This window comes from Ranitomeya imitator, chromosome 7 (genome assembly GCF_032444005.1).
Source record: "Ranitomeya imitator isolate aRanImi1 chromosome 7, aRanImi1.pri, whole genome shotgun sequence".
Classification (NCBI taxonomy): domain Eukaryota; kingdom Metazoa; phylum Chordata; class Amphibia; order Anura; family Dendrobatidae; genus Ranitomeya; species Ranitomeya imitator.
Genome location: NC_091288.1, coordinates 90906355 through 91194712, shown reverse-complemented (window position 1 = coordinate 91194712; position 288358 = coordinate 90906355). Strand labels below are relative to the sequence as shown.

At 45.3% G+C, this 288358-nt stretch overlaps 2 protein-coding genes across 4 annotated transcripts; one reads left to right on the top strand and one right to left on the bottom strand.

Moving 5' to 3' along the window:
- Nucleotides 1-58713: 58713 nt before the first annotated feature.
- On the top strand, nucleotides 58714-250302 carry RAPH1 (Ras association (RalGDS/AF-6) and pleckstrin homology domains 1). 3 transcript variants are annotated; one of them, XM_069733661.1, is made up of 16 exons: nucleotides 59042-59169; nucleotides 162635-162754; nucleotides 164575-164680; nucleotides 164975-165483; nucleotides 197493-197567; nucleotides 217761-217838; nucleotides 219319-219478; nucleotides 221886-222007; nucleotides 232790-232855; nucleotides 235686-235829; nucleotides 237481-237591; nucleotides 239650-239748; nucleotides 240481-240601; nucleotides 242243-242385; nucleotides 242822-242891; nucleotides 248017-248151. In XM_069733661.1, the coding sequence occupies exons 2-15, from the start codon at nucleotides 162635-162637 to the stop codon at nucleotides 242888-242890; spliced, it is 1923 nt and encodes a 640-aa protein (XP_069589762.1). In that variant the 5' UTR covers nucleotides 59042-59169; the 3' UTR covers nucleotide 242891; nucleotides 248017-248151. The 3 variants fall into 3 exon arrangements, with proteins under 3 accessions (XP_069589760.1, XP_069589761.1, XP_069589762.1); XM_069733659.1 differs by lacking the exon at nucleotides 242822-242891 and having other exon boundaries at nucleotides 58714-59169; nucleotides 248017-250302; XM_069733660.1 differs by lacking the exons at nucleotides 197493-197567; nucleotides 242822-242891 and having other exon boundaries at nucleotides 58764-59169; nucleotides 248017-250302.
- LOC138646100 (sperm acrosomal protein FSA-ACR.1-like) lies at nucleotides 144318-145139 on the bottom strand. Its single transcript, XM_069735564.1, has one exon. The coding sequence runs from the start codon at nucleotides 145137-145139 to the stop codon at nucleotides 144318-144320; it is 822 nt and encodes a 273-aa protein (XP_069591665.1).
- Nucleotides 250303-288358: the final 38056 nt, after the last annotated feature.

The window sequence follows — 288358 nt, the reverse complement described above, 5'->3', positions numbered from 1 at the left end:
ATCAATCTGAATGGCTAGAGACATAGATTCGCTCAAACCAGTAGGCGTAGGGAAGCCCACCATAACATCTTTGAGGGCTTCAGAAAGACCTTTTCTGAAAATAGCAGCCAGAGCATCCTCATTCCATTTAGTGAGCACAGACCATTTCCTAAATTTCTGGCAGTACAATTCTGCCGCTTCCTGACCTTGACACAGGGCCAACAGGGTTTTTTCTGCATGATCCACAGAATTAGGTTCGTCATACAATAATCCGAGCGCTTGAAAAAATGCGTCTACATTCAGCAATGCCGGATCCCCTGATTCAAGGGAGAATGCCCAGTCCTGAGGATCACCACGCAGCAAGGATATGATGATTTTAACTTGCTGAATGGGATCCCCAGAAAAACGGGGTTTCAAAGCAAAAAACAATTTGCAGTTAATTTTAAAGTTCAAAAACTTGGATCTGTCCCCAAAAAACAAATCAGGAGTAGGAATTCTAGGCTCCAAAGCCGGAGTCTGGACAACATAATCTTGGATACTCTGTACTCTTGCAGCAAGTTGATCCACACGAGAAAACAAACCCTGAACATCCATGCCAGAGCATAAATCCTGAACCACCCAGAGATCAAGAGGAAAAAAAAGACAAAACAGAGCACAGAAAAAAAAATGGCTCAGAATTTTTTTTCCTTCTTTTGAGATGCATTTAATTCATTTTTGGCCACTTGTACTGTTATGAACTGGTGGTTTAGGAGCAACATGGGACGAGCTCTGAAGGAGGTGGTACCTGTACTGACCGCAGCCGTGGGATGCTCCTGACACTCCCTAGGCACCTCGTCACAGCCTGAGAACTAACTACCCCTAAAGATAGAAACAGGAAAACTATCTTGCCTCAGAGAAAATCCCCAAAGGATAGATAGCCCCCCACAAGTAATGACTGTGAGTGGAGAGGGAAAAGACATACACAGAATGAAACCAGGATGTAGCACAGGAGGCCAGTCTAGCTAGATAGATAGGACAGGATGAAATACTGTGCGGTCAGTATAAAACACTACAAAAAATCTACACAGAGTTTACAAAAATCTCCACACCTGACTAAAGGTGTGGAGGGTAAATCTGCTTCCCAGAGCTTCCAGCTTCACTGAATTAATTCATACTGACAAGCTGGACAAAACATAGAAAGCACAGAACGAATAAGTGTTGTGAATTCTGTTGTCGAACTCCCTCCTGTGGTCGTGAATGGTACTTCGGCGAGTTCTGTCCATGGACTCCCTCTGGTGGCTGTGAGTGGAGCTGCTGCTTCTGAGGTTCCTTCCACAGGTGACGTGATTTATCCTTTGGTTGGCTGTTCTATTTAACTCCACTCAGATTGTTACTCCATGCCAGCTGTCAATGTTCCTGCATTTGTTCAGTTCGCTCTTGGATCTTTCTGGTGACCTGTTTACTCCAGCAGAAGCTAAGTTCCTGCCAGTTATTATTTGTTCATTGTTGCCTTGTCCAGCTGGATATCATGATTTTGCCTTACTAGCTGGAAGCTCTGGGATGCAGAGTGGCATCTCCACACCGTTAGTCGGTGCGGAGGTCTTTTTGCACAATCTGCTTGGTCTTTTGTAGATTTTTGTGCTGACCGCAAAGATACCTTTCCTATCCTCTGTTTAGTACATCTGGCCTCCCTTTGCTGAAACCTGTTTCATTTCTGCGTTTGTGACTTTCATCTTTACTCACAGTCAATATATGTGGGGGGCTGCCTTTTCCTTTGGGGAATTTCTCTGAGGCAAGTTAGGCTTTATTTTCTATCTCTAGGGCTAGGTAGCTCTTAGGCTGTGAAGAGGCTTCTAGGGAGAGTCAGGAACGCTCCACGGCTATTTCTAGTTGTTGTGATAGGATTAGGGGTTGCGGTCAGCAGAGCTCCCACATACCAGAGCTTGTCCTGTGTCAGTTTAACTATCAGGTCGTGCCGGGTGCTCCTAACCACCAGGTCCATAACAGTACAGCTGGCCCAAAGTATTAATGCATCTCAATAGAGGGATAAGAGAAGTTCTGAGACCATTTTTTTTTCTTTGCACTGTGTTTTGTCTTTCTTTTCCCCTAAACCTTTGGGTGGTTCAGGACACAGGTGTAGATATGGACATTCAAGGTCTGTCCCCTTGTGTGGATCATCTCACTGCAAGGGTACAAAACATTCAAGATTTTGTGGTTCAGAATCCGATGTTAGAGCCTAGAATTCCTATTCCTGATTTATTTTCTGGGGATAGATCTAAGTTCTTGAATTTCAAAAATAATTGTAAACTGTTTCTAGCTTTGAAACCCCGCTCCTCTGGTGACCCCGTTCAACAAGTAAGAATCATTATTTCTTTGTTGCGTCGTGACCCTCAAGACTGGGCATTTTCCCTTGCGCCAGGAGATCCTGCATTGCATGATGTTGATGCGTTTTTTCTGGCGCTCGGATTACTTTATGATGAACCAAATTCAGTGGATCAGGCAGAGAAAATCTTGCTGGCTTTGTGTCAGGGTCAGGATGAAGCGGAGGTGTACTGTCAGAAGTTTAGAAAGTGGTCTGTGCTTACTCAGTGGAATGAGTGTGCCCTGGCAGCAATTTTCAGAAAGGGCCTTTCTGAAGCCCTTAAGGATGTCATGGTGGGATTTCCCACGCCTGCTGGTCTGAATGAGTCTATGTCCTTGGCCATTCAGATTGATCGGCGTTTCCGTGAGCGCAAAGCTGTGCACCATTTGGCGGTATTCTCTGAGCATAGGCCTGAGCCTATGCAGTGTGATAGGACTTTGACCAGAGCTGAACGGCAAGAACACAGACGTCGGAATGGGCTGTGTTTTTACTGTGGTGAATCCACTCATGCTATCTCCGATTGTCCTAAGCGCACTAAGCGGTTCGCTAGGTCTGTCACCATTGGTACGGTACAGTCTAAATTTCTTTTGTCCGTTACTCTGATTTGCTCTCTGTTGTCCTATTCTGTTATGGCATTTGTGGATTCAGGCGCTGCCCTGAATTTGATGGACTTGGAGTTTGCCAGGCGCTGTGGTTTTTTCTTGGAGCCCTTACAGTATCCTATTCCATTGAGAGGAATTGATGCTACGCCTTTGGCCAAGAATAAGCCTCAGCACTGGACTCAATTGACCATGTGCATGGCTCCTGCACATCAGGAGGATATTCGCTTTTTGGTGTTGCATAATCTGCATGATGTGGTCGTTTTGGGGTTGCCATGGCTACAGGTCCATAATCCAGTGTTGGATTGGAGATCTATGTCTGTGTCCGGCTGGGGTTGTCAGGGGGTACATGGTGATGTTCCATTGTTGTCAATTTCGCATTCCACTCCTTCTGAGGTCCCTGAGCTTTTATCAGATTACCGGGATGTATTTGAAGAGCCCAAATCCGGTGCCCTACCTCCTCATAGGGATTGCGATTGTGCTATTAATTTGATTCCTGGTAGTAAGTTTCCTAAGGGCCGACTGTTTAATTTATCTGTGCCAGAGCACGCCGCTATGCAGAGTTATATAAAGGAATCCTTGGAGAAGGGTCATATTCGCCCGTCGTCGTCACCATTGGGAGCAGGGTTCTTTTTTGTGGCCAAGAAGGATGGCTCTTTGAGACCTTGTATTGATTACCGCCTTCTCAATAAGATCACAGTCAAATTTCAGTATCCTTTGCCGCTGCTGTCTGATTTGTTTGCTCGGATTAAGGGGGCTAGTTGGTTCACCAAGATAGATCTTCGAGGGTCGTATAATCTTGTGCGAATTAAACAGGGCGATGAATGGAAAACAGCATTTAATACGCCGGAGGGCCATTTTGAGTACCTGGTTATGCCATTCAGGCTTTCTAATGCTCCATCTGTGTTTCAGTCCTTTATGCATGACATCTTCCGAGAGTACCTGGATAGATTCATGATTGTATATTTAGATGACATTTTGGTCTTTTCGGATGATTGGGAGTCTCATGTGAAGCAGGTCAGAATGGTGTTCCAGGTCCTTCGTGCAAATTCCTTGTTTGTGAAGGGGTCAAAGTGTCTCTTTGGAGTTCAGAAGGTTTCATTTTTGAGTTTCATTTTTTCCCCTTCTACTATCGAGATGGACCCTGTTAAAGTTCAGGCCATTTATGATTGGACTCGGCCGACATCTGTGAAGAGCCTGCAGAAGTTCCTGGGCTTTGCTAATTTTTACCGTCGCTTCATCGCTAATTTTTCTAGTATTGCTAAACCGTTGACTGATTTGACCAAAAAAGGTGCTGATGTGGTCAATTGGTCCTCTGCGGCTGTAGAGGCTTTTCAGGAGTTGAAGCGTCATTTTTCTTGTGCCCCTGTGTTGTGCCAGCCAGATGTTTCGCTCCCGTTTCAGGTCGAGGTTGATGCTTCTGAGATTGGAGCAGGGGCTGTTTTGTCGCAAAGAAGTTCTGATGGCTCGGTGATGAAACCATGTGCCTTCTTTTCTAGAAAATTCTCGCCTGCTGAGCGCAATTATGATGTTGGCAATCGAGAGTTGTTGGCCATGAAGTGGGCATTCGAGGAGTGGCGACATTGGCTTGAAGGAGCTAAACATCGCGTGGTGGTCTTGACGGATCACAAGAATTTGACTTATCTCGAGTCTGCCAAACGGTTGAATCCTAGACAGGCTCGATGGTCGCTCTTTTTCTCCCGTTTTGATTTTGTGGTTTCATACCTTCCGGGATCTAAGAATGTGAAGGCTGATGCCCTGTCAAGGAGTTTTGTGCCTGACTCTCCGGGTGTTCCGGAGCCGGCGGGTATTCTTAAAGAGGGTGTAATTTTGTCTGCCATCTCCCCTGATTTGCAGCGCGTGCTGCAGAAGTTTCAGGCTGATAGACCTGACCGTTGTCCAACGGAGAAACTGTTTGTCCCTGATAGATGGACTAGTAGAGTTATCTCTGAGGTTCATTGTTCGGTGTTGGCTGGTCATCCTGGAATCTTTGGTACCAGAGATTTGGTGGCTAGATCCTTTTGGTGGCCTTCTTTGTCACGGGATGTGCGTTCTTTTGTGCAGTCCTGTGGGACTTGTGCTCGGGCTAAGCCCTGCTGTTCTCGTGCCAGTGGGTTGCTTTTGCCCTTGCCGGTCCCGAAGAGGCCCTGGACGCATATTTCCATGGATTTTATTTCTGATCTCCCTGTTTCTCAAAGGATGTCGGTCATTTGGGTGGTTTGTGATCGCTTCTCTAAGATGGTCCATTTGGTACCCTTGTCTAAATTGCCTTCCTCCTCTGATTTGGTGCCATTGTTTTTCCAGCATGTGGTTCGTTTGCATGGCATTCCAGAGAACATCGTCTCGGACAGAGGTTCCCAGTTTGTTTCGAGGTTTTGGCGGTCCTTTTGTGCTAAGATGGGCATTGATTTGTCTTTTTCTTCGGCTTTCCATCCTCAGACTAATGGCCAAACTGAACGAACTAATCAGACTTTGGAAACATATCTGAGATGCTTTGTTTCTGCTGATCAGGATGATTGGGTGTCCTTCTTGCCTTTGGCTGAGTTCGCCCTTAATAATCGGGCCAGCTCGGCTACTTTGGTTTCTCCTTTTTTCTGTAATTCTGGTTTCCATTCTCGTTTCTCTTCAGGGCAGGTTGAGTCTTCGGACTGTCCTGGTGTGGATACTGTGGTGGACAGGTTGCAGCAGATTTGGACTCATGTGGTGGACAATTTGACATTGTCCCAGGAGAAGGCTCAGCGTTTCGCTAACTGCTGGCGCTGTGTTGGTCCCCGACTTCGTGTTGGGGATTTGGTTTGGTTGTCATCTCGTCATGTTCCTATGAAGGTTTCCTCTCCTAAGTTTAAGCCTTGTTTCATTGGGCCATATAAGATTTCTGAAGTTCTTAATCCTGTGTCATTTCGTTTGGACCTTCCAGCTTCTTTTGCCACCCATAATGTATTCCATAGGTCGTTGTTGCGGAGATACGTGGCGCCTATGGTTCCCTCCGTTGATCCTCCTGCCCCGGTGTTGGTTGAGGGGGAGTTGGAGTATGTGGTGGAGAAGATTTTGGATTCTCGTGTTTCGAGATGGAAACTCCAGTACCTGGTCAAGTGGAAGGGCTATGGTCAGGAAGATAATTCCTGGGTTTTTGCCTCTGATGTTCATGCTGCCAATCTAGTTCGTGTCTTTCATTTGGCTCATCCTGATCGGCCTGGGGGCTCTGGTGAGGGTTCGGTGACCCCTCCTCAAGGGGGGGGTACTGTTGTGAATTCTGTTGTCGATCTCCCTCCTGTGGTCCTGAATGGTACTTCGGCGAGTTCTGTCCATGGACTCCCTCTGGTGGCTGTGAGTGGAGCTGCTGCTTCTGAGGTTCCTTCCACAGGTGACGTGATTTATCCTTTGGTTGGCTGCTCTATTTAACTCCAATCAGATCGTTACTCCATGCCAGCTGTCAATGTTCCTGCATTTGTTCAGTTCGCTCTTGGATCTTTCTGGTGACCTGTTTACTCCAGCAGAAGCTAAGTTCCTGCCAGTTATTATTTGTTCATTGTTGCCTTGTCCAGCTGGATATCATGATTTTGCCTTACTAGCTGGAAGCTCTGGGATGCAGAGTGGCATATCCGCACCGTTAGTCGGTGTGGAGGTCTTTTTGCACACTCTGCGTGGTCTTTTGTGGTTTTTTGTGCTGACCGCAAATATACCTTTCCTATCCTCTGTCTGTTTAGTAAGTCTGGCCTCCCTTTGCTGAAACCTGTTTAATTTCTGCGTTTGTGACTTTCATCTTTACTCACAGTCAATATATGTAGGGGGCTGCCTTTTCCTTTGGGGAATTTCTCTGAGGCAAGGAAGGTTTTATTTTCTATCTCTAGGGCTAGCTAGCTCTTAGGCTGTGAAGAGGCGTCTAGGGAGAGTCAGGAACGCTCCACGGCTATTTCTAGTTGTTGTGATAGGTTTAGGGGTTGTGGTCAGCAGAGCTCCCACATCCCAGAGCTTGTCCTGTGTCAGTTTAACTATCAGGTCGTGCCGGGTGCTCCTAACCACCAGGTCCATAACAGATAAGTCCACAACCTGTGGACAGAAAAGAGGAAGCAAGGACTTAACTTTGCTGAACTGGTCAGGATAACAGTGAAATCCAAAGAGATGTGAATGCAACCAGGAACCATTGACAAGTGGCACTGGCTGAAGGGAAGAGCCAGGCAAAAATAGCCGAGCAGAAAGACAATCAGTGGAAGCAGCTGCAGACTGCTAAATCCAAGGAGCAGCCATACCACTTACAACCACCGGAGGGAGCCAAAGAGCAGAACTCACAAAAGTGCCACTTACAACCACCGGAGGGAGCCCAAGAGCGGAATTCACAACACTGTGGTTCCTGTATGGTCCTCAGTCTGATTATGACTGTTAATAACAATTCCCAGTATCTCCTTAATATTGTTATGGACATATCGGGGGTGTAGGTTCATGTAATACAATTGTTTATGGTGCTGACTTGACATTATAATTGATCGTTGTACTAAACTTGGTTCCTGTATTTAGGTGCCGTATATACTCGAGTATAAGCTGACCCAGGTATAAGCCGAGACCCCTAATTATGCCACAAAAAACTGGGAAAACTTAATGACTCGAGTATAAGCCTAGGGTGGAAAAGGCAGCAGGTACCGGTAAATTTCAAAAATAAAAATAGGTACCAATAAAAGTAAAAGTAATAGAGATATCAGTAGGTGTTTTTGACTATCCATATTGAATCAGGAGCCCTATATAATTATTATTATTATTTATTTATATAGCACCATTGATTCCATGGTGCTGTACATGAGAAGGGGTTACATACGAATTACAGATATCACATACAGTAAACAAACTAACAATGACGGACTGATACAGAGGGGTGAGGACCCTGCCCTTGCGGGCTTACATTCTACAGGATTATGGGGAAGGAGACAGTAGGTTGAAGGTTGCAGGAGCTCCGGTGTTGGTGAGGCGGTAGCTTCGATAGTGATGAGGCAGCAGCGGTGTCATTGCAGGCTGTAGGCTTTCCTGAAGAGATGAGTTTTCAGGTTCCGTCTGAAGGATCCGACTGTAGTTGATAGTCGGACGTGTTGGGGCAAAGAATTCCAGAGGATGGGGGATATTCGGGAGAAGTCTTGGAGGCGATTGGATGAGGAGTGAATAAGTGTGGAGGAGAGGAGGTCTTGGGAGGACCGGAGATCACGTGAGGGAAGATATAGGGAGATTAGTTCAGAGATATATGGAGGAGACAGGTTATGGATGGCTTTGTAGGTCAGTATTAGTAATTTGAACTGGATACGCTGAGGGGATGGGAGCCAGTGAAGAGATTTGCAGAGGGGGGAAGCGGAGGAGTAGAGAGGAGAGAGATGGATTAGTCGGGCAGCAGAGTTAAGGATGGACTGGAGAGGTGCAAGGGTGTTAGCAGGGAGGCCACAGAAAAGGATGTTGCAGTAGTCAAGGCGGGAGATGATGAGGGCGTGCACAAGCATTTTAGTAGATTGGGGGTTGAAAAAAGGACGGATTCTGGAGATATTTTTGAGCTGGAGGCGACAGGAGGTGGAAAGAGCTTGGATGTGCGGTTTGAAAGACAGGGCAGAGTCGAAGGTTACTGCGAGGCAGCGGACTTCGGGTATGGGGGAAAGCATGATGTCTGGGCCAGAGAGGTAGATCTGAGTGTCATCAGCACAGAGGTGGGACTGGAATCCATGGGACTTTATGAGTTGTCCCAAGCCAAGTGTATAGATTGAGAAGAGTAGGGTGTTATGACCTGGTGGTTTAGAGCACACGGAATGACCTGATAGTTACTGATAATATAGGACGAGCTCTCAGACGTGGGAACTCTGCTGACCGCAATCCCTAATCCTATCACACACACTAGAAATAGCCGTGGATTGCTCCTAACGCTCCCTATGCAACTTGACACAGCCTAAGGAACTAGCTAGCCCTAAAGATAGAAAAATAAAGCCTACCTTGCCTCAGAGAAATTCCCCAAAGGAAAAGGCAGCCCCCCACATATAATGACTGTGAGTAAAGATGAAAATTACAAACACAGAGATGAAATAGATTTAGCAAAGTGAGGCCCGACTTAATGAACAGACAGAGGATAGGAAAGGTAGCTTTGCGGTCAGCACAAAAAACTACAAAAAGACCACGCAAAGGGCACAAAAAGACCCTCCGCACCGACTCACGGTGCGGAGGCGCTCCCTCTGCGTCCCAGAGCTTCCAGCAAGCAAGACAACAATCAAAATAGCAAGCTGGACAGAAAAATAGCAAACCAGAGAAAAACAAGCAGGAACTTATCTTCTGCTGGGAAGACAGGTCACAAGAACGATCCAGGAGTGAACTAGACCAATACTGGAACATTGACAGGTGGCATGGAGCAATGATCTAGGTGGAGTTAAATAGAGCAGCCAGCTAACGAATTAACCTCGTCACCTGTGGAAGGAACCTCAGAAGCCGCAGCCCCACTCACAACCACCAGAGGAAGCCCATGGACAAAACCAGCCGAAGTACCATTCATGACCACAGGAGGGAGCTTGACAACAGAATTCACAACAGTAGGGGTCCTAGAACAGAGCCTTGGGGGACTCCAACAGAGAGAGGGTGGGATGAGGAGGTAGTATGGGAGTGGGAGACGCTGAATGTGCGGTTGGAAAGATACGAGGCGATCCAGGATAGGGCGAGGTCTTTGATGCCAAAGGAGGAGAGGATCTGTAGTAGGAGGCAGTGGTCAACTGTGTCGAAAGCAGAGGACAGGTCTAGAAGGAGGAGTACAGAGTATTGTCCAGTAGCTTTGGCGGTAAGTAGGTCGTTAGTGATTTTGGTCAGGGCAGTCTCAGTTGAGTGATGGGGGCGGAACCAGATTGTAGATTGTCGAACAACAAGTTAGATGAGAGGTGGGAGGAGAGTTCAGCATGGACGTGCTGCTCCAGGAGTTTGGAAGAGAACGGGAGCAGCGATATTGGGCGATAGCTGGACATGGCAGTTGGATCGAGGGTTGGCTTTTTAAGGATAGGCGTGATTGTGGCATGTTTGAACGCAGAGGGGAAGGTGCCAGAAGTTAGTGATAGGTTGAAGAGGTGGGTTAGGGATGGGATAAGTGTGGTGGTGAGGTTGGGGAGGAGGTGGGATGGGATGGGGTCGAGCGCACAGGTGGTGAGGTGCGATTTGGAGAGGAGACAATTAAGCCCCCCTTCAGTGATGTTGGATAGGGAGGTTATGGGGTTTGGGCATTGGTCTGGTATACAAAGGGGTTGTGGTGGTTGAACAATGAAGACTTGCCTTGTTTGGTCGATTTTAGTTTTAAAGTGTGTGGCAAAGTCCTCAGCAGAGATGAGGGAGGTTGGAGGGGGCAGTGGGGGGCGGAGGAGGGAGTTAAAGGTTTTGAATAACTGTTTGGGGTTGTAGGATAGGGAAGATACGAGGGTTGTGAAGTAGGCCTGTTTAGCAGAGGTGAGTGCAGATTTAAAAGCGAATGTTGCTTGTTTGAATACAGTGAAGTCATCTTGCGAGTGTGTTTTCTTCCAACGCCGCTCCGCAACCATGGACACTTGCCGGAGCTTTTTGGTGGTGTTATTGTGCCAAGGTTGTCTATTGATACGTCGTGCTCTGCCATGGACGAGAGGGGCAACCGTGTCAATAGCTGATGCGAGAGTGGCATTGTAGAAAGCAGTGGCAGTGTCTGTGTCGTGGAGTGAGGATATGGATGCTAGTGGTAGGATATAATGCTCCATACAGTTCATGATGAGTCCCATAAGATGCTCCATATTAAAATATGCCCCATATAATGCTGCACAAAGGTTAATAATGGCCCCATAAGATGCTCCATAGAGACATTTGCCCAATATAATGCTGCACAAATGTTGATTATGGCCCCATAAGATGCTCTATAAAGATATTTGCCCCATACAGTGCTGCACAAATGTTGATTAGGGCCGCATAAGATGCTCCATAGAGATATTTACCCCCATCAAATGCTGCACAAATGTTGATTATGGCCCCATAAGATGCTCCATAGAGATATTTGCCCCATATAGTACTGCACAAACGTTGATTATGACCCCATAAGATGCTCCATAGAGATATTTGCCCCATATAATGCTGCACAAATGTTGATTATGGCACCATAAGATGCTCCATAAAGACATTTGCCCCATATAGTGCTGCACAAACGTTGATTATGGCCCCATAAGATGCTCCACAGAGATATTTGCCCCATATAATGCTGCACAAACGTTGATTATGGCCCCATAAGATGCTCCATAGTGATATTTGCCCCATATAATGCTGCCCAAACAATGATTATGGCCCCATAAGATGCCCCATAAAGATATTTTCCCCATATAGTGCTGCACAAACGTTGATTATGGCCCCATAAGATGCTCCACAGAGATATTTGCCCCCATATAATGTTGCACAAATGTTGTTTATGGCCCCATAAGATGCTCCATAGAGATATTTGCCCCATATAATGCTGCTCAAACGTTGATTATGGCCCTATATGATGCTCCATAAAGACATTTGCCCCATATAGTGCTGCACAAACGTTGATTATGGCCCCATAAGATGCTCCATAGAGATATTTGCCCCATATAATGCTGCACAAATGTTGATTATGGCCCCATAAGATGCTCCATAGAGTTATTTGCCCCATATGCTGTTGCTGCAATTAAAAAAAAAATGACATACTCACCTCTTGTCGCTCAGACCCCCGCCACTTGCAATATTCACCTATCCTTGTTCCGGCTCCGCTGTGTCTTCCGCATCTCGGCTTCAGGAAAATGGCCACCGCGATCTCCATCTGCGCACGCGCGGCATCCCGCGGCCATTTTCCTGAAGCCCCGTGCAGCAGAGCACTCCATCTGCGCACGCGCGGCCTCAGGAAGATGGCCGCCCCCACCGATGCCAAGGGTAATAGCGCAGATCGCGCGCTTTTTCTTCACCTGCGCACAGTGGATTCGGGGACTTGGACATGCGCACACCACTACGCCACCAACGGAAAGCTGGGGAAGAAACAGCGATGTCACCACGCCCACCTGACCTGACCAGCCTGATTGACAGGCGAAAACGGCGACTTTGGTAATGTATTTCGCAGCATAGGTGGGGAATCAGGGTACACTACATACACTATTGTAACGCACAGCGCAGGCCCTATTTAACAGTATTTTTATCTCAATCTGAAAAAACGGGGTGACAGGTTCCCTTTAACGCAATATCGGTCCCACTATTGACCGAACACCACAGGTGGCATCACGACAGACTTATAAACATTTTTTTCTTTAAAGACCATTCCCCTTTTACAGTAAGTCCCAGGGCCATGGATCGGGTCGCAGCCTCCATGACATCCCCTTTAATAGCCAACCAGACCCAGCACCGAGTACCCTGCCCTGGTGGGCGACTCACAGTCATAACATTATCACTAGCCCACTTCATTTGTTGTGTGCCAAAAAGTCATCATGAACACCCTGACCACGCAATTGCGATCCTTCTCTTTGGAAGTGACAGACATCAAGCAGCAACAACAGCTTGCATTTTTCATCACTCCACTGGTTCTAGTCCACCCAAATCAGTCATTTGAGCCTAACGTAAAATTACCTGACTGTTTCAATGGGGACAGAAGTTAATTTACCATCTTTTTTGTATTATGTAAATTGTATTTTCGCCTCTGTCCTACCTCGTTAGGGGGAGAGAGTCAACACATGGGTATTGTTTTGTTGTTTCTTAGTGGAGGTCCTCAGGCTTGGGCATTTTCTTTGCCTGAGGATTCTCCAGTGTTTTCCTCTGTTGACGCTTTTTTCTCTGCTCATGGGCTCATTTATGATGACCCAGATAAAGTTGGGGTTGCTGAATAAATGATCCGTAGGTTGATTCGGGGAAATCGAAAATTGGAGGACTACTGCTCTCAGTTCAGATGCTGGGCAGTCAAGACCTCCTGGAATGACCCAGTTCTCCACAGTCAATTCTGCCAGGGTCTCTTGAGTCAAACACATAATATGAAGGTTTATAGTCCCTCTCCATTGTCCCTAAATGAGGCTATGTCTCTGGCTGTGTGCCTGGACCGACAACTTAGGGATAAGGACACATTTGACACTGTTTCTGTGTTTACTCCCTCTCATCCTATTGAGGCAGGTCCAACTTTGATATAAGTGATCGTGAACTCTTGGCGGTTAAGAGAGCTTTTGAGGAATGTAGACATGTCCAATTTTGATTCGAGTGTCGGATCAAACTCGACAATGAAAGTCTACAAGGTCAGGAAAAAACTGGACTGCACTCTGATGCCATCCATGAGCTGTCTACTTTTCACGGACTGTTTGATAGGAGAAGTTTTCATTAGACAAAAACTGATGAATCTGACCAAACTGATGGTAAAAACTGATACTGACCAAACTCTGATGACATTGAGCAAAAACAGGAATAAAATTCAGATCGATTTTGGTGCAAGAGAAAAATCACTGATGTCTGAATGAACCCTAAAAGTTGGTGTAAGTCAGAGAAAATACCTGACATCAAGAACGATGCGCTCAGTGAATCACACAGCATGAGCCACAATTCCTTGCACTAGGTTTATGCTGTTGTACTGTGTGAAAGGATTAGTAAAAGTGGGTCCCTGTGTGCAGTACATTTTATAGTTCAACATAAGTGGAAGTTTGTTATTTGATGTATTTTTAAGTCACTTTTACTAAAGTTAACTTTGCTGTCATTTGCAAGAAATTGCTCAAAATAATGCACAGGTGTTGAGAGCTCTTTAAATACGTTTAGCGATGTCTCTTACATGTTTACAATAAAAACCCACTGGTCATGCAAAGATTTTGCAACTTTTTTAAAAAGTCACATCCTTAAGGCTATGTGCACACATTGAGTGTTTGGTGAGTTTTTCTTACCTCAGTATTTGTAAACCAAAACCAGGAGTGAGTGAAAAATTCAGCCCTGGCATTTGAAGTTACACAGGCCCACTTGTCACAGGGTGACTTGAGGGCACGTGCCTAGGGCGGGGACGATGTGGGGGGCGGCACCTGAGCAAGGTTTTTTTTTTTAAAGTCCTGGGTCACCCCCCGACCGACCGCCTCACCCCCCCACCCCCGCCCACCTGCTTGCCTGCCCGCCTGCCTCCCACCCTCCCTCCTTGAAGACGATACCCTGCTCCAGCAATGCCTGGTCTCAGCGTCTGTAGCGTCCTGAGTGAGCGGTCATGTGGTACCGCTCATTAAGGTCATGGATATGCGCATATTCATGACCTTAATGAGTGGTACCACATGATCGCTCACTCAGGAAGAAGGTGATGCGCCGGGAGTTGGAACAGAGCCAGAGGGATGTTGGCGCGGTCGCGCGATGTGGGACTGACAGGTGAGTATGAGGGACGGGACAGGGGATGAAGGAGGACGGTAAGCCGAGCCATGCAAGATGGAAGCAGGAGCGGGAGGGTGGAGAAATTAGCCATGTATACGAGGGGGAATATGAACCATGCATACAAGAGGTGGGGGGAATTATGAGCCATGCATACAGGAGGAGGGGGAATATCAGCCATGCATACAGGGGGGAGTTATGAGCCATGAATACAGGAGGGGGTAGTGGTGGAATATGAGCCATGAATACGGGAGGGAATTATGAGCCATGAATACAGGAGGGGGTAGTGGTGGAATATGAGCCATGCATACAGTAGATGGGGGATTATGAGCCATGCATACAGAAGGGTGGGTGGAATATGAGCCATGCATACAGGAGGGGGTGGTGGTGGAATATGAGCCATGCATATAGGAGGGGGTGGTGGTGGATTATGAGCCATGCATACAGGAGGTGGGGGGATTATGAGCCATGCATACAGGAGGTGGGGGGGATTATGAGCCATGCATACAGGAGGGGGGTGGAATATGAGCCATGCATACAGGAGGTGGGGGGAATTATGAGCCATGCATATGGGGGGATTATGAGCCATGCATACAGAAGGGGGGATATGAGCCACCATGCAGGAGGGGGGGAATATGAGCCATGCATACAGGAGGGGGGGAATATGAGCCATGCATTCAAGAGGAGGGTGGGGGAATATGAGTCATGCATATGGGATGGGAGGGAGATGAGCCATGCATACAAGATGGGAGGGGGGCATTATTCAGTATTGAGCATCATGTGAGGTCATTATACAGTATAGAGCATCATCTGGGGCCATTATACAGTATTGAGCATCATGTGTGGCCATTATACAGTATAGAGCATCATGTGTGACTATTATACAGTATTGAGCATCATGTGTGGCCATTATACAGTATGGAGCATCATGTGTGGCCATTATACAGTATGGAGCATCATGTGTGGCCATTATACAGTATGGAGCATCATGTATGGCCATTATACAGTATGGAGCATCATGTGTGGCCATTATACAGTATGGAGCATCATGTGTGGCCATTATACAGTATTGAGCATCATGTGGGGTCATTATACAGTATGGAGCATCATGTGTGGCCATTATACAGTACGGAGAACTGTGTGGCCATATTTATTTTGGTTTATAATTATTGTATATGAAACAGTGTGATCAGCAGTGCTAAATGGGTGTGGTTGGGACGTGGATATGGGTGTGACTAGTTGTGAAATGGGTGTGGTCAGAGGTGTGGCCTAAAATTTGCCGCTTTATACCTCTTTCCCTTCTTCAAAAGTTGGGAAGTATTGTAGCACATTTGCCAGATCACGGCAAGTGCCACAAATCCCATGGGGAATGAATGAGGCTGAACGCAGTGTTGCCGTAAGTCATCCGTTACCCGGCAGATGCAGAAAAACTGCCCCGATCTGCTGAAAAAGGCTACTTTCACATCAGTGATTCTTGCCAAAAGTCTATGCCGATAGTGTCATACTCACCAATGGGGGAGGCAGCACTAAAAGTGCCTAGGGCAGCAGAAACCCTAAATACGGCCCTGGTGACTGTATAATATCTTTGTACACTTGTAGGTTACAAGAAGTGAGGGGAGTGTAAGACGACTATATAACAGATAATTAAAGCTGTATCCAGCATTAAAGCTCAGTCCTATTTATTTCTTTTAGTTGCAGTACCAAGAAAAGCCGCTACTTTACCTACATAACTGGATCTCGTAGATAATGAAGGGATGAGACGACCAAAGGCTATGGAACCTCATTCTGATGCTCCATAAACTTTGCCTACAGCCACTTTTGGTTCCGCTGCGCAGCACAAGACCCGGTGACTCTGAAAAGCGGTGACATCAGTAATGTCACCGCTCTTCAGATATTCCGGGTCTTGCGCTGAGCTTGGTGACTGTGAAGAGCGGTACTGTTACTACCGTCACCGCTCTTCACTGTCGCTGGGTATCGCCAGGTCTGGGCTAGTAGTGGGGGTGTCTGATAGACACCTCTCCATTACTTAAACCAGGGATTGATATCAGCTGACATTACGGAGCTGACATTACGCAGCTGACATCAACCCTAAAAATCATTACTCATACCAGAATTAAATGCTTTGGCGGCTGGGAAAAGCAGTAGAGTTAGCGCTATTCCCAGGCGTCAGGTGCTAACTATAACTGTCATCATCCTTGCCTCATCTCCCTGCAAAGCATTTCTGCTGTATTTACATGCACTGATCTCAGGCCGCTAAACAAGTGTGATCGACAATACGGAAGTCGTTCGCTTGTTACCCGACCTCTTTACACCAACTGAGAATGAATGATGGGGAAAGAACAAACACAATTAGATCAATCTGTCCCCATACAATACCATGTTATCAGCAGCACATCTACAGTTTACACCGGCGATGTGCTGCTGAGTACAATGATTTCTGTTCCCACATAAACAATCCAATCACTCGATGAATAGGCAGCATTTTGCTTGTTTAGTATAATACACCCCATAGTCCTCCATATATTATAATGTGCATCTCAGTCCTCCATATAGTATAATACACTCCTCCATATAGTATAATACACTCCTCAGTTCTCCATATAGTATAATACACTCCTCAGTTCTCCATATAGTATAATACACTCCTCAGTCCTCCACATAGTATAATACCCTCCTCAGTCATCCATATAGTATAATACACTCCTCAGTCATCCATATAGTATAATACACTCCTCAGTCCTCCATATAGCATAATACACTCCTCAGTCCTCCATATAGTATGTAGCTCCCTGAGTATAATGTAACCGCCCAGAGAATATAAGGCAGCCCCCTAATATAGTATAATGCAGCCCGTGCATATATATGGTAGCCCCCTCATAGAGCATAATGCAGCCCCCCATAGAATATAATGTAGCCCCTCCTTAGAATACAATGCAGCCCTCCTCATATAGTATAATGCAGCTCCCCATAGAATATAATGTAGCCCCCAGAGAATGTAATACAGCCCCCCATAGAATATAATACAGCACCCCATAGAATGTAATACATCCCACCTTCCCACAGAATATAATACAACCCCCCATGGAATGTAATACAGCCCCCCCCATAGAATGTAGTAAAGCCCCCCATAGAATGTAACACAGCACAGCCCCATAGAATGTAATGCAGCCAGCCCCCATAGAATGTAATGCAGCCAGTCTACATAGAATGTAATAAAGCCCCCCAATAGAATTTAATACAGCAATGTAATGCAGCCAGCCCCATAGAATGTAATGCAGCCAGCCCCATAGAATGTAATACAGCCAGCCCCATAGAATGTAATGCAGCCAGCCCCCATAGAATGTAATGCAGACAGCCCCCATAGAATGTAATGCAGCCAGCCCCCATAGAATGTAATGCAGCCAGCCCCCATAGAATGTAATAAAGCCCCCCAATATAATGTAATACAGCAATGAAATGCAGCAAGCCGCCATAGGGGGGTGAGTCAGCGCTGGGGGGTGAGTCAGCGCTGGCACCGCTGATAGCGGCAGCGGCCCACTCCTGCCACCGGAAAAATCCGCAGAGGACCAGAATACGTGTGCACATACCGAAACCCTAACCCTAACCCTAACCCTAGTTCTAACTCCAACCTTAGTGGAAAAAAAAAAAATTCTTTATTTTATTATTGTCCCTACCTATGGGGGTGACAAAGGGGGGGGTCATTTACTGTTTTTTTTTATTTTGATCACTGTGAGGTTTTATCATAGTGATCAAAATCCACATTGGAACGAATCTGCCGGCCAGCAGATTCGGCGGGCGCACTGCGCATGCGCCCGCCATTTTGGAAGATGGCGGCGCCCAGGACAGAAGACGGACGGACCCCGGGAGGCTCGGTAAGTATGATGGGGTAGGGGGGGAGCACGGGGGGGGGGGGTGTGGATCGGAGCATGGGGGGTGGATCGCAGTGCGGGGGGTGGATCGCAGTGCGGGGGGTGGATCGCAGTGCAAGGGGGTGGATCGCAGTGCAGGGGGGTGGATCGGATTGCAGGGGGTGGGATTGGAGCACGGGGGTGGGATTGGAGCACGGGGGGAGCGGACAGGAGGACGGGGGAGCGAAGCACAGGACGGAGGGGAGCGGACCACAGATCGGGGGGCTGGGGGGGCGATCGGTGGGGTGGGGGCACATCAGTGTTTCCAGCCATGGCCGATGATATTGCAGCATCGGCCATGGCTGGATTGTAATATTTCACCAGTTTTTTAGGTGAAATATTACAAATCGCTCTGATTGGCAGTTTCACTTTCAACAGCCAATCAGAGCAATCGTAGCCATGGGGGGGTGAAGCCACCCCCCCTGGGCTAAAGTACATCTCCTCCTGTCCCTGCAGGCCGGGTGAAATTACAGTTAACCCTTTCACCCGGCCTGCAGGAGCCCAATCCGGCCATGACGCATATGCTGCGTCACAGGTCGGAATGGCACAGGTTTTCATGACGCATACGGTGCGTCAAAGGTCGGGAAGGGGTTAAATGTAAATTGGGCACTTATTGTTATGGGGGACCTCAGGTTACTGTGGCTATCAAAGGGGCACACAGGGCAATATTACTTTCTAGGGGCAAAATGTTGGCGCTGTTTTCTAGGGCACTTGCACCCAGTATTACTATATTATAGAGGGGTGCTTTACAATTTAGAGGGCACAGAGAATCACACAGCAGGTGTAGTAATAGGGACACTGTTATGATCTGGTGGCCTAGGAGCAGCATGAGACGTACTCTGGAGAAGGTGGAACCTGTACTGACCGCAGACCCTGAACTTAGCACAGCAACTAGAAGTAGCCGTGGGATGTACCTAACACTCCCTAGACACCTCGACACAGCCTAAGGACTAACTTCCCCTAAAGATAGAAATGGGAAAACTATCTTGCCTCAGAGAAAATCCCCAAAGGATAGACAGCCCCCCACAAATATTGACTGTGAGAGGAGAGGGAAAAGACATACGCAGACTGAAATCAGGATTTAGCAAAGGAGGCCATTCTAGCTAAACAGAAAGAATAGGACAGAGTACTATGCGGTCAGTATTAAAATACTAGAAAATATCCACCACAGAAAATACAAAATCTCCACATCTGACTAAAGACATGGAGGGTATATCTGCATCTCCAGAGATACAGCTTGGCTGAAAAAATCCTTACACAGACCAAGCTGGACAAGACAAAACATGAAAAATGCACTGAACTATAAGGTCCACAGCATGTGGACAGCAAAAACAAGCAAGAACTTATCTTGTTGAAATTAACAGCAAAAACAGGAGAGACCAGGTAGGGGTGTGAATCCTCCAAAAAACAATGGACAACTGGCACTGACTAAAGAATCAAGCAAGACTAAATAGCCCAGTCCAAATTGCAACAAGTGGACACACCTGATAAATGCTGCGATCCAAAGACAGCAGCACTACCACTCATAACCACCGGAGGGAGCCCAAGAGCAGAATTCACAACAGTACCCCCCCTTGAGGAGGGGTCACCGAACACTCACCAGAACCCCCAGGTCGATCAGGACGAGCCAAATGAAAGGCACGAACCAAATCGTCAGCATGAACATCAGAGGCAACAACCCAAGAATTATCTTTCTGACCATAACCCTTCCATTTGACAAGATACTGAAGCTTCCGCCTCGAAAAACGAGAATCCAAAATCTTCTCAACCACATACTGCAACTCCCCATCAATCAACACCCGGGTCGGAGGATCAACAGAGGGAACAACGGGCACCACATATTTCCGCAACAAAGATCTATGGAAAACATTATGGATGGAAAAAGAGGCTGGAAGGGCCAAACGAAAAGACACAGGATTGATAATCTCAGAAATCCTATAAGGACCAATAAACCGAGGCTTGAATTTAGGGGAAGAAACCTTCATAGGAACATGACGGGAAGACAACCAGACCAAATCCCCAACCCGAAGCCGGGAACCAACACACCGACGACGGTTAGCAAAACGCTGAGCCTCCTCCTGAGACAACACAAATTTGTCCACCACATGAGCCCAAATTTGCTGCAACCTGTCAACGACAGAATCCACACCAGGACAATCAGAAGGCTCAACCTGCCCGGAAGAAAAATGAGGATGAAAACCAAAATTACAAAAAAAAGGCGAAACCAAGGTAGCAGAACTAGCCCGATTATTAAGGGCAAACTCGGCCAATGGCAAAAAAGCCACCCAATCATCCTGATCAGCAGAGACAAAGCATCTCAAATAAGTTTCCAAAGTCTGATTAGTTCGCTCGGTTTGGCCATTTGTCTGAGGATGAAATGCGGAGGAAAAAGACAAATCAATGCCCAGGCTAGCACAAAAGGCCCGCCAAAACCTAGAAACAAACTGGGAACCTCTATCGGACACAATATTCTCCGGAATGCCATGCAAACAAACCACATGCTGAAAAAACAACGGAACCAAATCAGAAGAGGAAGGCAATTTAGGCAAATGTACCAAATGAACCATCTTAGAAAACCGGTCACAAACCACCCAGATAACCGACATTCTCTGGGAAACCGGAAGATCTGAAATAAAATCCATAGAAATATGCATCCAAGGTCTCTCAGGGACCGGCAAAGGCAGAAGCAACCCACTTGCGCGGGAACAGCAAGGCTTGGCCCGCGCACAAGTCTCACAGGACTGCACAAAAGAACGCACATCACGCGACAAAGAAGGCCACCAAAAGGACCTACCAACCAAGTCTCTGGTACCAAAAATCCCAGGATGGCCTACCAACACAGAACAATGAACCTCAGAAATCACTTTACTAGTCCATCTATCAGGAACAAATAGTTTCCCCACTGGACAACGGTCAGGTTTATTAGCCTGAAATTCCTGAAGAACCCATCGTAAATCAGGGGAGATGGCAGAAAGAATCACCCCTTCCTTCAGAATACCAACCGGCTCAAGGACCCCAGGGGAATCAGGCAAAAAACTCCTAGAGAGGGCATCAGCCTTAACATTCTTAGAACCCGGAAGATACGAGACCGCAAAATCAAAATGGGAGAAAAACAGAGACCATCGAGCCTGTCTAGGATTCAGCCGTTTGGCAGAGTCGAGGTAAATCAGATTCTTATGATCGGTCAGGACCACAATACAGTGCTTGGCCCCCTCAAGCCAATGTCGCCACTCCTCAAATGCCCACTTCATAGCCAACAACTCCCGATTGCCGACATCATAATTGCATTCCGCAGGCGAAAACTTCCGAGAAAAGAAGGCACACGGTTTTATCAAGGAACCATCAGAATTCCTCTGAGAAAAACGGCCCCTGCCCCAATCTCAGACGTGTCAACCTCAACCTGAAATGGAAGAGAAATATCCGGCTGACGCAACACAGGGGCAGAAGTGTTATGGCTGGCAATCAGGCAACACAGCGTGCAGTAATCAGCGCACATACAGAGATCTGGCAAAAACCCAAAACAATAGGACGAGCTCTGAGACGTGGAATCTCTGTAGACTGCAGTACCTGAACTGTCCTCACACAACTGGAAGCAGCAGTGGATTGCGCCTATCAACTACCTATGCAACTCGGCACTGCCTGAGGAGCTGACTAGCCTGAAGATAGAAATACAAGCCTGACTTACCTCAGAGAAATACCCCAAAGGAATAGGCAGCCCCCACATATAATGACTGTTAGCAAGATGAAAAGACAAACGTAGGAATGAAATAGATTCAGCAAAGTGAGGCCCGATATTCTAGACAGAGCGAGGATAGCAAAGAGAACTATGCAGTCTACAAAAAACCCTAAAACGAAAACCACGCAAAGGGGCAAAAAAGACCCACCGTGCCGAACTAACAGCACGGCGGTGCACCCCTTTGCTTCTCAGAGCTTCCAGCAAAAGATAATAACAAGCTGGACAGAAAAAACAGAAAACAAACTAGAAGCACTTATCTAGCAGAGCAGCAGGCCCAAGGAAAGATGCAGTAGCTCAGATCCAACACTGGAACATTGACAAGGAGCAAGGAAGACAGACTCAGGTGGAGCTAAATAGCAAGGCAGCCAACGAGCTCACCAAAACACCTGAGGGAGGAAGCCCAGAGACTGCAATACCACTTGTGACCACAGAAGTGAACTCAGCCACAGAATTCACAACAGTACCCCCCCCTTGAGGAGGGGTCACCGAACCCTCACCAGAACCCCCAGGCCGACCAGGATGAGCCACATGAAAGGCACGAACAAGATCTGGGGCATGGACATCAGAGGCAAAAACCCAGGAATTATCTTCCTGAGCATAACCCTTCCATTTGACCAGATACTGGAGTTTCCGTCTAGAGACACGAGAATCCAAAATCTTCTCCACAATATACTCCAATTCCCCCTCCACCAAAACAGGGGCAGGAGGCTCCACAGATGGAACCATAGGTGCCACGTATCTCCTCAACAACGACCTATGGAATACATTATGTATGGAAAAGGAGTCTGGGAGGGTCAGACGAAAAGACACCGGATTGAGAATCTCAGGAATCCTATACGGACCAATAAAACGAGGTTTAAATTTAGGAGAGGAAACCTTCATAGGTATATGACGAGAAGATAACCAAACCAGATCCCCAACACGAAGTCGGGGTCCCACACGGCGTCTGCGATTAGCGAAAAGCTGAGCCTTCTCCTGGGACAAGGTCAAATTGTCCACTACCTGAGTCCAGATCTGCTGCAACCTGTCCACCACATAATCCACACCAGGACAGTCCGAAGACTTTTGTCCATTACCTTAATGTGCTCTTTGTCATCGTATTCTGTCATGGCGTTTGTGGATTCAGGCGCTGCCCTGAATCTGATGGATTTGGATTATGCTAAACGTTGTGGATTTTTCTTGGAGCCTTTGCGGTGTCCTATTCCGTTGAGAGGAATTGATGCTACACCTCTGGCCAAGAATAAGCCTCAGTACTGGGCCCAGCTGACCATGTGCATGGCTCCTTGTACTGTTATGGCTGGCAATCAGGCAACACAGCGTGCAGTAATCAGCGCACATACAGAGATCTGGCAAAAACCCAAAACAATAGGACGAGCTCTGAGACGTGGAATCTCTGTAGACTGCAGTACCTGAACTGTCCTCACACAACTGGAAGCAGCAGTGGATTGCGCCTATCAACTACCTATGCAACTCGGCACTGCCTGAGGAGCTGACTAGCCTGAAGATAGAAATACAAGCCTGACTTACCTCAGAGAAATACCCCAAAGGAATAGGCAGCCCCCACATATAATGACTGTTAGCAAGATGAAAAGACAAACGTAGGAATGAAATAGATTCAGCAAAGTGAGGCCCGATATTCTAGACAGAGCGAGGATAGCAAAGAGAACTATGCAGTCTACAAAAAACCCTAAAACGAAAACCACGCAAAGGGGCAAAAAAGACCCACCGTGCCGAACTAACAGCACGGCGGTGCACCCCTTTGCTTCTCAGAGCTTCCAGCAAAAGATAATAACAAGCTGGACAGAAAAAACAGAAAACAAACTAGAAGCACTTATCTAGCAGAGCAGCAGGCCCAAGGAAAGATGCAGTAGCTCAGATCCAACACTGGAACATTGACAAGGAGCAAGGAAGACAGACTCAGGTGGAGCTAAATAGCAAGGCAGCCAACGAGCTCACCAAAACACCTGAGGGAGGAAGCCCAGAGACTGCAATACCACTTGTGACCACAGAAGTGAACTCAGCCACAGAATTCACAACAGTGGTATTGCAGTCTCTGGGCTTCCTCCCTCAGGTGTTTTGGTGAGCTCGTTGGCTGCCTTGCTATTTAGCTCCACCTGAGTCTGTCTTCCTTGCTCCTTGTCAATGTTCCAGTGTTGGATCTGAGCTACTGCATCTTTCCTTGGGCCTGCTGCTCTGCTAGATAAGTGCTTCTAGTTTGTTTTCTGTTTTTTCTGTCCAGCTTGTTATTATCTTTTGCTGGAAGCTCTGAGAAGCAAAGGGGTGCACCGCCGTGCTGTTAGTTCGGCACGGTGGGTCTTTTTTGCCCCTTTGCGTGGTTTTCGTTTTAGGGTTTTTTGTAGACTGCATAGTTCTCTTTGCTATCCTCGCTCTGTCTAGAATATCGGGCCTCACTTTGCTGAATCTATTTCATTCCTACGTTTGTCTTTTCATCTTGCTAACAGTCATTATATGTGGGGGCTGCCTATTCCTTTGGGGTATTTCTCTGAGGTAAGTCAGGCTTGTATTTCTATCTTCAGGCTAGTCAGCTCCTCAGGCAGTGCCGAGTTGCATAGGTAGTTGATAGGCGCAATCCACTGCTGCTTCCAGTTGTGTGAGGACAGTTCAGGTACTGCAGTCTACAGAGATTCCACGTCTCAGAGCTCGTCCTATTGTTTTGGGTTTTTGCCAGATCTCTGTATGTGCGCTGATTACTGCACGCTGTGTTGCCTGATTGCCAGCCATAACAGTACAAGGAGCCCATTCCAATGATTTCCAATAGAGGGAAAAAAGAAATCCTGACATCATTTTTTTTTCTTAGCTCTGTCTTCAGTCTTTTTTTTCCCCTAGACATTAGAGTGCTTCAGGACACAGCTGTGGACATGGATATTCAGGCTCTGTGCTCCTCAATGGATAATCTCGTTGTAAATGTACAAAAGATTCAAGATACTATTGATCAGAAATCGATGCTAGAACCAAGAATTCCGATTCCTGATTTGTTTTTTGGTGACAGAACTAAGTTCCTGAGCTTCAGAAATAATTGTAAGCTATTTTTGGCCTTGAAACCTCATTCTTCTGGTAATCCTATTCAACAGGTTTTGATTATTATTTCTTTTTTGCGCGGCGACCCACAGGACTGGGCGTTTTCTCTTGCACCAGGAGATTCTGCATTGAGTAATGTTGATGCATTTTTCCAGGCGCTGGGATTGCTTTACGATGAGCCTAATTCAGTGGATCAAGCTGAGAAAAATCTGCTGGCTTTATGCCAGGGTCAGGATGATGTAGAAGTATATTGTCAGAAATTTAGAAAATGGTCAGTACTCACTCTGTGGAATGAATCTGCACTAGCGGCTTTGTTCAGAAAGGGTCTCTCTGAAGCTCTTAAGGATGTAATGGTGGGATTTCCTATGCCTGCTGGTTTGAATGAGTCTATGTCCTTGGCCATTCAGATCGGTCGTCGCTTGCGCGAGCGTAAATCTGTGCACCATCTGGCGGTATTGTCTGAGAGTAAGCCTGAGCCTATGCAGTGCAACAGGACTATGACTAAAGTAGAACGGCACGAACACAGACGTCTGAACAGACTGTGTTTCTATTGTGGTGATTCTACTCATGCTATTTCTAATTGTCCTAAACGCACTACGCGGTTCGATAGCTCTGCCGTTATTGGTACTGTACAGTCCAAATTCCTTTTGTCCATTACCTTAATGTGCTCTTTGTCATCGTATTCTGTCATGGCGTTTGTGGATTCAGGCGCTGCCCTGAATCTGATGGATTTGGATTATGCTAAACGTTGTGGATTTTTCTTGGAGCCTTTGCGGTGTCCTATTCCGTTGAGAGGAATTGATGCTACACCTCTGGCCAAGAATAAGCCTCAGTACTGGGCCCAGCTGACCATGTGCATGGCTCCTTGTACTGTTATGGCTGGCAATCAGGCAACACAGCGTGCAGTAATCAGCGCACATACAGAGATCTGGCAAAAACCCAAAACAATAGGACGAGCTCTGAGACGTGGAATCTCTGTAGACTGCAGTACCTGAACTGTCCTCACACAACTGGAAGCAGCAGTGGATTGCGCCTATCAACTACCTATGCAACTCGGCACTGCCTGAGGAGCTGACTAGCCTGAAGATAGAAATACAAGCCTGACTTACCTCAGAGAAATACCCCAAAGGAATAGGCAGCCCCCACATATAATGACTGTTAGCAAGATGAAAAGACAAACGTAGGAATGAAATAGATTCAGCAAAGTGAGGCCCGATATTCTAGACAGAGCGAGGATAGCAAAGAGAACTATGCAGTCTACAAAAAACCCTAAAACGAAAACCACGCAAAGGGGCAAAAAAGACCCACCGTGCCGAACTAACAGCACGGCGGTGCACCCCTTTGCTTCTCAGAGCTTCCAGCAAAAGATAATAACAAGCTGGACAGAAAAAACAGAAAACAAACTAGAAGCACTTATCTAGCAGAGCAGCAGGCCCAAGGAAAGATGCAGTAGCTCAGATCCAACACTGGAACATTGACAAGGAGCAAGGAAGACAGACTCAGGTGGAGCTAAATAGCAAGGCAGCCAACGAGCTCACCAAAACACCTGAGGGAGGAAGCCCAGAGACTGCAATACCACTTGTGACCACAGAAGTGAACTCAGCCACAGAATTCACAACACAGAAGTAAATTGGCGTTTAAGCTCCTGAAAGGCAGAAACAGCCGCGGAGGACCAATTCGTCACATCAGCGCCTTTCTTCGTCAAATCGGTCAGGGGTTTAACCACACTGGAGAAGTTGGCAATGAAACGGTGATAAAAATTAGCAAAGCCCAAAAATTTCTGAAGGATCTTCACAGATGTGGGCTGAATCCAATCATGAATGGCCTGAACCTTAACCGGATCCATTTCTATAGATGAGGGAGAAAAAATGAAGCCCAAAAAAGAAACCTTCTGCACTCCAAAGAGGCACTTAGACCCCTTCACAAATAAAGCATTATCACGAAGGATCTGAAATACCATCCTGACCTGTTTCACAATCATCGGAAAAAATCAAAATATCATCCAAATATACAATCATGAATTTATCAAGATAACTCCGAAAGATATCATGCATGAAGGACTGGAACACAGATGGAGCATTAGAGGGTCCGAACGGCATCACAAGGTATTCAAAATGGCCTTCTGGCGTATCAAATGCAGTTTTCCATTCGTCACCCTGCTTAATTCGAACAAGATTATATGCCCCTCGAAGGTCAATCTTAGTAAACCAACTAGTCCCCTTAATCCTAGCAAACAAATCAGAAAGCAAAGGTAAAGGGTATTGAAATTTGTCCGTGATCTTATTCAAGAGGCGATAATCAATACAGGGTCTCAAGGAGCCATCCTTCTTGGCAACAAAAAAAAAACCTGCTCCCAATGGTGAAGAAGATGGCCGAATATGCCCCTTCTCCAAAGACTCCTTAATATAGCTCCGCATGGCGGCATGTTCTGGCACAGACAGGTTGAAAAGTCGGCCCTTAGGGAACTTACAACCTGGAATCAAGTCAATAGCACAATCGCAGTCCCTGTGCGGTGGAAGGGAACTGGATTTGGGCTCATCGAATACATCCTGGAAATCTGACAAAAACTCAGGAATTTCAGAAGAGGGGGAAGAGGAAATTGACATCAAAGGAACGTGACCATGAACCCCCTGACAACCCCAACTAGTCACAGACATAGATTTCCAATCTAACACCTGATTATGTACCTGTAACCATGGAAAACCCAGCACAATATCATCATGCAAATTATGCAACACCAGAAAACGACAATCTTCCTGATGGGCTGGCGCCATGCACATGGTCAGCTGTGTCCAAAACTGAGGTTTATTTATAGCCAACGGTGTGGCATCAATGCCCCTTAAAGGAATAGGGTTCTGCAAAGGCTGCAAGGGAAATCCATAATGTCTGGCAAATTCCAAGTCCATTAAGTTCAGAGCGGCGCCTGAATCCACAAACGCCATGACAGAAAATGACGACAATGAGCAGATCAAGGTCACAGATAACAGAAATTTAGGTTGTACAGTACTGATGGTAGCAGAACTAGCAATTGTCTTTGTACGCTTAGGGCAATCAGAAATAACATGAGCTGAATCGCCGCAGTAAAAACACAACCTATTCTGACGCCTGAATCCTTGTTGTTCAGCTCTAGACAAAATCCTATCACACTGCATAGGCTCCGGACTCCGCTCGGAGGATAACGCCACAGTGTGCACAACTCTGCGCTCGCGCAAGCGCCGATCAATCTGAATGGCCAGAGACATAGAATCACTCAGACCAGCAGGCGTGGGGAACCCCACCATAACATCTTTAACGGATTCAGAAAGACCCTTTCTGAAAATTGCCGCCAAGGCATCCTCATTCCATTTAGTCAACACAGACCATTTTCTGAATTTCTGGCAATACGATTCTTCCGCTTCTTGACCCTGACACAGGGCCAACAAGGTCTTCTCTGCATGATCCACTGAATTAGGTTCATCATACAATAACCCTAGCGCCTGAAAAAAGGTATCTACATTAAGCAAAGCAGGATTCCCAGATTCCAGGGAAAATTCCCAATCCTGAGGATCACCACGCAGCAGGGAAATAACAATTTTAACCTGCTGAATGGAATCACCAGAAGAACGGGGTTTCAGAGCAAAAAACAGTTTACAGTTATTTTTAAAGCTCAAAAATTTGGACCTGTTCCCAAAAAACAAATCAGGAGTTGGAATTCTAGGCTCTAAAACCAGAGTCTGAACGATATAATCGGAAATACCCTGTACTCTAGCAGCAAGTTGGTCCACACAAGAAACCAATTCCTGAACCTCCATGCCAGCACCTAACTCCTGAGCCACCCAGAGGAAAAGAGGGAAGGAAAGACAAAACAGACTACAGAAAAAAAAATGGCTCAGCACTTTCCTTCCCTTCTTCTGAGATGCGTTTAACTCATTGTTGGCCAGTTGTACTGTTATGATCTGGTGGCCTAGGAGCAGCATTAGACGTACTCTGGAGAAGGTGGAACCTGTACTGACCGCAGACCCTGAACTTAGCACCGCGACTAGAAGTAGCCGTGGGATGTACCTAACACTCCCTAGACACCTCGACACAGCCTAAGGACTAACTTCCCCTAAAGATAGAAACGGGAAAACTATCTTGCCTCAGAGAAAATCCCCAAAGGATAGACAGCCTCCCACAAATATTGACTGTGAGAGGAGAGGGAAAAGACATACGCAGACTGAAATCAGGATTTAGCAAAGGAGGCCATTCTAGCTAAACAGAAAGAATAGGACAGAGTACTATGCGGTCAGTATTTAAATACTAGAAAATATCCACCACAGAAAATACAAAATCTCCACATCTGACTAAAGACATGGAGGGTATATCTGCATCTCCAGAGATATAGCTTGGCTGAAAAAATCCTTACACAGACCAAGCTGGACAAGACAAAACATGAATAATGCACTGAACTATAAGGTCCACAGCATGTGGACAGCAAAAACAAGCAAGAACTTATCTTGTTGAAATGAACAGCAAAAACAGGAGAGACCAGGTAGAGATGTGAATCCTCCAAAAAACAATGGACAACTGGCACTGACTAAACAATCAAGCAAGACTAAATAGCCCAGTCCAAATTGCAACAAGTGGACACACCTGATAAATGCTGCGATCCAAAGACAGCAGCACTACCACTCATAACCACCGGAGGGAGCCCAAGAGCAGAATTCACAACAGGACACATACGGCAGCAACGGCTCAGTATTGGGGTATCAGGTGCAGTAATAGGGATACATACGGCAACAGCAGTTCAGTATTGGTGTATCAGGGACAGTAATAGGGACACATACGGCAGGGCTCAGTATTGGGGTATCAGGGGCAGTAATAGGGACACATACGGCAGCAACGGCTCAGTATTGGGGTATCAGGGGCAGTAATAGGAACACATACGGCAGCAGCGGCTCAGTATTGGGGTATCAGGGGCAGTAATAGGGACACATACGGCAGCAGCGGCTCAGTATTGGGGTATCAGGGGCAGTAATAGGGACACATACGGCAGCAACGGCTCAGTATTGGGGTATCAGGGGCAGTAATAGGGACACATACGGCAGCAACGGCTCAGTATTGGGGTATCAGGTGCAGTAATAGGGACACATACGGCAGCAGCGGCTCAGTATTGGGGTATCAGGTGCAGTAATAGGGACACATACGGCAGCAGCGGCTCAGTATTGGGGTATCAGGTGTAGTAATAGGGACACATACGGCAGCAATGGCTTAGTATTGGGGTATCAGGTGCAGTAATAGGGACACATACCGCAGCAGCGGCTCAGTATTGGGGTATCAGGTGCAGTAATAGGGACACATACGGCAGCAGTGGCTCAGTATTGGGATATCAGGTACAGTAATAGGGACACATACGGCAGCAACGGCTCAGTATTGGGGTATCAGGTGCAGTAATAGGGACACATACGGCAGCAGCGGCTCAGTATTGGGGTATCAGGTGTAGTAATAGGGACACATACGGCAGCAATGGCTCAGTATTGGGGTATCAGGTGCAGTAATAGGGACACATACCGCAGCAGCGGCTCAGCATTGAGGTATTAGGGGCAGTAATAGGGTCACATACGGCAGCAGTGGCTCAGTATTGGGATATCAGGTGCAGTAATAGGGACACATACGGCAGCAGCGGCTCAGTATTGGGGTATCAGGTGCAGTAATAGGGACACATACGACAGCAGCGGCTCAGTATTGGGGTATCAGGTGCAGTAATAGGGACACATACGGCAGCAGCGGCTCAGTATTGGGGTATCAGGTGCAGTAATAGGGTCACATACGACAGCGGCTCAGTATTGGTATCAGGGGCAGTAATAGGGTCGCATACGACAGTGGCTCAGTATTGGGGTATCAGGGGCAGTAATAGGGACACATACGGCAGCAGTGGCCCAGTATTGGGATATCAGGTGCAGTAATAGGGACACATAAGGCAGCAGTGGCTCAGTATTGGGATATCAGGTGCAGTAATAGGGACACATACGGCAGCAGCGGCTCAGTATTGGGGTATCAGGTGCAGTAATAGGGACACATACGGCAGCAGCGGCTCAGAATTGGGGTATCAGGTGCAGTAATAGGGTCACATACGGCAGCAGCGGCTCAGTATTGAGGTATCAGGTGCAGTAATAGGGACACATACTGCAGCAGCGGCTCAGTATTGGGGTATCAGCAGGATGAGGAGTTTGTGCAGGTTGGGAATAGATGGTGATGGGGCTGGAATGTGAGAAGAGAAACGTGTCTTTATTGTATTCTCTGCAGCCGAGTCCTGGGTGGAAGAAGTTGTCATGTCGGTCTGGGCCAGATGGAAAAGACGGGAAAAATAAATGATTCCATCCAGGGCCGCCATCAGGGCATTACAGCCATGACTGGCGTATAGGGGCCGGAGGGCAGAGGGGGCCCGCATCGGCCCCGTCTCATCTGCTCACCGGGCCCCCCCTATAGGCGCTGCGGCACGCTATTGATGTGCGGGCCCGCGCCCACACGTCAATAGATAACAGCCGCCAGCCAGTCGGAGGCTGGCAGCTGACTTGAGCCGGACACCCCCCAGAAGAAGGCACCGCGCCGAAACGCGCGTTGGGGCTAGTGGCAGCGTGATTCCCCCAGGTAATATGACTAGTTAGCTTACATCTATTTATCCACTCACCAGTGTTCTCGGCTTTACTATGTATGTTTGGGTAACATATTACACTTATGCTTTTTTGATTATATATATCCCTTTGCATCAGAATGGGCCAATGTGATTGTAATACTATATTGCACAATGCACTTGCACTTTCTGTCGTGAATATGTGGTTATGATCTGGTATATACACTTGGAATATTTGCCTGTTGGTCTCTACGCTGCCTTTGTTTGGTGATCATTGTCATCGTTTACTATCCCTTCAATATATGCTTAATGTGTTTTTACTGGTTATCTAATAAAATTTTGATACTTTTACTTGGTTCTTAGTGCTATTTCTATAGGTTTTTCTTTTTATGTGTTAAATCATGTATGTTCTTTACAGGTACCTGACAGTGCAGAAGAGCAGGAGCAGTCTAGTGGAAATGATTCTTCCCAGGGTCGTCGGCCTCAAGTTGCTGAGGAGGAAAGATGGAGTGTAAGTAGCATTTATCATAGTTGTAATTAAATTCGTTTTCAGTTTTACTTACAAATTTTTTTGTATTTCATCTATAGGTTCCACAACGTGAGGAAGGACAATCGGATATCGATAATGACGTCCTTATTCATGCTGTGCAAGAGCAAGCAGCGTTGTGGGACCCCCGTAATCAGAATCATTTCGACTCAGCCTTGATCCGACGACTCTGGGAAAAAGTGGCCAGATCGCTGTTGGATGATTGGGACCATGCAAGGCCATAAGTCAGAAAGGATTTTCACAAGTATTGCAATTTGGTCTTTTACGCGTCGGTTTTGCTGTAAATTTTGGTGTCTTTTTACAATAATTTTTTTTCTTCCCCCTTCACAGTGAAGAGAGTAAAAGTTCTTTGGCGCTCTATGATGGATCGCTTCAATAAGGACATGAGAGAGGAGATTCGGGTTCGAAGTGGTGCTGGTCAAAAAGTCAGAAAATATAAGTACCATCAGCAGCTTTTTTTTTCTGAGGCCTGCGCTTGCTCAGCGAACGTGAGTATCTTTTGTGTTTTATTATTATTTAAACTTTACTTAATAATGTTTTTCATTTATTTTCCACACAGAACCTGGGGCAGCCCCAAAGAACCTGGATCGTCCTCTGTTGGAGCGGCCCCTCATTGACCAGCCAACGAACAGGCAAAATCCCAATCATTCACCAGCGATGAAGCAACCAGGTAGGCTTCACAGGCTGGGGAACAGGAAGCTGGTCCATCTGGATTTCCCCTCTCCCAGCCCTCTGCCACTACTTTACTTGGGTCTGCTCGCCAGCGGCAGAGGGCCTGGGAGAGGTCAGTCATGTCCGAGTTTATTCACTTAAGCTCGGTCTTCCAGGCTGGGATGAAGATGGTTGTAGAAAGACTAGATAGTGGGTTCACTCACGTGAACACACTATAACTGTCTCACTGTGTTTTCTTTAGCTCTTTATTTAAACATGTGTGTATTGCTGAGTGAAGTATTTATCTCTTTATTTAAACATTTGTATATTGTTGAGTGAAGTATTAACGCCTGTTACAGTTAAGGTGTTATTAAAGTTACATTCAAGGTGTCAATATTACAGTCAGAAAAATGCATAGGTACATAACATTTCAGATACATTTGACTAAACCATTTCATCTTGCCATGACACACGTCCAATATCAGAGACAAAGTTGGCAGCCAATTTATCCCTCATTTGGGCAACTGCCACTGTAGTCCTCAGAGGGTGAGCATGGTAATCCGGCAATACGATATTAACAGGTTCTTCAAGTTCAAAGTGGGGTTGCTCTTTTGCCAGGATATAATTATTCAGAACAACACACGCTTTAACAACCTCATGAATTATCTCTACTTTAAGATTGATTGGGGTTCCCAATATGCGCCATTCAGCTGCCAGCAAACCAAAGGCACACTCCACAGTTCTTCGTGCCCTTGTCAGTCTGTAGTTGAAAATCCTTTTGGTGTGATTCAAGTCCCGACTTGAGTATGGTTTTAAGAGGTTGGCACAAATTTGAAACACCTCATCCTCAACAACAACAAACGGCATTGGCGGTCCTTCAGTGTTTGGAAGAGGTTGTGGTGGTGGAAAATTAAAATTATTAGCATACAAATGTTGCCCCATGTCAGAGTTTTTGAAAGTCTGTGAGTCATTTCCTAGTCCAAATGAGCCAACGTCGACAAATCGACATTCAGCATCTGTAATTGCCATGAGAACAATAGAAAAGGTATTTTTATAATTGAAGTACTTGGATCCACTTCCAGCAGGTTTTAGAATCCGAACGTGTTTGCCATCCATAGACCCCACACAGTTTGGAAAATTACAAATTTCCTTGAATCTTTCAGCATTTTTAAGCCAGAGTTCAGTTGTGGGTTGGGGTAGGAATTCTGCACGCAGAACATCACACAGTGCATGGCAGGTGTCTCCAACAATCCCAGAAAGGGTGGACAATCTAATCCGAAATTGAAAATCTAAAGATATTAAGGTCTCTCAGGTAGCCAGGAATCTGTGGAAAAGAAAATGGGAAAAAAAATCAGTACATGGCTTTTATAACAAGAATATTAATGACAGGTGTTTCTTTTTCAAAATTACGTACCTTAGGGTCACCAACAGATGTTCCTCAGCAGGAATTGCTGTACGTAGATGTGTGTCCTGCCTGCTGATGGATCCTCGGACACGTAGCAGCAATTCTTCAAAGCTCTTTTGCGACATTCTCGTGTACTCTAAAAACTTTTGTGGGTTTTCACAAAGCTTGGTGTACAATGAGTGGTACGCTCCATGGCTCTCTCGGAGTTCAATAATGGAGTGTTGCCAATAGCGACGACGACGTCTTCTCTGTCTTTCTCTTCTCCTTTCTTCCTCGCAAACCACAGCAAAAGATCCATTTTTGGATTTGTGGCAGCTCAGGTTCCACACACATTAAAACTTTTTGCAGGCCATTGGGGGGTTAAATGCAGTTTTTCCCGGCAGGCAACCTGCTGTTACTGCAGTGTTGTTGGGTCAGCTGATGTTGCTGGTGACCACTGCCACATCCTTTAAAAGGTCACCTGGTGCATCAGCTGACTGTTGGTGATACAGGTCCTTTCTGGAGACCAACCTAGCAGGAGCAGTTCTCTGGTGTCAGCCAAGTCAGGTGTTTGGAGTCCTGTTGCTGTGGTATTTGTGGTGTGGAGTTTAGCTGCGGTGTGCACAAGCTAAGTGTTGAGTTTTTGTTACCTTTTTCCTTTGTTGTTTGTGCATTCCTCTTTTGGTAATGTGTTCCCCTCACTCTCAGATTGTGTTGTCCTGTTCATTTGCTTTTTGGTGCTGTTTACATTGTTCACCTCCTGGGTTGGGGGTTTAGCTCAGGGTTTAACAGGAGATAGGGGGCAGGGGACAGGTTGGTGACTTGGGCCTCCTTACCTTCAAGGGTATCCCCAAGATAAGGAAAGTCAGGGCTCCCCCTAGCCTTAGGGGCAGTTCAGGGGCCCAGATTCCTCATCTCCTGTTTTCACATTACTGCCCCGTGACAGTCTTTTTCTAATTGTACTGTCATTATCTTTGACATTTACTGTGCTGAGGCCTTTAGAGTCTGAGCTATAGCTTTTGGATAATTTGCAATGTATGGCACGGTCTGAACTTAGGATGAATTTGCTGGAATATTTACTACTGTTAGATTGTCAACTGTTTTGAAGGTTTTCCGCTTTGTGAATAATCTTCCTTCTGTAGAACGACGGACACCAAACTGTTTGGAAATGACCCTATAACACTTCCCAAATTGATGGGCAGAAAAAATTGCTTCTACAGTATTTAACTAATGCTTATAAGGCCAGCGTCACACTACCGTACAATACGGACGAGTGCTATGCAAGAAAACATCATATAGCACTCGGCCCAGTGTTAATCTATTGGGCAGCTCACATCACCGTATTTTTTCTCTGGCATATTCGACGTGCATGTAAGATCACAGCATGCCGGGATTGTATGTGAAAATCCTCTGAGTCTCGCCAATGCAAGCATATGGGTGCGAGAAAAACTCAGAATCCACACGGACCATCTGTCTAGCTTGTGACAAATACGCACACATTTTCCTCACTTCAGCCCATTTTGCAATTTAATTCAATGGGGAAAATCAGTGAGAAATGTAAAGCCATACAGATGTCATATGGATAAATGGGTGGGAGGAAATCGCATAATCGCATTGCAAAAACATTACACACGGATGACCGATTTTTCTTACGTTTAGTGTGACTCTAGCCTTATTGTATATATTGCAACAACTGCTATTTCCTACTGTTTAAAGGGACACTGTCACCTGAATTTGGAGGGAACAATCTTCAGCCATGGAGGCGGGGTTTTGGGGTTTTTGATTCACCCTTTCCTTACCCGCTGGCTGCATGCTGGCTGCAATATTGGATTGAAGTTCATTCTCTGTCCTCCGTAGTACATGCCTGCACAAGGCAAATTACAGGTACTGGGGTGAGGAGGCTAAATAGATAGGTAGTTGCCACCATCTGGTGTCCTTCACCCCTGGGGAGCGGACACACGGACACCATTCCTAGTGTAAGTTACCATCAGTTTGCCCACTTTTTTCGGCTGTTATGACTTTCCAGTGCTTTTTTGTTGGTATATATTGTCTGTGAGGAGTGGCGGAAGGGAGTATATACACCAGATGGTGGCAACTACCTATCTATTTAGCCTCCTCACCCCAGTACCTGTAATTTGCTGGATTTCCAATTGAAAACTGCCTCCTTTTGATAGCTCAATATGGATGTTTTCTAGATGCAGCTATGTAGGTGTGGATCATTTTGGGGTAATGATTGTATATCTAGGCTGATGTGATGTTATGTGTATTTATCCGCTCCATTACATCTGGAAGGTTTTTTCACTTTAGTATTGTATATCGAAGTTGATTATGTGAATTATTAATAAAAATTATCTATTTTATAAAAAATATAAAATTTTCTAGACATTGTGTTATTAGTCCTTTTTGCGCTGCTTGGCAATTTAGGACTTTAGGTATGGTATATTGTTGCTTTTTTATTTTGGATTCTTTTTTTCACAAAAGAATGAGAGCTTCGCTTGTATTGAGCGTGCCGTGTAATAAAGATGTTAAACCTGTGTGTTTCATTATTTCATTAAAAGACTTTATTCTTAATGTGTGTGTATTTTTAACCCTTTAATACTATTGGATTAATAATGGATATGTGTCTTATTGACACCTCCATTATTTACCAGGCTTAATGTCACCTTACAATAGCAAGGTGACATTAACCCCTTATTACCCCATATGCCACCGGCACAGGGCAATGGGAAGAGAGATAGGCGCATCTTACAGATGTGCCTTTTCTGAGGTGGCTGGGGGCAGATTTTTTAGGCAGGGGGGGGCAATAATCATGGTCCCTCTGTAGGCTATTAATATATGCCCTCAGTCACTGGCTTTTCCTCTCTGGTGGAGAAAATTGTGCGGGAGCCCACGCCAGTATTTTCCGTGAAGTAATCCTTTAACACCTACAGCTCCAAATGTTTACACACACACACACTACTAACATTATTAGTGAGGGACATATATAAATCTAACGGATATGCAATGATTTACTGTATGTAAACCATGTCTCATATCCTGTCAAGGTCTGTAATGATTTAGTAAAAGCCGACAAATAAATTACCGGTTACGGCTATTCTGCTATATATATATATATATATATATATATATATACTAGATGGCAGCCCGATTCTAAAGAATCGGGAGTCTAGAATCCATATATACTTTATTTATTCAAATGTAAGAATAATACAATTAATAAATAATAGTAAGGAAGAACAAAAATAATAGGCAGTATATGGAGAAAACACCAAACAAAAGTTCAAAATTGGTGTGAAAATGTCACTGAACCACTTCACAACTAAATATATATAGTTTTGGTAAATGGTATTATCATTTTTTTGACGAAATTCGGCAGGAGCTTGAAGAGCAACGTCACTGGGCCCGCCTCCACGCAGTAGAAACTTGCTGTGAGGTAAAAATTCAAAAATCACACCAAAATGGCGGGCGGAGTGTGTCACAGTACGGCACGTTTCTGATTGGTCGCTCGCAGCAGGCGGCAACCAATCAGACACTGGACACTGTTGACGTCACTTATCTCCGGACATTAGCTCCGGACATTAGCTCCGGACATTAGCTCCGGACATTAGCTCCGGACAAAGCCATGGAAGTTGGCACAAATTGCAGGAAGTAGTATTCTGGGCAATTATATATTATATATATATATATATATATATATATATATAGATAGATATTTATATTTAACTAGATGGCAGCCCGATTCTAAAGAATCGGGAGTATAGAATCCATATATACTTTATTTATTCAAATGTAAGAATAATACAATTAATAAATAACTAGATGGCAGCCCGATTCTAAAGAATCGGGAGTCTAGAATCCATATATACTTTATTTATTAAAATGTAAGAATAATACAATTAATAAATAATAGTAAGAAAGAACAAAAATAATAGGCAGTATATGGAGAAAACACCAAACAAAAGTTCAAAATTGGTGTGAAAATGTCACTGAACCACTTCACAACTAAATATATATAGTTTTGGTAAATGGTATTATCATTTTTTTGACGAAATTCGGCAGGAGCTTGAAGAGCAACGTCACTGGGCCCGCCTCCACGCAGTAGAAACTTGCTGTGAGGTAAAAATTCAAAAATCACACCAAAATGGCGGGCGGAGTGTGTCACAGTACGGCACGTTTCTGGACACTGTTTCTGGACACTGGACACTGGACACTGTTGACGTCACTTATCTCCGGACATTAGCTCCGGACATTAGCTCCGCACATTAGCTCCGGACAAAGCCACGGAAGTTGGCACAAATTGCAGGAAGTAGTATTCTAGGCAATTATATATTAGATATTCTAGGTTCTTCACAGTAGTCACCTTTTGCTTTGATGACTGCTTTGCACACTCTTGGTATTCTCTTGATGAGCTTCAAGAGGTAGTCACCGGAAATGGTTTTCACTTCACAGGTGTGCCCTGTCAGGTTTAATAAGTGGGATTTCTTGCCTTATAAATGGGGCTGAGACCATCAATTGTGTTGTGCAGTCTGGTGGATGCACAGCTGATAGTCTTACTGAATAGACTGTTAGAATTTGTATTATGTCAAGAAAAAAAGCAGAAAAGCAGCTAAGTAAAGAAAAACGAGTGGCCATCATTAGTTTAACAAATGAAGATCAGTCAGTCTGAAAAATTGGGAAAACTTTGAAAGTGCAATTGCAAAAACCATCAAGCGCTACAAAAGAAACTGGCTCACATGTGGACCGCCCCAGGAAAGGAAGACCAAGAGTCACCTCTGCTTCTGAGGATAACTTTATCCGAGTCACCAGCTTCAGAAATCGCAGGTTAACAGCAGCTCAGATTAGAGACCAGGTCAATGCCACACAGAGTTCTAGCAGCAGACACATCTCTACAACAACTGTTAAGAGGAGACTTTGTGCAGCAGGCCTTCATGTAAAATAGCTGCTAGGAAACCACTGCTAAAGATGGGCAACAAGCAGACTTGTTTGGGCTAAAGAACACAAGGAATGGACATTAGACCAGTGGAAATCTGTGCTTTGGTCTGATGACTGAAATTTGAGATCTTTGGTTCCAACCACCGTGTCTTTGTGCGATGCAGAAAAGGTGAACGGATGGACTCTACATGCCTGGTTCCCACCGTGAAGCATGGAGGAGGAGGTGTGATGGTGTGGGGGTGCTTTGCTTGTGACATTGTTGGTGATTTATTCAAAATTGAAGGCATACTGAACCAGCATGGCTACCACAGCATCTTGCAGTGGCATGCTATTCCATCCGATTTGCGCTTAGTTGGACCATCATTTATTTTTCAACAGGACAATGACCCCAAACACACCTCCAGGCTGTGTAAGGGCTATTTGACCAAGAAGGAGAGTGATGGGGTGCTATGCCAGATGACCTGGTCTCCAGTCACCAGACCTGAACTCAATCGAGATGGTTTGGGGTGAGCTGGACCGCAGAGTGAAGGCAAAAGGGCCAACAAGTGCTAAGCATCTCTGGGAACTCTTTCAAGATTGTTGGAAGACCATTACCACTACCTTTTGAAGCTCATCAAGAGAATGCCAAGAGTGTGCAAAGCAGTCATCAAAACAAAACAAAAGGTGGCTACTTTGAAGAACCTAGAATATAAGACATATTTTTAGGTGTTTCACACTTTTTTGTTAAAGGCAACCTGTCACCCCCGTTTTTTCAAGAAGAGCTAAAAATAGCGTTAAATAGGGGCAGAGCTGGGCTTTACATTAGTGTATTTTGGAGCCTTTAGTCCCCACCTATGCTGCCGAAATACCTTTGTAAAGTCGCCGTTTTGGGCTGTCACTCACGCTGGTCAGGTCATAAGGGCATGGTGACAGCGCTGTTTCTCCCCCAGATCTCTGTTGGTGGCGTAGTGGTGTGCGCATGTCCAAGTGGCGAATCCACTGCGCAGCTTCAAGGAAAATAGCGCGATCTGCGCTATTCAGCCGTTTATCGGTGGGCGCGGCCATCTTTGTGAGGCCGCGCGTGCGCAGATGGTTCTTCTCGGCTTCTCGGGGCTTCAGGAAAATGGCCACGGGATGCCGCGCGTGCGCAGATGGCGATCTCGACGTCCATTTTCCTGAAGCCGAGTTCGCATCTCGGCTGCAGGAAAATGGCCGCCGCGATCTCCATCTGCGCACGCGCGGCATTCCGCGGCCATTTTCCTGAAGCCCCGGGAAGCCGAGAAGAACCATCTGCGCACGCGCGGCCTCACAAAGATGGCCGCGCCCACCGATGAACGGCTGAATAGCGCAGATCGCGTTATTTTCCTTGAAGCTGCGCAGTGGATTCGCCACTTGGACATGCGCACACCACTACGCCACCAACAGAGATCTGGGGGAGAAACAGCGCTGTCACTATGCCCTTATGACCTGACCAGCGTGAGTGACAGCCCAAAACGGCGACTTTACAAAGGTATTTCGGCAGCATAGGTGGGGAATAAAGGCTCCAAAATACACTAATGTAAAACCCAGCTCTGCCCCTATTTAACGCTATTTTTAGCTCTTCTTGAAACAACGGGATGACAGGTTCCCTTTAAGCATATAATTCCACATGTGTCAATTCATAGTTTTGATGCCTTCAGTGTGTCCAAACTTTTGGTCTGTACTAATATATATATATATATATATATATATATATATATATATATATATATATATATATATATATATATATTTGAAAAAGCCACAGTGGCGAAATGTATGTTGGAGCTGGAGTCCCTGGGAGTCACAGATCACTTTGAGGATATGTGCACACTTTGCAGATTCCACTGCGGATTTTTCCACAGCGGAATTCCAAAATCCGCAGTGAAAACCCGTCGCGGTTTTTACTGCGGATTTATTGCGGTTTTTACTGCGGATTCTTATGCAGATTTTCATCTGCATTTTCCTATTGGAGCAGGTGAAAATCTGCAGAAAAGAAGTGACATGCTGAGGAATGTAATCCGCAGCATTTCCGCGCGGATTTTTCCGCAGCATGTGCACAGCGTTTTTTGTTTCCCATAGGTTTACATTGTACTGTAAACTCATGTGAAACGGCTGCAGATCCGCAGCGGTCAAATCCGCTGCGGATAAGCAGCAAAATCCGCAAAGTGTGAACATAGCCTTATACTGGTACTTATATCCTCTATATGCCACTTATGCACTTTACTCAGTCTTGATAGACTGCCTATAAGATTTGCACCATATGTGGATATTTTTTGGAGGTTATTCATTTAGCTAGTTATATTTGTATATACTATGGGATCTGTGCCCCTTATGATGTATTCACTTTTTGTACTATGTTTGCTGTCAGCCTCTCTTTGTTTTTAATAATTATATTTAACAAAATTATTTTAAAGTATCTGTTACTTGGATTCAATACATTCACTTTTGAGTAGGTTCTTAGATTTTTTTTTTATAGTGAAATTTATTTATTTAGGTGAGTTTCTCTCACTGAATGGTTTGTTTGATCAAGTTGTCTCTGCAAGAATGGCGTCACCTCCTCAAGGGAGCAGTCCATCAGGTTGTCATATTCACCGATCATAAAAACCTTGCCCATCTCCAGTCTGTACAGAGGTTGAATCCCCGTCAGGCCAGGTGGGCCTTGTTTTTTGCTCGATTTTAATTTTGTTCTTCATTTTCGCCCAGCTGACAAGAACGTCAAGGACGATGGACTCTCTAGAGCATTCCTGCCACCGCTTTAGAGGAAGAGCCTCAACATATCATCGAGCTGTCAAGTTTAGTGCCAGTAGCCTCCATCAATCTCTCTTGGCTTCCCCTGGGGAAAACTCTAGTACCCACTTTGGACAGGAATTGTGTCCTTGGGTGGGGTCACTCTTTCAATTTGGGTGCACATGCCAGACAGAAAAAGACTTTGCAACTTATCTCCCGTTATTACTGGTGGCCTACCATGGGTAAAGATATCTTGGAGAATGTCACAGCATGCCCTTCGTGTGACCGTAACAATATTGCAAAGCACCTTCCGACCAGGCGGTTCCAGCCACTTCCTGTTCCTTCCGCTCCTTGGCAGCACATCGTGATGGACTTTATTACGGATCTTCCCATCTCTTCCGGCTGCTCGCTGTCTGGGTTGTGGTGGATCGCTTTTCAAAGATGGCTCACTTTGTTCCTCTCTGGTCTTCCGTCTGCCCCTGAGCTTTCTGACTAGTTCATACTGCACATCTTCCGTCTCTATGGGTTTCCTCTCCACATTGTGTCCGACAGGGGTGTCCAGTTCACTTCGAAGTTTTGGAGAGCGGTTTGTAAACTAATGAAGGTGGAACTGGACTTTTCTTCTGCTTATCCTCAATCTAATGGGCAGGTTGAGGGGACCAATCAAATCTTGTCCAGTTTCCTATGTAATTTTGTCAGTGTGCATCATGATGATTGGGTCAAGTTATTGCCTTGGGCAGAGTTTTCTTACAATAATCAAGTGAGTGAATCCTCTGGAAGGTCTCCTTCCAGATTGTATTTGGACTTCAGCCCAGAATGCCTCTTCCTATTTCTGGGCATTCTGGCGTCCCTGTCGCAGACACCTTTGACGAAGAAATCAAAGTCCACCTTGAAAAAAGCTTCACAACATATGAATAGACATGCATACAAAAGACACCTGGATGCTCCAATCTTTCGGCCCGGAGATAAGGTGTGGTTCTCCTCCAAGTACATCCGTCTGAAGATGCCCTCCTACAAATTGGGTCCCTGCTTTATCGGTCCCTTCGAAGTCTTGAAACAAATTAACGCAGTCTAGTACAAATTCAAATTGTCAGCTTCTTTACGTGTGCCAAACTTTAATGTTTCCCTCCTCAAACCAGTATTTTTGAGCACCTTCTTTAAGGACCAGGGTACCACTCCTGAGGAGGCTTTGTCTTTGGTCCTTCACACCACCCCTCCTTGGCTGCTGTATGCAATATTTCTCGTAAATTTCGTAGTTCATATTTTGCACATGCACATTCTCAATGTTCTGCTCTGCTGCGCACCTTGCGGCTCTGCTCTGCTCGCTGTAACCTGTGGCTCTGCACCTTTCTACTCTGCTCGCCGCAAACCTGCAACTCTGCTCTGTTCTGCTGCGCACCTTGAAGCTCTGCTCGCTGCAACCTGTAGTTCTCTGCCTTTCTGCTCTTGGCTTCGCCTCCAGCGGTTCTGCTCTTGGCTCCGCCTCCAGCGGTTCTGCTCTTAGCTTCGCCTTCCACGTTTCAGCTCTTAGCTCTGCCTCTGGTTCTGCTTTGCATCCGCTCCTTGCAGTCCTGCTCTACTTCCGTTCTGCAACCTACGGGTCAGGTTCTTACCTGTTCCCATACACCCTCCTGTCTGAACAGGTCCCTACCTGTTTCTATATACCGACCTGTATGCCGGTTCCTACCTTGTCAGTACCTGTCCCACCAGAGTACCAGCCGTGTCCGTCTGTCCTGCCAGAGTTCCAGCCGTGCCCGCCTGTCAGTGTCTCAGCCGTACCCACCTGTCTGTGTCTCAGCTGTGCCTGCCCGCCAGTCAAGCCCGTTGCCTGCTTCTGTCCTAGCGTTCCATTCCCCGGTGGGATCAGCAACCACAGCCAGACACCACACTGGAGTGGTAACTGGCAGCTACTTGCCACACAAGTCTGACCTCACCATCAGAGGCTCCAGTGAACACCAAGGTAGCTGCTTAGTCATGCCCCTTCCAGGGTAGTCTGGTTTGTGGCACAGTGGGGCCACACTCCCGCATGTCCGCGCCAACCAGTCACGGTGCGAGCCTTACAATATAGCGTCATTACAAACAGAGTGATCTATTTCAAGTGTTTATTTCTGTTAATATTGATGATTATGGCTACAGGCAATGAAAACCCTAAAGTTATTATCTCAGTAAATTAGAATACTTTATAACACCAGCTTGAAAAATGATTTTAAAATCCGAAATGTTGGCCTACTGAAATGTATATTCAGTAAATGCACTCAACACTTGATCGGGGCTCTATTTGAATCAATTACTGCATCATGGAAGCGATCAGCCTGTGGCACATGCTGAGGTGTTATGGAAGCCCAGGTTGCTTTGATAGCAGCCTTCAGCTTGTCAGCATTGTTGGGTCTGGCATCTCTCATCTTCCTCTTGACAATACCCCATAGTTTCTCTATGGGGTTAAGGTAAGGCGAGTTTGCTGGCCAATCCAGCACAGTGATGCTGCTGTTTTTAAACCAGGTATTGGTACTTTTGCCAGTGTGGATGTAACGCCTCTGTCCCGTTATGCTCCTCGGTCCTCACCTGTGGCCTCTGGCTCGTCACTTCTGCGTGGTGCCAGGTGAGAACGCCGATCTCCTGGGGCTCCCATCCTATGTACCGTGCTGTCTGATTCTGCTACTGCTTCCTGGACTCTGCGCGCACTCCGCAGGTCTCCGGGCACATCTCTAAGGGCACGCGTGCACTCCCAATCTCTTAAAGAGACAGTGCGTCATTTTCAAAATAGCTTTCAGCCAATGGCTGAGTGTCTCGTATTATTTCAGGCACATCTGCCCTTAGCGAGGTGCCTGAGCAACAAGTGCTTCCTGTTGCTACTCCCAGGTTCCCCTGCTAATTCCGTTTGTCTCCTCAGAGTGCCAGCTGTGTCTCCCTATGTCTCCGGCACCAGTTCCTACCCGGTCCAGGCCACTACCTGACTCTTCTGTCTGCCGTCTGCCGAGCGCTTCGCTACCCACAATATCTGCCAGTCCACCTGCTCTGCTGGGTCAGCTTCCACGTGTCCAGGGTCTAACTGGAGGTAGCACCTGCATCCCTCGGACATTCCAATCCGACCCTGTTTGAGGGGTCGTACTACAGATGTGTGGGGCTCACATAGTCACGCACCTTAAGAGCCCCCCGGACAGCGGTCACGTGGTTCCACAAAATTGGAATAAAAGAGTGTACACTGCAACATCTGTGCCTCCGTTTCCATTTGTTACAGTGGACAGGTGCCAAGTCGTGATGGAGATGAAATTTCCATCTCCAAAAAGCTTGTCGGCATAGAGAAGTATGAAGAGCTCTATAATTTCCTGGTTCACGGCTGAACTGATTTTAATCTTGATAAAACACGGTGGACCTACACCAGCAGATGACATGGCTCCCCAAACCATCACTGATTGTGGAAACTTCACACTAGACCTCAAGCAGTTTCGATTGTGTACCTCTCCACTCTTCCTCCTGAACCTGGGACCTTGATTTCCAAATGAAATAAAAAATGAAATGCAAAATATACTGTCATCTGAAAACAACACCTTGGACCACTGAGCAACAGTCCAGTTTTTTTCTCTCCTTGGCCCAGGAAAGATGCTTCTTGAGTTGTCTATTGGTCATGAGTGGGTTGACAAAAGGAATGAGACACTTGTAGCCCATGTCCTAGATACCTCTTTGTGTGGTGGCTCTTGAAGCAATGACTCCAGCAGCAGTCTACTTCTTGTGAATCTCCCCCAAATTTTTGAATGGCCTTTTTTAACAATCCTTTCAAGGCTGCTGTTATCCTGGTTGCTTGTGCACCTTTTTCTACCACACTTTTTACTTCCACTCAACTTTCCACTTCCAAATTATGCTTGAATACAGCAGTCTGTGAACAGCCAGCTTCTTTAGCAATGACCTTTTGTGGCTTACCCTTCTTGTGGAGTGTGTCAATGACTGCCTTCTGTATATCTGTCAAGTCAGCAGTCTTCCCCATGATTGTGGAGCCTACTGAAACAGACTAATGGACCTTTTTAAACGCTTAGGAAACCTCTGCAGGTGTTTTAGTTCATTATTCTAATATACTGAGATAATGACTTTTGGGTTTTCATTGCTGTAAGCCATAATCATCAAGATTAACATAAACACTACAAATAGTTTGTAATGACTCTATATAAAATATGAGATTCACTTTTTGTATTGAAGAACTGAAATAAATTAACTTATTGATGATATTCTAATTTTGTGAGAAGTACTTGTATACCTTTATCGATAATTGGGTCTGATTGGTTTACATTAAGGTGTCCAGCATTTGTCAGTTACCCTAATGGAAACTAATCGTCCTCTATTCGTTAGGCTATATTGGTTTCCACGACTGTCCTTGAGTTTGAAATGTAAAATATAAGACGTTAGGGATGAATATCACTATTTGTCCCTCATATTGTGTTAATAGTTTGTATTCTAGTGGATGTGGTCGTTGGAGATTGTTACGTTACCCATGAGGCGGGGGGTGCATTAGGTGTTCTGCTACCTTAGTTTCTAACCCATTCCTTTGCTTGGGGGAGGGGGTGTCATTTGCATCATTTGCCTAGGGAACCAAAATACCTTGTCCCTGCCCTAAGCGTGGCTCACATATTCTCTCGGACTGCTCAACATTATTATCCTTAGAGCAACGACCATGATGTAACAACTGCTGGCATCACGGCATGGCCTCTCATCTCTCACACTATCTTACCCACTGCTCCATGTCATGATGCAGTTTCTATTTCTTGCCAGCTCCATATTCTGTGCCTCTGCCCTCTGCATGCTTCCTGGCTGTGTGTATAGGGGGGCGGCGCCTGGTTCTTAAAGGAATCAGGTGCACCTGTCTTATCTGTTCCTAACCAATTACAAAGAGGCCTCCAGTATTTAGTGCAGCTCCACCCAGTGGACTGGGCCTGAGCAATGTGTTAGCTCAGTTTGTGTTTAGCTTCTGAGTTTGCCAGGCCTTGCTCTGTGTTACTCCCTCTCTAGTGGTCTTTTGCTGTGTTCTTGCCTTGATCTTGTCCACCCTCCAGGAGGCAGAATATCCTGGTCCCTGTGTCTTTGTCCTTGTGTCTTGTTACATTGCCTTGTCTGTACTTTGTCCTACCTCTGTCTCCTTGTCTGTGGCTTCCTTCCCTGTTGTGTCTTTCCTTGTGTTATCAGTCTGCTTATCCTCCGCACTCTTGCGGCTCTGCCTGCTCTGTAACTTTGTAGCTTTGCCTCTGCTCCGCATTCCTTGCGGTTCTGCTCTGCTTCTGCAGTAATCTCTTGCTGCAGCGCCTCTCCACATTCCTTGTGGTTCCGCTCTGCTTTGCTGCAGCAGAAACCTCTTGTTGCAGCTCCTCCCCACATTCCTTGTAGCTCCGCTCTGCTTAGCTTCTGCTGCTGCAGTTATCCCTTGCTGCAGCTCCTCTCCACATTCCTTGTGGCTCCGCTGTTTAGCTTCTGCAGAAATCTCTTGCTGCAGCTCCTCTCCGCATTCCTTGCGGTTCTGCTCTGCTTAGCTTTTGTTGCTACACTATCTCTTGCTGCTCTTCCGCTCCTATCTGCAGCCTTGCACTTCTCTTCCTGTGTGAACAGGTCCCAACCTGTTCCTTCATACTTCATTCATTTCTGCTTGTTTTCTTATTTGCACCTCCAGTGTGAACAGGTCCCTACCTGTTTCTTCTTACTACATATCCATACCTGCACCTCCTGTGAACAGGTCCCTACCTGTTCCTTCATACACCACACCAACCAGTCCTATGTTCCTGCCAGTCCAGTCTTCTCTGCCGTGCCTGCCAGCTCTGTGTTCTCTGCCATGCCTGCCAGCCCTGTGTTCTCTGCCGTGCCTGCCAGCCCTGTGTTCTCTGCCATGCCCGCCGGCCCTGTGTTCTCTGCTGTGTCTCTGCCAGCCCTGTGTCTCAGCCGTGCCAGCCTACTTGTCTGAGTTTCAGCCGTGCTCTTCTGCCAGTCCTGCCTGATGCCTGCACCTGTCCTAGTGTTCCTGTCTCCCAAGTGGGATCAGCAGCCACAGCCAGACACCACCCTGGAGTAGCACCTGGCAGCTGCCTGCTGCACAAGCCTGACCTCACCATCAGAGGATCCAGTGAAAACCCAGGCAGCTGTCATAGTCACGCCCCTTCCAGGGTAGTCTTGTTTGTGGCACAGTGGGGCCACAAATCCCCCGAGCTCATGCCCAGTCTGGGGCGTGAGCGTGACACATGAAAGTTAGTACTAAATTAAAATAATAATCTTTATTTTCATGTAGCGCTAACATATTCCGCAGCGCTTTACAGCTTGCACACAATCATTGCTGTCCCCGATGCGGCTCACAATCTAAATTCCCTATCAGTATGTCTTTTGGAATGTGGGAGGAAATCGGAGAACCCGGAGGAAACCCACGGGAACACGGGGAGAACATAGAAACTCCTTGCAGATGTTGTCCTTGGTGGGATTTGAACCCAGGACTCCAGCGCTGCAAAGGCTGAAGTGCTAACCACATCTAATATATAAAGCTGAATGTGTGTATGTGTGTGTGTATGTATGTCCGGGATTGGCATCTGCACCGTCGCAGCTACAGCCACAAAATTTTGCACAGTCACACGTCTGGACCCCGAGAGTGTCATAGGCTATGTTGTGAAGCGAAATTTTAACCCCACGCGTTCCAATTCACCAAACTATTTTGCCCCTATCTAAATAATGGGGAAAAAAGTGAAAGGAAAAGTGTTGGAGGCGTCGCAGCTACAGCCACAAAATTTTGCACAGTCACACGTCTGGACCCTGAAAGCGTCATAGGCTATGTTGTGACGTGAAATTTTAACCCCGTGCTTTCCAATTCACCAAACAATTTTGCCCCTATCTACATAATGGGAAAAAATTAAAGGAAAAGTGTAGGAGGCAAATTGACAGCTGCCAGATGTGAACAAGGGGGACTTAAAGAATGAGAGCGGTGGCGCCAAAGAGTATATACCGTACAGTTGCTAAGGTGCGGCCCCGACATGGGATACTCACCACACACGGGGATATGAACACACACACAAAATGCGCCACACACTACCATGTGCTTGAACACATATTACCCTCAGCACACATTTCACCACAAATACACCAACCTGCCACATAAAAGTCGAAACACAAAAGTCGCCGCTCAAAACTCGCCACGCGCAGAACTCACCACATGCAAAAACTAGGCTCTTGCAAAACTCGCCACAAGTGCAAAACTCACCTCATGGAAAACTGGCAACACGCAAAACTTGCACACGCGGAAAAATTGCCACATGCACAAAAGTTGCAACACATGCAAAAGTTGCCTCACACAAAACTTGCACATACTCAAAAGGCACCACACATAAAACTCGCCACGCGCAAAACTCGCCATGCGCAAAACTTGCTGCACACAACTTGCTACACTAACCTGTCACATGCAACTCGACACACAAAAAGTTGCTACACGCATGTTGCCACACAAAACTCATCTCACAAAAGTCGCTACATGCATGTCGCCACACGCAACTCAACACACACAACTTGACAAACGAAACTCGCCCTAAAACACACACGAGTCTGATATTATCCTTAAAAAATAAAAATCTGATTAATAAGCAGACAAACTACAAGAGCAACAAATGTACCATATAGGAAATACGGCAGCTGTCAGTCACATGACCTGTCTATTATGTGTATGTGTGAGCTAATATATACTGCCAGGGGGAGGGCTTCCTGTTGGCTGGGGATTTATCAGGCTGCTAATTTAGCTTACAAATACTGAGGTAAAAATACTGAGCAAATAACGTGTGAACGAGGTCTAATACAGGAGGAGATGACACACAGGTATATACTATATACAGGGGAGATGACACAAGTATATACTATATAAAGGAGGAGATGACATACAGGTACATACTATATACAGGAGGAGATGACATACAGGTATATACTATATACAGGCGGAGATGACACACAGGTATATACTATATACAGGAGCAGATGACCTACAGGTATATACTATATACAGGAGGAGATGACATACAGGTATATGCTATATATAGAAGATGACATACAGGTATATACTATATACAGGAAGAGATTACACACAGATATATACTATATACAGGGGAGATGACACACAGGTACATACTATATACAGGAGGAGATGACATACAGGTATATACTATATACAGGAGGAGATGACATACAGGTATATACTATATATAGGAGATGACATACAGGTATATACTATATACAGGGGAGATGACACACAGCAGGTATATACTATATACAGGGGAGATTACATACAGATATATACTATATACAGTAGATGACATACAGGTGTATACTATATATAAGGGAGATGACAAACATGTATATACTGAGGTGAAAATGAGAGGTGTGAGGTGAAAATGAAAAGGTGTGAGTGCAAAATGAGAGGAGTGAGGGAAAATAGTGGAGTGATCGGAAAATGACAGATGTGAGGTCGAAATGACAAGTGTTAGGGGGGAATGAGAGGAGTGAGGGGGAAAATAAGAGGAGTGAGGGGGAAAATGAGAGATGTAAGGGAGAAAATGAGAGGTGTAAGGGCGAAAATGAGAGATGTGAGGGGGAAAATGAAAGATGTGAGATCGAAATGACAAGTGTTAGGGGGGAATGAGAGGAGTGAGGGAGAAAATGAGAGGTGTGAGGGAGAAAATGAGAGATGTGAGGAGGAAAATGAAAGATGTGATTGGGAAAATGAGAGGTGTGATGGGAAAATAAGAGAAGTGAGGTGCTATAACTAACCACAGATATTTACTATGCCCAGGCAACGCTGGGCTCTTCAGCTAGTAGAATATATCTATAGAACACTATGGTGGATTTAACAAAAACAAACAAAAGACAGAAAAAAATCAGTGGAGCAGTGGCAATAAAATAAGAGCTAGAGTAATTTTTGATGCGGTGATAGGTTCTATCCTCATTCAGACATCTGTGTAACATGGTCTGATATATTCCTATGAGGTCGTCAACTTCAGATCAAAATACTTGTGGCCAATCTGTGCATCACTTTGTCGGACTGTGTAACACGGACATCTGGAAGAGGCTTTAGGCAGTGTTCACATTATGGTAATGTCCTCAGCTTACTGTGTGTGATGGGAGAAGCTTCCATCTTACATGCTAAGCATGTTCATGGGATTTCATTAACCTGACAGAGGGCAAACAAGTGGTCTCATCAAATACCTGAATAAGTTCATAAAATATATCAGAGGAAAAGAGAAAGGGTAGACTAAAAATGGTATGCACAACCCCAAATATAAAGACAATCGGTAGCTACATAAAACAAAACACCTTTATTAAACACCTCAAAAAACATGTTAAAAAATTTAAAATCAAATATCCAAATCCCTATACCCACCATATCCCACAATAAATGACAGTCCCATAATACAATATGTTAACAGTAAACATATATCCTACCCTAGGTGCACCTAATCAAATGTGCTCTCCTGCAAAATGTGCCTTTCCCTGACGAAGCTGCTGCGGCAGCGATACGCGTGGGGTGCGTTCCCACCATATCCTCCTCCTACCTCAGGGCCATTTTGGGGCTCTTTTGTTCCCTGGCTCTATGTGGATTTAACCCCTGTGGTGCCCTGTGCCTTTTGACATCGCTGCATCTCCATATACCAGAATTTACGCAGGACAGGTTGTATCCACGGCTATTATATAGCATGCCACCACATTTTTATCCTAGGACCATGCATGGCATTGATGTTGCATTTTCTGGTTATTAGCAGTGGATACCGACATATTGTGGTCAAGTCCTTTGCGGCCTGTATAGGCACATTTTGCAGGAGAGCACATTTGATTAGGTGCACCTAGGGTAGGATATATGTTTACTGTTAACATATTGTATTATGGGACTGTCATTTATTGTGGGATATGGTGGGTATAGGGATTTGGATATTTGATTTTAAATGTTTTTAACATGTTTTTTGAGGTGTTTAATAAAGGTGTTTTGCTTTATGTAGCTACCGATTGTCTTTATATTTGGGGTTGTGCATACCATTTTTAGTCTACCCTTTCTCTTTTCCTTTGTCATGTTCTATATGTAGACTAAATATTGCACCCCTTGATGGTTATTGTGACATTATACATTGGTGCGCCCCTTTCTATCTTTACTCTCATAAAATATATCAGGACTTGTCGATAAACGATAGATGGGACGGCAGTGCAACAAAGCCGTGGAAAACAGGTCCACCACTGCTCGCCATTATTTCACCACAACTGTGTGTCCACAAGACTTGGGCAACAGGACAACTTGTGTGTTAAAGTGGTAAGCCCATCTTCTCAGTGCAAGTGCTCTGCATCCTCCAGACTTCCCAACCCTGCGGAGGCAGGTGCTTGCCCGAAATGTGTATTCTCAGTGTGGCTACATGAGGCAGCTTTGTCTCTGTAGCAATAGAAGAGTGCACAGGCATTGATGCTAGCAGGGGTCAGGCATTTGACAACAGGATTTCATTCCCCAAACTATATATACCATATATACTCGAGTATAAGCCGACCTGAGTATAAGCCGAGACCCCTAATTTTGCCACAAAAAAATGGGAAAACTTAATGACTCGAGTATAACCCTAGGGTTGAAAATGCAGCAGCTACCGGTAAATTTCAAAAATAAAAATAGATACCAATAAAAGTAAAATTAATTGAGACATCAATTGGTTACCGGTAAATGTTTTTGAATATCCATATTTAATCAGAGCCCCATATAATGCTCCATACAGTTTATGATGGCCCCATAAGATGTTCCATACAAAATGCGCCCCATATAATGCTCCATACAGTTTATGGTGGGCCCCATAAGATGCTCCATATTAAAATATGCCCCATATAATGCTCCACAAATGCTGATTGTGGCCCCATAAGATGCTCCATAGACACATTTGCCCCGTATAATGCTCCACAAATGGTGATTATGGCCCTATAAGATGCTCCATACAGATATTTGCCCCATATAATGCTGCACATGGCCCCATACAGATATTTGCCCCATATAATGCTGCACATGGCCCCATACAGATATTTGCCCCATATAATGCTGCACATGGCCCCATAAGATGCTCCATACAGATATTTGCCCCATATAATGCTGCACATGGCCCCATACAGATATTTGCCCCATATAATGCTGCACATGGCCCCATAAGATGCTCCATACAGATATTTGCCCCATATAATGCTGCACATGGCCCCATACAGATATTTGCCCCATATAATGCTGCACATGGCCCCATAAGATGCTCCATAGAGATATTGATAGAGATATTTGCCCCATATAATGCTGCCCATGGCCTCATACAGATATTTGCCCCATATAATGCTGCACAGGGCCCCATACAGATATTTGCCCCATATAATGCTGCACATGGCCCCATAAGATGCTCCATACAGACATTTGTCCCATCTGCTGTTGCTATTAAAAAAAAAAAAAATCACATACTCACCTCTCAGGCCTTGCTAATATTCACCTGCTCCGCATTCCACCGCTGAGCGCCGCTGTCTTCCGCGTCCCCTGCACTGACAGTTCAGGTAGAGGGCTGCGCGCACACTAATCGCGTCACCGCCCTCTGACCTGAGCATCAGTGCAGAGGACGGGGAAGACGCAGCGGCGCCAACGGTGGAACGTGGAGCAGGTGAATATCGCGCACTGTGTTATACTCACTTGCTCCTGGCGCGGTGTCCCTGGTTCTCCAGCACCGGCAGCTTCTTCCTGTATTGGGCGGTCACATGGTACCGCTCATTACAGTAATGAATATGCAGCTCCACCTTTATGGGAGTGGAATCGGGTATATATTCATTACTGTAATGAGCAGTACCATGTGACCGCTCACTACAGGAAGAAGCTGCCTGCGCCGGAGAACCAGGGACACCGCACCAGGAGCAGGTGAGTATTATTACACAGCTGCTGCTCCCCCTCCCCTGCTGACCCCTGGGTATAACTCGAGTATAAGCTGAGAGGGGCAATTTCAGCCTAAAAAAATGGGCTGAAATTCTCGGCTTATACTCGAGTAAATACGGTATGCGCATGTAGCTCTTTCAAAGAGAAGTCCAACAATAAATTTAAATGGCCAGTACATTCCTCTGTTACTGAGAAATCATCATTTGAACAGACATGCATGGCTGAAGTGCTATGGAAGATCTGAAGCCACTCCAGCTCTATTCCTCACCCAGCGCCACCTCTTTCTGCTTGAAAGATGGCTCCTTTGCCTGGAGTCACACAGCATAGCGCTTATTAGTCAAGCAGGAGGAGGCGGCACTGGGTGTGAATAGAGCTGGAGTGACAGAGGTTTTACATCTACCATAGCCCATCAGCCTAATTTGCATAATAATTCAAACACTGATTTCTCAGTAGCGGAGAAATGGACCGGCCATGTAAAGGTGTTGCTGGACTTGTCTTTGAAAGAGCTACATGTGCATATAGTTTGGGAGGTAAAATCCTTTAGACAAATCCCCTTTACCTGTGTGCGTCAGCGATCCCTGACAGCTTCAGTGCCTATAATCTCAATATAAAAGAGAATGTAAACACTGACAGTTCAGCCACTCACTGCCGAAAGACTGTGCAGCGATGGCCAAGGCAGTGAGCAGCAAACAAAAAACTTAAAAGGCAATTTCAGCAGTTTTAATAAATGGTATATTATAAAACTGCTTGCTTCTTTGCAAGCATTACCCAACACTGCCCATCATTGAAAATTGGAATAACCCTTTTTGAGAGGTTGTCCTACAGTAAAATATTTGTTCTTTTAGGAATTAATTGATTAAAAATGATAAATGGTGTTATACTCACCTTCCAGCACCCTGCGGCTAAGGAGTAGATTATAATTGGCTCTAGAAGTGATCTCTGCTCCATTTGGAAGTCACTGCACCCCTGAAACAGGTGATTGCCTGCAGCGGTCAGGTGACTAGAAAGATGAGTCGTCAAATGTGGTTAGCACTGCAGCCTTCCAGCGCTGGGGTCCTGGGTTCAAATTCCACCAAGGACAACATCTGCAAGGAGATTGTATGTTCTCCCCATGTATGCACGGGCTTTCTCCGGTGTCTTTCCCCACATCAGAGACATACAGGTATGCATTCTAGATTGTGAGCCCCAATGGGGACAGAGATGATAATGTATGATAGCGCTATATAAGCAAAGCATAATATAGTGTCTCTGATGATGTGCTCTTATAGTCACCTGACTGCTGCAGCGCTTAGTTCAGGAGCCATCAGAAACCTCTGGAGTAGCCTACACTGGATCCAGGGGGCGCCGGAAGGTTGGTATACTTCCTTTTTTTAACTGGCAATTAATCTATGCCTAAAAAAATATTTCACTATTGGTCAACCCCTTAAGCAAGAAAAAAAACCTTAAAATTGTCACGAATATCTACAATGCAGAAGAAGGAAAGATCCAGCTTCTGATCCAGGTATCTCTAAAGCCAATTCCTTTACTGTAGGGGGTCTCACTGCCAGATGCATTTTGAGGGCTACCTGCGCTCTTAGACTTGGATTGAAGGGTGAGCTGATCTTTTTCCCCTCTACAATGACCACAATTTATGCGCAGTTTGTACTCACATAATTACACTTTAACAAAAAAAATAAATAACTTTCCCATCTTGTGACCTGAAGGTGTACGATAGCCATATCCTGAGGCTACGTGGCGAGACGCAGTGCCCACAGTATGGCGACGTTACACTGCAGCACAATGCGGGCGACTGTGTTGTGACCCATGAATCGCTATACGACTGGCAGCGTCAAATTTGTTACATTTTGTGTGGCGCAGTTGTGGTAATTTACTGATCGCAACTTAACCACGTTCCCTTCCGGGACGTTGTGACACAGCCCCGTTTTTAGGGAACTTACGGAGGATGAGCCGGAGAATGATCAGAGGAGGACGAGCAGGAGAATGATCAGAGGAGGACGAGCAGGAGAATGATCACAGGAGTACGAGCAAGAGGAGGATGAGCAGAATGAATAGAGGAGTACGAGCAGGAGAATGATCAGAGGAGGACAAGCAGGAGAATGATCAGAGGAGGACGAGCAGGAGAATGATCAGAGGAGTACGAGCAGGAGAATGATCAGAGGAGGACGAGCAGGAGAATGATCAGAGGAGTACGAGAATGATCAGAGGAGTACGAGCAGGAGAATAAACACAGGAGGACGAACAGGAGAATGATCAGAGGAGTACGAGCAGGAGAATGATCAGAGGAGTACGATCAGAATGATCAGAGGAGTATGAGCAGGAGAATGAACAGAGGAGGACGAACAGGAGAATGAACAGAGGAGGACGAACAGGAGAATGATCAGAGGAGTACGAGCAGGAGAATGATCAGAGGAGGACGAACAGGAGAATGATCAGAGGAGGACGAACAGGAGAATGATCAGAGAAGTATGAGCAGGAGAATGATCAGAGGAGTACGAGCAGGAGAATGATCAGAGGAGGACGAACAAGAGAATGATCAGAGGAGGACCAGCAGGAGGATGAGCAGAGGAGGACAAGCAGGAGAATGAACAGAGGAGTACGAGCGGGAGAATGAACAGAGGATGACGAACGGGAGAATGAACAGAGTAGGAGTAGGAGAATGATCAGAGGAGGAAGAGCAGGAGGATGAGTAGAGGAGGACGAGCAGGAGAATGATCAGAGGAGTACGAGCAGGAGAATGATCAGAGGAGGACCAGCAGGAGGATGAGCAGAGGAGTACAAGCAGGAGAATGAACAGAGGAGGACAAACAGGAGAATGATCAGAGGAGTACGAGCAGGAGAATGATCAGAGGAGTACGAGCAGGAGAATGAACAGAGGAGGACGAACAGGAGAATGATCAGAGGAGTACGAGCAAGAGGAGGATGAGCAGAATGGATAGAGGAGTACGAGCAGGAGAATGATCAGAGGAGGACGAGCAGGAGAATGATCAGAGGAGGACGAGCAGGAGAATGATCAGAGGAGTACGAGGAGAATGATCAGAGGAGTACGAGCAGGAGAATAAACACAGGAGGACGAACAGGAGAATGATCAGAGGAGTACGAGCAGGAGAATGATCAGAGGAGTACGATCAGAATGATCAGAGGAGTATGAGCAGGAGAATGATCAGAGGAGTACGAGCAGGAGAATGATCAGAGGAGTACGATCAGAATGATCAGAGGAGTACGAGCAGGAGAATGAACACAGGAGGACGAACAGGAGAATGATCAGAGGAGTACGAGCAGGAGAATGATCAGAGGAGTACGATCAGAATGATCAGAGGAGTACGAGCAGGAGAATGAACAGAGGAGGACGAACAGGAGAATGAACAGAGGAGGACGAACAGGAGAATGATCAGAGGAGTACGAGCAGGAGAATGATCAGAGGAGTACGAGCAGGAGAATGATCAGAGGAGGACGAACAGGAGAATGATCAGAGAAGGACGAGCAGGAGAATGATCAGAGGAGTACGAGCATGAGAATGATCAGAGGAGTACGAGCAGGAGAATGAACAGAGGAGGACGAACAGGAGAATGATCAGAGGAGTACGATCAGGAGAATGAACAGAGGAGGACGAACAGGAGAATTATCAGAGGAGTATGAGCAGGAGAATGAACAGAGGAGGACGAACAGGAGAATGATCAGAGGAGTATGAGCAGGAGAATGATCAGAGGAGTACAAGCAGGAGAATGAACAGAGGAGGACAAACAGGAGAATGATCAGAGGAGTACGAGCAGGAGAATAATCAGAGGCGTACGAGCAGGAGAATGATCAGAGGAGTACGAGCAGGAGAATGATCAGAGGAGTACGAGCAGGAGAATGATCAGAGGAGTACGAGCAGGAGAATGATCAGAGGAGGACAAACAGGAGAATGATCAGAGGAGTACGAGCAGGAGAATGATCAGAGGAGTACGAGCAGGAGAATGAACAGAGGAGGACGAACAGGAGAATGATCAGAGGAGTACGAGCAGGAGAATGATCAGAGGAGTACGAGCAGGAGAATGAACAGAGGACAAACAGGAGAATGATCAGAGGAGTACGAGCAGGAGAATGATCAGAGGCGTACGAGCAGGAGAATAATCAGAGGCGTACGAGCAGGAGAATAATCAGAGGCGCACGAGCAAGAGAATAATCAGAGGAGTACGAGCAGGAGAATGATCAGAGGAGGACGAGTAGGAGAATGATCAGAGGAGGACGAGCGGGAGAATGATCAGAGGAGTACGAGCGGGAGAATGAACAGAGGAGTACGAGCGGGAGAATGAACAGAGGATGACGAACGGGAGAATGAACAGAGTAGGAGTAGGAGAATGTTCAGAGGAGTATGGGCAGGAGAATGAACAGAGGAGGATGGGCAGGAGAATGATCAGAGGAGTACGAGCGGGAGAATGAACAGAGGATGACGAACGGGAGAATGAACAGAGTAGGAGTAGGAGAATGATCAGAGGAGGACGAGCAGGAGAATGATCAGAGGAGTACAAGCAGGAGAATGATCAGAGGAGGACCAGCAGGAGAATGATCAGAGGAGGACAAGCAGGAGAATGAACAGAGGAGGATGAGCAGGAGGATCAGCAGAGGAGGACCGGCAGGAGAATGATCAGAGGAGGACCAGCAGGAGGATGAGCGGGAACATGACTAGAGGAGGACAAGCAGGAGAATGATCAGAGGAGGATGAGCAGGAGAATGACCAGAGGGAGGACGAGCAGGAGGATCAGCAGAGGAGGACGAGCAGGAGAATAATCAGAGGAGGACGAGCACGCAGGAGAATGATCAGAGGAGGACGAGCAGGATAATAATCAGAGGAGGACGAGCGGGAAGATGAGCAGAGGAGGACGAGCGGGAAGATGAGCAGAGGAGGACGAGCGGGAAGATGAGCAGAGGAGGACGAGCAGGAGGATCAGCAGAGGAGGACGAGCAGGAGAATAATCAGAGGAGGACGAGCACGCGGGAGAATGATCAGAGGAGGACGAGCAGGAGAATAATCAGAGGAGGACGAGCGGGAAGATGAGCAGAGGAGGACGAGCAGGAGGATCAGCAGAGGAGGACGAGCAGAGGAATGGGAGGAGATGGCACAGGAGGGAATGACTGGGAGAGCTGAGGCAGGAGAGGAATAATGGAGCCGGTCACACCCAGCCAGGGAGGGTCCCGGCAGGAAGGCAGGCACACGCCGGCAGCACTGCTCGCCATACACTGAGCACAGCGGAGCACACGGCCGCGGCAGGAGGCGCTGAGAGCACCGGGAGGCACACACCATTCCCGGCAGAGAAATCCTGGCTAGAGCCGGGAGGGAGGACGGAAGGAAGGGCCTTCCATCTCCTCTCCTCCCTCACCCCCTCCTCCCGGGGCCGCCGTCACTGAGGGACGCTTACAGGCCGCCGGGTGTCCGCGCTGTGCCCGGGAGCCGCACCGGGAGATCGGCAGGAGGATTCCGGGGCTGTGAACACACCGCTGCCGAGGTGAGAGCGGGCTGTGGGCCGGGGAGATCTGCTCCATGACAGGGGGCTGCTGGAAGGAAGGAGTGCGGAGATGTGCAGGGTGTGGGCACATGGAGGTGCATGTATGGGACTGGCCGTATTGTACAGGCACCATGATGTCATCCACGTCCAGGGAGGAAGGCTGCTACCATCGGTGCGCCCGTCACATGTGCGGCTCTGGGGTCTGCATGTTACCTGCTGCCGGGGCTGCACGGAGGTCCCGACTGGTGGTCGGCAGGGCGACACAACTTATGTAACCCCCGGGCTCTGCTGTACACACCGGGCACGGATCTCCTCCGCGGTGCCGGTCCATCCTGAGCTCACAGCAATGGCTGCCACCCTCCTGGTTGTGTGGATACCTGACAGTGGCCAGGGCTGCGGTACCTGGGTGAATACCTGACAGTGGCCAGGGCTGTGGTACCTGGGTGAATACCTGACAGTGGCCAGGGCTGTGGTACCTGGGTGGATACCTGACAGTGGCCAGGGCTGTGGTACCTGGGTGGATACCTGACAGTGGCCAGGGCTGTGGTACCTGGGTGGATACCTGACAGTGGCCAGGGCTGTGGTACCTGGGTGGATACCTGACAGTGGCCAGGGCTGTGGTACCTGGGTGGATACCTGACAGTGGCCAGGGCTGTGGTACCTGGGTGGATACCTGACAGTGGCCAGGGCTGTGGTACCTGGGTGGATACCTGACAGTGGCCAGGGCTGTGGTACCTGGGTGGATACCTGACAGTGGCCAGGGCTGCGGTACCTGGGCGGATACCTGACAGTGACCAGGGCTGTGGTGCCTGGGTGGATACCTGACAGTGGCCAGGGCTGTGGTGCCTGGGTGGATACCTGACAGTGGCCTGGGCTGTGGTACCTGGGTGGATACCTGACAGTGACCAGGGCTGTGGTACCTGGGTGGATACCTGACAGTGGCCAGGGCTGTGGTACCTGGGTGGATACCTGACAGTGGCCAGGGCTGTGGTACCTGGGTGGATACCTGACAGTGGCCAGGGCTGTGGTACCTGGGTGGATACCTGACAGTGGCCAGAGCTGTGGTACCTGGGTGGATACCTGACAGTGGCCAGGGCTGTGGTACCTGGGTGGATACCTGACAGTGGCCAGGGCTGTGGTACATGGACAGCGCTGTGCAAATTAGGCAGATATGGAAACAATGCAGCAAAGTAGGAAACTTCCAAAAGCAGACAGGTATTACTGATTTATGTCTACCCATTAGCATAATGCAAAGTGGAGGCACAAAAGAGAAATGTAAATCAGAGGAATATTTGCTGTGACCAGCTCGTGTCTTTAAAATTGCATCAGAGCCTCAGTTCCTCTTGTTCACTGGTGTTCAAAGGAAGTTGGTGGGAGGTCGCTCCAAACATCTTGGAGAACTAACCACAGATCTTCTTCTGTGGATGTCGCTTGTGCAGATTCTTCTGTCTCCTCACATAATCCCAGACTGACCTGATAATGAGGCAAAGGCCTCTCTGATGATATAGCATGGTCCATAAGTATCTGCCTGTATTTCTCAGCATTGAGGATTCCGTTAATCCTGACCAATTCCCCAACTCCATTTTCTGAAATAGCACCAGGCTTTCAGGGACCCTCCACCATGCTTCACTGTTGCCTGCAGACCCTCATTGTACCATACTCCAACCCTCCAGAACTGCATTCTGTTAGAGCCAAATATTTCACATTTTGACTCATAAATCCAGAGCATGTTCTGTCACTTAACTGCACCCCAGTTTCTATGTTTTGGTGCATTTTATGCATAGTTGAGTCACTTAGTCTTGTTTTCTTGTAGAAGATATGGCTTTTAGCTGCAATTCTTCCTGGAAGACTACTTAATGCCAGACTCCTCCGAACAGTGGGTGGTGTAACCTGGACCCAGTGGTGGCTGCCAGTTCTGAGCTGATGGCCGTGATGGACTTCTTCCGAATTCGGAGGGAAGTAAGCATGATGTGTCTTTCATCTACCCCACTTGGTCTTCCTTGGTCAACCACTGTGTCTATGGCCCTCAACGTTTCCCATTTCTTGATGTCCTTAATGCCGAGAAATACCATACATTCAGATACGTATCCAGGGAAAAGTTTGACTGGATCCAAATATATTCTGCAGCAGAACAATGAAAAACAACTATCTTCCATGTAAAGAAGAACAAGGAGTCTTGGAAGTGATGCTATGGCCCCCGTACAGCACTGATCTCATCATCCAGTCTGGGATTACATTAGGGGATAGATGAATTTGCACACGCGACATCCACAGATCTGTGGTTAGTTCTCCAAGATGTTTGGAACAACCTCCATGCCACGTTCCTTCAAAAACGGGGTACAAGTGTATCTAGAAATATTGATGCTGCTTTGAAGTCAACGGGTGGTTCCACCAAATATTCATTTCATTTGCTTTTGTTCATTCATTTTTGTATTTCGTTACTTAATAGAAATAACCTGTTGACACTTCTATTTTTGGAAGCTTTCTTACTTTGCACCGTTTTTCCACATCTGCACAGTCATGTGTGTAATCCTGACAGTAACCAGGGCTGTTGGTACATGTTTATCCTGTGGACATAAACCAGGGCTTGGCGCATCCTGGAAATCATCTGCTGGTCCGGAAGTTTTTGGATTGTTTTCCATTGGTGTTAGAGGTGCCATATTTTTGCCTTATTCCATATCACTAAAATGTTCTGTATTTTTCTTTGTGAAAATCCATCCAGTTAATCATCTGCATTGCCCGTAATAACCGCGGTTATGACTGTAGCGATAAAGACCGGTAATCCCGAAAGATCTCAAGTCCATCTAATCCATTCTCCAATCAATACTCCTTTGGTCTCTAGAATGGAGACACGCTGACGCGTTATTGTATTATTGTGTATTACTTTATTTATTGGTGTATGTAAATGTTGGCTCTCCATGATGTCTTGCCCTGGGGATACGGAGTTACAGACTGGACTGATTATACTAATGGCCATCGCCTATTCTCTTAGGGGACTCTTCCGATTCAATTTGAGCATTACCTCTGGCTCTCCAGGGCAAGCATTGGAGAACGTTTGTGGGCCTATATAAATGATGCTTCATATTCCCTAAGGAAACAAAGCAATTAGAAATACACGTCGACTTTACTTCTCTGATTCTGCACTTAGCATTTTATTGAAGCGCTCTACTTGTTGTAACATGAAGATCTGAGTAAACCTTCTTCCCTTCAGTCAAACTGGAAAGTATTAGTTTTACTTATAACTGCGGGTCATGGATCATCATGTGATTAAAGTATTAAACCAGGATGACTTCTCTCCCTTCAGTTAGTTTACAGGAGAATGAAACAATAAATGGTGATAGAGTTGCTGCTGTCCGCAGGGTTTCCGACCGCTGGAGGTCAGATGCAGGATCCTGTACAGCTTTGAGATAGGACTCGGAGACCAGTTGCTTCTCATCTATCTGCTGGATTCAATCAATCTCTCCCAGTCCTCAATTATTAATTCTCCAGTGCACTATTTGGCTCATGCGCGTGTAACGTTGATGTCAGACTGTAGGTTTGGCGTAAGCGTAGATCATTTTCTGATTTCCGAAATGCTGCAATAGTTCATGGTTTATAATGATAATTGCAGAGCCTGATATTATATTGACAGCTTACGGGCCAAAATGCCCACATTTCTTAGCTTTGGGTACGGTTACACTTAGGTTTTTCTTATGGATTGTAGTGCTGGAAACCCCCCGTCCCCCCTGTGGACCTGCACCACAAATGCCTTCACAACAGATCTGAGAACAGCTTTATTAATACCACATGCACACGTTCGTGTGTTACGGTCCTAGTATGGACAATGATGCATGAATTATCTGCAGGACTTCAACACAAACTTGGCAACCCCATGCGGTCCTATTAAAGACAATGATGCCCAAACTGTCTACGGGGCTCCTTATCTGGACTTGACAGCCCCATACAATCCTAATATGGACAGTGATGCACAGACTGTGGGACCCCTAACGAGATCTTGACAGCCTCATATGGTCCTAGTATGGACAATGATACATACTCATGACCCCAACTTGCCTGCTTCACATAGTCCTAGTATGGACAGTGATGCACTGAGTGTCCACGGGACGCCTAAGAAAACCTTAACAGCCCCATATGGTTCTAGTATGGACAGTGATGAATAGACTGCCAGTGGCAATCCTAACAAGCCCTGGTCAATGATACACAGACTGTCCGTGGGACCCCGAGCCAAACTTGACAGCCCCATACAGTCCTTGTATGGACAGTGATGCACGGACTGCCAGTGGCAATCCTAACAAGCCCTGGTCAATGATACACAGACTGTCCGTGGCACTCATGACTAGAGATGAGCAAATTTGATCGGGTCACTGCTTATTAGGCAAGCTATAGCACTTACCGAATAAGCTGCAGAGGGAACCCGGATACCTGGAGCGCGCCGGCTTATCAGCTGTTCGGCTCCACAGCTGCATGTGTCGCGGTTGTGTCACTGTCACAGCCCATGCATGGAAAGCCTGCGCGCTCCATGTAAGGCTGGTTTCACACTTGCGTTTCAAAACGCATGCGTTTAAAAAAAACCGCATGGTGAAAAAACGCATGTAAACGCGTGCAAACGCTGCGTTTTTTTGACGCATGCGTTTTTGCATGTGGTGAAAAAAATGCGTCGTTTTGACGCGTTTACATGCGTTTTTGCATGCGTTTGCGTTTTTTAAACGCATGCTGAGAAATGTGTGACAGCTGCCAATCATCAAAATAAAGTAAAAAACCCACTATAAACAAAAATAGTTAAGGTACCGTCACACAGTGGCATTTTGATCGCTACGACGGCACGATTCGTGACGTTCCAGTGATATATCCGTGACGTTCCAGCGATCTCGCTGTGTCTGACACGCTCCTGCGATCAGGGACCCCGCTGAGAATCGTACGTCGTAGCAGATCGTTTGAAACTTTCTTTCGTCGTCTAGTGTCCCGCTGTGGCGGCATCATCGCATGGTGTAACAAAGGTGGGCACGATATTGTATACGATGTGCGCATAGTAACCAACAGCTTCTACATCGCACATACGTCATGAAATTATCGCTCCAGCGTTGTACATTGCAAAGTGTGACAGCAGTCTACAACGCTGGAGCGATATTGTTACGATGCTGGAGCGTCACGGATCGTGCCGTCGTAGCGATCAAAATGCCACTGTGTGACGGTACCCTTAGGGTTAGGATCCCTTTATCACCTTTATGGTGGGGGGTGGCATATCAGTGTGTTTCCTGTTTTTTTTTTTAAATAAAAACGCATGCGTTTTTAACGCAAACAAACGCATGTGCTTAAAAACGCATGCGTTTACATAGACATCAATAGGTTTTTTTGCCGCGAAAAAACGCATGCGTTTTTTTGCGGCAAAAAAAATGCAGCAAAAATTACTACATGTTGCATTTCTGCAACACAACGCATGCAGAGAAAAAACGCATGTGTTGCAAAAACGCATCAAAACGCATGCAAAAAACGCATGCGTTTTTAATGTTAAATATAGAGAAAAAACGCATGGGTTTTTTTGCGTTTTTTACCGCAAAAACGCAAAAAAAAACAACGCAAATGTGAAACCAGCCTTACTGGGTTCCCCCTGTAGCTTATTCGGTAAGCACTATAGCTTGCTGAGTAAGCAGGGAGCCAATCAAACTCTCTCATCTCTACTCCTCTTATCTCTACTCACAACCCCATCTTGACAGCCTTGTATATTCCTAGCACGGACAGTGGTGCACGGACTGTCTGCATGACTCCTGACCTGAGCTTGACTGCCTCACAAATGCCTATGATGCTGTTAAGCTTGGTTCAGACGTCCAGCGGACAGTCCGGGCATCGCTGTCCATACTCAGACCCTGACACACGGATGTGTGGAGGCAGCATTAATGACATTTCACTAAATGGATTCCACCCAGAAACTGGTGGCACAAACTGCAAATCTTCTGACTGAAATCCAGGGCTCAGCCTCAGATTTCTGCTGTGGATTTCACAAGTACACAGTGGAATTTTCCACAGTAGAAATAGTTTGTGACCGTACCCTAGAGAGCGTTGTCCCCTAAAGTCATGAAGCGCCTTCCGTTGTGCTCTTCTATATGCCTGTGCTTCTTGAAAAGCTGATTGACATTCGATATGGCTACTGTCATAGCACGTACAAAGGTTTCCCAGACCCCTCATTGGTGAATCCGCCTAGTTGTTGCAGTAATACACCCCCCACCCTCTTTTCATTGCATAAATGGGGCTTTCAGGAGCCTGGGAAAACTGAGTCACTACTCCTGTGGAAGCTGAATTGGCAGCCATATTGGTGGTCTGCCAGGTCACCCAGAAACCAATAGGAGAACAAAACCCCACTCATTTCTGAAAGCCTAAAGAAACACTCCGGGCAAAACTGTTACACCTTGTATTGCCAAGTCCCGGACCTGAGTGCCATGACACAGGGACTGAAAGAAAACCAAAGAGAGATTCCCTGCGTCATACATCCTCTGTGGCCCCCGCACTCGTTATTGCACCGGGTGGGTGTAGCATGTGCCCACACAGTTTCTGTAGAGTGAAGTAATGGTTAAACACATCAGAGTGGTAAAACATTTGATGTAATTTCCATTTAAGTTACTGGAAAATAATTGTTTTTTTCTTTTTCATTGCAATAAAGGCTTCCTGTGTGTAAAGCTGGCTATGCCCTATATACACTACCGTTCAAAAGTTTAGGGTCACCCACACAATTTTGTGTTTTCCATGAAAACTCATACTTTTATTAATCAAATGAGTTGACAAATGAATTTAAGGGTATGTGCACACATTCAGGTTTTTTCGCGATAAAAACGCATTAAAAACGCAGACATATGCATCCTATCATTTAGAATGCATTCTGCAATTTTTGTGCACATGATGCATTTTTTTCCGCGAAAAAAAGCATCGCGGTAAAAAAAGCAGCATGTTCATTAATTTTACGGATTTTTCACATTTTTTCCCGCTATTTAATGCATTGGGAAAAAAGGCGAAAAAAACGCATGCGGATTTCTGGCAGAAATGTCCGGTTTTTGTCAGGAAATTTCTGCAAGAAATCCTGACGTGTGCACATACCCTGAAAGTCCAGACATTGGCAAGATTCGAAAAAAAGATTTTTATTTGAAATAATAATTTTCTCCTTCAAACTTTGCTTTCGTCAAAGAATGCTCCCTTTGCAGCAATTACAGCATTGCAGACCTTTGGCATTCTAGCAGTTAATTTGCTGAGGTAATCTGGAGAAATATCACCCCAAGCTTCCAGAAGCCCCTCCCACTAGTTGGTTTGGCTTGATGGGCACTTTTAGCGTACCATACGGTCAAGCTGCTTCCACAACAGCTCAATGGGGTTGAGATCTGGTGACTGCACTGGCCACTCCATTACAGATAGAATACCAGCTGCCTGCTGCTTCCCTAAATAGTTGTTGCATAATTTGGAGGTGTGCTTTGGGTCATTGTTCTGTTGTAGGGTCATTGTCCTGTTGTAGGATGAAATTGGCTCCAATCAAGCGCTGTCCACAGGGTATGCCATGGCGTTGCAAAATGGAGTGATAGCCTTCCTTATTCAAAATCCATTTTACCTTGTACAAATCTCCCACTTTACCAGCACCAAAGTAACCCCAGACTATCACATTACCTCCACCATGCTTGACAGATGGCGTCAGGGACTCTTTCAGCATATTTTCAGTTGTTCTGCATTTCACAAATGTTCTTCTGTGTGACCCAACCACCTCAAACTTGGATTCGTCTGTCCATAACACTATTTTCCAATCTTCCTGTCCAATGTCTGTGTTCTTTTGCCCATATTAATCTTTTCCTTTTATTAGCCAGTTTCAGATATGGCTTTTTCTTTGCCACTCTGCCCTGAAGGCCAGCATCCTGGAGTCGCCTCTTCACTGTGTTTTGTGTGTACTATTTAATGAAGCTGCCAGTTGAGGACCTGTAAGGCGTCGATTTCTCAAACTACATACTCTAATGTACTTGACTTGTTGCTCAGTTGTGCAGCAGGGCCTCCCACTTCTCTTTCTACTCTGGTTAGAGCCTGTTTGTGCTCTTCTCTGAAGGGAGTAGTACACACCGTTGTAGGAAATCTTCAGTTTCTTGGCAATTTCTTGCATTGAATAGCTTTCATTTCTAAGAACAAGAATAAACTGTCGAGTTTCACATGAAAGTTCTTTTTTTCTGCCCATATTGAGAGTTTAATGGAACCAACAAATGTAATGCCCCAGATTCTCAACTAGCTCAAAGGAAGGTCAGGTTTATAGGTTCTCTAATCAGCCAAACTGTTTTCAGCTGTGCTAACATACTTGCAGAAGGGTTTTCAAGGGTATTTTAACCATCCATTAGCCTTGTTACACAGTTAGCAAACACAAAGTACCATAGAAACACTGGAATGATGGTTGTTGGAAAGGGGCCTCTATACACCTATGAAGATATTGCATTACAAACCAGACGTTTGCAGCTAGAATAGTCATTTACCACATTAACAATGTATAGAGTGTATTTCTGAATCATTTAATGTTAGCTTCATTGGAAAAAACTGTGCTTTTCTTTAGAAAATAAGGAAATTTCTAAGTGACCCTAAACTTTTGAACTGTAGTGTACATGTCAGCAAATGCTCATATTCCCACATGAACTGTACCCCAAAGTCAAGGAAAATTTGTCCTGGTTTGCCCCCAAAGATGAGCCCTAGGGAAGTGACTGATTCCCTAATATTACAGATATATGGTCCGATAGCGCATGTTTGTGCATTGGTCTTATCTGTGAGAAGTTCCAGTGAATGTCCCATCATCTGCTTTCCACAAGTCTACATTCATAAATGACTGCATATATATGACATGACAGTGTCCTTCATATATTTGTTCTTAAGGGTACCGTCAGATGGCCGTTTAAATCGAGCGGGCTCAGAGCGCAGTGCACGGACTGACCGGCAGCTCTCCCGACCTGAGCATGAGAGCTCCTGTATGTATGTCCATGTAGCTCTCACCTTGGGTCGGGAGAGCCTCCGGCCAGTCCGTGCATTGTGCTCCAATCCTGCTCCGATTTATATGTCCGTCTGACTGCGCCTTAAGGCCTCTATACGTATTGACAGGATCGGCAGACAGTCTGATGTGTATCGGGGGACTCTGGACTCCCCTCCGACAGATGAGCAGTATTCGTTACGTCGGATTTCTGACCACTGTTTTCTGAGAGATAAGCCACTGCCAATGGAGTTTAAATACAAGAGGTCTCAACTCAGCCAAGTGTCTCTGCGCGTGGGGGACACGGGAGACATAGCACTCAGCCAAATGATCGTTCCATTATGGGTATCTATTGTGTATGGGTGGGCTTTAACCCCTTCCCGACCCATGACGCCACGTAGGCGTCATGAAAGTCGGTGCCAATCCGACCCATGATGCCTATGTGGCGTCATGGAAAGATCGCGTCCCTGCAGATCGGGTGAAAGGGTTAACTCCCATTTCACCCGATCTGCAGGGACAGGGGGAGTGGTAGTTTAGCCCAGGGGAGGTGGCTTCACCCCCCCGTGGCTACGATCGCTCTGATTGGCTGTTGAAAGTGAAACTGCCAATCAGAGCGATTTGTAATATTTCACCTATTAAAACTGGTGAAATATTACAATCCAGCCATGGCCGATGCTGCAATATCATCGGCCATGGCTGGAAACACTAATGTGCCAAGTAAACCTATGGAAAACCAAATCCGCTGTGCCCATGGTGCGGAAAATACCGCGCGGAAACGCTGCGTTGTATTTTCCGCAGCATGTCAATTCTTTGTGCGGATTCCGCAGCGTTTTACACCTCTTCCTCAATAGGAATCCGCAGGTGAAATCCGCACAAAAAACACTGGAAATCCGCGGTAAATCCACAGGTAAAACGCAGTGCCTTTTACCCACGGATTTTTCAAAAATGGTGCAGAAAAATCTCACACGAATCCGCAACGTGGGCACATAGCCTTAGGGTTAAGGTTGGAATTAGGGTTGTGGTTAGGGTTGTGATTAGGGTTATGGCTACAGTTGGGATTAGGGTTAGGGGTGTGTTGGGGTTAGTGTTGGAGGTAGAATTGAGGGGTTTCCACTGTTTAGGCACATCAGGGGTCTCCAAACGCAACATGGCGCCACCATTGATTCCAGCCAATCTTGTATTCAAAAAGTCAAATGGTGCTCCCTCACTTCCGAGCCCTGACGTGTGCCCAAACAGTGGTTTACCCCCACATATGGGGTACCAGCATACTCAGGATAAACTGCACAACAATTACTGGGGTCCAAATTCTCCTGTTACCCTTGTGAAAATAAAATAATGCTTGCTAAAACATCATTTTTGAGGAAAGAAAAATGATTTTTTATTTTCACGGCTCTGCGTTGTAAACGTCTGTGAAGCACTTGGGGGTTCAAAGTGCTCACCACATATCTATCTGCAAATGCAATGTGACGCCTGCAGAGCATTCCATCAAAGTCTGCATTTCAAAACGTCACTACTTCACTTCCGAGCCCCGGCATGTGCCCAAACAGTGGTTTACCCCCACATATGGGGTATCAGCGTACTCAGGAGAAACTGGACAACAACTTCTGGGGTCAAATTTCTCCTGTTACCCTTGGGAAAATAAAAAATTGCAGGCTAAAAGATCATTTTTGAGAAAATATTTTTTTATTTTATTTTCATGGCTCTGCGTTATAAACTTCTGTGAAGCACTTGGGGGTTCAAAGTCCCCACCACACATCTAAATTAGTTCCTTTGGGGGTCTTGTTTCCAAAATGGGGTCATTTGTGGGGGATCTCCAATGTTTAGGCACACAGGGGCTCTCCAAACGTGACATGGTGTCCGCTAATGATTGGAGCTAATTTTCCATTTAAAAAGCCAAATGGCGTGCCTTCCCTTCCGAGCCCTGCCGTGCGCCCAAACAGTGGTTTACCCCCACATATGGGGTATCAGCGTACTCAGGACAAACTGGACAACAACATTTGGGGTCCAATTTCTCCTATTACCCTTGGCAAAATAGGAAATTCCAGGCTAAAAAATCATTTTTGAGGAAAGAAAAATTATTTTTTATTTTCATGGCTCTGCGTTATAAACTTCTGTGAAGCACCTGGGGGTTTAAAGTGCTCAATATGCATCTAGATAAGTTCCTTGGGGGGTCTAGTTTCCAAAATGGGGTCACTTGTGGGGGAGCTCCAATGTTTAGGCACACAGGGGCTCTGCAAAGGCGACATGGTGTCCGCTAACAATTGGAGCTAATTTTCCATTCAAAAAGTCAAATGGCGCTCCTTCCCTTCCGAGCTTTACCATGTGCCCAAACAGTGGTTTACCCCTACATGTGAGGTATCAGTGTACTCAGGAGAAATTGCCCAACAAATTTTAGGATCCATTTTATCCTGTTGCCCATGTGAAAATGAAAAAATTGAGGCTAAAAGAATTTTTTTGTGAAAAAAAAGTACTTTTTCATTTTTACGGATCAATTTGTGAAGCACCTGAGGGTTTAAAGTGCTCACTAGGCATCTAGATAAGTTCCTTGGGGCGTCTAGTTTCCAAAATGGGGTCACTTGTGGGGGAGCTCCAATTTTTAGGCACGCGGGGGGCTCTCCAAACATGACATGGTGTCCGCTAAAGAGTGGAGCCAATTTTTCATTCAAAAAGTCAAATGGCGCTCCTTCCTTTCCAAGCCCTGCCGTGCGCCCAAACGGTGGTTTACCCCCACATATGAGGTATCAGCGTACTCAGGACAAATTGGACAACAACTTTCGTGGTTCAGTTTCTCCTTTTACCATTGGGAAAATAAAAAAATAGTTGCTAAAATATAATTTTTGTGACTAAAAAGTTAAATGTTAATTTTTTCTTTCCATGTTGCTTCTGCTGCTGTGAAGTACCTGAAGGGTTAATAAACTTCTTGAATGTGGTTTTGAGTACCTTGAGGTGAGCATTTTTTAGAATGGTGTCACTTTTGGGTATTTTCAGCCATATAGACCCCTCAAACTGACTTCAAATGTGAGGTGGTCCCTAAAAAAATGGTTTTGTAAATTTCGTTGTAAAAATGAGAAATCGCTGGTCATATTTTAACCCTTATAACTTCCTAGCAAAAAAAAATTTTGTTTCCAAAATTGTGCTGATGTAAAGTATACATGTGGGAAATGTTATTTATTAACTATTTTGTGTCACATAACTCTCTAGTTTAACAGAATAAAAATTAAAAATGTGAAAATTGTGAAATTTTCAAAATTTTCGCCAAATTTCCGTTTTTATCACAAATAAACGCAGAATTTATTGACCTAAATTTACCACTAACATGAAGCCCAATATGTCACGAAAAAATAATCTCAGAACCGCTAGGATCCGTTGAAGCGTTCCTGAGTTATTACCTCATAAAGGGACACTGGTCAGAATTGCAAAAAACGGCAAGGTCTTTAAGGTGAAAATAGGCTGGGTCATGAAGGGGTTAAGGTCAATAGCTCTACAGGTTACACAGGCTTTTAATACTGATCCTAGCCTTAAGGTACCGTCACACTCAGCGACGCTGCAGCGATATAGTCAACGAGCCGATCGTTGCAGCGTCGCTGTTTAGGTCGCTGTAGAGACGTCAAACACAGCAGCTCCAGAACGATGCAGGAGTGATCCAGTGACGTAACGGCGACTCACTTATCGTTGTAGCTGGTTGTTAGCTCCATGTAAAACGTTGCTGGCATCGTTGCTTTTGCTGTCAAACACGACGATACACGTCGACCTGACGACCAAATAAAGTTCTGGACTTCTAGCTCCGACCAGCGATGGCACAGCAGGATCCAGATAGCTGCTGTGTGTCAAACACAACGAGATCGCTATCCAGGACGCTGCAACGTCACAGATCGTTGTCGTTCTCGTTGTAAAGTTGCTGAGTGTGAAGGTACCTTTAGGATCAGCCATCAGTATTAGGCTATATTCACACTTTGCGGTTTTTACCGCGGAACCGCCGCGATTTTGATGCTGCGGGTCCGCAGCAGTTTCCATAGCGTTTACAGTAACATGTAAACCCTATGGAAACCGCAAACCGCTGTGCACATGCTGCGGGAAAAACCGCGCGGGAACGCAGCGGTTTACAACCCGCAGCATGTCACTTCTTTGTGCAGAATCGTTGCGATTCTGCACCCATAGGAATACATTGAACCGCTTACTTCCCGCATGGGGCTGTGCCCACGTTGCGGGAAGTAAGCGGATAATGTGCGGTTCCTACCCGGGGTGGAGGAGAGGAGACTCTCCTCCAGGCCCTGGGAACCATATTTGGGGTTAAAAAATAAAAAATCATGTTATACTCACCCTCTGAAGTCTTCAGCGCTGCACGCGGCCGTCCGGTCAGAGTTGCTGTGCGACCAGGACCTGCGGTGACGTCGCGGTCACATGACCGTGACGTCACGAAGGGTCCTTCTCGCACAGCATCTTTGGAACCGGACCGCCGGGTACAGCGTCGAGGAGATTGGGACGTCAGAGGGTGAGTATAACCAATTTTTATTATTTTTAACATTACTATTGATACTGCATATTGCTGCATATGCAGCATCAATAGTATAGGCGGAAACCCGCAGCGGAAAACGCGGAACAAACCGCGATAAATCTGCAGGGAGAACCGCAGTTGTTTTGCCCTGCAGATTTATCAAATCCGCTGCAGGAGAACCCGCAGAAGGACAACGCAAAGTGTGAACATAGCCTCAGATCACTGGGGCATAGGACTCGAATGGGACAATGATGCAATACCACAGCTAAATGTACCGCTGGCAGCCTGATGTACACGTCACACCGCTGATCACTGGGGATGACGAGAATCTGCCCCCACTGAGCGAATATTGAGACGGTCCTCAGGAGAGGCCATCAGATCTAAAAGGCTTTGTCTCTACACATTAAACGTACGTCTGCCAAACACCATTTTCAGCAGAACCATCTGATGTCAGTGAGACCTCCCAACTCCCCGATGGATGATATCGGGGTAAGGATGGATCAAGCCTGTTGCATTTCAATACCCGATCCTTCTGGAGTGTTTGGCAGTGGCTTTCTTCCCTATCTCTATGTAGAACACAAGCACACTCAGCGGGGTCCTATCTGATGAAGGCGACTGTCACCAGGTTATTCTAGGGACACGGACTGTGTAATGCTGGGCCACAACCTGGGCTACTTGCTGTAGTTTTGATAAAATGATTTCATCTGCTGCAGCTCTTGAATCTTCTGAATGACTAGCTCCTTCTCTGTAGCCTTCAATATTCCGGAGTATCGCCTATCAATGCACCTCTCCCCAAACCATCCTCCCACTACTGCTGATGGGCAGCTTCCTCCTATGCACAGCGGTGCAGGGACGATGGGGCTGAGCCATCGAGAGAACTAGCAGAGCTGCAGTGGGTTTACCAAAACTTCAGCAAGTCACCTGTCGCTGAAATCGAGGTCTTTTCTCAATTTTATGATATCTTCATAATTTGAAACAAAAAAACTATTACAGTTTCGCTTTAAAGGTAAATGGACGGTGTGTTATCTAGTGTAGACACCCATGGTCTGCAGAAGGCTGCTCCATGTGTCCGGTTTCTGTCCGTCCTGGCGTTCAGTTGTCCTCCAATAACTTGTTCAGGATTTGTGTGGTTTGATTCAATGGCTTCTGGACTCATTGATAGGGCTGCCATAGACAGTAGCCAGAAGCCTACAGTGCTAGTCCTGAAGTGTCTGTAAGGCAACGAAGTGTATACACATCATTATATATCAGGTGGTAAAGGAATGGGCACATGTGACTCCAGCCTGTGCCGGTCACGTTTTCACATGGATATCACCCTACCGCAGTGTCATCGGTGTGTATTACGCACTGACGGAAGGACGCAGACACAATGGAGTCAATGGCTGGAGCTTGCTATGAATGGGTGAGCCCGTAATGCAGTGTGCAGAATTAGATTATGCCTCTATGAAAGCTTCCTATTGTCGTCAGGTTTTTATGACTTTGACTTAACCCGATTATAGTATTTTCAGCTCCTCCGCGCCTCCTGATGTAGTAGGGGCCCTTGTTTGGGCCTCCAGTTTGTGCGCTCTGTTTTCTACAGAGAATGCTAATAAGTCCATCTTTTGTATGGCCACTCTCTAGCACTTCCTGGCCGCTCGGCCTTTGATGTGTCTGTAAAGGCTTTGTTCTCTGTGTAGCATCTGAATTTCACAACTAATATAAATGGCAACATCCATCCGTTAACCTCGCAGATTTACTACAACCGCGGGTCACCGAACTGCCAGATCAACACATTTGTGAGTGTAAAACTCATCAAAATGCATCGTGCTGTAGATCTGTTTGACCCAGAGATGATCTGTTTAAGTAATGTTACTTCTAGGGGATGCATCAGATCTTCCTCATAAATAATCACATAGGTTCACACAAAGCAGCTGCAGCGGTGTCATCGTACGGCCCAATTATCAAACTGACAACCGTTTCCTGTGCAGAACCACACTTGTATTGGGCAGCGTTCACACACAGGCCACGCTGTGCCCTAAATATGCCGCAGCATCTGCCACTCTAGTCTTTTCACTACTTTCTTGCACAATCACTCAGTTATGCAGGGAAACGGCTTTTCTCACCTGCAAGGCAATGAATGAAGCCACGACGATCAGGTGTTTCCTACATATTTGAGTGATTGTGCAAGAAAGCAGTGAAAAGACTGCAGGCGGCACAGGGTTGTGGCAAGTTCTGGCCGCGCAGCAGCCTCTGCATGTGAGCGCACGTCTGTTTTTGCCTCTGGGTGATGAGCAGAACTTCACATCTCGGGTATGAAAGCAGAGATGGGATATCTGAGGGCTGGGCACACCACCGCTTTTCCTCGGATGATTGCTATCTGTGGTTTTCACGGATAGCACTCGTACCCATGCTGTACACATGATGGATTTTCATTTTCCTAGGACTGAGTGGTCCGCAGAAAAAAATTGAAGACTAGTCCGACTTTGATCCGAGGGTCGGATGAAAATTGCCTTTGGGTCCGTAAATAAAAATCGACCACATTAGGATGACATCAGAGCGCAGTCTGCGGAATATGTTGGCGCTATATAAATAAAATTATTATTTATTATTACTATTATAGTCTGATTTTCACAGACTAACGTAAAGGGAAAGGTGGAGGAGATACCGTACTTTTTTTTTTTTTTTTCTCCAGGTGCAAGAAAACTGATCAGAATATTCGGGCCTTTTTTCACATATGTGGAGACGTCAGTCATGTGAACATACACTAAAGCCAATTCTCTCCCTCTTGTTTTCAAGTCTGATTATGGACTGTGCCGCCTGACCGGGCGAGGGTCTCCTGATCCAAACTAGACTGTCTCATATTCATAAGTGAGGCTGTCGAGTTCGGATCAGGAGAATAAAGACATGAAACATGGATGTGTGACTCTGGCCGTAGATTTGTACAGAAATGTTATTTAGCTGGCAATTTCCATCAGTCGCCCTAATCAGTGTGTTCGGATAAACTCATCTGCTGTGAGTGACTGTGGTCATTGTCATAAAATTCAACATTGCGCTCAGACGCCCCACGCCGTCCTCTGTGCCCGTGGTCAGAAGATCTACAGTGGCTCCTACTGTTTTCCTGGACTCTGCCAACAGAAAAATGAATATCTGTGGGCACATTTATAAAAAAAAAAGCATAGAAATCTATCTGAAAATTGCTGTTCCTCTCTGTGCTGTGACCTCGCTTGCTTCTTTAGAAGAGGGAGTCCACAGCCGTCCTTCTCACCATCTGGGACCCTCCGCAGCACTCAGAGAAATGTCCAGTCCAATATTGCAACCATTGATTCTTTTCAGTGACGTGCAAAGTGACATGGGTTTGGGGGCTGGGGAGCTCGATTCTGCACGGGTCTAAATTCCTAGTGTTCTTCCAAGTTATCATCCTTTTATAGGAAAGAATTCGAGAACGTGGGTAATGGGAATATAGAAGATAAGTGGTAAATGTAAAACTGTGAGGGCAGTGGCACATTAAGATGGCATTCAGGATTTCGGGGAAGCTGAGTAGCAGGGTGCTATAAAGGATTTAGCGCACCAGCCTCTAAATAGGAAAGGATTATTTACAGTTAGAGCGGTCCCACCATAATAGGAAGTAATGGCAGATGATGTATACTGTAATTTTGTGGCACTAGGTTTTTTTTTTTTGTGATATATTTTATAGTGTCTCATGGTAGTAAAGTTTTAAACATGTAAGTTGTTCTTCCCATGAAATGTTTTTTTTAATACGTCGTCTTATTTTCTGTCTTTGTTCCATTTCGCAGTGGTAATTGGCAGCTCGGATATTGTGATGTGTTTATATGGCGGCCACTAATTTGCATTTATTTCCAGATGAACACTTCTGAGTGAGAATTTCTTGATTACGGCCAGAGAGGTGGTGCAGACAGTGGGGGGGAAAGGGAAACGATATGTTTATTGAAAATGAACAGCTCGTTACGTTACCTTTTGGCCAGGAACGGTAGTGAAATGAAAGTCTCAGTGGGGGAGTCGGCGGCTCTATCTGTGACCAGTTTGCGCGGCAGCCAAATTGTGGAATCCCTCTCTCCTAGATGAGTCTGTTTTCATTTTATTCCCTGGATGAGTAGATTTTGGAATTTCTTTGAATTTTTTCATTTCTCACACCTGATTTCATGCACGCTAAAGGATAATTATATCTAACAGGGAAATAAAAAAAACAAACAAGATCTGCAAATATTGGGTCAGCGCTGCTCTGTTACTTTTAAACTGACCATACACTAGGATTCCAGGTCCTCATCAACTTGTCTTATGGTTGGATTTTGAAGGTTACTTTTATTTATTTTCACTAGACAAATCATTGATCATTGGTCTTCTCTCAGCTTCTCTTGGAGGATTGTTGATCTCTAGTTCTTCATAAACTAATTTTCAACAGCAGCATGCAACAATAGATGAAATAACCTAATCAGATCACCTTTTCGACACATCTGTCTTCAGTCAGCATCTGGTATGCTTCTTCATTTCAAGAAAAAGTGCTGTGCACTGAATCTGTGTATGTACCCAGCTTCACTGACTGTGTGTGCACTCACTGGAGCCGCTCCAAGTCACGGGCTCTATGACCACGCTCATCACTGCGCATGCGTGGGGAGCCGCTCCAAGTCACGGGCTCTATGACCACGCTCATCACTGCGCATGCGTGGGGAGCCGCTCCAAGTCGCGGGCTCTATGACCACGCTCATCACTGCACATGCGTGGGGAGCCGCTCCAAGTCACGGGCTCTATGACCACGCTCATCACTGCACATGCGTGGGAAGACGCTCGACATTGTGGAAATGTGGGATTTTAGAGCAGATTCCCGTGACAACTGTGCGCCCCAGAACATCAGAGTGCGTGGAATATTCTTAAGCATCTAACGCGTTTCGAGTCTAGCAGACTCTTAATTACAAATCTACAATTAACATTCTGCTAGACTCAAAACGCGTCAGTATTGTCCTATGCCCTTGCTACTACACTGCGTGCAGAATTATTAGGCAAGTTTTATTTTAGAGGATTATTTTTATTATTGATCAAAAACTATGTTCTCATTCAACCCAAAAGACTCATAAATATCAAAGCTTAATATTTTTGGAAGTTGGGGTGGTTTTTTTTTTTTTTAGATTTGGCTATCTTAGGAGGATATCTGTTTGTGCAGGTAACTATTACTGTGCAGAATTATTAGGCAACTTAATAAAAACCAAATATATTCCCATCTCACTTGTTTATTTTCACCAGGTAAACCAATATCACTGTACAAAATGTAGAAATAAACATTTCTGACATGCAAAAACAAACCCCCCCAAAAAATTAGTGACCAATATAGCCCCCTTTCTTTATGATGACACTCAGCAGCCTCCATCCATAGATTCTGTCAGTTGCTTGATCTGTTTGCGATCAACATTGCGTGCAGCAGCCACCACAGCCTCCAGACACTGTTCCGAGAGGTGGATTGTTTTCCCTCCCTGTAGATCTCACATTTTATGAGGGACCACAGGCTCTCTATGGGGTTCAGATCAGGTGACAAGGGGGCCATGTCATTATTTTTTTCTTCTTTGAGACCTTTACTGGTCAGCCACGCTGTGGAGTAGTTGGAGGCATGTGATGGAGCATTGTCCTGCATGAAAATAATGTTTTTCTTGAGCGATACCGACTTCTTCCTGTACCACTGCTTGATGAAGTTGTCTTCCAGAAACTGGCAGTAGGTCTGGGAATTGAGCTTCACTCCATCCTCAACCCGGAAAGGTCCCACCAGTTCATCTTTGATGATACCAGCCCATACCAGTACCCCACCTCCACCTTGCTGGCGCTGAGTCGGAGTGGAGCTCTCTGCCCTTTACTGATCCAGCCTCTGGCCCATCCATCTGGCCCATCAAGAGTCACTCATTTCATCAGTCCATAAAACCTTTGAAAAGTCAGTCTTAAGATAGTTATTGGCCCAGTCTTGCCATTTTATCTTATGTTTCTTGTTCAAAGGTGGTCGTTTTTCAGCCTTCCTTACCTTGGCCATGTCCCTGAGTATTGCACACCTTGTGCTTTTTGTTACTCCAGTAACGTTGCAGCTCTGAAAAATGGCAAAACTAGTGGCAAATGGCATCTTGGCAGCTTCACGTTTGATTTTCCTCAATTCATGGGCAGTTACTTTGCGCCTTTTTTGCCCACCCCGCTTCTTGCGACCCTGTTGGCTATTTGCCATGAAACGCTTGATTGTTTGGTGATCACACTTCAAAAGTTTGGCAATTTCAAGACTGCTGCATCCCTCTGCAAGACATCTCACAATTTTGGACTTTTCAGAGCCCGTCAAATCTCTCTTCTGACCCATTTTGCAAAAGGAAAGGAAGTTGCCTAATAATTACGCACACCTTATATAGGGGTTTGATGTCATTAGACAACACCCCTCCTCATTACAGAGATGCAATCACCTGATTTACTTAATTGGCAGTTGGCTCTCAAGCCTGAACAGCTTGGAGTAGGACAACATGTATGAAAAGTATTATGTGATCAAAATACAACTTGCCTAATAATTCTGCACACAGTGTATTTTAATTAATTTACAAAAAAACATTTTTTTTTCTTTTAATTGGCTTTGCTGAATTGAAACCCCTTTCTCATCACTTTGAAGAAAGCTGCTGGCTGCCTCCCATACCTTATCCGTGCACAGAGTGCATATGTTGGGTGGAGTGAGATGTGTACACAAACGTTCTTATATCACTCTACAAAATGGTGTGAGTGGGGCTTCTGGGCTGCGCTCTTTGGGCTTAGTTCACACCAGCGTACCGTGTTCTGTCTTCTGTTCTAGTATAGAAGCAAAAAACATAAATTGTGCAGGAAATGGATCTGTGACCTGATTTCCATTGGATTGAAAATTACAGACGCCTTCTATCAGCGGCTCAAACCTTGTGTGAACCTGGCCAATTTAACAATGTATTATAGCAATACTTTTTATTAAAAGGAATACGTCTGATTTTAAGCAGTAGGTCAATTTCTGAAAAGCTTTAAAAAAAATGAATAGGAATTGTATTTTTTACTGTGTTCAATGGCAATTCTAGACTCCTATTCCCTGTTCTTTTAGGAAATCGGCATACACATTAGCAGTGACTGACTCAGACCCCATCTTTTATATTGAGCCATTTAAAAAGTGTGAGCAAAGGGAAGGGGAGCAGGGTCAGCGTGACATCACCTATTGTGAATGGTGGATCCAGTGTTATCCGCTATATATAAACATCTCATTGTAATCCTACCTCTGATGATAATGAGGCTTCTGAAAACTCTTCCTGAAAGGACCGGAAGTAGGGGTCTGAGAAAAGGCCCAGTGGCTATTGTGAAAATTGTTTATTATATATACAGTTATATGAAAAAGTTTGGGCACCCCTATTAATCTTAAGCTTAATGTTTTATAAAAATTGTTTTTTTTTGCAGCAGCAGCTATTTCAGTTTCATATATCTAATAACTGTTGGCCACAGTAATGTTTCTGCCTTGAAATTAGGTTTATTGTACTAACAGAAAATGTGCAATCTGCATTCAAACTAAATTTGACAGGTGCATAAGTATGGGCACCTCACTAGAAAAGTGACATTAATATTTAGTAGATCCTCCTTTTGCAAAAATAACAGCCTCTAGTCGCTTCCTGTAGCTTTTAATGAGTTCCTGGATCCTGGATGAAGGTATTTTTGACCATTCCTCTTTACAAAGCAATTCCAGTTCAGTTAAGTTTGATGGTCGCCGAGCATGGACAGCCCTCTTCAAATGATCCCACAGATGTTCAATGATATTCAGGTCTGGGGACTGGGATGGCCATTCCAGAACAGTGTAATTGTTCCTCTGCATGAATGCCTGAGTAGATTTGGAGCGGTGTTTTGGATCATTGTCTTGCTGAAAGATCCATCCCCTTCGTAACTTCAACTTTGTCACTGATTCATGAACATTATTGTCAAGAATCTGCTGATACTGAGAGGAATACATGCATCCCTCAACTTTAACAAGATTCCCGGTCCTGGCATTGGCCACACAGCCCCAAAGCATGATGGAACCTCCACCAAATTTTACTGTGGGTAGCAAGTGTTTTTCTTGGAATGCTGTGTTTTTTGGCCGCCATACATAACGCCTTTTTGTATGACCAAACAACTCAATCTTGGCTTCATCAGTCCACAGGACCTTCTTCCCCCCAAAAATGGCTTCTCCAAATGTGCTTTTGCATATCTCAGCCGACTCTGTTTGTGGCGTGCTTGCAGAAACGGCTTCTTTCACATCACTATCCCATACAGCTTCTCCTTGTGCAAAGTGCGTTGTATAGTTGACCGATGCACAGTGACACCATCTGCACAGCAAGTTGATGCTGCAGCTCTCTGGAGGTGGTCTGAGGATTGTCCTTGACTGATCTCACCATTCTTCTTCTCTGCCTTGCTGATGTTTTTCTTGGCCTGCCACTTCTGGCCTTAACAAGAACTGTACCTGTGTTCTTCCATTTCCTTACTATGTTCCTTACAGTGGAAATTGACAGGTTAAATCTCTGAGACAGCTTTTTGTATCCTTCCCCTGAACAGCTATGTTGAATAATCTTTGTTTTCAGATTATTAGACAGTTGTTTTGAGGAGCCCATGATGCCACTCTTCAGAGGAGATTCAAACAGGAGAACAACTTGCAAGTTGCCACTTTAAGTAGCTTTTCTCATGATTGCATACACCTGGCTATGAAGTTCAAAGCTCAATGAGGTTAGAAAACAAAAAAAGTGCTTTAGTAAGTCAGTAAAAAGTAGGTAGGGGTATTTAAAACAAGAAAATAAGGGTGCCCATACTTATGCACCTGTCAAATTTTGTTTGAATGCAGATTGCACATTTTCTGTTAGTACAATAAACCTCATTTCAAGGCAGAAACATTACTGTGTCCAACAGTTATTAGATATATGAAACTGAAATAGCTGTTGCAAAAAAAAACAAAACAATTTTTATAAAACATTAAGCTTAAGATTAATAGGGGTGCCCAAACTTTTTCATATAACTGTACATAGAATGGAAACATATGTGAATGCTGCTTAAGGTGCAGGGGCAATCTCCAGATGGGTGCAGTATTTCAGCCTTAGGCTACTTTCACACTTGCGTTTTTTTGGTTTCCGTCGACATGCAGTGAAATGATGTATCAACGGACGCCATGAAAATAGCGAAAAACGTGTGCGACGGATCCTGTAAAATGACGGATGAGTCGTTCGGATTTGTCAAGGGGAAAATTTCCGGAATTCAAATGAGAGAGAGACTGACTTTCCCGGACTTGAAAATCCTTCCGGGCATGCTCAGAAGGGAAAAACTGGATCCGTCGCTGGATTCCAGTGTGTGACGGTCAACGACGGATCCTGCATACATAGGCTTCCATTGTAGCCGACGACGGGCAGCGCAGGATGCGTTGCTGACCGATTTTCCGACGTGTGCAAAAAACGTTACAATGAACGTTTTCTCTGCACGACGGACCTCTATTTTACAATGGATCCAGTGCACAACGGATGGCCATCCTTCACTAATACAAGTCTATGGTAAAATGCAGGATCCTGCATTCTCAAAAATCGACGGATCTGAAAAGATGGAAGTGTGAAAGAGGCCTTAGTGGATGGGCAATCTTGGGATTGGTGCAGCATTTCAGCCTTAGTGGATGGGCAATCTTGGGATTGGTGCAGCATTTCAGCCTTAGTGGATGGGCAATCTCAGGATTAGTGCAGCATTTCAGCCTTAGTGAATGGGCAATCTCCGGATTGGTGCAGCATAACAGCCTTAGTGGATGGGCAATCTCGGGATTGGTGCAGCATTTCAGCCTTAGTGGATGGGCAATCTCGGGATTGGTGCAGCATTTCAGCCTTAGTGGATGGGCAATCTCGGGATTGGTGCAGCATTTCAGCCTCAGTGGATGGGCAATCTCGGGATTGGTGCAGCATTTCAGCCTTAGTGGATGGGCAATCTCGGGATTGGTGCAGCATTTCAGCCTTAGTGAATGGGCAATCTCGGGATTGGTGCAGCATTTCAGCCTTAGTGGATGGGCAATCTCGGGATTGGTGCAGCATTTCAGCCTTAGTGAATGGGCAATCTCGGGATTGGTGCAGCATAACAGCCTTAGTGGATGGGCAATCTCGGGATTGGTGCAGCATTTCAGCCTTAGTGGATGGGCAATCTCGGGATTGGTGCAGCATTTCAGCCTTAGTGAATGGGCAATCTCGGGATTGGTGCAGCATTTCAGCCTTAGTGGATGGGCAATCTCGGGATTGGTGCAGCACTTCAGCCTTAGTGAATGGGCAATCTCGGGATTGGTGCAGCATTTCATCCTTAGTGGATGGGCAATCTCTGGATTGGTGCAGCACTTCAGCATTAGTGGATGGGCAATCTCAGGATTGGTGCAGCATTTGAGCCTTAGTGGATGGGCAATCTCGGGATTGGTGCAGCATTTCAGCCTTAGTGAATGGGCAATCTTGGGATTGGTGCAGCATTTCAGCCTTAGTGGATGGGCAATCTCGGGATTGGTGCAGCATTTCAGCCTTAGTGGATGGGCAATCTCAGGATTGGTGCAGCATTTCAGCCTTAGTGAATGGGCAATCTCGGGATTGGTGCAGCATTTCAGCCTTAGTGAATGGGCAATCTCGGGATTGGTGCAGCATTTGAGCCTTAAGGTACCTTCACACATAACGATATTGTTAACGATATCGTTGCTATTTGTGACGTAGCAACGATATCGTTAATGAAATCGTTCTGTGTGACAGCGACCAACGATCAGGCCCCTGCTGGGAGATCGTTGGTCGCTGAACAAAGTCCAGAACTTTATTTCGTCGCTGGACTCCCTGGAGACATCGCTGGATCGGCGTGTGTGACACCGATCCAGCGATGTCTTCACTGGTAACCAGGGTAAACATCGGGTAACTAAGCGCAGGGCCGCGCTTAGTAACCCGATGTTTACCCTGGTTACCATGCTAAAAGTAAAAAAAAACAAACACTACATACTTACCTACAGCCGTCTGTCCTCCAGCGCTGTGCTCTGCTCTCCTCCTGTACTGGCTGTGAGCCGGAAAGCAGAGCGGTGACGTCACCGCTCTGCTTTCCGGCTCACAGCCAGTACAGGAGGAGAGCAGAGAAGCAGAGCACAGCGCTGGAGGACAGACGGCTGTAGGTAAGTATCTAGTGTTTGTTTTTTTTTACTTTTAGCATGGTAACCAGGGTAAACATCGGGTTACTAAGCGCGGCCCTGCGCTTAGTTACCCGATGTTTACCCTGGTTACCGGCATCGTTGGTCGCTGGAGAGCGGTCTGTGTGACAGCTCTCCAGCGACCAAACAGCGACGCTGCAGCGATCCGGATCGTTGTCGGTATCGCTGCAGCGTCGCTTAGTGTGAAGGGGCCTTAAGTGGATGGGCAATCTCTGGATTAGTGCAGCATTTCAGCCTTAGTGAATGGGCAATCTCGGGATGGGTGCAGCATTTCAGCCTTAGTGGATGGGCAATCTCAGGATGGGTGCAGCATTTTCCATGTTGCATATAGTACAGGGCTCCAGGATTGGGTGTGCGGTTTGCTGTTCTGAGATACCATAGACTTTTTAATCTAATCACACAATGTATCACATGCAGAATTATGATAACTGTGTGTTCTGCAATAAATAATGTAATCGCACCATGACACCAGTGCACAGACCTAGAAGCCTCACTTGCTGTATGTAAAACCTTGTCAAACTGAAGCCACAAGCCAATGTGACCTGCTGGCGTCTGGCAGAATCAGGAGCATTGTGGTGCCCTTCACCCGTCTCACAGCTGCTGTTCCTGTGATCTGACTTCCAGGGCATAGTGCACCATTGTTTTTCAACTGCAACTGAATGAGATAAGGTGCGGCAGGAATGCAGCTTTATATCCCTTGTCTTTGCTCTGCTAGATTTCCACACTTCTCATACAAATATGGGAGATGGATGGGGAGAAAGGACTGTGTGGTCCATCCTGTGTTTCACTGCATTGGGGGCGACATAGTTGCCTGTGTAAAGAGAAGCAATGTGTGCAACTAATAAGACGTGACTAGATGCAAATATGCAAATTGCCTCTTCTGAGGAAAAGAGGACTTTATCAGAGGAGCATTGCACGGCGAGTTAAGGTACCTTCAGACTGAGCGACGCTGCAGCGATACCGACAACGATGTCGATCGCTGCAGCGTCGCTGTTTGGTCGCTGGAGAGCTGTCACACAGACAGCTTTCCAGCGACCAACGATGCCTTTAACCAGGGTAAACATCGGGTTACTAAGCGCAGGGCCGCGCTTAGTAACCCGATGTTTACCCTGGTTACCAGCGTAAAAGTTAAAAAAAACAAACACTACATACTTACCTTCCGCTGTCTGTCCCCCGGCGTTCTGCTTCTCTGCGCTGTGTAAGCACAGCGGCCGGAAAGCACAGCGGTGATGTCACCGCTGTGCTTTCCTGCTGGCCGGCGCTCACAGCCAGTGCAGGAAAGCACAGCGCCGGGGACAGAAGGTAAGTATGTAGTGTTTGTTTTTTTAACTTTTACGCTGGTAACCAGGGTAAACATCGGGTTACTAAGCACGGCCCTGCGACGAAATAAAGTTCTGGACTTTCTGCTCCAACCAACGATGGCACAGCAGGATCCTGATCGCTGCTGCCTGTCAAACTGAACGATATCGCTAGCCAGGACGCTGCAACGTCACGGATCGCTAGCGATATCGTTCAGTGTGACGGTACCTTAAGCCTCCTTACCTTGACAAGCCAGAGATGGTATGTCACTCTCCGCAAGGAGAAACCTTACCCCTTAGACCCCTGTCCAGAGCCTCTCACCTAGCCAAATTAGTTCTCATGCTTCGCACTGACGAGGGCCAACAGCCCGAAACACCGTGTCTGCGAATTGAGATACTGATTTGGCTTTTATCCTAAGTCATATTACACGACTCGTTTAAAGGGTTGATTGTGACTTGTAGGATCGCTACTTCCAACAGCACTATAGAGTTTAAATCCTCTTTTCCTCAGAAGAGGCAATTTGCATATTTAATTTCCCAGAGGAGCATTGCACAGTGAATACGCCTCCTTACCTTGACAAGCCAGCTGGTATGTCACTCTCCATAAGGAGAAACCTTACCCCTTAGACCCTAGATGCAAATAAGATGTCCTGTGCTGTAAGAATGCGGCAATCTGTATTGTGCTAAAGCCACTTTCATTAATGAGAATCTTTTCAACAGATAAGTTTGAAATAAGTACCGTATTTTTTGGACTATAAGACGCACCGGACTATAAGGCGCACCCAGGTTTTAGAGGTGGAAAATAGGGAAAAAAATATTTGAAGCAAAAAAATGTGGTAAAATATTTAATAACATACTATTATATATAATAACATCACATATAATAGTATGTTATTATGTTGGAAGCTGCGGGACCAGTGTGCTGTCTGTACAGTACTATATGAAGATGCTGGAGGGTGAATATAAGAATGGGGGCACAGGGCTTATATTTAAAGCACCACTACAGCACTGCAAAATAACACTGGAGTGCTGCTTTAAAATCCAAATGGAGAACTATAACTCCCAGCATGTCCTGCAGATCCTATGACATGCTGGGAGTTATAGTTCACTAAAGAAGTGGCAGAGTGCTTTATTGTGTTTTGGAAAGACTAACCTCTTAATTGTGGCAGCCAGCCACACTGTGGTGAGGTAAAAGCATCCCATGACTGCACACAGAGCCCTCCCTCTTGTTGCCTTTCCACAGCACAGGTAATGGAAGCCAGCAGATTCTAGTGTTGGAGTCTGAAGGACCTGTGATGATGTCAAGAAGAGGGAGGGCTCTGTGCTGCCATGTGATGCTCCAGCACGCCCACTTCTGACATCATCAGAGGTCCTCCTTGTGCACACTGCTCAGCACTCAGCTCCAGCCCAGGAAGGTACAGCGATCTCCTCTCCCCCAGACCCTGCTGCTGCTGCCTCCTCCTGCCCTGGATACACAGATCTCCCCAGCTGCTGCAAGAATCAGCGCTGGGGAAGCCATGTGTGTCCCTACTTAAGTGCAGTATTCATCTGCCTCTCCTGGCTCATGGCTCAGCTGATAGGTGGGGGGAGTAGCTAATGAATATTCACTGCACTTAATCATCGGGACCACATGGTTTCCCTAGCACTGATTCAGGGCAGCGGGGACATCCTGAAGTGGTTTTACAGTGCTATCCCACTCACTGCTGCCCCCCTCCCCACATGCTACATCCCTACCATAAGACGCACCCACACTTTCCTCCCAAATTTGAAGGAAAAAAAGTGCGTCTTATGGTCAGAAAAATACGGTAATTTAGTTTAAAGTTGTTTTTATAGTGGAAATATCATGTGGAATGCCGGATTAATGTTACAATATTGTAACCTCTACCTGTGGATAGATTTAGGCCCGATTTATCATTTGCACTTTTTTGTTGTCACTTTCCTTGTGGCATTTGCTGGCATGTTTGCACCAAATTCATCAAAATGGCACAACACGGTTCATGAATTTGCCTAAAGTAAAAAATGGTCTTTTTCTTCCTGGATTGAGCCATTTTTGCCACTTTTTACAGCAGAAAGTTGAATGTTTTTCACATCGTAACTATTGCTCAAATTTTTTTGGTTGATCTAAAATTTCTCTAGTTGGGAGGGACCGGAGTGCATTTGAGATAAATCTTGTGGGTTTGTTTTGTTTTTAAAAACTGCAAACGATGATTCAAACAAAGACCTTTGGAAAGCCTAAACAATGTCCACGGTGCTGAACTTAAAATAAAAAATAACAGGTTGGCCCCCTTATCCCATTAAATGTTTGCCTCCATTATAATAAAAGCCCCTATACTCTCCTCCGGTGTCAGCACTCAGGTGAGCCCTGCGCCCGGTCAGCATTGGCGTCACTGTCTCCTCCTTCGGACATGTAAGTACGGTAATCACCAGGCGGTGCGAGCTGCAGCTGGCCGCTCACTTCATCTTGATTACTTGTATGTCCGTGGGCGAGGACAGTGATGCCAGCGCTGATTGGGCGCAGGGCTCGCTTGACACAACAACCGCACGTGAGCGCCGACACCGCCGGACCAATGCGGGAGCGGAGAATAAGAGTGAGAAGGGCCTGTCCTAGTAGTGGACAACCACTGTAAGAAAAGGTGCAAATAAAGACACAAAAAGCAGGAGGAAATGCCATAATGATTCGGGCCCTCAGTCAGTTTTCTTGCCCATGACTCTATGGTGTCCCTGTTTTATACACAGCCGCCATAGAAGTGTCTGACCCCCCCTCCTACCTCCGTATAGAGATTTTCTGTCTCACTCTGGATGGCGCTGAGCAAAGTGTCCGACAGAACCTGTGTGGAAATGCCCAGGAGCTGTGTGGCTACATGTGAACGAGCCCCAAATGGCATGTCCTAGGCCTCGGCCCAGGGATGGATGTCTGCACACACATATAGATGTGGGGCATTTTGGGCTTCTCTCGTGCCGTGGCGTCGCTCATCAGAATGCGTTGCTGCACCTGGCGCTTGTCTTTGCCCTTTTCCGTGTCACTGCCATTTTTTCCCAACATGCAGTCTTGATGAAAGAAGACTTTTGGTGCGTGATGCTTTTACAAGTAGACGGTTGCTGGCAGGAGTGTCAAACCTCACAGATCTCCGGAGTGTCGAGAAGCTCATCACGCCATGTTTTATTTAGCTGAAACATTCCTTCTTCCAAACAACTTCCCGTCCCCCTCCCTCATGTCAGACTCCGAATGGGGGGGATAATAATAATAATAATAATCCCACCCCCACCCTGCCAATGGATCCTGATTACCGAGTAACGGCACTGTAGAGAGATATAAAGGGGGTTTTCTGTAATGCATGTACGTTTTTAACTTTCTGATACTTTATGCATCAATTCTTCACCATTATTCAGATCTCTGCTTGATGTGAGTGAATAGAAACGTTGTTTTACATCTGGACCTGATAGCCCTTCCAGCCCTATGCGAGGCGTTCTCTGCAGTTGTATGCAGTGCGGGCCCTGCTCTCTGCTAAGTCCTTATCTTGTTACATGTCTGGAGTCCAGGATGTTTGGAGGATCGCCCAGACCAGTCCTGGATAGCAAAGTCTGGGTATAAGATGTGTGTGTGAATGAGCGCTCACGCCCTGTACACAACCCATATACAGGCAATGGGGGAAACGGGACTTGATGCATTGAATGGCATGGCTATAGGGAACTTGGATCTACAAGATGTTATATGAGGTTATCTGATAACACGTGCAATAAGGACAGACTCGGGTTCAGGGGGTCTTACTCCGTGTGTGTGTGAGCTAAGTTTATGGGAACGCAACAGTCCCAATGAAATGAACACAAGCTGTAGAAACACTAATGTTGTCTTTTGATAATTGTCCCCTGCTAGAGATTGTTTTTTCCTAGAAGTGACTTTTTTTGGAGAGGCTGTATTTATTTTTAAATATGTCAGTAGTATTTTTTAATAAGGCTATTTTCATACTGCAGTTTAGCCACATGTCGGCTCCGTTCAGGCCTCCGTCTGAATCCCTGAAGAACTGTATTTAGGCGAAACCCCCAACAGGGTCTTTGACTTTCCTAAGGCAGATGGAGCCACCTTATTGCCAGTGTCCGTCTTCTTGAAGCAGGAACAAATACGTGTTCATCCATGCCTTAGTGCCCACCCCGGAAAGGTGGACACTGCCATAACTTGGGCCAGGCAGAGCACAAGGTGACTCCATCTGCCTCGTGAAAGTGGGGTTCCACCCAAATCCTGTTTTTCAAAGCTTCATCCTGAAGCCCTGGCAGCGGGCACTGATGTGTGTGGTGCCAAAGGCACAGTGTGATCATAGCCTTGGACAGCAGCCATGTTTTAGCAGTACCGTGCATCCCCTTTAAATTAAATTTGTAATATATGTTTACCGATCTCTCATTTCCAGCGTATCTGATGTGCACGAGCTAAAACATCGCCCTTGTAATCAAACAGGAAGGCTGGGGACGATCTGCTGCCCTATTCCTGCTGATAGCGAGAAGTGTCCACCCAGCAAAATCACATAATTACTTGGCAATGGGCCTTGGGAATGATTCTTTGTAGGCTTTGTTCTGTTATTTCTATTAAATATTCTTCATACAGAAATTGTCAATTCCAGGGTCATTTCGAAGTTGTTACAGAGTGAGAAAGTGTCTGACAACCTTACTGACATCTTGAAGCATTTTGTGACTGCTAAGCAGGGCTGTGGAGTCGGAGGTTTGGCTTACTGACTGCACAGCCCTGCTGCTAAGTAAATGACGGCGTTACTATCCCTTAGGCTATGCTCACGCATTGCGTTTTTGCTTTTTTTTTTTATTTTAGCCAATTTTTAAGCTGCGTTTTACAGAGCCAATCTCATGTACACCCTTGGTTTTATTTTCCTGACTGATTTGGAAAACTGCTCCAGCATGTCACTTCTTTCAGGGTTTAGGCAGCGTTTTTTTCACCCATAGAAAGCAATGAGTAAGTCCAAAAAAGCAGCAAAAAACCCACAGGTATCAGGTTTTGATGCGTTTTTGGTACAGAATTCTCGGGGAGTTGCATCATGTTTTTTTGGGGGGAAGGGGCAGTAACCTTTATCAGCATGCACAGGAGACAAATGTACGTGATACAAAAAGCAGGCTTTTCTGCGTTTTTTAAGCATCTTCATTACTGCCAAGAGAGCAGGTTTTGCCTGCAGAAAAAACACAGCAAACACACAACATGTAAACATAGCCTTACTGTTCGTGATGCATCTGGATTTATTTAACCTTCTGTTCTATAAGGATTTTCAGAGTAATAATAGGTTTAGATATTTGGATTACGGTCGATGTACCATAATACGAGTTCAGTGGGAATACTGTTAATTTCATGGAGTTAGTATGCTGTTTAATAGAACACTAATTAAGTGGTCGTTGGTAATTTTTAGAGCAGTGGTTGCAGTGATCATCAGTAATTGTTCAACCAGTGGTTACAGTGATCATCAGTAATTTTTGGACCAGTGTTTGCAGTGATCATCAGTAATTGTTTTACCAGTGGTTGCAGAGATCATCAGTAATTTTTGGACCAGTGGTTGCAGAGATCATCAGTAATTTTTGGACCAGTGGTTGCAGAGATCATCAGTAATTTTTGGACCAGTGGTTGCAGAGATCATCAGTAATTTTTGGACCAGTGGTTGCAGAGATCATCAGTAATTTTTGGACCAGTGTTTGCAGTGATCATCAGTAATTGTTTTACCAGTGGTTGCAGAGATCATCAGTAATTTTTGGACCAGTGGTTGCAGAGATCATCAGTAATTTTTGGACCAGTGGTTGCAGAGATCATCAGTAATTTTTGGACCAGTGGTTGCAGAGATCATCAGTAATTTTTGGACCAGTGGTTACAGTGATCATCAGTAATTTTTGGACCAGTGTTTGCAGTGATCATCAGTAATTGTTTTACCAGTGGTTGCAGAGATCATCAGTAATTTTTGGACCAGTGGTTGCAGAGATCATCAGTAATTTTTGGACCAGTGGTTGCAGAGATCATCAGTAATTTTTGGACCAGTGGTTGCTGAGATCATCAGTAATTTTTGGACCAGTGGTTGCAGAGATCATCAGTAATTTTTGGACCAGTGGTTGCAGAGATCATCAGTAATTTTTGGACCAGTGTTTGCAGTGATCATCAGTATTTGTCCTACCAGTGGTTGCAGAGATCATCAGTAATTTTTGGACCAGTGTTTGCAGTGATCATCAGTAATTTTTGGACCAGTGGTTGCAGTGTTAATAAGTAATTTTTAGACCAGTGGTTGCAGTGATCATCAGTAATTTTTAGACCAGTGGTTGCAGTGATCATCAGTAATTTTTGGACCAGTGGTTGCAGTGATTATCTCTCTGCTATATTGGACACTATTTGAACGATTAATATCTAATAACAATCCGGCATTGCTATGCTCCTTCCTGCAGAGGCTGGCAGTTGCAGCACTGATTGGATAGTAGGGGACATGCCTACAAGGGGTCACACCCACTTGTCAATATGCAGTTTTGTCAGTTTCTGCCTATGGCACCGTGTGGATAAAGCTTTAGCAGCACACGGGCTTATTTTACACTTTTCTCATACCCCAAGATCAGACAACAGAGCAGGTGGAGGCGTTGGCCTGCTCCTTTCACCCAAATGTACTTTCCAAGTTATCCCCCAAGTACCCTCACTTGTCTTCCCTTCCTTTGAGGTCCATGTGGTCAGACTCTACGTCCCCTTCTCCATGCGAGTGGCGGTGGTGTATCGTCCTCCCGGCCCCTCTCATCAGTTCCTGGATCACTTTGCCACCTGGCTTCCACACTTTCTCTCCTGTGACACCCCCACCCTTATCATGGGTGATTTCAACATCCCCATTGTCTCTCCCCTCTCCCCATCTGCTTCTCACCTTTTATCGCTATCCTCCTCTTTTGGCCTCTCGCAGCATACTAACTCTCCAACACATGAAGATGGAAACTCCCTTGACTTGGTCTTCTCCCGGCTTTGCTCAGTGGATGATTTCACAAACTCCCCTCTCCCACTCTCTGACCACAACCTTCTTTCATTCTCTATCAAGAACTGCCTTCCCGCTCAGGTCACCCCCACTTTCCACACTTATAGAAACATACAGGCCATTAACACCCAGAAACTTATGAAGAACTTGCAGTCCTCATTGGCCCCAATCTCCTCCATCTCATGTCCTGATTCTGCTCTGAAGCATTACAATGAAACCCTGCAAAGTGCTCTGGATGAAGCTGCTCCTCCTATACATAAAACAACTCGGCACAGACGGCAACAACCGTGGCACACGCTGCAAACACGTTTCCTGCAGCGGTGCTCCAGGTGCGCAGAACGTCTGTGGAGAAAATCTAATCTACCCGAAGATTTCATCCATTATAAGTTCATGCTAAAGACATACAATTCTGCCCTTCACCTCTCCAAACAAACCTACGTCAACACCCTCATCACCTCCCTGTCCAATAACCCTAAACGTCTCTTTGACACGTTCCAGTCCCTACTCAACCCAAGAGTGCAGGCCCCAACCACGGATCTCCGTGCTGACGATCTGGCCAATTACTTCAAAGAAAAAATTGACCACATTCGACAGGAAATCATCTCCCAATCTCTTCATACCATGCACTGTCCTCCCTCCCCCACTGCATCTAGTTCACTCTCTGACTTTGAAGCAGTTACAGAAGAAGAAGTAAGCAGGCTCCTTGCATCTTCTCGCCCGACCACTTGCACCAGTGACCCCATTCCGTCACATCTCCTCCAGTCCCTTTCCCCAGCTGTCACCTCTCACCTGACAAAAATATTCAACCTTTCCCTCACTTCCGGTATTTTTCCCTCCTCATTTAAGCATGCCATCATACATCCATTACTTAAAAAACCATCCCTCGATCAAAACTGTGCCGCAAATTATAGACCTGTCTCTAATCTTCCCTTCATCTCTACACTCCTCGAACGCCTGGTCCACTCCCGTCTTACCCGCTATCTCTCAGATAACTCTCTTCTCGACCCTCTTCAATCTGGCTTCCGCTCTTTACACTCTACTGAAACTGCCCTCACTAAAGTCTCTAATGACCTACTAACAGCTAAATCTAATGGTCACTACTCCATGCTAATTCTCTTGGATCTCTCTGCAGCATTCGATACTGTGGATCATCAGCTCCTCCTCACTATGCTCCGCTCCATCGGCCTCAAGGACACCGTTCTCTCCTGGTTCTCCTCCTATCTCTCTGACCGATCCTTCACTGTATGTTTTGCTGGTTCCTCCTCCTCTCACCTTCCCCTTACTGTTGGGGTTCCTCAAGGATCAGTCCTAGGCCCCCTCCTCTTCTCGTTGTATACTGCCCCTATTGGACAAACAATCAGTAGATTTGGTTTCCAGTACCATCTCTATGCTGATGACACCCAATTATACACTTCTTCTCCTGATATCACACCGACCTTTTTAGAAAACACCAGTGATTGTCTTACCGCTGTCTCTAACATCATGTCCTCCCTCTATCTGAAACTAAACCTGTCAAAAACTGAACTCCTCGTGTTCTCTCCCTCTACTAACCTACCTTTGCCTGACATTGCCATCTCCGTGTGCGGTTCCACCATTACTCCAAAGCAACATGCCCGCTGCCTTGGGGTCATCCTTGATTCTGACCTTTCATTCACCCCCTACATCCGATCATTGGCTCGCTCTTCTTACCTGCATCTCAAAAACATTTCTAGAATTCGCCCTTTTCTTACTTTCGACTCTGCAAAAACTCTTACTGTTTCACTTATTCATTCTCGTCTGGACTATTGTAACTCTCTACTAATCGGCCTCCCTCCTGCAAAACTCTCCCCGCTCCAATCTGTCCTGAATGCTGCAGCCAGGATCATATTCCTCACCAACCGTTACACCGATGCCTCTACCCTGTGCTAGTCATTACACTGGCTACCCATCCACTCCAGAATCCAGTACAAAACTACTACCCTCATCCACAAAGCACTCCATGGCTCGGCACCACCCTACATCTCCTCTCTGGTCTCAGTCTACCACTCTACCCGTGCCCTCCGCTCCGCTAATGACCTCAGGTTAGCATCCTCAATAATCAGAACCTCCCACTCCCGTCTCCAAGACTTTACACGTGCTGCGCCGATTCTTTGGAATTCACTACCTAGGTTAATACGATTAATCCCCAATCCCCACAGTTTTAAGCGTACCCTAAAAACTCATTTGTTCAGACTGGCCTACCGCCTCAATGCATTAACCTAACGATCCCTGTGTGGCCTATTTAAAAAAAAAAAAAAAAAGGTTCCTCGCATCATGTTCTCATACACTTTATGCAGTATTAGCCCTCTGTGTCTGTACTGCTACATACTTAGGCAGGTAACTGGTTCATGCAGCTTTACATGAACACCTGAGCCTTACACTATGGCTGGGCCGAATAACTAAAGTAATTGTTACCATCCACCTTTCGTGTCTCCCCTTTTCCTCATAGTTTGTAAGCTTGCGAGCAGGGCCCTCATTCCTCCTGGTATCTGTTTTGAACTGTTATTTCTGTTATGCTGTAATGTCTATTGTCTGTACAATTCCCGTCTATAATTTGTAAAGCGCTGTGGAATATGTTGGCGCTATATAAATAAAAATTATTATTATTTTTATATATTATTATTTTCTATACATTGCACGGTGTGGACAGATGATGGTGATGGAGCTGCTGATTGCTCGCCTGCTGTAATCAGCCAGTTATGCAGGTTGTGTAGTAACATGTAAGCGATCGCCCTCCTCACATATTTAATGCTGTTGAAACCTGCATGGTACAAGCTGTCATATCTTGGCAATGTGCGAGAGCAGTGAACAGCCTCCTAACATTTCACACTGCTGTCATGGAAGCCGGCGTTCACATATTTGTTTATTTTCTATTCACAAGAATCACCTATAGAGGCTCGCACTGTAAAAAGACTGAATTCTCCTTCCTGGGGTTATACATCGTCCCGGCAGCATGGACCCTGTAAGCCCGTATACCATGTGCTGCAGTATATGTGCCCCCCTAGAGGCTAGGAGGTGCGGAAAATACTGTATATATGTACAGTCTGTAATTCAGGCATGTACATTGAGTATATGCGTGTATGTGATGGTTAATCTCTCCTTTGTGAGTCCTGGGCGTTGCTGTTCCTCTCACAATTATCTGACCAAGTGATGGGTGAAATGTCTGCAGCAGGAGCCCCCTGTGCCTCTTAGCACTCGTTCACACTATTCTCAGCCCGAGTGCAGTCTGTGGGAATAAACCATATAGCCCCCGGACCAATGTTATCCAGAGGGGCAGCGCAGATGTATGATTTTATTTATTACTGACCGTATCTTGGTGTGAAGTAAATTGCAGCAGGCACTAGTTTCTTCCATACATCGGATGAGATTTGCCCATTCAAGTCTATAGGTGCAAAAAACCAAACAGAAGCCGTACGGAGGCGCAGGATAAGTCGATTGTACAGTTATGTTGCAATTCTGTAAATGATTGGCAGCTGCCGAGTATATGATGGGCTGAATGCTGCTGCACACGCGTGACCAGTGAGAAGCAAAATGTCCCTGACCGTGTCCTCATTGCCCCCTGTGTCTCTCCCCGTCCTCTAGTTGTGTCCAGGGCACCAGCCCCCTGTGCTGCTGTGGGGGGACACTTGCTCTCCGGAGACATTTGGAAAGTAATGTATATTTCTGCTCCTGTAGTGTGGACAGGTGTGTTTTTCCTTCTGTATTGTTTCCTTGTATTATTCTCTTCTATCACATTGTTGTAGTCTTCTCTTTCTGTAGAAATATTTCTGGACCGTTTTTCACGTTGCCCTTTTTTTATTCCCCTTCCCAGACTAGTGTTTTTTTTCACTATGTGTAAACCTGCTTAGGAGTTTTTGGCAATGTTCCTCTTGTTGCCGCTAAGGTGTCTGATAAGTGCAATCTACTCCTAGTAACATATGCACCTATTATTTCTAGTAGCATATGTGAGTGGCGGGCTGCCCTCTGGGCCGCTGGCATGGGCTCCGTCTGGAGAGGAGAAGCCCCTCACTGACTGCTCTGTGTGGGTGGAAACCTGAGAATATGAGCTGTGACACTGGGCAGCACTTCCAGTAAGCACTGATATACGCCAGTAACCACAGCACTGAGGTATAGGCTGGGGGTTTCAGCCATATTCCAGAGCGCTTGCTGGTTATTTTCAAAGACTAAAATATCAACAAAAATAATTTCTGTGTATTTCCTAGTTTATGGCGCTGCTCACATGCCTGTGTAGATTTTGGTTTATGGCGCTGCTCGCATGCCTGTGCATTTTTTGGTCTATGGTACTGCTCACATGCCTGTGCATTTTTTGGTCTATGGCGCTGCTCACATGCCTGTGCATTTTTTGGTCTATGGCGCTGCTCACATGCCTGTGCATTTTTTAATCTTTGGCGCTGCTCACATGCCTGTGCATTTTTTGGTCTATGGCGCTGCTCACATGCCTGTGCATTTTTTGGTCTATGGTACTGCTCACATGCCTGTGCATTTTTTAATCTTTGGCGCTGCTCACATGCCTGTGCATTTTTTGGTCTATGGCGCTGCTCACATGCCTGTGCATTTTTTGGTCTATGGCACTGCTCACATGCCTGTGCATTTTTTCGTCTTTGGCACCACTCACATGCCTGTGCATTTTTTAGTCTTTGGCACCACTCACATGCCTGTGCATTTTTTGGTCTATGGTACTGCTCACATGCCTGTGCATTTTTTGGTCTATGGCGCTGCTCACATGCCTGTGCATTTTTTGGTCTATGGCGCTGCTCACATGCCTGTGCATTTTTTGGTCTATGGCGCTGCTCACATGCCTGTGCATTTTTTAATCTTTGGCGCTGCTCACATGCCTGTGCATTTTTTGATCTATGGTACTGCTCACATGCCTGTGCATTTTTTAGTCTTTGGCACCACTCACATGCCTGTGCATTTTTTGGTCTATGGCGCTGCTCACATGCCTGTGCATTTTTTGGTCTATGGCGCTGCTCACATGCCTGTGCATTTTTTAATCTTTGGCGCTGCTCACATGCCTGTGCATTTTTTGATCTATGGCACTACTCACATGCCTGTGCATTTTTTGGTCTATGGTACTGCTCACATGCCTGTGCATTTTTTGGTCTATGGTACTGCTCACATGCCTGTGCATTTTTTGGTCTATGGCGCTGCTCACATGCCTGTGCATTTTTTAGTCTATGGCGCTGCTCACATGCCTGTGCATTTTTTGATCTATGGCACTACTCACATGCCTGTGCATTTTTTCAGTTCAAGTGGTCTGCCCCAAACCAATACTAAGGCCAGTCTATGGACCTGTGAAAAAAATCAGACGGCACTCGGGTGCTCTGAGTGCTATGTCCATTTTTTATTGACTGTTTGATAGGAGAAACGTCCAGTGGGTTTTTTTTTCTTCTGTTTTTTGCAAATGGTAAAAACTGACACACCGAAAATCTGATCCTAAATGTTGATGAAACTGAGCGACATACTCAGTCATCAGTGCTTTCTTCTAAGTCCTCCGGTTACATTCACACGTCCATGTCTATCCTTACATCTATAAGAAGCGGACAGTTTTTCATCCGCGTGGCTTCAGTTTGCCTCTGTTTTGGCATCTGTTTAGTTCTCATCCGTTTCTGAATCTGCAGCCTGCGTGATCTTTTATTTATTCATCGACTTCGCAATGCATCAGTTAGAATATGGACGGAGCTCAGAAGAACAAATGCTGTCTTCTATGTTTCCTCCATTTTCTAAAGGCTCCCCATGGACTTTAATGGGACAGTTTGATCTGCAAAATGGGACATGCTCAGAATCTCAAGGACCGGGGACACTGGTCCATTTTTCTAACTGATGTGTGTATGGCTCTTTGAAACTCTATGGAGCAGTGTGCTGGGAAAAGGAAGGGCCGCTAGGGACCTGTCACATGGATGCATGTATACAGTCTAAGAGCCACCTCTTGCTGCTCTGATTTATAAAAGGGGGGTCCGAAATACAGGAATCCTCTCTGTGATTATGTCAATTTGTGATAATGAACTTGACTGATAGGAATATGAATGTGGGAGCCTGATAGGACACGGTTTCCGGATTTGTTGTCATTTTTAGTAGACATATCCTGGTCTGTCTCTTCTGGTTTCTGGGGGGTTCTAGGTTGGGAGCGTTGTGTCTGCACACCTGTGTAGGGCACTGCCGCCATCTCCCCTGTTCTTGCATGGCTGATATGGGTCCTGGAACGCCCTGGTCTTTCATATGACGAGCCACTCCTGAAACCATTGCCATTGGGGTCAGCTAATGCTGACCCTGAGGTGTCCACACTTCATACAGTTACATGTGCAACTATTGCAGGGGTTTTGCATACAGTAATGGCCAACTAACCAGTCACATTTGTGACCTTGGTGCGATTGGCAAATGTGTGTCAATAGTTAGTGTAAAGAGAACCTGTCCGCTTGGAAATTGTGCGCAATAATCAGATTGACTGTTCCTGCAGGTGCCCAGGTCTGCGTCAGTCCAGAGTATCTACTGGTTGTTGGCCACGTTCACATGGCGGTGTTTTGGTCACTATTTTACATCAGTATTTTTGAGCCAGAACCGGCATGGTGATTGTTGACCTCTTCCAGTGTAGTTTTTCGCTCTGTAATTCCCACTTCTGATCATAGCCTATAATTACAGACCAAAGTACTGCGGCCAGAAAGTGGTCACAGGAGAAGACTTGTGTGCAAGGTCATCATCTGCACATAGAGAATGAGGAATGTCCTGCAGAATGTGAGGTCATCATCAGTAATGGAGACTATCTGACTGTGCTTTATGACTAAGTGATTTGTAGTCTCCTCGTCACCTCTTGGAGGGATGGTTCACTGATGTAGAAACGTTTGTTGGCTGAGCCCAGACGTGCCATGTTGTCATTGCCTCCAGCACTGTCTGTACACTGATATAGGCAATGTGAGGCCAATAGCCGGGACGTGGATTCCACAGATCAATCTCTGGCTCTGCTGTAATGTGCGGCTGTGACTGAACTGCACAAACATTCACAACCTGATAGTCAGTAGTCACCTTCAGAATTTACTCTTTTCACCAAGTTCTGTCCTTTCTCTGCAATGACTGTATGTTTTGTATTTTTTAAATCAGCCCGTCATTATAAACATAATGTTCAGTCTGCAGTAAAACAAATATCAGACAGGTAGTTAGCAACTACCCTAATGTTCTGCCCGGAGTATATCTCTGCTTGCACGGAACAGTCACTGATTGCTCCTATTGGTGATCTGTGGCTCCCACTTCTCTGCCACTCCGCTCTGTTGTATGGGCGTGACTGCCAATGTCATGCTGATTGATAGTATGGGCCTGACTGCCAATGTCATGCTGATTGATAGTATGGGCCTGACTGCCAATGTCATGCTGATTGATAGTATGGGTGTGACTGCCAATGTCATGCTGATTGATAGTATGGGTGTGACTGCCAATGTCATGCTGATTGATAGTATGGGTGTGACTGCCAATGTCATGCTGATTGATATTATGGGCCTGACTGCCAATGTCATGCTGGTTGATAGTATGGGCCTGACTGCCAATGTCATGCTGATTGATAGTATGGGTGTGACTGCCAATGTCATGCTGATTGATAGTATGGGTGTGACTGCCAATGTCATGCTGATTGATAGTATGGGTGTGACTGCCAATGTCATGCTGATTGATATTATGGGCCTGACTGCCAATGTCATGCTGGTTGATAGTATGGGCCTGATTGCAAATGTCATGCTGATTGATAGTATGGGTGTGACTGCCAATGTCATGCTGATTGATATTATGGGCCTGACTGCCAATGTCATGCTGATTGATAGTATGGGCCTGACTGCCAATGTCATGCTGATTGATATTATGGGCCTGACTGCCAATGTCATGCTGGTTGATAGTATGGGCCTGATTGCAAATGTCATGCTGATTGTTATTATGGGCCTGATTGCAAATGTCATGCTGATTGATAGTACGGGTGTGACTGCCAATGTCATGCTGGTTGATAGTATGGGCCTGATTGCCAGTGTCATGCTGATTGATAGTATGGGCCTGACTTCCAATGTCATGCTGATTGATATTATGGGCCTGACTGCCAATGTCATGCTGATTGATATTATGGGCCTGACTGCCAATGTCATGCTGATTGATATTATGGGCCTGACTGCCAATGTCATGCTGATTGATATTATGGACCTGACTGCCAATGTCATGCTGATTGATATTATGGGCCTGATTGCCAATGTCATGCTGATTGATATTATGGGCCTGATTGCCAATGTCATGCTGATTGATAGCCGTCTCATTGCTGCAAAAGAGCGGAAGCCTGCTGTCAATCTGCATGATGTCTGCAGTCACACTCTGTTGACAGAGTAGCCAGAGTAGCCCAGAAGTAGAGCTGCTCTGCTGATGTGGAGCAGCTGAATCACTGGTGAGTGGTCAGCGCTCTGAGTCGGGTAGAACAGGCAGGGGTTGCTAATTAGTTAGTTGCTACCTGCCTGTTAGTTTATTGACTCCAAAGTAAAAACAAAAAAGAAAAAATTGGATTGGAATGGGTTAAGATTCAATTTTTTATATTTTCACTCTCTAAGAATTACAAGCAGTGACTTTTTAAAGTGTTGAAAGTATTGGTGGTGGTATTGTAACAATTCTCATCTAAGTATGGTGCACACACTGGCATTTATTACACCCACATGTATCCCACCAGGGGGGTCATGAAGGGGGCTTTATCCTTCCCAGCAGATCCTACCATATGTATGTAAGGCAATCCAGATGAAGTTCAGTATGTAATGTACACCGTGAGACGCTCACGGTGTACTCACACCCTCTGTGTCTTGCAGTGTAGGTGAGTTACCATAAAAACCTGGTGAACGGTTAGGTAAACCCCATCACACCTTTAGACTGTGAGTTTTTATGATGCAGATATTTGTGCCTGTTATCTGCGACGGTTTTTTATTGTGTTTTTGAGGGTTTTGTTTTACATGGATTTTTATTGCGTTTTTGGCACTACTTTTTTGCATGTCTTGTTTTAAATGAGCTGCTTTGATTTTGATAGTAGGCTTTAACAAAACTATTGATAGTCATGTGTGGATTATATGCGTTTTTAGTTCATTTATGCTGCAGAACCGCAAAAAAAAAATGGAAGTGGTTTTTGTCGTTTTTTTGGGGGGGTGTTTTTTTTTTATCTGCGGAATTTCTACATCTATTTCAATTCTTTGAGGAAAATCTATACATGAAACTAAGCATCCCTGCAAGAAAAAGTGACGTTGCTGATTTAAAACTCGCACCGCAGGTCATGTTCTATAAGTCCAATCCACTTTTGCTGGAAATGTAAGATGTGTCATTTGTGCAGTGACAATATGCAGCGGTCAAAGCGGATTGTGGGAGTCGGAGCACAGATATGCTGGGGACGTGGAGGAGGGCGCTCCTTCTATTTCAGTGGCAGCTGCTGTCTTAAAGCTGAAAGTGGTGGAAGTCTACCCCGGAGGACCTGGCGCTTCTGTCCTCTCACTGCTCAGCAGCTGCGGGCATTTAGGATGAGCAAACCAATTGCTGTGCATGAGGGTCTGCACAATAACAAACCCAAACATGATATGGACAGCACGGTGGCTCAGTGGTTAGGAGTTTATGATCTCCCCGTGTTTGGTGGGTTTCCTCCAGATACTCCGGTTTCATTCCTCAATTCAAAGACATACTGATAGGGAATTTAGGTTGTAAATCCCAATGGGAACAGTGATGATGTCTGTAAAATGCTGTGGAATATGATGGCGCTATATAAGTGAACATTATAATAGATGAGAGCTGGTATGTCACTCTCCACAAGGAGAAACCTTAGACCTCAGTCCAGAGCCTCTCATCTAGCCAAATTAGTTCTCATGCTTCGCACTGACGAGGGCCAACAGCCCGAAACACCGTGTCTGCGAATTTAGATTCTGCTTTGGCTCTTATCCTAAGTCATATTGCAATACTCCTTAAAGGGAAGGTGCCACCAGTTTTCTTGTATTTTGTTTTTTTGTGAAATTAAGCTTAAAATAGTCATTAAAATGTATTAATGCAATGTTTGCACTGTTTGCAAACATTTCTATATGAAAAATATTATATATTTTTCTACAAATATACATATTTACCACTAGGAGGAGCATTTTCCGTTTTAGACCTCAAGCAGCTATAGTAAGATTTAGCAGCTCTGCCCCAGGGATATTAGACCACCCAAAAGGGGAGGGAAATGGTGATGTCAGCAGTTACTGCCCCAACAGTAAGAATGAAGAGCAGCATCACAGGGCAGCGCCATTTTGTGTGTGACTGCCCTGTGACCTGCTATCACCAGCAGTTACTGCAGCGGAGTGACAGCGTGTTTACAGAGGAGCAGAACACAGTGGGCTCAGCAGCATCTGGACCCAAGAAGAGTGAAGACATGTGGTGTGCATGGAGCAGCATTGGGAGCTGTCTGGGAGCTCCAGCTCTGCAGTGAATAGCCAGGCATTATGGAGGGAGGGGAGAGATGCATTGTATGGCTAAGGCCGGGGTCACACTAGACCGCAATACGGACGAGTGCAATGCGATAAAAAAATCGCATAGCACTCGTCCCAATGTTAATCAATGGGGCAGCTCCCATCATCCGATATTCTCTCGGCCGTATTCAGGATCCGAGTGAAATCGCAGCATGCTGCAATTCTCAGCGTATCTCGGCCGAGAATCGCCAATGGAAGTCTATGGGGGCGAGAAAAAATAGCACAGCACACGGACCATCAGTGTGACGTGCGAGAAATTCTCAGGCATTGGGCAGGTGACAGGAAAGGCTCAGCCATTATTTGCTCATTTTGCAAGTGTGTGAGAAAATCTCACCATACGGACGCCATACGGATGTCACACGGATGCCAAACGGATCATTGGATGCGAGAAAATCGCATCCTCGCACTGCACACGGATCACTGTTTTGGTAACATTTGTGCGATTCTCGTCCATCAAAAACGGACCTTTTTTTATACGTTGTGTGTGTCCCCGGCCTAAGAGTGACTGATGGGAGTGAAAGAGACGTGAAGTATGATGAGTGAGACACATATGGAGTGTGATGGGGAGATACACCTTGAGGCTGTGTGCACACGTTCAGGATTTTTCGCATTTTTTTGCGTTTGTTCGCTATAAAAATGTGATAAAAACAATTTAAAAATGCATACATATGCATCCCATCATTTATAATGCATTCTGCAATTTTTGTGCATATGTTGCGTTTTTTCTGGGGGAAAAACGCATCGCAGTAAAAAACGCAACATGTTCTGCGCATGTCGTGTCTCCTCCTTTGATGTGGGCTCCGGCGCTGAGCCCACATCAAAGTCACGACATGTCGGCTGTTTTGTACAGCTGACATGTGCGCGCAATAGCGGCAGGTGAAATCGCAATTCACCCGCCGCTATTAACCTGTTAAATGCCGCTGTCAAATGCTGACAGCGGCATTTAACTACCGCTTCCAGCCGCGCGGCCAGAAATGGGCGTATCGTCCACCCCCGTCACATGATCAGGGGTTGGCGATGCGTCAGGATGGTCACCATAGAGGTCCTTGAGACCTCTATAGCTACTGATGCCGGCCTGCTGTGAGCGCCTCCCTGTGGTCGGCGCTCATAGCGAGCCTGTAATTCAGCTACGGAGCAGCAATCTGATAATCGCTGCTATGTAGCTGAGCCGATCGAGTTGTGCCAGCTTCTAGTTTCCCATGGAGGCTATTGATGCATGGCAAATGTAAAAAAAAAAATGTTTTTAAAAATATGAAAAAAAAAAAAATAATTAAAGTTTAAATCACCCCCCTTTTGCCCCATCAAAAATAAAACAATAAAAAAATCAAACCTACACATATTTAGTATCGCCGCGTTCAGAATCGCCCAATCTGTCAATAGAAAAAAACATGACTGACATGTGCCCGCAATAGCGGCAGGTGAGATCGCGATTCAACCGTTCCTCTGTATGTGTTTTCCGTCCGGCGGAAACAGCTGTTTTGACGGATCCTGCAAAAAACAGATGAAACGTGTGGCCATCCGGCGCTAATACAACTCAATGAGAAAATAACGGATCCGGCAAAAAAAAAACTGATCTGGCAGAAAAAAAAGTAAATTGTGGAAAAAAACGGATCTGGCGTGAAAAAACGGATCCGGCGGAAAAAACTGATCTGGCAGAAAAAAAAGGAATTTGTGGGAAAAAAACGGATCCAGCGGAAAAAAACGGATTAGGCGGGAAAAAAAGGATCCGATGGAAAAAAAACTGATCTGGCAGAAAAAAAAGGAAATTGTGGAAAAAAACGGATAAGGCGGAAAAAAACGGATAAGGCGGAAAAAAAGGATCCGATGGAAAAAAAACTGATCTGGCAGAAAAAAAAGGAAATTGTGGAAAAAAACGGATCCGGCGGGAAAAAACGCAACTGGCAGATAAAAAAAAAGAACTTGTGGAAAAAAATGGATCCGGCGGGAAAAAATAGATCTGGCGGGGAAAAAAGGATCCGATGGAAAAAAACCTGATCTGGCAGAAAAAAAAGGAAATTGTGGAAAAAAACGGATCCGGCGGGAAAAAACGGATCCGGCGGGAATTAACGGATCCAGCAGGAAAAAATGGATCCGGCGGGAAAAAACGGATCCAGCGGGAAAAAAACGGATCCGGCGGGAAAAAATGGATCCGGTGGAAAAAACGGATCTGGCGGAAAAAAACGGATTCTGCAAATGTGCTCGCAGGATGCGTTTTTTCTCATAAACTTGTATTAGCGACAGATCGTGACGGATGGCCACACGTCGCGTGGTCGCGTCCGTCGTGCAACGGATCCGTCGTGTTTTGGCGGACCGTCGGCACGAAAAAACGTTCAAGTGAACTTTTTTGTCCAGCGCGTCCGCCATTTTCTACCGCGCATGCGCTGCCAAAACTCCGCCCCCTCCTTCTAGACTTCAGAATGGGCAGTGGATGTGTTGAAAAACTGCATCCGCTGCCCACGTCGGGCACAAATTTCACAACGTGCGTCGGTACGTCGGCCCGACGCATAGCGACGGACTCGTACCGACGCAAGTGTGAAAGAGGCCTTTGTGAGGGTTGAATTAAAAAAATAAACAAAAAAAAACCGCGTGGGCGCCCGTGCAATTTTCTGCGCCAGAGGGGGAAAGCCGACGGCCGGGGGCCAATATCTGTAGCCTGCTATGAATATCAGCCCGCAGCTGTCTGTATAGCCTTTACTGGCTATTAAAATAGGGGGACCCCCAAAAAAAAAAAAAATTGCGTGGGATCCCCCTATATTTTATAGCCAGAAAGGCTACGCAGACAGCTGCAGGCTGATATTCATAGCCTAGAGAGGGGCCATGGATATTGCCCCCCCCAGGCTACAAATACCAGTCCGCAGCCGCCCCAGAAATGGCGCATCTGTAAGATGCGCCAATTCCGGCACTTAGCCCCTCTCTTCCCACTCCCGTGTAGCGGTGGGATATGGGGTAATGAAGGGTTAATGTCACCTTGCTATTGTAAGGTGACATTAAGCCGGGTTAATAAAGGAGAGGCGTCAATAAGACGCCTATCCGTTATTAATCCAATAGTAAAAAAAGGGTTAAAAAAAACACGCACACATTAGGAAAAAAGTATTTTAATATTCTTCATTTCACCATACTTACCATACTTCAGCGCCTGCAAAAAACGTAAAATAATAAACCGTATACTACCTATCCGCCGTAGTCTAATTAATATCGAGTGTCCCACGACGATCTCCCCTATAGAACAGTGACATCGGGTGATGTCACTGCTCTATAGGACCCTCAGTGACACACTGACAGGAGACAATGGCTCCTCCAGTGCATCACTGAGAGGTTACCTCTGGACAAGGTCTCACTTTATGGCAATTGCTGCCTGGGAAAATTTCTCATACACCAATGGCATAAAGTGAGACTAGGGACTTTTTTTTTACAGCGGCGGAGGAATACAGTGGTGGAAGGATACCTTCCTGCTGTCATTGTATTCCTGGAGCCCCTAGAGAGCAGTCGCATTATCTGATGCTGCTGCTCTCCACGGGAGATCGTTGTGGGACACTCGTGGATTTCTGCGGACAGGGAGTATATTGGTTGTTTGTTTTTTTAATATTTTTTTTTACAGATGACACTGGCTTCGGGGAACAAAGTGACAAGTAATGGTGAGTATGAACTCTATGTTTAATGTACTGTATGTCTATATGTATGTAATGTATGAATGTATTGTATGTGGCATGTATGTGGCATGTATGTGGCATGTATGTATGGAGTATTTTTTTTTTTTTTTATTCAACACATTAGGCCGGGGTCACACTAGACCGTAATACGGACGAGTGCAAGGCGATAAAAAATCGCATAGCACTCGTCCCAATGTTAATCTATGGGGCAGCTCCCATCATCCGATATTTTCTCGGCCGTATTCAGGATCCGAGTGAAATCGCAGCATGCTGCGATTGTCAGCGTTTCTCGGCCGAGAATCGCCAATAAAAGTCTATGGGGGTGAGAAAAAATAGCACAGCACACGGACCAGCAGTGTGACGTGCGAGAAATTCTCAGTCATTGGGCAGGTGACAGGAAAGGCTCAGCCATTATTTGCTCATTTTGCAAGTGTGTGAGAAAATCTCACCATACGGATGTCACACGGATGTCACACGGATCATTTAATGCGAGAAAATCGCATCCTCGCACTGCACACGGATCATTGTTTTGGTAACATTTGTGCGATTCTTGTCCGTCAAAAACGGACCGTTTTTTTATACGTTGTGTGTGTCCCCGGCCTTAGCCGGATGATGGGACTATTACTGTCCCATAATTGGCTAATGTGTCAATCACTGTCATTGTAGCAGGCGTCGTCCGATGGGACTTGTAGTCCCATCGGACGATGCTTGCATACACGCACAGAGACCCCCCCACGCCGCACAGAGACCCCCCCACGCCGCACAGAGACTCCCCCATGCCGCACAGAGACTCCCCCATGCCGCACAGAGACCCCCCCACGCCGCACAGAGAGCCCCCCACGCCGCACAGAGACCCCCCCACGCCGCACAGAGACCCCCCACGCCGCACAGAGACCCCCCACGCCGCACAGAGACCCCCCACGCCGCACAGAGACCCCCCACGCCGCACAGAGACTCCCCACGCCGCACAGAGACCTCCCCACGCCGCACAGAGACTCCCCACGCCGCACAGAGACCCCCCCACGCCGCACAGAGACCCCCTCGCCGCAGAGACCCCCCACGCCGCACAGAGACCCTCCACGCCGCAGACTCCTCACGCCGCACAGAGACCTCCCCACGCCGCAGAGACCCCCCACGCCGCACAGAGACCCCCCACGCCGCACAGAGACCCCCCACGCCGCACAGAGACCCCCCGACGCCGCAGAGACCCCCCGACGCCGCAGAGACCCCCCATGCCGCACAGAGACCCCTCCATGCCGCACAGAGACCCCTCCATGCCGCACAGAGACCCCCCCATGCCGCACAGAGACCCCCCCATGCCGCACAGAGACCCCCCCCACGCCGCACAGAGACCTCCCCACGCCGCACAGAGACCCCCCCCACGCCGCAGAGACCCCCCATGCCGCACAGAGACCCCCCCCACGCCGCACATAGAGCGAGAGCGACACAGGGGGAGAGTGCAGTTTACCAGAGATCACTGGGACTCTGTGCAAGTGGGGAGGCGGAGACAGAGCAGGAGAAGCACACGGCAGAGTGTGAGAGCAGAGGATGTCTGCCCAGAACCTGCAGTGCCTGCAGTACAGAGGAGCAGTGAGGGCTTCTTCTCTCCTGTGATAGAGAGCAAGTGGAGCTCGGCAGTAGTGATGGGTAGTTCGTGAGTGAGTAGTTCAAAATGAACTAATCTTCAGAGTGAACTAGTTCATCTAGTTCACCATCCTGACAGAGATTAGTTCATTATGAACTAAACAGCAAGTGGGAGGAGACAGAGAGTGATCCCTCACACAGCTCCTCACACTGAAGATCCCTGCTCTCACACTTGCTCTTTATAGCTCCTGATGCTGGAAAAGAAGGTAGTAAAACACTACACCACACATCAAATAGCAAATACAAATATAATAGTAATAATACAAACTGAAATTGTACAGTAGACAGACAGCTCATGTGTGTATGAGAGAGAGTGTTTCTGTGGTGGTTCATGCCCCTCACCAGTCTTTGTGATAAGATCGGCCTCCTGGAGAGGATCAGCCTCAACACAGAACATCTAGTTCAGCAGTTCACATAGTTCATTTAGTTCACAGGTCACATGACGTGATGCATTCCCTATCAGCTCCTCCCAGGATAGGGTGGAGAATTATCAGGCTGTCTAATAGAAAGATTTTCTTTGCCCCATAGCAACCAATCACAGGTCAGCTTTCTGATACTGCAGTAGTGCAGTGCTCTGCCAAGTGAAATCTGAGCTGTGATTGGTTGCTATGGGCAGCTGGTAAATCTGTAGTTCTGTGTAGTTTCACCACATCTCTTCCTTTTGCCACCTATTGCAGTGGTGTGAAATGAATCCTGTCTGACTGCTCAGTGCTCAATACCAGAGACTGCAAGTGACCATAATGTGTGCAGATAATACACTGAAGAGAAAGAAGCCAGGAATGGAATCATTTCACACCTAGGCTGTGTGCACACATTGCGTTTTTTTCGCGGTTTCTCCCGATAAAAACGCTATAAAACCGCAAAAAAAATGCATACAATAAGCATCCCATCATTTAGAAGGAATTCCGCATGTTTTGTGCACATGATGCGTTTTTTTCCGCGAAAAAAACGCATCGCGGTAAAAAACGCAGCATGTTCATTAATTTTGCGGTTTTTTTTGCGGATTTCCCACTACAAAATGCATTGGGAAGTGTCCGGAAAAAACTGCAGCAAAACCGCAGCAAAAACGTGTCAAAACCGCGGCAAAACGCGTGCGGTTTTTTTGTGGATTTCTTGCAGAAAATGTCTGGTTTTTCTCAGGAATTTTCTGCGAGAAATCCTGAACGTGTGCACATAGCCTTAGTGGAGAAGAAAGCAAAATGTTCCTACTGCTCAAAGGTGATAAGTGTAGCTTGCGGTTCTGTGGGTAATCTGTCACGCCATTTAAATAATAATAATAAATATTTCACAAAGAAAAAAAAGAAATTATTAACTTGAATAAATAACTTTTGAATTTTTTTCTCCAGACTGAGTACCCCTTTAACAAGAGTTTGTTATGTAATGATCAGATGTATTAACTATTTCTGATCATTTTAACAAAACTATAACTCATCCTAGGAGCCACAGCGTCTGTGCAACGAACTAGAACTGATCCATCTCTTCTCAGCAGAATCCAGAGAATGACTGAACTAAATGAACTAATCTTTTGAACTAATCTTTTCAGTGAACTAGTTCATGGTGAACTAATCACCAAAATGAACTGGATTTCCCATCACTACTCGGCAGATAGCACAGGGCTCTAATAAAATGGCAGCTAGTCACACCTACAGCAGTGAGTTGTGCAGCCCACAGAGGCGTGCCCAGCTCACTGCTAATGCTGCTGCAATGTTACAGATAGGGTCCGAGCCGGTCTATTATCTCCTATGTCCATGGGGTGCCGTAATCTGACACTGATAGTGACGTGCTACTGCTGCAAAACCAAGATGTCAGCCCCCAGTGCATTCTTTCTACTCATATATCACACGAAATCTGTTTTACATGCATTCAAATCTGGGTTATAACAGCATGTTATGCTACATTACATTGATTAATTAATGATCTACAAACGCGGTACCTTCCCTTTAAAGGGTTGATTGTGACTTGTAGGATCGCTACTTCCAACAGGTGGCGCTATAGAGCTCAAGACCTCTTTTCATCTGAAGAGGCAATTTGCATAATAGATGAGAAGAAATTGATGTTTATGTTAGCCTAGAAAAAGGAGTTTGTAGAATGAACGGCACAAGAGGAGTACATCATCCAGACTCTGATACACGTGAATCCAATTTTAACAGCCTGCACGAAATCCCAGGGTTTGATGTGCTCAGCATTAATAGCATGTAATCTGATAAACGAATAGTAGAAAGAGATGCGGTACTCACCCTTTTTGCTTGTGAAATTGTGCTGTTTTTATTTGGACCGATGTGAAAATGTTGTTACATGTCCATGTAATACATCAGGTATACAAGAGGGTGCGGGGAGGGTAGGTTGGCGACGGCCGTTTCACACGGGACCCGTTGAAGCACACTTTGTGCGAAACGGCCGTCGTCCACCTTACCTCCCCGCACCCTACACATTAGACAGCGTCTGTCGATGGGTTCGGCCTACACTTTAATGTGTATGGGGGCAATGGCCAGTTGTTGGTTTGGGGAGATGTTGATTGAGTATCTTCCAATTTTTGGACTGCCCATCATTTTGTTTTTCCGGAGATAAGCCGCTGGCAGAGACCTCTGTTGGCGGCTCTCTGAAAAAAAAAATTGAGTGCTTGGCAAGATGAACACACCTGTATATGGGAGAGATGAATACGATGGCTTATGGCCGAATGATTAGTTGAAGCATCGTTCAGCCCTCAGCCATGTAGCACATGCCCGGCTTAAGCTGACACCTGGGTTGGCCACAGCACTATTCCTGATCCTATGTTTGATGCCGAACACTGGTGTCCCAATAGATTGCATCTACGTATTGTTGTGTTCACCTGGTCCCGGCCTCCAGCACTAGATTTCCCTTCAGATACGATGGAGGCTCGGACACAGAGGTAGGCAGAGCCTTGCTTGAACTGCTCTGTATGTACGGAGATCCCTGTTTTTACACCAGGCAGTGATATCACGATGGTCATCATTCTGGGATTAGTGCTGGTCAGTCTGCTGGAAACCCTCTAATCCCAAGTGAGCAGGTGCCATGCAGCATTCCCTATTCCAGTGATGGCTCATGAATGGCATGGTGTAGAAAAGACCCCAGTAAGCTGACTGTGGGCATGAAGCGGCAGTCCACCTGTGAATGACAACCGTTCTTCTTACATTTGTGGCACTATAAGGATGGCTTCCATCCAAGTTGGTAACATCTGTCAGAACTAGGATATGACTTGTTAATATTTTTCTCTGTCTATAGTGTAGCACTTTTGTCCAAGTCGTCTCGAAATAACAGCTGAAAATATTTTACCAGTTCTTGCCAACATTCCTGTTTCTGAGCCAGTAATAACGAGCGTCTGGAATATTATTATAACCAAGGAGCTACTTACAATGAAACAGTCTTCAATGACAAGTATGCGTCGTCTCTGCTTGGCAAATTTCTGTTTATTTGTTCACAAGACACTTGAGGTTTTTATTTTAAAGAATAATTATCACGCCAAGTAACTTTTGACATGTCCAAAGTTGTGATCTGCAGGAGTCTTGAAGTCTCCAGCCATCGCAGGAACAAATCGCATCAGCACTCATTCATGATCTGTTCTCCAAGGAAACCAAAGCCTGGCTGAACATCTTCTGTAAGCCTATCTCCAGTCTACAATGATATAGTATCAAATGGTCGGGGTCTCAGCACCTGGACCCACATGTCACTAGGACACCTCAAGTTTTTTCACAATGGAAGTGCTCTGCAAGCTCCATCCCAATTCCCAAGAAGGGGTTTTCATGATGATTATCAAATGCATCTAATATATAATTGCCTAGAATACTACTTCCTGCAATTTGTGCCAACTTCCTGTCCGGAGCTAATGTCCGGAGCTAATGTCCGGAGATAAGTGACGTCAACAGTGTCCAGTGTCTGATTGGTTGCCGCCTGCTGCGAGCGACCAATCAGAAACGTGCCGTACTGTGACACACTCCGCCCGCCATTTTGGTGTGATTTTTGAATTTTTACCTCACAGCAAGTTTCTACTGCGTGGAGGCGGGCCCAGTGACGTTGCTCTTCAAGCTCCTGCCGAATTTCATCAAAAAAATGATAATACCATTTACCAAAACTATATATATTTAGTTGTGAAGTGGTTCAGTGACATTTTCACACCAATTTTGAACTTTTGTTTGGTGTTTTCTCCATATACTGCCTATTATTTTTGTTCTTTCTTACTATTATTTATTAATTGTATTATTCTTACATTTGAATAAAGTATATATGGATTCTAGACTCCCGATTCTTTACAATCGGGCTGCCATCTAGTAAAATATAAAAGTACAAAACGAGTATTGAAATCGATGAGGGTCCCAGTGGATGGACCCCCAGCAATCGGGGATAACTTCCAAACTTGGGAATACTCCTGTAGGCTATATGTGCATACTGTATTTGCAGATGAAACAACTTGTGTTGTAAACCCCTGTACATTGCCCCACATTTACCTTTTTGGCTGAGAATTGCCGGCAGTTTGTAATGTTTATGACTAATGACTCGTGTCGCCAATGTTTGAGATCCATAGACCCATTCATCCTGGTTTATCGCCAATCTTTCCATTTACGGTCCTCTCTAGGTCTCGTCTGTCTTTGTAGACTATTACGCTCACTGTCAATGCTGTCACCCGTCTGCCCTCTGTAATATATATTACTTTACAGAGACAGTTTTTTCCGACACTTGATCTTGACAGCTAGAGCGAGGTTTTATTAGGTGATGGTTGGCGTCTTCACAAATGTTCTTTTGATCACAGCCATATACTACAGTGACTGACACTGATGTCCTTAGTACTGGCAGATACCCTGTATATCAGTCTGTTCCTGAATGGTGTGACCAGCATAGAGCCATCACGTGGCATTTGTGGCTTAGGACTACGGGAAGCTGCTGATGTTGCAGGCGGTTCATATAGATAGTTAATTAACACATGAAGGAGCATGCTGTCAGATAAAACTATGCTAATAAAAAGTCATCCCTGCCAGCAGGAGATGGGAGGCAGCCAAATCTGTGAGGATCTCTCCACTGGCGCTGTCTTTTGACACTAAAGGCCCCGTCACACATAGCGACGCTGCAGCGATACCGACAACGATCCGGATCGCTGCAGCGTCGCTGTTTGGTCGCTGGAGAACTGTCACACAGACAGCTCTCCAGCGACCAACGATCCCGAGGTCCCCGGTAACCAGGGTAAACATCGGGTAACTAAGCGCAGGGCCGCGCTTAGTAACCCGATGTTTACCCTGGTTACCATCGTTAAAGTAAAAAAAAAAAAAAACGCTACATACTTACCTATCGCTGTCTGTCCTCGGCGCTCTGCTTCTCTGGTCTGGCTGTGAGCACAGCGGACGGAAAGCAGAGCGGTGACGTCACCACTCTGCTTTCCGGCTGACCGGCGCTCACAGCCAGACCAGAGAAGCAAAGCGCCGAGGACAGACAGCGATAGGTAAGTATGTAGCGTTTGTTTTTTTACTTTTAGGATGGTAACCAGGGTAAACATCGGGTTACTAAGCGCCGCCCTGCGCTTAGTAACCCGATGTTTACCCTGGTTACCAGCGAAGACATCGCTGAATCGGCGTCACACACGCCGATTCAGCGATGTCAGCGGGACCTCAACGATCAAAAAATGGCCCAGGCCATTCCGACACGACCAGCGATCTCACAGCAGGGGCCTGATCGCTGGTACGTGTCACACATAGCGAGATCGCTACTGAGATCGCTGTTGCGTCACAAAACTTGTGACTCAGCAGCGATCTCGCTAGCGATCTCGCTATGTGTGACGGGGCCTTTAGGAGATCATACGCTTGCCTTTTATCTTGGCTGTTTGTGCCGATGAAGGGCTGGCCAGATATGTTGCGTATGACTGGATGCGATGCAGGCCACCGGTGTACGACCATTTACTGTGTTTGTGGAGGTTTCTCTTGTACGTAGAAAGTAACGCTATGTGTACATGTCCAGTAATCAACCGTGAGAACGAATCCAGCAGCAATCCATTGATAAAAAAAGTTGGGCAGGAACAACTTTTTTTTTGCCTTGCAAAAGAAAATATTTCAACTGGATCTATTATTTTAACATTGAGTTCTATGGAAAATGAATCTGCTTTTTCATTTGAAAAGGATCCATTTTTGTTTACTCGATCAATTTCAAATGGTATAAAGCAGACGGCTATTTAACAGATCTGTTTTTCATAGACTATTTAGCCGGGCAAAAATCGTGTGTTTGTGCACAACTTTTTTGCTGCCGAATTCATTCTAACACTCGATTACTGGACATGTGAACATAACCTAAACTGTGCCTATGTGATCAGATGGAAAATTATATTCTAGGCCCCATTGTGGACAGGGGCTGATCACTGCCTCATTGGATGCAGTTTTCAGCACGGTATTTGTCATTACAATGGGAGGTAACTGTGGGCACTCCACCGCCTCCAATAGTCAAGACCATACGCAGTTGGCTGACAATTTGTGGATGAGGCCTCAGCTGCTTCAACTACTAGACCGGATCTAGGGAACTCACAGTGAACGTATAACATAGACATCCAATTCCAATGCATGGAAAGTTAGGGATATTTGACTTTCTGGTGAAATTTATGAAAAATGTAAAAAGTTCATGCTACAGTAATTTTTTTTTTTTTATCATGAAAGTACGGCATTTAAGTAGAAGCTTACAATGGTGATTTCCTCATCTCAAACTATTTATTGAAGCAAAAGCCAACAGTGGTGGGTATATTACAACAAAAAATATCAGTGTCAATAACGTGTCATGTGGACTTGAGCATTAATACCAGCTTGACAACAACGTCTCATGCTGTCCACAAGCAGTTATTGTCTTCTAAGGCATGGCAGCTCACTCTTCTTGATGGGCGGCCTTGTGGTCATTGAGGTTCTGTAGTCATGAACCTCTACACGGCGACTCAACTGATCCCATTGGTTTTCTGTGGGATTCATGTTTGGAGAAAGTTCAGGCCAGTCCATTTGAGGTACCTCAGTCTCCAGCAGCCATTCCCTAGTGATATGATCTCGATGAGCCAAATCATTATTGTACATGAAGAAGAAATTAGGCCTGTGTTCATGCAGAGGCAAAATGACTGGATTAATGATAAACCTGCTATTCTTTGTATTATGCTGCTTGCAAGTACTTTCCGTTTCAGGAAAGCATCCACTATGTATTTCCTTTAAGTAGAGGGCCCGCTACATTTAGCCCAACTTGGGTCTCTCCCTAAGGTGGCTAGCATATATGTATGGATTAATGATGTTATTCAAGTAGTAGGGTCTTGCACTGTACTACTCACAAAGTGTAGGGCAGTTCTGTATTGACAAGACACACCTGCCCAAAGCTCTTCTGTTGACAACAGTGACTGATGCGTAGCGCTCACCTTGACGTGTCCAACATCATTGGCGCCCATGATTTCAGTTCAGTGTGAATCGACTTTCAGCAGTGAACAGCACTGAGGCCCACTGGTCCCTTGTCCAGCGTAGATGCTTCCTGGCCCATGCAAGATGATGACACCTGTGCCCGTTGATATGGTCAGGTACCCTTGCAGGTCGTCTAGCACACAGACTATGCTGATGTAAACTGTTTCAAATGGTGACACTTGGGTGCCTCTCACCTCTAATAAATGTGCCTGGATTTGTGTGGCATTCAACATCTGAAGAAGGGCAATGTTCACAATGAAGGGGTCATCGGTGTGGGATGTGGCCAAAGGATGTCCACTTCTCTGCCTTTCTGTGACTCTTCTAGTCTCTCTCTATCTTTGTTGCAATCTGCTGATGATGCTCTGTGATACTGAGCTCAGTGGCCAATTCTGTCTGAGAACATCCTGCTTGAGGCCTCACAATGGCGAGGTACTGTTGATTAATTGTTAGGTGTTTTCTTGGTCTCATGATGTGGAGATCTGTTTAATTTAACCCTGAAATTTATTGGCAGATTCATGTATCAAACACTTGTGAATTTTGCCATTAAGCTCCTTGTTCGAGAACAGCAAGTTGTGCTGAAACGTTCAATAGTTGGACATGTGCATTCAAAGGTTTAGAGAAGGTCAGAATAAGATCACGTGAAAAGGTTAGAGTGCATTTTGGGTTCATCCCGAAAAGCTCGCCTGAAAGCAAAATATCCATAACTTTTTGTGAATAGTGTGTATGCATGTATGGTATGACACATGTACGTATAATAAATATATATATATATATATATATAATTTACAGATGTTGACCGAAAGTAGATAACTTTGGAAAAGCTGATCTTTCGTGTTGATTTTTCTCTGCTCGTTGTCAGGTGCAGTTCTTGGTAAGACCTGGAAAGTCATGACAAATCTGGTCCCAAACATAAAAGCCCAGACCCGGCCAGAGATCATCAGAGATTGACTAGTGATTGGGCCTTTTACGGGAGAGCTAGGTGAAATGGCAATAATTTACATGTCCTGTCCATTGCCGTGAGCTTAATGAGGTGAATGATCTTTTACCAATTCTGACATATGATTACCGTAATTGGATTTTTTTTTGTTAGACTCCAAGTGGCTGTTTGATTTTTGCTTTCTAGTAGATGGGCCATTGCATTGAATATTGGAGCGGTTCCTGTAATACATTTGCTCTCTGCATGTGACATATGGACAATTAGCTTTTTGGCTGACTATCTTCTCGTTATACATGTCTTGGCTAATTTGCTGTACTATGACATGGCTCATTTTTTTTGTTCCTTCGTGATGATGTTATAGATTGTGAGACACATCTCATTCATCTAAAACATATTAATATTCCTTATGTTGAAAATAAATGCCTCCTTTTTTATATCACATTACCTGGTGACTGCTAAATGCTGTTGTCCATAAAGTCTTTTCAATGCAACTTAAAAGCGCCTTCAAGGTTTCTTGTGGTTTCCTTAAACAGGGGATTTTCTGACGTAGAGGTTTGTGTGTTTTTTATGACAGCTGCAGTGAATGAAAGAATGTAGAAAATTATTAGGAGACTATAATAAAGTCTCCAGGAAATTTTAATGCCAGCCATATACAGGGTGGGCCATGTATATGGATACACCTAAATAAAATGGGAATGGTTGGTGATATCAACTTCCTGTTTGTGGCACATTAGTATATGGGAGGGGGAAAACTTTTCAAGATGGATGGTGACCATGGTGGCCATTTTGAAGTCGGCCTGTCACCAGCCGATCTGGCATCAGTCGAACATCCCTTTGGCAGATATTAGCTACTCATAAATGGCACCCTTACAAAATCCAGCTGCTGCAGCATCTCAACGAGGATGACCCAGATCGGCACGCTGAATTTGCAGAATGGGCAAAACAAAAATTGGAACAGGACCCTCAGTTTACACAGAACATTATTGTCAATGATGAGGCAAACTTTTTGGGGTGGGCCATTATATGGATACACCTAAATCAAATGGGAATGGTGACAGTTTTCTTGCATAGGGTGTCTTGCATTGAAATCTGCTGCAATGACACGGGTACTGTGTTCACCAGACATCAACACAATTTCTATCTGCTCCTCACGTGTTAACGTCTGCGACACGTCTATGGCTGTAAACAAAGAGAAACTTGTAAATAACTCATAAAAGAATATAGTTACGTTAAAACCAAAACCATTGTTTTTCTTGTGAAATTCTCAATAAGTTTGATGGGTCACATGACCCTCTTCCCATTGGAAACAATAAAGTTGAATCCAAAATGGCAACTTCAAAATGGCCACCATGGTCACCACCCACCTTGAAAATTTTTCCCCCTTTCATATACTAATGTGCCACAAACAGGAAGTTGATATCACCAACCGTTCCCATTTTATTTAGGTGTATCCATATACATGGCCCACCCTGTAGATTAAATGGCTGTTTATAAAGCAGTGCTTCGGCCATTTGTTTGGCCAATAGACTTCTCTGCCAGTTCTCGTACACAGGAGCTTGTTTGGTGACATATCGTCAACAGACTAAAGGTACCTTCACACTAAACGACGCTGCAGCGATCCAGACAACGATCCGGATCGCTGCAGCATCGCTGTTTGGTCGCTGGAGAGCTGTCACACAGACCGCTCTCCAGCGACCAACGATGCCGGTAACCAGGGTAATCATCGGGTTACTAAGCGCAGGGCCGCGCTTAGTAACCCGATGTTTACCCTGGTTACCATCCTAAAAGTAAAAAAAACAAACGCTTCATACTTACCTTCCGCTGTCTGTCCCCGCTGTGCTGTGCTTCTCTGTACTGGCTGTGAGCGCCGGGCAGCCGGAAAGCAGAGCGGTGATGTCACCGCTCTGCTTTCCGGCCGCTGTGCTCACAGTGAGTGCAGGAAAGCACAGCGCCGGGGACAGACAGCCGAAGGTAAGTATGAAGCGTTTTTTTTTTTTACTTTTAGGATGGTATCCAGGGTAAACATCGGGTTACTAAGCGCGGCCCTGCGCTTAGTAACCCGATGTTTACCCTGGTTACCAGCGAAGACATTGCTGAATCGGTGTCACACACGCCGATTCAGCGATGTCAGCGGGAGAGCCAGCGACCAAAGAAAGTGCTGGCCCTCTAGCCCCGACCAGCGACATCACAGCAGGATTCTGATCGCTTCTGCGTGTCACACTGAACGATATCGCTAGCCAGGACGCTGCAACGTCACGGATCGCTAGCGATATCGTTTAGTGTGAAGGTACCTTAAGGCGTTACAGTCAGAAATTGGATGCACCTATCCGACCTCTCCCCAGACAAACAGTTGTCCAGAGCCCCCATACACTTTAGACTGTTGAGTGAACTTGCTGACATTGTCAACATTAGGCTTATATGTATAAGGGGCTTTACATGGCTGTCGACTGCCTTTCTCATACTTAAAAGTGCTTCCTGTGTTCGGAGAGACTCACTGGTAGACCTCTCTGGCGCCGGCTTATCTCAGGAAGACTAAAGGTACCTTCACATTAAGCGACGCTGCAGCGATACCGACAACGATCCGGATCGCTGCAGCGTCGCTGTTTGGTCGCTGGAGAGCTGTCACACAGACCGCTCTCCAGCGACCAACGATGTCGGTAACCAGGGTAAACATCGGGTAACTAAGCGCAGGGCCGCGCTTAGTAACCCGATGTTTACCCTGGTTACCATCCTAAAAGTAAAAAAAAACAAACACTACATACTTACCTACAGCCGTCTGTCCTCCAGCGCTGTGCTCTGCTCTTCTCCTGTACTGTCTGTGTGAGCACAGCGGCCGGAAAGCAGAGCGGTGACGTCACCGCTCTGCTTTCCGGCTGACCGACGCTCACAGCCAGTACAGGAGGAGAGCAGAGCACAGCGCTGGAGGACAGACGGCTGTAGGTAAGTATGTACTGTTTGTTTTTTTTTATTTTTAGGATGGTAACCAGGGTAAACATTGGGTTACTAAGCGCGGCCCTGCGCTTAGTTACCCGATGTTTACCCTGGTTACCAGTGAAGACATCGCTGGATCGGTGTCACACACGCCGATCCAGCGATGTCAGCAGGAGTCCAGCGACGAAATAAAGTTCTGGACTTTATTCAGCGACCAACGATCTCCCAGCAGGGGCCTGATCGTTGGTCGCTGTCACACATAACAATTTCATTAACGATATCGTTGCTACGTCACAAAAAGCAACGATATCGTTAACAATATCGTTATGTGTGAAGGTACCTTAAAAGGGTTGACAGTCTGAAATCGGGCATACAAGATCCTTAACTCTCCTGATCAATTGTTGGAGGCCCCCATACACATTAGACTGTTAGGGTACCGTCACACAGTGCCATTTCGATCGCTACGACGGTACGATTCGTGACGTTCCAGCGATATCGTTACGATATCGCTGTGTCTGACACGCAGCAGCGATCAGGGATCCTGCTGAGAATCGTACGTCGTAGCAGATCGTTTGGAACTTTGTTTCGTCGCTGGATCTCCCGCTGTCATCGCTAGATCGGTGTGTGTGACACCGATCTAGCGATGCGATCCAGCGATGCGTTCGCTTGTAACCAGGGTAAACATCGGGTTACTAAGCGCAGGGCCGCGCTTAGTAACCCGATGTTTGCCCTGGTTACCAGCGTAAATGTAAAAAAAAACAAACAGCACATACTTACATTCTGGTGTCCGTCAGGTCCCTTGCCGTCTGCTTCCCACACTCACTGACTGCCGGCCGTAAAGTGAAAGCAGAGCACAGCGGTGACGTCACCGCTTTCACTTTACGGCCGGCAGTCAGTGAGTGCGGGAAGCAGACGGCAAGGGACAGACACCGGAATGTAAGTATGTACTGGTTTTTTTTTTACGCTGGTAACCAGGGTAAACATCGGGTTACTAAGCGCGGTCCTGCGCTTAGTAACCCGATGTTTACCCTGGTTACCCGGGGACCTCGGCATCGTTGGTCGCTGGAGAGCTGTCTGTGTGACAGCTCCCCAGCGACCACACTACGATTTACCTACGATCACGGCCAGGTCGTATCGCTGGTCGTGATCGTAGGTAAATCGTATAGTGTGACGGTACCCTTAGGGGAATCCATAGATATTGGTGATTTTCGTTATCGTATGTATATAGGTGTTGCTGCAGAGGTGGTTTCATGGAGATCCAAGAAAGTATCCAAGCAAGTTGCATTCAGAGCCATAAAGAGTCATGTGGGGAAGAGGGGCCTTGCCTACTTGCCTGCCTCAGAACATCCAAAAACTGCTAAGAAAAATACCATCTCGCTCTGGCCCGCCAGTATATAACATGGTCAGACATTTAAATGGCCTGGATGTAATACATTAGAAATGCACATGTGGCTATCTGTGGTTATCGATCTTTGTATTTTCTGAGGCCAGATTTACAGCAACTTCAATCTAAATATGGCTTGCAGAGATGAGACAACCCCTTTTTAGGGTGCCATCATTCTGCCTTATTACTCACGCGAAGATTGCATTGCAATCCTCAGACTAGCCGTCCAAGGATTGCGATTTAATCCTCACGAGAATAATACGGCCATCTGACTGTTTCTGAAGAACTACAACTCAAACCACTGATTAAAAATCAGTGGTTACAGTTTTTTGACAATGGCATGACTCTGCAGACCATCATCCTTTCTAAACAGCACAGAAGTAAGATGCAGGAATATATACACACACAATGAATGAAATCGTTCTGGTTAAATGACTACACTGCATGGGATGATACTTCAAAATGCTTTACTTCTTATTGTTTCTTCTGTGTGCGTCCATTTGTTAATTTTCATATTCTGCACTTTATGATGGGAAATACACTGCTCATTAGTTGTGCTTTACAATGTGTGGTGAAGAGCGGATCATCTTCCAGCCTTTGATAAGCACACGATCAACACTTACAAAGCATTGTTTCTTTGCTCGTGGCCTATTGATGCTATTTAATGGAGGGTATATATATATATATATATATATATATATATATATATATATACATACATACATACATACATACATACATACATACATACATACATACATACATATATATATATATATATATATATATATATATATATATATATATATATATATATATATATATATACATTTCGCGTTCACTTGAAATTCCTCAGTTTCATTATTTTCTTTTACTTGCAGATTCAAAACCACTTGAAGGATTATAATTGATTCAGGCCATTGTTACATTAAAGGAACACTGAGCATGAAACGCTCAGACAAAAATATATCAACAATTCCTTCATTCTTTGTTGATCGTAATTTGTCTCAGGCTGCAATTAAAATGTAAAATACTGCGGGCTGTAAGAGTGATGAACTAAAATGTCTAAATGCTAAGAGTTGGGGCTTAGCCATGTTCCCCCTCCTCACTGTCCTGTGTGGGGTTGTAGGGGTCCATCTACTCTGCATGATGCAATAGGCTGCCATTCATCTCGGACGTTAGGGCCTGGTTGCCTCGGACGTTAGGGCCTGGTTGCCTCGGACGTTAGGGCCTGGTTGCCTCGGACGTTAGGGCCTGGTTGCCTCGGGCGTTAGGGCCTGGTTGCCTCGGACGTTAGGGCCTGGTTGCCTCGGGCGTTAGGGCCTGGTTGCCTCGGGCGTTAGGGCCTGGTTGCCTCGGGCGTTAGGGCCTGGTTGCCTCGGGCGTTAGGGCCTGGTTGCCTCGGGCGTTAGGGCCTGGTTGCCTCGGGCGTTAGGGCCTGGTTGCCTCGGGCGTTAGGGCCTGGTTGCCTCGGGCGTTAGGGCCTGGTTGCCTCGGGCGTTAGGGCCTGGTTGCCTCGGGCGTTAGGGCCTGGTTGCCTCGGGCGTTAGGGCCTGGTTGCCTCGGGCGTTAGGGCCTGGTTGCCTCGGGCGTTAGGGCCTGGTTGCCTCGGGCGTTAGGGCCTGGGTGCCTCGGGCGTTAGGGCCTGGGTGCCTCGGGCGTTAGGGCCTGGTTGCCTCGGGCGTTAGGGCCTGGTTGCCTCGAGCGTTAGGGCCTGGTTGCCTCGGGCGTTAGGGCCTGGTTGCCTCGGGCGTTAGGGCCTGGTTGCCTTTGGTGTTGGACTTGGTTGTACCAGTGACTTACCGATTAGCCTCAGATTTACTTCTACTCTGTGTACGTGATTGTAAAATGATCATATATATCCCATTAGCGTAGTCAGCTGTATATATAAGAAACATGTAATGTATCCTTGGGGATGGTCCTGTGCTATGATTTCCAAGGATCTGGGAAGAAGTGTGTGGAAAGGATCAGTTTCCTCCATTCTTCTTGTACAACTAGTGAGATCTGTGGGATTTGGGCCAGCACGTCGTCCAGCTGTTACGTTATGACATAATGGTTGTGTTTTTGGAGTAATTATGTGCTTCCTGTGTCCCCCCCATCCCCCAGATTAGTCACTGTACAGGCTTAGGAGACATACTTTATGATCAGCAGCACTCCTACTCTTCCTTCACAGAATTAAGTGATACTGCTGCTAGAATTGTAGATAATGTAAGGAATCAAGAAAAAATGACCCCTTCTGGGGGATTTATTTCCTCTTCGGAGAGTATTGATCGCATTGCACTACTGATCATTGATCGGATTGCAGAAGTCATTTTCCAACTTTTTTTTCTTCTTTTTTTACATCTCTGGAACTGGAAGTATTGAGTTTTCTAAAACAAGTGATGTTGGTGTCTATTATTTCTTGTTTATTTTTAATGTTAGGAGATCTATAATAAACTACAACTCTGGGTTCTTGTATACAGCATCCACCATGCAGGACAACCCATAGGCCTTGGACCCTAGGGTGCCATGCGGGTGTAGGGTGCACCCGTGAGGCAGCATATTCTCCCTTAAACCTCCATTTGTGTGACAGGCGTTATGTATTCACCTACCGTGTAGATAGTCAATATTTTATGGGCAAACAACAAACAGATATATTTTGCGTGCTACACTACACATATAACGCCCCATGTGTCTACCCCATGACTTGTATACTGACGTGAGCCCTCTGCTCATGTTCTTCGCTCCCTCAGGCTATTTTTACATTGCTGTGTAAACTGTGCACGCTGTATAAATGATGAGAAGGCCTTCACATATTTTATCTGGATATGTATAATACCGTCTTGTGTGTTTGGCATTGAAAGGCCGGAAGATCATAAAAGTAATTTTTGTTTCATTTTTGGCTTCAGTCTTCCTTAATTTTTAAATGTAGTCTTTGTAGCCATCACATCTTCCTACATCTGCACATCAGATTGCAGTTCTTCTCTGTTCTGTGCATGGTCAGACGACCAGGACATCTGTGGATTTCTCCGGGGACTCTGGGACCGAGACAAAGAATTGCTTAAAGTAAGGCGCACCATTGTCTACAGAGGAAAGCTCCAATTTTGGTATAAAATAATCTCTTGTTCAATGTTAAATGTTACTGGGGTTGTTCGGGATTTTTTTTTTAATTGAGTTACCGGTAATTGCAGAAAATGGTGAGAATAGAATTAAGGTACCGTCACACATAACAATTTCTTTAACGATATCGTTGCTTTTGGTGACGTAGCAACGATATCGAAATCGTTCTGTGTGACAGCGACCAACGATCAGGCCCCTGCTGGGAGATCGTTGGTCGCTGGGGAATGATCAGGACCTTTTTTTGGTCGCTGATCACCCGCTGTCATCGCTGGATCGGCGTGTGTGACGCTGATCCAGCGATGTTTTCACTGGTAACCAGGGTAAATATCGGGTTACTAAGCGCAGGGCCGCGCTTAGTAACCCGATATTTACCCTGGTTACCATTGTAAAAGAAAAAAAAAAAACAGTACATACTCACGTTCCGGTGTCTGTCACATCCCTCGCCTTCAGCTTCCCGCACTGACTGTGAGCGCCGGCCGTAAAGCACAGCGGTGACGTCACCGCTGTGCTCTGCTTTACGGCCGGCCGGCGCTGACCGTGTCAGTGCGGGAAGCTGAAGGCGAGGGATGTGACAGACATCGGAATGTGAGTATGTACTGTTTTTTTTTTTACTTTTACAATGGTAACCAGGGTAAACATCGGGTTACTAAGCGCAGCCCTGCGCTTAGTAACCCGATGTTTACCCTGGTTACTCGGGAACTTCGGCATCGTTGGTCGCTGGAGAGCTGTCTGTGTGACAGCTCTCCAGCGACCACACAACGACTTACCAACAATCACGGCCAGGTCGTATCGCTGGTCGTGATCGTTGGTAAATCGTTAAGTGTAACGGTACCTTAAGTAATACCCACCTATCCCACCCTCTGCCGCTCCAGTGTGATATTACACCCATACACATACGACCTCTGCAGCCAGTCTCTAGTCTCTTGGTCATGTCTTGCAAAGAGGATAGCCAAAACTACAAGACTCGTAAATGTTCACAAAGAAAGATCTTCACAATGTGGCATCATTTTGATATGGCTATATTCCATTTTAAAGCATCTGATGAGATGGGGATATATATCTATCCCTATCTCTGTCATCAGATGCTTTCAAATATAATATAGCCATATCAAAATGATGTCACTTTGTGAATATATTTAGATTTACCGTATATTTATTAATTTTATTTTTTTAAGCTGTGATATTTTTCATGTGATTTTTCCAGTCCAGTTTTTTTGGGGAAAAAAAATCTAAAAAAACTTTCCAAAAATGTTGGATCTTTTTCCCAAGTGCTTGTAAATTTTGCTCAGTGCCAGTCTTTTATTGGTACCCCATACTTAAGCTGCACTCTCTGCTGGTAAACTACTTACCGTATTCTTCCCCCAAATTTGCCGCGTGATGTCCACCCTGCTGCCATACATTAGCTATTGTCAATGTGAAATGTATTCTCTGCAAAATGTGAAAACTGAGAGATCAGCTGTTATTGAGAAGGCTTTATTCTAACGCCCCCCCCATAGATGTTGGATATGTCAGCCTGAAAGATGATTCGGCCAACAGCTACCTCTCCCATACGCAGAAGCACTCACTGTGCGCCGTTGCGAGACCCTTTTTTTGGAAGATCAAAAGGATATGTTGGACCCTTATCGCCCCCGACATCATTTCTTGGGGTTTCCTATGCACATTAGAATCAGGCGAAACCCATTGACATTGTCGGGTCCGATCAGCATCAGTCTAATGTGCATGGGGCTTTAAGCCAGAGAATGGAAGCCAAGTATAGGGGGAGCTCTCATGGGAACACAGACCCTTACATTTTGTGGTTTATTCTCAGTATAAGTTCATTATATATTTTTCTATTTAGATGGCTTTTAGTATGATTTTTAGGGTCAAAAGGTCATTGAGTGAAGCTGTGGTCACAAGAGCGGGTTATTTCTGTTTTTTTCTGGTTCTGCTCGGCGCTCTTTTTAAAACTTCCCATTGGTCAGCTGATAAAAAAAGGAGAAAAACTGCATATTTATAGACAAAATCTTCCCCAGTTTTCCTCATTATTGTTCTTTGAAGAAAGAAGATCCTGCCCTCCCTCTTTTTTGTGTTATGTACCTTCCTTGTCGTGGTTGTTTATTTGAGGGTAAAATCGCCCAACTATTGGGTGGATTATTTTGGTTATTTATTGGTAATATTTAATTTATTACATTCTTGGTATTAATTTATGAAACGGTTATTTATTCGTAATATTTAATTTATTTCATGTCATCCTGAATAAACCCCATGGCCATTGATTTCCAATTTGAGGCTTTGTGTCTTTATTTTAGTTGATAATGGGTTTTGTGTTACCATGTGATCTCCCCTCAATAAGGCAGGTAGTTGCTGGTGATGAGCGAACATGCTCATGTGCTCACTGCGTGTCTTTGGTGCTCCTGAATAATATGTTCGAGTCCCCGCAGCTCCATCTCTCGCGGCTGTTCGACAGCCGTAACACGTTTGTTAGGAAGTCCCTGCATGTGTGGCGGCTGTCGAACAGCAGCCGGACCTGCATTTGGGGAAACGCAAACATTTTATTCAAGCACACCGAAGTCATTCGGTTAGCACCTGAGCATGCTCGGATAAGGTGATCGCTCATCACTAGTAGTTTCCAATCGCCTCAAAGGGAGTCTGTCACCACATTTGACCTATGTAAACTATAGGGTATGTGCACACACTGTGGATTACACTGCAGATTTTTCCAGACTGATTTGGGTAAATCCGCAGGTAAACCGCACTGCAGATTTCCTGCGGAATTACAGCGGATTTCCCGCAATTTTTTTGCGGATTTTGTGCGGGTTTTACACCTGCAGATTCCTATTATCGAGCAGGTGTAAACCGCTGTGGAATCCGCACAAAGAATTGACCTGCTGCGGCATAAACAACGCTACGTTTCCGCGCTTTTTTTGTGCACTGCGGATTTTGTTTTTCATAGGTTTACATGGTACTGTAAACTCAGGGAAAACTGCTGCGGATCCGCAGCAAAATCCGCAACGTGTGCACATACCCTTACTATGAGATCTTAAACACACAGAGAGGACTGTTTTCAGCGGTCTATAACCGGTGTGCACATACTCTATTAATAATTTAGATAGGTTAAATGTGGCGACAGATTCCCTTTAACTACTTCAGGAGGGAAAACTTTTTTCTATTTGTGGTAATCGCAGAAACTTTCAGGAAGCTTAGTCCTCATAAGGGCCATGTTCACACGTTAAGTATTTGCAAGCCAAAATCAGGCAGGAGTGGGTGACAAATCCAGAAGTGGTGACGTGTTTCTATTATACTTTTCCTCTGATTGTTCCTCTCCTGCTCTTGACTTAAGGTACCTTCACACATAACGATATTGTTAACGATATCGTTGCTTTTTGTGACGTAGCAACGATATCGTTAATAAAATCGTTGTGTGACAGCGACCAACGATCAGGCCCCTGCTGGGAGATCGTTGGTCGCTGAAGAAAGTCCAGAACTTTATTTCGTCGCTGGATCTCCCGTGGACATCGCTGGATCGGCGTGTGTGACACCGATCCAGCGATGTCTTCACTGGTAACCAGGGTAAACATCGGGTAACTAAGCGCAGGGCGGTGCTTAGTAACCCAATGTTTACCCTGGTTACCATCCTAAAAGTAAAAAAAACAAACACTACATACTTACCTAACGCTGTCTGTCCTCCAGCGCTGTGCTCTGCACTCCTCCTGTACTGGCTGTGAGCGTCGGTCAGCCGGAAAGCAGAGCGGTGACGTCACCGCTCTGCTTTCCGGCCGCTGTGCTCACACAGCCAGTACAGGAGGAGTGCAGAGCACAGCGCTGGAGGACAGACAGCATTAGATAAGTATGTACTGTTTGTTTTTTTTACTTTTAGGAAGGTAACCAGGGTAAACATCGGGTTACTAAGCGCGGCCCTGCGCTTAGTTACCCGATGTTTACCCTGGTTACCGGCATTGTTGGTCGCTGGAGAGCGGTCTGTGTGACAGCTCTCCAGCGACCAAACAGCGACGCTGCAGCGATCCGGATCGTTGTCGGTATCGCTGCAGCGTCGCTTAATGTGAAGGGGCCTTTACAAATACTGAGGTAAAATACTGACCAAATACTGATGGTGTGAACGTGGCCTTATAATAATTTTCCGCAGTGAGAATTGGGAATAAGTTTCTTGCTGATTTTCTTTATAATGACTACTTATAGTGTCCATCTACAGAATAGAAATGCCACTTTACTTGGGGCAGCAAAACAAACCCCAAATATGTAGGTTTCATTATAGCTTTTCTATGGATTGGTCAGAGCGCCCCAATTCTGTCATGCAGGCTCTACATGGGGCCCGGCCTCCCCTTCATGCAGCGGTGTAGGCTCAGTACGTTCATGGTCGGGATCAGTTCTGTCATGCAGGCTCTACATGGGGCCCGGCCTCCCCTCCATGCGGCAGTGTAGGCTCAGTACGTTCATGGTCGGGATCAGTTCTGTCATGCAGGCTCTACATGGGGCCCGGCCTCCCCTTCATGCAGCGGTGTAGGCTCAGTACGTTCATGGTCGGGATCAGTTCTGTCATGCAGGCTCTACATGGGGCCCGGCCTCCCCTTCATGCAGCGGTGTAGGCTCAGTACGTTCATGGTCGGGATCAGTTCTGTCATGCAGGCTCTACATGGGGCCCGGCCTCCCCTCCATGCGGCAGTGTAGGCTCAGTACGTTCATGGTCGGGATCAGTTCTGTCATGCAGGCTCTACATGGGGCCCGGCCTCCCCTTCATGCAGCGGTGTAGGCTCAGTACGTTCATGGTCGGGATCAGTTCTGTCATGTAGGCTCTACATGGGGCCCGGCCTCCCCTTCATGCAGCGGTGTAGGCTCAGTACGTTCATGGTCGGGATCAGTTCTGTCATGCAGGCTCTACATGGGGCCCGGCCTCCCCTTCATGCAGCGGTGTAGGCTCAGTACGTTCATGGTCGGGATCAGTTCTGTCATGCAGGCTCTACATGGGGCCCGGCCTCCCCTCCATGCGGCAGTGTAGGCTCAGTACGTTCATGGTCGGGATCAGTTCTGTCATGCAGGCTCTACATGGGGCCCGGCCTCCCCTTCATGCAGCGGTGTAGGCTCAGTACGTTCATGGTCGGGATCAGTTCTGTCATGCAGACTCTACATGGGGCCCGGCCTCCCCTTCATGCAGCGGTGTAGGCTCAGTACGTTCATGGTCGGGATCAGTTCTGTCATGCAGGCTCTACATGGGGCCCGGCCTCCCCTTCATGCAGCGGTGTAGGCTCAGTACGTTCATGGTCGGGATCAGTTCTGTCATGCAGGCTCTACATGGGGCCCGGCCTCCCCTCCATGCGGCAGTGTAGGCTCAGTACGTTCATGGTCGGGATCAGTTCTGTCATGCAGGCTCTACATGGGGCCCGGCCTCCCCTTCATGCAGCGGTGTAGGCTCAGTACGTTCATGGTCGGGATCAGTTCTGTCATGTAGGCTCTACATGGGGCCCGGCCTCCCCTTCATGCAGCGGTGTAGGCTCAGTACGTTCATGGTCGGGATCAGTTCTGTCATGCAGGCTCTACATGGGGCCCGGCCTCCCCTTCATGCAGCGGTGTAGGCTCAGTACGTTCATGGTCGGGATCAGTTCTGTCATGCAGGCTCTACATGGGGCCCGGCCTCCCCTCCATGCGGCAGTGTAGGCTCAGTACGTTCATGGTCGGGATCAGTTCTGTCATGCAGGCTCTACATGGGGCCCGGCCTCCCCTCCATGCGGCAGCGTAGGCTCAGTACGTTCATGGTCGGGATCAGTTCTGTCATGCAGGCTCTACATGGGGCCCGGCCTCCCCTCCATGCGGCAGTGTAGGCTCAGTACGTTCATGGTCGGGATCAGTTCTGTCATGCAGGCTCTACATGGGGCCTGGCCTCCCCTCAGACACTTCATGCAGCGGTGTAGGCTCAGTAGCCTCAGTAGGCTCGTGGTCGTGATCATCTGGGGAACGTCTTATTATTCCACTCTTTGCTCGTTCTGATATTTTCCATTCTTACACTGAATCCAGATTTGGATTATAGCGGTAGCCAGGAATTATGTGGCATGCCAGAGAGGGAACTATTAATAACTGTGTCCTGCTGGAGGAGAAACATTACTTCAGACAAATAATCCTCGTAGGCGTACTCACAAGAGGATTGCTTCATAATGTGATGTGCAGCCCTGCTCCAGAGTGCACGCTCCAGCTGCAATTACCAGGAGGTGAGAAAGCTGGACTCCATCTTATAGGAGACCGTCCAGTTATAATATCAACGCAATATAGAAATGGGAAAAACTTTATAAACTTTATTCATTTCATAAAGGATTGTGTTGATCCATATAACTACTATGTTCTGATTTGGACATGGATGGTGATTCCAATCCATGGGAATCTTTAGGGTATGTGCACACGTTCCAGATTATTTGCGGATTTTTCGCATTTTTTGCGCGTTTTTTAGGCAGCTTTCCGCAGCAAAAACGCTTAAAAAACGCATACATTAAGCATGCCATCATTTTTAATGGTTTTCGCAATTTTTGTGCACATGTTGTGTTTTTTTCCGCAAAAAAAAAAATGCATGCGGAAAAATACGCAGCATGTTCATTAATTTTACGGATTTTAAGCGGATTTCCCACTATATTATTGCATTGGGAACCTTTGGAAAAAACGTGAAAAATCCGCACAAAAAAACCTTGCAAAATACACGATAAAAACGCGTGCAGAATTCTTGTGGAAATTTTCTCAGGAAATTTCTGCATACTTTCCGGACGTGTGCACATAGCCTTAGGATACTTGCCAGACCAGGAGACCAGATATGTAACCACCGGAGGCTGTAGACGTGTGACCCTGAGTCTGCTGCCATTTAATTTCCTTCTTTTCATTAGTAAATGAGACAGACTATGGAAGTGTTACATTTTCAGCTTAATTCTTAGGCCAGGTTCACATTAGCGTGTCTGTGCACAGCGTATGATCCGCATGCATCATGCGTACATATCTTTAACATGGTGTACGCAGGGACATGCGTTTGCATGCGGATGCGTACGCATGTGTCGTTGTACGGCGGTGTCCGGCAAACGCAACATGTTGCATTTTTTTGAGGTGTCAAATATTGCGCAATCATGCGCCCTAGGTTCGCTCACATCTGCATATAACATCGGCCTGTGCAATGTGATAAAAAATTGCATTTCACATACACGAATACTTTTTCTGAATTCAGTCCCATAAATAAAACCAGACAAAACTTCTGAGACTGCAGTTTGTGCCGCAGCAAAACATTGTGTTGGGGAATTGAATTGTGAGCTAATTATCTAATAGTTATTGGAATTGCTCCCTTTCCAGTGGTGCTTGACCTATCATGTTGTTTAAAGGGGTTTTCCACTTTTATGTAAATAAATCTAAGCCATTTGTTCCAGAAAAGCTAGAGCAACTTCCCGGTAATGTACGGAGTTTTAGGCTACTTTCACACTAGCGTTTTCTGCAATCCGTCACAATGCGTCGTTTTGCAGAAAAAAACGCATTCTGCAAAAGTGCTTGCAGGATGCGTTTTTTCCCCATAGACTTGTATTGACGACGCATTTGCGATGGATTGCCACACGTCGCATCCGTCTTGCGACGGATGCGTCGTGCTTTGGCGGACCGTCGGGAGCAAAAAACGCTACATGTAACGTTTTTTGCTCCTGACGGACCGCTTTTTCCGACCGCGCATGCGCGGCTGGAACTCCGCCCCCACCTCCCCGCACCTCACAATGGGGCAGCGGATGCGCCGGAGAAATGCATCCGCTGCCTCCGTTGTGCAGTCCGATAAACGCTAGCGTCGGAATCTGTCCCCGAAGCATTGCGACAGGGAGATTCCGACGCTAGTGTGAAAGTAGCCTTAGTTCATGACTCTCATCAGGGTTTCCACCTAGAATTCTCGGTTTCCCAACACTGAATTTCCCAACATCCAGAAAATGTGCCCAGACCTAATACTTCTCATAGCTAAAGGGAATCTGTCAGTAGGGTGAACCCTTCTAAGCCGTCTATATAAAGTAGTTAGTAGAAAATAAGATAAAATATCCGATCCAATGTCTTATGTCGAAGAAATGCACATTTTTCTTTATATGTAAATGAGCTGTTAAGTTGTATGGGCCGGACACCGATCTCTCCAAGAATCTGCCTCCAGAGCTTAGTTATAATAGAAGAGGGGTATTACCAGGAGGCAGACACTTGGAGAGAGCAACGTCCCACCAATAAATCTTAGAAGCTCATTTACATAAGAAAAACCTCCTCAGGGCCCCCAACCGATCATGTTTTCAGAATTTCATTCGTATTGCACAAGTGATGGAATTATTATCAACGCATCGGCAACTTCCGCCGGCTCTCACGCCTGTGCAATGCTAAGGAAATCCTGAAAGATGATCTGCTGATGAGCCCTGAGGACTGGAGGTTGGGAAACACTGGTCTAGATCCTATTATGGGATATATTGTGCCATGATGAAAGTTGGGATCTGTCCAAGTGGCTCCACCTTACGCTGATACATTGTAGCATGATGAGGAGTTTATGCTGCCATTTTCTTCCACTGCCTCCTCCTTTTATGACATTTTTGAGCTGCAGCGGTTGCATTTTTTATGCCTGGAGCATATTTTGCAACCGTCTCAAAATTCGAGGTGAACACAAGCTCGACTTCACTGGGCTGAAATCTGAATTTCCATAGAAGGAGGCGTTCATGTGCGGACAGGTGAAGAATGTGCCCTCTGCCGGTATGGCTGTCTGTCAGGCTACTGCTCACAGCTATGCAATCTCTCGCTTACAATGTTGCTGCCTGTGGCCAAATGTTCATTAAACTTGCATTATTATTTATTATTATAGCATTGAGAGAGAATCTAGTTGAATTGGTGCAGCCTCCGTTGTGTTTTGTATGTGCACGTGATTCAGCAGTCGGCAAATCTGCCAAGTAGTTGTGGGTTCTGTTTTTGTTTTTTTTTGTTTTTTTTAACATGGTGATCATGGAAAACAAAAAATTCCACCTTGGGAAGCCCTGATCATATACATGGAGTATAAATATTATAATTAGTGATGAGCGAATATACTCGTTACTCGAGATTTCCCGAGCACGCTCCGGTGTCCTCCAAGTATTTTTTAGTGCTCGGAGAATTAGTTTTCCTCACCGCAGCTGAATGATTTACATGTTAGCCAGCATAAGTACGTGTGGGGGTTGCCTGGTTGTTAGGGAACCCCCACATGTAATCAAGCTGACTAACAGATGTAAATCATTCAGCTGCGGTGAGGAAAACTAAAGGCCCCTTCACATTAAGCGACGCTGCAGCGATACCGACAACGATCCGGATCGCTGCAGCGTCGCTGTTTGGTCGCTGGAGAGCTGTCACACAGACCGCTCTCCAGTGACCAACGATGCCGGTAACCAGGGTAAACATTGGGTTACTAAGCGCAGGGCCGCGCTTAGTAACCCGATGTTTACCCTGGTTACCAGCGTAAAAGTAAAAAAAACAAACAGTACATACTTACCTACTGCTGTCTGTCCCCGGCGCTCTGCTTCTCTGCACTCCTCCTGTACTGGCTGTGAGCACAGCGGCCGGAAAGCAGAGCGGTGACGTCACCGCTCTGCTTTCCGGCTGACCGACGCTCACAGACAGTACAGGAGGAGTGCAGAGAAGTTGAGCGCCGGGGACAGACAGCGGTAGGTAAGTATGTAGTGTTTTTTTTTTTTTTTTACTTTTACGCTGGTAACCAGGGTAAACATCGGGTTACTAAGCGTGGCCCTGCGCTTAGTTACCCGATGTTTACCCTGGTTACCAGTGAAGACATCGCTGGATCGGTGTCACACACGCCGATCCAGCGATGTCAGCGGGAGATCCAGCGACGAAATAAAGTTCTGGACTTTGTTCAGCGACCAACGATCTCCCAGCAGGGGCCTGATCGTTGGTCGCTGTCACACATAACGATTTCATTAACGATATCGTTGCTACGTCACAAAAAGCAACGATATCGTTAACGATATCGTTATGTGTGAAGGTACCTTAATTCTCCGAGCGTGAAATCGGGAAATCTCGAGTAACGAGTATATTCGCTCATCACTAATTATAATGTATGGATTTCGCAATTATGTATCCAATCTTGTTTGTTCACCACTGTCGTGTATCTGTGCATCTTTTCTTCTGTTCTGCGATCATATCCATATTTCTTGTGCATTTATTTTTATCTCCAGCATTTTCTTTTCACAGTTCAGATCACTATAAGGCTACGTACACACGTCAGGATTTTCTGCAGAATTTTCCTGAACAAAACCGGACTTTATTTGCAGGAAATCCGCATGCAGTTTCCGCGTTTTTGACACGTTTTTTTGTGCGTTTTTGACTCGTTTTTTCCCAGAGCTTCCTAATGTATTAAATTGTGGGAAAAACGTGAAAAATCCGCAAAATTAATGAACATGCTGCATTTTTTACCGCGATGTGTTTTTTGGCGGAAAAAAAAACGCATCATGTGCACAAAAATTGCAGAATGCATTAAAAATGATGGGATGCTTATGTATGCGTTTTTTAAGCGTTTTCCCCACGGAAAACGGCTGAAAAAACGCAAAAAAGAAAACACGCAAAAAATCCTGAACGTGTGCACATAGCCTAAAGGTTATAATTTTTTTACACATTTATTAAAACTACTAAAAATCAGATACATTTTCATTCTTTCCATCTCTGCTTGTCTTCCTCATCTTTTTTTTTTTCTTCCATTGCTTATTGTTACTACATAGGAAAAAAAAGGTGTAATAATATGCAGCGTGTAATGTGCCCCTGCCTTCATACATTTCACACTGATTACCGCCAAGGTGTCTTTGCATTTCTTACATGTTGAAAGTGTGAACATTGTTCTTGAGCATTAACTGAACTACAGATGCCGAAAAGTCTTACGTAGCATTCTGGAGTGTTTTAATTGTCAATATGTCGTTGTATTCCCGTATTAAAGGGATTTATTGGGATTCATAAATATTTTGCAAGGAATCGGTAAAATTAATAGCAACTGATGAACATGCCTTGAACCATATTAATTAAAGAAGCACTCACTAAATTTTGTTAATGCATGTAGAAAAGCCGCGGAGACACCATCACGTGTTTCTCAACGCAAGCAATAAATAGCCGGGTCTTTCACCGGGAAGGAACAACCACGGGAAGGGCAGCATCCAAAAAGGAAAACCACCTATGCCAAAACATGGTATCCATCCACAGACAGCTGTTTCGGGGTATTTGCCCCTCATCAGTGTGGAGTAGGAAACTGGCTACTAGGAGCAGTGCCTAGTAAAAGGACTATAAACATAAGGATGAATGAATGACCTAATGAAAATTTGTTATTCATTAGAGGGGTTGTCCACTACTTTTACATTGACTGCGTATCCTTAGGATAGGTCATCAATGTATCATCGGCTAGAGTCCGATACCCGGCACCCCCGCCAATCAACAGCTGATCGGACCCCGGACAATCAGACATTGATGTCCTATCCTTAGCATAGGTCATCATTGCTAAAGTAGTGGAAAACTTCTTTTAAATGTGTGTGTATATACATGTAATTCAAAGTGTGTGTGTGTGCATGGGACATACAAGTGTGTGTGCGCGCGGGACATACAAGTGTGTGTGTGTGCGCGCGCGGGACATACAAGTGTGTGTGTGTGTGTGCGTGTGCGCGGGACATACAAGTGTGTGTGTGTGCGGGACATACAAGTGTTTGTGTGTGCGGGACATACAAGTGTGTGTGTGTGCGTGGGACATACAAGTGTGTGTGTGCGTGGGACATACAAGTGTGTGTGTGTGTGGGACATACAAGTGTGTGTGTGTGCGGGACATACAAGTGTGTGTGTGTGTGGGACATACAAGTGTGTGTGTGTGCGGGACATACAAGTGTGTGTGTGTGTGCGCGCGGGACATACAAGTGTGTGTGTGTGCGTGTGCGCGGGACATACAAGTGTTTGTGTGTGCGGGACATACAAGTGTGTGTGTGTGTGTGCGTGGGACATACAAGTGTGTGTGTGCGCGCGCGGGACATACAAGTGTGTGTGTGTGCGGGACATACAAGTGTGTGTGTGTGCGGGACATACAAGTGTGTGTGTGTGCGGGACATACAAGTGTGTGTGTGCGGCGTACTAGCGCGTGGGACACACACTGTTGCAGTAGCTGTCCAATACATAGATGTTGTTTTTTCTGTCTGTGAAGTTTGTATTTCTCAGACAAGGTCTTGTGAAGGATATGGAAAAAGCAAACCTTCAAAGACGATTCGGAGACCATACTTATCAGATGTAACCATCTCTGTGAGAAGCATTTGTGGATGCCATGTTTATATGACGTTCGTTCCGCGTGTTATACAATGTACAGCCCTATAAGGAGACGCAGCCAGATGATTTACTAACCTCAGTAATACACGGCTAAACATTAATATTTAGGCAGGTTCATATAAACAATTTTCCGCTTGCTATCAGACATGCTACAAGGGCACATTTTAATGGTGGGATATATGTGTATTATATATGGGTGCGTTTGTACCCTTATTTCAGGCATAGATTGTTTGTAAAACGTGTCTGACTAAGCGAACAGCCCCATAGAGAGCTCACAGCCTGTCATTCCCAGCAGATCTACATAGATCCTAATGATCAATTACCTTTATTGTAGTTGCTGTTGTAAGGCATTAACCCCATATTGGCTGGTTAATTGTGTTTGGGGATATGACCATTTCCTTTTATTAACTACATGGAGAGGTGTGGTTTTTTTTCCTATTTGTCCACCCTTAAATTACTGCATTAGAAAGAGCACTATCCCTGTAGAAAGTTCTCATCAGCCCTGATGGTCACCATCTCCAGAGATAGACTGTTCTGGTATGTTTTACAGATTTCCAAGTAGAACTGGTTCATTGTGCTGCTTTAGTACAGTCATGGCAAAAAGAAAAGTCCACCTCTCTACAGGCTACATTTTATCTGTAGGATACTTATCAGTGATGAGCGAATATACTCGTTATTCGAAATTTCCCGAGCACGCTCGGGTGTCCTCCAAGTATTTTTTAGTGCTCGGAGATTTAGTTTTTTTTGCCGCAGCTGAATGATTTACAGCTACTAGCCAGCTTGATTACATGTGGGGATTCCCTAGCAACCAGGCAACCCCCACATGTACTTATGCTGGCTAACAGATGTAAATCATTCAGCTGCGGCGATGAAAACTAAATCTCCCGAGTACTTACAAATACTTGAAAGACACCCGAGTGTGCTCGGGAAATCTCGAGTACCGTGTACAGTACAGACCAAAAGTTTGAACACACCTTCTTATTTAAAGATTTTTCTGTATTTTCATGACTATGAAATTGTAAATTCACACTGAAGGCATCAAAACTATGAATTAACACATGTGGAATTATATATTTTACAAAAAAGTGTGAAACAACTGAAATTATGTCTTATATTCTAGGTTCTTCAAATTAGCCACCTTTTGCTTTGATGACTGCTTTGCACACTCTTGGCATTCCCTTGATGAGTTTCAAGAGGTAGTCACTGGAAATGGTCTTCCAACAATCTTGAAGGAGTTCCCAGAGATGCTTAGCACTTGTTGGCCCTTTTGCTTTCACTCTGCGGTCCAGCTCACCCCAAACCATCTCTATTGGGTTCAGGTCTGGTGACTGTGGAGGCCAGCTCATCTGGTGTAGCACCCCATCACTCTCCCTCTTGGTCAAATAGCCCTTACACAGCCTGGAGGTGTGTTTGGGGTCATTTTCCTGTTGAAAAATAAATCATGGTCCAAGTAAACGCAAACCGGATGGAATAGCATGCCGCTGCAAGATGCTGTAGCCATGCTGGTTCAGTATGCCTTCAATTTTGAATAAATCCCCAACAGTGTCACCAGCAAAGCACCCCCACACCATCACACCTCCTCCTCCATGTTTCATGGTGGGAACCAGGCATGTAGAGTCCATCCGTTCACCTTTTCTGTGGTTGGAACCAAAGATCTCAAATTTGGACTCATCAGACCAAGGCACAGATTTCCACTGGTCTAATGTCCATTCCTTGTGTTCTTTAGCCCAAACAATTCTCTTCTGCTTGTTGCCTGTCCTTAGCAGTGGTTTCCTAGCAGCTATTTTACCATTAAGGCCTGCTGCACAAAGTCTCCTCTTAACGGTTGTTGTAGAGATGTGTCTGCTGCTAGAACTCTGTGTGGCATTGACCTGGTCTCTAATCTGAGCTGCTGTTAGCCTGCGATTTCTGAGGCTGGGGACTTGGATAAACTTATCCTCAGAAGCAGAGGTGACTCTTGGTCTTCCTTTCCTGGGACTGTCCTCATGTGAGCCAGTTTCTTTGTAGCGCTTGATGGTTTTTGCCCCTGCACTTGGGGACACTTTCAAAGTTTTCCCAATTTTTCGGACTGACTGACCTTCATTTCTTAAAGTAATGATGGCCACTCATTTTTCTTTACTTAGCTGCTTTTTTCCTGCCATAATACAAATTCTAATAGTCTATTCAGTAGGACTATCAGCTGTGTATCCACCAGACTTCTGCACAACACAACTGATGGTCACAACACCATTTATAAGGCAAGAAATCCCACTTATTAAACCTGACAGGGCACACCTGTGAAGTGAGACCATTCCCGGTGACTACCTCTTGAAGCTCATCAAGAGAATGCCAATGCAAATCAGTCATCAAAGCAAAAGGTGGCTACTTTGAAGAACCTAGAATATAAGACATAATTTCAGTTGTTTCACACTTTTTTGTTAAGTATATAATTCCACATGTGTTAATTCAAAGTTTTGATGCCTTCAGTGTGAATGTACAATTCACCTCTGACCATGTTTCCCTCCAGTCCCTGTCCATGCTCTTCTGAGGAGAGGCGTCATATGACTACTGCAGCCAAAATTATTTCTTCAGAGGAAATTGAAAGGATCTTGTCAATGGAAGTGACCTGTTAGTCAGCCATAACACATGCAGGAATTGCCTGACGGCTGCGAGACATATTTTTCGAGCACGCCGAAGATACATGTGCTATCTGAGCATGCTCGAGTGTTACCAAACATCCAAGCACGTTTGCTCATCACTAAGTGCTAGCTGTATGACGCAGCCGACATCTGCAGTGTATGCAATGTGCTAAACTCCTGCCCCTGTTCCATACACCTACTTCACACATGCTTACATACACTAGATGTCACCTAGGGGATAAAGCAATGTGAAGCCTAAAGGATGACTTTCTGTATGTTTAAACTGAAGCCGACTTTATAATTTGACAACTGCAAACATCACAAGGATCGGTCATGTTGAAATCGGGACAGTGTGCTCCTCCTTTCTCCGAAATCTGTCATGCATGTTCCCCTGAAAGCTCCAGACACATTACAGTTGCCCAATCCTTCCGAGACAGATTACTGGTGGCAGAACCCACCTAAGGCGTACGGCCTCCTCAGTGATCGTATAGTATTCCTGCAGGGAACATACTGGTAATCTCCTGATAATCTGTTCCATACCAAGGAAAAGACCCGTCCTCACCATCTCCGGGTTTCTCTGAAGAACTCTTGAGAAATACTGTCTCAGATTGATGTAATTACAGGTTTATGAACCCGCCTGACATTGCAGCATCTGAGTCAGCCTTTCCCTCTAATCATATGTTCAGGACTTGGAGAATATGCTTCAAGTTACATTTTGCTAAAAAAGATTTTTTTTGCTTTGGATTAAATTTTGCATATTTTTCTTTCAACACTGCATCAGTGTCTAAGATTATGAACTATTGTAAAATAAACTACCGGAATATATATATGAATATATGAATATGAATGTACTCTATGTGTATGTATATATACTATATGTACCGGTATCTATATTCCCAATTGTGTAGTCTCCAGCGCTGTACTTCTCCAGCATTTCTTGCAGGCTCACCATTGGTAAGGAACTGTGGAGTTTTCTGTGGATTCTAGTTGCAAATTTCCAGTGTAATTCAGTAACAAATCTATTGTGCACATTGCAGATGTAAATTGATGATGTGAGGGGCAATCGAAGTCTGTGATAATTCTGCAACAACAAAATCCGTGGTGAATCTGACATGTTACCCGTGTAGATTTTGCAGTGACCTCTGCAGTGGTTCGGCCGCTAACGATTCGGCTTGGTTCATGGACGCTTGAGCCCTGATTGATTAAGACCGGCGATGTTCTTGATGAAGGGGCATGTTGGACTCCGGCGCATGCTGACAAGTGGTCTGCGCTCTGTGCAAGAATCCTTACTCCCATCTGGACCGGAGTAAGATCCCGGGCATAAGAAACCCCACAGCTTGTTATAAATCAGACCAGTTATGGCACAATGCCCCTGTCACACCTCAACTGCGTCCATTTTGGAAGAACTGGACGAAATCGGCTTGAAAACTGTAAAAGTTGTAATTTTTTTTCACAACTCTTCATTGGTCCCAAATTTTGCGACTTTTGAAAGGATTGATGTAATGGCTTTGGTGACGCGGGCCTTAGTTTCCTGCTGCATTATGGGAAGCTGGGCTCCGCTCTTAGGGCCGGGCTCGGCTAGCGGCTGGTAATGGCCATCCGGACTGTGACTGCATACAATACAATACAGGCTCGAAATAGAAGACGGCATAAAAGGAACAGTCACATACCAGGAATGACCATCCTGCCAGTCTGTGCGCTCACTTCTGGTATTAGGCCAAGTAAACCGGAAAATGTCGCTGTAATCAATGATCTCGGGCATAGTGTAGGGCTTCCGGTTTGTTTTGCTTATTTGTTGAACTTTTTTTCTTAATAACTAATGATGGAAGTTCATTTCTATATCAGTGATATCAGTTTGAGTGTTTTGCTTCTATTTCATGGTTATGATAAAAAAAATTGTTGCAAATCTTTCATTTTTTTTTAGCCTCATTGTTTTCTTTATGTTGTTATTAAGTCACCCATAGAATATCTAACCCTCAACAAAATTGTGCCCCCTTGTCAGTGGCACGCCGGAACAGCCAGGTGTATCTAGGAGCTACTTTTAGGGACACTGTGCCTTCTGGATACATCGGCAGCACTTTGAGTATTATCCATTATGCCAGAAATGCAATGATTGTAGCCAGTTTATTTGGTGCCTTGCTAGTTTGCACCCCTTGCCCAAGACCTTTATTATAGGGTGGTATTGGGATGCTTTAGGCAACCAAATTCCAAATCCTACCAGGCTTACGTACTGTTTTGTACATATGTTTCCTGTCGGTGATTTCAAGGACCCACACATTGCCCAGAAATGAGACCAGGCTCCAGGGCTGAACCCCCAAGGGCTGCCACGTTGGCGGATATCAAGTGCTGGCATCTTGACGCCTTACTGTTATTTCTTGGTGTATGTGCTACTTGGCAGCCCTAGGTATAATACCTTTTATTAGTTACAAACCAGTTCAAATAAGGAAATGATCTAATAAACACTGGATATGAAATTGTGTGAAGGAACCTGCTTTAACATACTTTATATTCCAGTGTTGTGTTTGATTTGGACGAATATCCAGATAATTGGAGGACAAATAACCTGACTCTTGTGTGGAGGAAATAAAATATTAGAATATTTCACACTGATGTGTTTCTAGCGCCCATAGTCATAGGAATAATGGGAAAACATTTTAAAACCACGACCATCCAATCACATGTGAATACTTGATTAACAAAATATTACAGAGTTTAAATAACAAGAACATTATTATTTTGCTCTGTGAGCACATATTAATGAGCAAATTATTCTTAAAACTCCTATCGCTAGGCTGTTTGGCATTTGCACTCAATACGTTTTTTCATGGCTTTGAAGCATCCTTTGGCTTTGCACCTTCGGTCACCTGTCAGAATCCGCTCACTCAGCCAAATCAGTTCTCCTTCTTTGCTCTGATGAGGGGCAAACACCCCGAAACACGTCTACCAATGGAGTTTGTTTTGGCTTCTTATCCCAGGTTTTGTGGCAAGGTCCTTGTATAAAGAGTTGATATTGACTTTTAGGATTGCTACTCGAGTTCCTATCCTAGTCATCTCTGGTGAAGCTATAAGCAAATTTTTCCATGGGACTCGAAGATATATTATGTCATTTTACAGTCCACGCAAAGGCAGGTGGGAGCTGCTGGATTTTGCATACATCCAACATCAAACAATATTATGATACCATGGTTTTACTGCAAATGCTCCAAGTCTTACGACACCAAACTCCGATCTTCTGGTTGCTGAAGCCTCAACTCTGGAGCCAACAGCATGTTTATCATGGAGCAGATTAATGAGTTCCTGGAAGCCTCCACAATAATGAAGAACAGATGCTAGGGTCACAGTCCACACTTAAAGAAAAAATGCAGAGGGAACGAAGTCTTGGCCAGAAGATATACATCTCCCTTTTCCGGTCTCATGTACTTCTATATTTTGTTGTAGGCTCCAGCACTTTTTAGATGCCTTTTGGTTTTGTGGTCTGCTAAAAATGGCAGAGAAAAACATGAGCCTGAGCCTTACACTATAGCTGGTCCGAACAACTAAAGCAATTGTTACCATCCACCTCTCGTGTCTCCCCTTTTCCCCATAGTTTGTAAGCTTGCGAGCAGGGCCCTCACTCCTCCTGGTATCTGTTTTGAACTGTATTTCTGTTATGCTGTAATGTCTATTGTCTGTACAAGTCCCCTCTATAATTTGTAAAGCGCTGCGGAATATGTTGGCGCTATATAAATAAAATTATTATTATTATTATTATGGCTGATTGTGAAGTGCATCAAACCCGTCTTGGATAGAAACTGCATATTATTTTTTTGTCTTTGGCAACGGATGCAGCTGCACCAGACTGTTTTCTTGCTTCCAAGTAGCGCTTGCAATAATAACTATAGCTTGGGCTACTTCCTCCCAATACATTATAAATAGCACACGCAGACTTGCACATGTGCACAGTGACAAAGCCTCGCGCTTCCTGCTGCTGAATCCCATGGACAGCACACTGCAATGCCTGCTCCTGCCCCTGATTACTCCACAGGGCACAGATCCTTGGGACCGTCATAGGAAGCACATCCTGTAATAAATGGCTCATGTTCCTTCTGTAAATTTGTTGTTTTTTTCCCCCTCTCATTTTAACTATGGTTATGGAGATAAGCTACCGTAAATCTTTCTGTTTGTGAGAAAAATACGAATAGTCATTTTATCCATCAGTAGAATAACAATATTCATCGTACAGTTTTTGGCTCCTGTGAGCTGTGGATTAGAGATGATAAGTCCTAGAATCTAGAATGAATGTAAGCCTTTGAGTCATCTTGGACTTCACGGGATTAGGAACAACAACTAATGGCAGACAAATTGTCAATATTCAGCATCATCTGGAATGATCTAAAAGTCTGCATTTAAAGGTCATTTCCAAAATCACATTATTGTTCATGTACAGACTAAGCCCATCATATTGTTTCTTTCATGTGTTTTTTTTCCCACCTCTATCTGCTTCATGGTGCATTCAGCTGCACCTTTTCCAGCAGCACTCGCTTCACCTCAGTGCTCCAGTCCCGTTATCCTGCTGGACCGCAGGCCCCGTCCCCTTGTGCTGCAGGCCCCGTCTCCTTCTCCTCAGTGCTGCTGTCCACTTCTCCTGCTGTGCTGCGGGCCCCTTCCCCTGCTGTGCTGCGGGCCCCTTCCAACGGCTGTGCTGCGGGCCCCTTCCCCTGCTGTGCTGCGGGCCCCTTCCCCTGCTGTGCTGCGGGCCCCTTCCCCTGCTGTGCTGCGGGCCCCTTCCCCTGCTGTGCTGCGGACCCCTTCTGCTGTGCTGTGGGCCCTGTCCCCTTCTCTTGCTGTGCTGTGGGCCCCGTCCCCTTCTCTTGCTGTGCTGCGGGCCCCGTCCCCTTCTCCTGCTGTGCTGCGGGCCCCATCCCCTTCTCTTGCTGTGCTGTGGGCCCCGTCCCCTTCTCTTGCTGTGCTGCGGGCCCCGTCCCCTTCTCTTGCTGTGCTGCTATTCTAAGTGTAGAATTCACCTGCTCTGTGCACTCTCTGCTCCTATCAGCTTCTGTCGTCTCCATCAGTATAGCTGCCTCTGTAGTTATACATCAGGTTTTGCATTGAAAAATTGAATAAAGGGGAAAGAAGGGACACTGAAGTTGCAGCATAATAGTTTTTAAGTCCTGGTATTCCTCCTCCCTGAGCTCACAAGGTGTATCTGGGATGACGACTTGTATTAATGTTTAGTTGTCCCCTTCTCTTGCTGTGCTGCGGGCCCCGTCCCCTTCTCTTGCTGTGCTGCGGGCCCCGTCCCCTTCTCTTGCTGTGCTGCGGGCCCCGTCCCCTTCTCTTGCTGTGCTGCGGGCCCCGTCCCCTTCTCTTGCTGTGCTGCGGGCCCCGTCCCCTTCTCTTGCTGTGCTGCGGGCCCCGTCCCCTTCTCTTGCTGTGCTGCGGGCCCCGTCCCCTTCTCTTGCTGTGCTGCGGGCCCCGTCCCCTTCTCCTGCTGTGCTGCGGGCCCCGTCCCCTTCTCTTGCTGTGCTGCGGGCCCCGTCCCCTTCTCTTGCTGGGCTGCTATTCTAAGTGTAGAATTCACCTGCTCTGTGCACTCTCTGCTCCTATCAGCTTCTGTCGTCTCCATCAGTATAGCTGCCTCTGTAGTTATACATCAGGTTTTGCATTGAAAAATTGAATAAAGGGGAAAGAAGGGACACTGAAGTTGCAGCATAATAGTTTTTAAGTCCTGGTATTCCTCCTCCCTGAGCTCACAAGGTGTATCTGGGATGACGACTTGTATTAATGTTTAGTTGTCCCCTTCTCTTGCTGTGCTGCGGGCCCCGTCCCCTTCTCTTGCTGTGCTGCGGGCCCCGTCCCCTTCTCTTGCTGTGCTGCGGGCCCCGTCCCCTTCTCTTGCTGTGCTGCGGGCCCCGTCCCCTTCTCTTGCTGTGCTGCGGGCCCCGTCCCCTTCTCTTGCTGTGCTGCGGGCCCCGTCCCCTTCTCTTGCTGTGCTGCGGGCCCCGTCCCCTTCTCTTGCTGTGCTGCGGGCCCCGTCCCCTTCTCCTGCTGTGCTGCGGGCCCCGTCCCCTTCTCTTGCTGTGCTGCGGGCCCCGTCCCCTTCTCTTGCTGTGCTGCGGGCCCCGTCCCCTTCTCTTGCTTTGCTGCGGGCCCCGTCCCCTTCTCTTGCTGTGCTGCGGGCCCCGTCCCCTTCTCTTGCTGTGCTGCGGGCCCCGTTCCCTTCTCTTGCTGGGCTGCGGGCCCCGTCCCCTTCTCTTGCTGTGCTGCGGGCCCCGTCCCCTTCTCTTGCTGTGCTGCGGGCCCCGTCCCCTTCTCTTGCTGTGCTGCGGGCCCCGTCCCCTTCTCTTGCTGGGCTGCGGGCCCCGTCCCCTTCTCTTGCTGTGCTGCAGGCCCCGTCCCCTTCTCTTGCTGTGCTGCGGGCCCCGTTCCCTTCTCTTGCTGTGCTGCGGGCCCCGTCCCCTTCTCTTGCTGTGCTGCGGGCCCCGTCCCCTTCTCTTGCTGTGCTGCGGGCCCCGTCCCCTTCTCTTGCTGGGCTGCTATTCTAAGTGTAGAATTCACCTGCTCTGTGCACTCTCTGCTCCTATCAGCTTCTGTCGTCTCCATCAGTATAGCTGCCTCTGTAGTTATACATCAGGTTTTGCATTGAAAAATTGAATAAAGGGGAAAGAAGGGACACTGAAGTTGCAGCATAATAGTTTTTAAGGCCTGGTATTCCTCCTCCCTGAGCTCACAAGGTGTATCTGGGATGACGACTTGTATTAATGTTTAGTTGTGTTTATTCAAACAGCTGCAAACCATTTCCTATTCTTTTTTTTTTTTACATTTTCTTTCCTTGTGCAAAAAGAATTCTTTGAGGTTCATAACCTTACGTTTGGCCGCAAAACTCCAGAGGATGATGTTATTTAGCAGTTCCTAGTTATTCTAAATATGCAGATATGTGGGGAGCCAAGGTCGCTGAATGTGGTTGTTGCTCCATAACCTCCAAGCAAAATTTACTAACTGCAGAACATTAGGGAAAGGAGTGATGAAAATAATAGGGTTAGTACGTGCCACAGCACTGTGCCAACCTGCAGGTCTCCTGCCCGCGGGTACCCGCCCTACTTCTGCCTATGTAGAAGAGCTACCAGTGAGAGCGGGCATCGCAGGCCAAGCACGATCCATCCTTCAGGTACTTGTGAAATCAGCCTTGGTGCCCATATTGAGACGCCATATCTCCTTACCTGGTGTACTTATCAGGGGGATGGAAGGAGAATCTATAGCACCTAGCAAAAATATCCATTCATTCTCAAACAGCTGCTTTTCTCTCCGTTCTCCATCTGCATTTTCACAGGTAGAACAAGCACCCATTGTATATGGGCATGTTCACATGACTGCCTGTTTTTTTTATTTTTAGTTTTTTGCAATCTGTTAAGTCAGTTTTTGATTTTTTTTTTTCTTTCATGCTTTGCATATAGAACTCACCCATTCAAGTGAAGAGAAAAATGGATAGTACTTGGAAGCAACCTGTGTTGTTGATAAAGTAGGAGAAATAATACTTTTTTTTCTCTTTGCATTTGAGAAAAATGGATGTTACACTGCTGGACATATTGTCCAAAAATGGCTGAAAATCTGGTCCATGAAAATGATGAATAACATTTATTTTCTGCTTGTGAGAAAAAAAAAAAAGTTCTGTGTAGGATGCTGTTAGCCCTCATTCACACATCCGTGATTTCTCACAAACACAAAGAAAACCAGCCAAGTGTCATCAGCAGTTTTCATCCGATCGGGTTTGGTCCTTGTGCCTATCTTTACCATCAGTGTTTCTAATGTTGGAGAAAATGTCAGTGAAAAAACTGGAGGTGCGGCCGGTGCTGCAGTCACCGCTCAGTGGTAGTGAGCATCGGCTGTAACCGCGCCCTGACACTGCCTGACAGTCGGAGGGGTGCTGCAGTCACCGCTCAGTGGTAGTGAGCATCGGCTGTAACCGCGCCCTGACACTGCCTGACAGTCGGAGGGGTGCTGCAGTCACCGCTCAGTGGTAGTGAGCATCGGCTGTAACCGCGCCCTGACACTGCCTGACAGTCGGAGGGGTGCTGCAGTCACCGCTCAGTGGTAGTGAGCATCGGCTGTAACCGCGCCCTGACACTGCCTGACAGTCGGAGGGATGCTGCAGTCACCGCTCAGTGGTAGTGAGCAGTGGCTGTAACCGTGCCCTGACACTGCCTGACAGACGGAGGGGTGCTGCAGTCACCGCTCAGTGGTAGTGAGCATCGGCTGTAACCGCGCCCTGACACTGCCTGACAGTCGGAGGGGTGCTGCAGTCACCGCTCAGTGGTAGTGAGCATCGGCTGTAACCGCGCCCTGACACTGCCTGACAGTCGGAGGGGTGCTGCAGTCACCGCTCAGTGGTAGTGAGCAGTGGCTGTAACCGTGCCCTGACACTGCCTGACAGACGGAGGGGTGCTGCAGTCACCGCTCAGTGGTAGTGAGCATCGGCTGTAACCGCGCCCTGACACTGCCTGACAGACGGACGAGTGCTGCAGTCACCGCTCAGTGGTAGTGAGCATCGGCTGTAACCGCGCCCTGACACTGCCTGACAGTCGGAGGGGTGCTGCAGTCACCGCTCAGTGGTAGTGAGCATCGGCTGTAACCGCGCCCTGACACTGCCTGACAGTCGGAGGGGTGCTGCAGTCACCGCTCAGTGGTTGTGAGCACCGGCTGTAACCACGCGCTGACACTGCCTGACAGACGGAGGGGTGCTGCAGTCACCACTCAGTGGTAGTGAGCATCGGCTGTAACCGCGCCCTGACACTGCCTGACAGTCGGAGGAGTGCTGCAGTCACCGCTCAGTGGTTGTGAGCAGCGGCTGTAACCGTACCCCGACACTGCCTAACAGACGGAGGAGTGCTACAGTCACCGCTCAGTGGTAGTGAGCACCGGCTGTAACCGTGTCCCGACACTGCCTGGCAGACAGAGGAGTGCTGCAGTCACCGCTCAGTGGTAGTGATCAGCGGCTGTAACCACGCCCCGACACTGCTGGATTGATGGAGGAGTGCTGCACTCACCGCTCAGTGGTAGTGAGCAGTGTTTGTAACCGCACCCGACGCTGCCTGACAGATGGAGGAGTGCTGCACTCACCGCTCAGTGGTAGTGAGCAGCGTTTGTAACCGCACCCGACGCTGCCTGACAGATGGAGGAGTGCTGCAGTCACCGCTCAGTGGTAGTGAGCAGCGGCTGTAATAATAATAATAATAATAATAATCTTTATTTTTATATAGCGCTAACATATTACGCAGCGCTTTACAGTTTTGCACACATTATCATCACTGTCCCTGTTGGGGCTCACAATCTAAATTCCCTATCCGTATGTCTTTGGAATGTGGGAGGAAACCGGAGTACCCGGAGGAAACCCACGCAAACACGGAGAGAACATACAAACTCTTTGCAGATGTTGTCTTTGGTGGGGTTTGAACCCAGGACTCCAGCGCTGCAAGGCTGCTGTGCTATCCACTGCGCCACCGTGCTGCCCACGCTCCGACACTGCCTGACAGTCGGAGGAGTGCTGCAGTCACCGCTCAGTGGTAGTGAGCAGCGGCTGTAACCACACCCTGACACTGCCTGACAGTCGGAGGAGTGCTGCAGTCACCGCTCAGTGGTAGTGAGCACCGGCTGTAACCGAGTCCTGACACTGCCTGACAGTCGGAGGAGTGCTGCAGTCACCGCTCAGTGGTAGTGAGCATCGGCTGTAACCGCGTCCTGACACTGCCTGACAGTCGGAGGAGTGCTGCAGTCACCGCTCAGTGGTAGTGAGCATCGGCTGTAACCGCGTCCTGACACTGCCTGACAGTCGGAGGAGTGCTGCAGTCACCGCTCAGTGGTAGTGAGCATCGGCTGTAACCGTGTCCTGACACTGCCTGACAGTCGGAGGAGTGCTGCAGTCACTGCTCAGTGGTTGTGAGCATCGGCTGTAACCGAGTCCTGACACTGCCTGACAGTCGGAGGAGTGCTGCAGTTATCGCTCAGTGGTAGTGAGCATCGGCTGTAACCGTGTCCTGACACTGCCTGACAGTCGGAGGAGTGGTGCAGTCACCGCTCAGTGGTAGTGAGCACCGGCTGTAACCGCACCCCGACACTGCCTGACAGACGGAGGAGTGCTGCAGTCACCGCTCAGTGGTAGTGAGCATCGGCTGTAACCGCGCCCTGACACTGCCTGACAGTCGGAGGGGTGCTGCAGTCACCGCTCAGTGGTAGTGAGCATCGGCTGTAACCGCGCCCTGACACTGCCTGACAGTCGGAGGGGTGCTGCAGTCACCGCTCAGTGGTAGTGAGCATCGGCTGTAACCGCGCCCTGACACTGCCTGACAGTCGGAGGGGTGCTGCAGTCACCGCTCAGTGGTTGTGAGCACCGGCTGTAACCACGCGCTGACACTGCCTGACAGACGGAGGGGTGCTGCAGTCACCACTCAGTGGTAGTGAGCATCGGCTGTAACCGCGCCCTGACACTGCCTGACAGTCGGAGGAGTGCTGCAGTCACCGCTCAGTGGTTGTGAGCAGCGGCTGTAACCGTACCCCGACACTGCCTAACAGACGGAGGAGTGCTACAGTCACCGCTCAGTGGTAGTGAGCACCGGCTGTAACCGTGTCCCGACACTGCCTGGCAGACAGAGGAGTGCTGCAGTCACCGCTCAGTGGTAGTGATCAGCGGCTGTAACCACGCCCCGACACTGCTGGATTGATGGAGGAGTGCTGCACTCACCGCTCAGTGGTAGTGAGCAGTGTTTGTAACCGCACCCGACGCTGCCTGACAGATGGAGGAGTGCTGCACTCACCGCTCAGTGGTAGTGAGCAGCGTTTGTAACCGCACCCGACGCTGCCTGACAGATGGAGGAGTGCTGCAGTCACCGCTCAGTGGTAGTGAGCAGCGGCTGTAATAATAATAATAATAATAATAATAATCTTTATTTTTATATAGCGCTAACATATTACGCAGCGCTTTACAGTTTTGCACACATTATCATCACTGTCCCTGTTGGGGCTCACAATCTAAATTCCCTATCAGTATGTCTTTGGAATGTGGGAGGAAACCGGAGTACCCGGAGGAAACCCACGCAAACACGGAGAGAACATACAAACTCTTTGCAGATGTTGTCTTTGGTGGGGTTTGAACCCAGGACTCCAGCGCTGCAAGGCTGCTGTGCTATCCACTGCGCCACCGTGCTGCCCACGCTCCGACACTGCCTGACAGTCGGAGGAGTGCTGCAGTCACCGCTCAGTGGTAGTGAGCAGCGGCTGTAACCACACCCTGACACTGCCTGACAGTCGGAGGAGTGCTGCAGTCACCGCTCAGTGGTAGTGAGCATCGGCTGTAACCGCGTCCTGACACTGCCTGACAGTCGGAGGAGTGCTGCAGTCACCGCTCAGTGGTAGTGAGCATCGGCTGTAACCGTGTCCTGACACTGCCTGACAGTCGGAGGAGTGCTGCAGTCACTGCTCAGTGGTTGTGAGCATCGTCTGTAACCGAGTCCTGACACTGCCTGACAGTCGGAGGAGTGCTGCAGTCACCGCTCAGTGGTAGTGAGCACCGGCTGTAACCGTGTCCTGACACTGCCTGACAGTCGGAGGAGTGGTGCAGTCACCGCTCAGTGGTAGTGAGCACCGGCTGTAACCGCACCCCGACACTGCCTGACAGACGGAGGCTGCCGGGAGGAGTAAAGTCCATTTCTTCCCTGTAGCCAGGCTTACAACGTGGTGGCCGGGCAGCTACGGAACGCTGCTAACCTGCAGATTAACCCCATACATACAGGTTAATAGGGTTTTAGGATGTGACTGGTTCTCTGTAAGTCTGTTTTTGCCTTGTCTGTCGGTATTTAGGTACTTGGCCCATTTGGCTACAGCATGGCTGCCAAGGTTGGATAGGGAGCCAGAGGTTCCTACATCTTCATCCAACAGTCAGCGACAGAGAAGCAGAAGCAATGGCCGGTTATCCTGTCGCTACGGCAACGTCACAAGTGATGCTGCTGCAGCTACATCTGGCGTCCTGGCCTTTCTGCAAGTGATTTCTTTCCTGAGTCACTTGGCTTTTCAGGGTTAATCCATATAGAGAATGAGACCTGGCGGTTACTATGGCAACAGACAATGGAGCAGAAAAGCTTTATTTATATATTTATTTTTGCAGCAGGAATGTTTTTTAACAGGAGCTTAGAATACTAGAAAATGCCAGAGATTTTGTTGCATTGTTAGATGAAAACACGTACCGGGGGTCACTGATTTACTTGTCGCGTGCAGCAACATGGCTGGAATGTGTTCAATACCCAATAACCTAGGCTCAGCTGCATTAAAGGGAACCTGTCACTAGGTCTTTGCTCCCCCATCTGAGAGCAGCATGATTTAGGGGCACAGGACCTGATTCCAGCGATGTGTCACTTACTGGGCTGCTTTCTCTGTTGCAGATCTAGCAGTTCTCTGAGTAGTGAGCCTTGTGTAACCCCACCCACACCACTGATTGTCAGCTTTCTGTGTACACTGTGCATAGGCAGAAAGCTGCCTTTCCGTGGTGGGGGCGGGGTTATTTGGAGCTCATGAATATGGAGGATTGCATGGCAGGAGGTATATCAGCAGGAGGTTATTAATACAGGACTAGTAAAGCAGTGATTTTTATCAGAACTGCAGTAAGTGACGGATCGCTGGACTTCAGGTCTCTTTCTTCACATTGTGCTTTCAGACTAGGTGGCCTCTATTTCAAGTGTTAGTATTACCCTGGTGCCCTTATAACACTGTAACTAGGATGGACACATAGTATTGGGGAACTGCCTTTTAATGATTAGATATATAGGTATGTTTCCTCTGAAACGCTGCGGCATGTCGGAGAAAAACATACTTTTAAAGCCGCATGAGAGACTTTGTAAAGGCCGGAGCTCGCTAATCCCCACCTCCTCCAGTGCAGGGACAGGTCCCTTCCTGTGCGCGTGTATGACCTGTCAGTCACCGGTGGGGACAAGCTGCCAGGCGCCCACTTACCTGAGGAGTGTGTGACCTGTCAGTCACCGGTGGGGACGAGCTGCCAGGCTCCCACTCACCCGAAGAGCGTGTATGACCTGTCAGTCACCGGTGGGGACGAGCTGCCAGGCTCCCACTCACCCGAAGAGCGTGTATGACCTGTCAGTCACCGGTGGGGACGAGCTGCCAGGCTCCCACTCACCCGAGGAGCGTGTATGACCTGGCTGTCAGTCACCGGTGGGGACGAGCTGCCAGGCGCCCACTTACCCAAGGAGCGTGTGTGACCTGTCAGTCTCCGGTGGGGACGAGCTGCCAGGCGCCCACTTACCCGAGGAGCGTGTATGACCTGTCAGTCACCGGTGGGGACGAGCTGCCAGGCGCCCACTTACCCAAGGAGCGTGTGTGACCTGTCAGTCACCGGTGGGGACGAGCTGCCAGGCGCCCACTTACCCAAGGAGCGTGTATGACCTGTCAGTCACCGGTGGGGACGAGCTGCCAGGCGCCCACTTACCCAAGGAGCGTGTGTGACCTGTCAGTCTCCGGTGGGGACGAGCTGCCAGGCGCCCACTTACCCAAGGAGCGTGTGTGACCTGTCAGTCACCGGTGGGGACGAGCTGCCAAGCGCCCACTCACCCTAGGAGCGTGTATGACCTGTCAGTCACCGGTGGGGACGAGCTGCCAGGCGCCTACTCACCTGAGGAGAGTGTATGACCTGTCAGTCTCCGGTGGGGACGAGCTGCCAGGCGCCCACTCACCCTAGGAGCGTGTATGACCTGTCAGTCACCGGTGGGGACGAGCTGCCAGGCGCCCACTTACCCGAGGAGCGTGTATGACCTGTCAGTCACCGGTGGGGACGAGCTGCCAGGCGCCCACTCACCCTAGGAGCGTGTATGACCTGTCAGTCTCCGGTGGGGACGAGCTGCCAGGCGCCCACTCACCCTAGGAGCGTGTATGACCTGTCAGTCACCGGTGGGGACGAGCTGCCAGGCGCCCACTCACCCTAGGAGCGTGTATGACCTGTCAGTCACCGGTGGGGACGAGCTGCCAGGCGCCCACTTACCCGAGGAGCCTCCAGGACGGCTTCACCCCTGTAACGTTTAATGCCTCCTTTACACATTGGTATTTGTGATCAGTATTTCACCAGTGTTTGTCTGCTATGACCAGGAGTGTCTGCAAAACATACAACATGGGTCAGGTTTCAAACTTTAGTTTTTCTCTGTAAGTTCTGATTTTGGCATACAAACACTGATGCAAAATACTGACGTGTAGGCAGCACGGTGGCTCAGTGATTAGCACTGCGGCCTTCCAGCTCTGGGGTCCTGGGTTCAAATTCCACCAAGGACCACATCTGCAAGGAGTTTGTATGTTCTCCCCGTGTTCCTGTGAGTTTCCTTCTATTTCCTCTGACGCTCCAGAGACATACTGATGGGGAGTTTAGATTGTGAGCCCCAATGGGGACAGCAATAATAATGTATGTAAAGAGCTATGGAATATGACAGCGCCATATAAGCAATGCATAATAAATAAATGTGTTAATGAGGCCTTAATGTACAGTAGATTTTTCCCAGAAATGCCGCAGCATTTGAGTCGAACATACGGGACTGAGATGATGCAGCCGGTGCCTGATGCTTGTTGCCCATAGATCGGGCAGTCAGGTTCCCTTTATACACAGGGTTTCACATAGTTGCCATGTTTTCGTATCCGTATTACATACAGACGTTCTGGTCGGTGATGGAGCAGATGTATATAGATTTCCAGCACATTTACGGAATCTGAATTCTACAAATCATATTTTTTGACTTCTCGTTCTTTTCTCACGCATCAATTCCATGGATGACTTTTCCCAAGAGAATGGAAACAGGAAGCGTTTTGACTCGATGGCCTCTCCAAATACAGGAAGATTAAAATTACTTCCTTTCATAAAGCGGGATTCTGACATTTCATTGTAGTAATCTGCTCCTGAATGCTCTTCATTACAACATGCTCTGTTCTGCTGTGAATGCCATCCGCAAATGCTATGGATTTCACAAATTACCGTACTTCAGGTCACTCTGTGAAAGAAGCCTTACGTAGCATGTGAACTTGTCCTTACCAGTGATCTGGAGTGGATTGTGCAGTTGTATCCTTGCTACATGTCATCAAGTAGATGAATGGAAGAATTCATGTTACTTTTTGGTATTAAATGGCTTAAGAAAATGCTTTAAATGGAATCTGTTGCCATGTTTTTGCTAACCCATATGAGAGCAACATAAGGTAGGGACAGAGACCCTGATTACAGCAATCTGTCACTTACTGGGCTCCTTGCTGCATTATTGATAGAATCCCAGTTTTCTGTGCTGCAGCTCCAGCAGTTCTCTGAGTGCTGAGCCCTGCATAACCCACACGCCAGTGATTGGCAGCTTTCTGTGTACACTGTGCATAGGCAGAAAGATGCCAATCATTATTGGGAACAGTTTATGCAGAGCTCATGAATATCTGGCAGTAGGTTAACTTGTTTTCTAGTAATTCCTGCTGTAATTTTATCACAACTACAGCAGACAGCCCAGTAGGTGACACATCGCTGCAATTGGGGTCTCTGTCTGAACATCTCAGATTGGGTGGCAAAAAAGACATGATGACAAATATCCCTTTAATATCTAGTGTGTCTAAATGATCACAAAACAGAGTCTTCACTTTAAAAAGCACATTCTGGTAAGAGAAGCTGATGTCAGCCATGATATGCAGGGTAGGTGGTGGTCCTGGGGTAGTTGGATGAAGAATTGCCCCCAGCATCAGTGTATCAGTAGCGTGTAAGCAGTGTCTTCTTTAGGTAACTGACCCGCTCTAATTATAACACAATGGTAGAGACTTCTCTCCAGTAAGTGACGCCCGGGGGGCACAGATTCCTCACTTTATATTGGCGACAGCCGAGGTTTGCTATTCCTGTTATACAGTGATTTCTCCTATTCTGACTTGTCTGTGTCAGCCAAGAAATATGGTGTTCTATAAATGGCCACTGTCTGCAAGATGCCAGCCCTACAAAGTAATCAATATGGCACTAACGTGAGTAATGGCTCGTAAATGACAAACATTTAGGAATAATCCAGTTTCCTTAATGGCTTTTCCTAATCCCCCTGACACATTCTCCTGGAGGGATATTTGCTGTATAGGGGGCTTCTATTCAACTGGTTGGGGCCTTATTATGTTGTAGTGGGAGTTCTCTGGAGTAAGTGGACATGATTTATAGTCGTGTCTGAGGCAAGTTTTAGAAACCCGATGACACGGGCATCCTTAGCGATTTTACTATCCTGCATTACACAGTCAAGCACTGCATTAGGCTTCTTAATAAAACAATTAGCTGCTTTATTTCTCTGGCAGAGCACCCAGGAAACGCGTCATGATGGATCCGTTCTTCCCAAAGATCTGCCAGAGCCCAAACACATGTGGGACTGTTATATGAAATCTCTCCACGACTCTTTATTGCTGCAAGATGTGAGGAATACAGCACAATATGTCATTATAACACTTTAACGTGTTTTTTAACAAAGGACGCAAGCCGCTCTAAGTCACCAGGCTCACGGACTGGCTGCATGACATGACTTCAGCTGTACAGACAATAACGGACACGGGCGTGCGTGTGTGTGTGCGTGCGTGCGTGCGGACTCTGCACTGGACCTGGGAAGAATGAGCCCTGTGGCAGTCCAGCAGTTAGGTGGATGTGGTGTTGTAGGGTCCATAATTTGCCCCATAGAGCTCTAACATCATTGTACTGTTTTGAGACCTACTAATTTTATATCGGTTTTGACAGTCCTCTTGTGAATATGTACCATAGTTTTACATTTTATAAGGCAAGAAAATGAGCATGTACCCTGCATATATCCTGTAGTAAATAGAAAACAGTACATATAAATATTATGGACATACCGGTACATTAGATCCTATCTTCATCTGTCTCTGCTTACTATCTATCCTCACAACCTCTCCTTTCCCCCTATCTGACCACTATTTACTCACTTTCTCATCCCTGTCCTCCTCACCTGTCACCCTTGTCCAGCAACATGCGCACCCATGCAGGAATCTCGGACATCTAGACACTCACATGCTCTGACTCTATTCTAGCACTGGCATCCATATCTTTACTCAACGACACAGCGCCACTGCTTCCTACAATGCCACTCTCGCATCTGCTATTGACTGGGTCACCCCTCTCGTGAATGGCAGAGTGCGACAAATCAGTAGTCAACCCTGGCACAATAACCTCACTAAAACGCTTCGGCAAGTTCCAGAGGTGCGGAGCGGCGTTGGAAGAAAACACATTCGCACGATAACTTCATCGATTTCAAAGAGGCAACACTCTCATTCAGAACGGCTCTCACCTCGGCTAAACAGGCCTACTTCACAACCCTCATATCTTCCTTATCCTACAACCCCAAACAGTTATTCAACACTTTTAACTCCCTTCTCCGCCCCCCACTGCACCCTCCAACCTCCCTCATCTCTGGTGATGACTTTGCCACACGCTTCAAAAATAAGATCGACCAAACAAGGGAAGACTTTATTGGTCAACGACCACAACCCCTTTGTATACCAAACCAATACCCTTCCCCATAACCTCCCTCTTCGACATCACTGAAGGAGCGCTTACTGATCTCCTCTCCAAATCACACCTCACCATTTGTGCACTTTAACCCATCCCACCTCCTTATCAACCTCACAACCACACGCATCCCGTCCCCAACCCATCTCTTCAACCTATCACTAAGTTGTGGTACCTTCCCTTATTCTGCAACAATCATGCCTATCCTCAAAAAGCCACCCCTCGACCCGACGGCTATGTCCAGCTATCGCTCTATATCGCTGCTTCCATTTGCTTCCAAACTTCCTGAGCAGCACATCCACTCTGGGCTTTCCTCCCACCTCTCATCTAACTTGCTCTTCGACAACCTACAGTCTGGCTTCTGTCCCCATCATTCCACTGAAACTGACCTGACCAAAATTACTAACAACTTATTTACAACCAAAGCTAACAGACAATTCTCCATACTCCTCCCTCTAGACCTGTCCTCTCTCTTCAACACAGTTGACCATTGTCTCCTACTGCAAATCCTCTCTCTATCCTGGATCTCCTCGTACCTTTCCAACCACACATTTAACATCTCACACTCCCACATTACCTCCTCACCCCACCCTCTCTCAGTTGGAGCTCCTCTAGGCTCTGTCCTAGGACCCCTACTCTTCTTTATCTATACCCTTGGCCTGGGACAACTCATGAAGTCCTATGGCTTCCAGTACAACCTATACGCTGATGACGCTCAGATCTACCTCTCTGGCCCAGATGTCACCTCTCTGATGTCCAGAATCCCAAAGTGTCTATCAGCCATATCCTCCTCCTTCTCCTCTCGCCTCTTCAAGCTCAGTGTGGACAAATCTGAACTTATCTTTCCTCCATCTCACGCATCTTCCCTACCTGATCTATCTTTCTATCACAATAAATGACAGGATGTTTTCCCCTGTACTGGGAATCTGCTGCCTCGGGGTAACCCTTGACTCTGCTCTGTCCTTCAAACTGCACATCCAAGCTCTCTTCACCTCCTGTCACCTCCAGCTCAAAAATATTTCCAGAATCCGTCCTTTCCTCACCCCTCACTCTACTAAAATGCTTGTGCATGCCCTCATCATCTCCTGCCTTGACCACTGCAACATCCTTTTATGTGGCCTACCCTCTAACACTCTCGCACCTCTCCAGTCCATCCTTAACTCTGCTGCCCGACTAATTCATCTTTCTCCTCAATACTTCTCCAGTTCTCCCCTCTGCAAATCCCTTCATTGGTTCCCAATTTCCCATCGTATAATAAGTAATAAAAATTATTTAAAACATTCTCTCTCATTATGGTGACATTTGGCAAATAGTCATAATTATGGTAATCCTAACTGACCTCAAACGGGAAAGGTTTATTCTGATTTCATGTCAGATATTGAAAAAACATGCAGATGTGTCTTTTCATATAGTGTATGTAACCTTCTGATTTCAACTGTAGATGAAATGCCTGGCTCCAAAATGGGGGAGACGCGCCCTTGTTTGTACAAGAAACTACAGCAAAACTAAAGAAATGAGCCGGAGCTTAAGTTGATATACGGGCAATGTGTAGGACCGTGTTCATTTTAAAGTGACTGCAAAACGATATGTTCACACTACATCTCCTGAAATATGCATTACCCAGCAGAAAAAGTAGCACAGTATTGGGTATTGTACGCCCTTCTTGACTTTTGGACCCCATTATTTTTCACTGCATCTCGTGCTGTTGACTGCAGTTTTCTTTGGCCACTGCCTTTAAAAATAATGATATTTGTCTTTCTGAAAAGGGGATCTGTGCATCCTATGGCTAGAGGAGCCGGACCCATACCGGTAGTGTTTTTTTATTTGTTTCGTATAAATTTCATAAGGATGACAAATTTTACCTGTTTCCTCAGTTGGATATTAGAAGGTTTGGAGTGCTCCTGATGTATGCGCTAAATGTGTTCACAGCACTCTACGGCCTCTGTCTGACCATAGTCCTATCACAAAAAGGTATGGAATAACGTAGTACACCCACTACTCCAATAGGCTTTTATGGCATATCTGTAAATCCGGTACCATTACAGTCTATGGGCGATGGATCCGTAACCTGATAAGTGGCACTCATTTAATACATCCATCATGGAGAACCTCGCAATGGATCTGTTAAATGCACATACTTTATAGAGGGTAAAAGCCCAATGTGCGCACAGTCCTAGGGAAGGCGTTTGGGCAGTATCGGAGTTTCTCATTGTGACTTGATCACTTGTACATGGCACATATATAGGTCTAATAACATGAGCGATTATTTCACGTATAGCTTTATACCTCGTGCCATGTCATATTGATGGGAAGACATCCCTTGTCAGAAATGCTTAGCAGACCTCATGCTCTGACATTTACTATAGCGCATGTCCTTACATGGGGAATCGCCGGTAATATGGAAAATGCATAAAGCTGATGGATGTGATTCTGTGAAATGTCAAGTAGCTCTGACAAGCTGCACATGGTTGTGGGGTATAGGCCGGATTATAGAGGGACGGTTCCTGCTCCTTTTCACTGTGGATTATTTGGTAATAGAGGAAACAGCTGTTTTTCCCTTTTGCATTAAGAAGGTTAGAGTCTACTAAGAATGAACCTGACATCGGGCAGGTTATAAAGACAAGATCTAGTCAGTGATGGCATCTAGCAGATGTCATGGGCTGAGCCTCCGCACTGAGCAGCACACCTTTATACCAGAGTGATCAGGAAATTATTAGAATTAATATTTAGTGATGTTCAGTTAGGAGTCTGAGCGCAGAAACCTCCAGCTACTTACAGCTATAAAGGGGATATTTCAGAGTAGGGGTCAGCGTCTGTTACATGAATGTCTGGACGTTGTTAGAACTAAGTGGATGGAGAACTAGGAAAGTGCCTTGCCACGGCATCTCTGGTTGACTCTACTCATCATCTTCTAGAACATTTGTTTGGGAGAACATGATTCTTTGGACCGATGCTGTCCAGTATCAAAGGAGGATGTCCCATATGGATAACTTCCTTTGTTTTCCCGGTTGGGTAGTTCCAGCGACAAGATGGACCCTTTTTCATTTTCCACGGAATCACTGAATCTGAAAACAAAGGAAGATTCTCAATACGTATGTATGATAGTGCCACAGGAACAGATCATTCTATTCCAAATTAATGTTCTTCATAACGATTTTCAGAAGGATCTGCCGGCACTAGGAGTCTATAAAGCCCAAGCTCTCCATGTTGTGGTGGACTCAACGCCACAACTCCAGATTAGTAGTCTTATTTTTTGCTCTAAATCCGTTTTCCTGTCTATCCTAGATGATGCCCTGTGTGCACTGCTAGTTTTTTTCCCCCTGTAGTACCATCTTTTTTTTTTCTAGGTCACAGCTTGGTCTGCCACTGTAAATAAAAGTCCAGCCATAGCTCTTCCAAAGAAAGCCAAACAGAAGTGATTGGCACTGCACGTCTTGCAGATGCTTCTTCAGAATGACAAATGGCCGTATCCACGGAGTGCTCCTTTGGTCGACATACTGTAATTTTCCTCCTGACTCCCCCAGTACACGTTTCTCAGTTTGGCCGGGGTGATACTCGACTCTGCCCTCTCTTTCAAGCCACATATCCAAGCCCTTGCCTCCTCCTGTCGTCTCAAACTCAAAAATATTTCCCGGATCCGTGCTTTCCTTGACCGCAACACTGCAAAAACGCTAGTGCATGCCCTTATCATCTCCCGCCTCGACTACTGCAACCTCCTACTCTCTGGACTCCCCTCTAGCACTCTGGCACCACTCCAATCCATCCTACACTCTGCTGCCCGACTAATCCACCTGTCCCCCCGCTATTCCCCAGCCTCTCCCCTGTGTCAAGCCCTTCACTGGCTTCCTATCGCCCAGAGACTCCAGTTCAAAACCCTCACACTGACATACAAAGCCATCCACAACCTGTCTCCTCCATACATCTGTGACATGGTCTCCCGGTACCTACCTACACGCGACCTCCGATCCTCCCAAGACCTCCTTCTCTACTCCCCTCTCATCTCTTCTTCCCATAACCGCATCCAAGACTTCTCCCGTGCTTCCCCCATACTCTGGAACTCTCTACCCCAACACATCAGACTTGCGCCTACCATAGAAACCTTCAAAAAGAACCTGAAGACTCATCTCTTCCGACAAGCCTACAGCCTGCAGTGATCCTCAACCTACTGAACAGCCGCACAGCCAGCTCTTCCCTCTCCTAGTGTATCCTCACCCACCCCCTGCAGACTGTGAGCCCTCGCGGGCAGGGTCCTCCCTCCTTATGTACTCGTGTGCCTTGTTATCTGCTCATGTTTAATGTATTTGTCTATATTTGCCCCGTATTCACATGTAAAGCGCCATGGAATAAATGGCGCTATAAAAATGTATAATAATAATAATATGTAGGTGTCCTGAGTAGAAGGTTTTACGCCACTTCCAGACACTTGTGTCTTATGTGCTGGGAGAGCAAAAGGATCGGGAATAGAAATTCAACATATCTGATCATTCCCTCCAACATCTGTGAGGGGGACCGTGCAACGGCCCCCATACAAATAAACTTGTAATCACCGTCCTGTCCCCCTCCCCCACACACGTTCTTTAAGGTCTGTGGGTGCCGTCTATTCTGCAGTTGTACAGTAAGCCTTGCTGTAATGTGTGGTGTCTGTGCAGACTGTCCCAGGAAGTGACTTGGTCATACTTTGCTTTATCAGCATTCCGCTAAAGTTAAAAATACCAAATCAATGGAGCACTTTGCCTTTACTTGTAGTCATCAGTCTTGCTGGCACAGCAGAAGGGAAAGTTTTGCAGGGGCTCTATGATTCTGTTTGTTCTCTCTTTTTTTTTTTTTTTGTCTTGGAATAAAGTCAGCCTCTTTTGTGTGGCACAGTGTACCCATCAGTATTGGCATTGTTCTCAGGACTTTACAGTGGGGGTGTAGATTTGGGTTGTGCATCATGATTGCAGTTTTACACTATTATGTATACGTGCACTTTATAGAGTGGTCTATGGGTGCAGTATCTGTGACACAGTGACAGTCGGCTCTAATGGGGGCTTTGCCTTACCCCCTTAGTTCACAATTGTAGGGTTCTGCTTCGTCAGATATACTAAACACTCCAAAAAATGTGCCAGACAGAAGTAAAAAGCAATGAAACTGCCTTCAGTTTGTGCTGTGGTTTCTTTAGTGTTTTTTGTTCTTTTTGTTTCTCTGTATAATTTGTGGAGAGATTGTAGGTCATAAAGTCTTGGTGTTATCTATGGGGTTTAGGAGGCCTGCAGCGGAAACCACAATAACAGGAAATGGGGATGTGTGGTGGAGAATCTGAACAGCGCACACGGAGTATACAGCATTATTGTTCTCCTACATCTTCATCCATGGTTTGTTTCTCCTGGGCCACACAGTTCACGCTCAGCTCTGGCAATTATTTGGTTGGGCGTATATCTGTTCGGGCCAGTTGGCGTAGATGCCTCATCAATGGATGTGAGGCACGGCAGAGGTTTATCATAGGAGGAAATGAAAGCTCTTACTATTCCACCCTAATTATCTTATTATCCTGGAGATGAGCAGAATCAGATGCGTCTGCCAGCCTCTTATCTTTTCTTGCTCTATTGACATAGTATTCATGTTCAACCCGGAAAACTGGCACTGATCATTTGGCAGTCGGATGCCCTTATGTAGCCAAGGGTTATCAGATGTCACTTCCACATTAACATGCACAGGCAAACACGCGTGTCACTTCAATGGAGGAGTGAGGGAATTTAAGAATGTGAGGCACATCTGATAGCCCTCATCAGCTGAGAAAAACGGTGTCAGAGGGGTCAAATCCATATTGTTCCTTCCTTAGATTGCAGCAGGGGGTCTTCCAGGCCATGCACACCTTTCAGTAAGCATGTAGTCTATGCAAGCAGCTATATATTAGGAGTCTAAACAGGGTAGGGCTGGCCCAAAAAAGGTCCTCTCAGGATGATGGGCCAGCAGAGGACCACTAGGTGTATTGATATCCTTATAATCATTTCTCCTGTTAATAATGAGTTGTATGTGCTGTCACAGCGGCAAAGATTGCAATGACATTAAGCATAGGGTCACGTGAACGTGTTCTACACACCCTAAGAAGTGATGCTCCTCTGATCCGAATAATCAAACCATTGTTCTCGATTGTGGAGTAAAAAACAAGTTCTTCACTCGTCAGTCTGTGAAATTTCATCCATGTGTCGACCGATTTTTATTTTTTATTTTTTTGCACAACCTTAGCCTCGCATAGACGATTTTGATCCTACACTCGAATAAAAATCTGACGTGCACAGCCCCATAGAATATCGTAGGTACGAGTGCCATCTCTGAAAACCAAAGACGGCACTTGTCCAAGAAAATCTGTGCACAGGATCTGTACCATTGGAAGTTGGGCCATCAGAAGAATTTCCTCTAGTGGGCTATCTAGGTACCCCAGACCTTCCTGGGTCCTGATCATTAATATATCATGGAATAAAGGCCGTTTTATATGCTGCTGTTTAGAAGAATGCTGACTTTAGGTCATTTTTTGTATGTCATAAATTTCTATTGACTCTTCCAGATGGAGCAGTTATCAGATGAAGAGATCGATCATGGAGCAGAAGAGGACAGCGATAAAGAAGACCAAGACCTGGACAAGATGTTTGGAGCCTGGCTAGGGGAGCTGGACAAGCTGACCCAGGTAAAAAGATCAGATCATTATCGAATTCTTCTTCTCTATTTTCCTTCTTATCGCTTTAGTGACCACGTCCAGGCTGTGGCGGTTGGAGCCATAGACTGCATGTAATGAGCGGCAATCTGTGATTTAGCAATTGCATCTGGCCGTATTTACGTGTTCCTTTTTTGTAATCAATCATTTTTTCCTGTACTGCAGTTCCCAGTAGATGCAATGGACAGATTCCTGTTTACACGAGGGGATGTGTAGACACCAAATGATCATTTGTATGACCATCTGAAAGTTGCGATCAACAAACGAGCAAAAAATATTTTATTTTATATCACTAGATCTGTTCATACTGAGTAATGGTAGTGAATTATTGATCAGGTGATTATCGCCCTGTGTAAATTCCCCTTAACCCCCTCCTGATATTGGACATAGTTTTTGATGCTGGAGCTGGGAATGTTATTTCCCGGCAGATGATTGTTATTCCACCTTCATCATCACTAACAGCTAAGTATGCAGTAGACCTCCGCCCATTGCTGTTAACTCCTTAATTGACCGCCAACAATCTCTTACAGCAACAATTATAGCATTCATCCTAAGGGGGGGCACACAGTTCCAAACACCCATTGCTCCCCCGCAACGCAGTCGCAGGGCGCCAATGGCTAGCTATGTCAACCAGAGTCTACTGAAGACTCTTGTGCCTGTCATGACTGTCCAACATTGAAGTCCATTGTTGATTTTTCCTATAAACTGCAATATAATGTATAGGCAATCAGATGATCGCAGGTTCCCCAAGGGGACTGAAAAGTACAGTAAAAATATATATATTTTTTAAAATATGGAAATACATATATAAACATTGATGGCGCCCGCCCGTCATTAAAAATTGTAAAATAAAATGTGTAGTATCGCCATGTCCCTAAAAGTGTACCCTGTTGAAGATAAATATGTAATTAATCCCAAATATAAATGAAAATGCTAGCGTTTTTTCAGTCACCGCATCGCTGCAAAAAATCCAATAGGAAGCTATCAATATGTATGTACCCCAAACTACTATGAATAAAAGTGTCAGCTTGCCATGCAAAAAACAAGTTCTTGCACCTCTCCATCAGCCAAACAATGAACCCATTGAAACAGACAATTTTTTTAAAAATGCAAATTTCCCGATGTATTTTTTTCCTCACCACAAAAGAACAAGACAAGAAAAATCCATGACGTGTGAAGGAGCCTCTATGTAGGAATTCTGCACTAAACTTAACGTATGGACGCTATATAAACCCAATACCACAGTGGCGTGCATTGATAAATGTAGTCATGGCATATTAAAGGGGTTGTCTGAGCTCCGGTATCGATGACTGATCCTTATCTATAGCAGATCAGTGGGGGTGCGACCCTCCAATGATTAATCATTATTTGCTCCAGCATCGGCCGGATGTAAACACGTTGAATAGTGTTGCGGAGCTTGGCCCTATTCACATTGTAGTGGCCGCTGCCAGTTACCGCCGGCTACTGCAGCACAGCTACTATTAAAAAGAATAGCACTTGTGCTGCAGCACTCAGCAGCGACCGCTACACTCTGAATAGAGCTGCTGAGCGCTGAACGATTTAAAGTGTTTACATCAGGCCGACGCCGCAGTAACTAATCATGGGGTGCCGGGTGTCAAACCTCCCACCAATCTGCTAGTGATGATCTAGTCTATAGATTGGTCATCAATCCCTATACCCTACAAGTAGATGTCTTAAGGTGGGATAACAGCATAGCTTGGTTTTAGGGTTGTGGAGGTTCTGGGTGTAATCTTTGATCTTGTATAACCCCGTGTTCCTTTTTATGTGCTTAGAGTCTGGATACTGAGAAGCCAGAAGAACCAGTGAAGAGATCCCCTCTGCGCCAGGAGACCAACCTTGCTAACTTCTCATATAGGTTTTCTATGTACAACATAAGTGGTAAGAGACGCAGTCTGTCCTTTGCGTTACATGTTACTGGTGCCATTGATACGGTTGTAGGACATTATGACATTATTACATTTCTATTTTCTGTGAGGCTTTGACAAGGAGGTGGAACCACTTACCACCACATTCTAGAATTAACATGCTCATGTCAAGTGCACTCACTCACCACATTACCATCATAAGCATCTTTAGATGTTACCACTCATATGGAGGCTTTATGATGGGGATATGTGTTACGTTGTCTCTCCTTCATGTTGATTGACACTTACATTTTTTGTCTTTTTGTAGAAGCTTTAAATCAAGGAGAGACGGTGGATTTAGACGCTTTGATGGCGGATCTCTGCTCCATCGAGCAGGAACTTAGCAGCATTGGGTCCCAGTCCTCCAAGAACACCGTGAAGTCTCACGACCGCAGATCTTCCCAGAAGCCACCAGCTGCACGTACAAGCACCAAACAGAGCAGTTTAAGAGGATTGCCTTCTTCATCGGGGAGGATAGCTAAACCTTCTCACGCTAATTTTTCATTGGATGATATCACTGCCCAGTTGGAACAGGCCTCCCTTAGTATGGATGAGGCCGCCCGACAGACGGCTGTAGAAGATGCTAAGCCAGCTGTAACCATCCATCATAGGCGGACAGCATCGGCAGGCACAGTCAGCGATAGTGATCTTCGCTCTGTTAGCAACTCCTCACGTTCCAGCATTACTTCTGCAGCCTCTAGCATGGACTCTTTGGATATTGACAAAATGACAAGACCTCAGGAGCTAGACCTGATCCAAGGTCAGCCCATTTCTGAGGTAAGGCAAAAGAAATGTGATTACATTTGTGTAACATTCACATCCCACTGTTAAAGGAGTTGTCCAGATTTGTTACCAAAACCCGTGACATCATGCGGTCTGCAGGCTATTGTAGTCCTCCGATACTCCTGCTGTGTGCTTGTGGTCACATGCCGACTAGACTCTTCTGGCTTGTCTCAATTCACTGCTAGTGAGAGAGGATGAACCCGTCTAGATGGCACGTGCCTCAATTTAACATGTAGTCACGTGTACGCCTGCTCGTAATGGTGCGCACGCTGCCATGATCCGACTGTATTCAGGTTTGTACACTTTTGTTCGAAGCCCGGACAACCCATTAAATGTAGAAATATTTCTTCCCATCTTATAGGTTTGTCTTTGCTATTATTGGCTTCTTGTCTCCACAGAAGTTTTCATCTTATTTTTTATTCCTTAATAGGTTACATCCGTCATTGACTGACCCATGGGTTTAGGTGGCTACCAGGACTCAGAACAGAGATCTGTAGAATAAATTGTTCTCTTAAGCTTGGTTACTGGCTGTGATTTAAAGCAAATCTGTTGGTAGGGTCCCCCCTCCTAAGCCGTCTATAGGGGCATGCAGGTCATAGGAAGCTGAAGAAAAGGATACCTTGTTATCTGGGAGTCGATGTCTTATTCCAGATACATCCTTGTTGTTCTTAATATGTAAATGCGCGGTTGAGATCTATGGGCCGGACATAGATCTCACTGAGAATCTGCCTCCAGAATATCTTCGGCTTCCTCCTTATTCAGCTAGCTATACCGCTGACCAAATAAGCTGCATTGGGGACTCGGATACCTGGATCGCTCCCGATAATCAGGTGTTCCGAGCCGCAGTTGCAAGTGTCGCCTCTGTGTGACAGTCACAACACACAGGCTGTCCATGCATGTCTTGTGCCAGTCACACAGCCACGACTCTTGGAACTGCGGCTCGGAACAGCGCATTATCAGAGCGCTCCAGGTAGCCAAGTTCCCAGTGCAGCTTATTCGGTAAGTGCTATAGCTAGCTGAATAAGGAGGGAGCCGAAGATATTCGCTCATCTGTAGTCAGTCATTACATGTCTCACACTGGTAACACCCCTTTTCATTTAAAATAAGCCCTGGAGGCAGATTGTCGGGGAAATCTATATCCATTATTGCTTTGTGTCTTATAATAAAGTTGTTATTCTTTTGATACATAGGTGTGCACACATTTATGCAGTGTCTTCTTCATTTTTGGTTCAGTATTTACATTTCCTTTGCATTGTGTTAGCACCCTATTAGTTACATTTATATATTGGTTGTGCTCCCGACACATATCTTTATTCTGGAAATCTATATCCAGACCATAGATCTTAGCAGCTCATTTACATATTTAGATAAACGTGGAATTCTCTGGAATAAAACATTGGATCGCAGATGTAAAGGTACCATTTTATTCAACCACCTTTGCCCTACATGCCAATATAGACAGATTAGAAGGCTATATTCACACTTTGCGGATTTTGCTGCGGATCCGCAGCGGATTTGACCGCTGCGGATCTGCAGCAGTTTCCCATGAGTTTACAGTACAATGTAAACCTATGGGAAACAAAAAACGCAATGCACATGCTGCGAAAAAAACCACGCGGAAACGCTGCGGATTACATTCCGCAGCATGTCACTTCTTTTCTGCGGATTTTCACCTGCTCCAATAGAAAACTGCAGATGAAAATCCGCAGAAGAAACCGCAGTAAAAACCGCGATAAATCCGCAGTAAAAACCGCGACGGGTTTTCACTGCGGATTTTGGAATTCTGCTGCGGAAAAATCCGCAGTGGAATCTGCAAAGTGTGAACATAGCCGAAGGGTTGATCCTACTGACAGATTACCTTTAAGAAAAATGAAGGTGAGGGAATGCTCTAAAATAAAAAGAAAACGAAGAACATACAAAACTGACCTGATAACTGCACTGTCTCTTCGGTGGTCTCCCTGTGTTTTTCTAACAGTGGTGCTGTATATCCACAAGATAACTACCATCAGTTACTAATCCCAGCAGTGACGCTATCACGTAGAGCAGATGCCCACCGAGGGGAGTGACTGGCTGCAGTGGTTATATGGATATTCTGCCATCTATTATTAGTCATGGTGCTCTATTAACAGGCAATCCCTGCATGTGTGGCAGCTGTTGAACAGCCACGAGACACGCAGACACGAGACATGCAGCCACGGGGACTCAAACATATTTTTCAAGCACGTCGAAGTCACTTGTTTAGCACCCAAGCATGCTCAGATAATGCTTTATCCCAGCACGCTGGATTATCACTAGTCTTGATGCATTTCTTGAAAAATCTAATATTACAGGTTACTGTATGAGAAAAATATTTAGAATTGAGAGTACTCAGTGGTTGATACCTTTTAATGGCTAACTGAAAAGATGGTAACAAACTGCAAGCTTTCGAGACTACTCCGGTCCCTTCATCAGGCATAGACTAATACAAATTCTGCAGAATCACATATTTATGCACAATACAGCACTGAAATAATGATAAGACCGGTGACTTGAAGCAGAACTATCATTATGTGAGAGTGATAAACATTTGTGTCCATAAATATTGGAAGAGTTCATAGATAAGGAGTGTGAATGTTTTATTGTCCTCTGAATGGGGTCTGGTATTATGTTATGATGCCCCCACAAGGTTTGAGGAGCAAATTCCTTAATTGATGTAAAAAGACATAAATCCATGCGACACATTCATTCCTGCACTAAGTGTGTCAAAGGTCGTCATAAGTTTATACTCCCAGACTCTTCTGTCTCTCTGAGATTTGAAGCTACCTTTCAATACAAGTTATTTCAGGTCCATGGTGCTATGATCAGGCATGCAAAAATGTATTGCCACAGGTAGATCCATTTTTTTTTCTCTTATTGTGTGGCAGTGAGAATTCATTCTTGTTCTCAGTTTCTGCCCTGTCTCCCCTACATACAGACCCCCAGTTGGACACTTAGTACAAATAATTAAGTATACCACATTACATGTGATGCAGCTGAAAGTACCTGGGATCTTGTAGTCCTGATGTGAATTGGGGATTTTTATCTTGTCCGTGGTCATTATAAATGGACAGGTTTTACATTTTTTTCTGGTTGCCAGGAAAGGTTCCTGCAGCTGTTTGAGAGGACAGGGAGCTTCTGGCAGTGATACTTCTTAGATTTTGGGGCTGCCTAAAACACTCTCTCACATAATGATAGTTCTGCTTCACATCACCTGTCTTATCTATGGCATTATTTCTGTGCTGTGTTGTGCATAAATATGTGATTCTTCAGAATTTGTTTTAGTCTTTGCCTGATGAAGAGACCTGTGTAGTCTCGAAAGTTTGCAATTTGTTACCATCTTTTCAGTTAGCCATTAAAATGTATCAACCACTGAGGACTCTCAATTCCAAATATTAATTCTATCTACTGGCTAACACGGTACCAAGATATATATCTTTCCTATAGGTTACTGTATGGGCAGTAGATTCTGTGATGAGATGTTGATCCAGGGAACTAGTCTGATCGCTGTGTGTGGAGTCGAGAAGGAATCTTTCCCCTAATATGGAGCTAATCGTGTTTGTCCTGTGAGGTTTTTGCCATCCTATGGATCAACATGTTGGGGTATAGGTTGAACTCAATAGGCTTAAGTCTACCTTTAATCTTAAAAACAAATAAAAATACAAACTCTTTATGAAAACATTAAACAATATACGTAAAAGTGACAAATCGTGTACACTCCCTGGCAGAAGTTATGTCGCTTATCCATGTTATGTAAATAAAAGCTTATAACCTGGCGTTAAATTCATCCATTAGTTATATAAATTATTCTTTTGAAAGCTGAAACCCTCCGAAATGTAGTTTAGGTTAAGAAAATAAATTGGCATCAATGCAGAAATATTAATCAGTTAATCCCTTCCCAACCTGTGACACAGCGTATGCGTCATGAAAGTCGGTGCCAATCCGACCTGTGACGCATATGCTGTGTCACAGAATGATCGCGTCCCTGCAGATCCGGTGAAAGGGTTAACTCCCATTTCACCCGATCTGCAGGGACAGGGGGAGTGGTAGTTTAGCCCAGGGGGGGTGGCTTCACCCCCCGTGGCTACGATCGCTCTGATTGGCTGTTGAAAGTGAAACTGCCAATCAGAGCGATTTGTAATATTTCACCTATTATAACTGGTGAAATATTACAATCCAGCCATGGCCGATGCTGCAATATCATCGGCCATGGCTGGAAACACTGATGTGCCCCCACCCCACCCCACCGATTGCCCCCCCAGCCCTCTGATCTGTCCTTTACACTGCTCCGCTCCCCTCCGTTCTCCTGTCCGCTCCCCCCCGTGCTCTTGTCCGCTCCCCCCGTGCTCCAATCACCCCCCCGTGCTCCAATCACCCCCCCGTGCTCCAACCACCCCCCCCTGCACTCCGATCCACCCCCCCTGCAGTCCGATCCACCCCCCGATGCTCCAATGCACCCCCCCGTGCCCCGATCCACCCCCCCCGTGCTCCCCCTCACCCCATCATACTTACCGAGCCTCCCGTGGTCCGTCCGTCTTCTTTCCTGGGCGCCGCCATCTTCCAAAATGGCGGGCGCATGCGCAGTGCGCCCGCCGAATCTGCCGGCCAGCAGATTCATTTCAAGTGCATTTTGATCACTGCGATAAAACCTATCACAGTGATCAAAATAAAAAAAAATACTGAATGACCCCCCCCTTTGTCACACCCATAGGCAGGGACAATAATAAAATAAAGATTTTTTTTTTTCTTCCACTAAGGTTGGGGTAAGAACTAGGGTTAGGGTTAGGGTTTCGGTATGTGCACACGTATTCTGGTCCTCTGCGGATTTTTCCGCTGCGGATTTGATAAATCCGCAGTGCTAAACCACTGCGGATTTATGGCAGATTTACCGCGGTTTTTCTGCGCATTTCACTGCAGTTGAGCAGTTGTAAAACCGCTGTGGAATCCGCAGAAAAAAGTGGCATGCTGCGGAATGTAAACCGCTGCGTTTCCGTGCAGTTTTTCCGCAGCATGTGTACAGCGATTTTTGTTTCCCATAGGTTTCCATTGAACTGTAAACTCATGGGAAACTGCTGTGGATCCGCAGCGTTTTACGCAGCGTGTGCACATACCTTTAGAATTAGGCCATGTGCACACGGTGCGGATTTGGCTGCGGATCCGCCGCGGATTGGCCGCTGCAGATTCGCAGCAGTGTTCCATCAGGTTTACAGTACCAAGTAAACCTATGGAAAACCAAATCTGCTGTGCCCATGGTGCGGAAAATACCACGCGGAAACGCTGCGTTATATTTTCCGCAGCATGTCAATTCTTTGTGCGAATTCCGCGGCGTTTTACACCTGTTCCTCAATAGGAATCCACAGGTGAAATCCGCACAAAAAACACTGGAAATCCGCGGTAAATCCGCAGGTAAAACGCAGTGCCTTTTACCTGCGGATTTTTCAAAAATGATGCTGAAAAATCTCACACGAATCCGCAACGTGGGCACATAGCCTTAGGGTTAGGGTTGGAATTAGGGTTGTGGTTAGGGTTAGGGGTGTGTTGGGGTTAGGGTTGTGGTTAGGGGTGTGTTGCGGTTAGGGTTGTGATTAGGGTTATGGCTACAGTTGGGATAAGGGTTAGGGGTGTGTTGGGGTTAGTGTTGGAGGTAGAATTGAGGGGTTTCCACTGTTTAGGCACATCAGGGGTCTCCAAACGCAACATGGCGCCACCATTGATTCCAGCCAATCTTGTATTCAAAAAGTCAAATGGTGCTCCCTCACTTCCGAGCCCCAACGTGTGCCCAAACAGTGGTTTACCCCCACATATGGGGTACCAGCATACTCAGGACAAACTGCGCAACAATTACTGGGGTCCAATTTCTCCTGTTACCCTTGTGAAAATAAAAAAATGCTTGCTAAAACATCATTTTTGAGGAAAGAAAAATGATTTTTTATTTTCACGGCTCTGCGTTGTAAACGTCTGTGAAGCACTTGGGGGTTCAAAGTGCTCACCACATATCTAGATAAGTTCCTTGGGGGGTCTAGTTTCTAAAATGGGGTCACTTGTGGGGGGGGTTTCTACTGTTTAGGCACACCAGGGGCTCTGCAAACGCAACGTGACACCCGCAGACCATTTCATCAAAGTCTGCATTTCAAAAGTCACTACTTCCCTTCTGAGCCCCGACGTGTGCCCAAACAGTGGTTTACCCCCACACATGGGGTATCAGCGTACTCAGGAGAAACTGGACAACAACTTTTGGGGTCCAATTTCTCCTGTAACCCTTGGGAAAATAAAAAAATTCTGGGCTAAATAATTATTTTTGAGGAAAGAAAACGTATTTATTATTTTCACGGCTCTGCGTTATAAACTTCTGTGAAGCACTTGGGGGTTCAAAGCGCTCACCACACATCTAGATAAGTTCCTTTCGGGGTCTAGTTTACAAAATGGGGTCACTTGTGGGGGTTTCTACTGTTTAGCCACATCAGGGGCTCTGCAAACGCAACGTGACGCCCGCAGAGCATTCCATCAAAGTCTGCATTTCAAAACGTCACTACTTCACTTCCGAGCCCCGGCATGTGCCCAAACAGTAGTTTACCCCCACATATGGGGTATCACCGTACTCAGGAGAAACTGGACAACCACTTTTGGGGTCAAATTTCTCCTGTTACCCTTGGGAAAATAAAAAATTGCAGGCTAAAAGATCATTTTTGAGAAAAAAATTTTTTTTTATTTTCATGGCTCTGCGTTATAAACTTCTGTGAAGCACTTGGGGGTTCAAAGTCCTCACCACACATCTAGATTAGTTCCTTTGGGGGTCTAGTTTCCAAAATGGGGTCATTTGTGGGGGATCTCTAATGTTTAGGCACACAAGGGCTCTCCAAACGTGACATGGTGTCCGCTAATGAGCTAATTTTCCATTTAAAAAGCCAAATGGCGTGCCTTCCCTTCCGAGCCCTGCCGTGCGCCCAAACAGTGGTTTACCCCCACATATGGGGTATCAGCGTACTCAGGACAAACTGGACAACAACATTTGGGGTCCAATTTCTCCTAATACCCTTGGCAAAATAGGAAATTCCAGGCTAAAAAAATCATTTTTGAGGAAAGAAAAGTTATTTTTTATTTTCATGGCTCTGCGTTATAAACTTCTGTGAAGCACCTGGGGGTTTAAAGTGCTCAATATGCATCTAGATAAGTTCCTTGGGGGGTCTAGTTTCCAAAATGGGGTCACTTGTGGGGGAGCTCCAATGTTTAGGCACACAGGGGCTCTCCAAACGCGACATGGTGTCCGCTAACGATGGAGATAATTTTTCATTCAGAAAGTCAAATGGCGCTCCTTCCCTTCCAAGCCTTACCATGTGCCCAAACAGTGGTTTACCCCCACATGTGAGGTATCGGTGTACTCAGGAGAAATTGCCCAACAAATTTTAGGATCCATTTTATCCTGTTGCCCATGTGAAAATGAAAAAAATGAGGCTAAAAGAATATTTTTGTGAAAAAAAGTACTTTTTCATTTTTACGGATCAATTTGTGAAGCACCTGGGGGTTCAAAGTGCTCACTATGCATCTAGATAAGTTCCTTGGGGTGTCTGGTTTCCAAAATGGGGTCACTTGTGGGGGAGCTCCAATTTTTAGGCACACGGGGGCTCTCCAAACGTAACATGGTGTCCGCTAAAGAGTGGAGCCAATTTTTCATTCAAAAAGTCAAATGGCGCTCCTTCCCTTCCAAGCCCTGCCGTGCGCCCAAACAGTGGTTTACCCCTACATATGAGGTATCAGCGTACTCAGGACAAATTGGACAACAACTTTAGTGGTTCAGTTTCTCCTTTTACCATTGTGAAATCAAAAAAATTGTTGCTAAAAGATAATTTTTGTGACTAAAAAGTTAAATGTTCATTTTTTCCTTCCATGTTGCTTCTGCTGCTGTGAAGCACCTGAAGGGTTAATAAACTTCTTGAATGTGGTTTTGTGCACCTTGAGGGGTGCAGTTTTTAGAATGGTGTCACTTTTGGGTATTTTCAGCCATATAGACCCCGTAAACTGGCTTCAAATGTGAGGTGGTCCCTAAAAAAAAATGGTTTTGTAAATTTCGTTGTAAAAATGAGAAATCGCTGGTCAAATTTTAACCCTTATAACTTCCTAGCAAAAAAAAATTTTGTTTCCAAAATTGTGCTGATGTAAAGTATACATGTGGGAAATGTTATTTATTAACTATTTTGTGTCGCATAACTCTCTGGTTTAACAGAATAAAAATTCAAATTGTGAAAATTGCGAAATTTTCAAAATTTTTGCCAAATTTCCGTTTTTATCACAAATAATCGCATAATTTATTGACCGAAATTTACCACTAACATGAAGCCCAATATGTCACGAAAAAACAATCTCAGAACCGCTAGGATCCGTTGAAGCGTTCCTGAGTTATTACCTCATAAAGGGACACTGGTCAGAATTGCAAAAAACGGCCAGGTCATTAAGGTCAAAATAGGCTGGGTCATGGAGGGGTTAATGGACACAGAATGGTCAGATTTTGGCAAGACAAAAGTTTTGTCGCCCACAGAAAGTAATGTGATATTCAAACAAATAATTAACTGGGGTGACTAGGCCTGTTGGAGCTGCTGCAGTGGAAGAGGGGCTTGCTTTGGATTTTCTAACCAACAAACGTTCCTCCTGAGCAGTTGTCTTGCGGGGTCTGCCGGACCTGGGCTTGTCAAACACATCTCCAGTCTCTTCAAATCTTTTTTTAATTCTTTGTACTTTATGCTGAGACACATTAAAGGTGCCAGCCACCTCTGCAGTGGATCTGGTCTTCAGCCTCTTGATAATCCAGGCGTTGGTCGCAGAGTGGATTTTTGGCATGTTGTCAGAGCTCAAGTTGCAGTTCAAGTGAAGGTCTGGGGTGCTGGGTTTCTTTATATACACACACACACTAATTAACCGATCATTTACTGAGCACAGGTGAGGATGTAAACTAGGATTGGGTGCATTATGTGACCAGGCGACAAAACTTTTGTCTTGCCAAAATCTGACCATTCTGTGCCCATTAACTGATCAATATTTCTGCATTGATGACAATTTATTTTCTTAACCTAAACCACATTTCGGAGGGTTTCAGCTTTCAAAAGAATAATTTATATAACTATTGGATGAATTTAATGTCAGGTTATAAGCTTTTATTTACATAACATGGATAAGCCACATAACTTCTATCAGGGAGTGTAAGTGAAGGAAATGTTAAAACCCGGCTGAGTATAATGAACCCAGCTCCAGTCACTAATGATGGAGAAGGCAGAATCCACCGTTGGACATCCGTATCCTTCTAATGTCTACAGAGCGAGGCATGGCTGTCATTATCAGATGCAGATGCTGATACCAAGCCTTATTTTTCCCTTTCTCTCTGAAGTAACTTTTCATGTGACAGATTTGCAGACCTCTCATGTCTTTGAGCTGTTGCTGCCCCTCCAGTTAGCGCTGCTGTATTGATGGCATTGCAGCTGGCGGTTTCCCAATCCTCTTTGCGGTGTGACAGCGCCTTGTATTCATGGAGAGTACGCGTGCATCTTGTGCGGCTACGAGTATTCTTCGTAGACAAGAGCTCCTCTTGTAATTCCGCTTTTCTTCAGCGTTAAGATTTCAGCTCTTTGGTGAAAGTCACAGCGTGTTCATGCTGCATTGTAGCATCAAGGGACATGGCATTCACGGCTACAAATTGTCTACGTTACCAATATAATTGGCTTTCTACAATGAAAGGCCATTTGTGTAGATGTCTGAGAAAAGCTGTTTCTGAGTCGCTGAGACACTGAGAGCCAGATCCCAAGAAAAGGTCTGCATCCCATGAGCGGCAGAAAAGGCTTAGCTGGGCACAGCACACCTCCCGTAGTCTATCCATGCTGCTGGATGGGAGGCTGTACCTTTCGCACTCACTCCTGGCCCGCCCGGCTGCTTTATGTGATCAGGAGTGCCCGTGCATCGAGGGTAATCCTGCCTGTACCTTCACCCTCTGCATTATTACCCACCCAGTGCCGCTCTTTATGGGCTGAAGAGCCCACTGAAGAGTTAATCCATATACCCTATGCAGTGATCCATAGAGGGGCTTTCATGCTGGCCAAGAACATCTCCTTCTCAGGGTAATAATCACCAGAGTTGTACAGCCAGGAAAGTGCCATTTTTAAAGGAATTTGTCACAAGGATTTTGCTACCTCATTTAAGAACAATGTGATATAGAGTCCGAGTCTCTGATTCCAGCGATGTGTCACTTACTGGGCTGCTTGCTGCAATTTTGATCGTCTGTGTTTTTTTCTGCTGCAAATCTACCATTTCTGTAAATGCAGAGCTCTGTATAGCCCTATCCACATCACTGATTGGGAGCTTTCTGCCTATGCAGTGTACATGGAAAGCTGCCAATCACTTGTGGGGGCAGGGTTATACAGAGCACATGAACATGGAGGACTACATGGCAGCAGGTTTACTAATCCTCTAGTGATAATCTCCTGCTGATAAAACAGATATATCAACAAAAGTACTGCAAGCAGCCCAGTAAAGGCCCCTTCACATTAAGCGACGCTGCAGCGATACCGACAACGATCCGGATTGCTGCAGCGTCGCTGTTTGGTCGCTGGAGAGCTGTCACACAGACCGCTCTCCAGCGACCAACAATCCTGAGGTCCCCGGTAACCAGGGTAAACATCGGGTAACTAAGCGCAGGGCCGCGCTTAGTAACCCGATGTTTACCCTGGTTACCAGCGTAAAAGTAAAAAAAAACAAACACTACATACTTACCTACCGCTGTCTGTCCCCGGCGCTCTGCTTCTCTGCACTCCTCCTGTACTGGCTGTGAGCACAGCGGCCTGAAAGCAGAGCGGTGACGTCACCGCTCTGCTTTCCGGCTGACCGACGCTCACAGACAGTGCAGGAGGAGTGCAGAGCACAGCAGCGGGGACAGACAGCGGTAGGTAAGTATGTAGTGTTTGTTTTTTTACTTTTACGCTGGTAACCAGGGTAAACATCGGGTTACTAAGCGCGGCCCTGCGCTTAGTTACCCGATGTTTACCCTGGTTACCAGTGAAGACATCGCTGGATCGGTGTCACACACGCCGATCCAGCGATGTCAGCGGGAGATCCAGCGACGAAATAAAGTTCTGGACTTTCCTCAGCGACCAACGATCTCCCAGCAGGGGCCTGATCGTTGGTCGCTGTCACACATAACGATATCCTTAACGATATCGTTGCTACGTCACAAAAAGCAACGATATCGTTAACGATATCGTTATGTGTGAAGGTACCTTAAGTGACACACTGCTAGAATCAGGGTCTCTGTCTCTGCTCTCAGATTAGGTGGCAAAAACCTGGTGATGGATTCCCTTAAAGCATTTCCATAATGTCCTGAGGTGGCGGGGTGCATTGTTGCCCATACACAATTAGTAATGAAACATTGGCAACCCAATGGCCCTTTCATAGTGATGAGAAGTCTTTAATGTCTCTGTTATACACCACAACACAGTCATGTCTGAGGAAGTGGGCACGTGTCTACTTCCTCAGACCAATTCTGCTCTCGTCCTGGAAATTTCCATCAGTAGAAAAAAAGTTGTTAGGAGGAACGTTTGAGGAGATAAGGTTACCTTTAATAATTAAAGATTGTCCACTACTTTTTCCATTGATGTCCTATCCTTAGGATAAGCCATCAATGTCTGATCGGTCGGGGTCTGATACCCGGCATCCTCGCTGATCAGCTGTTATCGGTGGCAGTGACTGACCAGAACTACTCGATTGTGGAAGTGCTTCGTCTTCTGTTAGTGGCCGCGGCAGGGTACCGCACATCCATGGCCGTTGCAGGGTACCGCGCATCCATGGCCGCGACAGACTACCGCACATCCACGGCCACTGCAGGGGACCGCACATCCATGGCCGTTGCAGGGTACCGCACATCCTTGGCCACAGGGTACTGCACATCCATGGCTGCAGGATACCGCACATCCATGGCCGCGGCAGGTTACCGCACATCCATGGCCGCGGCAGGAAACCGCACATCCATGGCCGCGGCAGGGTACTGCACATCCATGGCCGCGGCAGGGTACCGCACATCCATGGCCGCGGCAGGGTACCGCACATCCATGGCCGCGGCAGGGTACCGCACATCCTTGGCCACAGGGTACTGCACATCCATGGCCGCGGCAGGATACCGCACATCCATGGCCGCGGCAGGGTACCGCACATCCATGGCCGCAGCAGGGTACCGCACATCCATGGCTGCGGCAGGGTACCGCACATCCATGGCTGCGGCAGGGTACCGCACATCCTTGGCCACAGGGTACTGCACATCCATGGCCGCGGCAGGATACCGCACATCCATGGCTGCGGCAGGGTACCGCACATCCATGGCTGCGGCAGGGTACCGCACATCCTTGGCCGCAGGGTACTGCACATCCATGGCCGCGGCAGGGTACCGCACATCCGTGGCCGCGGCAGGGTACCGCACATCCACGGCCACTGCAGGGTACTGCACATCCATGGCTGCAGCAGGGTTCCGCACATCCTTGGCCGCAGGGTACCGCACATCCATGGCCGCGGCAGGGTACCGCACATCCATGGCCGCGGCAGGGTACCGCACATCCATGGCCGCGGCAGGGTACCGCACATCCGTGGCCACGGCAGGGTACCGCACATCCACGGCCACTGCAGGGTACCGCACATCCACGGCTGCGGCAGGGTACCGCACATCCTTGGCCGCAGGGTACTGCACATCCATGGCCGCGGCAGGGTACCGCACATCCGTGGCCGCGGCAGGGTACCGCACATCCACGGCCACTGCAGGGTACTGCACATCCATGGCTGCAGCAGGGTACCGCACATCCTTGGCCGCAGGGTACTGCACATCCATGGCCGCGGCAGGGTACCGCACATCCATGGCCGCGGCAGGGTACCGCACATACATGGCCGCGGCAGGGTACCGCACATCCATGGCCGCGGCAGGGTACCGCAAATCCGTGGCCGCGGCAGGGTACCGCACATCCGTGGCCATGGCAGGGTACCGCACATCCACGGCCACTGCAGGGTACCGCACATCCATGGCTGCGGCAGCGTACCGCACATCCATGGCCACTGCAGGGTACCGCACATCCATGGCTGCAGCAGGGTACCGCACATCCATGGCCGTGGCAGGGTACCGCACATCTGTGACCGCGGCAGGGTACTGCACATCCATGGCTGCGGCAGGGTACCGCACATCCATGGCCGCGGCAGGGTACCACACATCCATGACCGCGGCAGGGTACCGCACATCTGCCTCCTATTCAAATCAATAGGAAAATGAAGAAAAAAATAAGTAAAAAAATAAAATTAAAAAGTAGTTGACAACCTCTTTAAAAGTTAATTGCCCCGTTTCCATCTTTTTTTTTTTTGCTTCAATTTTCTTTTTGCTTTATCTGAAAGGAATAGTTCCAATACTTGAAGCTTTGCATCTGGCAGCTACGTGTAGCCCCCTTTTCTTTGTCCAACACTATCTGAGATTAGTGCAGGTACTATTGATAACGGCCCGCTGCTGTGCGATCTCGCGGGAGTCACATTGGCATGGTTAGTGCCCGGCTGGAGTCTGTGCCATCGCAGTCCAGGCATTTGATCTAGGGTGTAAAGACGGCGGGATTCCAGACTTTCTGTAAGTTAGTAGGTATTACATAGCATAGATGCGTTATTTTATACTAATTAGTGATCTAACACCCCTGTGGTTACCACTGGCCGATATTTACAAAGTAATGTCATGTAACAGTATATAAAAAAGCCATCAGTCTCTGGTCACAGGATACCTGGGTGCTGACACTACTCATAGGCTGAAGGCACAGAAGAAGCCGACTTATGGCATCTAGGAGAGATTGAGTCTGCAAACAACATTGTCAAGCACTTGCCACCCAATGTAGGCCTCGGTGAGCAAGAGCATGGAGGGCTACTGGGTTACACATACGGGGAAGGGGGTTCTTTAAAGAGGTGACCATCATTTTAATTTTATAAATCAATAACTAACACCTGAAAATAAGAGACTAATGTAATTTATCTTATCAGAAAAAAATCAGTTTTTTTTCTCTGGACTAACTTTTCACTCTCGATTCAGGGCTAAAACCTGTATTTAATGAATAAAATTTTCACATTGCTGGGATAAAGGATGACGGTTTGTGCTCATAAAGTTCTATGGAATGAGGCGCAAGAGGCAGACGCAGACATTCTGCTGCAAGGTCTGCTGAAGTTACTGGTAGGCCAGGATCACACATGTGAGAAATACGGCCGAGTCTCGCATGTTAATCCTCGGCATTGCTGCCGGCACTCAGGAGCGGAGCGTGCGGCCGCATAGCAATACATGTAGCTGCACGCTCCGCTCCTGAGTGCCGCTGGCAATGCTGGGTATTAACATGTGAGACTCAACCGTATTTCTCGCATGTGTGATCCTGGCTTTACATTTTCAATCTGTGGTAAAAAGGTTTAACTTATTTAATTTCAGGAGATCTTGCAGCAGATATTCGGTGTCTGCCTCTAGCTCCTCCTCCTCCTCCTCCATAGAACTCTATAAGCACCAACTGTCATCTCTTATCCTACTAATGAGAAAATCTGTAATTACTGGACATGGCTTTTATAGCTTTTACCCTGGAACCGTGATTGAAAGATAAAATAAACATTAAAACAACGTATCCCCGTTAAGTCTTTTAATATAGATAGATAGATAGACAGACAGACAGATAGATAGATAGATAGATAGATAGATAGATACCGTAGATAGATAAGGCAGGACCCAGCTGCCCCTACCTGCCTCACTCAGTGACCTATCTCTCCATCAGCCGGAGTTAATAACCGTTAGTATATTGATGACCCCTTCTAAGTATGGGTCATCACTATTAGATGTCTGGACAACCCCTTTAAATCCAATATTTGTGAAGCCAGCCTAATAGGAAAGAAACATTTTGAGATTAATTGGATCTTAAAATGTAGCACCTTGTTTGATTTTTCAATTTCCTGAGAAATTTCTGTGGCTGAATCCATTTTAAAGGGATTATCCAGGACTTTGCTTTTTATTTTGCTATGGGGCTAAGAACTTAGTTAGGTGGTTGCTATCTACCTGCCTGTTCTGCCCGGCGCTGGTCTCTGCCAGCTCAGAGTGGTCATGAACATCTCCTGCCGGCGATTCTGTGGCTCCTGGGGTCGGCAGAGCAGCTGCTTCTCTTCTGATCTGTGGCTGGGTTGTCACTGCCGTCATGCTGATTGTCTTATTGCAGGGAGCCAAGCTGTCAATCAGCATGACGGCAGCGGTGTTGCCCTCACGATGGAGCAGTCCACGAGAGGAAGGGCTTCTCTTTTGACTTGAGGTTAAATGAGCATCCGGGAGCGGTTTGTGGCCGCTCTGAGCTGGCAGACATCAGCGCCGGGCAGAACAGGCAGGTAGTTGGCAAAAACCTGCCTGTAAGTTCTTAGCCCTATAGCAAAAGAAAAGCACGGTCGTGGAAAACTCCTTTAATTAAACCATGTCAAAGCTGAGATCCTGAGAGCTAACCTGGGATGTTACAGTCTTGTCATCTGTTTTTCCTTGGCACATTATTCCACATCTCTCATTTAATGATTGTAGGTTGCAGCACTAGAGCGCGGCTCTCTGCACATCTCACGTCTGCTCCTTGTGGGCTACTTCTTCTTAGAAAAGAATTTCCTTAGAAACTCATGAAAGAAATGAAGGGGATTTCAGTTGTCTTTATTTTCCTAATGAAGCTCTGGTCCAATCATCTTAAGATCATGTAATGGGAAGCACATGAATATTCTACACATTTCTCTGGGCTTTTTTATCTACTGTTCATTGTTTCAAAACTGTACATGGAGATGCTCAGAAAAGCCTTACAGTCAGATAACATCCCCCTCCATTCAGCTGGTGTGTGCTCCCCCATGCTGAAGATATTGCTGAATATTTTCTAAAAAGGTCTTTGTCAGAGTTCTTTGAAACCACAGACTCTGCCGTGGGCCGTCCGTTGATCTTGCAGCTTTCTTATTTAATGGTCTTTTATGTGGGCTATTATGCTTCTGATCTTGGGACGGAAACGGTCTAATATGACACAGATGTACTGGTACTGTACTGCAATCCTGGGTTTCTAAGTGGACCCCAATGATAATCAGGAAACAAGTGTACGTGCAAAAGCTTGCTCCTAACTTTTGGCCTGTCGAAACGGGACAGCAAATATCAGACTATTTGCCAGATACAATGATTTTTTAGCTGGATGCAAAATTATCATTATTGGTGGCGCACATCTTTGGCTTTCCCATAGAGGTTGTCTGTAGCGGTGGTGGGCATGCGAGTTTCTTCTGGGGACTTCAGAGCCCACTTGTCCCTATGGCAGACTCTGATCAGAACATTTTCACCTATCCTGGGAATAGGTGATGACTCTTAGTGTTGGGAGTAATACTTTAACATTAATGGCTTATCTTCGTGAAATAAATATTAGGGGTAGGAGGCTGACATTATGCAGTCCAATGACCACCAAAGGGGCCATCTCAGGAGCGCTGCACCGATATCTGGTGTTCTGTAAGAGCTGTGCCGTATGGAGCTGCAGGACCAGGCACGGACTCTACCAAACCTACCATGATGTGCCTGGGGGACCCGAAGTGGCCCCCTCAGCTGGCAGGTTGTGGGGGTGGATGGAATCTGACCCCCACTGATATGATTAGATGTCCTGGAGAATCACCACGTGTTCTATGGACGGACCCAGCAGAGGACCTGGTATAGTAGAGCTGATACATGGTGGATACCTTCCACTAGCAGACATTGTGGTAGTGGGACATGCTTCTTGTCCACACGACCAGGGGACACCGAAACAGGCGCAGTGGTCCATGTTTATCAGCAGCACAACCTAAAAATCTCAGGTAACCCAGCTGTAGAAACAAATAATTCTCCAACTAGAAAGTCCTAGACAATATGGAGTCTGAGGAGACCAGTGGACGGGTGGAAGGAGGATGACTGAGCTCCTGTGTCCACCTATTAGAGCCAGGATGATCTGTAGTACGTCTGTCTGTCTGTCCGCCTGCGGTTGGTAACATCCATTGTCATCAGTCCGGTATCTCCCGTGATACAATGCAGGTCACTGATCTCCTTCTGCCTGCACTTGGCAGCCATGTCTGTAGGCCGGTAGGATTATCGCTCCGTGGCCGTGTGTTCAAGCTTCTCACTAAGGCTACTTTCACACATCAGTTTTTTGCCTTCAGGCATAATCTGTTTTTTTTTTGCTGGATCTGTTTTTGTTTACCGGGCCTAGAGTTTGGACTTCCTGAGAGAGCGAGATATACCGTACTCCATAGTGTAAAAATATCAGGATCGGTAGCCGGATACAGTCATTTCACCTCACGTTTCATCTTTTTATCGCTGGAACCGTCGCTGTGTTTTTTCGCCGGACAGAAAAAAACGTTCCTCTGTACGCCGGAAAAGTAATTTTTGACGGATCCGGCAAAAAACGGATGAAACGTGTGGCCATCTGACGCAAATACAACTCTATAAGAAAAAAACGGATCTGGCAGAAAAAAAAAACTGGATCCGCTTTTTTCAAAACTCGCCGGATTGTGCCTGACGGCAAAAACGTGATGTGTGAAAGTAGCCTTAGGCTGGGTTCACATTGTGTTAACAGCAGCCCGTTCAACACATACGTTAACGGGCTGCTGTTAACGCAAGTGCCGGTATGGCAGCGCGCTAGCGCAGATGGAGCATCTACTAGCTCTATTTGCGCTAGCGGTGGCAGACCCGGAAATGCTGCAGCCCACGTCTCGGGGTCCGTCACTCAATGAAGGCACATCGTAGCGCAAGCCCATTGTGGGCATGCGCTAGCAATGCGTCCGACATTGGATTCAGTGGCGGCGTTAACGGACTGCGTTACACCACGTTATGCCGCAGTGTAACATAGTCCGTCTAACGGACGGGTTTAACGCAATGTGAACCCGGCCTAATCTCCTTAACGCTGGTTTGTTACCGCATGTTTTCACCTCTCCGTATAAAATAACGAGGGCTGAGATCTTCTATTGGACAGGCTGAGATTGTGGAATTCGAGCGTTGCTGCGTCCCCTGATCCCAGAGCAACGAGGCATTGCCATGGCAACTGATGACTTTTTTTTTTTTTACACGGAAACATTTATTAAAACAATCAAAATCTGCTCCTGGGATAATGCAATTAGTCTCTTGTACGACCTCCTGGGGGCTTGTGGCTGAGGATCTTTATGAATCGCTGTAACCCAACAATGCTTCACAAAACTTTTAGTGTTGGATGAAATGGCATAAATAACATCAGCAGAGGAGCGCCGTCTAGGAAGAGCCGCAGGATGAACAGTTTATCCACTGTGCTCATTCTTCTTCGCAGCAAGTCTGGAAAAAGCAGAAATCCAGAATACCGGGTATATGGTGTGCGCTGGGTATATGGTGTGCGCTGGGTATATAGTATGTGCTGGGTATATAGCGTGTGCTGGGTATATAGCGTGTGCTGGGTATATAGTGTGTGCTGGGTATATAGTGTGTGCTGGGTATATAGTGTGTGCTGGGTATATAGTGTGCGCTGGGTATATGGTGTGCGCTGGGTATATGGTGTGCGCTGGGTATATAGTATGTGCTGGGTATATAGCGTGTGCTGGGTATATAGCGTGTGCTGGGTATATAGTGTGTGCTGGGTATATAGTGTGCGCTGGGTATATGGTGTGCGCTGGGTATATGGTGTGCACTGGGTATATGGTGTGCGCTGGGTATGTGGTGTGCGCTGGGTATGTGGTGTGCGCTGGGTATATGGTGTGCGCTGGGTATATAGTATGTGCTGGGTATATAGCGTGTGCTGGGTATATAGTGTGTGCTGGGTATATAGTGTACGCTGGGTATATAGTGTGCGCTGGGTATATAGTGTGCGCTGGGTATATAGTGTGTGCTGGGTATATAGTGTGTGCTGGGTATATAGTGTGCACTGGGTATATAGTGTGCGCTGGGTATATAGTGTGTGCTGGGTATATAGTGCGTGCTGGGTATACCGGGTATATAGTGTGTGCTGGGTATACTGGGTATATAGTGTGTGCTGGGTATATAGTGTGTGCTGGGTATATAATGTGTGCCGGGTATATAGTGTGTGCTGGGTATATAGTGTGTGCTGGGTATACTGGGTATATAGTGTGTGCTGGGTATATGGTGTGCGCTGGGTATGTGGTGTGCGCTGGGTATATTGTGTGCGCTGGGTATATGGTGTGCGCTGGGTATATGGTGTGCGCTGGGTATATGGTGTGCGCTGGGTATATGGTGTGCGCTGGGTATATGGTGTGCGCTGGGTATATGGTGTGCACTGGGTATATGGTGTGCGCTGGGTATGTGGTGTGCGCTGGGTATATGGTGTGCGCTGGGTATATGGTGTGCGCTGGGTATATGGTGTGCGCTGGGTATATGGTGTGCGCTGGGTATATGGTGTGCGCTGGGTATATGGTGTGCGCTGGGTATATGGTGTGCGCTGGGTATGTGGTGTGCGCTGGGTATATGGTGTGCGCTGGGTATATGGTGTGCGCTGGGTATATGGTGTGCGCTGGGTATATGGTGTGCGCTGGGTATATGGTGTGCGCTGGGTATATGGTGTGCGCTGGGTATATAGTATGTGCTGGGTATATAGTGTGTGCTGGGTATATGGTGTGCGCTGGGTATATAGTATGTGCTGGGTATATAGTGTGTGCTGGGTATATAGTGTACGCTGGGTATATAGTGTGCGCTGGGTATATAGTGTGCCCTGGGTATATAGTGTGCGCTGGGTATATAGTGTGCACTGGGTATATAGTGTGCGCTGGGTATATAGTGTGTGCTGGGTATATAGTGCGTGCTGGGTATACCGGGTATATAGTGTGTGCTGGGTATACTGGGTATATAGTGTGTGCTGGGTATATAGTGTGTGCTGGGTATATAATGTGTGCCGGGTATATAGTGTGTGCTGGGTATATAGTGTGTGCTGGGTATACTGGGTATATAGTGTGTGCTGGGTATATGGTGTGCGCTGGGTATGTGGTGTGCGCTGGGTATATGGTGTGCGCTGGGTATGTGGTGTGCGCTGGGTATATTGTGTGCGCTGGGTATATGGTGTGCACTGGGTATATGGTGTGCGCTGGGTATATGGTGTGCGCTGGGTATATGGTGTGCGCTGGGTATATGGTGTGCGCTGGGTATATGGTGTGCGCTGGGTATATGGTGTGCGCTGGGTATATGGTGTGCACTGGGTATATGGTGTGCGCTGGGTATGTGGTGTGCGCTGGGTATATGGTGTGCGCTGGGTATATGGTGTGCGCTGGGTATATGGTGTGCGCTGGGTATATGGTGTGCGCTGGGTATATGGTGTGCGCTGGGTATATGGTGTGCGCTGGGTATATGGTGTGCGCTGGGTATATAGTATGTGCTGGGTATATAGTGTGTGCTGGGTATATGGTGTGCGCTGGGTATATAGTATGTGCTGGGTATATAGCGTGTGCTGGGTATATAGTGTGTGCTGGGTATATAGTGTACGCTGGGTATATAGTGTGCGCTGGGTATATAGTGTGCCCTGGGTATATAGTGTGCGCTGGGTATATAGTGTGCGCTGGGTATATAGTGTGCACTGGGTATATAGTGTGCACTGGGTATATAGTGTGTGCTGGGTATATAGTGCGTGCTGGGTATACCGGGTATATAGTGTGTGCTGGGTATACTGGGTATATAGTGTGTGCTGGGTATATAGTGTGTGCTGGGTATATAATGTGTGCCGGGTATATAGTGTGTGCTGGGTATATAGTGTGTGCTGGGTATACTGGGTATATAGTGTGTGCTGGGTATATGGTGTGCGCTGGGTATATAATGTGTGCCGGGTATATAGTGTGTGCTGGGTATATAGCGTGTGCTGGGTATATAGCGTGTGCTGGGTATATAGCGTGTGCTGGGTATATAGCGTGTGCTGGGTATATAGTGTGTGCTGGGTATATAATGTGTGCCGGGTATATAGTGTGTGCTGGGTATATAGTGTGTGCTGGGTATACTGGGTATATAGTGTGTGCTGGGTATATGGTGTGCGCTGGGTATATAATGTGTGCCGGGTATATAGTGTGTGCTGGGTATATAGCGTGTGCTGGGTATATAGCGTGTGCTGGGTATATAGCGTGTGCTGGGTATATAGTGTGTGCTGGGTATATAATGTGTGCCGGGTATATAGTGTGTGCTGGGTATATAGTGTGTGCTGGGTATACTGGGTATATAGTGTGTGCTGGGTATATGGTGTGCGCTGGGTATATAATGTGTGCCGGGTATATAGTGTGTGCTGGGTATGTAGTGTGTGCTGGGTATACCGGGTATATAGTGTGTGCTGGGTATATAGTGTGTGTGCTGGGTATATAGTGTGTGCTGGGTATACTGGGTATATAGTGTGCACTGGGTATATAGTGCGTGCTGGGTATACTGGGTATATAGTGTATGCTGGGTATATAGTGTGTGCTGGGTATACCGGGTATATAGTGTGCGCTGGGTATACCGGGTATATAGTGTATGCTGGGTATATAGTGTGCGCTGGGTATATAGTGTGTGCTGGGTATACCGGGTATATAGTGTGAGCTGGGTATACCGGGTATATAGTGTATGCTGGGTATATAGTGTGCGCTGGGTATATAGTGTGCGCTGGGTATGTAGTGTGCGCTAGGTATGTAGTGTGTGCTGGGTATGTAGTGTGTGCTGGGTATGTAGTGTGTGCTGGGTATGTAGTGTGTGCTGGGTATATAGTGTGTGCTGGGTATATAGTGTGTGCTGGGTATATAGTGTGTGCTGGGTATATAGTGTGTGCTGGGTATACTGGGTATATAGTGTGCGCTGGGTATACCGGGTATATAGTGTATGCTGGGTATATAGTGTGCGCTGGGTATGTAGTGTGCGCTGGGTATGTAGTGTGCGCTGGGTATGTAGTGTGTGCTGGGTATGTAGTGTGTGCTGGGTATATAGTGTATGCTGGGTATATAGTGTGTGCTGGGTATACCGGGTATATAGTGTGCGCTGGGTATACCGGGTATATAGTGTATGCTGGGTATATAGTGTGCGCTGGGTATATAGTGTGCGCTGGGTATGTAGTGTGCGCTGGGTATGTAGTGTGTGCTGGGTATGTAGTGTGTGCTGGGTATATAGTGTGTGCTGGGTATACTGGGTATATAGTGTGCGCTGGGTATACCGGGTATATAGTGTGCGCTGGGTATATAGTGTGCGCTGGGTATGTAGTGTGTGCTGGGTATGTAGTGTGTGCTGGGTATGTAGTGTGTGCTGGGTATATAGTGTGTGCTGGGTATATAGTGTGTGCTGGGTATACTGGGTATATAGTGTGCGCTGGGTATATAGTGTGCACTGGGTATATAGTGCGTGCTGGGTATACTGGGTATATAGTGTGTGCTGGGTATACCGGGTATATAGTGTGCGCTGGGTATACCGGGTATATAGTGTATGCTGGGTATATAGTGTGCGCTGGGTATATAGTGTGCGCTGGGTATGTAGTGTGTGCTGGGTATGTAGTGTGTGCTGGGTATGTAGTGTGTGCTGGGTATATAGTGTGTGCTGGGTATATAGTGTGTGCTGGGTATACTGGGTATATAGTGTGCGCTGGGTATATAGTGTGCACTGGGTATATAGTGCGTGCTGGGTATACTGGGTATATAGTGTGTGCTGGGTATACCGGGTATATAGTGTGCGCTGGGTATACCGGGTATATAGTGTATGCTGGGTATATAGTGTGCGCTGGGTATGTAGTGTGCGCTGGGTATGTAGTGTGTGCTGGGTATGTAGTGTGTGCTGGGTATATAGTGTGTGCTGGGTATGTAGTGTGCGCTAGGTATGTAGTGTGTGCTGGGTATGTAGTGTGTGCTGGGTATATAGTGTGTGCTGGGTATACTGGGTATATAGTGTGCGCTGGGTATACCGGGTATATAGTGTGCGCTGGGTATGTAATGTGCGCTAGGTATGTAGTGTGTGCTGGGTATATAGTGTGTGCTGGGTATACTGGGTATATAGTGTGCGCTGGGTATACCGGGTATATAGTGTGCGCTGGGTATATAGTGTGCGCTGGGTATGTAGTGTGCGCTGGGTATGTAGTGTGTGCTGGGTATGTAGTGTGTGCTGGGTATATAGTGTGTGCTGGGTATATAGTGTGTGCTGGGTATACTGGGTATATAGTGTGCACTGGGTATATAGTGCGTGCTGGGTATACTGGGTATATAGTGTGTGCTGGGTATACCGGGTATATAGTGTGCGCTGGGTATACCGGGTATATAGTGTATGCTGGGTATATAGTGTGCGCTGGGTATATAGTGTGCGCTGGGTATGTAGTGTGTGCTGGGTATGTAGTGTGTGCTGGGTATGTAGTGTGTGCTGGGTATATAGTGTGTGCTGGGTATATAGTGTGTGCTGGGTATACTGGGTATATAGTGTGCGCTGGGTATATAGTGTGCACTGGGTATATAGTGCGTGCTGGGTATACTGGGTATATAGTGTGTGCTGGGTATACCGGGTATATAGTGTGCGCTGGGTATACCGGGTATATAGTGTATGCTGGGTATATAGTGTGCGCTGGGTATGTAGTGTGTGCTGGGTATGTAGTGTGTGCTGGGTATGTAGTGTGTGCTGGGTATATAGTGTGTGCTGGGTATATAGTGTGTGCTGGGTATATAGTGTGTGCTGGGTATACTGGGTATATAGTGTGCGCTGGGTATATAGTGTGCACTGGGTATATAGTGCGTGCTGGGTATACTGGGTATATAGTGTGTGCTGGGTATACCGGGTATATAGTGTGTGCTGGGTATATAGTGTGCGCTGGGTATGCCGGGTATATAGTGTGTGCTGGGTATATAATGTGTGCCGGGTATATAGTGTGTGCTGCAGCTCTTATATACTATGGGTCTCGCTTATCTAAACTGTCTGTTGCCCATAGCAACCAGAGTTTAGCTTTTGAGTTTTAACCTGCTGCAGTAAAATAAAAACTGCTGTGATTGGGTTGCTATGGTAACAAAAGGTTGGCGGTGGTGGTGTTTTTTTTTTATTTTTTAGGTGATGTGCTCACGATCTGGAAGTAGCAGTTCTTTGGGCGCAGTGTATTTTCACTGGTCCGAAACGCTGCGTCGTACTTAAAGCCACATGTGATCACTGCACCGTGCGGATTCACCGCGTCCAATACATTGTATTGATTTAATTTCTGTTGCGGAGTCCAGCGTCTCCACAAGAGACATTGACATGCTGCACTCTTGAAAAACGTGCCGATGTCCCCGTGATTAGCATTTTTGTATGTTCTAATAAATCAGTTATACCAGATGGTGGCCCGATTCTAACGCATGGTATTCTAGAATAGGTATGTATGTATATAGCAGCCACATAGTATATAGCACAGGCCACGTACCAAACAGTATATAACACAGCCCATGCAGTATTTAAAATTGGCCATGTAGTATATAACACTGCCCACGTATTATATAGCAGTCACGTAGTATATAACACTGCCCACACAGTATATAGCACAGCCCACACAGTATATAGCACAGCCCATGCAGTATATAGCACAGCCCACGCAGTATATAGCACAGCCCACGCAGTATATAGCACAGCCCACGCAGTATATAGCACAGCCCACGCAGTATATAGCACAGCCCACGCAGTATATAGCACAGCCCACGCAGTATATAGCACAGGCCACGCAGTGTATAACACTATATAGCGCAGACCACTTAGTATATTGCCCAGCCACATAGAATGTAGCACAGCCACGTAGTATATTGCTCAGCCACGTAGTATATAGCACAGCCAAGTAGTATATTGCCCAGCCACGTAGTATATTGCCCAGCCACGTAGTATATAGCACAGACACATAGTATAGTGCCCAGCCATGTAGTATATAGCACAGACACATAGTATAGTGCCCAGCCATGTAGTATATAGCACAGACATATAGTATAGTGCCCAGCCATGTAGTATATAGCACAGACACATGGTATATAGCACAGACACATAGTATAGTGCCCAGCCATGTAGTATATAGCACAGAGACGTAGTATATAACACTTGAAGACACAAAAGAGCAGAGTGAGGTAAAAAATACTCTATTGTAAAAAAAATCACAGTAATAAGTAAGTGCTAGTCAAGAGATGGAAAAAACAGGGTATTTAGTTGATACGTTGTTTTGCAAAAAAATGTATACTAAGCTGCTCCACCAATTGCCAAGGTATACCCATATAGAGCAGTCCTACCTAATGTATATAATCCCTATCTGATGCATTTAAAAACCTGATCATCTGTATAGTACCTGTATAAGCAGGGTTCAGAGAGGGAATTTTCATGTGGACATGCTGGATGGAACAGCTTTGATGCAAATGACTCATAAGGAGTGGTAGACTCCCTAGTCTTGTAGAAATAAGAGAACAATTACAGAACCAGAAACACATGGGCTACTTGCACAATGAACAAGTCTGTAGGAACCTGTTCACACACGACCAAGAAACTTGAAGACACAAAAGAGCACAGTGAGGTAAAAAATCACAGTAATAAGCAAGTGCTAGTCAAGAGATGGAAAAAACTGGTAGTATATAACACTGGCCACATAGTATATAACACAGGTCACGTAGTATAGAGCACAGCGATGTAGTATATTGCCCAGCCACGTAATATATACCACAGCCACGTAGTATATAGCACAGCCCATATAGTATATAGCACAGAGATGTAGTATATAACACAGCCCACGTAGTATATAGCAATGTGGGCACCATATCCCTGTTAAAAAAAGAATTAAAATAAAAAATAGTTATATACTCACCCTCCGTCGGCCCCCCAGATCCAGGCGAGGCGTTTACTGATGCTCCTCGCGACCCTCTGGTCCCAAGAGTGCATTGCGGTCTCGCGAGATTATGTCGTATCAACATCTCGCAAGACCGCAATGCATGGACCGGTCACCAGAACGTCGCGAGGAGCGGGAAGATCCAGGGGCCCACGGAAGGTGAGTATATAATGATTTTATATTTTTTTAAATTATTTTTAACATTAGATCTTTTTACTATTGATGCCGCATAGGCAGCATCAATAGTAAAAAGTTGGTCACACAGGGTTAATAGCAGCCTTAACGGAGTGCGCTACACTGCGGCATAGCGCGGTCTGTTAACGCTGCCATTAACCCTGTGTGAGCGCTGACTGGAGGGGAGTATGGAGCGGGCACTGACGGCTGAGGAGTAGGGAGGGACTAATTCTCGGCCGGACTGTACCTGACGGCTGCGACCAATCAGTGACGCGGGATTTCCGGGACAGACAGAAAGACGGAAGTGACCCTTAGACAATTATATAGTAGATGTGAATGGTTTGTACATGGTGTCTACAGAAACTAATGTTAAATCCTCAGAAGGGTTGTCCGGCGTTAGTCTACAAGTAATCTACAATCACTCCATCTGTGCTGTGAGGATTCTCTGCTGCTTGGAGTGGTCGGCACGCTTAGCATACATTGTCAGGTGCCCACTTGATGGGCATGGTGTCACTCAGTGCGACTGTATCCAGACACGTCTAGTTGGATTGTGGCCAGGAGTATGTAAGTCACATGACCAACGGCTCCCGGCGCTGGAGAATCCTCATAGTTCACAATGCGCGCGATGCGAGGATTCAGAAGCCTGCTGTCATACAAGTTACTGCAGACTTGTAGCCTAAGGCCAAGAACCCCTTTAATTATAGCATTGGCCAATGTTCCATAATTTTTTTTCTTTTTAAGATTTGTTGTATTTTTGATGTTGAACATGCAGACAAAACATTGATCTGAAATGCCAACTCTAAGCGCCCACCAATGTGACTGCACTTCCCATTGTCACTGATGCCAAAATGGCATCTTATGTATTCTTTCAGCGTATTTGCATCATTTTTCACCCATAGAGAGCAGTGAAGGTGTGAAAAACACGCATCAAAAATTTTTGCACCATTTTTGGTGATTGAAACTAACGTTAATTAGCATGTACTGCAGACAAAAAGCAGCAACATAAAAGCAGTGAAACCGGTTTTTATTGCCAAGAGAGCAGGTTTTGGAAAGAAATGCAGCAAATATGCTGCGTGTGAACATGGTCTTACTGTGACTTCTGTGGTTTTTTTCTTGTGTGACCGGCCTCCTGAGTGTCCTGCATGTGTTGTTTGCTGCATGACTATGAATATGTATTGCCCTGTTATTTGTTATATTGTTGCTTTCGTTCTCTTTGGTCACTTTTGCATGAACCCCTTGTTCACACTTTCATCCTCCTGTTCCTGTGCACTTTTTATTCCCTCCATCTGCTTCTTTTGACCCAGCATGTTACATTGGGAAGATCATTGCAAGCCAGGCGTCGCCTTGACTTTACACAAGATGCAGAAGTGAGCCCTGTAAGTTGGAGGACAGTTCTGCATGCCTTCTTTTTTGCTAGCATTAGATGATGCACATCATAGCTGTGCATGTTATTCTGCTATTTGAAGAACATTTTCCCTTTTAAATAACAAAAATGGCAATAAAATTATGAAATATACGGTTCCACAATTGTTTTCTAGGAATATAATCTACCAACTGTCAAGGCTCCCTTTGTAGGGATTAATGAGTAGTTTACCAATTAATTCAAAGACTTCTATTCTCACAGTACTTTATTTATGGGGGGAATGTGTTTAGATAAAGGCTTTGATAAGGCTTAAGATATATATATTTATTTATTAATTATATTTACTAGTTTCCTTGGGGGGGTGGGGGAATATATATATATATATATATATATATATATATATATTCCAAGAAATGGTATGTATGTGACTAGACTTTCTTAGAAGGAATCATAAAGTAAGACTTTTCTTTATTCTGGTAGCAGATTTTCTTTATATATCCTATCAATTTAAAGGGAACCTGCCACCTGAATTTGGCGGGACCGGTTTTGTGTCATATGGGCGGAGTTTTCGGGTGTTTCATTCACCCTTCCCTTACCCGCTGGCTGCATGCTGGCCGAAATATTGGATTGAAGTTCATTCTCTGTCCTTCGTAGTATATGCCTTGCGCAGATGTGTACTACGGAGGACAGAGAATGAACTTCAATCCAATATTTCGGCCAGCATGCAGCCAGCGGGTAAGGAAAGGGTGAATCAAACACCGAAAACTCCACCCATATGACCCAAAACCGGTCCCGCCAAATTCAGGTGACAGGTTCCCTTTAACATTGACATTTTGGTGGGGGTTCTGTGTATTTGGGTTGGCTTTCCCTTGGATTTCTAGTAGGTTGTGGAATGCATGACTAATATTCATGTGGTCATGGTCATTGATGGTAACCAGTGCCTGTATGAGCAGTCCGCTTTCCTTGGTTATCTCCTTATAGTATCATATGCCGAGTGTTACCCCTTGGTGTGTAGTAGAAAGTGTCAGTCATCGCTCTTTAGTCAACAGTAGAGATGGGCTGATCCTGGATGTTCAAGTCTGGCGGGTTTGGCCAAACAGTTTAAAAAAAAAAAAAAAAGTTCTGGGTCGGTTACTAGAACAGTACCCGGACCCAAGTAACTTGAATGGGGGGCCCGAACATCCAGTGTTTGCCATGCTGTCATGTGCATGACAGCATGGCAAACACTGCATCTGATCGACAGTAAAATTATTAGCGCCAGTCAGAAAGCCACGGCTTCCACGCTGTCAGATGACTGAGAGTCCGTAGCTGTGATTAGAGGTAAAAGGTTTACCTCCGGTCACTGGCGTTGGCTGATGGGACTACTACTCCCATGAGCCAGTAAGAGCAGTCATTGACTGATGGGAATATTCATCAGTCTGTGATATAAATAAATAAATAATAATAAAAAAAAGCATAGGTTCCCCTGTATTTTTGATAACCAGCCAGGCAAAACTGACAGCTGGGGGCTGCAACCTTCAGCTGTCAGTGTTAGCAAGGTTGGTTATAGAGAATAGAGGGGTCCCCACACTGTTTTTTTTTTTTTTAAATAATTACAATTTTTTTAAAAAACAGCATGGGTTCCCCCATTTTTGACAATCAGCCTTGCTAAAGCAGACAGCTGGGGGCTGGTATTCTCAGGCTGTTAAAGGGCCATAAATATTGCCCCCAAGCCTAAAAATAGCAGCCTGCAGCTGCTCAGAAAAGGTGCATCTATTAGATGGGCCAATTCTGACGCTTTGCCCGGCTCTTCCCGCTTGCTCTGTAGTGGTGGTAAGTGGGGTAATATTTGTGAGGTTGATGTTTCTTTTGTATTGTTCGGTGACATCAAGCCCAAAGATTATTAATGGAGAGGTGTGTCTGTAAGACACCTATCCATTACTAATCCTATAGCTATATTGTTAGTAAACACACAGAATAAAGTATTTTATTTGAAATAAAAACAAAACCCACTTTTCCTTTTTCATTTAAAAATAAATGTTTATACTCCCTTAACTCCCATTCCATTGAATCCCTCGTCTCCTGTAATAAAAAAAAAATAAAAAACAATATCCCTCACCTCTCCGTCGTCCTGTCCCACGCCGTAATAAATGTCGATTAATGTTTTTCAACCTGGACAATGCCGAGATGCGACCGTCCAGGCTGAGAACCACTGGTGAAAAAGCTGCTGCGAGTGCAGGATAAGTGAGCAGTGGTGACCTCTCTCTGGTAAGGTCACCTCTAGCACAGTGAGAAAAAGTTTCATGGTGCAGAGGCGAGTTCACTGCAGTTCAAATTCAACGCAGTGAAATTCTCCCGGTGCACTCACCTCTGCACTGGGAGACTTTTTCTCCCTGTGCTAGGGGTGATCTCACCAGAGGTAGGTCACCGCAGTTCATTGGCCCAGCTGGGAATGCAGTCTCGATGAGGTCACTGTTCAGGTTGAAAACTAATAATCCCTAGACATGGATTACGACATTGGAGAGGTGAGGGATATTGTTGTTTTTTATGTTTTCTTACAGGAGACAAGGGATTCAGTAGAATTAGGCATTAGGTGAGTATAACTGTTTTGTTATTTTTAAATAAAAAAGGAAAAGTGTATTTTGTTTTTATTTCCTATAAAGGACTTTATTCTTGCTGTGTCTTTATTTACCTTGTAATTATAGGGTTAGTAATGGATAGGTGTCTTGATGTCACCGGACAATACAAAGGTGATATCAACCCCACAAATATTACCCCACTTACCACCGCTACAGGACAAGTGGGAAGTGCCAGAATCTAATAGATGTGCCTTGTCTGGGAGGGACAATATTCATGGCCCCTTATCAGCTTAAGAATACCAGCCCGAAGCTGTCTGCTCCAGCAAGGCTGGTTGTCAAAAATGTGAGAGACCCCATGTTGTGTTTTATTTTTTTTTATTTATTTATTTAAAAAAAAAAAAAACAGCTTGGGGACCCCTCTATTCTTGATAACCAGCCTTTCTAACGCTGACAGCTGAGGGTTGCAGCCCCACCTGTCAGTTTTTCCTGGCTGGTTATCAAAAATACAGGGGAACCCACGTCGTTTATTTTTAAAGTTTTTTTTAGAGTTCAGGCGCTGGCTGATGAATACTTCCGTCAACCGCTCCTGCTTTCGCTGTTATAAGCGGCAGCAGGCATAGGCTGATGGGAGCACAATTCCCATCAGCCAATGCCAGGGACTGGAGGCAAACGTTTACATCCTATCACAGCTGCAGGCTCAGATGACAGTGTGGGAACCCCGGCTCTCTGACTGATGGTAATGATTTTACCACCGATCAGAAGTAGTGTTTGCCATGCTGTCATGCACGCCGTACTTTACTGTTTGTGTTCGTCCATCTCTAGTCATCAATGAACAAATCTTGATTTTTCATTGACAGACCTGTTAATTAATGTTCACCGTCTGTGATAAGCCCCCAGTAACCATTATGTACAGAACATCCTTAAAAGTGGATTTGTCATTCGATTTCACAATGCAAATTGTCTCTTTAGAGAGGAAGAAGGCTAGAACTCTAGTGCCACCTATTGGAAGTAGCAATCCTAAAAGTCAATGTTGACCCTTTAACGAGCCTTGTCACATGACTTAGTATAAAAGCCAAACCAGAATCTCAATTTGCAGACACTGTGTTTCGGTGTACTGCCCCTCGTCAGGGCAAAGTGGAGATCTAGTTTGGCTGAGTGAGAGGCGTATTTCCCAGAGGAGCATTGTGGCCTTAAGTCTCCTCATCTCGGCATGCTTAGCATGTCAATCTCTGCAAGGATAAACAATACTTCTTGGATTTCACAATGCAAACTTCATGCATTGTTTGATGGAAGCTGTCACTTGGAACCTGCCTGTAGGAATGCAGCTTGCCTGTGTGATTGCAGCCCAGGATGTAATTCTCTGAACGCTGTCACTTCAGAAAAAGGACAAGTTTGAAAATCAAGGCTGGTGCGACCCTGAGCCAGCACTTCTCACCCTACTCCAGCTGACAGCGAGTCAGTCAACTGGATCAGTGCGGGGAGAAGACCCCGCGGAGGGGCCGCAGCGGGCTAGTCGGGTCTAACCATATAGTCCCTGGCCGGCTCAGAGCGCCGTAGCATTTCAGGGACAGACATACCTGGCTGCAGTTGTGCAGTGATTCGTGCAGCTTGAATCTAGTGACCGGTTCCCTCTACAGGGAACCTGTCACCACGATTATGGTGTACTTACTGTGATAATCCATATCAAAATTACTTTTTTAATGTTTGTTTTTTTCTTTTTCTTATGATTTAAAATAAGCATTTAATAGCTCCAGCTAGGCTCACAGTAGGAAAGAAAACTAATCATGGATCAGCTAGTTTCGACAACACTAATAATTTTGAGATTTAAAGCTTCTGAATAGGTGTGTGGTACGTGTAGTACTTTGTTTTATTGCAGAATTACTACATACAACCTGTGACTTCTATTTTAGATCTGGGACATCTGTGTTCATATTTGATGTTGACATATCATGCATTAGGGAATTGTGTCTTTTCCTTTGCATGCTTACCGCGTTAATCAGAACACGCAAATGAATATGCCTTGCTCAGATTTTTCTTTTAATTGTATTTTCCACTTTTTTCTCTTCCTGTCTGTTTCTTTTTCTGTGCAAGCACTCCTATCTGGACAGGGAGACCTCCCTTCTGCTCAGAAACATTGCAGGGAAGCCCTCTCACTTGCTGACTAAGGTGATGAAGCTTGCTCTTTCCATCTGCATGATTTACCTCTTCCCTGCAGCTAATCTGTACCAACTGTGAAATGGAAGCGCACGGGCACCAGGAGCAGTGTACGAGGCGCAAGCATGTGCTCCGCGACTGTTCATTGCTACGTGCCTCCCTCCTTGTATCGTGATGCTCTATACGTGCGTTACATGGGGGAATCCACTAAGAACTGCTCTCCTATTTATTGTGTAGTATGTATACATGGATGTGAACAAGTGATTGCTACCTTCAAATGTTCCTACATTTATTATACTGACATATTAAGTTATGTGCACATATTAAAGGGGTTGTCTGGCCTCAGGATACAAGTCTGCAGGCACTCTGTGAGTATTCGCTAGTGTCTGCAGCTGGCAGTCATGTGACATCTGTGATTTGCCACATTCCGACGTGTCCAGCCTCTATCAGTACACTTGCATTGAGCGAGGCCGCGCACATCTAGTTGGCACGTGACCGCATGTATTCCAATCACGTACTTGCGGTGACGCCCCTGACACTCCCGGCACCAGCGAATCCTCACAGCGTACGCAATGTGAGAATTCACAAGTCTGCAGAATTGAAGCCTAAGGCCAGACAACCCCTTTACGTATCTGCTTCAGACATTTCTGCACCAAAAATGTCTCATGGCAGGAAAAAACTACGTAAAAAATGCTCCTCGTATGTTTTTTTATGTTTTTTTTAATGAATTTCTTCCCATTCATTAGAATGGGTTGAAAAACTCTGCAAAGATGCTAAAAAAGCTGACATGCTGCTGTTTCAAAACTACTTCAAGTTTTGCAAGGAAAAATCTCTCTTCACTTAACTGGGTGAGTAAAGTGCTCATTTTTCACAGTATAAATGCAGCGTTTGAACATAACCTTAGACAGAGGGAGCCTGAGTGAAAGCCATGGTACTGTGAACAGAGGAGCTACTAAAACTGGAATTGGGCTGTAGCCACATATGCAATTTATGGGCCAAACACAGTAGTGCATACAAAAGGGGAAAGCTGGCCATACACAATAGATTGAGCTGGCCAAATGATTGACCTGCAGCCATCACTCCCTGACTCTCCCGCACACGGGAACGTTCGCCTCGGTTATACGGTCCTAGGTCCTCTAGGAGACATCCGCTGACACCTCTGGCTCATGTTACCGCCCAGAGACCAGAAGGATCGGCCGGTGAAATTCCAACAAACAGATCCTTCTCTTCCCTGACATCAACTGTTTGGGAGGAGTGAGGAGGCCGCCATACACATCAGATGATGGGCCGACTTTTATCTAATGTGTATGTTGGCCTCACTACTTTGATAGCCCCTTCTCATTCCTCATGCCAATCTGTGTTCCAATTTTGCTCTGTCTGCTTCCTAAGGCCGAGGTTTCATGGTCTGGAGTACCCAGGACTGAGCGTGGGCCTCCCAACCTGAACATAGTCTCAAGAACACAAGTTCAGGCCAAGAGACCACTTTTTCTGTATTTTGTTTGGAGGGAGGGTGGGTGGGGGTCAATGGGAATCTGTTTTTTCATTTCCTGACTGTACATTTTCCAATTCCATTCACTTTGTGATTTTTGTGCTCATCTAGCTGTCCTGATAGTTAGCACTCAGAGGTGTGTTATACTCTGTCCGCATAGGCCATAGGGTCATCTAGAGATGTTCATTGCCTTTAATGAGTGTTTTCTAGGCATGCTATGTGGCCTGTGCAGAGGAGGTGAGCTGTGACATTACCTATTGTGAATGGTGGATTCTGTCTTATCTGTATATAGGCATTACCTTCCTATGACAGAGTGTCAGTAAGTAAAGTGAAAACTGCAAGATTTAAGGATTTCTTTTTTTTAAACAGCCGGTAACATAAAGAATATAGAAAAATCCCCAACCTTTCTTTAAAAGCACGTTTAACATACAAATTTAAATAGTTTGTCATTTTCTGATGACATACTCCCTTTGAAAGGAGTCTGACCGCTGATACATGCTGTGCAATCTAAGCCAAGTGTGTTTGGCTCTGAATTGCTGAAACTCTTCAGGAAAAAAAATACTGTACTTTAAAAGCTACGGGGGACCGAGCCACACAGAAGACTAGCTGGACAGGAGGGTCCTTGGTGGTTTCTCCCCACTCGCTGCCTGGAACTATACACTCACACAGGGACAGATCTGTCACTCAAGGGTGAGTGGGCGAGGAGAAGTCGCTGCGGACCCTCCTGTCTGACTAGTCTCTTTTGTGGCGGCTTTTTTCTCTGAAACACCGCAGCATTTCTGAGTCAAACATACCTGGCTGAGATGACAAGCTGCCTGCGGACGGCCCACATGTGTCCGCTGTCATGTTCCCGGTAAGTAGTAGCCCCCTCTCTGTATGATGGTGTGGTGCCACTAATATATACAGCAGCCGGTGTGATCGGCAGTGTAGGCATCGTACATGTAGTAATTGCCCGGCATCCTTGGCGCACTCGGTTCCTTCAGGCATGAATGATACATATAGCCGTTTGCCAGTGAGTAAATCTAATGATTCTGAGGACACGTGTCATTCATGCGCCTCCTTCTGCCCCTGGTGTTTTCCCAGTTGAACACATCAATTACACAGCTCACTAAATTATGAATGGAAATGACTATTAAAGGCAAGACTTGGCTTAACATGTCCCTCTGCCTCCTCTCCCTCGTGTGCTGGCTGTAAATTACTCCATATGTGTTTTCTGCATCGTGACTATTACAAAGAGTTTCTATAATTTATAATGTTGATGTCTAATGGGTTTGTCTCACTCGTAGTTTGTTCATCTCTTTTCAGTTTCCTTTTTTGCCTTTCCAGTGTGTGTAATTGCTGTGTTACATTTCTGACTAAGCTCTAACAATAGACATGGCTGACCATGTGGGGATTCTTCTAGGCTTGCATAAATCCAATGTCTCTGAATAGCGCCACTTTTGTTCATGGCCTATATCTGGTAAAGCGACTCCTTCCTACTCCAGTGAAGCGAGCTGACCTGCAATACCTGACTCCACCAGCGTGTAAGGAGAGCACAATGGCAGAATGCCTGTGGCATGCAGCGGCACAGTGCACATTCTGCAGCCTCTCCTGGGCCTTTTATCTTCTTTCTGGTATTTTTTCAGTCCTGGCTGTAATGGAAATCTGCTCCCTACTGACAGTATCAACTAGTCAGAGCTGCAGTGCAAATCATGGAGTAACGCTAGAGACGTGAGTGAGGTGTCATGTCACAGAGCTTTGCCTAATGCAGCACTTGTGTAAGCCAGCCTAGAGCAGCCAACATGAAGGAAATAAAACCAAGAGAAGCCTAGTCTGGCCTCCAAATTCGGCCATAAATGGTGGCAGTCATACAAATGTTCTACCTTGTAACGTGTGAGTAGGCCGCATCTACCAAGCTGGAAAACACTTCGGCCTCATTCACACGTCTGGGAAAAAATGGTTCCAGTGTCAGCAGTGTTTTGGATCAGTGTCGTGCACCAGTATTTCATTACTGGTGTCATTAGTTATTAGTGTTCTTCAGTGACAGATAAATAAATTACAAAGCTTCTCCTGTCCTTTACAATTTTAAATACAGATGGTCCATGGATGTCGTGTGCTGTACTTGTTTTTCATGAACCCGTAGACTTGTAGTGTCACTTTTCATCTGTGTTGCTGGAGAAAAGCGGCCATGTCTCTGAGATTTGCCCAGATATGTGGTCCATGAAAAAGCATGGTCATGTGAACAGCCCCATAGACTATAATGGGCACGGGTATCCGTGAAAACCATGGATACAACACATCCGCGCATCACAGATTTGTGAATGAGGCCTTACAGAGTTGCCCTCTGTTGGCTCATAGAGCGTGCTCCTGAGTGCACGACACGAAGGCCATGGTCACACGATCAGTATTTGGTCAGTATTTTACCTCAGTATTTATAAGCGAAAACCAGGAGAGGAACAATCAGAGGAAAAGTATAATAGAAACATATCACCACTTCTGTATTTATCACCCATTCCTGGTTTTGGCTTACAAATACTGAGGTAAAATACTGACAGGGTGAACGTGGCCTATTGGGTCATATGAGCAGTAGTTGTGTTAATGATACAACCCATAGTTAGCATTGACTGCATTGATGAATACACACAAGTATAATAATTGTTCAAAGTTATTTTTGCTACATAACAAAAATGAAGAAAAAAATCTACCTTTTCTCCTGGAATAAAAACTCAATAGACACCAGATCATGTGAATGGTTTATTAAGTCTCTGAAATGTCATTGTTATCTGTTATAATGAAGTGCTTACAATAAATCCATTTAATAACCATTAGATGTCATCGTAACAGCAGAAATAAAAAGGTCAGAGGTCATCGTTACAATAGGGGTTTTCTTGTTTTCACTTACAAATACTGAGGTAAAATACTGACCAAATACTCAACGTGGGCTTAGGCCACATTAAGACGGCCATGATTTTTATCCTATGTAAAAACATGGATCCTTTCTTGTCAGTGTTTGGTCCATGTTAGTTTTTGCCATCATTCATTCATTAATGATTTTCACTGATGATAAAACCTGTATATGACAAAGCTTCTATCCGTTCCAATGTTGGTCACGGACGGCACGCGATCGTACATTGATCCACCCGTGTGCGGTCTGTATGGGTAATTTTGAGCTATGACTTGGATCAAAAAGGGACTCGTGTCTGTGAATTTTAGGGGATCACTCTGTGCTCCCCCTTAAAAAACAAACAAACAAAACATGGACATGGGAACAGCCCAATAGAGTGTAACAGGAAAGTGTTCTATCCATGAGGAACACAGACCAGATACATGACTCTTGGACATCTGGATGAGGCCTTGTAGTGCTAGTTATATTAGATACCACTGTCTAGAATATGTCGCCTTGTCCTGTGTGACTGCTGGGCAGCCGGGGAACACAGAAGGGGCCCTGACACTTTCACTCCACGCGCTTGCTGGAGGTGAATGAACATGATCCGTGTTTGTTGCAGAGTCCTGTGCATGATTGTCACAGAGACATGCAGGGCACACTCGGACTTCTGCGGAAGGGCCCTGCCAGATTGCGGCCTACACTCTCTAATATTTTATTCTGCTTGGCAGTGATGCACTCAGGCGGACTCCTTCACCTCAGCACTTCTCGATCCAAGAAATAGATTGCTGTTTTACTTTTTGTCAGCAGCAGGTAAGCCATGTATACAATCCATGTGAAAAAAAAAATAAGAAGGCACTCACCGATCACAGAAAATCAACACTTTATTCCATCTTAAGGTAAAAATTCATGGCCGGGGGAGTGGGAACCGGAGCTCGTGTGAGCAGGGGAGGACGACGGCCGTTTCGTGCTGTGCTTGCGCTTCTACGGGTCAGTTTGTGCAAGGACAGAGCGGCGGAAATAATGCGCTGGCCGTAACATACCCCCCAACCGAACCCCTCCCACAAACCAAGAAATACACCATATTAAAATTAAATATAGACACGGAAAACATATAAGGCTTCTACAAGGTTGTAAAAACATCATCACGGCATATTAAGTAGAACCCAAATTTAAAGGATGTGCAGGACACACCAATATTAATGAAATACCGCAAAGAAAGCGGTGTACTAGTCCAAAGAATGGTATAAAATGTAAACTTTATTTGGAATGCAAAATCAAAGGTCAAACAGAGGCAGTAAAGAGTTAAAATCGGCAGCACATCCGTACTTACAGAATAGGGGGACAAAGTGGCATCACATAACAGCAATATAGATCAAATGTAGTTTAGTACTCCATCAGAACTAACAAACACTCCATATATACAGTGGGGCAAAAAAGTATTTAGTCAGCAATAGTGCAAGTTCCACCACTTAAAAAGATGAGAGGCGTCTGTAATTTACATCATAGGTAGACCTCAACTATGGGAGACAAACTGAGAAAAAAAAATCCAGAAAATCACATAGTCTGTTTTTTTATCATTTTATTTGCATATTATGGTGGAAAATAAGTATTTGGTCAGAAACAAAATTTCATCTCAATACTTTGTAATATATCCTTTGTTGGCAATGACAGAGGTCAAATGTTTTCTGTAAGTCTTCACAAGGTTGCCACACACTGTTGTTGGTATGTTGGCCCATTCCTCCATGCAGATCTCCTCTAGAGCAGTGATGTTTTTGGCTTTTCGCTTGGCAACACGGACTTTCAACTCCCTCCAAAGGTTTTCTATAGGGTTGAGATCTGGAGACTGGCTAGGCCACTCCAGGACCTTGACATGCTTCTTACGAAGCCACTCCTTCGTTGCCCTGGCGGTGTGCTTTGGATCATTGTCATGTTGAAAGACCCAGCCACGTTTCCTCTTCAATGCCCTTGCTGATGGAAGGAGGTTTGCACTCAAAATCTCACGATACATGGCCCCATTCATTCTTTCATGTACCCGGATCAGTCGTCCTGGCCCCTTTTGCAGAGAAACAGCCCCAAAGCATGATGTTTCCACCACCATGCTTTACAGTAGGTATGGTGTTTGATGGATGCAACTCAGTATTCTTTTTCCTCCAAACACGACAAGTTGTGTTTCTACCAAACAGTTCCAGTTTGGTTTCATCAGACCATAGGACATTCTCCCAAAACTCCTCTGGATCATCCAAATGCTCTCTAGCAAACTTCAGACGGGCCCGGACATGTACTGGCTTAATAATATTACAAATCCCAAAATCATATTATCAATCTGGAAAAAACACAAGTGTGTTAAGAAAACCAGACGGATCAAATCCGCTCCATATAACATACATGAGAAAATAGGAGAAACCGGAGCATATGGAAAAAACAGCTCTTTATTAATACAAACATTAAAACTATCAGTAATATACAAGGTATATAAATTCCACTAAATAACAGAGGTAAGAGGGCGAGAGAACCCACTCCTCAAGGCACCCCACACTAAGCAATTATTACATATACAACTGAAGAGCACAAAGTGTGCTGTGCCAAAGTAGAGTAGCAAGCTAGTCAGCAGTAAATGGCACAGTGATCCGAAAAGGTCGCACTGAGCACAATATAGTAGACATAGGTGAGAAATGGCAGATAGCTTACCAGCTCAGGGGGGGCCGAGGAGGGGGATCCCGCCGGAAAAAAGACCCCGACGCGCGTTTCGCGGCTCTTGCCACGCCGCTTCCTCAAGGGGATATGAGAAGGAGCAGTCAGGACCTGCTGATAACCTTCCCGACCCCAGTCACATGTCCCTAACCGGCCAATCCTGGTGGCGCTAGCGGCGCATGCGCCCGGCGATGGGAAGGTCCTCCATGGAGGCGCGGCGTCAGGCCCAGCGCGAACGCCCCGGGTATAAGCCCAGGGCGATCCCGTGGGGCACATAGACGCCCGCCCACATGGGGGAGCCGCCCATACAACAGGCAATGCGCACGGCCACCACAGAGGAGACAAGTACCACAGATATAGAAGTCCAGCATGGGACCTCAATAACTCTGCCTGGCAGGGAGAAGTCAGAGCCCAAGGCCACAGGGCACTGAGGGGAAAAGGATGGATAGGAGACCATAAAAAACGCAACTGCTAAAGGGATAGCACTAGTCCACAAAATCTCAAATATTCTGCCTATCTCGCGGAAAAGACATGGCCAGGAGTGTTATGCCATATACCGGGTAGAACATTGACGCTGACACATGAGGTGGCACATACATGACATGATTATATAATAAAGGGTAATAATAATAAAGCATATAAAATAGCAAAACAGTAATATCACATCAATATATATGTGTACAGCCATGATCCGACATAGGGCAAGATAATCATCATATAAAAATATGGTGAGTCCTTTGATGGTATGCAAAAATAAAAGGCAGGTCATTCTTGTCCGTAGTCCGTCGTAGATCTTAGGAGGTGGCAAAGATGATAAACTATGATCCACATGACCAGGGAAGAGGGAAAGGAAATGGCAGTCCATGAAAGGCCCATAGATGAAAGTGATTACTGATAAGTGAAAAGACAAAAAACAAAGTTAAAAACAATATAAAAACAAGAAAATTAATCCGGCAGACAAACGGATGGGCACCCATGTAAATAGGATGACTGGGGTCGGGAAGGTTATCAGCAGGTCCTGGCTGCTCCTTCTCATATCCCCTTGAGGAAGCGGCGTGGCAAGAGCCGCGAAACGCGCGTCGGGGTCTTTTTTCCGGCGGGATCCCCCTCCTCGGCCCCCCTGAGCTGGTAAGCTATCTGCCATTTCTCACCTATGTCTACTATATTGTGCTCAGTGCGACCTTTTCGGATCACTGTGCCATTTACTGCTGACTAGCTTGCTACTCTACTTTGGCACAGCACACTTTGTGCTCTTCAGTTGTATATGTAATAATTGCTTAGTGTGGGGTGCCTTGAGGAGTGGGTTCTCTCGCCCTCTTACCTCTGTTATTTAGTGGAATTTATATACCTTGTATATTACTGATAGTTTTAATGTTTGTATTAATAAAGAGCTGTTTTTTCCATATGCTCCGGTATCTCCTATTTCCTCATGTACTGGCTTAAGCAGTGGGACACGTCTGGCACTGCAGGATCTGAGTCCATGGTGGTGTAGTGTGTTACTTATGGTAGGCCTTGTTACATTGGTCCCAGCTCTCTGCAGTTCATTCACTAGGTCCCCCCACGTGGTTCTGGGATTTTTGCTCACCGTTCTTGTGATCATTCTGACCCCACGGGGTGGGATTTTGCGTGGAGCCCCAGATCGAGGGAGAATATCAGTGGTCTTGTATGTCTTCCATTTTCTAATTATTGCTCCCACTGTTGATTTCTTCACTCCAAGCTCGTTGGCTATTGCAGATTCAGTCTTCCCAGCCTGGTGCAGGGCTACAATTTTGTTTCTGGTGTCCTTTGACAGCTCTTTGGTCTTCACCATAGTGGAGTTTGGAGTCAGACTGTTTGAGGGTGTGCACAGGTGTCTTTTTATACTGATAACAAGTTTAAACAGGTGCCATTACTACAGGTAATGAGTGGAGGAAAGATGAGACTCTTAACCCCTTAGCGACCGCCGATACGCCTTTTAACGGCGGCCGCTAAGGGTACTTAAACCACAGCGCCGTTAATTAACGGCGCTGTGGAAAAAGTGAATAGCGCCCCCCAGAGGCCGATTTTCTCCGGGGTCTCGGCTGCCGGGGGTAGCCGAGACCCCAGAGAACATGATTCGGGGTTTTTTTAACCCACCCTGCATTTGCGATCGCCGGTAATTAACCGTTTACCGGCGATCGCAAAAAAAAAACGCGATCTCTTTTTAATTTCTCTGTCCTCCGATGTGATCGCACATCGGAGGACAGAGAAAAGGGGTCCCAGGTAGCCCCCCAATACTCACCTATCTCCCCCGATGCTCCTCGTGTCTCCCGGTGGGTGCCGCCATCTTCAAAATGGCGGGCGCAGTGCGCCCGCCGGCCGGCCCCGCGAGAATCTTTGGGGTCTCGGCTGCCGGGGGTAGCCGTGACCCCAAAGAGCATGATCGGGGTCGGTTTTACCGACCCCTGTTTTGCGATCGCCGGTAATTAACTGTTTACCGGCGACCGCAAAAAAAAAAAAAAGTAAAGTGTAATTCTCTGTCCTCTGATGTGATCGCACATCAGAGGACAGAGAAATAGGGGGATTCGGGGACCCTACAATACTCACCTGTGTCCCTGGATCCTCTTGCTGCTCCTCCTGGCCGCCGGCAGAAGAAAATGGCGGGCGCATGCGCAGTGCGCCCGCCATCTGTCTCCATCTGCCGGCCGGCAGAAGAACAGCAGTTGGGGCTAAAATTAGGGGTAGGGTTAGGGCTAGGGTTAGGGCTAGGGTTGGGGCTAAATTTAGGGTTAGGGTTGGGGCTAAATTTAGGGTTAGGCTTCTTTCACACTTACGTCGGTACGGGGCCGTCACAATGCGTCGGCCCGACATACCGACGCACGTTGTGAAAATTGTGCACAACGTGGGCAGCAGCTGTAGTTTTTCAACGCATCCACTGCCCAATCTATGTCCTGGGGAGCAGGGGGCGGAGTTACGGCCACGCATGCGCGGTCAGAAATGGCGGATGTGACGTACAAAAAACGTTTCATTGAACGTTTTTTTGTGCCGACGGTCCGCCAAAACACAACTGATCCAGTGCACGACGGACGCGACGTGTGGCCATCCGTCACGATCCGTGGGCAAAAAACGCATCCTGCGGGTACATTTGCAGGATCCGTTTCTTGTACAAAACGACGGATTGCGACGGAATGCCAAACGACGCAAGTGTGAAAGTAGCCTTAGGGCTAGGGTTAGGGTTGGGGCTAAAGTTAGGGCTAAAGTTAGGGCTAGGGTTGGGGCTAAAGTTAGGGTTAGAGCTGGGATTAGGGTTAGGCTTGGGATTAGGGTTAAGGTTAGGGTTGTGATTAGGGGTGTATTGGGATTAGGGTTAGGTTTGAGGTTAGGGTTGAGATTAGGATTAGGGGTGTGTTGGATTTAGGGTTTTGATTAGGGTTATGGTTAGGGTTGACATTAGGGTTGTTTTGGGGTAAGGGTTGTGATTATGGTTAGGGTTAGTGATTAGGATTATGAATCAGGTTGGGATTAGGGTTAGGGGTGTGTTGGGGTTAGGGTTGGAGCTAGAATTGGGGGGTTTCCACTATTTAGGTACATCAGGGGGTCTCCAAACACGACAGCCAATTTTGCGCTCAAAAAGTCAAATGGTGCTCCCTCCCTGCTGAGCTCTGCCGTGCGCCCAAACAGTGGGTTACCCCCACATATGGGGCATCAGCGTACTCGAGATAAATTGGACAACAACTTCTGTGGTCCAATTTCTCTTGTTACCCTTGTGAAAATAAAAACTTGGGGGCTACAATATCTTTTTTGTGAAAAAAAAAATATTTATTTTCACGACTCTGCATTCTAAACTTCTGTGAAGCACTTGGGCATTCAAAGTTCTCACCACACATCTAGATAAGTTCCTTGGGGGGTCTAGTTTCCAAAATGGGGTCACTTGTGGGGGGTTACTACAGTTTAGGTACATCAGGGGCTCTGCAATCGCAACATAATGCCCACAGACCATTCTATCAAAGTCTGCATTCCAAAACGGCGCTCCTTCCTTCCGAGCTCTGCCGTGCACCCAAACAGTGGTTTACCCCCACATATGGGGTACCAGCATACTCAGGACAAATTGGACAACAACTTTTGGGGTCCAATTTCTCTTGTCACCCTTGTGAAAATAAAAACTTGGGGGCTAAAAAATCTTTTTTGTGGGAAAAAAAAATATTTTTTATTTTCACGGCTCTGCATTATAAACTTCTGTGAAGCACTTGGGCATTCAAGGTTCTCACCACACATCTAGATAAGTTCCATGGGGGGTCTAGTTTCCAAAATGGGGTCACTTGTGGGGGATTTCTACTGTTTAGGCACATCAGGGGCTCTCCAAACGCGACATGGCGTCCGATCTCAATTCCAGCCAATTCTACATTGAAAAAGTAAAACGGCACTCTTTCTCTTCCAAGCTCTGCGGTGCGCCCAAACAGTGGTTTACCCCCACATATTGGGTATCGACGTACTCAGGAAAAATTGCACAACAACTTTAGTGGTCTAATTTCTCCTGTTACCCTTGTGAAAATAAAAATTTGTGGGCAAAAAGATCATTTTTGTAGAAAAAATGCAATTTTTTTTTTCACGGCTCTATACGTTATAAACTTCTGTGAAGCACATGGGGGTTCAAAGTGCTCGCCACACATCTAGATAAGTTCCTTAAGGGGTCTAGTTTCCAAAATGGTGTCACTTGTGGGGGGTTTCCACTGTTTAGGCACATCAGGGGCTCTCCAAACGCGACATGGCATCTGATCTCAATTCCAGCCAATTCTACATTGAAAAAGTAAAACGGCGCTCCTTCTCTTCCAAGCTCTGCGGTGTGCCCTAACAGTGGTTTACCCCCACATATTGGGTATCAGCGTACTCAGGAGAAATCGCACAACAACTTTTGTGGTCTAATTTCTCCAGTTACCCTTGTGAAAATAAGAATTTGTGGGCGAAAAGATCATTTTTGTGTAAACAAAAGCGATTTTTTATTTTCACGGCTCTACGTTATAAACTTCTGTGACGCACTTGGGGGTTCAAAGTGCTCACCACACATCTAGATAAGTTCCTTATGGGGTCTAGTTTCCAAAATGGTGTCACTTGTGGGGAGTTTCCACTGTTTAGGCACATCAGGGACTCTCTAAACGTGACATGGCGTCCGATCTCAATTCCAGCCAATTCTGCATTGAAAAAGTCAAACGGCGCTCCTTCACTTCTAAGTTCTGCGGTGCGCCCAAAACGTGGTTTACCCCCACATATGGGGTATTGGCGTATTCAGGAGAAATTGCATAACAAAATTTATGGTTACATTTCTGTTTTTACACTTGTGAAAATAAAAAAAATGGTTCTGAATTAAGATGTTTGCAAAAAAAAGTTAAATGTTCATTTTTTCCTTCCACATTGTTTCAGTTCCTGTGAAGCACGTAAAGGGTTAATAAACTTCTTGAATGTGGTTTTGAGAACCTTGAGGGGTGTAGTTTTTAGAATGGTGTCACACTTCATTATTTTCTATCATATAGACCCCTCAAAATGACTTCAAATGTGATGTGGTCCCTAAAAAAAAATGGTGTTGTAAAAATGAGAAATTGCTGGTCAACTTTTAACCCTTATAACTCCCTAACAAAAAAAAATTTTGTTTCCAAAATTGTGCTGATGTAAAGTAGACATGTGGGAAATGTTATTTATTAACTGTTTTTCGTGACATATCTCTCTGATTTAAGGGCATAAAAATACAAAGTTTGAAAATTGCAAAATTTTTAAAATTTTCGCCATATTTCCGTTTTTTTCATAAATAATCGCAAGTAATATCGAAGAAATGTTACCGCTAACATGAAGTACAATATGTCACGAAAAAACAATCTCAGAATCAGCGGGATCCGTTGAAGCGTTCCAGAGGTATAACCTCATAAAGTGACAGTGGTCAGAATTGCAAAAATTGGCTCGGTCATTAAGTACCAAATTGGCTCTGTCACTAAGGGGTTAAAGAAGAAGTTACAGGACTGTGAGAGCCAGAAATCTTGATTGTTTGTTTCTGACCAAATACTTATTTTCCACCATAATATGCAAATAAAATGTTAAAAAAACAGACAATGTGATTTTCTGGATTTTTTTTTCTCAGTTTGTCTCCCATAGTTGAGGTCTACCTATGATGTAAATTACAGACGCCTCTCATCTTTTTAAGTGGTGGAACTTGCACTATTGCTGACTGACTAAATACTTTTTTGCCCCACTGTATGCTACAGTGGGGCAAAAAAGTATTTAGTCAGTCAGCAATAGTGCAAGTTCCACCACTTAAAAAGATGAGAGGCGTCTGTAATTTACATCATAGGTAGACCTCAACTATGGGAGACAAACTGAGAAAAAAAAATCCAGAAAATCACATTGTCTGTTTTTTTAACATTTTATTTGCATATTATGGTGGAAAATAAGTATTTGGTCAGAAACAAAATTTCATCTCAATACTTTGTAATATATCCTTTGTTGGCAATGACAGAGGTCAAACGTTTTCTGTAAGTCTTCACAAGGTTGCCACACACTGTTGTTGGTATGTTGGCCCATTCCTCCATGCAGATCTCCTCTAGAGCAGTGATGTTTTTGGCTTTTCACTTGGCAACACGGACTTTCAACTCCCTCCAAAGGTTTTCTATAGGGTTGAGATCTGGAGGCTGGCTAGGCCACTCCAGGACCTTGAAATGCTTCTTACGAAGCCACTCCTTCGTTGCCCTGGCGGTGTGCTTTGGATCATTGTCATGTTGAAAGACCCAGCCACATTTCATCTTCAATGCCCTTGCTGATGGAAGGAGGTTTGCACTCAAAATATCACGATACATGGCCCCATTCATTCTTTCATGTACCCGGATCAGTCGTCCTGGCCCCTTTGCAGAGAAACAGCCCCAAAACATGATGTTTTCACCACCATGCTTTACAGTAGGTATGGTGTTTGATGGATGCAACTCAGTATTCTTTTTCCTCCAAACACGACAAGTTGTGTTTCTACCAAACAGTTCCAGTTTGGTTTCATCAGACCATAGGACATTCTCCCAAAACTCCTCTGGATCATCCAAATGCTCTCTAGCAAACTTCAGACGGGCCCGGACATGTACTGGCTTAAGCAGTGGGACACATCTGGCACTGCAGGATCTGAGTCCATGGTGGCGTAGTGTGTTACTTATGGTAGGCCTTGTTACATTGGTCCCAGCTCTCTGCAGTTCATTCACTAGGTCCCCCCGCGTGGTTCTGGGATTTTTGCTCACCGTTCTTGTGATCATTCTGAGCCCACGGGGTGGGATTTTGCGTGGAGCCCTAGATCGAGGGAGATTATCAGTGGTCTTGTATGTCTTCCATTTTTTAATTATTGCTCCCACTGTTGATTTCTTCACTCCAAGCTGGTTGGCTATTGCAGATTCAGTCTTCCCAGCCTGGTGCAGGGCTACAATTTTGTTTCTGGTGTCCTTTGACAGCTCTTTGGTCTTCACCATAGTGGAGTTTGGAGTCAGACTGTTTGAGGGTGTGCACAGGTGTCTTTTTATACTGATAACAAGTTTAAACAGGTGCCATTACTACAGGTAATGAGTGGAGGAAAGAGGAGACTCTTAAAGAAGAAGTTACAGGTCTGTGAGAGCCAGAAATCTTGATTGTTTGTTTCTGACCAAATACTTATTTTCCACCATAAAATGCAAAAAAAATGATAAAAAAACAGACAATGTGATTTTCTGGATTTTTTTTTCTCAGTTTGTCTCCCATAGTTGAGGTCTACCTATGATGTAAATTACAGACGCCTCTCATCTTTTTAAGTGGTGGAACTTGCACTATTGCTGACTGACTAAATACTTTTTTGCCCCACTGTATAAGACCAAACAGTGGCACTAAGGGAACTATAACCAGGCTTACAGAGCATGTTAATAAAGAAATGGAAACATACCATGTAGTGATGCACGCTGAACTGCGAGCCACATCGTCCCCCGACCCTCCCGACGCGTGTTTCGGATAAAGCTTTTGCTGGATCCGTTTTTTTCAAAGTTTGACTGGTTGTGCCTGACTGGAAAAAACTGATGTGTGAAAGGGGCCTTATGGAGCAGAATAGTGGCAGATGGTGCAGTACCTTGCTGCAGCCACTATGCAGTTGATGGAGCTGTGCAGCTCAGTAACCGATCACATCTCGCCAGCACTGGGAACAGCTGATCTGCGGGTGACAGGAGTCACACCCTCATCAATCTGGTATGTGCAGAGGTGTGCCCGCGGTCGCACCCTCATTGATTTTGTATGTGTGGGGGTCGCACCCTCATCGATCTAGTATATGTGGGGGTGCCGGGGGTCGCACCCACATCGATCTGGTATATGTGAGGGTGCCGGGGGTCGCACCCTCATCGATCTAGTATATGTGGGGGTGCTGGGCGTCACACCCTCATCAATCTGGTGTGTGGGGGGGTGCCATGGGTTGCACCCTCATCCATCTGGTGTGGATGACCTATACTATGGATTGGCCTTCAATATTAAAGTATCAGACAACCCCTTTAGGTTGGAATAGAAATTGATAGTTTCCTAATCCTTAACATTGTATATCAGAGGAGGGCTTTCCCCATCATCTTGTTTTAATCCCTTACATGATTATCCCAACATGTAACCACCGGCACGGGGTCTTTTTTTTAGTGCTATATGGGTCAGTATGTAGAGTTACTAAATAACAAGTGACTGGCACACTCCGGACGTCTTGTGATGCAAAATAGGGGGTTTATTATACATACAGTAAACACAAACGTTTCGGTCGTAACTGGACCTTCATCAGTGTGCTAGATTACTAGTATGTTGGAGGAGCCCCACAAGTTAGAACTAAGATGCATCGGAAGCCTGAAGCTATATAGAATTCAGGTTGTAGAAGCAGTACATAGACGCAGGGGAGTATGTCCCAGGTGGCGCTATCAGAGGAAAGCCTGAAGCTATATAGATCCCAGTGAGCCTTCACTTGCGGTGGACACTGCGTGCTTCCTCCATTCATCAGGCTGATAGCGTGCACTTCCCTCTTAGCTCTTAACAGCGGTGACACCGCGTGGCTTCATATTTACTGGGTGGATAGTGTCACCTGTGACACACTACCCTGCATCAGCAAATTGCTTCTACAACCTGGGATCTATATAGCTTCAGGCTTTCCTCTGATAGCGCCACCTGGGACATACTTCCCTGCGTCTATGTACTGCTTCTACAACCTGAATTCTATATAGCTTCAGGCTTCCGATGCATCTTAGTTCTAACTTGTGGGGCTCCTCCAACATACTAGTAATCTAGCACACTGATGAAGGTCCAGTTACGACCGAAACGTTTGTGTTTACTGTATGTATAATAAACCCCCTATTTTGCATCACAACACGTCCGGAGTGTGCCAGTCACTTGTTATTTACACATTGAGGCTTGGGAACCTATGACCGTGCACCTCCTCCCTTCGGCTGTGCTGAACATTTTCTATATTACCAGTATGTAGAGTTACATGATGGGACTTCAGAAAAAGGGGAAATGTGAGACTATGATGTCTGTGTTTATAATTGAGGTCTAGATGGAAACTTGGGCTTCTCTCATTAGTGTGGTTGACGCTGTTATCACTGCCTCCGAGGACCTGCCCTTGGCATGATGTGGTGTATCCAATCTGACTTATGTTTCTTGTAAAGCAGTTGGTATATAGCTGCAGTGACCATGGAGCAATGCTGGGAGCAAATAGATTTTTGTAATTCCTTATTGACTTGGTAAGAATTCTGCCTTGTCCTTGGTGTGGAACATGAGCTGGTACCAAGGAAATGTATGTTTTCTAAGCCTTGGGATAGGTCACAAGGAGGTGTAGTTTGCTTGATCTAATACTTTGCTTCTACTTCAGAAGGACAACTATTTGCAACACTTAAAGGTAGTCTGTTACCCCCAAAATGGCATTTAAGCAATGAATTATCGTGGCGGCACACTCATTGTGTCAGTGCTGGCGCCAATGGCATAACTAGAGTCTAATGGACCACAGTGCAAAATTTGGACCCGAACACTCACTTGCATGTTGGTCAGATGTAAAGACCTTTGTAGCGTTCTAGATCCTATAAAGACATACAGTAAATGTTTAGTCGCCATGTAATAATCGCCCCCATTATGGCCCTTTCCAGTAATAATGCCCGCGGATCCTGGGCACCATAATATAACATTTTCAGGTATAATGTCCTCATTTTAAAAAGAAACAAAGGAATTCTACTCATGTTCCTGTTCTCCCACGACATGTGGCATCCACTTCTGTAGCCGGCTGCTGACTTCACTGTGCCGACATGGCAGCTAATGACATCACTGCCATGCACTGCATGTCACTGGCAAGCGAACGTCATCTGCCAACCTGTGATTGGCCGGCATCATGTATTACAGTGTGTGTGTGGGGGAGGGGGTCTCTGCGCCGCAATACATTTCACCTGAATGTGCAACTAAGGATTCAGGTCCAGGTGAAATTGACATTGGCGGACCCCTCTCGCACGGGCCCAGTCGTACTTTCTGCGACCGCGATCATCACACCCCTGGGGGGGGGGGGGAGCACACAATGGCTGCTGATGTATATACACTTCCAGGTGTTGCGACCAGTGGCCACAGACAGGTAGGAGGTCGCGGCTGTTGTGTGCACACCCGTACTGGCACCAGTGCAGAGGCGCACATACTAGATGTAGCGTTCACTCTGGGCCTTACAGACAAGTCAATTACTGTGATAATTATGCAAATAGGAGGGTGTTAGGGTACACCTAGGCATGGGCCACTCCATGGAGGCATCAAATAAAATTTGATTTTTAATTCTAAAATTATTCTATTCTTGCCTAGTTATTCTATTCTTGCCTAGTATAATATTTATTATAGTGCCATTTATTCTATATAAAGGTTTAGGTGTTTTATATGCCATTTTGGGGTGACAGACTCCCTTTAAAATATTTGGCCACATCACATTATAAATCTTTTTCATTGTCCCTACGACAATATTGGAAAATCTGCCCCTTTTCTAGGAATAAGGCTTATCTGACATTTTCTCTAGTTTAATTCCTGACTAAGCTCATTAGACCTAATATAATAAACACGCTCTGGACTGATATGATGACATTGAAAATGTGCAGATATCCCAGATTCAATTAAATCGTGGTTATTCCACTGGGAGAAACTCAAGGTAATCAGCCTGATGTTGCTGGACTCATGCTCCTGATAAATTGGCATCAGAGTTGTTAGTGATGAGAATAATTTGGAGTTATTTAAAGGGGTTGTCCAAGATTAGAAAACAAAGCTACTTCCTTTGAGAAATTGTCACAACCCATGGTCCTGGGATATCTGGAACTGCAGCTAATCCCTATTAACGTGAATGGAGCTGAGCTGCAGTACTACACACAACTCACCATCAGGGGTGGAGCTGTTTCTGAAATAAAGCAGCCATGTTTTTCTAATCTCTTGACAACCGCTTTATCATGTCACACGGATACTAAAAAAGAACATCTTCTGCATCTATAATCCATATTCTTTGCCTGGTTTGTACATTCACATTGCTATATTCTCAAGTAAATGGCCTGTAAGTACAAACCAAGGCTTTTACACTCCCCCACCCAAACTAAAGAAATGCACAATACTGTGCTGTAGTAATTTTAAGGGCTGGTCTAAAATTAACATTTATTTTTATCCTAAATTTCCGGCTACTTGATGTAATAATCAAATCTCTTTTCTAATATTCTTTAATTAAAAGTTCCCTATTGTTCCGTCACTATGCTGTCTAACTGCTTTATTTTTTAAACTTCTTCCTGTGTGATGATGCTTTGTTTGAGGACCCCCCAGTGCATGCTGGGATACCTAATCAAATATCATTAGGGTGCAGGGGCAGCGATCTCTGAGGTCACTTGTGGGGGCAGGGCTGGTTTCTGCTCTCCAGGTTATCTCCCTACTGCGTGTACTGACAGTGCTCTTGCTGGTTTCTCCTTCAAAGCGGGTGAGTGAGCGCACTGTCAATGTACATTAAAAAGAGTATTGCACAGCGACAAGATCCTACTGAGCATACGTTGGAATTGAACATTTTCGTATGCCCAGTATAGCAGCGACCAGTCCAGCCCCTAAAACCTACATTTCTGGCACTACATTTCAGGGTGGGGGCAGAGGCTGCGGCAGTGACCCTGATAATGTCTTGTTTGAGTATCCCAGTAAGCGCTGTAGGTTCTCAAACGAAACATCAAACAGGTGGCTGTATGTGGTGCGGCTGTTAGACAGCCAACAAACAGGCAACCCTCGCAAAGGTTACTTCTGTCTAACAGCCGTGAATCCTGCAACCGCGGAGACTCGGACATACTGTCCCGAGATGCTGCGATAACACGGTATCTGAGCACACTCGTCATCGCTAATCACAGATATTCAATGGATACTTTGTACAGAATAAAAGAGTTATATAAATATCTTGAAGGATTTCATGTAACTAACCAGACATAAACTTGTAATATGGGTATGTCTTTATTTTCCATGGTTGTTGAACTGTCTGATTGGAGAGAATGATACTATAATGGATTCTGTCTTCTTCTCCTGAATCATTCTGGAATACTTTGTTCAATCCTCTTTAACTCTTACTACCTGTGTATTTGTGTGTAAAGTTGTGTGCACATTTATTGTCCTTCTGCATGGCTGGTATTTAACCCCACTTATGATATATTACACGCTGATCAGCCATAGTTTTAAAACCACTGACAAGTCAGTAACATTGCTGATCTCCTTGCATTGGTGGGATATATGAGGAGCAGTGAGTTCTTGAAGTTAGCATTTTAGCAGAAATAATAGTGCAAATTTAAAGGGGGTCACCACCACCTCTGGAGACCTCTTTTTTTTTTTTGCTTTTTTATACCGCAACGTGTTGGTTAGACACCTGTGGGGTTTTCCTACGGTGGTTAGTACTTTCCAAAAGTGATCCCAGTAATGACATCCAGAAACAGGGCCATGAACGACATGGCTCATTGATGTGCGCGGGGAGGAAACGCTAGCCTGTCTGGTCCTAGCCCACAGAAAATTCATTGTAACATGCGGTAAATTGTAGGAAACTCATTGCTAGCCAACATATTAGGCAAGTGATTTTAATGTTATGGCTGATCAGTGCATAGTCTTGCTAATATTGTATTATAAAGACAAATTTAAATAATGCAAGTTTACCCTTAAACTATTTATACTCTTTTCACAGGAGGAACAAGCTGCTAAAATAAAGGCAGAGAAGATTCGAATAGCTTTAGAAAAGATAAAAGAAGCTCAAGTGAAAAAGGTACCGAACTCCAAGTAGCGGTGATGGCCGCCACAATGGCCGCAGATTCTTATCTAATGACCTTGAGGGTTGTAATGTAGAATTGATCTGCAAAAGGTTGAACTTGGGTGTGAAAATAAGAGGCCTGTCAATCAAGTGGCTATGTATTAAAGGTCCCATGCATGCCTCCATCCCAATAAAGGAGAGATTCAGGACTTTTTTTTTTTTAAGAATGTGCCTAAGAACTACCAGGCAGTCAGTTGCTAACTACCTGCCTGTTGTGCCCAGTGCCCATCTTCCAGCACAGAGCAGTCGCAGAACTCTCCAGTAGCGATTTGGCGGCTTCCTCTCATGTCATGTCGACAGGGCAGCGGTCTGTCTTCCGTTCTGCTTTGCTGACTGGGCGTGACAGCCGACATCATGCTGATTGACAGCCGACTCCCTGCTGCTTGATTGCGGGGAGCTGGCTGTCAATCAGCATGATGTTGGCAGTCACTCGCGCCATTGAGAGAGCAGCTTTAAAGAAGAAGAGCTTCACTATTGAAATGGAGCAGCTGAATCATGGGTGATCAGTCGGTGACTGCTCTGAGCCGATGTCGGGTACAACAGGCAGGCACTTGCCTTCGTTAGCAACTACCTGCCTGTTGATTTTTAGGCCCATGCTAAAAATCCTGGACGACCTCTTTAACTTCAGGGACTGCTGACTAGAGGAGCACTTTACACTGCTATTTCCAGCTGTCCTATAGTTTGAAGTAAGCGGTGGCGGCCATCATTCCATGCCAATGGGTCACTGTAGAGCCCTAGTCTCGGGATCGGTAGGGGTCCCAGCAATGTAAACCTCAGCGATCGGGCAACACTATCTTATGAATAGATGACATGCTGGATGGAAATATTCCTTTGAGAAGTAAACAATGGGCTGACATCTTTTAGCAGTCTGAACTATGAACTAAATTGATCCTTACCATATTTCAGTCCCACGTATAGGCAGAGAAGAGGACAGGAACTCTAGCGCCACCTATTGGATGCAGCAATCGTAAAAGTTAATATCGACCCTCTCTGAAGAGGCAATTTCCATATTTATAATATTGTATGGCATACAAGTCTTTTTAACGACGGGGCTCTGTCCATAAGTGGAAACTTTACCGCTCAGAGTCTTAGATGTGTAAAGCAAAGCAACAACTTCAGATGAGGACTGCTTTTTATATTTAGAAATGTAGAAATTCTGCATTTGTTACAAATGTCCGTTCCACTTCTGAGCTCGCGATCCATATGCAGTCAGTAGCCTTGACTTTGATTTAATACTTGCATTACTAGTTTTGGTTCACTTTGTACTAAAATCATCATACGTACAAGCGAAGCCGCGTTGATCTCCATGGAAGAAGCGCGCTGCTAGAGCAAATTAGGAACAACATTTCCATCAAGCCAGAAACACAAATAATTCAGAATGTAAAACATGGGAGGACCTGGATCCTGCTGGATACTGATATCATTGCTTCCACAGCTGGTGATCCGAGTGCACATGTCAGATGACAGCTCCAAGACGATGATGGTGGACGAGAGACAGACGGTACGACAGGTGCTGGACAATCTGATGGACAAGTCGCACTGTGGATACAGCCTGGATTGGTCACTAGTTGAGACCATTTCTGAGCTACAAATGGGTTAGTAGATCTAATATAATAAGTATGTATATAATTGTACCTGTGCATAGTAAAGGCTCCTCCAAAGTACCAGGTATCTTTCTTTTCCTGTTTTCGTACCAAATGTCAGCCAAAAAAAGAATCCAGGCATGTCCTATTTTGATCTTTGTTGCAGCGCAAACTCGCCAATGCAAGTCAGTGGCCTTGTGGAAAAAAAACGGCTAGCACATGGATGTAACATAGATAACAAGGCCGAAAAGAGACATTGTCCATCCAGCTCAGCCTAGATTCCGTCAGAATAAATCCCCAGATCTACGTCCTTCTAAAGAACCTAATAACTGTAAGATACAATATTATTACACCCCAGGAAGACAATAGTGACATAGACAATAGTAACGTGCCATTCGTATGCTGTCAGTATTTTACTACTTAATGGGTAGGAGAAGCAAAGATCATTATTTTTTTTAATGCATGAAAAACGGGTGTATTAATGATGGCAAAAACGGACACTTGGACTTAGACCTCAATCACACGCGCGCGTTCTCTCTGTAGTTTTGCTGTACAGAGCACGTACCCATTATATTGTGCTGTTCACATGTCTGTGCGGAAATCACGGAGACACAGATGAAAGTACAAATGCAAGTCTGTGACCATCGCAGCATGCGAATGGCATCCGTGTGCTGTCCGTGATCAACATCGCAGTGTACAGCAGAACCTTTGGAGTTTATTTATCCATATGTGCAACCCACTGATGAAACACTGATGGTAAAAACTGGCATCTGGATCCAAAACCAATTTAGTTTTGCGTAAGTGAAAAAAATCACTGACATCTGAATGAGGCCTTAAAGGGCCCCTGTCGCCCCATTTGAGCGTTTTTCACTAATATGGGCATGCAGGTTGTATAAATACCTGTGTGCCTTCTGGATGATGCCTTGTTCATTAAAATTCGCCTTTTTTTCTTTTGAGCTTCCAGTCTGTGGGGCACATGGAGCCCAGAAGATAAAGCTGCCTCCTCTCTCACTATACTGGATTTCTTTTTTTCCCCCTCTTCCCGTCTTCCCTTTGACGTCAGGTGTGTGATGGAAATCCTGTGCATTTTACCTGCCATCTTTCCTGGGTTCCACCTTTTCTCAGGGAAGTGACTTCAATTTTCGTGTGCGCCGGCGCTGGAGAGTCACTTACGGTCCCAGTTTTCTCCGGCGCTCTAAAAAGTTGCACACCTAACTTTCAGCTTTTCATTCTGTGCATATTCTGATCAAAATTTAATCTGTGTCCATTTACTGTGATCAGATTCTCCTGGATGAGAGTATGGTATCACAAGTGTGGAAAAGACTGAGAACTTAATTTCTCCATTGTCTGTGTCTGCGTAATTTGGACTGCAGTTGGATGACATCAAAGTGCAGTCTGATGTTTTCCACGCACCCATAGACTTGAATGGGTAAGTGTGATGCAATTTGCGGAACTACTTACAGCATTCTGCGTTTTTTCCCACCGGCCAATTTGATCTGTAGAAAGAAACATCGATCTGCACTGCCTCATAGTATAACATTGGTCTAAGTGCAATGCAGTAAAGGATCGGATGGCACTCGTCCGATATATACCCTGGTGTGAGCGAACCCCCGGCATCAGACACATATATGAGGGGCAGGAATGGTTCTGTGGCCATGGCTGGTCACACTGGTACCCTGCCTAGGTGTTGGTTTTTCTGCTGCGGATGCTTTCAGACATGTTCATGACCTGTCAGAAAGAATGTGGTTCTCTATGGGGCGCCCTCCCTTGGTGTCATTGGCCCTTCCTGCAGCTGCCGGGTCACTGCTGTAATCTTAAATCTGCTCTAAAATCTCTGATCTGCTTCCTATAAGGAAAACTGATTTTTTAACATCAAATTTTGAGCCTTTTATTAACTATTATTTTTGTCAGGATCACCATTTAATTTTCATTATTTTTCTTGAAATTTAGGAAGAACAAGACAGCGCTGTGTTAAATTTCCAAGCGTATGAGCTTCCATAGCGGTGGCCGATATAAAGCTTGTACTTGGAGATTTGGTGTTTCTGTAATTTATTTATTTTATTCATCTAAATAGTGGAACAGGTTCTGTACTCCAAATAAAATGGCTTCATTTTCCCCATTATCCATATAAGATGTAATTAACGGAAAGTGTCAGTCAGCTGCTCTCTCTGCATTATCCGGACTTGGCCGAGCCTTTCAGAGCCGCTAGTTAATTGGGCCTTTTCTTTGTACAGTCATTCCTAATATTGACGCTTCTGTACATTTTCCGCACATATTTAATGTAGTACAGATGTGAGTGGCAGGTTTCTGTTTAATGCAACCACACCTTATTTAATACAGTAGGTAATAACAATTGCTTCACATTTTCTTCATTTTAATATGTCATAATTACCTTGTTTTAACTTTGTCTTCCTCCCAGATCGGATCTTTGAAGACCATGAAAACCTAGTTGAGAACTTATTAAACTGGACTCGGGATAGCCAGAACAAGCTGATGTTTGTGGAACGCATCGAGAAGTACGCACTGTTCAAAAATCCACAAGTAAGACATAATGCACAAGGGGGTTTACAGGGTACCCTGCATTTCTTCTTCTCACACCTGTGTGTGTTTGTGTGTGTTTAATAAAATATGTGTGTAAAATATATACATTGCTCCAAAAAATAAAGGGAACACTAAAATCCCACATCCTAGATATCACTGAATGAAATATTCCAGTTGTAAATCTTTATTCATTACATAATGGAATGTCTTGAGAACAATAAAACCTAAAAATTATCAACGTAAATCACAACTAATATCCCACGGAGGTCTGGAGTTGGAATGATGCTCAAAATCAAAGTGAGAAAATGAAGTTACAGGCTGATCCAACTTCAATGGAAATGCCTCAAGACAAGGAAATGATGCTCAGTAGTGTGTGTGGCCTCCACGTGCCTGTATGACCTCCCTACAACGCCTGGGCATGCTCCTGATGAGGCGGCAGATGGTCACCTGAGGGATCTCATCCCAGACCTGGACTAAAGCATCCGCCAGCTCCTGGACAGTTGGATGGTGCGAGACATGATGTCCCAGATGTGTTCGGATTCAGGTCTGGGAACCGAGCTGGCCAGTCCATAGCTTCAATGCCTTCATCTTGCAGGAACTGCTGACACACTCCAGCCACATGAGGTCTGGCATTGTACTGCATTAGGAGGAACCCAAGGCCAACCGCACCAGCATATGGTCTCACAAGGGGTCTGAGGATCTCATCTCGCTACCTAATGGCAGTCAGGCTACCTCTGGCGAGCACATGGAGGGCTGTGCGGCTCTACAAAGAAATGCCACCTCACACCATTACTGACCCACTGCCAAACTGGTCATGCTGAAGGATGTTGCAGGCATCAGATCGCTCTCCACGACATTTCTAGACTCTGTCACATGCTCAGTGTGAATCTGCTTTCATGTGAAGAGTACAGGGCGCAGGTGGAGAATTTGCCAATCCTGGTGCTCTGTGGCACATGCCAAGCGTCCTGCACAGTGTTGGGCTGTGAGCACAACCCCCATCTGTGGACGTCGAACACTCAGACCATCCTCATGGAGTTGATTTCTAACCGTTTGTGCAGACACATGCACATTTGTTTGCTGGAGGTCATTTTGCAGGGCTCTGGCAGTGCTCCTCCTGTTCCTCCTTGCACAAAGGCTGAGGTAGCAATCCTGCTGCTGGGTTCTTGCCTTCCTACAGCCCCCTCCACGTCTCCTGGTGTACTGGCCTGTCTCCTGGTAGCGCCTCCAGCCTCTGGACACTATGCTGGCAGACACAGCAAACCTTCTTGCCACAGCTCGCATTGATGTTCCAACCTGGATGAGTTGCACTACCTGAGCCACTTGCGTGGGTTGTAGAGTCCGTCTCATGTTGCCACGAGTGTGAAAGAACAGCCAACATTCAAAAATGACCAAAACATCAGCCAGGAAGCATTGGTACTGAGATGTGGTCTGTGGTCCCCACCTGCAGAACCACTCCTTTATTGAGGGTGTCTTGATAATTTCCAATAATTTTCACCTGTTGTCTATTCCATTTGCACAACAGTATGTGAAATTGATTGTCAAACAGTGTTGCTTCCTAAGTGGACAGTTTGAGTTCACAGAAGTTTGAGTTTACTTGGAGCTATATTCTGTTGTTTAAGTGTTACCTTTATTTTTTTGAGCAGTGTGTGTGTATGTAGATAGATAGATATAGATATATATATATATATATAATTTATATATAAATAATATAAATACACACATCGTCTTGAAAACTGTAAAAGTTGTAATTTTTTTCACAACTCTTCATTGGTCCCAAATTTTGCGACTTTTGAAAGGATTGATGTAATGGCTTTGGTGACGCGGGCCTTAGTTTCCTGCTGCATTATGGGAAGCTGGGCTCCGCTCTTAGGGCCGGGCTCGGCTAGCGGCTGGTAATGGCCATCCGGACTGTAACTGCATACTATACAATACAGGCTCGAAATAGAAGACGGCATAAAAGGAACAGTCACATACCAGGAATGACCATCCTGCCAGTCTGTGCGCTCACTTCTGGTATTAGGCCAAGTAAACCGGAAAATGTTGCAGTAATAAATGATCTCGGGCATAGTGTAGGGCTTCCGGGTCGTTTTGCTTTTTTGTTGAACTTTTTTCATAGTAACAAATGATGGAAGTTCATTTCTATATCAGTGATATCAGTTTGAGTGTTTTGGTTCTATTTCATGGTTATGATAAAAAACATTTTGTTGCAAATCTTTCACTTTTTTCTAGCCACATTGTTTTCTTTATGTTGTTGTTATTAAGTCACCCATAGAATATCTAACCCTCAACAAAATTGTGCCCCCTTGTCAGTGGCACACCGGAACAGCCAGGTGTATCTAGGAGGGACACTGTGCCTTCTGGATACATCGGCAGCACCCCTTTCCCAAGACCTTTATCATAGGGTATATATATATTATGAGCGAGGTGACAACTGTGGATTCAGCCTGACTGTTCCTGGATCAGTGGCTGCCTCTCCGGATAATAAAGAGAACTTAAATATGGAGTGGAATTTAATGTTGTTTTTGTCCTAATTCCTGCGACACTTTGTTATACTATAAGGGTACAAAGGGATTGATTGGAAATGTCACTAGGAGGCAGGTATACAGCATGGTGAATACATTAGAGGGGTAAATCCTGATGACAGGTTCCCTTTAATGCAGATTGAGGTACATGTTTGTCATTGTGGGGGTTCTTGTATGTGGAGGGCGCTTGGGAGCTGAGCTCTCACTGCAGATGGCTCCTATATTACATAGCTGCTGTCTGTATCTAACAGCAATGGCCGGAGCTGAGCTCCAATCACTGCTGTTAACCATTTAAATGCCTTCATTGCCGCTGCTTGCATGCATCAGTTCCCATCAATCCCAGCGTCGTGATCTTGAGGCGCAAATAGGTTGCCTTGGCAGCTCCTGAAGGCCCCCGTCCCCGCTGTGTTGGTACTCCTGTGAAACTGAGCTTCAGAGGAGACAGAGATTTTCCCTGTATGCTGCAGTACTGTGGTATTGAAGCATTTATAGGGCAGTATTTGACACAGTAGACAAATAAAGGCAGGTGCCTAGGGTGGCAGTGTTAGGGGGGCGGCATGCAAATGAGAGATTTGATTTTCATGTGTCCTATTCTTTAAATTCAAGTTTGGAAGCTCTTGAGATTCTGGGGAGAAGTGCCTTAGTCTGGTAGCAGGGCGTGAGCGCTGCGCTCTATTCTTACTTTACTCAGCGAGAGACTCCAGTTTATAGGGTCAGTGGGCGGCACCAGAGCTCGGCCAATCAGGTGCTGAGTGCAGACAGAGTATGGCTCTCCCTGTGCTCCGCAGACGCGGAGCACAGCTTATGTGCACGATCACTGCAGAGCATTGCTCCCCAACATTACCGTAATTACCCTTAGAGACGGTCGCGAGCCACCATCGATGGCTGTAATATGGCTTCTGATTTCTTCACAATCATGGATCTGTAGTCATTAACTGGTTATCACTAGTTGTTAGAGGGTTATTCTGGCTTCCCAGGTTACTGTGGGTCAATGGTCGTGTGTATCTACTACTCTTTCCTATGCTACGTTCAGACGACTCTTGTAAATCTTGGGCCAGTCATGTCCGCGCATTTAGCGCTTGACATGTTCTGTGTGCAGCTCCCCCTGATTGTCCACATAGTGGATGGGTGCAGGAACCGTCTATTTCCTTGCATTGGTCTGGCCTGTAAATGTGACCGGAGTACTGCCTTCTGTGATTTTTGCCCAGCACAAAGGCTAACATTTTATAGTACATGGGCCAAAATAAATGTAAGGCTAAATTAAGACATCACAGTCCCACCGTGATTTTTCGGACAGACCGCTGGATTCCTGAGCCAAATTCATCAGCCCCATAGGCTTATATAAGCCTGTTAGGTTAAGATAGGAGACTCGCAGTCAGTCCTTACATGGCGGTTTCAGACCATGATATATGAATGTCGGAATGAGGACTATCTTCCAATTTTAGCCATCCGTGTTTTACAGTCTGAGCACGGTCTGTGATGCATGGGGTGACCGTGGGTCTCCTGAATTTGACAGCCTCATAGGGATATACCGTACATACCGCCCAACTGTGAAAGATAGAAACAGGGACACACACTGGCGTGGCAAGATTTATTTTACGCAGAGTCAGTAACCTCACCCTTAAACTCTTTACATGTGCCCACACAGAAGTATTGGTACTAGTGAAGCCCGTGTGTATTCGCACACAGTAATCATGGCCCCCACAGTGCCCTCCATTCAGTATGATGTCCCCACAGTGTACACACAGCTCTGCTGCTTCAGCACATACACACACCCTGCACGTGTCCTGCCCCTCGTTCCCACTGCTTGGCTATTGCACCTTTCCTCCACTCTTCAGTCTATGCACAGAGTGAATATCCCGCCAGCATCTATAGGTCGTGTGAGAGAGTCACGTGGCAACAACAAAACATTGCAACTTTCTCATATTGGGCTCAAAGCACCACAGGGTCCTGGCAGGATCTCCAGGAATGGTGGAGGAGGATCTGATGGTTCCCTGCGCCTTCGTTATATGCAGCGGTATCCATTTACTGAGAAAGCAGATACAGCTAAAGTCGGGACATGGCCCCCTACTTCCAACGAGACTGCTCCCCAAATTCAGGACAGCCCCAATGGATCCGGGACAGTTGGGAGGTATGGGGCAGATATGAAGTTGTCAAGTTGGGTCAGGGGCCCCGTGGCCAGTCCGTGCTCTGCAGTCTGTCCTCGGACTGTAATACATGGACGTCTGAATTCTGCCTCGCGGATACTGCCCTACATCAATCTCATCCCTGCGTCCGATGCACATATTTATTATAGAATTTCTCACACAGAAGTGACAGAAAGATAATAGTGTCCCCGTCAGATCACGAATTCTTAGTTCTGCTATTCTTAAAGGGATTTCCACTTTTAGTAACGTCATCCCCAAAGTGTGCAAAGTACATAACAGACTCATCAGGTTCTCGCCCCACCGGGGTCCAGCACCAGCTTGTCGCTAGTCAGCAGCATTAGATGTTATGGATAGAACCATCATCCTGCTGCTGACGGCAGTCTGTGCCCGCATGGGCTGGTAACAGTAGCTGGCAGGCTATGGAGGCAGCACTAGACCTGCCCTGTGCCCCTCTCTGCTCTATAGTGAGACTGCTGCTTGTGACTCCTCACTGTGCTGAGTGCACCACTACATCAGGAGCCAGCCATAACCACTTCACCGCTATTCCTCATCCTTTTTGTCCAGCTGGTTGCTGTCTGCTCTGACACTAACACACAGTGGAATCAGGGGCCTGGGGGGCCTGGGAGCCACATGGCTGGGAGCCACACGGAGGGGGGCCTGGGAGCCACACGGCTGGGAGCCTGGAAGCCACACGGAGGAGGGGCTTGGGAGCCACACGGAGGGGGGCCTAGGAGCCACAAGGAGGGGAGCCTAGGAGCCACACAGAGGGGGGGCCTGGGAGCCTGGAAGCCACACGGAGGGGTGGCCTGGGAGCCACATGGCTGGGAGCCACACGGAGGGGGGACCTGGGAGCCACATGGCTGGGAGCCACACGGAGGAGGGGCCTGGGAGCCACACGGAGGGGGGGGCCTGGGAGCCACATGGCTGGGAGCCACACGGAGGAGGGGCCTGGGAGCCACACGGCTGGGAGCCACACGGAGGGGGGGCCTGGGAGCCACACGGCTGGAACCTGGGAGCCACAGGTCGGGTAACCCTGCTGCAGAGGAATTGACACATTGTGTTATGGTGGTCTTGTGATGACGCAGGAGATTGGGAGTGTGGGGATAGTAACAATTGTGGAAATTAACTTTGGAAATTTGGTCACCAAGTAATTGTTAGTTGTAGAATAGCTAACATTGCATACAATAGATTAGTTGTATACATGGAATAGAAAACTGTTGTTTTAAGTGTACCTGTAATTAAAGGGGTTGTTCACTGCTCAGACCGAGCTCAATCACCTAAACGTGCTAAATGTTTTGTTAGTAAAGGCCCCATAGATGCCTTAAGAATAAAAGGTATAGTAGAGAACTGCACCTCATCTCCTATGCAGTTGAATAGGAGCTGATGTGCAGTTCTTGGCTTCAAGCCTACACTGTGTATGGTGCTGTGCTGCTCCGCTCCATTAACTGTTTACATCAGATCCAGCTGCCATATATGATGAATACAGGTGATTGACGGGTGCCAAGTGTCACACCTCCTACTGATGATTGACGGGTGTCAAGTGTCACACCTCCTACTGATGATTGACGGGTGCCAAGTGTCACACCTCCTACTGATGATTGACGGGTGCAAAGTGTCACACCTACTGATGATTGATGGGTGCCAAGTGTCACACCTCCTACTGATGATTGACGGGTGCCAAGTGTCACACCTCCTACTGATGATTGACGGGTGCCAAGTGTCACACCTCCTACTGATGATTGACGGGTGCCAAGTGTCACACCTCCTACTGATGATTGACGGGTGCCAAGTGTCACACCTCCTACTGATGATTGACGGGTGCAAAGTGTCACACCTCCTACTGATGATTGACGGGTGCCAAGTGTCACACCTCTTACTGATGATTGACGGGTGCCAAGTGTCACACCTCCTACTGATGATTGATGGGTGCCAAGTGTCACACCTCCTACTGATGATTGACGGGTGCAAAGTGTCACACCTACTGATGATTGATGGGTGCCAAGTGTCACACCTCCTACGGATGATTGACGGGTGCCAAGTGTCACACCTCTTACTGATGATTGACGGGTGCCAAGTGTCACACCTCCTACTGATGATTGACGGGTGCCAAGTGTCACAACTCCTACTGATGATTGACGGGTGCCAAGTGTCACAACTCCTACTGATGATTGACGGGTGCCAAGTGTCACACCTCTTACTGATGATTGACGGGTGCCAAGTGTCACACCTCTTACTGATTGACGGGTGCCAAGTGTCACACCTCCTACTGATCTGATATTAAAGACCTATTTTTTGAGTAGGTCATCAATATCAAAGTAGTGGATAACCACTTTGAAGGGAATCTGTCAGCAGCTTTTTTCTATGTAATCTGAAGACAGCAGGAGATAGAGGGTATACCACAGATTTCAGTGATGTGATGTATTAGGCGGGGTGCTGTTGTTTACTTAGAATGAAGGTTTTATCAAAAGGAGACGATCATTGCCCTGACTGCTGCCTTGTGCCAAGTTGTCTGACCGCGCCCTGTCCTCCGATAAGCAGCTCACTGTCAATAGACAATGTACCGTACATACAGAGTCGGGTGGGGGCGGGGTTAGGTTTCTCAGCTCTGCTTCATGCTACAGGTAAGAACTCTGTGTCACAACTGCTGAACCCAGTAAAATAAGTGACACATTGCTCGAATCAGGGTCTCTCTTCCTACATTTATTATGCTCACAGATGAGGTAGCAAAAACCTGCTGACAGATTCCCTCTAAGGTCTCAATTAATGATCTAATTGAAAATGGATTTGGGCCTGGAAAGTAATATAGCCGGTCTCTCCCTGCATGCTGTATAAAGTAGGACCTGTCAGTCATTGACAGCGGGCGGGGAGCAGCTGCGGGGACCTGCCTGTCCCGCTAGTCTCCGCACATACCTGGCTGAGATGATACAGCCAGTGCCTGATACCTGCAGCTCGTGGATCCGCTGTCAGGGTCCACGTATCTGATGGAGAATTAGTGCCGCTGAGCTGCTCATTGAGAACAATCCCCACTTTTTTTATGTAAATGATAGTTTATTCTAGGATCCCATTTTCCGATTTTTTTCTTCTCTTTTGAACACATTACTCTTCGATCTATTAATATCCTTGGAAGGTTTCTTTATTTGCATCTGTGCACATTGCTGTTTCTCCGCCTCTATAGAATAACGGGCAGTGAATACCTGTGGCTGTGTAATAGCTGGCTAGTCCTCCTCTACCGAGCACAGAGGGGCTTCACCACCCAAGTGCTGAGGTGCCATGACTGTCAGGAGAAATGGAGGCGCGCGCACATTCTGGCATGAGGAATTAGCGCTTTCTTTTGGGACTTTCCAGTTACCCTGACACCTGCAATGTGTGGAGCAATGCAGCTCACTCCGCCGGTAATGCACATGTCCAGGAGACACCAAGGCTCGGTGTGATTCTAGCTTCCAGGAACAATGAAGCTGCCTGCCAGAAAGAGCCGTCATATGTAATAAAGCTGCGCCAGGACAATGGAGGCGCCTCGGTTGTGACTCCAGCCCAGCTGCCTGCTCCATTTGATTATTCCATATCATTAGATATAAAGATGGCTCCAATTCTTCTCTTTCTATTTAAGCACCATTCTTTTTGTACAAATGATTCATCATCTCTATTTTTTGTAGCGTGCAGAGCACACTGTAATCTTACGTCCCTTCCTTGTCTCCGTGATGAAGACTATTATGTAGAAAGATAAAAATGCCTCCATTTGCTAATACAGCTAGAAGTTTCATTTGACAGAAGTCCTCCTAATTGCCTATTCAAATTATTGCAATTTTAATGGAATTTGTTAGTAAAATCAAAACCCCAACACTCCCCCACCAAATCATTAATATCAGCAGCTAGGTATTTCCATTGACACCTTTATATCTTCTATGGATGTCTGCATTTGCAAGAAATGAGTGTATTCCCATGCAGATTGTATGTCGGAGGTATTTAAATCTCCAAGATCTTATTCCAATATGTCTTAGGTGTAATATTAATAACACTAGCAAATGCCTCCATTTAGAAATGTAGTATAGTTCTTCTGATTCATTATGTCGCTTATCCCATGTACAGCTTAGGTATCCATGGTTATGACCACTAATAACTGTCTAACTGTCATTATGTGAGTGGTCGTAACCATGGATACCTAAGCTACTACAATGCACTGCACATGGGGTAAGTGACATAGCGAGTCAGAAGAACTATACTAATTTCTAATTGGAAGTATTTGCTAATATTATTAATATTATACTTTCAGAAGTGACTGGATGGAAAATATGGTGGAAATCTTAGTAAGATTGATGCGACATTACATGTGCTAGTTTTCAGTATATCAGGACCATAATATACATTCTAATGTAAAATGCAGCTGTAGTTACAGTAGCCCATACAGTTCTGCACAATATTCACAATTTTGCAGCTTTTTCTCTGCAGATTCATTAAGGCTATGATAATGTGTGATAAGTATAAAGGAGAACATGCTGGAGGCTTTATACTCGCTGACAATAACCGGTGTAAGATTTCAGAAAGAGATCATGAAGGTTCAGTGTCACAATGCATAAGATGAGATACAAAGCCGTAAAGAAAGATCAAGAGAAGTGCTAAGGAGAAGGAATGATCCGAGGACTGTGTGATGGGCTAGGAGGCGAATAGAATGAACAAGAGGTTGAGTTTCAGAAAGGCCCCGGGGGGTGTAGTGAGTGCCGGCTAACCAGCCAAATAGTGGCCGCTTCTGGTTTTATGTGTCATTTGGGGGCCAGTTTTTAATAAAGTTAAGGAATAGAAATTGAAGTGTTGTCTAAAACTGTATAAGTTGTGGTTAGTCCTGATTTCTTGGGGCAGAATATTCCAGAGGACTGGAGCAGCTCGTGAGAAGTCTTGAGCAGGGAGTGGGAGGTACGGATGTTAGTCGAAAGTCGCTTGCGGAGCTTAACAATCTGTTAGGTGAACAAAACCGAAATGAGGGAGGAGATGTAGGGGGATAACACTGGGAAGAGCTTTGTGGATGAGAACAAGCCGTTTAAATTGGATCCTATGATGTATGGGCAGCCAGTGTAATGACTGGCACAGAGCGGAGGCGTCCGAGTCCCAATTAGCCAGATAGACGACCCTGGCTGCTGTATTAAAGGGAACCTGTCACCCCCAAAATCGATGGTGAGCTAAGCCTACCGGCATCAGGGGCTTATCTACAGCATTCTGGAATGCTGGAGATAAGCCCCCGATGTATCCTGAAAGATGAGAAAAAGAGGTTAGATTATACTCACCCAGGGGTGGTCCTGCTGCGGTCCGTGTCTGATGGGCGTCGCGGTCCGGAGCCTCCCATCTTCTTACGATGACGTCCTCTTCTTGTCTTCACGCTGCTGCTCCGGCGCAGGCGTAGTTTGTCTGACCTGTTGAGGGCAGAGCAAAGTCCTGCAGTGCGTAGGTGCCGGGAAAGGTCAGAGAGGCCCAGCACCTGCACACTGCAGTATTTTGCTCTGCCCTCAACAGGGCAGATAAAGTACGCCGGAGCCGCAGCGCGTAGACAAGAAGAGAACGTCATCCTAAGAAGATGGGAGGCCCTGGACCGCGACGCCCACCGCAGCGGGACCACCCCTGGGTGAGTATAATATAATCTCTTTTTCTTACCTTTCAGGATACATCAGGGGCTTATCTCCAGCATTACAGAATGCTGTAGATAAGCCCCTGATGCTGGTGGGCTCACCTTCGATTTTGGAGGTGACAGGTTCCCTTTAAGGATGGACTGGAGAGGGGAAAGTCCAGTTCCTTTTGCTTCTGTGAGTAGCCGGCCGACTTGTTCCCTTGTGGGTAGCCAGCTGACTTGTGCCCCTGTGGGTAGCCGGCCGACTTGTGCCCCTGTGGGTAGCCAGATGACTTTTGCCCCGTGGGTAGCCGGCCAACCTGTTCCCGGATTCCATCTGGCTGTTATGCCACCCTTTAGAAAGAATAATTCCAGTGCATATATGTAACCGTTGGTTCTTGATTTTGGCATATTGCAGGTGTGGGTTGCTGTATAAATAACTTTTTATTTTTGCCTAATCCTTCATCCAAAATGCAGAAGGACTCATGACTCATATTCTTTTTTTCTTTCTTTCTTTCAGAACTATCTTTTAGGAAGAAAAGAGACTTCGGAGATGGCTGACAGAAATAAGGAAGTCTTATTAGAGGCGAGTGCTAATATTCTAACACCTTCATGGCCATTCATAAAAGTTTTCATCCTGTCAATCAAATTATATTTCCCTCTGTTCTATACTTTGTAACATATCAATTGTCAAAAGTGCTGCTCGTCCCACCATCAGTATCATCCTCTCTGTCCTCCTAAGCACATACCGTATATAATTTACCATAGTGATCTGTTTCTTCTGTGGATGATTTTCTTTTTTTTCTACAGCTGTATAAAATGTGATGTATATATGCCCACCATCATTCCTCTGTGTAACCCATAACCTGCTACGTGTTGGTTGGGTAAAATATCAAAATACGTTCTTTGTACCCTTAAGCGGCGCCACGTAGGGGGTCTGAAATAACACATTGATCTTTTATCTGTTAAAGGTTTTTCAATAAGTATTTTTTTTTTTAACTGAGGACCGACGAGATGCTTGAGGCCCCCAAACACATTAGATGGCTGTTGGCCAAGTGATCGTTTGACGACCGTCATCTTCTCATTCAGCTGAGTGCTCCTGTGTTTTCTACGAGAAAGCCGCTAACACAGATCACTACCAGTGGTTGATCTCCGGGAGATTGAAGTGATCGATAATCAGACATGCCCAATCGACATCTCCCCCAACAGTCGCTTGGAGTGTCTGCTAACCAGTCAATATCGCCTGGTGCTGCTGAAATTACTTGAATGTATATGGGGAGCTTAAAAGGGTATTGCCATCTCCAGAACACTATCTCAATATCTAGTAGGTGTAATAATAATAATAGTTCTTCTGATTCGCTATGTCTCTTACCCCATGTGTACTGCATTGCAGTAGCTCAGGTATCCAGGCATCCATCCAGGTCACTCAAATAGTGACAGTTCGTTGTTAGTGGCCGTAACCGTGGATACCTAAGCTATTGCAATGCCCTGCATATGGGGTAAGCAACATAGGTTATCAGAAGGACTATACTTTATTTCTATTTGGAGGTATTTGCTGATATTATTATTATTATTACATCTATGACATATTGGGATAGGATCTTGGTGATGGGAATACCCCGCTAAGTCCAAGATCTCCAACACTATACAGCAGATCAGTAATGATGGACACCTTTTTACTTCTCTTTGTTGAAATGCACAAAGGCACATCTGGATAGCAAGGGAGAGACGGTGTCTGTGCTTTTTCACACAGTTGCATTTTATCCTCTCTAGCCAATTGTTTTTCGTCTGGCAAACAGACTTTTATTAACTTCTCTTAAGGAAAAATGCAGAAAGTAAAGACAGCTGCAATGTGTTACAGCTATGGAATATAATATCAAAGGGAAGGGGCTATAACGAAATATGTGTGACGTGACTGGGCGGTCTGTTGTGTTCTGCAGGACTGCAGGTAACACGGCACACAATGCCATACCTGGGGAAAGCTAGGGAGGACTTAACTTGGGGCTTGGACATTTAATTGTTCAGTGGGGTGTGAAAGCAGTCTTTACAATGAAACCTTCTGGTTTGTAAAGGGTTTGTGCTGCTGTCATGGTAGGGTGGCAAATGGTGTTTTGTTTCCCCCTAAATCCTATCAGGGAGGAAAGGATTAAATCCTTCAGCTGTGTAAGATCCAGCAATGGGAACATTCACTATAAACTTCATAAATTCCCTGTGTGTGACTATAAAGCTGAGACAGAATTATAGAATACAAACTATCAGCGGTTCGAGGCCTGTTATCTGCTGTAAAGCACATGACTGTGAATGTGGCATCTGATCCAGCAATCGTAGAGCGCCTTCCCCGCACCACATGGTGGACACTTGTCTGGCTTTGTGATATCCCAGGAGGTGTCATCCCAGGAGGTGTCATCCCAGGAGGTGTCATCCCAGGAGGTGTCATCCCAGGAGGTTTCATCCCAGGAGGTTTCATCCCAGGAGGTGTCATCCCAGGAGGTGTCATCCCAGGAGGTGTCATCCCAGGAGGTGTCATCCCAGGAGGTGATATCCCAGGAGGTTTCATCCCAGGAGGTGTCATCCCAGGAGGTGTCATCCCAGGAGGTGTCATCCCAGGAGGTTTCATCCCAGGAGGTGTCATCCCAGGAGGTGTCATCCCAGGAGGTGTCATCCCAGGAGGTTTCATCCCAGGAGGTTTCATCCCAGGAGGTTTCATCCCAGGAGGTTTCATCCCAGGAGGTGTCATCCCAGGAGGTGATATCCCAGGAGGTTTCATCCCAGGAGGTTTCATCCCAGGAGGTGTCATCCCAGGAGGTTTCATCCCAGGAGGTTTCATCCCAGGAGGTGTCATCCCAGGAGGTGTCATCCCAGGAGGTGTCATCCCAGGAGGTGTCATCCCAGGAGGTTTCATCCCAGGAGGTTTCATCCCAGGAGGTTTCATCCCAGGAGGTGTTGCTCCCACTCTTCTCTATACTGACAATAGTTTAGCTGTAAGGCTATGTGCACACGTTCAGGATTTCTCGCAGAAAATTCCTGAGAAAAACCTGAAATTTTCTGCAAGAAATCCGCAAGAAATCTGCATGCGTTTTTGCCGCGTTTTTGGTGCGTTTTTTTCCGGACATTTCCCAATGCATTTTGTAGTGGGAAATCCGCAACAAAACCGCAAAATTAATGAACATGCTGCGTTTTTTTCGCGGAAAAAAAAAAAGCATCATGTGCACAAAACATGCAGAATTCATTCTAAATGATGGGATGCTTATTGTATGCGTTTTTTTTTGCGATTTTATAGCGTTTTATCGGGAAAAACCACAAAAAAAAAGTGAAAAAACAGCAACATGTGCACACAGCCTGAGGGTGTAGCTCAGTGTGAACAGTCCAGACACAGACATATTCTGGATTTGGTTAATTCTGTCTTCTGTCTGCAGGAATGCTTCTGCGGTAGCTCCGTCACTGTCCCAGAAATAGAGGGTGTCCTGTGGCTGAAGGATGATGGAAAAAAGTCCTGGAAGAAGAGATATTTCCTGCTTCGAGCATCTGGCATTTACTATGTACCAAAAGGGAAAGCAAAGGTGAGAATTTACTGTCGTCACAAAGCACAGAGCTCGAATTGTACTTGCCATTAATAACATTGGCATGTGTAAGGGGTAAAGCGTAACTTTGCAATATATCTTATTAGAGAAATCCACTCCTGTCTCCTCCTGGACTGAGCTGAGCATACATTCTCAAAATGATCTCCTCACAGATTAGATCTATTTTCAGTAACTACAGGTTTTCTCCTTCCTGAGACAGTTGGTGCACATAAAGTTCTATGGAGAAGGGAGGGAGAAGCTTGAAGGCACACAGATCACCTGAAACCGCTGCCTGGGAAATAAGATATGTAAATGACCTCTTCAGGAAAAGAGATCGGAGTCTCTACTGCCGCCTACTGGAAGTAGCAATCATATATGTCTACCTCGCCTGACCATCTTTTAAAGAGAAGCTGTCAGCATTGTTTTGTAGTGTAAAGCTGTAATACTGATCACATTGATACTTTTGGTGAATAAATCTGCTTTGTGGTTCTTCTATAATTAGCATATGAAGTTTTCTGCAAATTTGATTTTGGTGCACAGAGGCCGGACTGTGCACGGGGTCTTCTCCCCTCCATCTGTGGTTCCCAGCCCTCCGTCTGTGAAGGAAATCTCCGCAGTGACCTGTCATTCAGAGACCAGAAGGTTCGGGGGACCATAGACAGGGGAGAGAAGACCCAGATCATAGTCCGACCTCTGTGCACTGAAAATGTCAAGTGCTGATTAAAGAAAAGCATCAAAGCAGATTTTTTTCCCCCAAAGGTATCAATGTAGTCAGTATTACAGCCATGTCTTTACATTACAAAATTGTGCTGAGAGGTTCTCTAAAGGAGAAATGGTTTGTCTTATTTCCCCAGTCTATTTGGCACTAATCTGGGGCGCGAACTTCGGAGCAGTCTGCAAATGGGGATTCTGGTTTAGCCTTCTATTGCAAGTCACATGGCAAGGGCCTTAAAAAGGTGGATAATGACTATTAGGATGGCGTCTTCATGTCATAGACCTTTCACTGTGAAGGGGCACTTTTCATATTTCATTGCCGTGTAGTGGGATAAGTGTGCAGTTGAAGTTTGCTATATCTGTAGACTAGGCAGTTGTGACCCTGTGGTCCCCCTAGAGACCCCATAAACCTTTTTCTTCATCACTGACATTCAGGTTACTTGGTTGCCTAGTTTTTGGTCCTGATCAGGAGAGGTCAGCGATAAGGCCGTGTTTTAAGCGTTTTCTATCCATCCTGTAACTATATGGTGATTCAGCCGAGTTAGGAGTGAAAAACCAAAACCAAAGAGCAATGTAGTTCTTATCAATGGCGTCATTTCCAAGTATTGTTCTGGAAATATCATATATTCTCCAGGATTGCTGCCATACATCAGCCCAACATACATCGACAAAAGTGAACTAATCTCGCTCCCCTTCATCCGGGGTACGTCAGGATCGATACTTGGGGACATATTGTAAATATGAAACAATAAAGCATGGTGGAGGCATTTTACTTTTTTTTATTTTTTTTATTTCCTTATTTTCAATAAATAATTTGATCCCAGTTTCTTTTATAAACCATTCCTTAAAATCATCTGCTTGGAAAACACATTGATGTTTTTTTAATTGCCTAATATGATTCCTTGCTGCCGGTCTAACAGTACCTTCTTGTTATTAGGCATCTCGAGACCTCGTCTGCTTCCTTCAGCTGGATCATGTCAATGTTTACTATGGTCAGGAGTATCGGAGCAAGTACAAGGCTCCTACAGACTACTGCCTGGTATTAAAGGTAAGGTCTTATTACCGCTGCTCTGTAATTACCCCTTGGGCTGGAATGTACTGAAAAGAGATTATGTAACACATTCCTCTCATCTACTTGGCATAAACAACGTTGTTTATTACGGAAGCGACGGGATTGTTTTATTTGCAGCTTGTGGAATTTTATTGGCCACTGAGGCTTCAGTTTTTCATATCGGAAGTGGAATTTGCAGCGTAATCTTCCAGGAGTCGTCTCGTGGCTCCATGTTCTGTGGCTATACTGACACTTAGTGGTGACAATGCTGCATTACAACCATTTTGGCCAAAGAGTTGTCTCCACTCAGAAAATACCGTATTCGTGTCCAGCTGCAGTTTGTAAAAAAAAAAAAACTCAAACAAAAGAAAAATGTGCTTTCCTCACTGTCCCTGTGTCGATCCCTGGTTCTCCGCCTCTGCTCCCGGGGTCCGGTAGTGGCTATAGCGCTGATGTTGTGTCGACAGTACGGCAGCCAATCTGTGAGCTCGTGTGCTCTGGGGCGTTGCATCTTAACATGAAGAGCGGCTAAGCTCAATAATTGGCTGTTAATTAGTGATGAGCGAGTATACTCGTTACTCGGGTTTTCCCCGAGCACGCTCAGGTGGTCTCTGAGTATTTGTTAGTGCTCGGAGATTTAGTTTTCGTCGCCTCAGCTGCATGATTTGTGGCTGCTGGACAGCCTGAATACATGTGGGAATTCCCTAACATCCAGGCAACCCCCACATGTATTCAGCCTGTCCAGCAGTCGCAAATCATGCAGCTGCAGCAATGAAAATGAAATCTCCGAGCACTTCCAAATACTCGGAGGACACCGGAGCGTGCTACATTCGCTCATCACTGCTGTTAATGTGACGTTAGCATCTCGGCCAATACTGAACACTGGGAAAAGCACCAGACACTCGGCACTGGATCCGGGGACGGTGAGTAAAAGTGCATTTTTGATCTTGGTTTTCTTTTTGACAAATCCCAGCCAGAAACTAATGTTTTATGAAGGGGACAATCCCTTTACATGGGTTTTCCACTTTCAGGAAAGTTGACCCCCAGATGCTTTAAAACACCTGAAATAACAAACAGACCAAGGTACTCGCCCTACCTCTGCCCAGCACCCACTCCCTGTAGCTGCTGTGGCCTCATTGTTCTGGCACTAGAGGTGGCATCACTTTAACGACACACATCACCACTGTCACCAATCCATGACTTGTGCCGTCTACCTAGGCATACATACTGAGCTCGGTGATTGGCTACAACAATGATCTGCGCAGTCAACTTGATGTCACCTCGGTAGATGATGGCTGGGGAGATAGGATCCAGCATGTACCACTGTGTACTGCCAGTCCTTTTGTCCTCTTCTACTAGAGATGTCTGGCAGCTGCACTCTCATAGGCTACGTTCACATTTGCGTTGTGCGGCGCTGCATCGGCGACGCAACGCACAACGCAAATATGAACGCATGCACAAACGCTGCGTTTTGCGACGCATGCGTCGCTTTTTGCATGATTTTGGGCGCAGGAAAAACTGCATCATGCAGCGTTCCCTGACGCATGCGCTGCAGCGACGCATGCGTCTCAAAACACAAATGCAACGCATGTCCATGCGCCCCCATGTTAAATATAGGGGCGCATGGCGCGTGCGTCGCCGCGGCTGCGCCCGACGCAGCCGGGAGCGGCGCAAATGTGAACGTAGCCATAGAGAACACAGGAGCGTCCGGCCAGCTGAGGGTCCTGTGTATGGAACAGGCAGAGGGGTTAGCTGTTTGACCCGCTGCCATGTGAAGTATCTGGACATTAATCTATACTAGCCTTTTCATGTTGTTTGTTTTTCTTTTTAACTCATTGTATTAGATTAGAATGAGAAAATATGCGTAATACACAGCTGATTTTTCACGCACAAATCCGCTTTTTGGCAGACCATGGGGGTGTACTTTTTAATATATTCTGATATATTTATATATCATACATATATAATTATCATGTACCGTAATTATATATTTTACTTTAATTTTTACACTTACTGCTAACTGATTTGCCTTTTTATTTATTTTCCTATTGACAGCATCCACAAATCCAGAAAAAGTCTCAGTATATCAAGTATCTGTGCTGTGACGATGTCCGAACATTACACCAGTGGGTTAATGGTATCCGTATAGCAAAGGTAATTTATGCCATTCCCCACATTTATCTGCCTTATTTGAGCCCAGGGGCTAAAGTATTCAGCACATTTATCTCCATCTATTTAGCTATGGTGAAAGAAGTGGTGATCGGTTTACTGATTGCTTGCTCTGGATCATGTCACCTACATGATCTGAAGGCAACACATGTAAGCAGACATCAAAGGAAACGGCAGGGGTCACCGCAGGGGTCACAGCGTGGCCCGGGGAGTAAAGACATGAGAATTTCACTATGTGATGGATGTGAATGCTTTTCTGCCCAATGATGACAGAAGTATTCTGGGAGTGATACCTTTATTGGCTAACCAGAAAATAATATGATGATTATTTTCTGGTTAGCCAATAAAGGTATTACTCCCAGAATGCTTCTGTCATCATTGGGCAGAAAAGTATTCGCATCGATTTTTCTGGCTAACACGGTACCACAATACAATTTGTTATTGTACATCACTATGTGATGGAGATTGATTCCTGACAAACGTTACCTTGAATTTTTGTGAAGTTGTGCTCAGGTGACCAGTTGGAATAAGTCATAACATTGACATTGAAGCATGGCAGGATTCTCAGGTCCAGATGTCTTTCCAGAGCGCCTCCGTGGACATAGAAGTGCATGTGTGTCCCGTATAGGACTGGGGTTCATGTGGCTTTACGGCTTTTGCATTATTTCTTCCATACTGTTGGCTTCTTATGTGCTGACGTTCTCCTTGTCATTGTAGTACGGGAAGCAGCTGTACATCAATTATCAGGAAGCCTTGAAGCGGACAGAAGCTGCTTATGACTGGACCTCGCTGTCCAGCTCCAGCATGAAATCTGGCTCCAGCTCTTCTAGTTTACCAGGTACAGCATACATTTCGATTTAGCGCACATTTTTGCCTTTAGCAGAATAATTGGGTTACATTTATGTGTCTGAATACACCCAGATGAAGCAGGAAATCCTAGTGCCTATTGGCGTTGGCAACCTGTAAAATTCTATATTTTATACCCATAAGTTGAGTGCATTTGACTTATGCACAATATAGGGTTGTTGTTTTTTGTACACAGGAGGACTGGACCAAGACTGGCTTTTTGTACCCCAGTTTTGATCCACAGTATGCTGGAGTAAGGTGCACCTCCTAATGACTTTGGCACATCTTTCATGGCCCAAAAATGTCATCTATAATCTGCTACTTTTGTGGTGTAAATTGGTGTGAGTGTATGAAGCCCTTATAAGACACTCCATACTTCTTTCAGAAAGCTGTCTGGGTCGCCGTAAAAATGTCAAGATGCAAAATCGCATTGTTTCTCGCTGTGCAAACCCTTGTGACTTTTCAATGCCAGTTCTCGGAAGGAAAATAAATCTGCCCCATGGTGTTGTGCTATGGAATTTTTTGTTTTGGTAATTTGGCAGTAGACAAAACCTACATAGCGTAAGGGACCCCAAGAGGATTTTTGGATAATAGCGTCAGTGGCCAATGAGAATTATCTTGGTTATGGTGTACTGGCGTGCGCTCCTGTGCCTGTGGTGTGTACACCATGGTAGTCTGGTGTCATCAAAACCAGTTATTTAAAGGATGTGTCAAAATCCACACCCCCTGTCTTGGAGCTACATATTTCAAGATTTGTTTTTGGCAAATCTTAGGAGGTCAGGCTGCCTGATAGGGGCAGGATGAGGATGACGTTGGCATCACATGATGTGGGGAGCACCCGTCATAGGGGGCAGAAAATCGGTGACCTCAGAGTCATGTGGGAGAGCTGATCATAAGGGGCGGAGTGCTAGTGAAGTTGGCGTTGTGTGATGCCGCCTTGCACATCACATTGTTATGGGGACACATGATGCTACAATGTGCGTGGACCCTGTTAGGCTACTTTCACACTAGCGTCATGTGACGGACGTCGCAATGCGTCGTTTTGGTGAAAAAACACATCCTGCAAATGTGCCCGCAGGATGCCTTTTTTCTCCATACACTTGTATTACTGACGCATTGCGACATATGGCCACACGTTGCGTCCGTCGTGCGACGGATGTGTCGTGTTTTGGCGCACCGATGGCACAAAAAAAAGTTACATGTAACGTTTTCTTGTGCGTCGAGTCCCCCATTTCCGACCGCGGCCGGAACTCCGCCCCCTCCTCCCCGGACATTACAATGGGGCAGCAGATGCGTTGAAAAACTGCATCCGCTGCCCAAGTTGTGCTAATCAATCACACTGTCCGCCGGTACGTCGGGCCGACGGTTTGCGACGGCCCGTACCGACGGACTAGTGTGAAAGTAGCCTTAGTTCTATGTTATTATGTTAGGGGGTGGCATGATAAGTTGTGAAATGAATGAATTATGGTAATGATGTGCTGAGATGTGTATGGCAGGGGGAACGAAGGAGAATAAAGAAATACCTAGTATTGAGAGTGGGGAGATACTGAACATGAATACAATATAGCTACCACCTTGGAATGTTTTTTTAATTATCCTATTGCTGATTTTTAATTTTTTTTTTCTTATCCAGAATCCCAATCAAACCATTCAAATCAATCAGATAGCGGACTGTCTGATTCCCTGGCCACCAGCCACATGCGTTCACAAAGCATCGTGAGCTCCATCTTCTCCGAAGCCTGGAAGAGAGGAACCCAGCTGGAGGAATCCAGCAAGGTAGCAACGCCTGCAAACAATGCCTGTTTAAGAAATGAGGGCATGACCGGCTCGGCTGCATGACTATCTGGCTGCTGGTTTCTGCATCTATGATTTCTGTGCCCCGCACCTGATTTCCCATTCCATAATGTAGATTACTGTAGATTTTCCATCATTTCATAATTATATGAAATCATCGCCATTTGTATTGTTGTCATCTGCTCATTCCACTGGGCAAGTTTGTAGACCATTGCTGAAACCTTTTGTAAAATTGGGCAAATAATTGATTGCCAGTCAGTTCCCTTGATTGACCTGTATAAAAATGATTTAATCTCATTGTAACATGGGAAATTCTATTGATTGGGGTGAGCATATACACGTTTGCATCATGTTGCTGTTCTGTCGCCTTGCATTTTGTTTCATTGCTCGTGTTTCTCCTGTTGCCTCATTGTCCCAGGTTCCAAATGTGAAGCCCACCACAGCTAAGGCCATCAAGCCCACAGCGATTTGTACGGGGCAGTATTAAGGTCAGGGGTCATACCAAAAAGCACATATTTAACCTGGATGTTGTTAACTGGGATTTTCCAGACTAACTTTCTAAAAGAAAAAAAAATCCTTAATCCTTTCTTGAAAATATGAACCTTAACATAAGCATTCCCTGGCTTCTGGTTAACATTTTATTACTTTTTTTTGTGGCCCAAATCTCGTTCTAAATGTTGCCAGATATGTTGTGGTCCGCATCCAACCTTTTCATGCTACATTATGTGGATGTGCCACAAAAGGCAAAACCTACTTTGCCTTACTCAGGCAAAGATAGCCTGAAGGAGATTATTTGTGGCTTCCAGTCTCTGTAGTGGGCATATATGCAGCGATCAGCCCCCTATATAATCCTTCGTACTGTACGAGCAGCGTCGCCCAGAACTCCCAGCTCTGCCGCACAGCAGCAAGGAAGCATCACAATGGCTGCGCTATCATTTTTTTTACTTGTAGTAATATTTTAAATTGGTTGATTTGAACACTACTTACCGGTTTTTGATTTTTATACACGGTGCCCCTTTTGTTAAAGGAAGTCTGTCAACACGAAATAACTGTTCAAACCAAGCACAGGCACTCGTCGCCTCCTTGAAGTGGCCAAACCGTTGAGTGCATCTTTTTGTTCTTCGTTTATGTCTATTCTTATTTTAGACCAGAGCTGCCAACCAGTTGGGATAAGTGGAAAAGAAGTAGGTGGGGACCTACACTGATCCCTTTGGCCACGTCAGGAGTGCACCAATTGCCTGTGCTTCACTTGAACAGCCATTACAGGAGTCTGTCGCCGCCATGCTAATTAAACCACTGTTACAAGTATGTAGTGACCCCTATAAAAAATACCTTTTAATGCTTTAGTTCGCATTAAAAAAATGATTGTTTTGCATGCAGATGAGGGGGCATCGGTGCACCGTTGGCGTACCTAATATTATGGGTGAGTAGTGGCACTGTATAGCTGTATAAGCGATCTACTTACCGGTTTAGGGTTGACAGACTCCCTGTAATCCATCCAGTTGTTACTCTTCCTCCATCAAGGCTCATCTCATTCACAGGGTACAGGGGAGACAACAGACTTTAGCTTTCGTCATACATTTGTGGAGATGTTGCATGGATTGCAATAGGATAAAGCTGTTGATTTTTACTGACGTACATATGAACAATCATATTTGCATGTTTTTTTTATCACTGCACTTACAGGTGTTTTCCCCACAAACAAAATACATTTTGATCAATAGATCTTGGAATAATAATAACTTCCACAGTTGGATGTGTTTATATAAAGTGTTCCTGTGGTGAGATAATCTTATAACTGTGCCCCTGCTGTGTCTGACCGTGCAGTAACATGGTCTGATCATACCCTGGGCGTGGGAGGAAGGAAAGGAGTATACAGACACGACAGGATCACAGAGCTGGTTTCTGTGAGGAAAAATATTTTTCAACAGGCAGGGAAATAATGAGCTGTGATCCCCTGCTGTCCTGTCTGCATACTCTTTTGCTTTCTCCCCTGCCCAGGAGCTTTGGTATATCCCACCATCTTCCTGCACGGTCAGACACAGCCATTACACAGGGGCACCTTTACGCCACGTTCACACGTTTAGTATTTGGTCAGTATTTTACCTCAGTATTTGTAGCCAAAACCAGGAGTGGGTGATAAATACAGAAGTGGTGACGTGTTTCTATTATACTTTTCCTCCGATTGTTCCTCTCCTGGTTTTGGCTTACAAATACTGAGGTAAAATACTGACCAAATATTGACCATGGCATTAAGCCGGGTTCACATTAGCATTCGGGGGGCTTTGCGGAGGGCTGAGTACGTCCTCCGTTAAGCCCCGCCTACTTCTGCATACTTCTGCATGCGTCCTGCGTACCTTTCTTTAACTTTGGGTACCCAGGACATGCGCATGTATGCGGATGCGTCATTTCAATTGTTCCAGTTGTGGAACTTATGTGAAGATCTATTAATTAAAATGTACTTTGTTGGTGGGACACCCCTGAATTAGTAAGGCTACGTTCACATTTGCGTTCTGCCGGGCTGCGTCGGGTGCAGCCGCAGCGACGCATGCGTCATGCGCCCCTATATTTAACGTGAGGGCGCATGGACATGCGTTGCATTGCGTTTTGTGACGCATGCGTCTTTTTTGGCGCACGCGTCAGAGCGCAGAGGACGCAGCAAGTTGCATTTTTTTGCGTCCAAAATCATGCCAAAAAAGGACACATGCGTCACAAAGCAATGCGTTTTGCATGCATTTTGGTTTGCGTTGTGCATTGCGTCGCCGACGCAGCACCGCACAACGCAAATGTGAACGTAGCCTAACTGATCAGAGTCGGCTTCCTCTTAGAGTCCACTGTGCATGAATATTTGTCCTTCAGGAACCTAATATTACACTGCAAACATTGATTAGAAACGAGTCTGCAATGTGGGTGAAGTAGAATGGAGCGTGACCTGCACCAACCGCCCTCCGGCTTTGCCCTTAGTCAGAGCTGCACACACAATCTGCAGAAATGTATTACAGTATATACGTCCCATGGCACGCACGGCATATAACCACATATTGTCTGATGTATGTGGAAGTGCAATCCATCTAGTACATGAGGATTAAAATGGCTTACAATAAATACTAATAGACAGAGCAAGTTCACACTGGGACACGGAGCACTATTTTTTTTCCCACTGGCTGCAAATAGAAGGATAGGGATATCAGTTATGTTCTGCTTAACTTGCCTCTTCGCACCATCCTCCTTTGTCTCGCTTTACAATTTTGGTTCTGTTCACACCCAGCAGCTGTTTTTATTTTATTTTTATTTATGAACCTCTTGTGATCAAAATCTACATAGAGATGTTATTAGATTCCATTTATTTAATTAAATGGGACTTTTTTTTTTTAACATAAAAATGGATGATTTGATGATGGACAGGATGAGTTGCATACGTCCCATCTAGCATAGACCAAAAAAAACCTCCTTGTCGATATCTATCATCAATTGAACAACAGAAGAGGAGAAAATAACAATCTCTTCTGTGTATTTTTTCCCATTGGTCCTCAATGTAATTTTAAATGGGCAACAAAACACTGACAATAATGCATTTTTTTTATTTTCAGTGCATAAAAATTAATATAAAAATTAACCTGATACAAATTTCAAACTAGATCATCATTAAAATGAAGATAAGAGCATAAAAAGCCTTTTCTCTAATGTGAACATAGCCTTACTTGTAATGCTGTCTTTGCCCTGCAGTTGTTTCATGTGCTGTAATCAGATATTGATGCATATTCGTGTTTCCTTTTAATTTGTGCTTTATTTGATTTTTACAATTCTGCACTGATTAACTGTTCACTGTTTGTTTTTATCTTCTAGTATTGAAAACAGTAATTGTTTTAATGCAAGATCTGCACACTGTAAATCCCTTAAGCATTAGAGGAGCTGTCCAGGATTTTTTTTTTATTTACCCAACTGCAGGCAGTGTAGTCACATGAAAAAGAATAACTTGCCTGTTGTTTCAATAGTTTCTTCCCTTTTTACAGCTGATCATGTGATGCACCACTGCAGCCAATCGCTGGTCATAGCAGTCATTTGCCATGCATACCAGAATAAGTGCTGAGACCAGTGATTGGCTGCTGCCGTCAAGTTAACAATATAGGTAATGTTGCTGTATATGACCATCGGGGACCACAAAGAGGCAATGCTGGAATGGTGGTGGATTTGAAATATGATTTATGGCTATTGTATTACGTTACCACATTTTTTGCTGTTGGACGCATTTCATTAAATCCCAGTAAACCACTTTTAAATGGAACTGTATTTTCAACAAACTCCATACTCCAACAATTATACAGGCAAATAAAAGAAACATTGTAATATATCTTATCAGTGAAATCTGCTTCTTTCCCCACTTATGAGCCATTTAGTCTTCCCAAGCCTTCTGAAATTAGCATCCACTCTGAAAAAAGACAGCACAACTCCTTATTGCTCAGACAAGAGGATTACCAGCCCATTGTGCCGTGACACAGCACATTGTACTCTATGGAGGGAAAGGGGAATCAGGAGCAGAGAGAGAAAACAAGCAGAGGGAGACAGGATCTTGTTGAGCTTCATAACAAGTCTTTTACCTCACCCCAGGGCTAGATTCACATCCAGACAATTCAGTATTGCTGTATAATGTCCTCCATGCTGCTGCTGCCTCTGTGTGCTATAAAGTGAATGACGAGCACTCTGTGTGCTGTATGAGAGACAATATATAAGCTGGTTTCTTTCTACTAGCCCAGACTGGATTTCAAATTGAGAGGGCTAGCAGCAGAAATACAACAGAGCTCAGCTGGGTTGATTTGAATCAACATCTGATGTGAAGTAAAACACTTCTTACAGATCTCTGCACAATGTTTTTTTCGGTCTGTCCCTTCCTGTTTCCTCCCCTTGCTCTTCCTCACCCTCCTCTCTCCAGAGGCGATTAATGGGCTGTGTCATATGACACCTGCAGTCCATGTCTTGCTCCAGCTGCTATTTCACAGTGGCTGGTGAGTTTATGAGGTGGGGAGATGGGAAGAAGTCTCTATAAATGGGGAAGGAAGCTGATTTCTCTGATATGATTAATTTTTACGTTTTTTGGAAGTACAATTTCATTTTAAGGATTGCCACATTTTTTTTGCTTTGTTTCATTGCATTCCAAAAGCCTAATTATTTTATTTTCCTGTCTATGTAAACATGGGACACGCAACATTTTTTAATTACCGTAAGCTATTTTGGGTACGTGTGGATTAATAGTTGATAATTAAGTGATTGCCTGTCAGTTCATCAGACCGTGCCATTGCGTCTGGCTATCTGCCAGCAAGATTCTTCTGTGAGAGTGCAATCACAATGATGTACATTTACAGCAGTCTGTGATCATATGTCACAGATAATATATTTGTACACCATTAAGGGATTGAAGATGGTGCTTGATGCAGAGCATAGGCAGGTATAAATACACATTCATACAGAATGGACCTGTGTGCAGAAGTTTATTTTTCTACCTCTGTATTTTACTTCTCACTTTTAATCCAATGCTATGTTTTGGTACAGTTTCTACAACGGTTGCATTTAGATGTACTTTTATTCATGTATTTTTTTTTTCTGTTGTCATTTTAGGCTCGCATTGAAACTCTAACACGACCCTTAACTTCGTTGACCCCCCAGGCACAAGTCCAGATAAGAGCTGTGTCTCCACATGCGTTATCTCAACCCTTACCGTTTGCAGCACCACCACCTCCTCCTCCACCACCCCCTCCACCACCACCCCCTCCACCTCCTCCACCACTTCCCACACAGTCCAAATCTACCCCAATATTGTTTGCAAAGTACAGTACCATCACAAGATTACAAAATGCTTCCCAATATCCAGGGCCTCATTTCAAGGCACCATCAGCTACCCAAGCAAGTCAACATATTACACTAAGTACAAAACCTCAAATGGTTGTCACTCCAAATGGAGCAATTCCTCCACCTCCTCCTCCTCCCCCTCCACCACCACCCCCACCCCCTGGTTCTGCTATGGCGATGCTAAAACCTAACCCTTGTGTGCCATCCACACCTCAGTTTACACCACCACCACCTCCTCTAAAGATTAATCAAGTCCCACAAAATAACACTATTCAGACTGCTCAGCCTCCTCCGCCTCCACCATTGCCACCACCACCTCCTCCGCCACCTTCATTCCAAGCCCCTGTTAAACAGTTTCTACCTATAAGTAAAATCACAGTCCCTGTTGTAAATCCACCAACAACTGTAGCCACGGGACCACCGACCGCACCCAAAAAGCAATTACATTTTACCCCTTCCCAAACACCACAATCTTCAATAACTACATCAGCTCCAACTGGTCCTACGCCACCTCCAACATTACCAAAACAGCAAAGCTTTTCCACTAAGCCTCCTTCCTCTCCACAGTCAGCCATGCCCTCTGTTAAGCAAATTGTTAGTCAGTTTCCACCACCTCCTCCATCGGATACTGCTAAGCCAGCAACACCAAGTTCTGTTCCTCAGTCTCCGCCAGCTGTAAAGGCAAAACCAAAGTGGCAACCATTTTCTGTTCCTTCACCGGAATTTCCTCCTCCTCCTCCTGAAAGTAGCTTAGCATTTCTTCCTCCACCACCCCCACCACCTCCACCCCCTCCTTCAACATCCCCTGTTCCACCACCTTCACCAACACCAGATAAAACTGGTTCCCCTGGTAAGAAAACAAGCAAGACATCAAGTCCTGGAGGGAAAAAACCTCCACCAACTCCACAACGAAATTCTAGTATTAAGTCCAATAGTTCTGCTGAGTATCATGAATCTAAGAAGACATCTGTGGACAGCCTTGTTTCTAAATTTTCAGAGTCTCCTGGATCTCCTTCTAAAGAGTCACTACCCCCACCAGCAGCTCTACCAAAACCAGTTAAACTTAATCTTTCAGGAGTTAACTTGCCGATGGTTTTTCAACAAGGAAATCTCTCTGCTCAAATGATGCCTACAGCAAAAGAACCTACAACAGAGTTTCCGTCTCCTCCTTCAGATTCTGAATCTGAATTTCCACCTCCACCAGCAGATATTGAGCTACTGCCCCCTCCGCCTCCACCTGTAGATGCCCCACCAATGTTGTTCTCTGGAAATACCTCACCAAAAGTAGCAGTAGTAAATCCACAGCCCCAGACATGGTCCAAATCATCTGTAAAGAAGGCTCCACCTCCAACTAGGCCAAAACGGAATGATAGCATGAGGTTAATGCAAGCCGAAATGACAGAACCTGCTCCCGTAAGTCCTCAAGCCCCAACTTCGCCCAAACCTGGCCTTAGTGTACAGCCTGGATTCCTTGCTGACCTAAATAAGACTCTACAGCGAAAATCTATTACTCGACATAGTTCTCTGACCTCGGCCCGTTTGTCAAGGCCTGAACCCACTGCTACAATGGATGATATGGTACTGCCTCCTCCACCACCAGAAGTTTTAGGTGAACATCAAAAAGGTAATTGCTATGGAGGCAGCCATTTATCAGGCTATGCAACATTACGAAGGGGACCACCTCCAGCCCCACCTAAAAGAGACCAGAATACCAAACTTTCTAGAGACTGGTAACCTACTTCATAAACTTTTTTTGGGACTTGTTGCACACCCGGCTGACTAATGTACTACTACTTAAACTTCTGGTATCATAATATCCAATCAAGCAACGCAGTTTCCGGATAAGGTCATTGTGCACTTTGCTGAACAGAAACAGAATCTGGTGATCCATGACTATTCCCAGTATCAACAGGACCAAATCCCTATTCATATTCTGCATATAATGAAATCTTTTGTAGTGTATGTTGGTGTGCAGTGTGTTTCTGCATGTATTCCTACAATAGGCATATAATTCTGTAAGTAATATAGCATCTGTAAAATAAAGGATAACAAGAATGTTTTATTTCAATATGTCTGTTTCTAGTCAAGTGCAAAGAATAGTATACGGTCATCAAGCATGATATTGGTGCAAAAGATTTACTTAGCGCTATTATTTCATGAGTTTGTAATATGGTTCTGCCAAAGTGGCCAGTAAGTACGGAAAGTCATAAACTGAGTTCTGCCTTAATTGCAAATGGGTGCTATTGTCATGTGTGTTACCTTTACATCCTGTCCCTTATAGTCCCTGGGTTACAGTATAGTGTTGCATTTACACTTTCTCCAAATTAAAAAAACAACAACTTTATTTTCATATTTTCACCTATAGAGATTTTGGGGAGAAAAAAATAAAAAAAGCCTCTTCTAACCTGACAGGTCCATGTGCAGAAATAGAAAATGCAGGTATTCTCCTTTCTTGGGTCCCTGCTGTTTAATAAGTATGGGCAAATGCAGCTACCATTAGATGTTAGTTTCCCTTATCCCGGTCTGAAATATTTTTTTCTCTTTTGTCTTGATACAGTTTCTTCCACAATGATTCTCCATGCTTATGGTGTGAAATATTCATTAAATTGATTGTACTACTTTCACCAGAAACGTTACTTACGTTTCTTCACGAGCCTTTTACAGAGCAGTATTTGCAGTTCTGTCTTTGAGGAGGGTTTGTAATGACTTCACAATTACTTGTAGATCATTTCCTTATGTGTAAACTTCTGGTGCTATGAGAAATATGGCCACCCTTTTCGTGCTGCTCCTTCTCTCTATTCCTCTGTTCTGGAGCCTTGCTCTCTGCTTTACCTAAATGGATAATGGCTTCTGTCTTAGACTTCTCTATCCATAGGACCAGCGACTTGGACTGGGCTGCAATAGCACTGGTACCAATATATGTATATTGATTGTGGGGTTTTTTCTAATCTCAAACCCTTTTAGTCAGGGACTAAATTGCAACATGTCGCGCTGTAGTGATTCTCATGCAAGTTGTGTGCACTCAAAAAAAAAATTAAAGTTGTACAATTATTATAGAGCTGAAAAAAAAAATGGACAAACAGCAGATAAATCACATGCAAGTAGGAATCTATGGTAAGGGACTTGATTGCGACCAGCGACGGAAATGTTAGAAACTGTTGCAATTTTGCCAGGTCACAATACAGCACCATAGGAAATCACTAGATGCGATGACGGCACAATCTTAGTTGCGTGCGACATGTCACCTTTTAGCCTTAATGATACCATCATATTCAACATTTGCATGCTAATTAGGAAGAAAAGAGCCCCATATCCAAAGTTCATGGCATATTCTCTTTCCCATTTTTTGCCAGATAAATTATTGGTAACAGGCACAGACATCCCGCTGTTTGTTTTTTTTATTATATAGGCGTGTTAAGGATCTATTTTACAAAAATGCATAATTTGCCTGAAGTCCACTGTGGAATAGCTTATTAGATCTAACCTTTTCTTAAGGAACTGCTCTATGAAGTGACTTGATGATGTTAACAGCACAATCTAGGGAGTAGAGTCTTTGTGGAAACATCTTAGTTCTAATTAGTGGGAAGTACTTTGCCTTTATCAAAAGAAGTCATTTTTATGTCATCTCTTCAATGACATCACAAAGACGAGGGCCTTCTTTTTTTAAGGCTAATGGATGGAAGCATTCTCATTTTTCTTGGTGTTCCTTTGATTACCTACTGTATAGCTGTGTCCGCCCCTCCATTTTTCACAGATTTAGATCTTGAAATGGAACTGTACTTTAAACAACCTTCTGGATAAATCAATAGTACAAGTGATTATAAGAAGTTTTGTAATTTATCTTGGAGAAATTGGCTTTCATCCCCACTTATCAGACACTTCTCTTCCCCTTGAACTCTGAAAACAACAACTCAGATCCATCTTAGCCAAGAGGACTGCCTAGTTCCCACAGTCCATGTTACTCTATGGGGAAGGAGTGAGGAGCAGGGTGAGGAAACAGGCAGAGGGAGAAACAGAAATATCAAAGTGAGCTTTCTATCAAGTCCTTTACCTCACCCCAGAGCTAATTCACATCCATCAAGCTTAGCTGTGCTGTGTAATGTCCTCCATGCTGCAGCTTGTCTCTGTATGCTAAAAAGAAAAAAATGAAGCCTAGGTATCCCCGTTTGCTGTTTATGGGAGACATCACTGCAGCTTGTTTCCTATGACCAGCTCACAGTGAACTGTAAATTGGAGAGAGGGGAGAATACAAGATACATAATGGCCAGAAATGGTGATATTCATCATGTACATACACAAGACAGCTTATTCTGAAAATTACTTGAAAGTACAGTTACCCTTCTAAATTTCTCATAATACTAATGTAATACATTGCAGCAACTTGCCAGTAAAACTCTTAAAGGGCTGAAATCCACCTCACAACCACTGGGTACCTTTAAAAAAAAATGTTTGTTTTTTTTTGCTTTAGCGCTGGTCATCTCATGCCAGGCATCTCCGACATGGCACCTCTCTAGTCAACTAGAATGGCTTTAGTGAAGCTCAGACTCTGATAGTGTTGGATATTTAAACCAGGGCTCAAAGCAGTAGAGTGAAGAAATATAAAGGTGATTTTACCCCCAATACATTACTAGTTACTTGAATAATAATCTTTATTTTTATATAGCGCTAACATATTCCGCAGCGCTTTACAATTTGCACACATTATTATAATGTAAAATGCAGTAAAGAACCGATTACTTTACATTCAGTGCTGTTTAATTGAAACTTGACCCTTCTTATTGTTACATTGCACTCATGTTCTTTCACCGCTGGTAATTTCAAAGTGCTAATTACAGATAATGCTAGAAACCTTATTTAAAAACAAAAAGGGTAAACCGACGGTCAGAAATATAGGATGCTTAATGTTGATGTGTCGGAGAGTTCTTAGGTATACTTACAGATGTATACATTTAGTGCCCCTGGCCAAGTCTCTGAAAATATTTATAACAATGATTATAGAGTCATAAAGACAGTTCTTCCTTTGTGTATCAGTGATCCAGGAATAAAAAGTGACTATATGTTTCCATTGTACAATAGTCTCCATACCAGGTTGCCTTCGATCCCATCCTAGATGCAGGTTGAATGACAATCTATGAGCACGAGGCAGATGGGAGGGAAACTGATGGCACCAGGTAGGATGACTACACATGAAAGATGCATGTATAGTCACTTTTCAGTCTGACGTTGGAGGGTCGCTTTAAAGAGCACCTACCACCAGTCTAGGGCTGCTGTTTTTATTTAATAAGAGTGGTCGGCCTTACATGATTTTTTTTAAAATATTAGTTATTGTCATAAATGCGAGCCATAATGCCACCAAAAGGAACAGACCTTTCCAGCAAAATTTGGGTCCAAACATCCAGGTTGTGGGAGCCCTGGTATGCAGCGTGAGATTCCACAACCCTCTGTGCCCCTCTTACTGTAAAAGAGTGAGATATCGCACTTTGCCATAATTCAGCGCTGATGAGAACTTTACTAAGATGTTAGTGAATGGTAACATTATTAGCGCAATTACTGTTCGGTAACAGGTCAGTTTAGCGGCAGTGCTTGGTTAATGCAAAGTTCATCCTACAGTCCTACAACCCATAAGTTTGGGCACTTCCATGGACCATTAGGGTTCATTCTGATCACTTTTGATAACTTATATTTAGAAGAATCGTCAGTCCCGGGCGGCCCACTGTTTTATTAAATAAAAATGGTATCTGGTGACAGGTACCCTTTATGAATGAAGATCATCCAGCTTCCAAGATTGCAAAAATGATTGGATTAAAAAAATATTAATAAATTCCATCATGAGTGTAGACAAAGCTTTGTTAAATAATGCATTGGATGTTCGCAACATGTAGCTTTGTCTATGCACATGATGGAATCTGTTAATATTTTTTCATCCAATCAATTTTTGCAAGCTTGTAAGCTGGGTGATCGTCTTTCATAATTTCTACAAGTGGTTCCTTGCAGATATGCCTCCTGGGATGCCTAGCTGAGGTGAGCTGGTTAATCCTTTTCTATTTGCACCCTTTAAGAATCTGTTCATCGGAGAATATGGCAGCTCTGGATGCCTGAACCCCTATTATCTTATTGCTGTACATTGTGCTACCTCTATCTGTCTTTTTCGAGCTAAACTTATTTTGGCATAATTTATGTTAAAGATTCCAGGAAATAGAAAACAAATGTCACTATATTGCTTGAAAGAAAAAAAAATATATATATATTTTTATTTAATATAGTTTTGCTATATAATTTTTATGAGCTTTATAGAAGCCTGCTGCTCCATAATGCTGACAACATGGAGTACAAGTTCTTTATTCTATCAATGAAGGTTACAAACTGTATTTCTTAAAAGAAACCCATCATCAGGCAATGACCTATTTTTAAATCAGGTTTGTGTTACATTTATTTAGAAAATGGCTTTTTTCAAGTTTCAGTCTTTAAAGGGACTCTGTCTGCACAGAATGACTGTTCAAATGGAATACTGCCGCCCATTGCTTCTTGGCGGGAGCAATCACATACACCTTCCCATCTCCAAGCCTTCTTCTTTGAGAGTTCTGGCATCATAGAGCCAGAGAGGGTTTAGAGATAGATGGACTGCAAGCGGTGGGACATGTATTTAAATGATTTGCTCTGCCATGAATCACAGAACGCCTGTACTTTGTTTGAACAGTCATTCTGTGTTGACAGTCCATTTAAAAAGGAAGTGGCCAGTGTGAAAATTGAAAGATTACAAATTTTTTTTTCCTAAAGGACAATGTATAAGTTTAAAAAAGTCAGTTTACAGCAAGGCTTCATCTTATCAGAAGCAGAATTACAATAGCAGGTAATACCTCTATAGACAGCTGACAACAAAAGATCCACCACTAAAGGTACCTTCACACATAACGATATTGTTAACGATATCGTTGCTTTTTGTGACGTAGCAACGATATCGTTAAGGAAATCGTTATGTGTGACAGCTACCAACGATCAGGCCCTTGCTGGGAGATCGTTGGTCGCTGAAGAAAGTCCAGAACTTTATTTTGTCGCTGGACTCCCTGCAGACATCGCTGAATCGGCGTGTGTGACACCGATCCAGCGATGTCTTCACTGGTAACCAGGGTAAACATCGGGTTACTAAGCGCAGGGCCGCGCTTAGTAACCCGATGTTTACCCTGGTTACCAGCGTAAAAGTAAAAAAAACCAAACACTACATACTTACCTACCGCTGTCTGTCCCCGGCGCTCAGCTTCTCTGCACTCCTCCTGCACTGACTGTGAGCACAGCGGCCGGAAAGCAGAGCGGTGACGTCACCGCTGTGCTTTCCGGCCGCTGTGCTCACAGCCAGTACAGGAGGAGTGCAGAGAAGCTGAGCGCCGGGGACAGACAGCTGTAGGTAAGTATGTAGTGTTTGTTTTTTTTTACTTTTAGGATGGTAACCAGGGTAAACATCGGGTTACTAAGCGCGGCCCTGCGCTTAGTAACCCGATGTTTACCCTGCTTACCGGCATCGTTGGTCGCTGGAGAGCTGTCTGTGTGACAGCTCTCCAGCGACCAAACAGCGACGCTGCAGCGATCCGGATCGTTGTCGGTATCACTGCAGCGTCGCTTAATGTGAAGGGGCCTTTACAATAGGTGAATTCACACCTGATCCTTCACCCCCTCCTTTCAAAATGACCTTAGGCACATTATACAGCTCAGTTAAAAAGATAGGATAGGGATCTGACCATTGTGGCTATATACATGTGCTATTTCCTGAAACAATTGTAAGGTAAGAATCTAAAAAAGCCCCAGCGTGAAAGTTGTAAGAGGTTTTTTTTTTTTTTCATTTTTAATACAGATTGTGATATCAAAAAATTCCCCCAAATTTTAAAATATATTTAACACACAAACCTCATTTAAACAACTGTTCAGTTTCTGATGATGGCTTCTTTTTAATGGTAGACAACTTCCGGTCTTTAAGGGTCACTCTCATGATATTAAATTGGTATACTTCGCATGAAAACAAGCAAACAAGTTTGAAATTAACTTACTTTTACAATCTCTTACTTTAGCTTTTCTCTTACATGGTTTACAGCTGGTTGCCAAGGAGACTGTTAATTACTATAGTGCTGCTTACTAGTTCCCCTTTCTGTTGACTCCTGATATGGAGCTACTGTTATCAGTTTTTTAAAACAACAAGCTGAGCCTGAGCCATGCTTGTTCAAACACACCGTTATCTCTTTATGCAAATTTAGAGAAAATTGTGTAGACTTTGGACCAGCAAGCATACTATTGGACCTGATAGTATCACAATAGCACATTCAGGTCTGCAGAAGGAAGCTGCTCAGGTGGAACTGTCAGCAATGAGTTCCTGCCCCTGCAACAACAAGGAAGCAAGAAGGCTGGTGAGCTGTGCACTCCTCAAGGCACTTGAGGAGACTAACCTTTTACGTGTGCACTAGATTGATCAAAGCTGGTTGCTGATTTATGTTGTGCACATTAGCGTCTACATGATGACTATTGCTGAGTGAGAATTGGCCTGCAATCGCACATCTGTGTTTCATGATCACTGATGCAGAATTTGTTCACAGTTGTCCTAACTCAAATTCTATAGCCTCATAGGCATCAAGTTGGGTCAGGAGATCTGCGACTGGTCTATGCATCCCAGACCTCAACACATGAATGTGTGAACCTGGCCTTAGTTTAATCTGCAAATACATATGTTGAGGTGTATAAACAGAGAAATTTCAGTCGGCTTCCAGATTGATTGCAGCATTTGGGTTCAAAAGAATATCTGCATTTCTCAATGGTGCTTTAGGGCCAGTTTAGATGGATGTTTAGCCTTTTTGGGTACGAATTAGAGGATCACAATGATTATGTGCTGGGTATACCTACACAGTATATGTAATTTCTGTTATGCAAATGTCTGTAAGCGGTAAGCTGTCCATGTGACAGGACCCGTTATAATATAAGGTGCGGCATGTTTTTTTGTTATGCTGAATTAAAGTGACCTAGTAAGAGTGAGCTGCATCTACAACTGACTTGTTACATTATAAAGCCCATTTTAACTATTTTGATTGTATATAAATTTAAGTAAAATATTGGTTCTAGAAATGTTGTGGGTAATAGTAACTCTGTTCACTGTGGCTACACAGTGTAATCTCTATTGCCCTTCATATTCATTCAGTATTACTGAAAATATCTGCAAATCGTAAACAATAAATATACACAATGGCAAAATGGAACCTGTATTTTTGTTGTGATGTTTTAGGTTTAGACAGATTTGGAAAAAATACTGCCAATGAATGTTTTAAATAACAAGTGTTAATAGTTTATTTTTATCAGCTAATAAAATGGAAAGTGAATGAACAAATGAGAAATAAAATTTAAGGCCCATTTATACTGGCTGATAATCTTTTAAGATTCTGAGTCTAATGACCTGTTGGTCACGATAATTATGTAATGTGAATGGGTTGCGCTACTGAAGGATGTGTCTCAAAACACTTTCAAAATATTATGAATTTGTTTAGGTGAGAAAAAAAATCCTCGTTCATCTCTTGAAGATTGTGTAATGTAAATAAAGATTGATCCATCACCGATTAGACCAAAACTTAGGAGAGGAATGATCGCTATTTAATACAGGAAAGATATATATCTTGGTACCGTGTTAGCCAGTAGATAGAAAAATATTTAGAATTGAGAGTCCTCAGTGGTTGATACCTTTTAATGGCTAACTGAAAAGATGGTAACAAATTGCAAGCTTTCGAGACTACACAGGTCTCTTCATCAGGCAAAGACTAAAAGAAATTCTGAAGAATCATATATTTATGCACAACATAGCATAGAAAAAAAAGAGGAAAAACCATGGATAAGACAGGTGACATGAAGCAGAATTACCATGAGTGATAAACAGTTATGTCCATAAATATTGGGCCAGTTCTTAGATAAGGATTGTTTTATTGGGATCTGGTTCTGTTGTGATGACCCCTCATAGTATGAGGGGCAAGTTCCTTAGTTGATGTAAAAAGAAGGTCGTCATCAGTTTATATTCCCAGACTCTTCTGTCTCTCTGAGATTTGAAGCTACGTTTTAACACAAGTAATTTCATGTCCATAATGTTATGATTTGGGAGACAAAAATGTATTGCCACAGGTAGATCCATTCTTTTTTCTCTTATTGTGTGGCGGTGAGAATTCATTCTTGTTCTAAGCTTTTGCCCTGTCTCCCCCACATACAGCCCCCCAGTTGGACATTTAGTATAAATAATTAGGTACACCACATTAGAAGTGACGCAGTTGAAAGTACCTGGTATCTTGTAGTCCTGATGTGAATTGGGGATCTTTTGTCCGTGGTCATTATAAATGGACAGGTTTTACATTTTTTCTGATTGCAAGGAAAGGTACCTGCAGCTGTTGAGAGGACAGGGAGCTCTTGACAATGATGCATCTTAGATTTGGAGGCTGCCTAAAACACAGTAGTGGGGGGTCTGGAAAAATGGATTGTAAGCGGGCATCTTTTTGTAGTAAAGGTTGTAATTTCTGTGCAGCTCCCCTTAGAACCTCCAGATTTGGATTGTAGGTGACTACTAGAGGTACCCGGTTATTTTCTTCTTTAGATTTGTAATGTAGCAGATGATTCCTTGATATTCTGGTGGTTCTTGTAATCTGGTTTTCAATTGTTCTTGGATGGTAGCCCTGATTCAAAAAGGTCTTTCTGAGGCGACCAAGGTGTTAATTCCTATCCATTGGGTTGGAACATACACGATTGTATCTGATGGCTTGGCTGTAGACAATAGAGTTTGTGTTTTGGATGGAAACTGTCCCATTTAAGGTATGTTGGACGGTCGATTGGCTTCTGATACAGGGATGTCTCTATTTTATTGTTCTGCAGCTTAATGATGGTGTCCAAAAAGTTAATTTCAGTACAGGAGTAGTTGAGTGTCAAGTTGATGGTTGGATGAAATTGATTAAACTGTTCATGGAACATCTTTAGCTGTGGCTCAGACTCCGTCCAGATGATTAAAATGTCATCAATGTAGCGGTAGTATGCCAGAGGCCTAATGGGACATGAGGACAAAAAGTCGCTTTCAAGCTTGGCCATGAAAAGATTTGCATACTGCAATTAAAAATAATTGGTTCAGGTACTAGAACTGTGCCTGAACCTGGATTCCATTCAGATGAATGGTGGCCCCGAACATCCATTGTTTACCTGGCTGTCATCTGCATGACAGCATGGCAAGCACAGGTTCTGATCGGCGGTAATATCATTACGGCCGGTCAGAGTGCTGTGGCTCTCACGCTGTCAGATGTAAAAATGTTACTGCCGGTCACAGGAATAGGCTGATGAGAGTACTACTCTCATCATACAGCACCTGCTCTCGCTGATAGCCAAGAGAGCAGGTGTAAGATGATGAGCTCATTCATCAGCCAGCTCCTGTGCCTTCAATGAGAAAAAAAAATGACCTGAAGTCCCATCTATTCTTGGCAGCCAGCGCTGGCAAAACAGACAGCTACGGGCTGCAGCCCTCAGCGGTTGTTTATCAAAAATATAGGGATCCCACTTCTGGTGCTTGCCTGTCTCTTCCCACTTACCCTAGTGTAGTGGCAACTGGAGCAGTAGGTTTGGGATTTGTCAGCCGTTTTATGGCCGCTTACATCAAGCTCAGGGGTTAGTAATGGAGAGGCGTCTATAAGACACCCCCATTACTAATCCCATAGTTAGATTGTAAAAACGATGCAGCCAGAATAAAGTCCTTTAATTGAAATAAAGACACTGACACCTTTATTTGAAATAAAAAAGCAAAGTTATACTCACCTTTACGCATAATCTATTGATGCCCATATCCCCTGTAAAAGACAGAAAATAATAAACGACCATCCTCACCTGTCCAACGTGAATATATCCTCTGATGCCCATGTCCCCTATAAAAAGAAAAATAATAATAACCATATGCCTCACCTGCCCTAGGAGAAGATAGTCAATATCTGACCAACGAAGATCCAAATGATTTGGAGAGCAGTCACATAAGTGACTGCTCTCCACGCCAGCCGGCTCACACTGAGACAGGAGTGTAATTACGCCCCTGCAGTGTGTAGCGCTGAGTTGCCTTGAGAAAGGTCACCACAGGTTCAGCCTGCTGTGCCATAAGTGAGGTGACCAGGGTTCATTAGCTATGAACTCTGGTGATCTTTCTCATGGCAGCTCAGTGCTGCACACTGCAGGAGCGTGATTATGCTCCTGTCTCAGTGTGAGCTGGCTGGCATAGACAGCAGTAGCAACTGTCTGTTTAGCCTTTGCTGGTTATTGACTATAGGGAGGACCCCACATCATTTGGCGGGGGGGATCTCCGCTATAATAACTAGTAAAGGCTAGCCAAACAGCTGTGAGCTGATATTAATAGCCTGGGCATCTTTATGGATATTGTCTCCTTCCCAGAATATGAACATCACCTGTCAGCTTTCCCTCAACTGTTATGAAAATTATGGGGGATCCCAAGCTATTTTTTTTTTATATTTATTTTTTAGAACAGCGTGGGACCCCTCTATTGATAACGAGCCATGAAAAAACTGGGGACTGAGCTCTCAGCTGTCAGTTTGCCTGCGCTGGTTACCAAGAATACAAGAGACCCCATGCCATTAATTTATTTATAGCACAGGCACTGGATGATGAATACGATCATCAGCCTTGCCTGCTTTTGCTGATATCAGTAGTATGCTCTCATCATGGGCGCTTTTTTACTGCCGGTCACACCTGCTGGATCACATGCAATCATCTGATAGTGTGGGGACCATAGCTCTCTGACAAGAGGTACAGAGCCACAAGTGTTTCTCGTACTGTCACACAGATGACAGCGTGGGAAACAGCTGATGTTCGGGGTCTGTGCACGGACCCTGAAATTTACAGTTTGTGTTCGTCCATCACTACTCTGCAGGGAGGTAGTTCTAAACATCTTGGGAAAACTATCCAAATGAATGTCACTTCCTGATGGCTCCAATCCTCACATCATAAAGTCTATGTTGGGCCATATCCTGACTTCTAGGACTCCTTATTTTTCTTACACTGAAGATGATTGTAAGATAATCGGAAGTTCGTTGTAATGTTCGGAATTCCGGGGGAGCCTGGGAAAAGCGAGAGAGAATTTTCCAGAATTATATTCAATGGTGTTCGTGTTCTGGTTAAAGTTTGGGTACCCAAACCGAACTTTGAAATAAAGTTCGGGTCAGGTACCAGAACCTGAACTTCCACGGGTCCGCTCATCCCTAATCCTGGCCAGATCCTCAACTCCATTTGCTGTGACTGTTGCCTGCAGGCCCTCATTATTGTATTGCTCTCCAGCCTATCAGAAAACAAAACTGCCTTCTTTAAAGCAAAAAAGTTAACACTCTGGCTCCTTGGTCCAGAGCACCTGCTGATATTTTTTTGCACCCAGTTCCTATGATTTTGTGCATAGTTGAGTCGCTTGGTCTTGCTTATGAATAAGTACACACTGGGCTGAAACACTTAAGGCGTTTGTTTATCAGAGTTTGTACCTATACTGTCCTCGTGTACAGTGTGCAATTTGACATATCTAAACCCCATTTCTTCTTAAGAAAAAGACTGAAGTTGTATCTTCCTCTTGGACTGTAGATGTGACAGGAAAGGTGAAACTAAGATGCGATAACAGCATTATTTCAGAATATACAACTCCACATTCCATAAGATACAGAGAGTCTGCAATACACAGTGTAAGGGTTCATACCCATCACCGTAAAAAAAAAAAAGTCTGATATCGGTACAGTTTTAATATAAGCTGTATACTTAGTCTTTACTGGTTGTTAAAATGATGGACTCCCCACCCCCCCCCCCCCTCCCCCAAAGAGAAAAAAATATGTAGGAGCTCCTATAATTAATAACAAGCAAAGGCTATGCAGAATGGCTGTTATTAATAGCCTAGGAAAGGGCTATGGATATTGGCCCCATCCCAGACTAAAAATATCAGCTCTCAGCCGCTCCAGAAATGGCGCATCCATAAGATGCGTTAAATCTGGCACTTGGCCTCTCTCTTTCCACTTGCCATGGTGCAGTGGCAAGTGGGGTGATAGTATTGGGGTTGATTTCACATTTGTGTTGGCAGGTAGTGTTGGCTCCATTTTTCCATATCTCCATCAATTTACAGGGTGGGAGAGGTTCACCCAAAAAGCTTTCCCTTTTACTCATATAGGAATGTTTTGGGGTTGTAATCTGGGAATAGGTTGGGTAATACCTGATAGTTATCTGTTATAAGACTTTTTGTTGAGACAACTGCTGTACACACTTTTTCAAAGTGAGTGGGGTTTTAAAAGAGAATAGAGTACATATAGTGTCTGATCTGTAGATCTCTATAGTGAGAAGCAGTAGGGAGAGTGTGCTGAAAATATAATGTATTGAAAGTTAGTAAAATCCTGGAGTTCATGTCTACAAAATCTGCAAAACAGAAAAGTTGTTTATTAAACCAGTCTTCTCAAACTGTTTTGGGATTGTAACCAATAACGATAAAATGGATTTTAAATATATTTTTGTTTGTTGCCGGATTACCACCTGTTTTTTGCAAATTGCTGTCTGGGTCACTGCATCCCTGCAGGAGTTGTGGCTGCCTAACAACCACAAATCATGCAGCCACGGGGACTAGAAGATATTTCTCAAGCACGCCCGAGATACTCGGATAGCACGATAACCAAGCGCGCTTGCTCATCACTATTAATTTCCTGTCCTCACCAGGGGGTTCTAACTTCACTGGGTGTTTTAATGAGTTTTCCTCACCTCCTAGCTGCACATAATTTCCTCCTTTCCTTATGTTAAACATGTGGTTCTACTTTAAAAAATGTTTTAGTTTGTAAGCTCTTTCGCCTTCTGCAGACTTTAATTTTTCTATGACACCTCCCACTTTTTGAAGTTGCATGGGAAACCAATTTACAGATAATCTGCCAAGTCTACCTTACGGCACATTCTCTGCTTGGATCCCATAGTACCCTCTCCTTCAGGGATTCGGAGATGGGCTTCTCCAAGGGGTCACTCAGCGCTGCCAGGCAAGTCTGAGACTGTTGACTAGAGGTAGCCAGAAGTGACACTAAGGCCTCAACCTTAGAGGAACCCTCTGGGACCTGTTCTTGGTCCATAGCTGGTCCTGTTATCTCACTGGCTGAGTATGGTCCAGAAAGCAGCATGTTACCCGTGTTCTGGGCACTCTGGATTTGGGGGACAGCGGCTATGTAGGCTGTCTCCTTGGGGGATAGCCACGCTTTGCTATTAGCCTGTGGACCCAACTTTCTCACCCCCCTGACAGACTGAATACTACGCAGAGACAAGCGGTGGACTCCGCGTCTGGTGGTATACACGCCTGCACCTTATTCTCCTAAGGTACTTTTCTCCACATATCACGACTGCATCTCCCCTTCAGAGATTTATTCTAGCCCGTTGACTTCCGGGCACATCCATCATATGAATCCCGTATACGTAACTGAAAAAGGTTCATGTTGAACCGAAACGTTTTGAGTATTCCTGAAAATATAATTCTTCTGTTCAAGCATCCCAAGTTGAGTTCTAAATTCTATGTTAATTTAGTATATGGCGTGGGAGCCTAACTATACCGCCACTTAGTAGCTGTACTCACTGTGTTGTTTCATTTACTTTTCCACCGGCGCCCAAATGTCTTGTTGCAGATGTCCAGTTTCCTCTGAAGACAACAATAGTTACCTATATAAAGGTGTTAGATTTTCACTTCTCCTCGAATCTACAAATCTCAGAGTTTGACTTCTTCCCACAATAGATATCCTGTTTTAATTAATTTTCCTCACTTCCTAGCTACACATAATTTCCTCTTTCCCTATGTTAAATGTGGTTGTACTTCAAAAAGGGTTTTAGGTTGTAAGCTTTCTTCTTCTGTAGATTTGAAGTTTTCTATTTTATATAAATATCTGAAGGGATGTCACAGTGAAGAGGGATCATTATTCTAATTTACACACGTATATTAGAAAAACTTGACAGTGAGGGTGATCAATGAGTGGAAGAGGCCGCCACAAGAAGTGCTGAGTAGAGTTGAACGAATTTGATCGGGTCCCTGCTTATTCGGCAAGCTATAGCGCTTGCCGAATAAGCTACAGAGGGAACCCGGATACATGGAGCGCACCGGCTGATCAGCTGTTCGGCTCTTTAGCTGCATGTCGCGGCTGTGTCACAGTCACAACACATGCATGGGAGAGCCTGTGTGTTGAGATCTCCATGCATGTGCTGTGACAGGGACACAACTGCGACACTTGCAACTGCGGCGCTGGACAGCTTATCAGCCGAAGCACTCCATGTATCCAGGTTCCCTCTGCAGCTTATTTGGTAAGCCCTATAGCTTGTCGTATAAGCAGGAACCCAATCAAATTTGCTCAACTCTAGTGGTGAGTTCTCCTTCAATAGAAGTCTTCAAATGAAGGCTGATAACAAAATAACAAAAGAATGACTGGCACTTCCAAATCAGAAAACTAGTTTGTACAGGTGAAAACTAAGAGTTGCCATCTCTATACATAACAAAGTTGCACTCTGTAGTGCTAAAGCATGTAAATATGAATAGCATTACTACACTAGATAATAAGAAAAAATTGAGATGCTTGGCACAATTTGGCCAGTTCATGCATTTTCAAACAGAAGCTGGACAAACATCTGAGATTGTTTAGTGAATCCTGCATTGAGCAGGGGATTGGAAGCTGACCTGTAAAGGGAACCTGTCACTTGAATTTGGTGGGACCGGTTTTTGGTCATATGGGTAGAGTTTTCAGGTGTTTGATTCACCCTTTCCTTACCCACTGGCTGCATGCTGGCCGAAATATTGGATTGAAGTTCATTCTCTGTCCTCCGTAGTACACGCCTGCGCAAGGCAAGATTGCCTTGCGCAGCCGTGTACTACGGAGGACATAGAATGAAATTCAATCCAATATTGCAGCCAGCATGCAGCCAGCGGGTAAGGAAAGGGTGAATCAAACACCCAAAAACCCCGCCCCTATGACCCAAAACCAGTCCCGCCAAATTCAGGTGACAGGTTCTCTTTAAGGTTTCTTCCAACTCTTAACATTCTATGATTCTACTAACTGATTCTTCCAATTCTAACATTCTATGGTTCTACTACCTTGGGAACGATATGAGAGATTGTGTTATTGGGGTTTTACCCATCCTTCTTCCTCCAAACACAGCGAGTGGAGTTAATATCAAAAAGTTCTATTTTGGTCTCAACTGACCACATGACCTTCTATGCCTCCTCTGGATCATCAAGATGGTCATTGGCGAACTTCAAACTGGCCTGGACATGTGCTGGCGTGAGCAGGGTGACCTTGTGTGGCCTGCAGGATTTTAATCCATGACGGCATAGTGCGTTACTAACAGTAATGTTTGAGACTGTGGCCCCAATTCTCTTCAGGTGATTGACCAGATCCTCCCTTGTAGTTCTGGGCTGATTCCTTACCTTTATCAGAATCATCCTTGCCCCACGAGGTGAGATCTTGCATAAAGACCCAGACCAAAGAAGATTGAACGTCATCTTGTGTTTCTTCCATTTTCAAATAATTGTGCCTACAGTAATTCCCTTCTCACCAAGCTGCTTGCCTATTGTCCTGTTGCCCATCTTAGCCTTGTAAAGGTTTACAGTTTTGTCCCTGGTTTCCTTAGACCTCTTTTTGGTCTTTGCCATGGTGGAGAAGTTGCAGTGTAATCAAGTGTGTGAAAAGGTGTCTTTTATACAGGTAACAAGTTAAAACATGTTCAATTAATACAGGTAATGAGCGCAAAGTAGGAAGCTTCTTAAAGAAAAAACTAACACGTGAGAGCCAGAACTTTTGCAGGTTGGTAGGTGATCAAATACTTACTTCATGCAATAAAATGAAGTTTAATTATTTAAAAATCATACATTGTGATTTTCTGGATTTTTTTGTGGCTCCCTTAGGTCTATCAGGTAACCATGTTTTACAGTCTACGGGCATCGTGCAGTGGCTTTGTACTATGCTGTCACTAATATCTATTTTTCCAAAATGTGATTTGGAGTTTTGCTCCAATACTATTCTTCGGGTCACTGTCCATGCTTGGAATTTACCAGTACTTTTCTAGAATTTGTCTGACCTGCGGAGCTCCATTATCTTAGGTTGCTATTACGCTAATGGGCTATCTTTTTTTCCTCAACTGGGGAGAGTAGAGCTCCTCTTTTTTGTTTTAGAGCAAACTGATCTGTCCTCCTCAAAACCCAGTTTGGATAGCCCCTGGTATTGGACCTTTCTTGCAAATCTATAGCTTGCCGTATAAATTCTCTCTCTGGAGAGCAATTTCTACTGAGCCTAACATACTGGCCCTTTCGCATTCTCCTCTTCAGTGGAAGAGGGTAATGACTCTCCCACCGAAGAAGGGAATTTGTTGCTGTGGGTTTACGGACAATCGTGGTGTTCAAAATGCATTTATTCTGTTTTTTTATTAAAAGATCCAGAAACGGTAAGCACTCTTGGTCCACTTCCCATGTGAACTTTAGGCCCAAAGAATTTTCATTGAGCACCTCCACAAATTCAACACATTTTTCTCCATGATCCCTTCCACAATATCAGTATATAGTCGATATAATTTCCCTCTATACTTCTATTCCACAATCGATTGCCTTACAAGTACTTGAATTTTATTTATCCAAATACAACCAGTATACTGCACATCTACAAGATTTTGATGTTAAAATTACTCAATTTTAAATAAAACATTTTTTTTGTCTTTGATCATAACTACTACCTCCAACATCGAACAATTTCTATGGGTGCAAAGTTATCACCCTCATTTGCTAATCTTGTCATGTCCTTCTGGGAGGAACAGTTTTTATATATCATACAAAATCCATTCCTTAAATACATTCAATGATATGGTAAGATTTATTGATGATCTCCTTTTCATTTGGTGGGGTAAAGTTTGAGATTTCTTCCTTTTATGAATACTAATAATTATAATCTTACATTCTGTTCCAATTTTCATGCCACAACTTTTACCTTTTTGGATCTGCAGAATGTTATTTCATCCATGTACAGAAAACTGTCTGCTCTAAACACAACTCTTCATGCAGCCATCAGTCACCCTAAACATTCCACTAAATCTATACCCGTGGGTGAGTACATAAGGGTTTCTCGCAACTGTGGCGATGAAATGAGCCACAAACATGAGATTAATAATGCCCAAGCAAGAAACCTTTCCAATTTAGTCCACAATTAAATGCCATTAAACAAATAATCACTAAACTTTTACATGTACTCCATGAAGATAAGATTCTGGCTTCTATTCTGAAGTCTGGATGTAACGTCATTGCCTAAAAAAAGCTTCCTCCCTGGGCCCTGTCCTCTCACCTAGCTACTTTAGTTCCAGTAAACCCAATTCTACATGTCTTAATTACAAAGGATTTTACAGATGTGGAGCAGGATGTTGCAAAATGTGCAGATATCCTTGCAACACATTTGTAAACTTCAACAACACCCAAACAGTACATTAACTGCAATTCTACGAATATGCAGTAGTTTACTGTATCAGTGTACTATTCTCCAATTACTTTATATTGGGTGTACAAGTCGCAAAATGAAGGTCCGTTTTAACGAACATTTAAACAATGTTTCTAACACCAATAATTTTTCCAACAGGAATATTTCTGTGGCAATTTTCCTCATTCCAGGTCTTATGCATCAAAAGGGTAAAGGAACCTCCTCACAGTAGGAATATGTGGAAAATCTTACTCACCAGATAAGCCTTCTGGATATTTAACTTGGGGACTACCATATATACTCGAGTATAAGCCGACCCGAGTATAAGCTGACCCCCCTAATTTTGCCACAAAAAACTGGGAAAACTTAATGACTCTAGTATAAGCCTAGGGAGGAAAATGCAGCAGCTACCGGTAAATGTCAAGTAAAAATAGATACCAATAAAAGTAAAATTAATTGAGACATCAGTAGGTTAAGTGTTTTTGAATATCCATATTGAATCAGGAGCACCATATAATGCTCCATACAATTCATGATGGGCCCATAAGATGCTCCATATTAACCCCTTCGCGCCATGCGCCGTACTAGTACTGCGCTGCTGGCACTGCATTTGTGCCAGCAGCAGTACTAGTACGGCGCACCGATCACCGCGGTCTCGCTCTGAGCGGTGATCGGGTGCGGGTGTCGGCTGTATATGACAGCTGACACCCCGCAGCAATGCCCACGATCGGCGCTATCGCCGATCGCGGGCATTTAACCCCTCTGATGCCGCTGTCAGTAGTGACAGCGGCATAGAGGGGGATCGCGCAGGGACGGGGGCTCCCTGCGCTCTCCCACCGGAGCAACGCAATGAGATCGCGTTGCTCCGGTGACCCAGAAGGAGTCCCCGGAACCAAGATGGCCGCCGGACTCCTTCCGGGTCATGAAGTGACCTGGCTAGCCGGCGCCTGCTGAGAGCAGGCGCTGGAGAGCCAGCTAAACTGCCTGTCAGATCGTTGATCTGACAGTGTGCTATGCACAGTGTCAGATCAACGATCTGATCGAATACAGAGATGTCCCACCCTGGGACAATGTTAGAAAGTTCAAAAAAAAATATAGAATGTGTAAAAAAAAAAAAAAACATTTCCCAATAAATCCATTTATTTATGTAAAAAAAAAAAAAAAACAATAAATGTACACATATTTGGTATCGCCGCGTCCGTAACGACCCGCTCTATAAAACTATCCCACTAGTTAACCACTTCAGTGAACACCGCAAAAAATAAAAATAAAAAACAGGGCAAAAAACATTGCTTTGTTATCATACAGGCGAACAAAAAGTGGAATAACACGCGATCAAAACGACGGATATAAATAACCATGGTACCGCTGAAAACGTCATCTTGTCCCGCAAAAAAAAAGCCGCCATACAGCATCATCAGCAGAAAAATAAAAAAGTTATAGCTCGCAGAATAATGCGATGCAAAAACAATTATTTTTTTATATAAAAAAGTTTTTATTGTGTAAAAGCGCCAAAACATAAAAAAAATTACATAAATGAGGTATCGCTGTAATCGTACTGACCTGAAGAATAAAACTGCTTTATCCATTTTACCACACGTGGAACGGTATAAACGCCCCCCCCTAAAAGAAATTCAGGAATTGCTGGTTTTTGTTCATTCCGCCTCCCAAAAATCGGAATAAAAAGCGATCAAAAAATGTCATCTGCCCGAAAATGTTACCAATAAAAACGTCAACTCGTCCCGCAGAAAACAAGACCTCATATGACTCTGTGGGCCAAAATATGGATAAATTATAGCTCTCAAAATGTGGTGATGCAAAAACTATTTTTTGCAATAAAAAGCGTCATTTAGTGTGTGACAGCTGCCAGTCATAAAAATCCGCCAAAAAAACGCTATAAAAGTAAATCAAACCCCCCTTCATCACCCCCTTAGTTAGGGAAAAATAATAAAATGTAAAAAAATGTATTTATTTCCATTTTCCCATTAGGGTTAGGGCTAGGGTTAGGGCTAGGGTTAGGGCTGGGGTTAGGGTTTCAGTTATAATTGGGGGTTTCCACTGTTTAGGCACATCAGGGGCTCTCCAAACGCGACATGGTGTCCGATCTCAATTCCAGCCAATTCTGCTTTGAAAAAGTAAAACAGGGCTCCTTCCCTTCCGAGTTCTCCTGTGTGCCCAAACAGTGGTTCCCCCCAACATATGGGGTATCAGCGTTCTCAGGACAAGTTGGACAACAACTTTTGGGGTCCAATTTGTCCTGTTACCCTTGGGAAAATAAAAACGGGATAAAATATCATTTTCGTGGAAAAAAAAATATTTTTTATTTTCACGGCTCTGCGTTATAAACTGTAGTGAAACACTTGTTGGTTCAAAGCTCTCACAACACATCTAGATAAGTTCCTTGGGGGGTCTAGTTTCCAATATGGGGTCACTTGTGGGTTTCTACTGTTTAGGTACATCAGGGGCTCTGCAAATGCAACGTGACGCCTGCAGACCAATCCATCTAAGTCTGCATTTCAAACGGTGCTCCTTCCCTTCCGAGCTCTGCCATGCACTCAAACGGTGGTTCCCCCCCACATGTGGGGTATCAGCGTACTCAGGACAAATTGGACAATAACATTTGTGGTCCAATTTCTCCTGTTACCCTTGGGAAAAAAAATTGCGGGCTAAAACATCATTTTGTGGAAAGAAAAAATGATTTTTTAATTTTCACAATGCTACATTCTAAACTTTAGTGAAACAATTGGGGGTTAAAAGTGCTCACCACACATCTAGATAAGTTCCTTAGGGGGTCTTCTTTCCAAAATGGGGTCACTTGTGGGGGGTTTCCACTGTTAAGGCACGTTAGGGGCTCTCCAAATGCGACATGGCGTCCGATCTCAATTCCAGCCAATTTTGCATTGAAAAGTCAAATGGCACTCCTTCCCTTCCGAGCTCTGCCATGCGCTCAAACAGTGGTTTATCCCCATATATGAAGTATCGACGTACTCAGGACAAATTGCACAACAACTTTTGGGGTCCAATTTATCCTGTTACCCTTGGGAAAATAAAAAATTTGGGGCAAAAAGATCATTTTTTGTGAAAATTAATATAAAATTTTTTTTACGGCTCTACATTATAAACTTCTGTGAAGCACTTGGAGGTTCAAAGTGCTCACCACACATCTAGATTAGTTCCTTAGGGGGTCTACTTTCCAAAATGGTGTCACTTGTGGGGGTTTCCACTGTTTAGGCACCTCAGGGGCTCTCCAATCGTGACATGGGCTCCGATCTCAATTCCAGCAAATCTTGCATTGAAAAGTCAAATGGCGCTCCTTCCCTTCCGAGCTCTGCCATGTGCCCAAACAGTGGTTTACCCCCACATATGGGGTATCGGCGTACTCAGGACAAATTGTACAACGACTTTTGTGGTCCAATTTCTCCTGTTACCCTTGGTAAAATTAAACAAATTGGACCTGAAGTAAAAATTTTGTGAAAAAAAAGTTAAATGTTCAATTTTTTTAAACATTCAAAAAATTCCTGTGAAGCACCTGAAGGGTTAATAAACTTTTTGAATGTGGTTTTGAGTACCTTGAGGGGTGCAGTTTTTAGAATGGTGTCATTTTTGGGCATTTTCTGTCATATAGACCCCTCAAAGTCACTTCAAGTGTGAGGTGGTCCGTGAAAAAATGGTTTTGCAAATTTTGTTGCAAAAATGAGAAATCGCTGGTCAACTTTTAACCCTTATAACTTCCTAACAAAAAAAATTATGTTTCCAAATTTGTGCTGATGTAAAGCAGACATGTGGGAAATATTGTTTATTAACTATATTATGTGATATAACTCTCTAATTTAAGGGCATAAAAACTAAGAGTTTGAAAATTGCTAAATTTTCATAATTTCCGACAAATTTTTGTTTTTTTCACAAATAAATGCAAGTCATATCGAAGAAGTTTTACCACTATCATGAAGTACAATATGTCACGAGAAAAGAGTGTCAGAATCACCAGGATCCGTTGAAGCGTTTCAGAGTTATGACCTCATAAAGTGACAGTGGTCAGAATTGTAAAAATTGGCCCTGTCACTTAGGTGAAAACAGGCTTTGGGGTGAAGGGGTTAAAATATGCCCTATATAATGCTGCACAAATGTTGATTATGACCCCATAAGATGCTCCATACAGACATTTGCCCCATATAATGCTGCACAAATGCTGATTATGGTCCCATAAGATGCTCCATACAGACATTTGCCCCATATAATGATGCACAAATGCTGATTATGGCCCCATAAGATGCTCCATGCGGACATTTGCCCCATATAATGCTGCACAAATGCTGATTATGGCCCCATAAGATGCTCCATACAGATATTTGCCCCATATAATGCTGCACAAATGCTGATTATGGTCCCATAAGATGCTCCATACAGACATTTGCCCCATATAATGCTGCACAAATGCTGATTATGGCCCCATAAGATGCTCCATGCGGACATTTGCCCCATATAATGCTGCACAAATGCTGATTATGGCCCCATAAGATGCTCCATACAGACATTTGCCCCATATAATGCTGCACAAATGCTGATTATGGCCCCATATAATGCTGCACAAGTGCTGATTATGGCCCCATAAGATGCTCCATACAGACATTTGCCCCATATAATGCTCCACAAATGCTGATTATGGCCCCATAAGATGCTCCATACAGACATTTGCCCCATATGCTGTTGCTGCGATTAAAAAAAAAAAAAATATATATATATATATCACATACTCCCCTCTCGTTGCTCAGGCCCCTGACACTTGCTATAGTCACCTTTCCCCGTTCCACCGCTGGGCGCTGCTGTCTTCCACGTCCTCTGCACTGAAGTTCAGGCAGAGGGCGGCGCGCACATTAATCGCGTCATTGCGCCCTCTGACCTGAGAATCAGGGTATGTGCACACGTAGAAAGCTCCTCTGCGGATTTTTCCGCAGCGGATTTGGTAAATCCGCAGTTCGAAACCGCTGCGGTTTTCTTGCGGATTTATCGCGGTTTCTATTGCGGATTCCGCTGCGGTTTTACATCTGCAGTTTTCTATTGGAGCAGGTGTAAAAACACTGCGGATTCTGCACAAAGAATTGACATGCGGAAAATAAAACGCTGCATTTCCGCACGTTTTTTTCCGCAGCATGAGCACAGCGTTTTTGGTTTCCCATAGGTTTACATTGTATTGTAAACTCATGGGAAACTGCTGCGGATCCGCAGCTGCGGAAATGCTGCGGATCCGCAGCAAAATCCGCAACGTGTGCACATACCCTCACTGCAGAGGACACCAGGAGCAGGTGAGTATGATAAGACAGCTGCCACTCCTCCTCCTCTGCCGACCCCTGGGAATGACTCTAGTATAAGCAGAGAGGAACGATTTCAGCCTAAAAAAACGGGCTGAAATTCTCGGCTTATACTCGAGTATATACGGTAGATTCCCTAAAGGCTTAAATCTGCGCCATGATATTATGTGTCATTATTAAGGCTTTCTGCATATTTTACCTTTTAAGTGTTTTCATTTGTCTTCATTGTTCTATGCTTCTCGTTGTTTCCTATGCAAATGTGTCAATTTTTTGAATTGTGTGTTGTAAATATGTGATCATTATCCTATTGGATTTATCCTTGCCTGTTTATAAGACTTGCGGGAAAGTCAGGCCTTGAGGAAGAACGCTGCTTGCATTCGAAACACGTTGCCATGTGTTTCCATGTGTTATGAAATTTTTAGCATTTGGAATACTTTTTATAAATCAACCAAAAGCTGGAATCTTCCCTTTTTTTGCCATATCGAGAACGAAGACTTAAATTTTCTCCCACTAGCACAGGAACAAGGTAGCATATGTGGGCACAAAGGAATTCCCCATGGCTGTGCCCCTGAGCTGGTGGAAGATCTTATTGTTGGAGAGACTTTGTTAGTCAGTGTGTATTCCAAGAGATTAAGAAGTATCAGATTGTTGTGTGCCTGAAATTGTGAACCTCTTGACGACAGGTAGTGTTTCACTGTCCCGATACCTTTCTCATGTGGTATCAAGGAGTACGCCTCCACATCTATACTGTCCAGTCAGGTCTAATTATCTACCTGGATCCCCTCTAACTTGCGTAAGAGGTCCAAGGTGTCTCTAGCGTACGAGGGGAGAGCCACAATGAAGGGTCTCAGTACCTGATCCAATGCTATGCCTTGCAGCGCTGGAGTCCTGGGTTCAAATCCCACCAAGGACATCATCTGCAAGGAGTTTGTATGTTCTCCCCGTGTTTTCTTGGGTTTCCTCCCACATTACAAAGACATACTGATAGGGAATTTAGATGGTGAGCCCCATCGGGGACAGCGATGATAATGTGTGCAAACTGTAAAGTGCTGCGGAATATGTTAGCACTATATAAAATAAAGATTATTATTTATTATTATTATTACTAATTAGATTATTGTCTCTCGCCTGTTAGTATTATGGTCAATTTCTTAGAAATAGGGGTAGGGTTACTGGGTACAGTAGCATAGGTGTTCTTATCTGATAACAAACTCATACGAATTCCCTATAATCCTGAACATCCATAATACCTATGTTCCCTCCTTTTATCTGAAAGTTTGGTTTAAAATGTATTTCAGCAAGCTCGTTGCTAATCATTTTGACAATTACATCAATCGAGGACAAGTCTGTAGATGCTGGGGGCACCTTGATGCTTTTTTTCTTTTTTCTTGAGGGACATGAAAAGTCCAATGCCAGTCAAGCCTGGTGGATAATCACTGAATTCCATCAGTTCTCTGATGTCTGGTAGTAGGTCAAGGGGAATGTTGAGGTCTGTACACACGTGCTTGTCTTGTGAAAAATATTTGCGCCATCTTAATTTCCTGGCGAATAAATTAAAATCCCCACCCAGTCAAAAAGACAAAAATCACTTGTAAGAACATAAGATAGTCCATTACTAGGTACACTAATTTCAAATGAGGTGAGGGGTCTTTTGGAGAGGCTTACCACTTGGGATGTACTAGGGGTTTCCCTCATTATGTGTTTTGATTTTTTGAGAGGACAATTTTTGGTATTAAAAAAACCTGACATTAGACAACAGTCTCGGGGTGCTCCCCTCTGAATCTACTTCTACCCCTTTATCATTGTGCCTCTGCGTGTTTTTCCTGATATGTCGTTATCAAATTTTCTGGTTTCTGTGGAGGAGAGATTTGTTTTTTTCTCTTCATTCCGATATACAGTACAGATCAAAAGTTTGGACACACCTTCTCATTTAAAGATTTTTCTGTATTTTCATGACTATGAAAATTATACATTCACACTGAAGGCATCAAAACTATGAATTAACACATGTGGAATTATATACTTAACAAAAAAGTGTGAAACAACTAAAATTATGTCTTATATTCTAGGTTCTTCACAGTAGCTACCTTTTGTTTTGATGACTGCTTTGCACACTTTTGCAATTCTCTTGATGAGTTTCAAGAGGTAGTCACCGGGAATGGTTTTCACTTCACAGGTGTGCCCTGTCAGGTTTAATAAGTGGGATTTCTTGCCTTATAAATGGTGTTGGGACCATCAGTTATGTTGTGCACAAGTCTAGTGGATACACAGCTGATAGTCCTACTGAATAGACTGATAGAATTTGTATTATGTCAAGAAAAAAGCAGCTAAGTAAAGAAAAATGAGTGGCCATCATTACTTTAAGAAATGAAGGTCAGTCAGTCTGAAAAATTGGGAAAACTTTGAAAGTGTACCCAAGTGCAGTGGCAAAAACCATCAAGCGTTACAAAGAAACAGGCTCACATGAGGACCGCCCCAGGAAAGGCAGACCAAGAGTCACCTCTGCTTCTGAGGATAAGTTTATCCGAGTCACCAGCCTCAGAAATCGCAGGTTAACAGCAGCTCAGATTAGAGACCAGGTCAATGCCACACAGAGTTCTAGCAGCAGACATCTCTACAACAACTGTTAAGAGGAGAATTTGTGCAGCAGGCCTTCATGGTAAAATAGGTGCTAGGAAACCACTGCTAAGGACAGGCAACAAGCAGAAGAGACTTGTTTGGGCTAAAGAACACAAGGAATGGACATTAGACCAGTGGAAATCTGTGCTTTGGTCTGATGAGTCCAAATTTGAGATCTTTGGTTCCAACCACCATGTCTTTGTGCTACGCAGAAAAGGTGACTGGATGGACTCTACATGCCTGGTTCCCACCGTGAAGCATGGAGGAGGAGGTGTGATGGTGTGGGGGTGCTTTGCTGGTGACACTGTTGGAGATTTATTCAAAATTGAAGGCATACTGAATCAGCATGGCTACCACACCATCTTGTAGAGGCATGCTATTCCATCCGGTTTGCGTTTAGTTGGACCATCATTTATTTTTCAATAGGACAATGACCCCAAACACACCTCCAGGCTGTGTAAGGGCTATTTGACCAAGAAGGAGAGTGATGGGGTGCTATGCCAGATGACCTGGTCTCCACAGTCACCAGACCTGAACCCAATCGAGATGGTTTGGGGTGAGCTTGACCGCAGAGTGAAGGCAAAAGGGCCAACAAGTGCTAAGCATCTCTGGGAACTCCTTCAAGATTGTTGGAAGACCATTTCCGGTGACTACCTCTTGAAGCTCATCAAGAGAATGCCAAGAGTGTGCAAAGCAGTCATCAAAGCAAAAGGTTGCTACTTTAAAGAACCTAGAATATGAGACATCATTTCAGTTGTTTCACACTTTTTTGTTAAGTATATAATTCCACATGTGTTAATTCATAGTTTTGATGCCTTCAGTGTGAATGTACAATTTTCATAGTCATGAAAATACAGAAAAATCTTTAAATGAGGCGTGTCCAAACTTTTGGTCTGTAGTGTATCTCCCAGGAATTAATAACTTTGTTCTCTTTAACCCCTTCACAGCCACAGCCCTTTTTCATTTTTGCTTATGTTTTTTGCTCACCTACTTCGCAGAGCCATAACTTTTTTTTTATTCTTCCCTCAATTTGGCCATGTGAGGGCTTGTACTTTTGAACAACGCCATTGGTTTTACCATGGCGTGTACTTGAAAATGGGAAAAAAAATTCCAAGTGCGGTGAAATTGCAAAAAAAAAAAGTGCAATTTCACAACTATTTTTTGGGATTTTTTTTTTTTACCATGTTGAGCAAATACTAAACCTGCCGTTATGATTCTCCAGGTCTTTATGAGTTCGTAGATACCAAACATGTCTAGATTGGATTTTTTTTCACCATTTAAATAAAAAATCAAAGTTTGTAAGAAAAAAATAAATAAATAAATAACAAATTGCTTCATTTTCCAAGACCTGTATTTTTCATGATCTGGGGCTGGGTGAGGGCTCAATTATGCATGTTGAGCTGATGGTTTTAATTTTACCATTTTGGTGTGGATGCAATCTTTTAATTGTCCGTTATTGCATTTTAATGCAATGTTGTAGCGACCCCAAAAGAAAAAATGTAATACTGGCGTTTTGACTTTTTTTTTTTTTTTTTGCTATGCCATTTACCAATCAAATTATTTATTTTATAGCTTAATAGATCAGGTGATTCTGAACACGATTATACCAAATGTGTATTTTTTTATTTGTTTTATTTTGAGTGGGGGGTGATTTGAACTTTTATATATTTAAAAAAAAAAAAAAATTTTTACTTTTTACTTGCTTCAATAGTCCTTGGGAGACTAGAAGCTGCGATAACCTGATTGCCTCTGCTACACACAGGCAATGATGTGCCGGGAAAGACGTGGGCTCAGCGCCGGAGCCCACATCAAAGGGAGGGACACTGCAAGCACAGTACATGTAAATCCCTCAAGGGTTGATATAGATGTTTAGGATTGCTAATTCCAATCAGGGCCGGACTGCCCATCGGGCAGTTCTGGCAAATGCCAGAAGGGCCGGTGCCAGTAGTGGGCCGCTGCACGCCGACTCACCCTTCCCCTCCCCCAGCGCCGCCGCTGCCGCATTAAACTATACTGGCGTCACAGACGCCGGTACAGTTGAATGCAATGATGGAGGAGAGAGCGTCACCTGACGCTCCCTCTCCCATCATTCCCCGCTCTGCCTGACACTGCGGGTGCGCGTGAACTCAGTGTCCCAGGCAGTGCAGCCACCGAGACAGGAGCAGGGAGCACCGCAGGGCTGTGCTATACACTACTATGTGGGCTCTGCTGCATACTATGTGGTATGTGCTATACACTACTATGTGGGCTCTGCTGTATACTGCTATGTGGGCTGTGCTATACACTACTATGTGGGCTGTGCTGTATACTGCTACGTGGGCTGTTTGCTGCTATGCGGGTTGTGCTATATACTATGGGGGGTATATTATATTCTATGGGGGAGGCGTGTTATATACTATGTGGCAGTTATAATATACCCCCACAATAGTATATATTCTATGGGGGAGGCTGTGTTATACTATGGAGGGCTGCATTATATTATATGGGGCTACATTATATATTATGGGGAGGTGGACTGTATTATATACTCTGGGGTGGCTGCATTATATTCTGTAGGGTGGTGGCTGCATTATACTATATGTGGGCTGCATTATACTGTATCGAGGATTATGGGGAATACGTTATACTATATGAAGAACTATGGGGTGCATTATACTATGGGAAAGTGAATTGTACTACATGGATGACTATGGCGGTGCATTATACTATATGGAGCACTATGAGGAGTGTATTATGCTATATGGAGGACTGAGCAGTGTATTTTAATATATAGAGGACTATAGGAAGTGTATTATACTATATGGAGGACGGTGGTGCACATTATAATATACTAGATGGTAGCCCGATTCTAACGCATCAGGTATTCTAGAATATGTATGAATAGTGTATAGCACAGCCCACGTGGTAAATTGCGCAGCCCACGCAGTATATTGCGCAGCCCACGTAATATATTGCGCAGCCCACGCAGTCTATAGCAATGTGGGCACCATATCCCTGTTAATAAAAAAAAATGAAATTAAAAAATAGTGATATACTCACCCTCCGTTGGCCCCCGGATCGAAGCGGTTACCGACGCTCCTCACGCGCTCCGGTCTGAAGAGTGCATTGTGGTCTCGCGAGATGATGAAGTAGCAGTCTCGCGAAACTGCACGTCATCATCTCGCGAGACCGCAATGCATGGGGTGTCGCAAGGAGCATCGGTAAACGCTTCGATCCGGGGGCCAACAGAGGGTGAGTATATAACTATTTTTTTTAATTATTTTTAACATTAGATCTTTTTACTATTCATGCTGCATAGGCAGCATGAATAGTAAAAAGTTGGTCACACAGGGTTAATAGCAGCGTTAACCGAGTGCGTTAAACCACGGTCAACGCTGCCATTAACCCTGTGTGAGCGCTGACTGGAGGGGAGTATGCGGGTGCTGGGCCCTGACTGCGGGGAGGAAGGAGCGGCCATTTTCTTCCGGACTGTGCCCGTCGCTGATTGGTTGCTGCAAATCAGCAACTTGAATTTTCATGACAGACAGAGGCCGCGTCCAATGTATATCGTTGACAGAAAGACAGACGGAAGTGACCCTTAGACAATTATATAGTAGATGGAGGACTATAGGTAGTGTATTATACTATATGGAGGACTGTGGTGCACATTATAATACATGGAGGACTATGGGGTGTATTTTACTAAACAAGTAAAATGCTGCATATTCAGATTGTTTTTGCTGGAACAACAAATCCTTGTTCTCAGCAGCACATCGCCGGTGTAAACTGTAGATGTGCTGCTGATAACATGATACTGTATGGTGATCTATTAGTGATCGTTCTGTCCCATCATTATTCCTCAGCTGGTGGAAAGAGGCCAGGAAACAAGCGTTGAACAACTTCAGTATTGTCGATCAAACTCATTTAGCGGCCTGAACTCAGTGCTTGTAAATACAACTGAAAAGCTTTTGTGTGATGTGCAATAGGTTAGCATTTGGGGCCCCATTTTAAACTTTGCCTAGGGCCCTACTTTGCCTAAAACCGGCCCTGCCTACAAGTGTACAAACATATTATACAGTCACCATGTGACAAGTGGGCCTGTGTAACTTCAAATGCCAGGGCTGAATTTTAGTCCCAGTCTGGCCCTGCTTCCCATCCATGACACAAAAATTCAAGTCCTCTTTCTCACTGAAGAGGCAATATGCACATCTATTTATATAATTGCCATGTATTGTTTTTATTTCCTGTTCTGTCCAGATGTCACCGTATCCCAGAATTCCAAGCGGAGGAAGTTTACCAACCGCCATATTGGGACACTCAAGTGATGGGTGTCTCAATATGGAAACTGCTGCTGGTACCAAACTATTGCGCAGTACCACCAGCAGAACACCGTCGCAACACACAGCTATCATTTCCATGGTTACTCTGTGTTAACCACTAATTACACCTGCTAATTCCATTGTCAGGGGAATCTCGTTGTGATTAAGCAGCATTAAACACTTCTACGCTTGTAACGTGATATATTTGTAATGTCCTTGTTATCATTGTGTGGCAACATATAACCTTTTGATTCCTTTATGTAAATTTGCATGTATTCTCGACTTTGGACACCCTTAATTACTAATACGACTAATAACGTACATAGCACGTCATGAGTGGATGTCAGTTCCCACAGCATGATGTCCGTCATGCTTTAAAACGGTCATTGCATGTAAACGCACTAAGCACCATGTCAGCGGTTTCCACACTCAGAGGGTTGTGATTGGTCAATCAATCTGACTGCCCGATCTCAGCATGATTGTGCAAGGATGTGCTGAAATATCAACACCTCCACAAATAAGGGGCTGAGCTCCTGTAGTGAGAGCCAGGGACAGTGTCAGCATGACTCGTGGCTTATTGACACCTTAGCAACATTTTGTGAAACACATGTAGTGTCCGTATGATCACTGAACCCCTAGATGATTTCATTAAGAAGGGAAGGTTTTAAAATGGGGTCACCTATGGGGGTACTACTGTCCTGACACCTCAGAGGCTCTGCCTATGTGACATAACACCCACAAATCATTTCAGGCAAATCTGCACTCTGATATGGCGCTTCTTCACTCCTGAGCTTTCCACTGTGCCTAAAAATTAGTTTTTGACTACATATGGGCACTGCTGTATTCAGGCGACATTGGACCCCAAAATTTGTTCCACAATTTCTCCTGTTACCCTTGTGAAAATGAAAAATTTGGAGCTTAAACAACATTTATGGGGACCCCCCCACTATATTTCATTTCCACGGTCCTGTTTTCAAATTCTGCCAAGTATCTGTGAGTTCAAGATGCTCACCACACCTCTACGTAAATTCCTTGAGGGGTGTAGTTTCCAAATGGGGTCACTTGTTGGGGGTTTCTACTGTTAAATGTAAGGCAGATGTTTCTTAAAAGCGCAGATGTTATAGTATAGCAAAGCTGCAACTCAGCAATGTGTTTACACTCAAGTAGAACTGATGTTACCGCCAATAATCTTTTATTTATGTTTTGCAGACCATAGTGTAATCCCATTTCATTACTATATACAGTTGTGCTCAAAAGTTTACATATCTCTGCAGTATTTTTGCTTTCTTCGCCTTTTTTCAAAGAATATGAATGAGAACCCCAAAACTTTTTCTCCACTCATGGTTAGTGGTTGGGTGAAGCCATTTATTGTCAAAATACTGTTTTTTCTCTTTTTTTTTTAGATCATAATGACAACCCAAAACATCCAAATCACCCTGATCAAAAGTTCACATACCTTGGTGATTTTGGTCTGATAACATGCTCAGAAGTTGACACAAATGGGTTTGAATGGCTTCTAAAGGTATCATCCTCACCTGTGACCCGCTTCTGTGTAATCAGTGTGTGTATAAAAGCTGAGTGAGTTTCCGGGATCCAGACAGACTCTTTCATCCAGCCACTGATGTTTCAGGATTTTGTGAGTCATGGGGAAAGCAAAAGAATTGTCAACGGATCTATGGGAAAAAGTAGTTTAACTGTATAAAACAGTAAAGGGATACAAAAAGATATCCAAGGAATTGATAATGTCAGTCAGCAACCTTCAAACTGTGGTTAACAAATGGAAAATCAGAGGCTCTGTAAAAAACAAAACCATGGTCAGGTAAGCCAACAAAAATGTCATCTACAACTGCCAGGAAAATTGTTCGGGATGCAAAGAAAAACCCACAAATAACATCAGCTGAAATACAGGACTCTCTGAAAACTAGCGGTGTGGCTGTTTCAATATGCACTATAAGGAGGCACTTGAAGAAAAATGGGTTACATGGTCGAGTCGTCCGAAGAAAGCCATTACTGCGCAAATGCCACAAAGTATCTCACCTACAATACCCAAAACAGCACAGAGACCAGCCTCAATACTTCTGGAACAAGGTAATTTGGAGTGATGAGACCAAAATTGAACTTCTTGGCCACAACCATAAATGTTACATTTGGAGAGAGGTCAACAAGGCCTATGATGGAAGGAACACCATTCCTACTGTAAAGCACGGAGGTGGATCACTGATGTTTTGAGGATGTGTGAGCTATAAAGGAACAGCAAACTTGGTCCAACTTGAAGGAAAGATGAATGCAGCACGTTATCAAATATTGGAGGCAAATTTGCACTTATCAGCCCGGAACCTGCGCATGGCATGTACTTGGACGTTCCAACATGACAACGATCCAAAACACAATGCCAAGTTGACTATTGGCTACAGCAGAACAAAGTAAAGGTTCTGGATTGGCCATCTCAGTTTCCTGACCTCAATATCATTGAGCCACTCTGGGGAGATCTCAAACGTGCAGTTCATGCTAGACAGCCCAGGATTTACAGGAACTGGAGGCATTATGCCAAGATGAGTGGGCAGCTTTACCATCTGAGAAAATAAAGAACCTGATCCACAACTACCATAAAAGACTTCAAGCTGTCATTGATGTTAGAGGGGGCAGTACACAGTATTAAGAAATGGGGTATGTGAACATTTGATCAGGGTCATTTGGATGTTTTGGGTTGTTGATATGATTTAAAAAGAGAAAACATAGTAGTTTGACAATAAATGGCTTCACCCAACCACTAACCATTAGTGAAGAAAAAGTTTTGGTATTACTATTTATATTCTCTGAAAAAAGGCCAAGAAGGCAATAATTCTTCCGGGGTATGTAAACTTTGAGGACAACTGTAACCTCCACTCTGTGTGATCCAACTCATCCCAAATGGGTTGAAGTCAGGAGATTGTGGAGGTCATGTCATCTGTTGCAGCACTCCATCGCCCTCCTTCATGATCACAGTCATTACATCACTTGAAGGTTTGTTTCTAGTCATTGTCCTGTTGCAACATAAGTAATGGTTCCACTAAGTGCAAACCCAAACCAGATGAGATGGTGTATCATTGGCAAACGCTGTTGTGGCCATGCTCTGTAAGTGTGCCTTGAATTTGGAATAAATCTCCAAGAGTGATACCATCAAATGTCCTCCACACCATCAGACCACCCCCTCCATGCTACGCGGTGGTCATCACAGACACATATAAACCGTCCACTCACCTTTTCTATGTCTCGCAGGCATGACTGTTGGCGCTAAAAATCTGATTTTGATTCAACAGACCACAGTACATACAGTCATGGCCAAAAGTATTGACATCCCTTCAATTCTGTCAGATAATACTCAGTTTCTTCCTGAAAATGATTGCAAACACAAATTCTTTGGTATTATTATCTTCATTTAATTTGCCTTAAATGAAAAAAACACAAAAGAGAATGAAGCAAAAAGCAAAACATTGATCATTTCACACAAAACTCCAAAAATGGGCCAGACAAAAGTATTGGCACCCTCAGCCTAATACTTGGTTGCACAACCTTTAGCCAAAATAACTGCGACCAACCACTTCCGGTAACCATCAATGAGTTTCTTACAATGCTCTGCTGGAATTTTAGACCATTCTTCTTTGGCAAACTGTTCCAGGTCCCTGATATTTGAAGGGTGCCTTCTCCAAACTGCCATTTTTAGATCTCTCCACAGGTGATCTATGGGATTCAGGTCTGGACTCATTGCTGGCCACCTTAGAAGTCTCCAGTGCTTTCTCTCAAACCATTTTCTAGTGCTTTTTGAAGTGTGTTTTGGGTCATTGTCCTGCTGGAAGACCCATGACCTCTGAGGGAGACCCAGCTTTCTCATACTGGGCCCTACATTATGCTGCAAAACTTGTTGGTAGTCTTCAGACTTCATAATGCCAAGCACACGGTCAAGCAGTCCAGTGCCAGAAGCAGCAATGCAACCCCAAAACATCAGGGAACCTCCACCATGTTTGACTGTAGGGACCGTGTTCTTTTCTTTGAATGCCTCTTTTTTTCTCTTGTAAACTCTATGTTGATGCCTTTGCCCAAAAAGCTCTACTTTTGTCTCATCTGACCAGAGAACATTTTTCCAAACCGTTTTAGGCTTTTTCAGGTAAGTTTTGGCAAACTTCAGTCTGGCTTTTTTTTATGTCTCGGGGTAAGAAGTGGGGTCTTCCTGGGTCTCCTACCATACAGTCCCTTTTCATTCTGATGCCGACAGATAGTACGGGTTGACACTGTTGTACCCTCGGACTGCAGGGCAGCTTGAACTTGTTTGGATGTTAGTCGAGGTTCTTTATTCAACATCCGCACAATCTAGTGTTGAAATCTCTTGTCAATTTTTCTTTTCCATCCACATCTAGGGAGGTTAGCTACAGTGCCATGGGCTTTAAACTTCTTGATGACACTGCGCACGGTAGACACAGGAACATTCAGGTCTTTGGAGATGGACTTGTAGCCTTGAGATTGCTCATGCTTCCTCACAATTTGGTTTCTCAAGTCCTCAGACAGTTCTTTGGTCTTCTTTCTTTTCTCCATGCTCAATGTGGTACACACAAGGACACAACACAGAGATTAAGTCAACTTTAATCCATGTCAACTGGCTGCAAGTGTGATTTAGTTATTGCCAACACTTGTTAGGTGCCACAGGTATGTTACAAGTGCTGTTAATTACACAAATTAGAGAAGCATCACATGATTTTTTGAACAGTGCCAATAATTTTGTCCACCCCCTTTTTTATGTTTGGTGTGGAATTATATCCAATTTGGCTTTAGGACAATTCTTTTTGTGTTTTTTTCATTTATGACAAATTAAATGAAGATAATAATACCAAAGAATTTGTGATTGCAATCATTTTCAGGAAGAAACTGAGTATTATCTGACAGAATTCCAGGGGTGTCAATACTATTGGCCATGACTGTACACTGCTCAAAAAATAAAGGGACCACTAAAATCCCATATCCTAGATATAACTGAATGAAATATTCCAGTTGTAAATCTTTATTCATTACATAGTGGAATGTGTTGAGAATAAAACCTAAAAATGATCAATGTAAATCACAACTAATATCCCACGGAGGTCTGGAGTTGGAATGATGCTCAAAATCAAAGTGGAAAATCAAGTTACAGGCTGATCCAACTTCAGTGGAAATGACTCAAGACAAGGAGATGATGCTCAGTAGTGTGTGGCCTCCATGTGCCTGTATGACCTCCCTACAACACCTGGGCGTGCTCCTGATGAGGCGGTGGATGGTCTCCTGAGGGATCTCCTCCCAGACCAGGACTAAAGCATCCGTCAACTCCTGGACAGTCTGGTGCAAAGTGACATTGGATGGTGTGAGATATGTCCCGAGACATGATGTCCCAGATGTGTTCAATGGGATTCAGGTCTGGGGAACGAGTGGGCCAGTCCATAGCTTCAATGCCTTCATCTTGGAGGAAATGCTGACAAACTCCAGCCACATGTGGTCTGGCATTGTCCTGCATTAGGTGGAACCCAGGGCCAACTGCACCAGCATATGGTTTCATAAGGGGTCTGAGGATCTCATCTTGGTACCTAATGGCAGTCAGGCTACCTCTGACGAGCACATGGAGGGCTGTGCGGCTCTACAAAGAAATGCCACCTCACACCATTACTGACCCACTGCCAAACTGGTCATGCTGAAGGATGTTGCAGGCAGATCGCTCTCCACACACTTTATCACGTGCTCAGTGTGAATCTGCTTTCATCTGTGAAGAGCACAGGGCGCCAGTGGCGAATTTGCCAATCCTGGTGTTTTCTGGCAAATGCCAAGCGTCCTGCACGGTGTTGGGCTGTAAGTACAACCCCCATCTGTGGACGTTGGGCACTCAGACCATCCTCATGGAGTCAGTTTCTAACCGTTTGTGCAGATACATGCACATTTGTGGCCTGCTGGAGGTCATTTTGCAGGGCTCTGGCCGTGCCCCTCCTGTTCCTCCTTGCACAAAGGCTGAGGTAGCAGTCCTGCTGCTGGGTTGTTGCCCTCCTACAGCCCCCTCCACATCTCCTGGTGGTGCCTCCAGCCTCTGGACACTACGCTGACAGACACAGCAAACCTTGCCACAGCTCACATTGTTGTGCCATCCTGGATGAGCTGCACTACCTGAGCTACTTGTGTGGGTTGTAGAGGCCATCTCATGCTACGAGTGTGAAAGCACAACCAACATTCAAGTGATCAAAACATCAGCCAGAAAGCATTGGTACTGAGATGTGATTTATGGTCCCCACCTGCAGAACCACTTCTTTGAGTGTGTCTTGATAATTGCCAATAATTTCCATCTGTTGTCTATTCCATTTGCACAACAGCACGTGAAATGGATTGACAAACAGTGTTGCTTCCTAAATGGACAGTTTGATTTCACATAAATTTGATTAACTTGGAGTTATATTCTGTTGTTTAAAGGGACACTGTCACCTGAATTTGGAGGGAACAATCTTCAGCCATGGAGGTGGGGTTTTGCGGTTTTTGATTCACCCTTTCCTTACCCGCTGGCTGCATGCTGGCTGCAATATTGGATTTAAGTTCATTCTCTGTCCTCCATAGTACATGCCTGCACAAGGCAATCTGCCTCCAGAAGAAGCGAACGCGAAACGCGCGTCGGGGCAGAGGGACGCCGGGGCATTTACCTTGCATGCACCACCAGGTAATTATTTTAACACCTGTTTCTAGATGTAGGTATTTACAGCCTAGCTACTCCTGTTTGGGGAGCACCATTATTTATGGGCTATTGTTTGCCCGGATGACTCATATACCCCATTTGAACAGTAGCGCTTCCTACCGCCTTTCACTATGGGGCATTCTCTGCAGGCCTTAATTGGCTTCGTAGAGGGTTAACTATTATGTAGGTGTTAGTGCATATTTGGTTTTGGTAATTGCCTATGGCATCTGTGTCCCTCTTTTGTGGATTTTCTGCACCAATTCTTGAACTTGTAGTTATGTATTTTTACATGTTTTATATTTGACTCTAATAAACTGTTATTTTAATCTAGTACCGCAGTGTGGACATTGTGTCTCTGGTTCACACTAGTAGAGAGGTGCATCATATTGTGTAGTTTACTATCCAATCACATTGTCCTCACTACAGGTCGTATATATTGCACCATATACAGTGGGGCAAAAAAGTATTTAGTCAGTCAGCAATAGTGCAAGTTCCACCACTTAAAAAGATGAGAGGCGTCTGTAATTTACATCATAGGTAGACCTCAACTATGGGAGACAAACTGAGAAAAAAAAATCCAGAAAATCACATTGTCCGTTTTTTTAACAATTTATTTGCATATTATGGTGGAAAATAAGTATTTGGTCAGAAACAAAATTTCATCTCAATACTTTGTAATATATCCTTTGTTGGCAATGACAGAGGTCAAACGTTTTCTGTAAGTCTTCACAAGGTTGCCACACACTGTTGTTGGTATGTTGGCCCATTCCTCCATGCAGATCTCCTCTAGAGCAGTGATGTTTTTGGCTTTTTGCTCAGCAACACGGACTTTCAACTCCCTCCAAAGGTTTTCTATAGGGTTGAGATCTGGAGACTGGCTAGGCCACTCCAGGACCTTGAAATGCTTCTTACGAAGCCACTCCTTCGTTGCCCTGGCGGTGTGCTTTGGATCATTGTCATGTTGAAAGACCCAGCCACGTTTCATCTTCAATGCCCTTGCTGATGGAAGGAGGTTTGCACTCAAAATCTCACGATACATGGCCCCATTCATTCTTTCATGTACCCGGATCAGTCGTCCTGGCCCCTTTGCAAAGAAACAGCCCCAAAGCATGATGTTTCCACCACCATGCTTTACAGTAGGTATGGTGTTTGATGGATGCAACTCGTATTCTTTTTCCTCCAAATACGACAAGTTGTGTTTCTACCAAACAGTTACAGTTTGGTTTCATCAGACCATAGGACATTCTCCCAAAACTCCTCTGGATCATCCAAATGCTCTCTAGCAAACTTCAGACGGGCCCGGACATGTACTGGCTTAAGCAGTGGGACACGTCTGGCACTGCAGGATCTGAGTCCATGGTGGCGTAGTGTGTTACTTATGGTAGGCCTTGTTACATTGGTCCCAGCTCTCTGCAGTTCATTCACTAGGTCCCCCCGCGTGGTTCTGGGATTTTTGCTCACTGTTCTTGTGATCATTCTGACCCCACGGGGTGGAATTTTGTGTGGAGCCCCAGATCGAGGGAGATTATCAGTGGTCTTGTATGTCTTCCATTTTCTAATTATTGCTCCCCCTGTTGATTTCTTCACTCCAAGCTGGTTGGCTATTGCAGATTCAGTCTTCCCAGCCTGGTGCAGGGCTACAATTTTGTTTCTGGTGTCCTTTGACAGCTCTTTGGTCTTCACCATAGTGGAGTT

Coding starts and splice junctions, on each gene's coding strand:
- LOC138646100 (XM_069735564.1), bottom strand. CDS start 145,139: ATGGAGACGACAGAAGCTGATAGGAGCAGAGAGTGCACAGAGCAGGTG.
- RAPH1 (XM_069733659.1), top strand. CDS start 162,635: ATGGAGCAGTTATCAGATGAAGAGATCGATCATGGAGCAGAAGAGGAC. Junction 232,856..235,685: donor ATAAGGAAGTCTTATTAGAG/GCGAGTGCTAAT, acceptor TTCTGTCTGCAG/GAATGCTTCTGCGGTAGCTC. Junction 240,602..242,242: donor CAGCTCTTCTAGTTTACCAG/GTACAGCATACA, acceptor TTTCTTATCCAG/AATCCCAATCAAACCATTCA.